Raw genomic sequence first — 285,451 nt, 5'->3', positions numbered from 1 at the left:
CCAGAGGGCGGGGTTAGGGGGGACATTGGGAAGGAATTCCTGGCTGTGAGGGTGGGCAGGCTCTGGCACAGAGTGCCCAGAGCAGCTGTGGCTGCCCCTGGATCCCTGGCAGTGCCCAAGGCCAGGCTGGATGGGGCTTGGAGCAGCCTGGGACAGTGGGAGCTGTCCCTGGCCGTGGCAGGGGGTGGGACTGGATGAGCTCTAAGATCCTTTTCCACCAAAACTATTCCATGTGCTCTGATTCTCTAGATCAGCCAGTGTTGGTTGTGAATATCCAGGAAAGTTGCCATCCTGGGAGCCATCCCAAAATCTGTGCACATCCTTTTTGGGGACATCTATTTTTGAATTTACTGTCATGGCAAACAGTGGCCATTACCCTGATGAAGTCCAGCCCCTCCTGACTCCCACAAGTCAGTCAGGACATCTCAGCAGCTACAGGACTTCATGTAGCATCAGACGGCACAAGGAAGGCCCAGACTGAAATCTGACATCTTCCAGCTTGGACAAGCAAAAGGGAAGCTGGAGGCTCCTTTTATTTCCTTATCTCTTTATTTTTTCATGTTTGTTGCTCTCCAAAGCCCCTTGATTGGTCTTTTTCCCACCTCCCCCAGATAAGTCTTTGTAGACTTGTGTAGTCCTCAAATGCTCTCCCCCTGTGTCCCACAATGTGCCCCACCCTCCAGCCAGTAACTCCCATCAATGTGTGAGGTGTTCCAGAGACATTTTATGTCCCACTTTGTCCCAGATTTCCTGGCAGGCACCAGGGAGCCTGCATGGTGTTAAGTGATCAGAGGCTTTTCTGCGTCCTCACAAGGAAGGAGCACTGAGGTGCAATGGCAGGAGGGGACCCAGACTGACACCCCTGAGGGGGTTCATCTCTTACAAGAAACACAGTGTCAACAGAGTTTTGGAAGTGATGCGGCTGAACCCAAACCAACAGCAGCTAAGCACTCTGGCCAAGAGAACTGGCACTGGAATGGTGAATATTTCCCCAGTTTTACCAGCTCCCCACGTGGAGCTGTGGCAGCTTTCTTCCACAAGTGTGGGAAACAGCCTATTTGTCACCATGGAATTGACCTGTTCTTCCCAGCAGAGCTCGTTTCTCCCAGTTTGGGATCTGCAGGGCAAAATATTTTCCAATTGCCTGTTTGGGAGCACTTTGCTCCCATCTTTCAGATTTTTTATTTAACCAACTGCTTTTCTTACATCTTCATCAGTATATCTGATAATTATCTGAAAGTGATTGGAAATTGTGGCTGGACATTTTTATATTCGGCTCCCTCTTGTGCTCATTCCATCCTCCTGCTGACTCCTCTCTTCCCATGTTTTTCCACAACCTTTTGCCAGCAGGATGCTCTCACATCTCACCCATGGTGCTGAGGTGGAGCTGAAATTAAACGAAATGTGCCTGCCCATCCCTAGCAGAAATATCACTCCTTGGAGGAATAAATTTGGAACTAAACAGGAGCTGCTGCCAGGCAGAGTTGGCACCAACCCACAATCCTGATAATCGGGTTTGCATTGGGAATGGCTGCCAGGGGAGGCTCAGCACCTGCCCAGAGCAGTTACAGCCAGACCATGAGTGGGAAGGAGGGGGAGAAGATACTTACCCTGTGCTGTGGCACTGGGCAGCACCTGGGCTGAAGAGAACAGAGTAGGAATGACAGAGAAGTGTAAGAGAGAGACACTCCAAGGATCCCAGAATCCCAGAATCAGTTAGGCGGGAAAAGACCTTTGAGATCATTGAGTCCAACCTATGACCTGACACCACCTTGTCACCCAGAGCATGGAACTGAGAATGACTGTGTGACATCCCTGTGAGAGGCTCCATGGCACAGGTCACTTCAGACTTGCAAGCTCCACCCAAATTCCTTCCAAGAACTTTGGAGGAGCAGCAGGACTGTCCTGATGTGTAAGTGTTCTGTCTTCACTGTGATAATCCTTGTGTCTTGGCTTGGAGTGAATGCCCAGAGCTCTCAAAATGCCTTGAAGCCAGGAACCTTTGTGTGTGCAACGGGCAGGTCTGGGAGACTCCCAAGTGTCCATGGTAAATCATTAGACCCTTAATTACGGGTTGCACACACCACCTCAGTGATAGCTTGTGACTATCCTTCAACTATGCTGTATTCCCTCAATTCCTGTTTGTATCTGCAAAAGGGCCTGGAATCCTGCCCAGGGGGGAAAGACTTTTTTTCTTTCTGTTTTTATGTCTTTGAGTGTTTGTGGGCATGAAACATCAATTCACTTTTATTGTTTTTTCATAATTTTTTGTCAGGTTGGCTGGTGCTGGAGACTGTAATAGAACTGCATTTCAGCTCTGCCTGTGCAATAATTCTACCCGGACCATTAAAATAATGTTTGCTCATTAGCCATGAGGGCTGGGGTGGGTGTGCCAGAGCACTGCATGTTGAAGAAAAAGCACTTTTCAGGATGATGTGAATAATGTGAATTTGGGAGATATGCTCCACTTCAGACTCTGAGAGGAAAGGGATGAAAGATGAGGGCTCCATGGGCTGGAAGGACAGGGAGCTTGGAGCAGTGAGGGCTGGGGATAAGTGGGACAAAACTGCAAAAGAGAATGGGAGCAAAGTCTTTATAAATGAGGTGTAGCTGCAAGAGAGAATGGGAGCACAGCCATCCCTTTATGCATATCAGATATCAGAGTGATCCTCACCTGAGCTGATACTGCTGAAGGCAGAGTCCTTGCAAAGGGGAAGAAGTTGTCATAAAGAATGTCAGCTTAGAATGGGACCTTAGAATGGGCCACTACTAAATACAACCCCTTGTTTTGTTTTGAGCTCTTAATCTGTGACCCTCATGTCTTCAGGGCAATGGTGGTGAGCAAGCTGAGAACTTGTCTTTACTTGAGAACAGGTTCTGGAAGTGCTTTCCTTCTAGCTGAAAAGGTGCTCATGACAGATGGGCCTGGGTCCATCCCAGCCAGCTGGGGGCTGGGGATTTGTAGAGTGCGATTCATCAATTTATCCCAGTTTTACCCTTTGACGTGAGAGGAATCCACTCTGCTGACTGATGTCATTAAAACTCACTAAGAAAGGAGTTCAAAGTTCTGAGATGTAGGTGTTTATATTTTGCCAGATTATTCTCATTCTTAGTGGTCCAGAGTCTTTTAACTTGTAGAGTAACTACAGTTTAAGGGACACTATTACAATATTATGTGGTTTCATTACTGCTCCTTAGGGCAGAATTTGGTCTCTTAAACCAATAAAGTGAATTTTGTTTTTGTCTGGTTTTGATGCTGGGAATGTTAATGAAGCATTTTCTATTTGTTTGGTTCCCTGATGAGTAATTCTGAAAACATTTTTCAGCCCTGTGTTTCTATAGGCTGTTGCAGACACATTGAGTCATTTTTTAAAGCACAGATTCAGTGAAATGTGAGCAGATGGGCAGAGTTTGCATGTTTGTTGTATGGATTGTGGAGCCAGTCTCTGACATGGGTGAAATAACAGTGGGATATTTTTAAATTCAGCAGCAAGCATACACAAAACCTTAAACATTATTCATAGTGGTAACTTAGATTCTGTAAAATTTCAAGTTAAAAAAAAAGGCAAATTCACACAGAGCTGTTTGAGTTGGTGTAAAACACCTGCTAATTGAGTCAGGTCACCCCCAGCACCCCCTGACCCCCTCCCTCCAAATGACAGAGCAGGTTCTGCTCTTCTCAGGATGCTGCTTTGGCACCAAGTTACAAAAAGAAGTTTGGACTGAGGATTGTGACTGGGTGCTCTCCATGACTGAGTGGACTACCCCAGAACTCCACCTTTTCCTGTCTGCCATGCATGGCCTCTCCCAAATCCTCTGAACAGATCTTTCAAGGTCCCCTTTTCCCCCCCTGTGCCAAGGAAGGGTTCTCCTGCCCACACTGAGCTCCTGTTCATCTTCCCAGGGTGAGCCAGGCTTTGGTGAGATAAGCTCTGCTGCAGCTCAGGAAATGAATTTGACTCAGGAGTGGCAAAGAACATGATTTGCTGTAAATGAGAATGAATTAGAGACCCCAAAAGTTGGTGAACAGGTGTGAGGGTGACTCACTAGAAAAGACTTCTTGGTGTCTGTGTTTCTTTGGAAAATGAAAACATCTCCAGCTTTCCATCACACAGATGGAAGTTGTCCAGTGTGGTGTTTCCTCCTGGTCAGTGAGTGACATGGGATATAAATACTAATTTTTCTCAGAAGCTTTTGAGGGTAAACAATCACTTCTTTTGTTTCAAAGCAAGGACAGCCAGCCCCTCACTGGCTCGTAACCCTCACTCAAAAGAACCAGAATTAGACCACTCCAGGATCTTGCACTCAGACATCTCATCCCATGGGCTTGGCTGTGTCAGGAGTGTTATGGCAGTGATATTGTCCTCAGGAAATCAGCACCAAATGTGCCTGCACTCATCCCTCTGGGCGTGACCACACAGGACAGTGGCATGTCCACAGGTTTTATTGCTGTTGCTATAGCCCAGACTAAATATTGAACATATGGTGTTGTACAAGGTATGGGATGTGATCTTCTACAAAGTCCAGAGGAGACCTACACAGCAGCAGCTCTGTAAGGCAAGGTTTGCATGGTTCCAGGTACTCATCAGGGAACTGAAATTTTCTGAGAAAAGGCAGGGAATTTCTGGGCCTTCAGTGATGGTCTCTTTATTCAAAACTGAAGCTGAAGAGCAGTCCACTGAGTGAAAACACTGAGAGAATCAGAGAATAGATCAGAGAGGGTTTTTTTTCTCATCCTCTCTGAGACATGTCCACATCCAAGAGTCTGTGTGGACCAGCAGCAGCAGGATATTGCTCTGCAAGAGGATACACCTCATACCAGAACATGCACTTGGAAGGGTCTTTGTGCAAGTTTCTGTAAGACCTTATGCAGTGCCCCTGTCACAGTTCCCTCTGGATTTCAATGCTGTGCAGCCTCTGCCATGCCCTGCAGTTTGGATATTCACTTTAAGGTCAGAACTATCCTGCCCTGCCCCTCTGCTTGCTTTTATTTCAGCTCCACCCAGGACTGAAACCACAATATCCCCAAATTTTGGAGAGGCATTGAGGGGCCAGGACTGTGAAGTTGTGATGGTCCTGTCTGCCCTCCTGTCTGACATCATCCTCATCACAGTGAGGTGGTGTTGGCCATTGACAACTTCAAGGTCATGGAGTCCAGCTGTTCCTCCAGCACTGCTAGGGCCACCACTAAATATGACCCCAAGTGCCACATTCACACATCTTTTGAACACCTCCAAAGATGGTGGCTCTACCACTGCCCCATTCTAATTCCAGCACTCTTTCTGAGAAAAAAATTTCCAAATATCCAACCTACAGTTCTGTTGGTGCAACTTGAGGGTGCTTCCTCTTGTACTGTCCCTGTTCCCTGGGAGCAGAGCCCGATCCCCCAGCTGCACCCTCCTGTCAGGGAGTTGTGCAGAGCCAGAAGGCCCCCCCGAGCCCCCTTTTCTCCAGGCTGAGCCCCTTTCCAGCTCCCTCAGCTGCTCCTGGTGTCCCAGACCCTTTCCCAGCTCCATTCCCTTCTCTGGACATGCTCCAGCTCCTCAATGTCTTTCCTGTCATGAGGAGCCCAGAACTGACCCAGGATTTGAGGTGGGGCCTCACCAATACCCAGCACAAGGGACAATCACTGCCCTGGTCCTGTGGTCACACCATGGCTGGGACAGGCCAGGGGCTATTAGTTTTCTTGGCCACCTGGGCACACCTGTGCTTGTGTTCAGCCACTGTCACCAGCACCTCCAGGGTCTTTTCCTCCTGGGCAGGAGTCCAGGCACTCTGCCCACGCCTGGAGCACTGCCTGGGGTTGGTGTGACCCATTTCCCTGTCCTGCCTGCCTTGGCATGGCATGGGCACAGGAAGGGATAATGAAATGCACAGGTGACTCTGCAGGTGCAGGGGCACTGTTGCCAAAGTGGTGCTCCCCAGGCTGATGCACTTTCCCCCACATCTTCCCTTCCAGTTGCAGAAACCCAGTGAGTATGTCTGTATCCAGACATCCTGCCTAAAACATACAGAAAGGTTCCCGTGATTCCTGAATTTCCACACCATGCTCACACACTTTCCTGGATACTGAGACCATTACAGAGCTGAGTCCAGCTGGAACATCCCACCTTATAGTCCTGTGCCCCTACACCCAGCAGTGAGCTTCAGGTTCTACACTGCTCCCACATCCTTTGAAGGACTAGCCAAGGAGCCAAGACAGAACCATATTGCTCTGCACTTTTCAAAGTTTATGATCCATGAAAGAAACAGACCCTCACTCCCCACAGATCCCAAGCAGAGCCTGGTGTCACACTGGTGCCATTTTTTAGAACATAATCCTTTTGGCAAACCCAGGTAAGGGATCTTGTTTGTGATAGAAAGGCTCTTGAAAAGCCCTGGAAAAATCCTTGGACTGATGAAGAGACATTTTCTGAGAGACTCAGGAATTCTCAGCCCTTTGATGATAGTAGCTGATCACCACAGTAGTCATCAAACAGACAATATAAGAGTGGACACTTTAATGCCTGGCTTTTTTTTTTATGGCATCCAAACACATCCATCCAGCACATTCCCACTTCTTTTTCCTGCAGGTGTGTCCAGGTGCCAGCTGGCCTGTTGTGCCCTTCTGGGGGCCAAAGACAAGTCATTAAAGTAATCTTAAAAGTGGGAAGGATTTGTTTGGCAAAAGAGCCATTTGCCTCCATCCTTCCCTTTTGAATGGCATCCACAATGCCACACAGGCAGGAGAGTCTGGTAAGACACAGATTTGGAGCCAGCTCCCAGGAGTGGAGGGAGAAGCGTGGAATGCTTAGCTGTAGAACACGGGCTTGCGCAGCACACGCACCACGTTGTAGGTGTTCAGCCCCGGGGCGTCAAAGCCAGGAGACAAACCCTTGCGGTCGAAGGGGTAGAAGTTAAAGAGCTGCCCATTCTGTGTCTCCAGTGAGATGGAGGCAGAGCCCAGGTGCAGAACACATGGGAACTCCTTGTCAAAAACAACTTGGAAAACGCGATCTTCCAGGTGGTGGAGCTTGATTGTTCGATACTTTTCAGGAATCAGCTCTTCCACATGAGGCCCAAACTGTTGCATGAGCAGCACCCCACCAATTCCAACTTTGATCTCATAGAAAGTCAGGTTGGAATAGGTGTAGTAGCCAACATAAGGGATTGGGTTTGGAGGAGGAACCAAGCTTTTGTCGGCCTCTCTGAACGCTGTCTCCATGGCAGGGATGAGATACTCGTATGTCTGAGTCACAATATCCCCACCCTGCGGTCTGGGCCCTGCCATCAGCACAATGAAGCTCAGGCGGAGCTTGGGGATAAGAGAGAAGGTTGCTGAGTAACCATCAAGGTCCCCATCCTTCCTGATGACATCATATCCCAACTGCTCGTTAATCTCCCAGGGTGTGCCTGTCTTGTTAGCAAAGTATTCCACGGAGCACTTGAGCAGGGGTGTCAGCATCGTCTTCACCGTGTCGGGCTCGAGCAGCCGGCGGTGGTAAGTGCCCAGGAAGACCATGGCCAGCTTGGCCAGGTCAGCAGCTGTGGAGTACATCTGGCCAGAGGGCCGGTACCAGCCCAGGTCGTAGAGCGGGGCTGGCTGCTGGCTGCCGTAGAAGCCTACGGCCATCTGGGAACGGATGGGCGCCGTGATGTCGAAGCCCGTGTCCTCCATGCCCAGGCGCTCCAGGATGTTCTCTGAGATCCAGCGCTGGTACTGCCCGTCAGCGGCGTGCTCAGCCAGCACGTGTGCCATCAGGGAGAAGGCCAGGTTGCTGTAGTGGCATCTGGAAGGAAGAGGAATATATTTGGATCAGCTGTTCATCAGTGATATGCAAAATCAGTGGCTGGGTCTCTCTTCTTTAGGGAAAAATTCACATTTTATGGAATGGCAGATGAAGGAGAGCCAGAGAAATATCGCCAGCCGGGGGCTATGTACAAATCATGAACGGGACGGGACTGCTGAGGAACATGCCTTGAGCTGTTTTGTTTTTCAGCATCAGTCTCATTACATGGTTATGACAATGGGAAGATGCCAGCAGCTCACGTCCCCAGCAGCAGACCAAAAACTTGATGTTACAACTTACTTTATAAGTTTTTTGACCAATCACACAAAGCAAAAGCATATTGACAGTAGTTCTATCCAATCGCTATAAGCACCTGTACCTTTGGTTAAAACAATGCCTGCTTATTTAGAATAAAAGACCTGCTTGTAAGCCTTAAAACACAATGCACAGAGCTCCTTTATTAAGCTTAAAACTTCCTAATATCTTGCTAGATATACTTTTCTGCAGCTTAGGGAGTTATTCTAGACAAGCGTTAATACACAGACCATAGTTCTTTGTCCTTACTTTTATATAATTTTTCTGCTGACCTATCTCATGGCTACTGCTTAGGTCTAATCACAGTTCTGCTGTCTCTGAGGCCTGCCTTTTGCAGCTTTCCCAAACCGTTCAGATTTTATGGATTCCCACAAGAAAAGCTGCATGTTGTTGCCATGATTTGTTATTAAATCAAGAAACAGAAATGTTTTACGGGAACATCAGCAGAGCTGTTTAACCCTGATGTACAGAGAGAGCTGGAGATGGAAAAGAAACTACTCCTCTATATTTGCATAACCTGACTTGCTGTTTATAATTGTTCACCATCCATTATTTTTAAGAGCAGTGTGGGGAGTTCCAGGTGCTCACCTTAAAGGTCTCAAAATCCTTGGTAAACCTCTTTGGGGATTTGCCATGGGATAATCACTTAGATACCTGAGCTACCTTAAGATGATAAAAGCACTTAAAGAGCACTTAAAAGCCCACAAAGCAGGATCCAGCAATGTGGAATTATTAAAGAAACTTGAGTACTCCCATCTTTAATAGCTATCAAGTGATTTATGTCTTCAGAATTGAATGAAGTTTAATGGCATGAAAATATGAAGGGGCACTTCTTAAAAATACATTTTCAAAATTCATTAAATTTTCAACCCTGTTGGTTTTTTTAATTGTGCGAAGCCACAACTCATTGAGACCTATTTGAAACATAAATTTGGTACCACTTCAACCTTTTCCAGCCCATTTAGTTGAATAAAAGCATGGTGTGCATATATATTCTTACCCTAAGAACAATCACATTCTGTATGTAAAACCTTGTATCTGAAATGGAGCTGAATTTCAACATAGAAAAATATGTTAAAACATCTGTATCAATGAATGTGAACTTCCTTTGGGAAGAATGATCTGTTAGCTGGGAAGCATAACCAGGAACAAGGAGAGAGAGTGAAAACTACCAACATATCAATTAATAAGGCGTTGAGAGACTGTAAGGGGATGTCCTTATTTATCTTCATGGAGATCATAAAATAAAGATACCAATGGAGGTAAGTTACAATAAAGAAAAAAATACCAAAGAAGATGATGGTATTAAAATCCTAAAATCCTTTAAGGAATATCTGTTGTAGACTCCTATATGACGTGGGACAGAACTAACAAAAGTGAGTGGTAGATCCTCAGCCATCCTGGGTAAATTATTTCAGGCTGTAATTAATTACCAAACAATTCTGCAGTCTTAGACAGTTTCTTCCCAGTTAGTTTGAATCCTTTCTCTCATCTGTTGTCCACTGGATCCCGTTGAAGGCTATGGGGAACTGTCCAAGGCCAGTTTGGACAGTGATATATTGTTCACAGGGGTCACAGGATGAGGGAAGAGATGAGAAAGTTGACTCTATGTTTCAGAAGGCTTGGTTTATTATTTTAAAATATATATTATGTTAAAAACTATACTAAAATAATAGAAGAAAGGATTTCATCAGAAGGCTTAGCTAAGAATAGAAAAGGAATGAATAACAAAGGCTTGTCTCTGACCGAGACAGTCTGGACACGTGCACTGTGATTGGCTATTAATTAGAAACAACCAGATGAGACCAATCACAGATCCACCTGGTGCATCCCACAGCAGCAGATAAGAATTGTTTGCATTTTGTTCTTGAGGCCTCTCAGCTTCTCAGGAGGGAAAAATCCTAAGGAAAGGATTTTTCATAGAACATGTTGGTGACAGGACAGGGCTTGAAGCAACCTGGGATACTGGAAGGTGTCCCTGCCCATGGCAGAGGGCTGGAGAAAAATGAACTTTAAGGTCCCTTCCAACCCAAATAACTCTGGGATTCTATGATTCCATTATATTTTTGACTTTTTGCAACACAGGTAAAGGACTTTTGACAGGATATAGGAATTGAAACGCATTCATAGACCTTTTTGATAATTTAGAGACACACAATTCACCACAGGCAGGATTTAACTGAAATCTGTGATGATTTAAACCATTTAAATTAAAGTCCCTTTCCATTTTTGAAAACCTGCATCATTTAAGGCTCATAAAGTGAACTATAACAGTTTAATTTGTCTCATCTGGGCTTAAAACACCAAACCCAACCCTGACACCTCCAAAAGTCTTTTTTCCCAGCCTCTGCCAGGTGTGTGAGGAGATGGCTGAAGGTCCCTTTGGGAATAGCTGGCTTTATGCAAGAGCTGTGGAGGCTGGGGATGGGGCTGAGGGTGGAGAACACATTCAGACCAAAAGCTCCTAAAGGAATGTGTCTGACCTGGTTCCTGGGTCGGCCACCAGGACGTCGTCTTTGAGCAGCGCGAGGGCGTCCTGTGTGCTGCCCTTCCAGAGCAGGCTGGTGGATCGCAGCCTCCTGGGCAGACCTGTGCCATGGAAAAGAGACAAATAATGGAAATGATGCCTCTGGTGAAGACAGAGCAAAGGCAAGATTCAATGGCAAAATGGAAGCACCAGTGGTGGGCACGAGAGCTCTGGAAACACAGCAAGGGCCTGCTCCTGTTGGGCTGCAGGACATGGCAGCAAGTCATGGACTCCTGACTCTGGCTTACATAGGACCAACTCCAACATCAACTCTGGGCTGCTGCATCTCAGTGAAAATGCCTTGAGGAATGATGGAAATTATCCTGGATCCCAGGTGTGGTTTGGAAGAGAGGGGTGTTGGGAAATCCCTCTATTTCCATGTGACTGTATTCCCTTGACTACAAACATGTGTAACAGCTCCTTTTAACAGGATTTCACTCTTTGCACTTCACCAAAGAGGGCCTAAACTTCTCTGGACAACTCCAGGTTTGGCCTAAAGTATTTTTATCTTCCCCCTCATCTTTAGCAACATTTATTCAGGGTTTCTGAATATAGAAAAAACCAAGGTTCTTTCCACTTTTAATTATTCAGGCTTTCTAAATGCATAAAATATCAAGTTGTTTTCACTTTTCATTCCTCACTGAACACGGATTCTCTAAAATTTTTTGGTCAGTAATTTTTTAATCCCCCCAGCTCCTCTGCACAGGATCTATGGCTTGCCTAGGCCAGAACTTGGATCACTTTTGGAATGGAATCCTTGCTGCCATTTGCAACTTGCTTCGATGTGGATATTTAGGAGGAAATTGGGAAATGTATGTTTTTGACAGAAAAATGACTCACAATCGTGTGCTCAGTGACCATGTCTTAATCATGAATTCACTAAGGCTGGAAAAGCCCTCCAGGATCATAGAATCTAACCATTAACCCAGCACTGTCCTGTCCACCCGTGTCCCCAAGTGCCACTTCTCACATTTTTTGAATGCCTCCCAGAATGGTGACTCCACTACTTCCCTGAGCAATCTTTGCCAATGCTTTACAACCCTTCCTCTGAAAATTTGTTTCCTAATATATGATCTAAGCATCCCTTGGTGCAACTTGAGGCCTTTTCCTCTTGTTCTGCATCCTGGCAAGGCTGAATGAAGCCCCATTCTTTTTTGGCAACAACACTTGTTTTTCTCAGCTGGCCTGAACTTGGCATTTGAGCTGGGGAGAGAGCACTGTTCTGCCCTCTGCTCTGGGGTTATTTGTGCAGCTGCACGGCCAGATAAGAGATGCAGACATCTTCCAGTGGACAATGGGCTCCTTCATTATGTACTTGCCCTGGTGGCAGAAAAGAAAATGTTGGAGCAGTGGGAGAGTTCACCAGCTCTGTGACAGGACTGCAGTGTCTCCTTGAGGTTCATTGGAAATGATAAACCAGAGCATAATATAATCCACAGTCATTGATTTCTACCTCATGGGCTGCTAATTGAAGTGACAAGCACGTTGTTAATTATTTACAATCACATCCCATCCTGTCATTCGTGTGGACTGGAAAATCACAGTCTTAACAAGCTGGAGCTTCCCTCCAGCAATGGGCCCATCGAGTGCTGAGGAGAAAAACCTTTGGAGTTACTTCTGTAATATGCAATGAAGAGACCAGATAATGAGGATCTATTACAGATCAGTTTCCACTGGAAGAATTTAGATGAAACCCACTTTACAATGTGTCATGCAGTGGCTTTGATCCCAGTGCTAAGCAGAACTTATTCCTTTTTGGAGTTTGACACACAGCAAACGGAAAGTAGAACCAGAACATTCCTTTGATTTGCAGTTGGGATTTTGAAACTGTACATCTCCTTCTGCTGAATTGTCAGGGTCCAAGGGTTGGTGTGTCCTCTAGGAGTGCCCTGGGAAATTTGGGCCACATTCTAAAATCCAGAAATACACAGGATTATGCTCAGCATAAAAGGAGCTGAGCAGGGGCACAAACCTAACACCGTGATGGAAGCAATGGAAGGGCTGCACATTAAAAGCAATTATGCCATGACCAGATACTCTTTTGACTAATGCTCCTTGCAGCATTTCTGGGGTGCACGTCATACCTCCCTGGGTGAGAGGAGCAGTCAGAGCAGCTTCAAGTGCTCAGGATAGTCAGAAGGGACCAGGCAGAATTGGTGCCCCTGAAGACAACATCAAGCTGGATGGAGCCACACCGTGTCTGCAGGCAGAGGGGCAGGCCAGGGATGGGGCCACTGGCCACTTTGGATTGTTTATCTGCCTCTTTCCAGATTTCAGTATCAATCCATTTGGGGAGCCCTCATTTTCATATTTGCTTTCTTCAGATGATGCTGTACCACATGCTGAGGTCCTGCAAGTTGCATATATGCTATTTTGATTTTAGGTCTTAATTTTAGGGCATTTATTCCAATCAGGAAAAATGTAAGTGTTACAGAGATTGACCAAAATACCACACATATCATTGTCTTTGGCCATTACATTTTGTAATCCCTCAGTCAAGTATTAGCAGCTTTGTTTCAGAGAAAGGGTAAAGTTCTTAGTCCTGTGAGCTCCTTCTCCCTTGATGTATGAGTTCCTCAATTCTGAAGGTAGCAGATTAACACTTCTCTGACAGCAAATGCCAAGCTATAAATAGCTCAGGAATCCCGGATCAGGAACCACACTGACAGCTAAAATTAGCTCAGCAATCAAGGTCTTTCTATTCAAAGCAAAGAGATTTGACCCTCAACTCTACATCTCAGAAAAATGAGAGCGCTCGGGGCTGGAGTACAAAATACTGTTGTGCAAATGGAACCTGATATCAGGTCATGGTAGTGAGGAGAAAGGAATGAATCTGTGTTCACCTGAAAGGAATCTGTGTTCAATTTGCAGGGGAAAATACATCGTCATCTCAGCCCCTTTCCTGGCAGGTATCCTGGACAAGAGTTCCCTTGGAGCACTCTGTGACACTGCTGACACCGTGCTTCCAAGAGCCCTGCCTGATCCCTGGGAAATGCACAGTGTAGGGTCCAGACTGGGAAACAGCCTCCCAGCAGTTTTTTATTTTATTCCTCCAATATGGTCTGCTCTCTCTGAGGTGTCTTTCCAGGGCAGAGAGCCTCAGGGACTCTCAGGGAGCTGCCTCACCTGAGAGCTGACTGGCCATTCTGCGCAGGGTGACCAGGGATGGCTTCAGGGGCACCGAGCCTTTGTCCAGAAACACCAGGCCATCTGCTGTGTATCTCTTCTCTGAGTCCTTGAGCCTCCCCAGAGGGTTCTTGATAACAAAGTTCTGGGCATAACGCTCCAGTGGGTCATCAAGGGATGTGACTTTTCCTTCCTCCCACATCTTGTACAACATAATGGTGGGGAAGATCTTGGAGACACTGGCAATTCTGTTAGGGAAGAAACATTTGGAGAAATTTAGCATTAAGAAGCCCATGAATCAAGAGGAAAGAAGACATCACCATGATTTTACGTGTTACACCTTTGTTCATTCCAGAGGGAATGGCTGAAATACAGGCAGAAAGTTTGAATTAATATCCTTAAATGTGAATCTTTATAGACTGCAACATAATCTCTGAATGTCTCCAGCAGTGCAGTGGGCTGCTGAGCTCTTTCTATTCACTTGGCATTCATAAAAAGACATGAATTGTAAATTACTGGTTAGTAAATACCATAAACACTCTCACGTTGTTTATTGGAATTTTAAGGTTAAAATCACAGAATCATTTAGGTGGGAAAAGACCTTTCAGATCACTGAGTTGGACCATTTACCCAGCACTACCAAACTGTCCCTAAATGCCAGATTCCCACAGTTTTTGGGTCCATCCAGGCTGTCCCTGTGGCGCAATCGGTCAGCGCGTTCGGCTGTTAACTGAAAGGTTGGTGGTTTGGGCCCACCCAGGGACGTGGCTCTGACTCCTGCCCCTGTGGCAGGGGGTTGGAACTACATGGGTTGGAACTAGACCTTGGCTATCCCTTCCAACCCAAATAATTCAATGGTTCTGGAGAAAAAATAGCAGAAAGTCACTTTACCATCATAGAGTTGGGGAGGAAACAGATAATCACAGCTGCTGAAACTGTCCAAAATTGTTCATTCCAAGGACAAAATTTTATAGTCAGAGTGCAGCCCATGTTTCTTAGATAACACAGTTACAATTCACTGAAAATTGATCTTTAGAGGAAGGAAGCATTTCCTTCATCTTGGTGTTAGCACACATTAAGAGCTTTTTTCTGTCTTAACCTAAAAAATAACAACCAATATGAATTTGACTTCACTGGAACAATAAATAAGCTTATGGGTCTGCTTTAGGTGTTCTGCAGATATTCATCCCAAACATCAATTTTTCCTTAACCAACATTTATAAATATTTTTTTGAATCCTGTGACGCTGTCTCCTCTCTGCTCTCCAAATCTGTGTCAGCTCTTGGTCTTCGGATTTGTGCCCTGGACATGAAGCCATTCCCATATAAGGAACAGTATGTTTTCAGGTTCTTCAGGGTCATTGCTATTCCAATTTAAAATATTGTCGGAATTAAATTTAAAAATACATAAATAAATCCAAAGTAACTCAGTAAGCCACCAGCATATAACAATCTGGGAATTCACTTTGTCCCACAAAGTTCCAGCATAAGCCAGCAGAGTTTCCTGCATGGACCTGCAGTTTGTGATTGTGTCTCTATTGCAGGTACCTGTCACTGTCATATTTTCTGGAAAAATCCCCTTGCCCAGGATTCTTCTCCTCGGAAGCTGAAAAGCCTCAGAGAAAAAGGAAAACAACATTATCTCATTTGCTTCTCCTGTGTTTTGCTGCTTTGGAATGTGGTTGGAGATTGTTTATCCAACAGGTGATTGTTTCAGTGCTTTCTGCTGTGAATTATTTTGACTTATTGGCCAGTTATGGTCAAGCTCTGTCGGACTCTGGAGAGTCACGAGTTTCATTATTATCTTTTAGTCTTCTGTAAGTATCTTTTCTATATAGTTTAGTATAGTTTAGTATAGTTTAGTTTAGTATTCTTTTATATATTATAGTATCATGAAAAAATAATAAATTAGCCATCTGAGAACATGGAGTCAGATGCATCATTCCTTCCTGCCTCAGGAGTCCCTGAAAATACAAGAGGTACCAGCTCTCCATAGGTGTGGTTGCCCTTTCCTAGCTCTCACAGCTGTGCCAGGTGCCTCACCTGTAGATGGTGTACTCGTTGGGCACTCCTGAGGCAGGGTCAGAGGCATTCCTCTTGCCGAAGTTGCCCGTCCAGAGCACAGTGTCGTTGTAGATGGCAATGGCCGACATGGCCGGGAGCCCAGAGCTGTGCATCTTCTGCTGCAGCATCTGGTCCACCTGGGGAGAAAGGGAAACCATGAACTCCCAAAAGAAGAGTCTTACAATGCATCCAGTCTGTACCAAGCAATAGAAGGCTCAGATCATCCACCCTCCTCACTCCCAAGCACTCGAGAGTGATCCTATGTACAGTGTTTTATAAAAAAAAGTATTTTAACTGTTTATCCATTTCTTCTAGAATTGCTTCTGTTGAAATATCCCATATCCTTTTTCAGTCTACATATCCACTGTGTAGAAGAATGTGGCGCTTATGCTTGTAATATTTATGATTAAAACCAAGTATCAGCATGTAATAATTGCAATTTCTTCTTTTTTAATTTGTATTTTGCACATCTGTACTTTGCACTGGTATTTTAGGGTCAAAGATATATGAGAAAAAGACTTTTCAGATATCCCATGACACTTCCCATGCCATGAAACACTCTGGAGCTTGGGCTCTGTGTTGGTGTGATTATTTTTTCTCTTTCATTCACGAATGGGACGAGACTGCTGGGATACGTTCCTTGAGCTTTATTCGCAGCATCAGCCTCATTACATGGTTGAGACAATACAAAGATGGCAAAGTTCACATACAGCCAGCAACAACCAAAGATTTCTTTGTTTTAGAACATTTCAAAAACTCTAGCCAATAGCATATTGCTAAAGCTTACAGACAATTTTTTTAGACAATTACTAAAAGTACACATACACCAGCTTCACACAATGCTTGCTTGTCTCCTTTCTATTAACAATACACAATACTCCATTACTAATTTTAAAACCTTCTACTGTCTTGCTAAACATATTTTCCTACAGTCTTGAGGTCTATCTTAACCAAACCTAAGATTCAAGCTATTGATTAATGTCCTTGCTTGCTATACAATTTTCACTTTTTCTACTTTCAGACTTTACAGCTACAACTTAACTCTAAGTTTTCTGTTCTTTCTATTTCTAAAGCCTACTTTTCCCTGTTTTCTAGAGACCTTTTTTCCTTTACTGTTTCCCATGGACTTCTGTTTAAACCACAGCCTGAGAAACAGTTCTGAGCAGCTGAAGGGCTGTGATTGCTCCTGGCTCCCTGTTGTGCCAGGGCCGTGCAGAACTCTCCACTGAGCTGTACAGAACTCCTCATCGGCTTGGCACCCACCTCCTGCAAGCAGAATGCATCAATCTTGCCGTTTTGGGACTTTTTCAAAGCTATGCCATCATCTTGCACATATAATTTTCAGGCACACGTTTTGTTTTGCACACCATGGTTAAGGCATAAGAAATGTACTTCCAGACCCAGCATTGGAGGCAAGAAAAGCCAAACTGAGTCATGTCCCTGGGATCTCTTCACTGAATGGCCAGGGGAAGTGCACTGAGAGCAACAAGTGGAAACATCCAGCTTGTGTCCAACCCTTCTGTCAGGGTCCTTTGCCCACTCTTCCCATGGATCAGTGGCCTATCTGGTGCATCTGTGGATGTGTTCATCTGGTGCCCCAGCACCTCCTGAGAAGGCTCTGCTCTCATGGAGACCATGAAAAAGGACTTTGGACAAGGGATGGGGTGCCAGGACGAGGGGGATTGGCTTCCCACTGCCAGAGGACAGGGTTAGATGGGCTATTGGGAAGAAATTCCTGGCTGTGAGGGTGGGGAGGCTCTGGCACAGGTGCCCAGAGCAGCTGTCACTGCCCCTGGATCCCTGGAAGTGTCCAAGGCCAGGCTGGATGGGGCTTGGAGCAGCCTGGGACAGTGGAAGGTGTCCCTGCCATGGCAGGGGTGGCACTGGGTGAAATTTGAGGCCTCTTCCAATCCATGTCAGTCTAAGATTCATGTCAACAATCATGGTCCTCCTTTTCTCAGAGTCTGACCTTTAGACCTGCCTGGACCTGCAGACAGGCAGAGACTTCATAAAAGTGGATGTGAAGTGATGGGAATTGAAATTCAGTGGGGATAAAGCCATGTGTGTGCAGGGAAACTGCCCAAACCTGGTCCTGAGCTCTCAGCAGCAGGAGCTCAGGGCTATGGTGAATGTTCCTATGGAAACATTTGCTCAGTGCCTTAAGGCAGACAAAAAGGCAAATAAAATAGAAGGGATTATTAGAGAAGTAACATAAAATACAACAGAAAACTTTTTTGTTTTTACTGTATAAATCCATGATTCACTTGCATGTTGGATATTGTTTACAGTGCTGATTGCCCTCTACTTTTGAGAAGGAGACAAGTGAGAGATCATGTGATAGGGGCTAAAAATAGGGAATGTCCTGTCAGAGCATGATTATTCTTATGGTCCAGACAGTCTAGTCAGAGCAATACTGCAGTGTTTCCTCAGAGCTTATGGAGCCTGCCAGAAGTTCAGGCAGTGCTAAAATGTCAGATCCATCTCATACTGAGAATATCATGACAGTGTATCACACCCTCTTCCAGACAGATGCAGACCTTCTTTCCCTTCCCCTTCCCCTTCCCCTCCACTCCCTTCCCTGGAGTTATGTATAAGCATATTTTTAATTTTTAGACAGGGCTGTGGGGAAAGCCAGCAAAGAAAGAAAATTTGGCCCTGGCTGATGAATTGGAACCAGAGAGCACCTGAGCCAGGTACTTTCCAAGACATGAGGGCTGCCTAATAGTGGACCAGATGCAAAGAGCCATTATTTTTTGGTGGTGGAAGCTCACCATATCTTCTGATGGACAAGTGATGATGTTTGTCCATCCCAGCTCACCCTCTGGGCAAGAGAACTGCTCACTGATGGATGTTCACACATCCATCTCTCGGTTTGGATGTTCTCCCCCTCCTCAATTCCCCACCTCCTTCCCCAGGACGTTCAGTGGCAAAATCCACCATCTCCCCTGCAGAAGAGCAGCCAAGAGCTGGGAAGAGCTGGGTGTCCCTCTCTCCCTCCTCCCCACAGACCTTCTCCAGTGCTTCCTTCAGGATGGGGAGGGGGTGGTCCAGTGGGACTGGCTCAGGATAGCGGGGACACATCTGCACAGCTTCTGACCTCACCTCCATCACAGACGGATCTGGAAAACAGTTTAGGATGGCACAGGTGACCTCAGCAGACACATGGGCAAGCTTGAACCTCATCCAGCAGCCCCCACGAGCTTTTTTGCTTGCATTGGCCTAAGGGATATTTCTGCATAGAGAAAGGACATTGCTGAATTATTTCTGTCTGATATAAAACAAGGCTGGTAGGGGCACTTGCCCTGTTATTGCTTATTCCAACATGGGATGGACACAGGATGGACTTCAACTAACTCTGCAACCTGGGACAGTAAAGAACTGGGGCTGCAGAAGACTCTGGAGTGCCTGGCTGTGGGTTTAGCTCTCTGGAAGGGTCTGCCCATGTCTAAAGGAAAGTGTGAGCTGGGGTTCAGGACAGCAGTGGCAGAGTCATCCCTGTATCATAACCTCAGAAATGGGGCTAGGAGTGACCTGTGAGGGCCACCTGAAATGCAGTACTAACAACACTTGGTAGGCCCCACACCCACTCCATTAGTTGTCTCCTGAATCAGCTGCATCCTCCATATCCCACAGACAGCTTAAATTTTTGTGGCCAGCAAAGATCTTTAAACTTTGAGAGAGATGGGAACTGCCTTACTTGGAGGCACTATTTTCCCAGCTGATCCCAAGGTGTTCATAAATACAGCTACCCTGCTCTGACAGTTGGGGACAAAATGCCGTCTTCTTGCTTACCAGGTGAACATGTAGCATCAGAAATTGGGATGAGGAGAGAAATGGCACTAGGAAATCTTGGAGATGGACAGGGATGGATACACACAGCCTACAGGCAGTCTGGTACTCTGAGATAAAAATGTGTGGTTTGAAACCTTCTCAACCCTTGGTCTCTGAAATACTTCTAGCACCTTCATCGTGGATTTTATGACACCTTTAAGCTAATTAAAACTCTAATCCATTGACACTTTGTATATTTAATCCTTGTGCATGCAGTGCCTTGAGAGGATCAGTTGAGTTTCCTATAATCAACAGAGAAGGCCACGGAGATGCTCCATGGGCTGGAGCCCCTCTGGAGCCAGGCTGGGAGAATTGGGAGTGTTCTCCTGAAGAGAGAAGGCTCCAGGGAGACTTTAGAGTCCTTCCCAGGCCCTAAAGGGGCTCCAGGAGAGCAGGAGAGGGGCTTTGGACAAGGGATGGAGTGACAGGACAAGGGGGAATGGCTTCCCACTGCCAGAGGGCAGGAATAGATGGGATATTGGGAAGGAATTCCTGGCTGTGAGGGTGGGCAGGCCCTGGCACAGGGTGCTCAGAGAAGCTCTGGCTGCCCCATCCTTGGATGTGTCTAAGGCCAGGCTGAATGTGGCTTGGAGCAACTTGGGATAGTGGTAGGTGTCCCTGCCCATGGCAGAGGGGTGGAACAGAATGGGCTTTAAGGTCCATCCAGCACAAACCTTTCTATGATTCTGATTCCATGAATTCTAGTGTGAACCAGGGGGCTTAAGCCAGGGCAAAGGTTTGGGGAACAGGAAAGAGAGAAAACCCTGAAGCAGATGGTAAGGTACAAAAAATCCTGTTTCTAAATTGGAGTAACTAACTGGAGTACCAACAGAAAAAATAAAAGATAAAGAATCTAAAATAAAATGCCTCCTTAGCAGTTATCCAAACCTAGGCCAGGAATGATGGAGCTTCTTTGGACAGCAGCAGAGTGACGTGGTGCCTCCATCGACCCAGCCTTGTGGCCTCTGTGGCCTTGCTTTATTGCTCTCTGGGGAAATCTGTGTTTGGGGAAGTGCTTTTTGGGAAGAAACATTTTTATAGTCTTCCAAATCTCTGCAGCACACCATGCTCAAGGTTAAATCCCCTACTCACTGGGCTCCAGCTTGGGGAGGCTGTACTGCCACAGGAAGCAGCCGGTCATGGCTACGGACAACAGGAGGAGGAAGACGACCAAGATGTGGATCCACTTCAGCTCCATGGCAGTGAGCCTGAGGAAGCTCTGGCTGCAGGGTGCCTGCTGGGAATGGAAAAGGAATGGGCTAGGGGAGAGAGAAAACACCTGGGGTGTCAGCTGGAGAGAGGCCCCTGTGCTGGAAAACAAAGCTGCTGCAGGGACAGGACTCACCTGGCCTGGTGGAAATGTCCCTGCCCATGGCAGGGGGTGGAATGGGATGAGCTTTAAGGTCTCTTTAACCCAAACTATTCTGGGATAATTTCAGTAACATTGCTGCACCAGGGCAGGACAGACTAGCCCCTGTTGGGGTAACTGGAACCAGAAATTACTTCCTGGCTTTCAGGGAGCTCTGTGAGCCATTAACTCTCCTCCCCTTGCTGGTTCTTGTGGAACACCAACCACTCCTTTTGCCTTCTCCCCTCCCTGCAGGTGAAGCTCGTCATCCCAGCCTGGCAGAGGCTCAGTTACAGGTCTCACTTCCTCCCTTCTCAATCACCATGACTTATTCCTGGATATCTTTCCAGCCCCTTTTTCCAGAGTCCAGCATCTGTTCATGGCAGCCACCAGCCAGACCATCTGAGCAGATCCAGCTTTTCTAGATGAATGATGGAATTTTTCACTCTGTGCTGCCCTTACCCTTCTCTGTTGTGCCTGCAAATCCCATTCTATCACGTACCATCTGTAAGCTTGGCATTTACAGATGCCATGTTTTGGAAAACTGCCTGATATTTGAGTGTGTGCAGCTCTCACAACACTGGAGACCATCCAGGTTGGTGAGAGAACCAGATCAATGTTGAAGAAAAACAAGGAACAGATGACAAATGAGGAGGTGCCTGAGCCTGAGCTGTGCTCCTTCACTGCCTGCAGGAGGTCAGGAGGGTGCTTTTGAAAGTTTGGCAATTAATGTTATAAAACATATGGCCTGCCATTTGCATCCAATATGCTCCACATTCCTATGCTGTTTCAGGTTGTCTGGACTCACTTGTAGGATAGACAGATTGAAATATTCCCTTTAGATTTCCACACAGCCTTTTTTCCCTCTCTGTTTTGGAGATACAGGATAGCGCATGCAAAAGCTTCTGCAAACCAACTGAGCCTTGTCACTCACAGCCAGGGAATCTGCAGAGCCTCTCCCAGACTCACACATGGTTCTGTGGATCCAGCTGGGTTTTCCAGCCTTCACTGGAACTCTGAGTTGCAGTTCCACTTTCTGCATAATAACAGAAATATATAATAATTTTTCCTAAAACCTTCAGCCTGGTCAGGCATTCCTACAGGATTTTCCGAAAGCAGCTTATGTCAGGTTCTTCCATAACATAATTAAAATTCAAGGATGGCTTAAGACTGTGCAGATGCCTGCAGACGCACTCACACCTGAGCCTGCCTGAGCACTCTGGGTCCCTATTCCAGCCTGTGACTTGTTTCTAAATAGGGGAATTCCATCCTGACACCAATCCCATTTTTGTTTGGATATACCAACCTCCTTGAGGATCTTAGCAGGCAGGAGATTCCATCACCCAAGGAAAAGCCTGTGCTGAGATCTCTTTAATCCCCTCATGCTGTGGCTCAGTGTGTGTTCAAGGATGTTACCCAGAGCTGTTTTCCTGCAGCAAGGAGGGGGACAGGGCCCTCTGCCCTGGAGTGCTCACGGGTAACTTTCTTGGATTTAGTCCCATCTTAATAACATTGACTCCTCCACCAATTTTCAGTTCCTCTGACCATTTTTCTGCCTCTCTCTTTGCTTCACTGAGAAGCCCTGCTTCCTGAGTGCCAAAGAACAAGTGAGAAGACTATTTTCTGGTATATTCCTCATCTCATGGACTCTAGACTTCCTGGGCCAGTAACTGAGGACACAGAGATACCGACTTTGAGCTCATCTTTTAGTCCAAACTTATCCTTCTGTCCAAACTCCCCTTTACTTCATGTGGATCATGAGTGCTCTGAAAGGGTTTTTCCTTCTCTGCCCTGTGATCTGGTGGGAATGCAAAGAAACCCTGGTAATACCATGGCCTAGAGATATGGATTTCTCCCTTATTGATGGCACACCAGATACCCGAACGTGTGAGAAATATTCCTCCATCCGAGGAGATGCTCTATCCTCCAAACTACTTTTCAGGGAAAATACCACTTTTTCCCTGCACCTGGGAGACTGTCAGGCAAGCAGATGGATAGATCCCTATAAACCCTCCTCACAATTCCCACCCCAGGACCTGTCTGGTCTCACCTTCCTCTGGTTTCCCCCCGACTCTGTGTCTCTGTGACTGTCACAGCTCACACACAGACACAGCAAGGCAGGGGGAGGGGGACATTGAGCACTTAAATGCATGCAAATGGATGCAAACACTTGCGGGAATGAGTGCACACAGCTTCCCATGGGGAAAGCCTAGCAGTAGGATGCATTTTTTCCCCCGAGCTTTTAAAAATGAGGATGGGAAGAAAAACTGGGGATTCCCATTGGACCACCCATGTCACTATCCTGCCCCACCAGGGTTGCTCATTCAAGACACAGCTCAGCAGGGATTAGGGAGAGCCAGAAAGACCCCCAGCCCCTCACGTACCACCTCCAGGAGCTGCCTCAGTCCCAAAGGCTGTTGTCCTTCCTCCAGGTGTGTGGGCACTTGAACAGCCCCATCCTAGCCAGCCTCAGCCCGGGCAGGGGGCAGCAGGAGCCCTGGGCATGTCCCAAAGGCAGCTCTGCCTCACGGGCAGGCACTGCTCTGGCACCAGCTGGAGCAGCTGCCTTTCTCTGCCCACCAGTCCTGCCCCAGTTTTATATTCCCAGGAGTCCTGCTCTGGGTTTCCCCATCCATTTGGCCCATCCAGGCCCTCCAGAGAGTGCTGCTGATCTCCCCTGGGAAAGGAGCTTAAGTGACAGGGACAGCATGGCATTTGCACAGGAAAGTGCCTGAGAGATTGGATGTTAATTCTTCCTAATGCTTCTGTGCCATGTGTGTGAATCACAGCTGAAACCAGGAGGGCTTCACCATCTATTTATAGCAGCTTCATCTCCTCCTGACATCTGAACAGGAGGCGATTAAGTAGGAGAGGGCCAGTCCCTGAGTGCTTCCAGCCAGCCTGGGGAGCTGCTCAAGGGGAAGGGACATGGAGAGCTAAGCTGGGAGCTCAGGCACTCTCTGGACTTAATCCTGAACAGCCCCCTGGAGTTCTCCCACAGTGACAGACAAGGGAGTCATTCCCAGCTCCCAGGCTCACAGGACAGAGACAGAGATGGGATTTCTTTCACCTTATCTGCCAGTCACTCTGAAGGATAGTGGGAGGTGCATGAGGGCATCCTTACCCGCAGCTGTAACCCCTCCATGGCTGCTCAGGAGGCTCTTCTCATCCCCTGTGCTGCTGGTCCCCACAAATAAAGGGCTTATAAACCCCTGTGAGAGAAAGAACAGTGTTGGTGCAGGAAAAAGCAGTCAGAGCAAAGAGGTAACAAAGCCCAGCTTGGGTAAGAAGAGCTGCAGGGACAAGACTGGCTTTGGGGACATGGGGGACATGGGGAATGAGGAATGAGGTGGTCCTAAAGGACCCTTCCAACCCAAACCATTCTATGAGATAAAACACAGTAACCATAAAAGTCCTCAGCAGCACTTTCCCTCTCTCTGCCTCTGGTCTGGCAGCAGTCCCAAGCTCTGGGACCTCCCATTTCCCTTGACCATCCTCACCTCACCTCCAAACACAAGAAACTGAAGCTTTGAGACCTTCAGGGCTGACATATTTTCACTGTGGCTTCCTCCACAGGGTCCTTCCAGCCCCACTGCAAGGCTCCTTAGCCTTGTTCCCTCTACACAGACAACAACACCCCCTTACCCTTGGGAATCACAGCCAAGGTACTGCATGACATGGTTTGAAGTGCCAGGATAATAGCAGCACCACCATCTTTCCCACAAAATCTGCCATAAAATCTCCTCATCCATCTACCTGGCAGCAGCAATTCAATCCCCAGCCACCCAAAAAGAGCTCTTACCAGCCCTGCTGCTACCTCCGGCTTCCAGCTGAGGAATTGGGGGCTGTCCTGCCGCTGCAGATGTTAAGAGCATCTGAAGCACTAATCCAGCTGCCAGCCTCTCTGAGTACAGATTAATGGGCCAGGCCTCACCCCTCCACAAACAGCACAGCATCTGTCCAGCCATGCAGCCAGAGGGAGGATTGCTGGTGATTTCCTGGCTCCAGTGGTACTCCAGAGTAGAAAATGGGGAGCTGTGGTGTGGGTATCCATAACATGCTATGAACTGGAAATGTTGATAATAGACTGCTATTATATTATATTATATTATATTATATTATATTATATTATATTATATTATATTACATTACATTACATTATATTATAATTATAATTATATAATATTATTATATTATATTATATTGTATTGTATTTATATTATCTAATATTATATTATATAATATATAATTTATATAATATAATATTATATTATTTATAAAGTACATCATAAATGCTCTCCAAAGAGGAGGGCAGGGTTGTGCACTCAGTCACATTCCATATCCAGGGGATTATGCACCTCAGGAGATCCTGCTGTCCTATTCCTTCTTCAGATCTTCATACGTAGGGGCATTCTCCCCAGTACCATCCTTTCCTTCCAGTATCTCCAATAGCAGCCCAGAATCTGACAGTGCCCAAAATATTCAGTGGAACCTGTGCCTGTGCCCCTGAGCTGTGCCCAAATTTTGGTGAATGGAGCTGCTGATGACCTCCTTGCTGATTAGAGTAGATCAGGCTCCTCATGGTTCTGTCGTTCCCCATTTCTGGGAACTCTGCTTTTCTTCTGTTCCTGCTACCAATATTCTTTATGGTGGCCCCATGACCAGTTATCCCACACCTACCAACAATCCCTGTGTCCTGGGAACCCAGTCAATGCCTCAGAAATGTGAGCCTGTGCTGTCAAAGTCCCTTGTGGTGGCCACTGCTCTGCTGGGGCTCCATCTCTGGTTAAAAATGGCCTGTCTCCACCATATGAAATATCTGTGCTTTTCTGACAGACCTGCTGTACCAAAGATTCTCTTCCCAGTTTTGTAGTACCTCCGTTAAAGGCATTCCTTTCTCAGTGCTGGGTCTATTTTCCCATCATTTTCAGGAACTAAAAGGGATTTAAATCCTATTCTGTGAGTGCCTTGTGCTGGCCAGGCTGTGCAGAAGAGGGGTTCAACCCCCCCAGCCCCCAGAATAGAGAAACTCACTCCAGTATTTTAACCAAATCTACTGATGGAACTTTAACACTCATCCTTCGGAGCCTGGGTCCTGGTTCTGACCAGGACAGTGTCAGTTTTTCAGTAGCTTGGAAGGGCCATGACCAGGACCTGGAGGTCTGAACCACCTTGTGGAATTGCTGGGAGCAGGGAAAGGGACTCTTCTGGGAGAAGGGGGAAAGGGGTCCTTTTCAGTTGAGGAAGTGGTTGGGTATTATTGGGAGTTTTTTTTCTCCAAGTGAATAGCTTCTAACACCCTTTGTCTCTAGCATTGTTGCTGGTACTGTTAATTTTCTTATCTCACGGCTGTTTCCAGTACATTGTTCTTATCTCAACCCACCATCTTTATCTTTCATGCCTCCAATTGTCCTCTTCAGCCACCCTCAGGTGGAGGGTGAGAGGGAAGCAAGGGGCAGCATGGGAGCACCAAACTGGAGAATTCCATTCCTAAACGGCCACAGCCTCCCACCAAAGGTCCCAGGGGAGCTCACACATTGCTGGTAATGGATCTTTGGAGATGAAAGTATCACAGATTGTGGTCTTGGGTCCCACCTGAGATGCCAAACTGTCAATAAAGTTTCTTTGCCCTTGGCTATCTGCAGCACAGTCTGAGACATCCTATTCCAGAAAAAAAAAAAAAAAAATTGAGTACTACAGCAATGGGAGCAGCTTGAGCTGGGTGTTTGTGCAGAGGGACCCTGAAAAAAGAGATCCTTGGGCTTTTCTACCCTCTGAGTTTGTGCACATGCTCTTCATGCCTCCAGTGGTGATTTTTGGTCTGGGGTCTTCAAACACCTTACTTGACTCTTGCTGTCTCCATGCACATGGGCCATTGACTTCTCTTATCTTGGAGTTGCAGCTTCCACTGGTGGTTGGAGGCTCCTTATCTCCTGCTCTGTGCTTCCTGAGCCCTCGCTGAGCCAGCAGAGCTTGGGAGCCCAAACCCTTCCTGATTTAGGGAAAGCATTGCACAGCAACAGCTCAAGCAGCAGTGTGTTATCAGCATTATCCTCCTACTGCATTCAAGACACAGCTCTGTACCAGCTACAAGGAAAATTACTGGGAAAATGCACTCCATTCCACCCAAAAGCACATCTGGGTGAGAGTTCAGAGCTTGTGACTTGAGGCTTCTACAAATCCAGCTACTCAGACTAAGAAAGGAAAGCTAAGCAAGCAGCTAAACTACACAATGTTATAGCTCTAAGTGACCTATTCTGATTTAAAACTTACTTATTAAGCCAAACAACGGATATTTCTCAACCCATCCTTGGGGTGCCTGAGAGTGGCCTCCACTAAATGGTTTTCCACTGGGTCCCAGCTTAGAGAAACCTCAGAAGGGGTGTAAGAAGATGTTGTGGTTTCCAGGGCAGCCTCTCCTTCCTGCTCCTAGGGCATCCCTGTGACCCAGGGAGCCACAGCCAGGAGGGAACATCAGGCAGGCACTGCAGCCAAAGGATTTTGTGTTTCATAACACCAAAGGGCTGCAAAGGTCAATCTGTGGAGTAGCTCTGAGCAGGAGTCAGTGGGATGGGGAATGACCAAAACAAACAGCTGGCTGGGGGCTGTTCAGGCTTCTCCCCCCACTCAGCTGCAGATCAACACAAAGATCTGCCCAGGTCCTGAGCTTCTTGGTCTGGCTGTACTTGTCCCCACTGCCAGCCAAGGAAAGCTGCATTCTCAGGTGTTTTACACAGCTTGTCCTGCAGCAGAGAGCCAGAATGCCCATCAGGTTCTCTCCAGCTGAATTATTTTTCCACCCTGCCCAGAAACAACCTTTGGCACTAAGGTGACTGACGCAGAGACTTTGGAAATCAGCAGAGTGGGAAATTCCCACCCCTCCCAGAGCCCCTTCCCTCTTGCAGCACCTGCTGGGCTCCCCACACCACTCCTGCTTCCAGAAACTCCTCCTTCTCCTTGAGGTCCTCTCCCATCCCATTTCCCTGGCTGAATTTGGGGGTGCAACTTGCCATCCAACATGGACTTTCACAGGAAGGATTTGGGGGGGCCGAGGTGTGCAGAGGGGGGGTCCCAGCCAGCAGAGTCCCCTCAGGGGGCTGGTCCCAGCCAGCTCTGTCACCAAGGCTGAGCCACCAGTGAAGCTGAAGGTGCCTCTGTGGAAACATTGCAGAAAGAGGAGGAGATGCCAGATGGAAGGAAGGAAAGAGCACAGTGAGAAGTGAAAGAGGAGCAGCAAGGTGGAGCAGGAGGGGCTCCATGGACTGTAGATTTTCCCTGCAGCCCAAGGAGGACTCAGTCCAGGGCAGATACTCCCTGCAGCTGTGGATGGGACCATACCATGGCAAACACTCACACAGCATCCCGTGGGGAACCACTCCAAGGAAAAAGGATATTCCTGATGAAAACACAGCCCACAAAGGACCATACTGCAGGAGATTTTCCTGAAGGGCTGCAGCCTGTGGTGTTCCCGTGCTGGAGAACAGGAAAGGTGAGGAGGAAGGAGCAAGAGGAAGAAACCACCCTGTGCTGTCCTTGACCTGCTGCCCTCAATGTCCCTTGTACCACTTTTTTTGGATGGGGCTGATTAGGGGAGTTTGGAGTGAAGAAGCAAAACTGAATCTGAGAAAGGACTGGGGACTGAGGAGGAAACAGGCTGGTTTGATGTTTTCCACCACCCAAATTTTAAGGCAATAAATTAAATTATTTTCCCCTAAATTGTGTCTGTTTAAACCTGTGACAGTAATTGGTGAATTCCCCATCTTATTCCAGCCTGTAAGTTTTCTTGCCCCCTTTTCTCCCCAATTTTTGGGGAAGTGAGCAGCTGGGTGGTAGTTCTGCTCACCCAAGGTTCTCTCATCACCACAACCATGGCAGGGGTTGAAATGAGATGATCTTTAAGGTCCTTTCTATCCCAAACTATTCTGGGATTTTATGATTCCATGATAACATAAGGAAAAGCTCTCTCCTATGGCTTTCCCCCAGCACTGCTCTCCAGTCTCTCTGCCTTGAAGAATTCCTGCCATTTTCCTGCCAAAAGAGTCACCTACAGCTCTTCAGGAAGGCCCCAGCTGCTGCCCAGCCCCTGGCTCAGAGCAGGTCCCCACACAGGGAACATGGCAAGGTCAAGTTTTGCTGCCTAGAGGGAGCTGATGGGCATATTTTGTGGTCAATTTTTTTTATTGGCAGGAAGAAAATGCACCTCAAATGAAACAGACTGGGCAGATGAATCAGGCCCAGATGCTTGAGCAGTTAAAGAAGGAGTTGGGAAATGAACAAGGGAGGCTCTCAGCGGTGCAGGCACTGATGGATGCCAGGAGAGCAGTGAGATGTCCCAGGGACAGGGCTGGCTGCACTATCCCCTCCTCCCTGGGCTGTCAGTCTCTCTCAGTGACACAGGGGGGCTGCTGGGGGAAGGTAATTGTCAGCTCTAATTGCCCTTCTCTCCTCACTGCCCTTTGAACCAGGAGGGGGTAAGGGGGGCTCTCCCCCTCCCACCGCCCTGCATTGCAGAGCCCAGCCAGGACTTTGTTGTCCCACTGGGTGTCCTTTGTGTCCTAGCAGGCACCATTGTCAGCCTTTGTGTCTCGGTACCAGCTGGTTCATTTTATTGATGGTTTTGTGTAGTTGAAGTGAGCTTTCAAAGTCAAAAGATGGAGCAGAGTTCCAGAGGGGCTCCAGCTGCACGTTCCTCTGTCCAGGATTAGTGGCAATGGCATGGCTCAGATGGCAGTGGAGGGGCGGCCAGCAGTGCCATTTGCTGTCATTGCCCAGCTCAGGGAGTCAGGAAGAAAGAGACAGAAGCCTGAGAGGAAATATTCCATATAGGAGGTAGCCAGGACATGTTTTCAAAGGTTTCTTCAAAGTAAGTAATACAGAGGCACAATGGTTTTACTCTTTTTTTCATATGTCATGACCCCAAGACCTAGGGATTTGGGGTGTTTTTGATAACAGATTGGTGATAAAATCAAATGAAACAAAGAGCACTGCTCCCTGCTACGACTGGATATGCCTCATTTCCAGGAGGATTTGCCAAGGCCCTGGGAGTACCAATGGCCTGGGCCAGCCTCACCTGGAGCCTCCCCCTGCCCTCCCTGCCTTTTGGCCCAAATGGCTGAGTTTAACTTCCAACCTGAGCCTTTGCTCCTCACCTGGGATTTGCTGTGACTCTGCTGGCCCCCAGTGCAGCCGTGCCCATTCCTTGGCTGTGGGTTCCACTGATGCTGACCCTGGTGTGTGACTTGATTAATCTGCCTCACAATCCCAGCCCCCATGAAGGAGGCTCTGGATTGTTGCTCCCCATGAGGCTGGTGCTGCTCTGCTCCCCTCGCTCAGGTGCCATGGGGCTGGGGCAATCCCTGACTCTCTGGCCACAGCATCAACCCTGGCTCTCAGCTCATGGTCCCTCAGGAAGCATGGAGCCCTCTGGCTCCTTGGCAACAGTACCTTTCATTATATACATGTCATTATATACATTTTCTTTCTATACATTTCATTTATTTAATACATTTACACAAAACACATATTTTTTATCTTTCTCAATTTGCCTACGTGTTGCGACAAAAATTCTCCCTGCTCCTGGACCTGCACCCGGAGGGCAAACAGACCTGCCCGGGATGCCACAACCTCCCTAATTATCCACAGGTTGTTACACACAGGAGAAAGGTCAGTCTTTGTGCCACTGGAAAACTCCAGGCTGCCTCAGGGCACTGGGAGCACAGACCTGCTCTGAGAGCTGGGAGAGCTGGGGGTGCTCACCTGGAGACGACTGTAGGGAGGCCTCAGAGCCTTCTCCAGTGCCTAAAGCATCTCCAAAAAGCTGGAGAAGAATTTGGGACAAAGGCCTGGAATGCCAGGACAAGGGGGGATGGCTTCCCACTGCCAGAGGGCAGATAGATGGAATACTGAGAAGGAATTCCTGGCTGTGAGGGTGGGCAGGCCCTGGCCCAGAGCAGCTGTGGCTGCCCCTGGATCCCTGGCAGTGTCCAGGGCCAGGCTGGACAGGGCTTGGAGCAGCCTGGGACAGTGGGAGGTGTCCCTGCCATGGCAGGGGGGGCCCCTCCCAACCCAAACCAATCTGTAATTCTATGATTCTATGATCAATCTCTGCAGAAAATCCCCTGTGCCGCCTCCAGCAGGAGCTTCCCTCAGCCTGTGCAGCGGCAGCGAGGCCGCCCCAGCCCAGGGCGGGGCCCTCACAGCTGGGCCCAGCCCGGGCTCCCCTCCTCTTTCATTGCTGCTCTGAAGCCTGCAGGGAGCTGGCTTTGCACTGAGCCATTTCAAAGCTCTCTCATTAACTGCTTGCCAGCAGCCAGCTCTTCGATAATGGGGGTCGCCTCTGGAAATTGCAGTCCCATAGCAACAAGGAGTTTAATGGCTATTATTCCTAAACGAAGGACACAGGTCTGGTAATCCACCTTGTGCCTCCAGCAAAGGCCCTTGGAAATGATGATTTCCCATTGCAGGTAAGGCAGGAAAACACACACAATCACAAAACTGTTAAAATGACATGGCCTGGCCTAGCAGAGTAGTTTTTAACATTTCAAAATACTGGAGTTTTAAAATATTTTAAAATATTTTAAAATATTTAAATATTTTATAATTAAAATATTACATATATATTTATATTAAAATATATTAAATATTTTAATATTTAATGTTTAAATATTTAAAAATATTTTAAAATTTTAAAAAATTATTTTTCATGGAGTCATGTGAAACCTTCACAGGAAAACTTTATGTGTTTTAAAAATTGAAAGTTATTAATCTTCCTCACAAGAGAGAAAGGAAAACCTGTTTTCAAGGTCAGGACTCACTTCACATGGTCTGCAGCAGAGACTTTTGGCAATCTCTGCTTGTGCTTGTCTACTTCCAAGCTAAAGAATTTTTCCTGTGTGTCCCATTGTACAGTAATACAGAACCCCAAAATCCCAGACTGGTTTGGCTTGGAAGGGACTTTAAGCTCATTTCACCTTCCACCCCCTGCCATGGCAGGGACACCTTCCACTGTCCCAGGTTGCTTCCAGTCCTGTCCAGCCTGACCTTGGACACTGCCAGGGATCCAGGGGCAGCCTCAGCTGCTCTGGGCAACCTTTTCCCATTGCCACTGTCCCTTCTCTGCACACCCAAATCTGGCTCCATCCTCTCTCCAGCCCTTCAGACAGTGGAAAGTGTGGTGGGTTCTCCCCTCATGGGTACAGTTCTCCAGCTCTATCCATCCCAGTGATCTTCCCCTGCATCCATCAGGGAGCCCTGGTACAGCCCTGTCCCCATGATCTTTGTGCCACTGGCTCTCACCATTTCCTTCTCCATCAATTTAAGAAAATACACTGCTTGACACTACAAAGGCCTTTTTATGCATTAAGGAGGGAGAAGCCAGCTGGGGGTTGGGCTCTGCTGTCAGGTAACCAGTGACAGGAATAGAGGAAACAGCCTCAAGTTGTGCCATGGGAGCTTAAGGTTGGATGGGAGGTAAAATTCCTTATAGAAAGGGTGCTCAGGCACTGGCACAGGCTGCCCAGGGCTGTGGTAGAGTCACCATCCCTGCAAGGGTTCAAAACCTTGTCAATGTTGCATTTGGGGGACGTGGTTTAGGAGCAGACCTGGCAGTGCTGGTTGAGCATGGAGATCTTAGAAAGCTTTCCCACCCTCAGTGATTGGAATTATTAATTATTTAATTGATTGAGTCCATGATTTCTACCCACCCAGCAGCTCCATCAATCCTGTCATGGCCAGCAGTGGGTTTCCTGGAGCTTTCTACATGATCAGGCTGAACTGGGTAAGACCCTGACTATCTCCAGCCAGGATGAGTTAACACTGGAAGTGGTCCCAGATGTCCCTGTGGCAGGTGGTGGCATCACCCTGCATGTGCCCAGTATCACCCACCCCATTAGTCCTTTTTCCTGCCTCCCCTGTGCTGCCTTCCCCTGCCCTGTCTCCAGTGGGGGAGATACCAGAAGAGTTTGGAGCCATGGAGTGGCCTGGGGAAAGGGGAATATCAGTTTGCTTGGGTGGAGAGAAAATGGTGAGAGAGGCTCCAGGGTGAGAGGGAGATGGGAGCCTGAGGGGAAGGTGTGCATGGGTAAGAGAAACCCTGGAGAGGGCTGAGGGCAACCAGCAGATTGAATGAATGAATCCATAGTGGATTCATGCCTGCCTATGACTGGCTTATGGCCATGAAGGTTTTAGGAGTATTTCCCCCTGCAGCTGCCTTTTGGAGCCCTTGGGATCACATCCACTGCTTTTTTCTGTGCCATTGGGGCTGCAAGAGCTTTCTAATTTTTTTTATGAAAGCAGTATAACTCCCATAGTCACCAAGGGACTCCAAGAGCTGGGAAAGACTGACTATTATAAGAGACGTGATAACCTTATAATTTAATTGTACATCCTCTATAGGGTGGATGGGAGGCTTGAGCTCTGTGTCTCCCTGAAGAGTCACCCAGCCCAGCCAGGCAATCCCTGCTGGGGACCAGTGTGACCCCAGGGAGCCCAGGGAGGAGGCTCAGCACAGTTGTGGTTCTTAGCAGAGCTGTGTCCTCTGGCACATCCCAGGGTGCTGGAGCTGCTGTCTGGGAGCCTCCCAGCTTGACCTCCAAACCAGAGAGACACCAGCGTGCAGGTCACTACTGCAGAGATTTGGTTGTGCAACCAAGAGAGAAGAGTTAACTCAAGTCTTAAAAGCCCAGTTTGGAAAGCTGGGGCTCTAGTGGCAATGAGTACAGGGAAGGTTCCTCTTCCTCAGCCCCCAGGGGCTGGGGGGATTTGAGCACTGGCAGAGGAGGGAGGCACAGGTGAGCCCTGGGTGCACAGGATGGGCTCTGTGTGCGACTGTGACCCCTGGGCTGGGTTCAGCTGCGTTTGTGCAGCCCCTTCCCTTCCCAGGCACCTCTGGCAGCCCAGCAGAGTGTGTCTGGGGCCGTGCCAGCAGCACCACGCTGCCCACACTGAGAGGGTGCTGTGGGTGCCCTGTGCCCCCAAAGAGGTGGCCCCAGGACGTGTCACCAGCAGCGTGACCTGGCTGCCATGGGCTGAGGCAGCAGCGACCTGCTCTGCCCTGCTCTGGGTACTTTATATAGGTCAGCAGCAGGTGACTGGATGAAATTACCCTTCATTTTATTGTGAGGGAACTGCAGACGAGGTCCTTCCCCGTGGCTAACAGCAGGGACTGCCAGTGACAATGTAATGATTTTAATCCAGCAGTTTTCATTAACTCCTCATGCGCTGTGGGCCTTGCCATGAGGCAGCACTGGCCGGGTTGGGAAGATGATGCCACTGCTCTAAACATGCACAGGGACATGTCCCAGACACCACTGTTTGTACCCACAAGGGTACAAACCCAGCTCTGGGGCTTGGTGTAAAGCCCAAAGCCTCTCCCTGTGCTCCCCTGGGTCAGTGAAGAGCCCAGCAGCTGTGGGGGGAAGCTCTGTGATAGCAATGTACCAGTTAAGCCCAGGGATCAAAATCTCTCAGTTTCTGGTGGTAAACACAGCTCTTCATGTGTCACTGTGTGCAGCTGGACTTTTATTTGTCAGAGGGTAAAGAACATGACTTGAGCATTAGGGTATGGAATGGGACACAACAGAGCAGCAGGGGAGGCAGGGGTGGGGAATGAGTGGTGGAGAAAATGATGGCAGATCATGGGTGAACATGAGGGCAGGGCTGTCCCACTGGGGAAAAAAGCAGGCTGAGGGCTCAGAATGAGCCCCGAGCTGGAGCTGGCTTGTGGTGCCAGGTGCTCAGGAGCTGCATGGGGCAGAAGGACAGTGAATCCTCTCAGTGTGACTGAAAGAGGCCGACTTGTCTTTATCCCCTGAGTTCTGATGTTCAATCCAGCTGCTCTTTCCCTCAGTCTCCAGCAGGCGCTTTGGAGAGGCAGGGCTGACCAGCCATCTGCTTTTTCAAGTCTGCTGTTGAGAACAAAACAGGTCCCCAGTGATGGTGCAGGGACAGTGCAGGGCAGCCCAGTTTGTACTGGGAGCAGGGCTGGAGGAGTGATGGTGTTTGGGGTGGTCCCAGTGCCAGAACAGACCAGCAGTGCAGCTGGGGGGATCCACTTTTGCTGGAACTGGCACATTCCAGATGCCAATAGTTAACCCACAAAGCAGAGAGGAAAGAGGATGAAACAAGGGCAATTCAACCAGTGGAGCAGCTCCTGCCACTGACAAAGGGAGGCATCCTCTCCTCTTGTTTGTCTTCCCACCTTCCCCACTCTTCCTTGACCCCAGTCCCAGTTTCCCCAGTATCGCCTGTGCTTGTTCACCTTTCTGCAAGGGGTTTCAGCTCCCAGACGCACTCTAGGATATCCCAGCACCTCTGAGGTGTGTGCTGAGCATCTCTGGATCAAGGTGGAAGGTAAGACAAGACCTCTCCCTCTGCTGAGCTGTCACAGCAGATTTACAGCTGCAGCTCTGGACAAATGCTGCAGGTGTGAGATTATTAAAGGAATGGTCTTTTAAGTCCAGAGAAGAAAATTCCTTTTGCTTCAAAAGGTGGGATGAACTTACTCATGTCTTGGAACAGCTTGGGGGAGACAATGCACCTCCATGAGCTGTGCCTGGGCTTTTTCATTTATTTTTTTCTTAGGATGTCCTTCAGAGTGGAAGGACATCCTGAGGTCAGGAAGTGATTTACTCCAACCTACAACTCAGACAAGTGTCAGCTCTGAGGTTACACCAGGCTACCTAAGGGTTTTTCCTGTAAGGTCTTGGAAACCCACAAAGTCTTCTGGTCTTCTTACAGCATGGTGAGATTCCTGGAATTGTCCTGTAGAGCAAGTGTTGGACTCAGTGATCCTTGTGGATCTCTTCCAACTCAGGGCATTCTATGACTCTGTGAACTGGTGCTGTATCACTTTGGCTCTTTGGAAGGTTCCTTAAGGAAGATGAATTGCTGAATGAGAGAGCTAGTGACTGCTGAATGAGAGAGCCAATGACTGCTGTGTCCCATTGGTCTGGCCTTCAGGGACATGACTGAAAATCTTATTGTCCTGTCCAGGTGATGGCCTGAATGCAAGCAGAGGCATTTCTGGCTCCCAGGCCAGGAAAAAGGGGAACACCACTTTTCCATGTCCATCCTGCTGGACACAGGTGAAACTGAGGCAGGGAGGAGAGGAGGGCTCCCTGCTCCCCTGTGGCACAGATGGGGCTCCACAGCCCAGGGACATGGACCTGCTTCCACACAGGCTTCCCAAGGGCCAGGGCCAAGGCAGGAGCAGGCTGAGTGCCCAGAGATCCCTGTGCTGCTGATGTGGGGGGCACAAACACAGCAAAAATGGGCAAAACCTCTGGGAAGCAGATCCACTGCAAGCTGGTCAAGCAGCATGACTGCGACCCTGGGATCTTTCCCACAGCTCCCAAAATACAGCCAGGAATAGCCAGCACTTATGAGCCAGCCTTGGCTCTCTTCGAGCTGTTCCCTAAGCTTCAGAGTAACTTTCACTATTCCTAAGTTTCTGAGGTGAGGCTGGAGAGAGCGTGGAGCAACCTGCCCTAGTGGAAGAGGGGTGGAACAAGAGGAGCTTTAAGATTCCTTCCAACCCAAACCATTCTGGAATTCTATGACTAATGAAATTATCTTGATTTATGATAAATATGGCTCTTTCTACTTTAAAAAAAAAAAAAATTTCTATTGCATTTGCTCTCTTCTATGTTAAATATGGTCAGATCGATTTCTTTTTTTTGTCATTTCTCTTGAGTTTGCTCTGCTTGTGGCATATAGGAAGGAAACAAGCCATGAACTCAGGGTGGCTGAAGTGCTGAGATGTGAAGATCAAATTCCTGAGGTCCTAGAGCAGTGCTGGGCTCCTCTGCAGGCTGTTACAAGGTGCCACTGACCACACTGGGCTGTCTTGGAGCTCACAGCCTCAACAGGGTTATCCTTTCTCTCCTAAGGCAGTAAAGGTGTTGATACCATGTCCAAACCCTCAGAGACAGCATATGGAGTGTTTGTGAGCTTCCTACTGATTCCTTGTGCTTCACCTGTCTAACAGGGGAAGTGTAACTCCAGCCTGTCCATGCCAAGCTGTTTATTGTTTGCACATGTTAAAAATATCAGAAATACAGGAAGCTGGGTGCAGGGTAAAAAGAGCCCAGTCACAGGCTCATCCTCAGCCATGGAGGACAGACCTTCCCAGCTCTCTGCAGCATTTCAAACTGAGGTTTCCACAGAATCTGTCTGGGGGTCATTGATTTACAGCCTGGGTTGGTAGGCAACTTTAAATATTATCAAATCATAAAATTAGAGTTGTTTGGGTTGGGAGGGATCCTAAAGGGATCCACACCCTGCCCAGGGCAAGGGCAACTTCCACCAGACCAGGCTGTGCCAAGTCCCATCCAATCTGGCCTTGGACACTTCCAGGGTTTGAAAATAATATAATATCCCAGAAAGTACTAAATGAAAGAAGCTGGACAACAGGTTTAAATGGAAGCTTTGCAATTCTGAACAAAACCAGTACAGGGGACGGGGAGGTGAAAGAATAGGACCCTTTAATTTAAAAATTGCTGATACATTTGTGACCTCCATCATCCAAAACCAGCTGTACCTGTATCATAAATCTGGGTGACCCGATGTGGTGGATGGCATCCCTGCCCACGCAGTGGGGTTGGAAGCAGGGTTCTTTCCAGCCCAGAGCAGTCTGTGATTCCATGACAGACAATGCAGGGGGGGTTGGATTTGGACTCCCCTTCCAGGCACTTCCAGGCTATATCAATATCTCAGGATGGGGCAGGGATTGGGAGGATTGTAGCTCTTGATTTGGGAGCTCAGAGGCATTTCCAAAGATAGAGCAGACTTAAAAATAATTTGGTCCAAGCCACGTGTGCCACCAGGAGAGCATGGCTGACTCCTTCCCTTGGTATCCATGAGCAGCCTTGTGCGCCAGGTGACACAGGACTGGGGTTCATGCCTGTGCTATCCAAAGAACAAAGTCTCCCTAACAACATTGGGGTGGGATTGGGATTTTTTGGGCCCACTGGGATTTTTGAGTGTGATTGTCCATTGGTTTGTGGCAGAGGAACAGTGTTGGATTAAAGCTTTGAGCCATTGGGAATTCACCTTCAAATCACACATTCCATAAGCTCGAGTACAGCTTGCCTGGAGAATTATTCTTATTCACAAATTTATGGGGTAATTTGTGGGAGGGACTTGAGGATGTCTCTGCTCCAACCTCCAGCTCAAAGCAGGGTCAGATATCAGGTCAGAAAGGACTTCTCAGGGCTTTTTCCAGTTCTGCCTCAAAAAACTCCAAGGACAGAGACTCCACAGTCTCTCTGGATAAACTCTTCTGAGACTTGACTCTACACATAAACCCAGCTGCACATTATTCCTTTATTTGTGGAGCTCCTAAATGCATGACATCGTATTTATTAAAAATATACTCCTAAAAATATAAAATACATATATAAAATATATGTATATGGGGCTATATAAAAAGATAGTCCTAAAAATGTTTTTATCATTTTAAAGAACCATAGAATTATTAAGGTTTGAAAAGACCTCCAAGATTGTCAAGTCTAACATTTGACTGCAACTGTAAACCTTGTTTTCTGCCCTGTGCTACTTCCAGTCCCTTTTCCTGTCCTAATAGACAAAATTCTGCAGGTGAGGAGCACAACAGGTAAGGGTGAGATGGTAGAAAGGATTGGGAAGATGTTTAGATGGCCTTCAAAGTCGGTGTTGGTACTGACAAAAAAACCATGTGTCTTGGTGGATTTGATGTATTGGTAAATGATGAGTAACTTAATACATTTTAATACTTTACTTTCCCAGAACAATTAATACAAAGCTGTTTCAACAAAGCAGAAGGAAGAAAAAAAATCCCCTACAAAATACCCCAAAAGCTCACAATAAATTGCTATTTTCCTTTGGAAGAAAAAGAAATAATTTAGTCCTACTGTTTGGATGTCAGTAAGGACCACTGGTCTCCAGAGATAAGGATGAAGCCCATAAGAAGAGCACTCATAAATGTATCATTCTGACAGAATATTTTTTAAAAAGTGATCTGGGAAGAAAACAAAGCATAAACAACTATGAGCATTTCTTTGCATGGGTGTGAGGAATGATGCTGGCAAACAGAAGAGGTGAATCCTTAAATGCAGAGAAGTCTAAAGTACAAGGAAACGTGAGTGTGAGAATAAAAACACAGACACTTCTGAGCAGGGCTTGGAGAAGCCAAAATACAGAAGATTTCTGTTCACTCAGAGGTAAAATTAATGGAAGAAGAAGGATGATGGCCAGCAAACTGAACTGCAGGTGTCAGTCCTTGCCTTGTTCCTGAGCTCCCATGTGTCCCTGGACAGAGAGAAGAGGTGCTGATAGTGCAGGAGGGAGAAAAGGGCAGGAGGAAAACAACCCCAGTACAGCCAGCCCCATCCCAGGGCTCTAGGTCCTGCTGGGAGGGACCAAAACACTTCCACTGCCCCTCATCCTGCTCAGTCCCTCCTCAGTCCCTCTGGCTCCAGCACAGAGATGCTGGGAACATGCCAAGAGACTGATGGTATGTGCTGATTTGCAGATGAATTTGCATGAATTTGCATACATCTCCCTCTCAGTTTGCATTCATTCCCTCAGATGCCTTTAAGAACAAGCAAAACATTTTCTGCTCTGAATGAGTCAAATTTTCTACCTTAGTTTTCTTTTTTGCAGATACACAAATGTGAAAAATTCAGCTACTGGTTAATTCATTTTCTTCAATTTCTATTGCTTTTCCCACCTCCCTTCCACCCTCAACTACTATAGTGATATATTCTTCTTTTTTTTACATTATATGAAAATTGTTATCATAAATTATTCCCTCAGTTGTGCACAAAGCAGGCAATATCCCAAACTGTAGCTTTAACTGTTCAATTTGCACAACACTGATGGTTCACAGACTGATCTTAATATCTTCCACTTTTCATTTCCTTTCCTGGAGGAACAGGTCTCAATACTGACATCTGCTTGGTGAGAAGTTTTAGGTAAACAGAATTCCACACAATTAAATGTTGAGGGACAATTGTCCTGGTAGCTCTTTGCTGTGCAGATGAGGGAATTGGATGAAAGATCATGGTCTGAGAATTCTCATTCTGCAGGGAGCACTGGGACTCTGGGGAACAGCAGATATTTTGATAAACATGGTCACTCTGGGAACTGATGGAGTGAGAGCTAATGCTTTGTTGGCATTTTTCCCTCATATCCCACCTTGTTGTCTCCTTGGTGTCATTCTCTAAGGGCCCTCCAGCAGTTTGTGGTCTGTGATCTCCAGCTGAGGTGCATCAGCATTGTGTGACGGAACAAACCAAATCCTTCCACCTGTCCAGGGCCACGAGTCAGAGCCCTGACACCTCAGCCATCCCCTGACACCTCAGCTAGCCCCTGCCACTCCTCCTGTGTGTTTCTGTCACACCCTCTTCTTCTGGGTGGAGAAGGGGGTTTGGGGGATGGACCAGAATAAGGGATCCCAGCACTGAGGAGAGGAACTGGTACTCCTCCGTTCTGGTCCCAGTCCCTGTGAAGCCCAGTTTGTGGTTTCCCTAGTTTGCCATGAGAGTGCACTGTTGACTCATGTTCCATCTGTCCTCCTGGTCCTTCCCAGCAGGCTGATCCACTCCTTCGCAGGCTGCACTGCTGACCAGGGTTACCCTGCCCTGGCCCGGAGCAGTTTGAGAGGTTCCCCTTGGCCCAGATCTGAAGTTTGTTGAGGTTCTTCTGGGCCAAAGCTCTGCCATTCCTGTGCCAGCTGCTGCCTCATCTCTGGTGCTGCCTACAAACATAATGAGGCTGCACCTGAGTTGTCACCCAGAGAGCACACGGAGTTACTGAACTAGCCCAGGGCACTGCTAGCCCTGGGGTGCTCAGATTGTCACCTGAGGTTAATCCAGCTCCAGTCTGACTGTGCCCACTGCCCTTCCTTAGGGATTGTCCATGGCACAGTCTTTAACCTAAGATCTTCCACTGTTTTAACTCAGTGCTGTCCAGTCTGTGTCAGGGGGGTTTAGGTTGGATATCAGGGAAAGGTTCTTCCCCCAGAGGGTGCTGGCACTGCCCAGGCTCCCCAGGGAATGGGCACAGCCCCAAGGCTGCCAGAGCTCCAGGAACACTGGGACAGAGCTCCCAGGGATGCCCAGGGTGGGATTGTTGGGGTGTCTGTGCAGGGACAGGGGTTGGATGGATGGTCCTTGTGGGTCCTTTCCAGCTCAGGATATTCCATGATTATATATTCCATGATTCCATGTCTTTCCTGAAATCAGTCTTCTGTTCTACCACCTTCAAGTTACTCCAGTTCCTTCCATTCCACTGCTTCCCTTCCAATTATCTGAGTCCCCACCTGCTGGATGCCATTCCTGGCTGGAGTCTGATTCTTCCCCTCCTGGGAGCACTGGAACATGGGCAGTGGCTCTGGGCTCCCTGCCTTTGGGATTGCAGGAGATAGGTTTGCCAGGCACCCCATGTCCTTCCCCCACAGAGTGATCCCAGGTCTGGGGGGATGGGTTCTGCCCAGCCGTAGCTGGCCAGGGTTTGGGAAGCTGGAATGCATTCCCATGTGGATCTATTCTCTCTGGTGAGGCATTATTCCAGTTGTTTGCTGTTGGGAAGGATGAAAGTTTGACAAGAAAGTCTCACAGATATGTATGCTTAGCAGAAAGAGTTTTGAATGTAGAGTCTGGTGAAGAATAGAGATGGAAGCAAGTTTTGACATAGAAGAAAAGAATTGCTGAGCCAGTCTTACTGGATAACCAAGGAGGCAAAGGGTGTGTTAGTTAGAAGGGGTTTTTATGGCTTAGAGCAAAGGATAAACCCACCCCAAACAAGAAGATGTTTTTACCAAGCAGGAAGATAGCACAGGCAAACAAGTCAGCAAATGTGGCAAGTAGAAAAAAGGTCTCAGAATTTTCCACTGCAAGAAAGCTGAGTAACAACTTCTAGCTTAAACTGTGATGTACTGACTTTAGTGATTGGAGAATGGTAACATGAATATGGCAATGACAGTAGTTATGATAGGCTATAGACAATAGTTAAGGTACAGATTGGTTGTACTGTACTAAGATGCTCAGCAAAGAAAAGTATATAATGCAATGTAACCAAAACCAAAGGGTCTCCAGGCCTGCCTGCAGCTGGAGCTGACAGATGTAGGCACAGGCTCTGTCACCCGTGACCCTGGACTGCTGTAACATCTTGGACACAATAAAGAGCCGCTTGGAGTCCCACATCCCTCATCTGGGCTCTTACAGTTTGCCATCTCAGTGCAGGGCAGGATGTCCTTACACTGATTGATGGGCAGCAGGGAAAACACAGGAGCTTTTCCAAGCACCTGGACACAGCTTGTTCACGGCAACCTATGAGAGGGAAAACCTCCTTCAGCAACCAGGAGAGGACTGTTTGGAGTCAGTGGGACAGAGATGGGGATGTTCTCTTATTTTCCCCCTTATAGAACATTGTTGCCATGCCAGGAGATGGTATTTTTTTTGATTTTTTTAAGTCACAGGTGAAGTATTTCATTATTTGTAGTTGTGCTCACTATTAACTGTAAACCACCAATCTAATCAAGTACCTGAGTTGTGTAATCAAACTCCTGAGGAAAACCTGGAGATTGCTCCAAACTTGGCATGTAAATAAATGCCAGCAGAAAGAGGTGAGGCCCTCTGAGCTAGGATTTCCTTCTGAGCCAGGGAAGTTCTGAGCAAGGGGAGCTCAGGCTCTTGGAGAAGCTGAGGATGGACTGGGGATGATCCTGATGGATCAGTTGTCTACTGATCCCATTGTTAAATACTCAAGTTTTAGCTATAAACAATATATAACTGATGTTTAGAGTTAGTTTGTCAAGCTATATATTTTAATTAGCAATTTTCTCTGCTGTTTTTAAAACTCTAGGAGGGTAAACTGTAAATATGATCTCCAGCCAAGAAAAAAGCCCTACTCATCCCTCAAAAGCCATTCCTCCTGCATCTCTGGAATCAGACTTTTTTGGATTTGGCCTTTTTTTCTCATTTCACCTGCAGATTTGCTCAGGTTTTCAGTAGTTTGCTGTCTTGCCTTGTGCACCTCACAGCAGGCAGTGCAGCAAGAAGGGTTAAATAAACCTGGGAGTGTGCAGGGGATGTGCTTGACTTTCATTACTGGTTATGGCACATAAGACAGAGAACCCAGCATGTCCTCTTTAGAGGAAAATTGTGTTCCTCTGCCCGCTTTAAGTGTGTCAGCAAAGCAGTTTTGAAGGATGCAATTTACTGTCTTTCAAAAGCCTTTGTCAAAGTTCTTCCCAAAAGTCACAGAGAACCAAAAGCATCTCACGAAACTCTGGCGTATGACAAAGTCCAGCCAGGCAGGGGATGAGCAGGGATCCCCCTGGTGTGGTCTGGGGGGGTCACAGGTGAGCCAAGAAAATGAGAGGCTGCTCTTGAAATTAAATATTTCCTTCTGGGGTTGTTCAGCCTGGAGTAAAAGAAGCTCGGGGGGATCTTCTGGGTCTCCACAACTCCCTGGCAGGAGGGAACAGCTGGGGGTGGGGGCTTGGTTGGGCTCTGTTCCCAAGGAACAAGAGAAAATGGTTGGATGCCAAGGAAAAATCCTTCACTGAAAGGGTGTTCAGGCACTGGCACAGGCTGTCCAGGGCAGTGGTGGAGTCACAATCCCTGGAAGTACTCAAAAACCAGTAGACCTTTGTGCTGTGATTTGGTGGCCATGGGAGTTAAGTGGTGTGAAGGTTGGACTTGATGATCTTGGAGGTCTTTTCCAGCCCTAATAATTCCCTGATTCTGTGAGATCCACCACCACCCGTGGTGTTCATCCTCCCAGGGCTCACAGAACTGTGGGGGTTGTCTCCAGGTGAGAACAGGCTGACTGAAGGGACATGAGTGACAGCACAAGAGAAGAGTGTTGCTTGTACAAAGCCCAAGGCCCAGGTGACTTGGCAGCAAAAACCTGTCCCCCAGCAGCTCTGGCAGCCAACCGCCACGGCACCTGTGCTATTTCTCATCATGTTACGCCAACAAACACACCAGATCCACCAGGGGCCCAAACAAGGAAACACAGGCAACAGAAATCAATCTCACTTAAGGTTTACTGAGGGTGAGGCAAGAAAAAGTCCAAAGCAAAAGATCACACTGCAATAAAGGTTGACTTCTGGGTCAAAACTACTGCCCAAAAACCTCTTATCCTTGACAATCATGAGCACCCAGGGAGGGACTGTCAGGACACAGCAGCTGACACCCTTTCTGGGCTGCATTTAAAAAGCTGCTGTGTCCTGACAGTGCCTCCCTGCATGGCTGCATTAGTGTGGAAAATGGATTTTGGATAACAATTTATTGCAGTGTGCAATAATCCTGGCACCACATCCTGGTGTTTGTGCATGTGCATGTGAGGATGGAGGGGGACAGGATCACCGTCCCTGGAAAGTTAAATTAAATCAACCCCTTTTCTGCTTCCTGACAGTTTCTCACTGAGTTTTGGTGCACTCACCACAGTCAGTCCACACTCTTCCCTTGTGGGACAGAACCTTTCTCCTGCATTCCTGCAAAAGCTCCTCAGGGCTACTTTGCATGGCTGAATGGAGAGATTTCCTGCATCAAGAGCTCTCTCCCTCTTCAGGGAAGGTGTATTTCTGTGCAAAGTGAGGGGCAAGCAGCCCCAGAGCTCCCCAGGGCTTAGGAGAAGGCCTGGCTGTCTGGTCTGCAGCTCCCTGGTAGCACAGGGGGAAGGACTCAGCCCCTAAGGAAAAAAAAAATAAAAAGAGGAAAAAATTCCCAATTTCAAGCTCCTATTTGCCTTTCTCTGCAGACAGCAAGTGTCTTATGGGAGAGATGGGAAACAAGGACTTGGGGAGCAGGGAGAGAGACAGAGGGCTTGTGAAGGAGGGAAACATTGCCAAAAATATGTGTCTGCAGGCAGCAGGAAGGGACAAGTTGAGACTTGAGGATGACACATCATTTTCTGTGATAAGTTGGTAGCTTGTGAAGGGGCCAAAGGCTGCAAGTCACAGACCTGGACCTCTTTAATTGTGCTTCCCAAAGCTCCCGCAGTGCTCAGCTCCCTGGGGAGCTGGGTCTGCTCACCCCAGCTCAGCAGGGCTTTATGTGTGCCCTCACCACCGTGTCCATCACTGGAGAAAACTTGTCTTGGGATTCCAGGATGGCTTGGGATTCCCTGGTGATGAAGTGGGGCCATGGGGATCCATACAATCCTCCCTCTGCACCCCTGATTTTGGGCATCTGAGCCATCCTTTCTGCAAGATCCTGCATGTTCTGCTTTGTTTCACTTGTACAAAAAGGCCAAGGGAGCTGATGGTGGTAGGAGATTCACCAGCGCTGCGATTAAATTACAGCCAAATGCAGCTTTGATTCCTGCTCTGCTGCACCTTCCTTTCTCCCCTCAGGGCCAGAGGGAAACAAGGAGTGAATGGAGTTCAGCTACAGAGACAGACTATGGCATCCCACCCAAATATCCTGTCCAGAGGTTCCAACAACTCCCTGTCTCCTCCAGACAGTGAATTCCAGTGCCTCACTTGTGGTACTGGCACAGAGCAGTGTCCAACCAGCAGCCAAGGCCCCTCCCAGCAGGGCATCACTTACAGATATTCCTGGCTGAGCCCAGCGGCTGTGGCAGGAGGCAGCCCAGGGGGACCTGATGTGGAAAATGCCTTTACCAGACCAGCACTGGTGGAAGGAATCACAGAATCCAAGGAATGACAGAATGGTTTGGGTGGGAAGGGACTTAAAACCCTTCTCATCCCACCCCCTGCCATGGCCAGGGACATTTTCCATAGCCCAGGCTGCTCCAAGTCCTGGCCAACCCAGCCTTGGACACTGCCAGGAATCCAGGGGCAGCCACAGCTTCACCCTGTGCCAGGGCCCTACCACCCTCACAGCCAAGAATGCCTTTCCAATATCCCACCTAACTCCTCCCTCTGTCCATTTAAAGCCATTCTCCCTTGTTCCATCCCGCTCCAGCTCTCCTAGTGCCCCTTTAGTCTCTGGCAGGGGCTTTGAGGTCTCCCTGGAGCTTCTCTCCAGGCTAAACACCCCCAGCTCTCCCAGCCTTTCTTCATAGCAGAAGAGTTCCAGCTCTCACCTCATGTCCCCCTTCCCTCTCTGAGCTTACTCCTTACTGGAATAATCCCAGAAGCCAGAGCAAGGAGCACAGTGCTCTCTGAAGGAGGAGGAAACTGCTGTGGGGGGCCCTCAATGGTGGCAATCAAGAGACCTGAGCCCCAGTTATCCCAGTTATGTCACTAAATCCTCCCACAGTGGTGCACAGCGGTGAGGGGGCTGGAGGATATAATCACAGAATATCAGTACTGCCAGTCTGGCTGCACCCTGGGAATGGCACTTTGAATGTTCCCTATTCTGACACAGGTGTCCAGAGCAGCTCTGGCTGCCCCTGGATCCCTGGCAGTGCCCAAGGCCAGGCTGGATGGGATTTGGAGCACCCTGGGACAGTGGAAGGTGTCCCTGCCATGGCAGGGATTGGAATAAGATTCACTTTGAGGGCCCTTCCAACCCAAACCAGTCTGGGATTCTGTGATTTTCTGATTCTGTGCTTCAGCCCCAAATCCCCATTTTCTCTGTGCTCAGGGATTTTGGACACACAGTGATGCCTGCCCACAGTTGGTCACCAGCTGCTCAATGGGAGCCAACATTGATTTTTGTCTCTGTGCTGAGCTTCCCTCCTGGAGTGGGAAAACACTGACCTGTCACATGATGCTTTCACCTGGGTTTGAGGCACCTGGGAGCTGCATTTTCAGGACAGGGCAAAGCACTCTGAAAAAGGCCACCTCAGTCTTTCCCACTGACTCAGATGCTCCTTATTGTGAAACACTTCCTTCTTTCCCAACACTGCAGTCCCAGCCAAGAGGATCATGCAAGAGCCAGGGAAAACACTGAGGAAAAAACAGGGTGTAAAAGAGTATGTCTAAACAAGTTGCCATCACAAATCCTGTTCCTTAGTTCAGCAGCAGTGAAAAATAAAAGATACAATTTCCTTCAGAGGTGAGATGATGGTGAGACATCCTCCTGCTCAGCACCACCGTGAGACCAAGGGAGAATTAATCCGGGGAGGGGAGGGGGGGAAGGGGGGGAACAATCAACAGATCAAAATTCAGCTGTTACCCAAGAGTAGGAGGCTCAGAAGAATGACCTGCAATTGGGAACAGGTGAATATCTCACCCAGCCATCAATGCTGCCAGACAGGGCTCAGCACCAGGGAGCAGGGGAGACAAAGAATTCCTGTTTGCAGCAATAAAGAGATGGGTGCTGAGGAAGGAGCTGCATCCATTCACACCTGGGATTACCCAAATGCCCCGCCAGGGCCAGCTGATTGCTCAGGTCCAGGTGAGTTGTTTCCCAGGCAGCCCAGAAAAGCTGCTCAGAAACATTTTGATGTGCTCTCAATTACTTTTGGAGTCAATCGATGAGGGTTTGGGGTCAGCTGGGAATCTGTGGGAATTTTAGCAGCACCACTAATGGCGGTAGAGGGGCTGGAGCACTCACTGTCTGTGAGTGCTGCTGCTCCTCCTGACCCTTTCTGGTCATTGTCCAGCTGCATTGTGTTTGCACAGAACTTCAAGATCCCCTCCCTCCTGTACAAGCCCTTTAAACATCTGTTTAACCCTGAACATTCCCCCAGACCCCACTGTGTTTCTTGCATCGAGTCCCTCCCACCCCTTCTTGCACAAGCTCTAATATTCATCACAGAGCTCAGAAGTGCCTTATGGCTTAATAAAATCTGTCTCAGTCAAGGGAAAAGATTTAGACAGGAATCAGCTCACTCAGCAGAGGAAACTGTTCTCCTAACAAACTCATCAAGCCATTTCCCATAGGAAACCAGTTCCAAAGGCACTTTGGCAAGCAGCAGCCTAAGACAAAAGGAGATCAATTTGCTGGATAAATTGCACACTGCAGACAGGAGGGTGACATAATTGTGGGTTTTCTTCTTGTAACAGGTGAATTTCAGACCCAGAGCACCTTAGATCATACAAAATCATTTGTTAAGGAAATAAAGTTTTATGCTGGCATACCAAACCCTAGACAATGTGGAAAAGAGGGGGATTTGCTGTCAGATGCCTCAGACCTGCAAGGAGTTAATTTATTTCTAAGCACCCCATCTGCAAGGGACTCAGTGAGGATGTGGAAGTTACCTCACAGATAATTCACTGTGCACACAGAGTCTGGAGCTGCCCAGTACATCCCAGTGCTGCCAAGGTCTGGGGTGAGGGCTGGGAAGCGATGGTCTCGTGGGGAATGTGAGGGAGCTGTGACAGCTGAGAGCAGAGATTTTGCCAGCACTGGGTTTCAGCCCATGTCCTTTGGTCATTTGTAAATTGGTAATCAATATTAACGTTTACTGGAGCTTTCTGTGAGTGCAGAGGCTGCTGAGCCATCAGAGCACCCTGGGGTCCTTCTCCTGGCTCAGCCCTGGCTCTGCTTGGCCGCTGCAGAGGCTGGTACTTCCCACAACTGATTTTTTGTTCCCAGCTAGGAAAATACTGCACTTGGCACTGATGATTTCTTTGGTTTTACTTTTACAAGGAGTTACCTAGAGAAGCTGTGGCTGCCCCATCCCTGAAAGTGTCCAAGACAAGGCTGGGTGGGGCTCTGAGCAACTTGGGGTGGTGGAAGGTGTCCCTGCCCATGGCAGGGGGTGGAACTGGATGGGCTTTAAGGATCCTTCCAACCCAAACTATCCTGTGTTTCTATGAATATGTTATTTCCAGCGTTGCTGTCTCTCACATAATCAAACTGTAAGTTAAAGTCACTGCTAGAGGCACCACAGAAATTCTGTGTAAGTACCTGAAAATCAGGCACTTATCTCAACAAATTTCCCCTGTGGCTTCCTGCTTGTGCTCTGCCGGTGAAATCTTCTATCCCTGTGTTTCCTGACACATTTTCATGCAAAGCCCCTGCTACTCCAGCTCTTCCCCTGGAGACAGACCTGCAGCCTGGGGGACTTTCCTCCCCAAAGGACTGAAGAGGGGTTTTTAGTGGGGAGCTGTGCCCTGCAGCCCCGGCCCTCAGTGCTCCTGCTCTGTCCCTGCTGCCAGGGCTGCCAGGGGTGCTGGCACAGACACCAGCCCCTGCTTGAGTGGCACTTCAGCCTCCAGGTCCCCAGCAAAGGCAGGATCACACGTGGTCATTGTAATTAAGGTCTATATTTTCAAACACGTTTCCCTGTCAGCCACACTCCTGAATTTTTGAACTTCCCTGTCACTGGGCTGAGGCTCCTGGGGATGCCTCGCTGCCACATTTTTTATCCCAGTGTCATTCCCATTTATCCCCATCATCTTGGTGCTAATGGATACCCAAACCCCACAGCTGGTGGCTTTGGGCAGTGAGGTGGAAGCTCTGTTCCTGGTGTCACACAGAGACTCCTGGAACTGTGCCTGGGATTTTATATTCTTGGGATTACCCTCAGCCACAGGCAGCTGCATGACACAGGTCCAGTCTAACCTGCACTGCAGCTGTGGGATTACAGCCCCCAAAGGGTTAAATGCAGCCAGAGCTGCACCTGGGCACACCTGGTGCTCCCACTCAGGATTTCTCCCTGCCAATGACAAGGACTTGGCACTTTGCACTGAACAGTTGCCCAGGGAAGTTGTGGAATCTCCATCCTTGGAGATAACCAAAAGTAATCTGGAAATTGTGCTGGGCAACTACATGGCCCTGCTTTAGCAGGGAACATTGGACTGAACTGCCTCCAGAGATCCAAATGATTTCCAGAGATTCCTCCCTGCCCCAAGCAGTCTGACATTCTGTGATTTTCTGCTGTTTTACTGGAGCTTTGCCAGCCCAGCCCTGTGCACAGATGTTCTGGTTGGGGCTCATCTCAGCAAGTCTGAGTGGCCCAGAGCCACACGTGACTAATTCAGCTGCAGAACTCAACACCACAGCATGCCTTTGTGCTGCAAGTTTTCTTGGGTTCAAAACACCATTAGTTGGGCTAATAAAATAATAAATACCACCTATTTAAAAATTTGCATAAACTGCAGATGCTGAGAGGAGGTTTAAAGATTAGTTTTATTCTGTTCTTGCATCCACCCCAAGGCCTTCACTCCTGGCCTTGGTGGGACTTGTGTGGCCATCTGGAGTGTTCCTGTGGGACAGCGGGGTTGGAAGTTGGACTGAAGGGTGTCTACCCATACCACTCATCTGGAAATTAGGCTTGTCAGGGAAGACTAGGAATAAAACATCTTCTTCCAAGTAAACAGTTCAGCTCCAGCAGCGGCAAGCTGAAGCCCCAGGTTCTGTTGAGATTTCCCAGTGCTCCACCCTTTCCCTGGGGGATTTTCTGGACACTTTGTTCTGTAGCCTGGTCTCTCACTCTGAGCACGGCTGGAGGAAGATACTCCCAGTTCATCCCACCTGAGGCTGCATCTGCTCTGCACCCTCCCTCCAGGAGTTCCCACTTACTGGGAATACCCCTGAACCTTCTCCAGCTGGAGCAGCCCAGCTCTCCCAGCCTTCCTCCACAAAGAGCCTCCAGTCCCTTCAGCATCCTCAGGGCTTTTTGCTGGACTCCTCAGCGTGTCTGTGTCTCGTTTGGGCTCCCAAGAGCAGAGGAGCTGGGCTCAGGAAGGTCCAGGGCCGTGTCTCCAGGAGAGCAGAGGTGCCCTCTGCCATTCCCCTCCCAGCTTACACCCCCAGCCACGGGCACTGTGCCCGGCCAGTGCTGGCTTTGGGGCCTGGCACCACCGCCAGGGTCCCCGAGTCACCCGCACTGGGGTCCTGCCCCTCACTCCGGGGTGCAGCCTGTGAGAAATGCCTTCATTTGTGCAGTGTAACCTGTGAGTTACATGCCTCGCAGCTCAATGCATCCTGGGAGTAATGCATCCTAGGAGTAATGCAGCCCACTGCATGCAGTGCATCCTGGGAGTAATGCACCCCACTGTGTTACTGAGTGACATGAGTAATGCCAGCCACTGTGTGCAATGCAACCTCAGAGTGATGCATCTCACTGTGTGCAGTGTATCCGGTGAGTAATGCAGCCCACTGCCTGCTGTGCATCCTGTGAGTAATGTGCCTCGCTGCACGCAGGGCATCCTGTAAGTAATGCACCTCACTGTGTGCTGTGCATTGTAGCAGGCACAGGGCCAGCTACGGCTCCGTGGAGGGATGTTTAGAGATAGGTATTTGCTGAGTCATAGGAATTGAACCAGAAGTCCTCACTCTTGTCCTCCAGGCCTGCTTATCTTTCTGTGACCCTATAGGCTAGTTTCCCTAACCCTTACAATTGGTCAGTTTCCAATCCCCCCTAACCCTATAAAAGGGGCTGTCTTGGCCCATTTTGTGAGAAGAGCTGCATTCGGACCCTTCGCGAAACCCTCGGAATAAACCATCGTGGAACAGTCAATGCACCTTCTCTTCTCTCCTTCGTCTGCCCTCCTAGAAGCCACGGCCAGACAGAGCCCCTAGAGCAAGCTAAAGAGCTGAAACCATAAAAGAGCTGATATCACTAAGAGCTGACAATCACTAAGCTTGCTAAGAGGCCACGGCTGTGTGGTAGTCTGGGCTAGGGCACTCAGCCCCTGAAGGGCTGAGGTATCCGGCCTTAAGACTACTTGCCTGGGGCGCTTTAACCCTACTGGGAACCAGCTGTCCGGCTAAGAAGCTAGCCCCTGTGGCTTCATTATTTTACAGTGCAATGCGAGTAATGCAACTCACTGTGTACAGTGAAAGGTATGCACCTCCCTGTGTGCCTCCCTTGAGTACCACACCTCCTGTGTGCATCCTGTGAGTACCACACCTCCTGTGTGCATTGTGTCCTATGAGTACCACGTCTCGCTCTGTGCATCCCTTGAGTACCACACCTCCTGTGTGCATTGCGTCCTATGAGTACCACCCCTCGCTCTGTGCATGCTGTGAGTACCACACCTTCTGTATGCATCCCGTGAGTACCACACTTCCTGTGTGCGTTGTATCCTGTGAGGACCATCCCTCGCTGTGGGCAGCCCTGCCCCTGCGGGGCTGTTCCATGGACCGCGCTCATTCCCGGCTGCTCCGCTGCCGGGGGAGGCTCCGCAGTCCAGCCGCACCCCGCAGGTCCCTCCGACTCTCGGGCGCACCTGGAATCCCACCCTGCTCCCTGTGGAGGGGCGGGGACTCTGGCAGCTCTTGCGCCCCCAGCCCACCCTCCAGCCCGGGATGGAGCCGGGACTGCGCCAGCAGAGCCGTGTTTGGGGCTGGCACCTCCGTGGGACTCCTGCAGACGGAGTCCTGGCCCCCGTGTGACGAGCCCTGCTCGCCCCTTTCATCGCCTGGGTCAGGGCTGTTTCTCCCTGCTCAGCTTCTCAAAGGCTCCACATCAAAGTCAGCCCGTGGGTTCCTCAGTTTCTTTCATATATCCCACAATGGCCTTGTTAAATCACAGAAACCTTTACGGCTTTTCTCCTTTCTCTCCTTTCTTTCTCTGCTATTTTTTAAAAAGAATCTTTTCATTTGGGGGGAATTGATAAGGGAAAGTGATTGTTGGGGGAAGGAAATTTCTTCCGTAGCATTTCTTGAAGACTCTTGCTTATCAAAGCCCTGGAAAAGAAGCACCAAGGAAAATGCAAGCAGATGGATGAAATGCTTTCCTTTTATATATATATTTATGTAGCTTTGGAGATGTGCCTTTCATTTTCTCCTTCTTCTCCTATTTGCCCCCAATATGAATCTACAAATTTCAGCTGGGGAACTGGCCAGAATCACCCCAGTGACCCATGGAATATCCCTTTCATTTTTCTTGCCTTAAACTCCCACGTTACAGGATCAGAGAAAACTGTTAAACTCCATATTCCCATATTTGTGCTGGGTCCCTTGAGCCAAGTCCCAGGAATGTGATGCAGCTCCAAGAAGACCAAGTAATCCAGGGGCTCACACTTCTGTGTGAAAGGCATGAGCAATTTGGGTCAAATGGGGCACACTGGGTTCTGTTAAGCCACCTGGGTGTCTGTCAGGAAATCCTGCCAGCTCCTACTCACCCATGACAACCCTGCCCAAATTCTCCAGGGTACCACCCTGCTTCCAGGTAGATCTCTTTGGAATTTGCCATCCTTTTTTTTAACCTTCTCAGAATTTTTCTCCCTCCTGACATGAAAGTGGAGGTTTTCTCTAGGCTGTCACTACCACTGCATCTTCTACCACCTCAAGTTTTCAGTCTAAACTTACTCTGTGAATCCATCTCTATATTTCCTTGCACCACTACCATCCAATTGCTTAAAACATCTGCTCTCCAGGCAGTCTGAGTCCCTCAAAATATTTACGGACAATCATCTATCTCCTTCAAATCACTATTAAATATTTACAGAGAGTGATCTGATCTCCTTCAGATCCCTATTTTGCTTCTGGGTGATGTCCTCCAGTCTGCTCCCTGAGTGTCAGCCCAGCTCTGGTGACAGCCCTTCCAAGGGATGTCTACTGGTGGGAGATGCACTGTGAATGCTGATGGGCTGGACAGGTTTCCTCATTTGCACCAATGCAGATCACAAAACCAGATTTATGTGCAACAGAGGCCCCTTCCCCCAGCCCCCCATAAGGCAGCACAGCACCAACTGTGTCAGCAAGAGCGCAGCTGGAGGGATGGGCTTGTTCCCACCTGCTCAGCATTCCTGGAACTACATCTGGTAAGCTGTGGGCAATTTGAGTATACTCTGAGGAGGCCAGAAAAGCCTGCAAAGTCCAGTGGAGGGTCACTAAAACATCCCAAAGTAATGAGTGTATGGTGTGGGAGGGAACTGGGGCTGCTTGGCCTGGCTGGGGAAGGTCTGTGGCAAAGGTTTGATCAAAAATCTCTGGCCCTGGGAATTTTCAAACTTTGACTGCACCAGGTAATGAGAAATCACAGAATCAGAGAAAGGCTTGGACTGGAAGGGACCTTAAAGATTATGCACTTCCAACCCACTTACCATGGTACCCCCTACAGGAAGGCTGCTTCAAGCTCCATCCAACCTGGCCTTGGACACTTTCAGGGATGGGGCAGCCACAGCTTCTGAGCAACCTGCTTTGACTTGAAGTTAGCCCCACGGACATCAGGAGATCAGGATGCTAAAGGTCCCCAAAGGGTTTTTCCACCTTTCTGTGATTCCAAGAAAGTCAAAGCCAAGGTTTAGAGCACACTGTACTCCTCAGCCCCTGCAAACACACCTTCCCAGATCTTGCTCCCAGCTGCTTCACCACCATGTGTCACCCTGAGTGTGCCTGGCTGGAGGTGTGACACAGCACTGCTCCAGAGCTCCTGTTTCCTTACAGGTGTCTGGCCCTGAGCTGGCAGGAGTGGAAGGATTGCAGCAGTCCTGGTCATTTCTCATACAAGTTCAGCCAAAGGAGGGCAGCAGGTGATCACCCTCTGGGAACAAGATTCCCTGTTTCCTACAAGATGTGCTGCTTGCATTCCTCTCCTGAACTCTCCCAGTGGTTCCTGCCAAGGTTCCTGTGCCAGCAGGAATTGCCACATCATGCAGGGACCATCCCTAGTTCTGCCTACACACCACATCTTTGCCTGACCCTGTTTTCCCACCTAATAGGAGAGGCCATGCTGGGAAGAACACCCTTGTCTTCCTCTGGTTCCAGCAGTCATGCCAAAAGAGGGAGCAGATGGACTGAAAGCAAAGCTTGGGAGGGCAGATGACAAGAATATTCTGTCTTTCTGTGCCATCTTGGGTCAGTTCTTGTGTCTGCACACATCAAGCAGCTACTGGGGGCTCAGGGGTGGGGATCCTCAGAGTCTGTCTGAAGGGTCTGGGTTTAAAATCAGGTATCTCCAGGGTTGTGAGGCATTGCTGATGTGGTGTGACAGCAGAGCAGTGTCTACAAGCTTTCAGGAGGTGGGGGGATGTTATCACGTCCCTTGCTCATCACAAACTTCCTCCAGCATCCTGGTGTTCCCACCTGCAGGAACACAGCCTCTGGGTCTCCAAGTACAGCCCCAGAGAGTGGTCTGGATCCAGACTGGCTCTGTTTGCTCAGATGTGCCCTCGAGCAATTGCAGTAAACTTGTCTTGGCCCTGGATCAAGCCCTGTGGCAGCACATCCCAATCTCACAGCTCACCACAGCCCAAACCAGTCCTGGCAGCAGAGACACCACAGTGCTCCCAGCCTGCCTTGCCCAACACCCACCCCAGGCCCCCCCTCAGTGTCTCCTGAAAACCTGCTCTATCAGAGATCAAATGTTCTCAGAGTACACAAAGTATTTCAAAAGTAAGAAGAGAAGGGTTTGGCAGGAATTTCCCAGTCCACCCAGACCTTCCTTATCAGGGCAGATGCCAAGCACCAATTTCCCCATCCTGCCTGTTGTCACTGTCATATTTTCTGGAAAAATCCCTCTGCCAGGATTTCTTCTCCTGGGAAGCTGAGAAGCCTCAGACAAAAATGAAAATAATAATTATCTCGTTGCTTCTCCTGTGTTTTGCTGCTTTGGAATGAGGTTGGAGATTGTTTATTCAACAGGTGGTTGTTTGATTGGTTTAATGTGAATTGTTTTGACTTAATGACCAATCCCAGTCCAGCTGTGTCAGGACTCTGGAGAGTCACAAGTTTTTCATTAGTACCTTGTTAAGCCTTTTGTATGTATCTTTTCTCTATTCCTTAGTATAGTTTTAGTATAGCATAATAAATATAATATAATATAATATAATATAATATAATATAATATAATATAATATAATATAATATAATATAATATAATATAATATAATATAATATAATATAATATAATATAATATAATATAATATAATATAATATAATATATAAACATAACATAACATAATATAACCTATATCATATTAGCCTTCTAAGAACATGGAGTCAGATTCTCAACTCCTCCTTTGTCCTGGGAACCCAGCAAATACCACAGCCTGTGGCTGTTGTGCTCCCGCTGCTGCTGCCATTTCCAGGGCTCTCTCTCACCCTGTGGCTGCACTTTACAGAGTCCATGGAACCATCACCAAAGGGTTCCCTCAGGCTGATCCCTGCAGGGGCTCCATGCTGGGGTCCATCCCCAGGCTGCCATGGACAGCATGGAGCAAGGACAGGCACTTCACTGTCCTCAGGGTCTGAGAAGGAAGCAAGAGAGATGGAGAGGACTTGGGACAAGGGCATGTATTGATAGGACAAGGGGGAATGACTTCCCACTGCCAGAGGGCAGGGATAGATGGGATATTGGGAAGAAATTCCTTCCTGGCAGGGTGGGCAGGCCCTGGCACAGGTGCCCAGAGCAGCTCTGGCTGCCCCTGGATCCCTGGCAGTGTCCAAGGCCAGGTTGGATGGGGCTTGGAGCAACCTGGGACAGTGGAAAGTGTCCCTGCCCATGGCAGGGGTGGAACAAAAAGAGCTTTAAGGTCCCTCCCCATGCAAACCATTCTATGATTCTGTGTGTCTATGATCCAGGAAAGTGAGTTGTGTGGGATGGGAGTCACAGTAGCCTCACGGGGAGTGTGGGGGTGGCACAACCTGTCAGTTGTAAGCACAAAGATGGGTTAAATTCTTGTCTGTCTGGATTTTAGACATCCCCCTGAAGCTGGAGTTCTCCAGTCGCAGGGCTTGGCTCTGTGCCTCACTGAAGCTGAGCTGGAGGTGGGTACAACACCCAGTGCCTTGTAGAAAAGCCCAGTGGGGAGAATATGTGAAAGAACACCAAAAAGCTGTGTGTGATCCCCAAATCCAGAGCTGCCCTTCCCCAGGACAGTGCCCCACCTACAAGGAGGGTGCTCTGATGGGGCTGATGGAGAGCTCCCCTGTGAGTGCTTCACTGGCAGGCTGGGAATTCACTGTGCAGGAGGACACAGGAACACAGTCCTGGGATGGTGACACATGAGTAAAATGCAGCATGGAAACCTTTCAGGGGCAGAAAGCAGAAGGAACAGCAGTGGGCTGGCAGCAGGATGAGAGGGGGGGTGCTGTGAGGGAAGCTCATGTATATTTCCTTCTCCAGAGCTGGAAAACAGGCTCCAGCCTGGCCACCCCCACTGCTTCAGCAGCCACAGCCACAGAGCAGAGGAGGCTCTCCTGCCCTCAGCCACCTTCCTGGGGAGAGCACCATCAAAAGCAAGGGATTCTTGTGCTCAAATGCTCAAATAGCATTTCCTATCAAAAAGGTTTCCTTGATTATTTCCCAGCAAACTGCAAACCTTTGCAGTAGCCCAAACATCACAGGAGGAGACCAAGGGACTGGCTGTGAGGCCAGCTCAGAGCAGCCCCATCTCCTCAGGGTTGAGCTTAAATTGTTCCTCTCCCAGCACCAGCCCAGAGCACAAGGGAATCATCAAACACCCCCTGCCCTCCATCCATGGTCCCCCACCTGATCCAGCTCCTCCACAGCAGTGTGGACAACGCAGTGCTGCTCTGTGCTATTCATGTGTCATGTGACTCAGTTTCCCAATTTCAGCATGCTGAGGAACAAGTGTGATAACATCCTTCTGCTCCAGGAGATAACAAAGAGTTATCTGGAGATGAGACTGAGGCTGAGGCTGGGCACACAGGACTCCAGATCACTAAACAAGGCATAATCAAAAACCTTCTTTGCCATCACTGTGTACTCCAAACCAGGGAACAGAAATTCTTCTGCCTTTCACAGAATCATGGAATCATTAAAGTTGGAAAAGCCCTTTAAGATCATGGAGTCCAACCCTTCTCCCAGCACAGCCAAGACCATCACTAGATGATGTCCCCAAGTGCCATACCCACATGTGTTTGAACACTTCCCCACTGCCCTGGGCAGCCCGTGCCAATGCCTGACCACCCTTTCTGTGGTGAAATTTTCTCTAATATCCAACCTAATCCTCCCTTCTGCAGCTTCCTGACACCTGTTGTAGATTCCATGTGGTTTAGAGCTTTTTTTACAGAGATCTCATGTCACTGTCATATTTTCTGGAAAAATCACTTCACCAGGATTTTTTCTCCTGGGAAGCTGAGAAGCCTCAGAGGAAAATGAAAACAATAATTATCTCGTTGCTTCTCCCGTGTTTTGCTGCTGTAGAATGTGGTTTGGAGATTGTTTATCCAACACGTGAATTGTTTTGACTTAATGACCAATCCCAGTCCAGCTGTGTCAGGACTCTGGTGAGAGTCGCGGGTTTTTCATTAGTATCTTGTTAAGCCTTCTGTCTGTATCCTTTCTCTTTTCTTTAGTATAGTTTAGTATTCTTTAATATAATATAGTAACATAAAATAATAAATTAGCCTTCTGAGAACATGGAGCCAGATTCATAGTTTCCTTCCTGCCACAGGGGACCGTAAAAATACTACAATCTCACATCCAATTGAAGAGAAAACAGGAAATAGGATGAGATCTTTCACAGGATCACACAATCATTTAGGTGGAAAAAGCTCCCTAAGGCCATTTAATCCAACCATTATCCCAGCACTGCCAGGGCCGTCACTAAGAAAAGAAGACACTCCTAGCAACACAAAGTCTTGCTCCTTCCAGAGTATCCCTGAGTATGTATCTTCCAGAGTACCTCTGCCTTACAGCAAAAATCTGGCTCTCACTCACTCTGGGACTAGTTTTTGAAGCAGATCTCTGGAAATCTCCAGTGGGGGCACAGCATTAGGGAAACTCATATTATCCATAGGCCGGAGAGACACGTGGTAGGATGAGAGAGAGCACAAGGACACAGGTGCCATCGTAACAGCTGTTGGGAAAGGCTGGGGAATGGCTATTAACAAATTTATTCTTCATTCCCACTGACTATGTCTCCTGAAAGTTTAGAATCATCAAATTTGGAATATCATGGGCTGGAAAGGAACTCACAAACATCATAAAATCCAGCTTCTGGCCCTGCACAGGACAGCCACAATTTGCCTGAGCATCTTGCCTATTATTAAAGCTCTTTTTTTTTACCCTTATGGGTTGCCTGTGATCCTTCTGTGACGGGTGTAAGGAGCTAGGGACAGGATCCAGCAGAAGGGTATGGAATTGCCAGTCCCATAACCTATCAGGAGTTAGGGAACTGGGACAGTGTGGGCAGTGGCTCAGCCAGTGGAGAGACACGCAGGAGCAGAGTGAAGGAATGTGTAAGGAAAAGCTACCAGAAGAATTCCCTGGGAAGGACAGAGAATCAGAAAATGCCTAGCCCAGAAAACGAGGGGAAAAGAACAACTGAAGAAGAAAGAAGGAATGCTCAAAGTAAGGAGAGCCAGTCACATGCAGGGCTCAGAATGCAGGGAAATCGTGTTGGCTGGGGTCAATATTCCAGCAGGAGCCTGGGCAGAGCTCTGAGAATTCAGCATTTCTTATCAGAGAGGAGACCAGGCTCTTCTCAGGTTTGGCTTTGAAACTCATCAGCCATGGAGGGAGAGAGGGAAGGGGAGATGGATGGGAGTCAGGGGTGGGAGCCCCTCTCCTGCACTGGGACCACAGGCATGGCTGGCAGGAATTACCTTGGCCCAGGAATAGGAGGGTTCTTATGCTTACTGTGCTTCCCCAAGGTCTCTGTGAAGGTGTCAAGGTGAATATCAAACAGTCCTGAGGAGCCCCAGGAATTGGGCTAAGGATGCAGTTGCCATGGCAACAGAGTGGCTTTTGGTCGAGGATATTGAGTGATGTGTCACATTCATAAAGGCAAAGCACTGAGGCAGAGCCTCCCAGGAGCCTTCAGAGCAACCCAGGAGGGAGCAGGGTGGGGACTGGAACTGGGGCTGGGACTGGGACTGGGACTGGGGCTGGGACTGGGATTGGGGCTGGGGCTGGGACTGGGGCTGGGACTGGGACTGGGACTGGGGCTGGGATTGGGACTGGGGCTGGGATTGGGACTGGGGCTGGGACTGGGGCTGGGACTGGGACTGGGGCTGGGACTGGGGCTGGGACTGGGACTGGAACTGGGGCTGGGACTGGGACTGGGATTGGGGACTGGGACTGGGGCTGGGACTGGGGCTGGGACTGGGCCTGGGACTGGGACTGGGACTGGGATTGGGACTGGGACTGGGACTGGGACTGGGACTGGGACAGGGACTGGGACTGGGGCTGGGATTGGGATTGGGACTGGGGCTGGGACTGAGACTGGAACGGGGACTGGGGCTAGGACGGGGACTGGGACGGGGACTGGGACTGGGGATGGGATTGGGATTGGGACTGGGGCTGGGACTGGGATTGGGGCTGGGATTGGGACTGGGTTTGGGACTGGGATTGGGACTGGGACTGGGACTAGGGCTGGGACTGGGATTGGGGCTGGGATTGGGACTGGGGCTGGGGCTGGGATTGGGACTGGGACTGGGACTGGGACTGGGACTGGGGCTGGGACTGGGCCTGGGACTGGGACTGGGGCTGGGACTGGGGCTGGGACTGGGACTGGAACTGGGGCTGGGACTGGGACTGGGATTGGGGACTGGGACTGGGGCTGGGACTGGGGCTGGGACTGGGCCTGGGACTGGGACTGGGACTGGGATTGGGACTGGGACTGGGACTGGGACTGGGACTGGGACAGGGACTGGGACTGGGGCTGGGATTGGGATTGGGACTGGGGCTGGGACTGAGACTGGAACGGGGACTGGGGCTAGGACGGGGACTGGGACTGGGACTGGGACTGGGGATGGGATTGGGATTGGGACTGGGGCTGGGACTGGGATTGGGGCTGGGATTGGGACTGGGTTTGGGACTGGGATTGGGACTGGGACTGGGACTAGGGCTGGGACTGGGATTGGGGATGGGATTGGGACTGGGGCTGGGGCTGGGATTGGGACTGGGACTGGGACTGGGACTGGGACTGGGGCTGGGACTGGGCCTGGGACTGGGACTGGGACTGGGATTGGGACTGGGACGGGGACTGGGGCTAGGACTGGGACTGGGACTGGGACTGGGACTGGGACTGGGACTGGGGCTGGGATTGGGATTGGGACTGGGGCTGGGACAGGGATTGGGGCTGGGATTGGGACTGGGTTTGGGACTGGGATTGGGACTGGGACTGGGACTAAGGCTGGGACTGGGATTGGGGCTGGGATTGGGACTGGGGCTGGGGCTGGGATTGGGACTGGGATTGGGACTGGGGCTAGGACTGGGGCTAGGACTGGGACTGGGGCTGGGAACGGGACTGGAACTGGGACTGGGATTGGGACTGGGGCTGGGATTGGGACTGGGACTGGGGCAGGGACTGGGACTGGGACGGGGACTGGGACTGGGATTGGGACTATGGCTGGGATTGGGGCTGGGATTGGGATTGGGACTGGGGCTGGGACTGGGATTGGGGCTGGGATTGGGACTGGGGCTGGGACTGGGACTGGGACTGGGACAGGGACTGGGGCTGGGACTGGGACCTTGACTGGGGCTGGGATTGGGACTGGGATTGGGACTGGGACTGGGGCTGGGACTGGGACTGGGACGGGGACTGGGACTGGGGCTGGGATTGGGATTGGGACTGGGGCTGGGACTGGGACTGGGACGGGGACTGGGGCTAGGACTGGGACTGGGACGGGGACTGGGACTGGGACGGGGACTGGGACTAGGACTGGGGCTGGGACTGGGATTGGGACTGGGGCTGGGACTAGGACTGTGGCTGGGGCTGGGACTGGGACGGGGACTGGGACGGGGACTGGGACGGGGACTGGGACTGGGACTGGGACTGGGACTGGGACTGAGGCTAGGACTGGGACTGGGGCTGGGACTGGGATTGGGGCTGGGACTGGGACTGGGACTGGGATTGGGACTGGGGCTGGGATTGGGACTGGGGCTGGGATTGGGATTGGGACTGGGGCTGGGACTGGGACTGGGACTGGGACGGGGACTGGGACTGGGACTGGGACTGGGACGGGGACTGGGACTGGGACTGGGGCTGGGATTGGGACTGGGATTGGGACTGGGGCAGGGATTGGGACTGGGGCTGGGATTGGGATTGGGACTGGGGCTGGGACTGAGCCTGGGACGGGGACTGGGGCTAGGACTGGGACTGGGGCTGGGACTGGGACTGGGACTGGGACTGGGATTGGGACTGGGACTAGGACTGGGGCTGGGACTGGGATTGGGACTGGGGCTGGGACTAGGAATGGGGCTGGGACTGGGACTGGGACGGGGACTGGGACTGGGGCTGGGACTGGGACTGGGACTGGGACTGGGACCGGGACTGGGACTGGGGCTGGGACTGGGGCTGGGACTGGGACTGGGACTGGGACTGGGACTTGGACTGGGGCTGGGACTGGGATTGGGACTGGGGCTGGGACTGGGGCTGGGACTGGGGCTGGGACTGGGACTGGGACTGGGACTAGGACTGGGGCTGGGACTGGGATTGGGACTGGGGCTGGGATTGGGACTGGGGCTGGGACTGGGACTGGGCCGGGGACTGGGGCTGGGACTGGGACTGGGACTGGGACTGGGACTGGGACTGGGACTGGGGCTAGGACTGGGACTGGGGCTGGGACTGGGATTGGGGCTGGGACTGGGACTGGGGCTGGGACTGGGATTGGGACTGGGGCTGGGACTGGGACTGGGATTGGGACTGGGACTGGGATTGGGATTGGGACTGGGGCTGGGACTGAGACTGGGACGGGGACTGGGGCTAGGACTGGGACTGGGACTGGGACTGGGACTGGGGCTGGGACTGGGACTGGGGCTGGGACTGGGGCTGGGGCTGGGACTGGGACTGGGACGGGGATTGGGACTGGGACGGGGACTGGGACTGGGGCTGGGATTGGGATTGGGACTGGGGCTGGGACTGAGACTGGGACTGGGACTGGGGCTAGGACTGGGACTGGGACTGGGACTGGGGCTGGGATTGGGGCTGGGATTGGGACTGGGTTTGGGACTGGGATTGGGACTGGGACTGGGACTGGGGCTGGGACGGGGATTGGGGCTGGGATTGGGACTGGGTTTGGGACTGGGATTGGGACTGGGACTGGGACTCCGGCTAGGACTGGGGCTAGGACTGGGACTGGGGCTGGGAACGGGACTGGGACTGGGACTGGGACTGGGATTGGGATTGGGATTGGGATTGGGACTGGGGCTGGGACTGAGACTGGGACGGGGACTGGGGCTAGGACTGGGACTGGGACAGGGACTGGGACTGGGGCTGGGATTGGGATTGGGACTGGGGCTGGGACTGAGACTGGAACGGGGACTGGGGCAAGGACGGGGACTGGGACTGGGACTGGGACTGGGACGGGGATTGGGACTGGGACGGGGACTGGGACTGGGGCTGGGATTGGGATTGGGACTGGGGCTGGGACTGAGACTGGGACGGGGACTGGGGCTAGGACTGGGACTGGGACTGGGACTGGGACTGGGCTGGGATTGGGATTGGGATTGGGACTGGGGCTGGGACTGGGATTGGGGCTGGGATTGGGACTGGGTTTGGGACTGGGATTGGGACTGGGACTGGGACTGGGGCTGGGACTGGGATTGGGGCTGGGATTGGGCCTGGGGCTGGGGCTGGGATAGGGACTGGGACTGGGACTGGGGCTAGGACTGGGGCTAGGACTGGGACTGGGGCTGGGAACGGGACTGGGACTGGGACTGGGATTGGGATTGGGATTGGGACTGGGGCTGGGACTGAGACTGGGACGGGGACTGGGGCTAGGACTGGGACTGGGACTGGGACTGGGACTGGGACTGGGGCTGGGATTGGGATTGGGACTGGGGCTGGGACTGGGATTGGGGCTGGGATTGGGGCTGGGACTGGGACTGCGGCTGGGACTGGGACTGGGACGGGGACTGGGACTGGGATTGGGATTGGGGCTGGGACTGTGGCTGGGATTGGGATTGGGACTGGGGCTGGGACTGGGATTGGGGCTGGGATTGGGACTGGGTTTGGGACTGGGATTGGGACTGGGACTAGGGCTGGGACTGGGATTGGGGCTGGGATTGGGACTGGGGCTGGGCCTGGGATTGGGACTGGGATTGGGACTGGGACTGGGACTGGGACTGGGGCTGGGACTGGGACCTTGACTGGGGCTGGGATTGGGACTAGGACTGGGGCTGGGACTGGGACTGGGACGGGGACTGGGACTGGGACTGGGACTGGGACTGGGGCTGGGATTGGGACTGGGATTGGGACTGGGGCTGGGATTGGGACTGGGGCTGGGATTGGGATTGGGACTGGGGCTGGGACTGAGACTGGGACGGGGACTGGGTCTAGGACTGGGACTGGGACTGGGACTGGGACTGGGACTGGGACGAGGACGGGGACTGGGACTAGGACTGGGGCTGGGACTGGGATTGGGACTGGGGCTGGGACTAGGACTGGGGCTGGGACTGGGACTGGGACGGGGACTGGGACTGGGGCTGGGACTGGGACTGGGACTGGGACTGGGACCGGGACTGGGACTGGGGCTGGGACTGGGACTGGGACTGGGACTGGGACTGGGACTGGGACTGGGACTGGGGCTGGGACTGGGATTGGGACTGGGGCTGGGACTGGGGCTGGGACTGGGACGGGGACTGGGACTGGAACGGGGACTGGGGCTAGGACTGGGACTGGGACTGGGACTGGGACTGGGGCTGGGATTGGGATTGGGGTTGGGGCTGGGACTGGGATTGGGGCTGGGATTGGGACTGGGTTTGGGACTGGGATTGGGACTGGGACTGGGACTAGGGCTGGGACTGGGATTGGGGCTGGGATTGGGACTGGGGCTGGGGCTGGGATTGGGACTGGGATTGGGACTGGGGCTAGGACTGGGGCTAGGACTGGGACTGGGGCTGGGAACGGGACTGGAACTGGGACTGGGATTGGGACTGGGGCTGGGATTGGGACTGGGACTGGGGCAGGGACTGGGATGGGACGGGGACTGGGACTGGGATTGGGACTATGGCTGGGACTGGGGCTGGGATTGGGATTGGGACTGGGGCTGGGACTGGGATTGGGGCTGGGATTGGGACTGGGGCTGGGACTGGGACTGGGACTGGGACTGGGACTGGGGCTGGGACTGGGACCTTGACTGGGGCTGGGATTGGGACTGGGATTGGGACTGGGACTGGGGCGGGGACTGGGACTGGGACGGGGACTGGGACTGGGGCTGGGATTGGGATTGGGACTGGGGCTGGGACTGGGACTGGGACGGGGACTGGGGCTAGGACTGGGACTGGGACTGGGACTGGGACTGGGACGGGGACTGGGACTAGGACTGGGGCTGGGACTGGGACTGGGACTGGGGCTGGGACTAGGACTGGGAGTGGGAGTGGGACTGGGACGGGGACTGGGACTGGGACTGGGACGGGGACTGGGACTGGGACTGGGGCTGGGATTGGGACTGGGATTGGGACTGGGGCTGGGATTGGGACTGGGGCTGGGATTGGGATTGGGACTGGGGCTGGGACTGAGACTGGGACGGGGACTGGGGCTAGGACTGGGACTGGGACTGGGACTGGGACTGGGACTGGGACTGGGACTGGGACTGGGACGGGGACTGGGACTAGGACTGGGGCTGGGACTGGGATTGGGACTGGGGCTGGGACTAGGAATGGGGCTGGGACTGGGACTGGGACGGGGACTGGGACTGGGGCTGGGACTGGGACTGGGACTGGGACTGGGACCGGGACTGGGACTGGGGCTGGGACTGGGACTGGGACTGGGACTGGGACTGGGACTGGGACTGGGACTGGGACTGGGACTTGGACTGGGTCTGGGACTGGGATTGGGACTGGGGCTGGGACTGGGGCTGGGACTGGGACGGGGACTGGGATTGGGACTGGGACAAGGACTGGGGCTGGGACTGGGATTGGGACTGGAGCTGGGACTAGGACTAGGGCTGGGACTGGGACTGGGACGGGGACTGGGCCTGGGACTGGGACGGGGACTGGGACTGGGACTGGGACTGGGACTGGGGCTAGGACTGGGACTGGGGCTGGGACTGGGATTGGGACGGGGACTGGGACTGGGGCTGGGACTGGGACCTTGACTGGGACTGGGACTGGGACCGGGACTGGGACTGGGGCTGGGACTGGGGCTGGGACTGGGACTGGGATTGGGGCTGGGACTGGGATTGGGACTGGGGCTGGGACTGGGGCTGGGACTGGGACGGGGACTGGGACTGGGATTGGGACTGGGGCTGGGATTGGGATTGGGACTGGGGCTGGGACTGGGGCTGGGACTGCGATTGGGACTGGGGCTGGGACTGGGGCTGGGACTGGGGCTGGGACTGGGACTGGGACGGGGACTGGGACTGGGATTGGGGCTGGGACTGGGACTAGGGCTGGGACTGGGATTGGGACGGGGACTGGGACTGGGACTAGTGCTGGGATTGGGACTGGGGCTGGGACTGGGACTGGGATTGGGACTGGGGCTGGGACTGGGACTGGGACTGGGGCTGGGACTGGGGCTGGGACTGGGGCTGGGACTGGGACTGGGGCTGGGACTGGGGCTGGGACTGGGACTGGAACTGGGGCTGGAACTGGGGCTGGGACTGGGACTGGGACTGGGACGGGGACTGGGACTGGGACTGGGACTGGGACTGGGACTGGGGCTGGGATTGGGGCTGGGATTGGGACTGGGGCTGGGACTGGGGCTGGGACTGGGGCTGGGACTGGGCCTGGGACTGCTTTACCTCCTTCCACATGAAAGCTGGCAACTTCCATTGTTATTCCATACCATGTGGTGTGTGAAGAGGTAGGGAAGTTCAAAAGCCAACAGATGGATCCAAACCACAATGCCCTATTTTACATTCATGCCATGAACTTGTTCAAGATTAACCTTTAGGATAAACCTTCCTGAAAACAGCTGAGCAGAGGCATTTTCTTGTGTTAACAGAAGGTGATAGAATTGTGGACTGTGCTGAAATGGAAGGGATCCACTGGGGTCATTGAGTCTGACTTCTGACCCTGCACAGACACCCTAACAATCCCACCCTGTGCCTCAGAGCTTTGTTTCAATGCTCCTGGAGCTCTGGCAGCCCCGGGGCTGTGTCCATTCCATGGGGAGCCTGTGCAGTGCCCAGCACCCTCTGGGGGAAGAACCTTTGCCTGATCTCCAGCCTGACCCTGCCCTGACACAGTTCCAGCCATTCCCTGGGTCCTGTCACTGTCACCAGAGCAGAGATCAGTGTCTGTCTCTCCTCCTCTCCTCACAGGAAGGTGTAACTGGGATGAGTCTCCCTTCAGTCTCCTCCAGCTGAAGAGAACAAGTGCCCTCAGCCGCTCCAAAAGACTTCTCCTACACCTTCTTTGGGCACTCTCCAAGAGCTGAAATAATACTTTAATGTACTTACCATGTTTCTGTTTCTGCTCCCCTCCTGGAGGATTTAGGTGTTGGTTCCCTGAAGCCCTGGTTTCATACACTACATGAGTCCAGAGCCTCTCTGAGCTGCAGCAGAGCCTGGCCCTGGACAAGTGAGCAGCCACATGCAGAGATCCTGTGGAACATCCTCCACTCTCGGCTTCCTTGGACCCAAACAGCTGCTGCTGCTGGGCACAGATCTGGAAATGCAGAACATGCCTTGCTCTCAGCCAACAGCACAGAACTGAGCCGAGTGCATCCCAGAGATCTGTTGTTGAGTCTCTGCCCTTTGGATGTTGTGTTTTTTTTCCTTACCCAGTAAATGTCAGATGTAAAACACCTAAACAGTCAGAGCAGAACCTCAAGGCATAGTTTTTTCCAGCAGGTCCCACAGAAGAGATTTCCCACCTGCTTGTTCCATAACGTGGATTTTATGCTCGGTTTCAAAACACACACACAATGTATTGATGTTCCTTTTCCGACTCTAAATGCTGGCAGACAGTGAGGATGGTGGGGGGAAGTACTGCTGTTCTCCCTTTCCCAAATGCTTGCAGGGATCCCCCAGGTCCCAGCAGGGATGGAGGATTTGCCCTCTGTCTCTTGAGCAGGTGATCTCACTGCAGGATACGACACAGCCATACGTGTTTTATGAGAAGACAGAGGTCAAAGTGTCTAAACATAGGAATAAGTTTCATGCTCCAAATCCCAATTTCACAAGTTGCATTAGTGTTGATCTTGGACAGACACATGAACTCATGTGGAAGAAACTCCACACAACCTGTGTCATTGTCATCTCCAGCACAGGGCCATGGACATCCCTGTGCTCAGCATCATCCCTGCCACAAGCCCTGCTCTCTGAGCCTGGCCTTTCCCTTTTCACTCCACTGTGTGCAGGTCCTCACACCTCAGCATTGCAAATTCCATCCCTGGAACTGGGCTGCTGCTCCTCAGTTTGGGGAGTGCTGCACACCACAGAGCAGGAGTCCATCATGAATTTAGCCAGAAGAGTGTTGTCATGATGAGGGATGAGCGTGGAGGAAGAAGGAATTGAACATTAATAACAGTGGACAAGACTTGTCTGCATTGATGGATGGTTCTACTACCAGGAAATCAAAACAATTTAGACTGGACTTAGGATAATTTGCAAACTGGGCCAAAGCAAATGAGTCCACGAGAACCGTTTTGCTTTTCTGTGCCCTCAAAACAGCATTGCAGAAACATGAAAAGAAACTTCTTTTCCCCACTTGGATCCCAAATTGCTGTTTCAAAAGACAGACCTCCTTTGAACAGGTGCCTGTGGGGTGTTTTTGACAAGGTTTTGGTGGGGAGAATTCCATGGGAGACCAGGAGGTCCCTGCTGTCCATGCAGGACATGCCCTGGAGCAGATGGAGGTTCCTGGCAGGAAGCACAGCCTGTGGAGGAGTCAGGCCAGAGCAGAGAAAGGAAGAGAATAAGTGAGAAAGGAGCCTCTACACCCAACAGTGCAGTCCTGTGCTGCAGTGAAGGGCTTGGATGAGACCTTTGGTGGCAACAGCAGGGGCAGAACAGGACTTGGAATGAGGTCAGCAAAGGAAAGGAGAAAGAAGGTTGTTTCCCTTTGTGGGTTAATAATTGTCTTTCTGATTCCCACTACCTGAATCAATAATTCAAAATGTTTAAAAAGTATATATTTTTATGTTTTTATATATAATTTGGCACTAAAATAATTTCCCCAAGCTGAGTCTGTTTAGTCCACAACAATGGGACCCTGAGTAACCAGATCTAGTGGGGACCATCCCTCCTTGATTATCTTTGAGGTCCCTTCCAACCCAAATAATTCCATGATTTCTAGGATGATTTCCATTATATTTGGTAGGAGGTCTTCCATCTTTATTTCAAGCTATGAGTTTTCTCATTCCTAATCTTCCAAACCCTCTCCCCTCCTGCTGCAGGGAGCAGTGAGTGAGCAGCTGGGCAGGAGTTTGGCCTTTTACTGGGACCAGCACACCAATGTCCACTGCTTCTTACCAGTGGTGTAAGTCTGCCTACATAAAAAACATTTTTCACTAGACTTTGTCAAATGTTATTTGCTCCTTTCTGCCTGTATCTGCTCATCAGTGTGTAATTAATTAATTGCCACTCCAGCCAGTGGTTCACCCACCACAGGTCTGAGCTGTAACACCCAACTTGGCTTCAGTTCTCTGAAGAATTGACCACAAGTTCTTCCAGCGCTGACCACAAGGATGTTCAGCAGAAAATACTATACAGCTTTTATTGGAGAACTAAACTTTGAAATGCCAGCTTGGTTTAAATTGTAGAATTCTAGACTGGTTTGGGTTGGAAGGGGCATCAAACCTCATCCTCTATCACCCCTGTCATGGGCAGGGACACCTTCCCCTGTCCCAGGTTGCTTCAAGCCCCATCCAACCTGGCCAAAATCAAAAATTATGAAGATTCCAGTAATATGACATGAAGGAAGTTTTTCTACCACCAAGGCTATTCATTCAAAAACAGTTCTCTAAGAACTCCCTATTAGAGCAAACAATCCTCTTTACCAACAATAAAATGATCTCATCAATGACATAGTGTTCTTTAATCTGCTTTTTCCTGAAATACAGCACAAAACATGCACACACACACACACACACACACACACACACTTTTTTTTCATCCTTATTGAGCAATTCTCACCTCAAATTGGATCTGTGTCATTACCAGAATTTTGGTTGCTAATGTACTTGAAAAACTCCTTTGCTCTATTGACTGCAGCTGTGGATTTTTCACTGAGGACCTTAAAGCCCTTTATCTATTTTCTGTTCTGTTAAGTGTCTCCTTTGCAGAGATTGTCAGGTATCACCCCCTCCTCTTGTTATTTAGAGCTTTTCTTTTTCAGTAGTTCAGCCCAAGTCCCTGGGAGGTGGGGACTTAAGCAGCAGGAGCTGCTGTTGCTGCAAAGAAAAGATGGGCCCCGAGGAAAGCAGAATGTGGGACAGACAGATGGGGCAGGATGGAGGGGGGGGTTTGACTCAGATACCTTGAGGGTCTGGGAAGAGAGGAGATGGATGGGTGCCTAAGAGATGAGATTGCTCTTGGCAGCATCACAGGCTGGGGAGTGAGGAACTGAGACAAGCAGTTTACAAATGTGAGCCATGGGTGGCTCCCCTTGGTCTGCAGCTGTGCTCCAGAGCTGCTCCAGCCACTTGGGAGCTCTACAGCTTGTGGGGCTGGGGACACGTTGTCACTTCACGGATCAAGGCAAAGCTGGCTGGCCACAGGGAGAGGAGGCAAACATGGGGAAGGAGGAGGGGGAATGGAGAAAGATGCTCAAGGAGCAATAAAATAAGTGTTGGACACAGATGAGAAGAGAGGAAAACACAAAACACTCATTAAGAGGAGAAATGTCCAGAGGTTAAAGAAAGTAAAGTGAAGCATGAGCAGCATGAGGTGTGGGAGGGTCTGGGAGAAAACACAATTCCAGCAGTGGTATCCTTCCCATCCCCCAAACATTCTTCAAATTGAGAGTAATGAATGACCCCATCTAATGAGAGAATGAGGTGAGGAACTCCTGCACAATCCCCCTGCCCTCGCCAGGTTTCTGGAACACTTTCCCTACCCCACAAAGGAATTGTCTTTGCAGCCTATTGTAGACAATGAAAAGCCTCAGCCCAAATCCAGAGAAGGCATTGCAGCACTTTGTGCAATATGCGGAACACATCCCTGTGGATCCCAGAGCTCCAATGCCCCTATTCCCGTACTGAAAGATGGAATTTGTGCTCTAAGGCCGGTGCCTGTCTTGTTCCCTAATGTCTTCTCCTCCTTAGAGCCACAGAATCCCAGACTGGTTTGGGTTGGAAGGGACAGCAAAGCTCCTCTCATTCCATGCCCTGCCATGGCCAGGGAAACCTTCCACTATCCCAGGATCCAAAGCTTGTTGATCCAACCTGGCCTTGGACACTTCCAGGGATGGGGCAGCCGCAGCTTCTCTAACATTCTTGTGATGCTCTGCTCTCCTGCACAGATCCCCTTCCTTGGTCAACCTATGTTCCTCACTCTTTTCCATCACAACCAAACATCTCCCTGCAATTTTCCTTACAAGAGGTTATCAGAGGAGCACCAACATCTGAGCCTGTGAGAGTGGTGGTGAGCCTCTGATCCCAGCAAAGCAACCTGTCACAGACAGACACCTCTGGCCAGGAAATCCTGCTTGGAATGTGGCACACCTGGAACTGAGCCAGAAATTGGAACTTGCAACCAAAACCTGTGGGTCCAGAGTTGTTCCAGCTGCACCTGCTGCCCGTTGAGCCTGGTTCTGCACAGCTCCACACACAGCGAGTTATGCAAATTATACCTTCAGCTACTTCTTTTTTATGTTTTCAGACTGTTTATCCACAGCTTTAGGCATAAAATTGTGGAAATGGGAAATTGAAAAGTTTCATTTGGTTCATGGAACATCTGGATTCTGCACATGTTGCTCCTGTCTCATTCCTTAGGATGAGGACCCACCCCAGAAAACAAGGGGCAGGACAAGAGGAAGTGACCCCAAGTTGTGCCAGAGGTTGTTCAGATTGGATAATAGGAAATTTTTTTTCATGGAAAGACTGGTTAGACATTGGCACAGACTGCCCAGGGCAGTGGTGGAGTCACCATCCCTGGGAGGGTGCAAAAAAATTTGTAACTGTGGCATATGGGGACATTTAACAGTGAACATGGCAGTGCTGGGCCAATGGACTTGATCTTAGAGGGCTTTTCCTACCTAAGTGATTCCACAATTCTGCAAATTCCAGAAGACAGCAAATGCACAGGATAGCAAATGTTCCATGTGGGAAAACACACACAGAAAGCTGTATCCCATCCCCCACTGGTGTGTGCAGGGGGTTTGGTCTCCTTTTCTGTCTATTTAGTCCCAAAATCCCTGTGCATTTTGAGAAGTAGGACAAGGAGGAGGCTTATGCCAACAAAAGGTGCATCTGGAGAGAGAGAAGGGAAGAGGAACACGGAAAACAGTCACCCAGTCCATAGGGGGAATAATAAGAAGTGTAATTGTCCTTTGCAAGCAGAACTTTCTGGGGTTTTTTGAGGTTTGTGTTGATTGTTTCAGGTATTTCTGTGTGAGTTTTTGGTTGGTTAGTTTGGGGTTTTTTGGTGCTCTTGTCCTGGTTTGTTTGTTTTAATTTTGTGGTTTTGTTCCAAAAATATGAATTTGACCTTGAAAGAACTTTCAACCATTAAAATCAAAGCTATGGAGCTGTGTAAGAAGCTGCTAACCAGGAGCAAAAGATATTTCCAGATGGGTTTCCAAGTAGTTCCTGAGGCTGCTTTACCAGTGGACTTTGCATCAGTCCTTGCATCTGAACCTGCAGCAATTACCAAGATGAGAAAGCTGCCCATTGGTGTCAGGAACAGCAGTCCCAGAGAAACAGTCTAATTAAGAATCAAATAATCCAGCATTTAGATAAACCCAGAGTAGCTTGATTGGGTCAGACCATCAGAGCTGCTGAAGGGAGAAGTTCGTCTTGTTAACCTGGAAAAGTTAATAAAATCCGAGAGCAAGGTGACCCAAGTGCGTGTCATTTCCTTGGATTTTAAAAACACTTTTTATAAGGTTCCTCATAAAAGCCATAAGGAAAATAAGCAGGTATAGGAGAGAGGGAAATGAGTCATAAGAACTGATTTCATTAAAAGATACAAATCAAAGAACTGCAGTGGAGGTTTGCTCCCCAGAGGAGCAGAGGTTTTCTCTGTGTTGTTTTTTATGGTCTTTAATTAAATATTAAAACCAATGTTAATTATATTGTCAATGGAAAAGATGAATTTAAAATACAGGAAATACCAAAAATCCAGCTGTCTTTTGTAACGAGGCTCTGAACTGTCCATAACTTTCAAATGGATTTCCTTGGTCCTTTTCCATAAACACCCAAAGAAACTTCTCTTAAAAGCAGAACCAACAACAAACCACAGAGATTTTATCTGAAAAAGAACAGGAACAAGGAGGATTTTTTTTTTCCAGTCTGCCTGCCAGATCCAACAACCTGATCTACTCTGGGCTGGAATATCCCTGCCCAGGAAAAGTCATGCCAGCCACAAAGTTTGATGTCCCCTTGTGTCTTCTGGAGCTCTGGGGAATGAGGACTGTCCATGAATTCACACATTAAAAAAGTTGATAGACACACACAGAGAAATGTCCTGGTAGTGCAGTTTCTCATGGGTTCACCTAAGCAAACAGAATATTCTGAATATTGGGAAAAGAGGAAAGAAGATGTGTGGTTATCTGCACTCTGGTCACTCATGGAGAAAAGCAGGATTCAAAGAGGGGCTGGTATGTGAGTGTTTCCTTTTACCTTCACTGAAGATGGTGAGATGTTGAAGCACAGCATCTTTTATGGCCAATAACAGAAGCTCAATGAGTCTGAATTATTTCATCTATCCCATCCAGGTGGGTGTTGTGCAACTTTTGGAATTCCTGGGGAAAAAAATGCAACAAAACCAAAACAACAAAAAATGAATCCCAGAATGGTTTGGGTTGGAGGGGACCTTAAAGTTCATCCCATTCCATGCCTGCCATGGCAGGGACACCTTCCACTATCCCAGGCTGCTCCAAGCCCAATCCAACCTGGCCTGGAACATTTCCAGGGATGGAGCAGACATATCTGCTCTGGGCAACCTGTTCCAGGGCCTCACCACCCTCACAGGGAAGAGCTAGGAAATGACAGATACATCTCAGAAATGTTTCAGTAGAAATAATGAAATATGAGGCCCCTGCCTTCTCCATGAAGATTGTCAATACTGTAATAACCATTCACAGGCCTCAGATGTTTCCTGAGACAGGAATAATGACAAATGGTCAATCATTTTGTATAACAACAGACAAATCCAGGGTTGGAAAGGACCCATGGAGATCTCGTGGTCGCCCTAAAGTCTGAGCAGGTCTTTAAAGACCCATCCTGCTGCTCAAGTCCCGTCCAGTCATGTTTTGACCACCCCCAGTGACAGAGATCCCACAGCCTTTCTGAACCCCTGTGCTGGTGTCTGGCCAGAGTTTGCTTGCCCACTGGTCCTGGCAGACTGCAATGACAGGGATTTAGAGAAACCAGAAGTTTATGCGATTGCATGAAGTACCTGCTCTTCGTTCCCCTTTATAGTGATGTTTTTACAATAAGTTTCATGTCTGAATTTGTCTGCAGTGTGACTGATACCAGAATGATCCCAATATTAGACGATAAAGAGGACTTCAAATAGAATAAAGAGACTGGTAACTTCCTCAAGTGCTCTTGGGAGATGGAACACAATTGCAGAACCAAACCCAACCAAACTAAGCTTCAGCCGAGAGGGAACCAAGAGAATGGAGCAGCCTGGGAGCCAAGAATGAGGGAACAAAACCTTCTGCAGGTGGCAGATTTTCAGGCATTCTGCTCTTGAGGGATGGACCACAGGAGACCTGGTGAGACACTGCCCTGTTGCCCTAGCACCAGGAGTCACAGTGCCTGTCATGGTGTTTCTAATCAAGTAGCATGGAGGAATTTGTCAGATCTCCAGTGACAGTGAGGGAAGACACAGCTGATACATCAGACTGATTAAAAGGTTCTTTTTCTCAGGGCATAGCTAATGATGCAGGGCTGCAGCAGTTTGACTGTAAGAATTACACTCAAAATCACTGCTCGTTGTTTGTGGGGTAAGGATGCCTTGGAGGGGCCTGGGGACCACATTGTGATGGTGCTGCATGGACATGTCCAAACCACTTTGAGAAACAGGGATGTAAAGAGACAGGGAGACAGCGAGAGTGGGAGGAGAAACCGAGGCACAAAGGGAAGAAGAGCTTCCTGTTGGTCATTCAGGCTTTCAGCTATGAGCTGAAACCATCCAGGTCTCCTGTGCTCTGCCTACCCTGCTGGGGATGATGCCTCAGTCTTTAGCTTTTCTATTTTTTAGATTCTGTGCTGCTTTAGTGTGTGGGTCTGGGCTTCATATAAAGAGATGGTGAGCTCTCTGCACAGAGCAGGAAGACAAAACAATTCCTTTCCTAGCCTGGGACCAAGGACAACCGACCCAAATTTCAGACGAAGAGCATAAACAATGTGGACTGAAGAGAAAAAAGAAGAAGGATGGGACTTGATGGGCTAAAGCTGTAACTGGATAATTAACTCCAATATGCAAATGGAGCAGAACTTATAAAAGTGCGAGACCCCATGACTGGTTGTGTGTTTTGTGACCATTTTGGTTCATCTTGGGTGTAGCCCTGGCTGGGCTCTTGTGCTGCCCAAGATGTATCTCTTTGAGGCCTCCTAATAAATCCCTACTTTATTCTTTAGCTCTATCTAGTTTCTGTTCTAAGTCAGCCTTCACAAGGCATCAGGGGAATGGACAACATCCCAGCTTTGAAAAAAATGCCAATTCTCCTGATTCTTTGGCCAATATTCTGGCATTTTAGGGCTTAGAATGTTCTTTTTGCTAGTTCTGACTGGAAAAGGTGAACAATTCCTATTCCATTCTACATCAAAATACCATTTTCATGGTCAGTTTCTGGTTCTTTGATACTACTCATGGTGGCTTCTGCACTGGAAATAAGAATATAACAGACCATGAAATTGCTAAAGATTGCACAGAATTTCAGAGCTTTGCCAGAAAGCTGAGGAAAATCCTTCCCTGTTCCAAGCGAGAAGAGCATGAAAAGATAAAAGTTCTTTGATTTTCTATGATGTTCTAAGGCCAAGGGCAATTTAAGGCATGAAAGTTGTCTTTCAGAGAGGATGGGTGATTGGAGAGATGGAACACCCCTCTCGTGAGGGAAGGCTGGGAATGCTGGGGGTGTCCAGTGTGGAGAAGTGAAGGGATACTGTCCTGGATTGCCAAGCAAATTGTATTCTATTTGCCATCTGTATGGCAGTTGTCTTCTGTTAAGTGGGCAGTTTTCCTTATCTCTTCCACAACCACTCCTCCCTCTGGGGAGACATCTGCTGATAACAGGCTATTGAATGTCACTGCATGACATTGGGAGATGCTCCACCCAGAAGGAGGAGCAACACATTCCTACCCAGATATAATCTTGAGGTTCTGGAACACCAGCAGGGCTTTCTCCACTGGATTTCCCAGAGGAACAGCTGCCTCTTCCACTGGATCTTCAGAGGAAGACTACACCTTTCTACAGGATCCCTGCTCCAACAGAACCACACCTGACACTCCAGGAGGACTGCAGCCTCAATTCCAATTGGACTGCTACCAACATCCTGACCAACAGGGTGTCAGGTTGTATTCTGACTCTGTCAGTGGTGTTTTGGTTTACTGCATTGTTTATTTTATCTTTTTATTTTCTTCCCTAATAAAGAACTGTTATTCCTGCTCTCATATTTTGCCTGAGAGCCCCTCTTAATTTCAAAATTATAACAATTCAGAGGGAGGTGGTTTACATTTTCCATTTCAGGGGTGGCTCTTGCCTTCCTTAGCAGACATCTGTCTTTAAAAACAAAGACAGATATTTTAGAGCCCCTTCCAGAGCCTAAAGGGGCTCCAGCAGAGCAGGAGAAGGACGTGGGACAAGGGCCTGGAGTTCCAGAACAAGGGGGAATGGCTTCCCACTGCCAGAGGGCAGAGTTAGACGAGATATTGGACAGAAATCCTTTCCTGGGAGGGTGGGGAGACCCTGGCACTCATGAGATTAGAACACATGAGAGCCTTGCTTTCATGAGGTTCCAATACCACAGTAGGGTCTCCTGAGCTCCACAAGGCCCCACTGCATCACCCTGGAGCATTAGTTCTGTGAGGTTCCATGCCTTCACTATGATATCCTTGGTTCAGTGAGACTTTTCTGAGTCACATTTGAGCCCTGGTTCTATTGGGTTCCATAACCTCACAGTGCTCTCCTGGATTCCAAGAGGCTGTGCTGTGTCACACTATAACCTTTGTTTCAAGAGATTGCATGGCCTCACCATGTCTCCTGGGCTCCATAAGGCTGCCCTGTGACACAGAAGAGCCTTGGTTCTCTGCTTCCCTGAGAGCCTGCTGTGTCCATTTAGAGCCCTGGTTCCTTGAGATTCCACACCCTCACTATGGCTTTGGGTTCCATAAGGGCCCCTGATGTGTCACTTCAGCATTTTGGTTCCTTGTGACTCCATAGTGTCAGTGTGGTGGTCTGGGTCCCATGAGGCCCCACTGTGTCACACTGGACCCTTGGTTCTGTGAGGTTCCAAAAACCCACCATGGGCTCTTGGTTCCCTGAAGCTCCTCTGTGTCACATATGACACAGAGGGTGTCACATTTGTCACATTTCTGTAACCTCACAGTAGTCTCCTGCATTCCATGGGTTTCAAACTTCAGTCCCAGTTTCATGAGGTTCCATAACCTCCTTGAGGCTGCCTGGGCCCCATGAGGCCCTGCTGTGTCACATCAGAGCCTTGGGTGCAAGAGATTCCATGGCCTCCAAATGGACTCCTGGGCCCCATGAGGCCCCACTGTTGCTCAGAGAAGCTCTGGCTGCCCCATCCCTGGCAGTGTCCAGGGCCAGGCTGGACAGGGCTTGGAGTGACCTGGGACAGTGGAAGGTGTCCCTGCCCATGGCAGGGGGTGTCACTGGATGGGATTTATCGCCCCCCCAACCCAAACCATTTAATGATTTGTAGGATTCTCTGATTCCTAAGAGGTAAATGGGCAGAACAAGGCCTCAGGCAATGGCCAAGGTGCAGACTGAGGAAATGATGGACCCCCAACACAAAAGCCAATGACAAGAAGTGAACCCAACACCCCATGAGTCTTTAAACAGTGACACATGGTGATAATGTAAGAACGACCCAACTCTGAGGGACACTTTGAGCTGCTCCTGTACAGAGCTTTGCAGGAGTCTGAACCCCAGAGAGGGTCATTTTGGAAGGAACCACAGTGGGGTCCTCTGGGCCAACCTCCCTCTAAGCAGGGTCATTCTACAGCGCCTGGCCTGTCCCAGCCATGGTGTGGCCACAGGACCAGGGCAGTAATTGTCCCCTGTGCTGGGCACTGGTGAGGCCCCACCTCGAATTCTGGGTCAGTTCTGGGCTCCTCATGACAGGAAAGACATTGAGGAGCTGGAGCATGTCCAGAGAAGGGAATGAAGCTGGGAAAGGGTCTGGGACACCAGGAGCAGCTGAGGGAGCTCCTGGAGAAAAGGAGGCTCAGGGGGTCCCCGGAGCCCCGCACAACTCCTGCCAGGAGGGGACAGCCGGGGGGGTCGGGCTCTGCTCCCAGGGAACAGGGACAGGAGGAGAGGGAATGGCCTCAGGCTGGGCCAGGGCAGGTTTAAATGGAATATTAGGGAGAATTTTTTCATTGGGAAGGGCTGTCAGGCCCTGGCACAGGCTGCCCAGGGCCATTCTGGAGTCACCCTCCTTGGAAGTGTTCAAAGGGGGTGTGGCACTTGGGGACATGGTTTTGTGGTGGTGCTGGCAGTGCTCGATGATCTTCGAGGTCTTTTCCAACCTTAATGACTCTGTGATCCTGTGAGTTCCTCCTTGAGGGAAGCTGGCAGTAACCCTGCAATTCCTGTGCCTTGTGGGACACAGATGGTTTGGTGTCCCTTCTCTCTGCACTTCTTCATCCTTCTGCCCCACCTGCCTCATGTGGAACAACTGGTGCTCTTTTAATGGGAACCTCAGGCATGGTGGAAACCAGTGGATGGAGGGAGCTGGTGCCTTGTGTCAGCAAGGAGAATCTGGGGAAATGAAATGCTGAGGTATGGCAGGGGCACAGCAGGGCCAGGGAGAAGGCTGGACAGGGCAGGAAAGTCTCAACAGCCTCCTCTGCACCCCGAGCACCAACCTAATTGTGGTTAGTCCCCTACAGTTATCAAATGCATGGGCATTGATGGGAATTATGGGAGCCTTTAGTGTTTCAAAAATAGATTGAAAGGTAATTACTGCTTATATTGGCTCAGGTATTTTAGGTGATGGATTTCTTTGCAAAAGTCAAGTATAACACTGCTTTAAACCTTGTTCCTCTGTGGTTATAAAAGTAGTAAAATTTGAATAAAGTGCAATCTTGAGATGCCTTTTCTCGCTTTAACTTTCAAAATGGGCAAAAGTAAGTCTAGAATAGGTTTGGAAGCTTAGAAAGGCAAACTTTGAAATCCAAGGAAATGAATTATTGAGTCTGACTAAGCAGCTCTGGGATCTGTGAGCAGAGAAGATACAGGTACTTAAAATTCAAAATTCAAAAGGGAGAGAGAGCAGTGAGAAGAGGAATGTTTGAGAGGTTAGAAACTGAAAAAGAAAGTTAGAATGACCAAAAAACCACCTCACATAGGAAATTAAAATTAATAATAGTAAATGGCACTTAAACCATAGAAACCAAGAGAAGCCAAGAGAAAATTAGGACAGTTGCACACTTGAGACAAAAATAGATCAGAAGTTACCTGTTGGCATGCCTGAAAATCTTATTTACCACAACTAACAGCAGCACCCAGGTGTTATCAAGGGCATTAACAGAAATCCCAGGGTAAATTAGGGTGGGTCATGAGGCCTGACGTCATCTAAGAAGAAGCCACAATTTGGGCTGACTCAATTGAAAAATAAAACACTGATTTCTACCTGGACCAGTAACAGCACTGTCTGAACAACAGATCGAGCAAGGACCATGGACAATGATTATGGAAATCAGGGATAGTCCCTATAATGGGGTAACAGATAAAACACCTCTGTCAAGAACAGGGTGAAGCATGGTTCACTCAAGTACAGGCTCTTAGTTGGAAGTCAAAGTTATGGAACAAGAACAGATAAAGCCAGGGGACCAAGGAGAAATACATAAAGTACAAGATAATTTAACAAAGCTAAATTGTTTCTGGCTAATTTAGCAGCATTTCCTGGTAGGATCAGTGCTGCCATGCATAGGACATACATGAACTAAATCCCTCTCATGTTCTGTGATATTCTAATAAATTAGCCATGGATTTGGGCTCTGGAGCTGAAAGTGAATAAAAGGAGTCTGTAAGTGTTCCCACTGAAGAGGGAATTACCACAGAAAAGAATGGGGTCCTCAGAGACAGTTCTGAATCCAACAGGACATTGACTCCTGGGGAAAAGTCTCCTGGGAGAGATCTCTGGAAAGAAAACGCCTCTTAGGGCATAGCTGACGGCAAAGGGAAATCTCTTTAGTACAGGATGGTGAGCAAAGACTAAAAATCAGTTCTGAGCTTCATCACTGGAATGTGACACAAACTGGAAACTGCTACCAAGACTGGCAGAAGAGCTGGATCTCACTCTTTGAAATGGGTCACCTTTTGAATGAGACATTCAGGAACACAAAGCAGACTCATGTCTTTAGAGTGTCTCAACCAAGGCTATCTTTTTTGATACCTGCTGAAAAATAGGGGGCCAAGAGTTAAGAAATAAAAATTCATGAACTACAGGCATAAAGAATGTGGAAAAGTTTTAAGCATTTATAGATTGCATATGACTTTTTATTTTTAACACTGGACCAAACAGCTCTGACACTCATTCGAGACTTCTTGTACAGTTAAAGAATCCCAGAATGGTTTGGGTTGGAAGGACCTTAAAGCCCATATCATTCCACCCCCTTCCACAGTGAGGGACACCTTCCACCAGGTTGTTCTGTCCCTTATGCTCATAATTGCTCCAGGGGGAAATGCTTTGTGACAGACAGACCATGAATCCCATGTATGCATCAGTATGAACTGAGAGGTTGGGTCTGCAGTGATGGCTGGAGGTGGATCAGGAGCCAGTTTGGACTGAAGGAGAACCTTCCCATTTCAAGAATAAAGTGCACCATGGGTGTCAAGTCAGTATTCACCTAAAATCCAGGGGCAGAGTCACAAAGAATTTCCCAACTCTCTCAGCAGCTGCAGTGGTCTGAGAGCAGTCCCTGAAGCACCTGGGTGTTCTTGCAGCATGGTCTTGGTGACATGGCTAAAATATTACAACAGCATTTGCCAAGAAGCTCTAGGGCACCTGGATGGTCCCAGCCATGGTGTGGCCACAGGACCAGGGCAGTAATTGTCCCCTGTGCTGGGCACTGGTGAGGCCCCACCTCGAATTCTGGGTCAGTTCTGGGCTCCTCATGACAGGAAAGACATTGAGGAGCTGGAGCATGTCCAGAGAAGGGAATGAAGCTGGGAAAGGGTCTGGGACACCAGGAGCAGCTGAGGGAGCTCCTGGAGAAAAGGAGGCTCAGGGGGTCCCCGGAGCCCCGCACAACTCCTGCCAGGAGGGGACAGCCGGGGGGGTCGGGCTCTGCTCCCAGGGAACAGGGACAGGAGGAGAGGGAATGGCCTCAGGCTGGGCCAGGGCAGGTTTAAATGGAATATTAGGGAGAATTTTTTCATTGGGAAGGGCTGTCAGGCCCTGGCACAGGCTGCCCAGGGCCATTCTGGAGTCACCCTCCTTGGAAGTGTTCAAAGGGGGTGTGGCACTTGGGGACATGGTTTTGTGGTGGTGCTGGCAGTGCTCGATGATCTTCGAGGTCTTTTCCAACCTTAATGACTCTGTGATCCTGTGAGTTCCTCCTTGAGGGAAGCTGGCAGTAACCCTGCAATTCCTGTGCCTTGTGGGACACAGATGGTTTGGTGTCCCTTCTCTCTGCACTTCTTCATCCTTCTGCCCCACCTGCCTCATGTGGAACAACTGGTGCTCTTTTAATGAATCATAGTCCTGTGGCTCAGTTGTCCTCTCTGCCACACGTGATACCAGGGAAGCAAAGTTCCTGGTGGAGCTGCTGGCAAAGATGGAATAAAAACCTTTCATTTTGATAGTGGAGCATTTTCTGAAGCTTTTATAATTCAGTATCACTGTGAAACTGCTACCGGAGCTGCTCTGCGCAACCCATCAACCTGGAGAAAATGCTTTTCCCTCTTGAGTCACATTTAGTGTCACGAAGCAGGAGCAAATGTTTGAGTGAAAATGCTCACAATAATAGAAAGGCATTTTATCTACTAGAAAGAAGTACAAGGTGGTTAGCCCATTATCAAGTTCTTAATGTAAAAAATGCTTTAGATGGAGGGAAACTGGCAAAATGGGAAAATTACTCTTTATCAAGATTATGAAATGCTTTCCATTAACTAGATCCAACATATGCTCCTTGTTCTACACAATCTATCAGATTTAAAGGAAGATTTCTTCTAAAGCTAATAAAACCGTTTTTGAAATATTCACTCGCTCATTTGCATTTGCTTACAGAAAATTGTGTCTACTGTAAAGACAGCAAAGTAGTAATTATTTAAATTAGTTTGATAGATGTTTAGTAATGCTTTGATTAAAATATCAATTTTAGATACCAGTGAGTTTGTGAAAAGCAAAGCGTTTAAATGATAATGAACTTTTCTTCAAGAAATAGTTTCATTCTGCACAAATGATTTGGAATGAAAAGCCCTTTTCATATAAAAATTTCAGGCACTCAAACAATGGAACCAGAGCAGAACTGAGGTCAGTCTGGTGACCCAGCTGGATCATTATAAGACAGAAAAGGGGCCCATCTCTGTCAGATGAAATATGGGTGGATCCCCCTCCACAAGAGAAGAGTTTTATTTTGTGGGTGATGCCCAAGTAACACAGACTTGCCTGGAAAATTGTCCTGTAAGACTGACAGGCTTTGCTCAGGGATGAAGCTGAAGGTCACTGGTAAAAGGCAAAGACAAACCAACACATCCCTGGGAGCATTTCCTTTCTCAGGCCACACCAGGGCTCCTGCTCCAGCCTGCAAGGGGTTGGTGAGCCCTAGAATCAGAGAGCAGGAATTTGCAGGGATCTGCAGCCTGTTGGTCCAGCTCTGCACATTCATCTCCCTGGATAAATATTCATCTAATCTCTACATCATAATTTTCCACAATCTCCCTGCTGACTCTGACCTAAATCCTGTTATGCAAATGAAACTGAGTCGTTTCTGTCCTAACCATAATGGGTTTGGAACCAAGGCTATTTGTAAATCAGCTCTTCTCTGGATAAACATCTCAAATCCTTTTTCCCCCCTTGTAGTTCTCTATCCAACTGCTCTGCCTCCTCCCCAGCTCCCTAAACTGGCAGTATCATTCCCACTGTGATCCTGCCCTTTCTGAGCACAGCACCATGAGCACTGCACAAGCTGAAAGAAAGGCAGTGAGAGATTTACCCAGAGCAGCTGTGGCTGCCCCTGGATCCCCGGAATTGTCTAAGGCCAGGTTGGACAGGGCTTGGAGAAAGCTGGGACAGTGGAAGGTGGCCCTACCCATAGCTGGGAGTGGAACGAGATGGATTTTAAGTTCTTTTCCAACCCAAACCACTGTGGTATTCTGTGGTTCCATGATTCTAAGATATATATATCAATGCTTTTTTCCCCTGTGCTCTCTTCCAGCAGCAAGGTGTTCATGCACCTTAGGAGGCATTACTGCTTCTCAGCTCTCTTCTACAGTGTTGGCACCAAGCTGCATTTTTCCTGCCCAATATTTTCTGGAGTATTGATTCTTACCTGGAAAGAACAGCGTGTTGGATTGGTGGGTATCAAACCACACCTAAAATTTTCAGGGCCTTTTCTCATCTTCTCAGGGTTTTGCTGAATTTCAAGCTTTTTCCCCCACTTTCAAAAGGAGTGGGCAGAGAAGATATGGTGACACTGGTAAAATTCTCATTTGGAAAATGTAAGGCACTGGTGGGAGATTTGAACTGCAAATGGGCAGCCAGGGGTAGATTTGGTCTCAGTATTAAAATGATAATGATTTGAAGTTCAGAAATGTTGTGAATGACAAACCAGGAGTGACCCCCTCCTCCCACCTGGCAATTACTTTAATGTAGAGGGACACAAGCCCTGTTACCTATTGCAGCCTGAGGAGTCAGCCTGGGAGCAGTAAAATAGATGTGGAGCTGGCCAGAAAAACAGGATTTCTATCTTTTCTCAATAAAACTGTGCTTCTGAGACAATAAATTTCGGAGCAAACAGGAGCAGTAAAGGTGATGTAGGTGTCTGCTGCACTAATGAGCAACATGCCAGGCTCTGTGCCATGATCATGAACCCAGGCAGGGGTGCACCACGTCCTCACCAGACATTTAGTGCAGCAAGCCTCAGATCCTCATAAGCAAAACCCAAAATGGAAATATTTAGAGCTTAGTAGAGGATTTTTTGCTAACGAGACTTCATTTAATTAGCAAATCTGTGAGCAGGGCTGATCAGCTATGAGAAAATCCTGTTTGGCTCTCACTGTGCTGATGTTTGCTGTCGGGTAGGAACACCAGGGAAGTGAAACAAGCCCACAGCCAAGCTGCAGTAATCACTGAAAACTGTCTGAAAAACTGTCTTTGCCTGAGAAAAAGATGGGGAAATGAAATTCAGTCGTCTCCCACGCCAGTTTTCAAGTGAGGGCTAAGCAACATTTCACTGATCCTCCACAAACCAGCACCTTCAATATTTCCTTCAGTGCACAGCTAAAGGCGACCTTGCTGCATCAGACTGCACCAAACAATTGTGGAACAGAGAGGAGCAGACAGATGCTAAAATGAAAATAATTCAGCAACAGCAAAGCCATTTCCATTGCCATGAGCTCGTTGTGAACCTCTGGGAGTTTGTGCCAGCAGCTCATGTCTGCACAGTCCCAACCACAGCAGAGTGAGAATCTAAAGCCATTCAAGGGGAAATACCTTTATGCTGATAAAGCATATCCCATTTAGATGGGGTATTGGGAAGGGGTTCTTCCCCATGAGGGTGGGCAGGCCCTGGCACAGGGTGCCCAGGGAAGCTGTGGCTGCTCTGGACCCCTGTCAGCATCCAAGGCCAGGCTGGATGGGGCTGGGAGCACCCTGGGCTATGAAAGGTGTCCCTGCCCATGGCAGGGGGTTGGAAGAAGATGAGCTTTGAGGTCGCTTCCAACCCAAATAATTCTGTGATTCTGTGACTCTAAGAGATGTCAGTGCTACACCATCCTCACAAATGACATCATCATGGAACGTGGTAAGAGATTAATCACTGTTGTGTCTCAGAGATTGACTCCCACTGATTTATCCTGTTTTTTTTTTCCTAGTGAGCTTTGCATTCTCCAGAAAGATCCATGCAGGTATTTTATGACCAAATCCACCATCTCTTGTTTCAGCTGTTGTTTGAAAGATGCAAATTGGCTTTAACAGGCTCATTATCACAGCTGAGGAGAGGAAAGAAAGTACAGCTTGTGATGGTGGAGCGAGACAACATATCTCCTCTTGACCTTCAGCCCTCTTCACCCCGCCACCCTCTGGCCCTGGAAAAATCCCCACCCCATCGTGCCATGGTGTGAATCAGCACCTTTCTCTGGAGCTCTCCAATTAAGATTCAGCAATGCTTGGAGAGCAGCAGTCGGCCCACACTGGACTAATTAATTTTTCCTGCCTGAGTAATTACAGTCCAGAGGTGACCATGAAAGCCAAGCAAATCAATTTGTGTTTTACTGAGATCCTCATCAGTCACGGAGCACTAACCAAGAAGAAAAAAAATGACCAGAGATGGAGCTGGCCCCTGAACAGCAACCAAAAAAGGTTGCTCTGAAACTGCTACATTTCAGTGCTGGCAAATGCAGTCTTCAAAATATTTTTGTTTTGTTTTGGTTTGGTTTGTTTTCTTTTTGTTCTGTTTTGTTTTTCTTTTGATTTGGTTTGGTTTGGGTTTTTTTGGCCCAATCACTCTGCTGCTCAAAAATTTAAACTCCGTCTCCCTCACTGGCACTCACATTCCCTACAACTGGCTCATTCCAGCCAAAAATCCTTCAAAGCTCAGTTTATGAAGATGAGCACAATCATTTTGCAAATGTCTCAGCAAGTGTTGGGAGTGAGTTTCCCACTTTCCAAACAGAGGCAATCTGCTGCTCTGCTGAGCCAGTGCGGTACCACCAGCAGCTGAACCTATCTCCCAGGAAAAGCTTTCCCAAATGTGCCAGGAATGCAAACAGACAGCTGTCTCCACACACCACTTGTTGATACCCTTGTGAATTGTCTTGCTCAGCCACAACAGAGAACATCCCAGAGAAATCTTGTCTCCTGAAGCCAAAGATTCCCATCTAAATGTATCCACAGAGTTCATGCAGTCCTAGATGAGTGGTTTGACTGGTGGTAAGATTGAGAAGATCAAGTTTTTCCTACACTGCAAAGAACTGGGACATGGCTCTCCCAGGGGGTGTGAGGATTTGTGGATAGGAGCTGTCTCACCTGGTGCAGGTGGAGTGGAAGTGCCAGCTAAGAATGACTTTTAAGGTCTTTCCAACTCAAACCATTTCATGAATCTGTGATAGGATTGTGGAATTCTTCTGCCCAAGCCAAAGCAGGTGGGGTGCACATGTCCCAGAGTCACTCCTGAACATCCACTCAACCTGTGTTTTTGTGTTTTCATGGCCAGCTGTGGCAAGGGCAGTCCTGCTGACACAGTGTGTTTGGGCTGTCCTGAAGGCTGTCCAGGATGCCTCATCCTTCGAAGGAGTCAAGGAAGGAGTAACAACAGCTGATGTAGGGAGAGTCACTGTGGAAGTGGAAACGTTCCAGCTCTTCTCCAAGAGAAGCAGCACCAACAAACACAGAAGCAGCATCCAACCAGAGTCCTTTTTCCCAAACCCCTTGGGTACCAGCAGACACCTGCAGACCCTCCAATGAACATTGTGGCAAAAAGAGTTCTGTCAAGGGAGATGTGAAGGTCCCTGAGCAGCCACACGATGCTGTGCTGGAGCCTACAACCTGTGTCAGGTCCAAGTGCCACCCCTCGAGCTCAGGAGGGGCCGGGAGGGCTCTCTGAGACACATCACAAAGAGAACAAACTCAGAGAAGGGAGCAGGAGCCACCCTTTGTCCTGGGGAAGATTTGGGTCTGCCTGGCTGCAGAGATGTTCTTGGTGATCTGACAGGAGCTGAGGTGTTGCCCAAACAGCATCCCTGTTACTGTTGGTGTTCCTGTTGCTGTCACTGAAGGAGGGTTTGCTTGCAGGTATTATAACCTGGAAGTAGAAATTTAGGAATGTGTTATCCCTAAGGAACAGCACAGTCTCTTCCTGTGCAGTCAGGAGCACTCACAGAGGGAGAATGATTAAGAAGAACACAAGGAAGCTCTGCTGAGCTCCCCATCAGAACTCTGTGACGTGGATAATACTGCCAAGAGCCCAGCAGAAGTCCCTGTTTCCAGTACAGTGGTCAAGGCACATTCACCTGGGTCCAGAAGATACTGCAGGTGTGTTAAAGAAGATCTGATTGAAAAATTTGCCACAGACTGCAGAGATAGCTAAGTTAGAGATACAAGGCCTGGGTAATTACATAGAATTGCATTGGAGAAGTTAAAAAGAGAAGGGCAAAACAGAAGATGGGATGAAATGGTAAATCTGGCACAAATGTGGCATTCCGGACTTTTCAGGGAGAAAGAGGGGATCAGAATGGGAGTCAGAGCGTTGGAAGGGAGTGGCAGGACAAAGCTTTGTCACACCAGATCTATGAGTAGCCAGAGGAAGATTTTGATGATCAAAGTTTTTGCGTGTCATGGGGGTGAGGCCCCACCTGCAGTGCAGGGGAGTGGGCTGCTACTGGTGTCCAAAGTGAACCACCTCAGCAGCAATGTTTGGCCACTGCCCCTTGCTGTGTTGTTTGGGCTCCATCCTCTCTGTAACAGCCTTGGGGTTGCTGCAGCTGCTCCTTGGAGTCCCCCTCGTTAATCCAACCCACCTCTGTGTCTGCCTGTGGACCTGGAACCTGGGTCCAACCCTTTTCATCACTGTCTGGCCTCTCTTTTTTCTCCATATCCCTCTGGAAGCTGGAGCCAGTTCCTAAAACTGGCCACAGTAAGTCCCATTTGTCTTCCCCAGCACTGGTCAGAGAGGAAGTTACTTTCCCTCAGTTGGCTGGGCACAGCCTTCTGATGTTGCCCAGGCCATGGTTTGTCTGCAATGGGATCAGGCTCTTGGCAGATATCCCACATGAAGTGCACAGCTCCCTCAGCAGGACCTGTGACCTTCCAGTAAGACTGAAAGAATCCAGCACTGTCAGAACAGAGAGCTGGCCTCGTTCACCTCTGCCATGTCACAGTGCATGGACCTGAGCAAGTGGGCAAGGCTGCTCAAGGGTATCTGACTTTACCTTCACCTTTAAAATAAATGTGTGTGCCTGCAAACATGTCTGTGTGGTGTGGGATGAGCCTCCCAGCCCCTAATGCAAGGGCAGATAGTTGTCTCTGCCAGTTACTTCAAGGTTTTGAGGGTGCTCAGATGTGGCATCAGCTGCATGTTTTATTTGGGCTGGAAGCAGAGTGCCTTTGGAGCTGTTGTGCATACAGGACAATTGCTGCCAAGGCTTTCCAGGATGCTCCTGTCTCTAACAATCCAGCTTCAGCCATTTCCATCAGGACTCATCAAAGGTCAGTGGCAGGGATCTCGAAGCCAGGGTCAGTCAGGAGGAGAATGGGATGGAGGAAGAACACTTCTGCCCAATACTGATCTCCACAGGTATTGGGCAGTGGGGCAGCATTGGCCTGACAGATATCACTGGACAAAACCACCCTGCTACACCTTGAACATGGACTGGTTCATGGAGAAAACACCTCAGGTTTGTTGCTGAGGTCCCACAATGGGGCTAGATGATGATCAAAGTGACTATCAGGGATTCTCTGCCCAGATTTGCACAGTGTGATGAGGATTGCGTCATCCCTGGAAGTGTCCAAGGCCAGGCTGGATGGAGCTTGGAGCAACTTGGGATAGTGACAGATGTCCCTGCCCATGGCAGAGGGTGGAAGAAGATGGGCTTTAAAGTCCCTTTCTAACTCAAACTGGTCTGGGATTCTATGATTCTCTTAAAGTCCATGTCCCATTGTCCAGAGAAGCCACCTTCTATAAAAAGCTGACCCTATTAACTGCACTGCAGTTGGCATTTGGGTTTTTTGTTGCTTTTTTTTCTCCCCATGCACGGAAGCTGCTTGGGCTTTTATTTGGCCACCCAAAATGATGGCTTTTTTCCAGAATGGACTTTTCCTGCCAACACGTTTATTTTTAGACATAATTGCTCTTCAGTTCCTCCCGATGAGCGTGCTTTGAGGAAATGCTGCCTTCGGAAAGGCCCAAGCCCCGAGTTCAGTGGGAATTTGCAGAGAGGGACAGAACTGTTGGGATTTTTCGCTATGCTCTTTCTCCATGCTTCCTTCCCATCATGCCCGCTGCTGTCAAGGCAAAGACCTTGTTGTTTTGACTCTCCCAGCCTCAGCAAAGTGCAGACTGAGGGACCCCGAGGCGCTCTTACCGCAATGAATGGCGCACCAAGAGCTCTTTGTCCTTCAACGCAAGCGACTCTGAGCATGGCAAACCCACCCCGTGGGTCATGGATGGTGATAAAAACATGACAAATAATTCATCAACATAGTCGTGTGAAAGCCAGTTGGTGGTGACAATTACCAAACATGCACCCCAGAATAATTATCTCTCATTGTAAGAGAAAAATCTCCCCAAAATTCGCCCGCCCCTCACGCAATGGCGCCAAGAAGATGATTTCTCTTGACGCGCTGAACTTTTGAACCTGATGAAAAAAATCTTTTTTTTTTACAAGAGAGTCATCGAAAGTTCATTGCCCTTTCTCACATTTGCACCACCAAAGGGACATAAGGAAAAACATCAAGTGTAATATCCGTCAATGTTAGTGAGGCATTCAGAATATATCACCGATGCATAAATAACCCCCATGAAACTCCAGTGGCAGGGGGAGGTTCTGGAAGAAGGGAGATACACAAAAATTTTTAATTATAAATTGCATCAAAATGATTGTCTTTACTCATCAAAGGGCATCTCACAAGCATTCCTTTGGTTCAGATGTGAGCCTGAAATCCTGGATGCCCCCATCCAAAAGCTCGGGATTTTTCTTGGTTGACTGGCTACTTTTTCCTGCCAAAGCTCATAAAAATCCAGACACCAATTTACTTAACACGAGGGGTGTGAAATCCCCACTTAGGGAAGGTGAATTTAATTGGAAAAGAAAAAAAAATCATAAATCCAGGCCACTGAGCAGTTTGAATTGGCGAACTCTCTTGTGACCTCGATTTGTTGTGGTTTTATTTTCCTGAAATGTTTTTCCCAACACATGTTGGGTGGAAAAGTTCACTGGAATCCCCAAACATTGGGTTTTCCTACCTTTTGTACAGAGCAGTGGGTGTGTACTCTTTGTCCAAGGCAAAGGCTGATGGAAGATGCTTCCTGGTAGGAGCAGCAGGAGGAACCCCAACCCTCTCTAGGGATTAAAGACTTGGAAGCCTTTTGTTCTCTTCAAAGTAACATCTCCCACTGTCTTTTCTTGACTTAAAGCTGTCAGGGTCATCTGATCCTTTGCACAAGACCAGTCCATGGTCACCATCCTCCTGAGCTCCCCTCAGCCTCCCTGGCACTATCTGTGTCTGGAATCTCTGCCCCACTGGGGTCTCTGGGGTGTGGAATCACAGAGTGGTTGGAGGGGACCTTAGAGATCATCATTCCCATTCCATCCATGGCTCTGTGGGCCACATCTCTGCAGCAGTTTTGTCTGAGAGTCTCCAGAGTCTCCCACCACAGACAGCGTTGGCACACGGGGTGTTGAGCAAAGAAAATTCTCTGGAGTACTTCCACTGCTATCCCAGGAGTTCTGTCAGGGATGACCCACAACATGTGCAAGGAAGAAGTTCAGGCTGGCAGGCCCAGCGCTGTCTGTGGTGGGAGACTCTAGAGACTCAGACAAAACTGCTGCCACAAGGCTGTGGATGGAATGGGAATGATGATCTTTAAGGTCCCTTCCAACTCAAACCCCTCTGTGATCCTACACCACAGACACCCCAGCAGAGCAGAGATTCCAGTCACAGACAGCTCTAGGGAGGCTGAGGGAGGCCCAGGAGGATGCTGACCATGGTCTTGCACTAAGGATGAGATCATTCTGACAGCCTCAAGTCTAAGACAGACTGTGGGAGATGTTAATTTGAAGAAAGCTAAAGGCTTCCTAGTCTTCAATCCCTAGAGAGACTCTTCTATTCATTTCAAACACACACACACAACTTAAACAATGTGGGTAAAGCACCATCACATGGAACTTGGAGGAAGCTGAAGTTACTGCACCCCCCATTTCTGTACCACTGCTTGGAGTGTTTGGGGACGGACCCCTTCACTGCTTCCATGTCCTTACTGCCAGCAACAGCTCCTACTCTCACTGGTGAAAGTGCACATTTGCTCTTTGCACAACAACTTCCCTCCCATGAACCTGGGAAAGGGAAAGGAGGAAAGAAGCTGCCCCAGCTGGAGAGAGCCCCACGTTGCTGCCCTGTTGACAGACTCATCTCCCAAGTCTTGTCAAAATATATCTGGATGGGGAAGATAAAAGTCAACATGGAAATCTTACTCACAAGGTGTGAATATTCCGCTCTCTGGGAGTCAGGCACCACCTCCATGGCTTTCAGAGGGAGAGTGATTGGAAAAGAGGCAGGAGCAGCTCCAGGCAATTCTTCCTGTGGGAGTATCCATGTGCTGGCCTGAGGCTGTGATCAGAAATCCTGTGGGGTCATTAAAACCCCCCTTATCCCGAGCTTTGTGTCAGTCTAGAGCAGGCAGCTCTGACAAGGATCTGCTGTGGGAGAGGGGCCACCAGCACATCCACAGAATCAGCCTGGGATACCCAGCTGACATTCACAGCTCCATAATGAAGATAGGCAGTGGAAAAAAGGGAAATAGAAAAGGATACAAATGCAGCACAAAGAAAGCTGAGGCTCAGTGTGGAACACTAAATTATTAGAGAATTATCTGGCAGATGTGCAACAAGCAAAGTACTGAAATGGAGATGCTGTGCTTGGACAGGGATGTACTGCAGAAGGCACAGGAAAGATAACACAGAGCTTTGAATAAACTTAATATTTTGATATAAAGAGCAAGACACCTTAAATCATTATATCTGATTGAGAGAGGCAAAATAACTGAGCGGGAAATTTTCAAGCAGGAAAACCAGCTTCTTTCTAAGTGATACAGAATGTAATACCTTTTTTGACATTTTGAAAAGTTGCAGAATTTAAGTTAGGGAGGAAATAAAATCAGAGCAGCATCTCCAGACACCAAGGCAGCAGAAAAAAGCCTGAAATGTATGCAAATAATTATTTCCTATTTCCAGGTATTTTAGACATCTTTTGTTTATTGAAAACCAAGTGCAAACTCAAACTTTCTTTCCATGTACCAGTGAAAAAATGATTTAAGTTTACAACTTTCCAGTGAAAGAAATTAATTATTGTTTAATCTCCTTCCTCTTTTCCCCATCCCCAATAAATAGCTGTAAAAAGGACATTTTAATCTGAACAAAAGGGTTTCCCATATTTAGTCCCTCCTGCCATTTGCACTCCAGCAGGCTGTGCTGTCCATGTGGATTTATTGTCACGCCACAGCTCACTGAGACTCGCTGGCTGTTACCAGGGTTTGAAGCATGTTTTCTTTGCAATAATCCACTGCCATTTCCTACACCATCCCTGGATTTATGACATTATTTGTTCTCTATAAATTCACATTGCTTTTTTTCTCATGGCAATTTCACCCTTTGTTTCCCCCAGCAGTCTCCCAGAACTGAGGGCTGGGGGTGCAGCACTGGGGGCTTGTTGCACTCAGTAAATGCAATTATTGACACGCCCCCAGCACATACACACCCATATGTGTCCAGATTTGCCGCTAAAAACACATTTGCAAAGGAAAAAGGAAGAGCTCAGGAAGGATGGGAATCAGTAAAAAATTGCATTGTGTGGCAAATCTTTTCAACCAGAAAAACCAGAATTTTTTTGAAGTCCAACCAATCCTCCTCCAACCATTGCAGAGAGAATCATCTGCCTGACCAGCCAGACCAGTGACTTGTGACATTTTCACATGAAATAATCTTACCTTTGACTCAGAATAACATCTGTAAGATATTTACATTTGGAAAACAACAAGAAGAATTTAAACTTGGAATTTTTATTTTATTCTACTCTTACTCATGGGATACATGGATTTGTGGAACCAAAAAGGGTCCTTTTCAGCCTTGTTAAATTCCTCAGGGATGGTGTGCATGGTTTTATTTTTTAATTTTATTTAACAAAATAAATTTAACAATATTTTTTATTTTATTTAACAAAGCCAACAAAACCCAGCCAAAAAAAAAAAAAAAAAAAAAGATTTCATTTTGATTTGAGCATCCTGCCCTCTCCCCTTGGTTTAGAAAATGAACAATTGAATATTCCCTTTCTGCTGCACGACCACTGACACTGCATTTATTTCCCACTCTGCAAATCTTCCCATTGAGAGCATTCCAGCTCCATAAATTCTCATGAATAATGTACTAACCAGCATAAATGTGACACATTCATATATGTGGCCTGATCTGATTAATTGAGAACCACAACATCCTATTATCTATGTTATCTTATCCTGGCAGTTTATATATATGAGATTGACCTGAAATACACTTTTAATTGATTTTTATCAACAAATCCAAAGAGCTGTGGTTTGATTTTAGTGTGCTTGTAGTCAGCCTGGATCTTCACTTAAGTTGAGCTGCATTTCATACTTTGATGGATTTTCCATTAAGATCACAAGAAAGAACCTTATTTAGACATTAAAATGTTAAACAAAACATGGAATAAAGGACTAAGAGAGGAGAATGCAAACCAATACGGTTAAATTCTTACTAAAATAAATATATAATGACTAAAAGAAGTTGATGCAACAGAAAATAAAATTAATAATAGTCAGAACTGTGAAACAGCTTGGTTAGGAATTAAAAAAAAACAAGGAAAAAAGACCAAATTCAGTGCTAATATTCAGTGAAAGTGTGGAAGGAAGAGGTTTAATAGAACACTACAATTCTTCATTTGAGTCACTCTAAAGAAAAATCTTTATCTCTGTTTATGTGAAGGCTGGTGGCCAAGGAATGAAGCCTCAGAATCTGTCGTTGGAGTTGGGAAAGGGTCATTTCTGAGGGGGTGCTGCAGCCCCAGGGAGGGGGAGGGATGTCCCTATTTGGGCTCCCAGACTCACCTGCACAAAGCCACGACTGCCCTGGGATGCCTGGGAGCACGTGGGAAATCATCTTCACCACGAGGAAATTGCAGATTTCCTTGCAAATGTGCCTGGGAAGACCTGAGGAGTCAAAGTTTCATCGTGTTTTGCCACCAAAAGTACCCTGGAAAGTAGTTAGAGCTCCTAGAGCTGTTGGAGGAAATCCACGAGCACTTGGTCTGTCTCTGAGCAAAAACATCATGGAAAAGGTGAGCTTGTGGTGGAAATGGCCCAACAAGGAGCCAAGATGCTCCTGGTATTTGGTTTGGCTGCTGAGTGCCCTGAAAGCAAAGAATAAAGGGCAAAGAAACCTTGATGAGAGCAACCAAGTCCTTGATGAGAAGAACTGCGGCTCTCAGTGACTTCTCTTGGTGGCAGGGGGATGACGGTGAGCACAAGATAAAGGGGGGCAGACCCAGAGTGAGCTGGAGAAAACATGAAAATATTGGATGTCAGGAAGGAATTCCTATTCCTGTGAGGGTGGGCAGGCCCTGGCACAGAGTGCCCAGAGCAGCTGTGATGCCCCTGGATCCCTGGCAGTGCCCAGGGCCAGGCTGGGACTGGGGAAGATGTCTCTGCCGTGGCAGGGGTGACACTGGATGGGCTTCAAGGTCCCTTCCCACCCAAAACAGTCTGGGATTCTGTGCAGCAAAAAAAGCATCAAAACTCTGAAAAGAAAATAAGAAAATATACAAGAGGGGAGATAAATATGCAAAGAAGGAACGTTGCAGACAATGGCTAAACTGCCTTAAGAAAAATGCCTTGTATCTAATAATAATTGGAAAATCAACTATTACACAGGGGGCTGCAGACCAGAGAAAACCAAAGAAAGCACAATAGAAGCAGTGCCTCAAAGTATCAGATTTTATACATTTATGACACCAGCACATTCCAAAAAGGCAGACTTTTTTTTTTTTTTTTACAGCTCTAGCACCAGATAAGGGAAAAAACAGGCAGAGGAACACAAACAAGCAGGAAATTGCATGGGAAGTCAACATCAATGCTCTGTGAACGAGCAGAGCTACAAAGGCTTCACCGCATTGTGCTGAGGGAGAAAGCAAACCCAGAGCTAAGCAAAGAGAAATTAAAATTTTCTGCAGAGTCTAAGGCAGTGTAAGACACAAACAGACCAGAAAGGATATTTATCAGCCAAACAACACAGGAATCGTTACTTTCAGCAGTAAATTAAAGGAATGCTGACATGAAATCAGAGAGAAATATTCCATACAAACCCACAGGAGTGAAATGGTTAAGCAAACATAAAATATTCAGTCAGGATGATGCATCTACAGCAAGGGAGAAGTCGTTTCTGCTACCCAGAGCTGCAGCTATTGGTGTAACTTCAAAACCAAGAGTTCCAAAAGGGAACAGATTCACTTCCCTTGAATGAGGCTGTGAAAATCTTGACCTGGCAGGAACTGATGTCACAGAGCATCAATCACAGCAGCTGGGGCACAGGGGGTCTGGGAAACCCACCAGGAGCATTGCTGGGATCTTTCCAGGGAACTGTGGATCTGGGAAAGCACAGAGAGAGTTGCCCAGGGGGGTGGCAGCTGCCCCAGTCCTGGAAGTGTCCAAGGCCAGGCTGGATGGGGCTTGGGACAACCTGGGATACTGGAAGGTGTCTCTGCCCATGACAGGGGGTGGAACAAGATGGGCTTTAAGATCTCTTCCAACCCAAACCAGTCTGGCACTCTCTGATTCCATGGTTATTGCTGATTCCACGTCTCAGCACAGATACCAGGACTGGAGGGATCACTGCTGGCATTGCAGGTGAGAGCAAACATCACCTGATCTCAGTGAAGGAAAGAGGAACTCTGTTGGGAGCACAGGAAAACCACTCCAAGCTTCAGGCTGACCCTCAGGGTGGACTTGGTTATGAAAGGTAAAAGTGACCCCAGCAGTGGCTTCCTACTGGCTGGAGCTGAAGTCTGGCAAATCAAGGCTCTCCTGGGGCAGAAATCTGGGTGCTTAAACTGCAGTTTTGGTGCTCATGACTCAGCCCTTGGGGCCTCAGCTCACATGTGGGTCTCAAGCAGGGATTGCTGAGACCTAGAGCTGGATCCTCTTCAAATTCACTCTTTAGGTCTCTATAACTTCTGGAAATTGCAGCCCTACACTCTCAGGATAGATTCTGATTACACAGCAGTTTCCTCTCAGTGTTTTTCCACCCATTCCCACTGAGTTCTGCCTGAGTTCTACTTGCATCAGTGTGATGGGAGGGAATTCTCAGCTGCTCAGCACTCACTGCTGTGTCTTCCTGGGGTGTAGCAGAGAAGCTTGGGGGGGATTTGGGGCTGCTGTTGGCACTCTTTTCAAAGCAGATCAGTTACTGGGGGAATGGATGGTAGGTGCCAGAACAGCACGGTGCTGCCACCTTCCCTTCCTGGAACAGGAAACACTTACAGCCTGGGAAGTTTAAGTTTTTACATCAGACCCATCCAGCTGAGATTCCTTTTTAAATGGTACTCTGAGATCAAGGAAGCAGTCTGGAAACAGCCCAGGCAAGACCAGTTTCACATTTGGACAGCAGCAAATCCCCTCCCTAATGTCACAGAACCAAGAATCACGGAATCTTCAGAGCTGGGATGGACCCACAAGGACCACAGAGCCCAGCTCCTGATCCTGCACAAGAAGGATTCCAGAGTTCCCATCCTGTGATTCCACCCTGTGCCCAAGAGCTTTGTCCAAACACTCCTTGATCTCTGTGCCAGATATTTTGCCTGTAGCTACAAGATCCATTGCTCTGTTGTTATTACCAGCTTCGAGTACAAGTGTTCCCCTCCCAGAATGTCCTGCAAAGTGTCACTTATCTCAGGTTTGCCAAATGGTTCTGGGCTCAGGAGCCTCCCTGAATTGTTCGCAGGTTCTTTCCCCACTACTGCAGATGGAGGAAGGTGTGCAGGGCCTCACAGCACTGGACATCACAAAGGCACCTCAGAGAGGGAGTGACCAGGTGCTCATGTAGGGCTGGGAGGAGAAACAGGGAGCCGAGAGGGCTCCTGGTCCAACAGGAGAGCCTGGAGGAGCTGCCTGCCCCAGGCCAACCTGGCACCACCACAGCTGGATACGTTGCTTCCTTGGGAAGCATTTCAGGTGTGCCCAGAGAAGTCCCTGGGGGCTGATCCTGACCCCATCATCTGTTCAATAGGTTTCCAGCAGAGATCAGGTCTCACCCCAGATGAAGACAACAATGTTCTGGAGTGGCCAGTAGAGTGGGAGGGAGCTTAAGTTTAATTTAAGGCAATGAATGCCTTTAGTGCCTTCCTAGGCCCTCCTCTGTGCTTGTTCTGCTTGCAGGCTCAGGGTCAATGTCAGGGTGGGCAAACACCAGCTGCACCCACTTCCCACAGCTCAGAACGACCTGGGCCCTCCCAGGGATCCCTTGTCCCCAGTCCTGCTCCTGTGACTTGTACCCCTTGCTGCTCACCAAGGGCTCTTGGGAAGAGCTGTCCCTGCAGGAAATAAGGCTCCCTCCCTCCCTCCCTTCCCAGACACCTTTAGGGCCTTTCCAGGACCCCCTAAAAAGGAAGAACCTATGCCCTGCCCAGCTGGGTGGTGCCAGGACTGGGGCTGGTTCACAACCAGAGAAAAGCCTTGCTGGGCTCACTGGTTTCAGTCCCAGGCTTCCCATCCATCCCTCCTGTTGCCATTTCAGGGCTGTGTGGGCTGGTCCTGAGCAGAGATCAGAGCTGACAGGTTCAGGCTCTGACCCAAAGATCCAGTAGGGCCCCCAGCTCCAGCTCTGCAGAAATATTTGCCTCAATTGCAAAATCAAACCCAAGCTTCTCCTGACAAATCCATGCAGAAATTCCTTTTTCCTTTGGAAAAGAAGTAGGAGGGTGACAGAACCAGACACACGGATCTGTGACTATAAAGTAAATTATTGATGTTCTCTTCTTATGAGTCAAACTCTTTATTGCAGCTGAATGCTGGATTATGACAGCCAATGGTCTGTGCAGACTGTTCACTGCATTATTTATATCAATCATCTGAGCTACACCTTGTTCTCTTGATGGGAGCTCTTTCAGGGTTGAAAGATCACTGCAGAGAATAATTTGTGGATAGTAATTAAAATAAAAAGTCAATAATAAATAAAATAATAAGTAAAATATAAAAATAATAAATATAAAATATATAAAATAATTAATAAAATTAATTTCCATAGGACTTGATCCTCTCAAGGATCCTGATTTACAATAATCCCTTATATATGTGATTTTTTTGGGGGGGTTGTTTTGTTTTGGGTTTTTTTTTTTGTTTGTTTTTGTTTTTTGGTTTTTTACACACAAAATTGTCAAGGGATCAAGATTCCCATGAAAACAGCTGTGATTTACTTCCAACACAAAGTTCAAGCTGGGGGTTGGTTGCTTAGACACTGAAATGCCTTGAATTTCCTTCTCTTCTTTACAATTGCTTGTCAATCCATTGGGCATTGATACCTCCATGAATAATGAAGAAAGGAAGATCATCACTGAAATTCTAAGCTAAAACACTCAAACATGTACATATAAATTTGCAGCACATTTTAACTAAAGAACAAGTAAATGACAAAGAGAGTGAGTAATTTATTGCTACACTTGAGGGTTAATTATTCAGATTAAATGGTTTAAGTGGGGTAACAATGGTATCTGTTTATCTTGCAGTCATTTACCAGGCACTAAACAAGTTCTGGGCATGTTTTCTCCCTTTTAAGTAATCAATATCTCTCTTGTTTCTTTACCTTCATATTTACACCCAAGCAGGATTATTAGGAAGGGGAAAAGTTGGATAAAGCACCTAGAAAGGAAAGCCACAAGCAAATGCTTCAAACTTTACAATTCACATTTATTTTGAAAAAATGTTTTGTTAAAAATACTCCTACAAAGGCATTGGAGCAGCAGGTTTCTGTTTCCTTTATAAATACATCTGATTTATTTATTTATTTATTTATTTCTTCTCAGTAACATCGAAAGACATCTGACAAAGCCAGGGAAGCCCTGGGCTGAATGGAAGACACATCCCTGTGTAACAAGGACCTGCACATGATCTCCCCATTCACAATTAAAAAAATACAAATACTGTCATGAAAAGTGTTCTGTTGTCCTCAGGGTCACGGCCAACACACAGAAAGAGCAGGAAGTCAGGGCTGGGGACACCGTGGAGCCCAGCTGATGGATCCTGGCACTGGTGGCAGGGGAGGACAGGATACAGTGCTGACACCCTTGCCTTTGGGTGGCTGAAGGACTCACCCCATTTTCCCATCCCACTCTGCAATTACTTCCAGACCCGTGGCCACGAGGTCAGAGCCTGGCAAAGGCTCCTCTCCCAGCAAACCTTCCAGTGCCATCAGCAGCTCTCCCACAAACCTTCCTGGGAAGGACATTTTCCAACAAATGCTGCCACATCATGTCCTATGGGAGGACCCCATGAGCAGATCACAGGATCTAATGCCCTGATGGACAAGAGAATTCCCTGCCACATCTCCTCCAGTACCTCACTGCCACCTGCCACCTTACTGTCACCCCTCCCTTCCCTCTGGGACCTCCTTGGGATTTGGTATCTGAGCTAGGAAAAGATCTTCCCTGCAAGGAGTCTTCTGGAATGGGAGCATGGACAGCTACCTTGGCTCTTCAGTTCCTCAGAAGCCCATGGGTAGATGTTGGCACAGGAAGGAGGTTTGGATATCTGTGCCAGCTCATCCTGAGAGGAGATCTCTGAGCTCCCAAACTCCTGTTTCCTGCTCCCCAGTGCTCTCAGACCACAGCCTGGGGAAGTGAGAAGGGTCATGCCTTTATTTGGGATGTGCTTGGAAGCACCTGGCTCATTTATCCAGCAAGAACTGGGACTCCTCAGCTCTGGCTTCAGGGGCTGGAACTTAAACCAGGGCCAAAACTTAAACCAGGGCCTCAAAGCACTCCCTGGGTGGACTGAGCTCCCACCAATCCAAACAGCATGGCAGGGAGTGACAGAAGATCAGCAAAGCCCTTCCAAAGCAAACCTGGAAATACAAATTGTGTTCAAGCACTGATGGATGTGCTCCATCTCCTGTGGCAAGAGGCAGGGCTGGAGCCTCTCCCCTGAATGCCCCAGGGAACACTGGCCAGGGATCCTGACACACCAGACCTGCTTTCACACAACCTTCTACTGCTTTACCCAGGAAGATCTATGATGTCAGGTGGATGTTTCCAGAAAGAAAGGGAGGCAAAGGGGGGATTTTTTAATGGGGAGAGATGTAGCTAAGCAGAGGTTCCCTGCAGAGACCTGCTGAGCCAGCTTCAAGGAAGAGAATCCCTGGCCTTGGCCAAACCTGAACAAACCATGCAGCCCTTCCATACTGGGGAGAGGACAGAGGGCAGAGAAGCAGCAGAGAGAGAGAGCTGAAGGTGGAGGACAAGAAATGACAAAGAAAAAAGTGCAACAGTCACCGCCTGAAAAGTGAATGGAGAAGTTGCTGGAGGAGGGCACCCAACAGAAATCTCCAGTGCAGGGGCTGTGGATTCACAAAAGAAGAAGCAGATGCAAGCCCCCATCTCTGATCCTTTATTTCTCCCCCTCCATCTCTAGCAGGATGGCAGGGGATGTGATGTGGGGTCTTGGAGGATCATCGTGAAGAGGTGTGAAGCAAAGCCAGGACCCAGGCAGGAGAAATGGGGGATTCAGGATGACACCCACAGGGATTGTTCTTCTTGTCAGGGCATCCACAGACTTGCAGCTCCTGCTTAGTGTCTACAACTCCCTCACCCTCCAAGGAGGCTTTCCTTCCTTCCCTGCTCAAACCAGGCTTTTCACTGCTCAGATCCCACTGTTGGATGGGACAGGAATGACCACACTTGCCTGTCCCTCTGCCCATGGCTGATCCTGGGCAGGGGGAGCTGGGCTGTTTCACTTGCCTCCACTGCTGAACAGCTTGAAAGAAAACTCTGGAGCTTGCAGGATGGATGGTCAGTGCTTCTACAGACCTGAGGGATCCAGCCACACCTGACAGCCTCACCCTGAGCATGTTCTCACTTCAGAACCCTGGAGGATTTTGGGAACTCCTGCAATCTGAACTTTATTTCTCTGTACTTCTGAGAATGGCCAACATGAAACCCACAGCCCTGAACCTTGGCCACCTCACATGAGGACTGGACTGTCCTTCACTAAAAGCTGGGATATTCCTATGATCCCAATGCTCCTGGGATCCTAGACTCAGAAGCTGGGACTTTTAGAGGAAAAAAGAACCATCAGAGAGCTCATAAACCCATCCATTCCTCCTGGAGACCAGAGCCCAGGTGGGGCCAAGCAAGAAGCACTGGTGCACCAACCTGCCCCTTCCCTGGTCCCCTTCAGCTCACAAGGGTCTGCAAGGGCCAGGAATGCAGTCAGGGACCCTTCAGCTCCAGCCTGGCCCTTCTCCCACATTCCTGGGCTGCTCTGCAGAGGGACAAAAATCCCTGCCTGTGCCAAAGACCTTTTCACTCGTGCCATCAAGGCAGACCAAGCAATAAAGGGTTTTAATGTCTTTTTAATGTCTGGATCTAAGTTGACCCCAGGACATAAAGAACAAATTCATCTTCAGAGCCGTGCCAGCACTCAAAACCAAACCTTGCATTTAATCCCTGCCTGGATCTTGTCCTGGAGCCCTCAACACTCAGTGCCTGCTCTGGGGCCCCTCTGGGATTTCCCTGTACTCTTCCAGCCCAGCCCTGAGTTCCTCCATTGCACCAAGAGCTTTTTGCCCATTTTAGAAGCTTGTCCCAGTCTCTTTTCCTGCATTTTAACCCTTTAGGAAGCTCTGACACATGCATTTGGACTCGTGCTCAGATTGCCAACCAACCAGCAGGTCACAAGGCTGAGCCAGCCAATGCAGAGGGACAAATCTCACTGTCAGAAACCTCTCTAGAGCAGAGGAGGGCAAGGACAGGGATCTCTCATACCCAGCACTCCTACGGTTCTCTGGGTCATGAAAGAAGGTTTGAGGTAAGAATGCTTCCACAGAGAGCTTCTACATCCAACACATGATAGATCACTCAGTCAATCTCTCTTTTTGTGCTTTTCCAGTTGTTCGAGGCACTGATCTCCCACTGCACCTCTGAGCCCCAGGGATGCCTTGGGATACAGAAGAAATTGGGAGGAGGAAGCAAGTGGTTTCTTTTGACATGGGAAGCCCTCTGGCTCCACACAGAAATCCTTCCCCAGAAAGAGTGAAAATGGAAAATCAATGATGCTTGATGGAGTGTTTGGGCTTTTAAGAGATGTAGAATGTGTCAGTCCCAAGAATACAATAGAATAAAAGAATTTCTGCAGGAATCCTGTTATATACCCTGTTCCCCCAGGCATCCATGACCCAGAGAAACTGGAAGAGGTATTTTTGTGTCAAGATTAGTCTTTTAAAAGTTTGTCCAGTCACCTTTTGAATCCCAGAATGTGTTGGGTTGGAAAGGACCTCAAAACTCACCCAGTCCTATCCCCTGCCATGAGCAGGGACATCTTCCACTATCCCAGGTTGTTCCAAGTCCCATCCAGCCTGGCACTGGACACTGCCAGGGATCCAGGGGCAGCCACAGCTTCTCTGGGCAATCTGTGCTGGGGCCTCCCCTCTCTCACAGGGAAGAATTTCTCCCTAAACTCCCATCTAAACTTATCCTCCTTTAGCTTAAAGTCATCTCTCCTTTTCCTATCAATCCATCCAGTGCTGGCTATCCATGTTCCAGCCATGAATTCCACCCTCCAACCACTGTGCTCTGTACCAAGGAATATTCTGCTTTCCTTGCCCTCAAGCTGTTACTGTCAGAAACAGTGACTGCTGCTTTCTCACCTTTCTCACATCCTTTCTGATTTAAGGGCATGAAATTTTTATCATTGTGGTTTACCTCTGCCAAAACCAAGAATCAAAATCTATTTATCTTTTATACTTCCCACAGACTTCTGGCTGTTACAGAAGCCCTGATCTGGCTGCACCTATCTGTATATTTATTTCTTCATTTCAGTGTATCCCTTTTGAGTGAAGGAGAACAAAAGCATCTCCAGCATTTGCAGAGCCAGCACATCAAAAATTCACTGGCACGTGACCTTGTGTGAAGGCTCCTGAATGCCAATATCTGATGGCAATCAGAGATTTCACATTTATTCTCCACCAGCAAAGGCCAAGCCAGGCTGTGGGTTTGCCACACCATCTGTCCCAGACTGGTGATTTTAGCAACCTCCATCTTCCAACCCAGCCCACTCAGCCTGGAGTCAGTGAGCTGGAAGTGCAGACCAAAGGCAATGTGGGGAAAAGGGGGAATCTGACTGCCAGCTTCACCCTCAGGTAGAGTAACACACTTCCCCCAGCTCTTGTGGAATCCTGGGATGGTTTGGGTTGGAAAGGACCTTAAATATCATCTTGTTCCAACTCCCTGCCATAAGCAGGAATCCTCCTTGAACCCCTTCCATTAGTTTTTCATAACACAGCTGTTTGGCTCTTACAGACCAAATTTATTCCTTCCCTCCCAGACTTAGTTGGAATAACCAAAGGATATGGCACGACAGCTGTGCAAGGGCTCCAGACCGACCCCAGAGGTAGAAGCTGAAGCTACAGTTGAGGCAAATGAAGAATTCCTGAAGTTTACTGAAACAAAAGAGCTGGAAATCAACCAAGTGTTTGTTGTTCTTTTCTTCATGAAGGCAAAAACAGAGTTCCTGACAAAAAATGAGGCACGTGAGGCTGAGTGTGGTTTGTTTGCAGGGCTGGCAATGGGGGCACTGGGATGTCCCAAGGAATCAGACAGGGAGACACAGTGGCACTGCTGCTGCACTCCTGCAGAGCTCACAGAGGAATTTCTCGCAGAATTTAAAAAGGAGAAAAAAAGGGAGAGATACTGCGGAATAGGTTTTAAGACAGCAGGAATGCAGATTCAGGAAAAGATTTGTGGGGAGAGAGAACTTCTTGCTTTCAGTCCCAAATTTCTGCAAATAACATTTGTCAGTGGAGTTGGCAGGAGTTTACACAGGGACAGCAAGGAGGTAAATTCCAGAAAATATTTGGAGAGTGCAGGGAGTTTTCTAGGAGAGCAGTGGAAGATTGGAACACATATGGAAGCGAACACAGGCCAAGGTTGTGTCCTGGGAAGGGCAAAGAATTACAAGCAAAGATGTCCTGAACAAGTTTAAATAAAAAAAGCCAAAACATGACAGCAGATAAAAAAGTTGAATCCTGTATGTGAAGAACTTGCAAATACGTAACATTTTTGAGGATGGAAAAAGACCTACATTAAATCAGCCTCGAGTTAGACATGCAGGAAAGAAGATGATTTACATTAAAACAATAAACTCCACTAAACCAAACCAGACAGCAGTGACACTTCCAGGACTCTGTTGTACATCCAAGGCAGTCCCAGATTTATTGCATCATCAGAGGATACAACTGTTAACGATGCAGCAGAGTTCAAGCCCTGACTCCAGGATTCATATAAATCAGCCTGGCAAATAGAACAAGAAGTTTCCTCAGCTGCTCAAACCCTCCACGAGGTTCTCTCTACAGGCCACTTCTAATCCACAGCCTGGGTGATGATTCCTGGGAAAGAACCTTTCCTTCAACCCAGATTCCAAGAACAGCTTCAGGGAGTGTGGGAAAAACCCTGTAGTGCTGCCAGCAGCTGATGCTGATGAAGGTCCCTCAGCTCAGCTCAGGCCAGGAGGGAGCTGCTCTGGGTAGTGCTCAACAGCCAGTGCAGAGAGCAGGATCCTGGTTTGGGGAAAGGGCTCACAGGAGCCAGCACTCCCTGTGTGGCTGATCTTGCAAGGCAAGGATGAAGCTCTGCTGCGTCCCCAGGTCCTCCAGCCCCTGCCCTGCACATGGCTCTCCTTCACCATGAGCTGACCCAGCTGTACCACTGCAGTAGAGCCATGGGATGGATCTCATTCCACCCTGGGATTAGAGCACTAAAGGAACCCTGCAGCAGTGGGGAACCCTGGGACAGCAACGTTTATCTGGCCACATGGAAGCCCAGCATGGGTGGAAGCTGCTGCTTGGCAGTGAGGATGTTATGGAGAGGAGAAGCTCCTCAGCTGCTGAAAGCACAAATCCCCACTAATTCATGAAAGGCAGTTCTGAGGGTTTACTGGGGAGGAGAGCAGATCCTTTAGGGAGGGGATGTGCAGCTCACAGTGCCCTGTTGCCTGTCCCCACAGCCACTAGGACAAGTGATTCCTCATGGCACTGCTGTGTCTTACAGGGCTGTTTTTCCTCTCTTCCTCACAACCCTGGGCTGTAATTCCAGCAAATGGGCTGGTGGCAACAGCTGGAAATGACCCACAAAACAGATTTTAACTTTTTACTGTCCACATATGCTTTTCTTCCTCTGCTCTGCCTGGGGATGCTCTGCAAGATTTGAACTTATCACTGTCCAACCAACTGAGAAATTCCAAGCTGCTCAGCATTCCCATTGAATGTCATCCACAGGCTGATCCTCAGCAGGAAATGGGAAGGGGAGCAGGGAAGGGCTGGGAGGTAGCTTGAAAGGTACAGGGGAAATGTGAAAATTGCAACAAGCTGCCTGCAAATCTCCATGTGATGATTTTTGATACGTACCCACACATGCACACATGCACATGCACAACAGCAATTCACAGTGTCAATGTTAGCAAGTGCCTTTTCCCCTTTTCCCCTTGGAACACGCTGAGTTTTCCATCAGACTCCCATGTTGTAGCAGTACAGTGAAGACACATGAAATAAATACGTTATTGTCACTCCAGTGCCTCTGCCCTCATTCTGCAGCATGTGCCAGAGGCGTTTACAACCAAAGCACTTGACAGGAACTCAGTTCCTCGTGCACCCAGGAGAGCTGAAGGATGCAGAAAACTGCAGGGTTTTCTGGACCATGCCTATTTTGGCCCAGCTCTCCATTAGTCCTACACAGCCAAACACAGATATCACAGCTGTGTCTGGTACAAACAGATGGGAAGGTGTTACTTTTAGTACCACCACCATCACCACCATGTGATTTTTGGTCAGAAGAAGAGACAAGAATCTGCTTTCTCAGTCCTGCAGATGGCTGCCTCAGCTCTGGGGGCTGTGGCATTGGGACCTGTCCTTCACAGTGGGCTGGGTCTGGCAGGTAGATGTGTCTGAAGCAGCCAGCAAGGAGATTCAGTGCATTGAGACAAAATGTCTCCAAATGAAGAAGACCTGAAGTGCCCTTCCAAGGCCTGAGTGGCTCTGTAGGGATGCTGTCTGGGCATTGCTCCTCCTTAGTGTCTGCAGGAATGTAGGGGGTGGCAGAGAACAGTCAGGAATTGTCTGGGGAGGACAACTGAGGGGCATCATGTGCTCCTTCCACATGGCTGCCCCACAGGAATCTGCTGGTGAGTTTTGTAGGCAGAGCTCTCCTGGCAGAGCTCTGGGGCACGAGGTCACTCCTGGCTGTGGCTGGACATTGGTACAGCACCATCCTGCCCTCACCCTGCACTGCCTCAGAGAGCTTCACATGCCTTTGGGGCACAGTGACAACTGCTCCTTGTCAAAGCACAGCAGCCACAATGTGGGACAGACACACCAGGGGAGGCTCCCACACCACACTGGGACTGGGCACACCCTGGAGCTCCTGGTTTCCCTGTGTGCCCTCTGCAAACACTTCCTGTGGTTAAGTCAACTCCAGTGACTTTTTATGTCCTTTCAAAGCTGAGCCCATCACCTGACCAGGAGCAAGTACTTTTTGGATACAAAGGCATTCCAAGTATCCCTTTGGATACACAGGCTAAACCAGGCTGGATTTGGGGCAGAGCTGCCCATCCAGGTACCACCTGCACAGTCCATGCCTACAGCCCACTGCCCCTCGCTCCACACCACTCTGTGCCAGCTGCCAGCCATGCAGGGAGATGCTGGGGCTGTCCCAGGGGATACCCTGTGGGCACTGAGCTCAGGACAGGACCCTGGCACCCAGCACACACCTCCTGCCAGGTTCCCATCACTACAGGCAAGCCCAGAGCTGCAAACCCAGGGCTGGGCTGGATGCAAACACAAACACAACACTGCACTAGAGATTTTGGATTAACAGTGGCTGGAGGGACAATTGAAAAGTCCCTGCTGCTGGAGCACCTAACCCTGGGACAGGGCAAGAGCTCAGGAGAGAAGTCTCACTTGTAGGGGCTGCTCTGATGCCACTTGCAAGGGCTTTGTTGTTGGATCTACTCTGGCAGCAGAAAATGCTAGAAGTATTTCATAAAGGGCCTCATATTTTACAAGCAGTCTGGGAGATGATGTCTGGCCACAGAGGTCTAGACAGCTGGGATTTTCATGCACAGCAGACACACTTCCTCTTGGATTCAGCTCCTGGAAAATACAGCCAGGCAGCTCCCAGTGAACGTGCCTTCAACACTCCTTGCTGCCAAAAACAAGAGGAGGAGCCCAGGAATGACATGCAATGGCAGACAAGGGCTTGTAAACACCAGTCCTGAGGCCATGCCCAGGAGATGGGTGGGAAAATGCCACGTGTTGAATGCTTCAGAGGCTGCAAGGTGGTGTTGGGCACAGAGAACGATACGATTCTCATCTGCACCTCCCTGCGTTCAGCTGGTGGCATTCACACATCCCAAAGACCTGGTCAGTAACTAAAGGATTTTTTTCAGTTATTTACAAACACATTGATTGATTCTTCAGCTTCACCCACAGCATTTTGCCTCTGGAGAGCTGGGATTGGAGTTTTTGCTGTCCCAGGCTCTCTTTGACATGAGGGGCTGAGCCTGAAGCTGCATCACCCAACAAAGGGACAGGGTCCGCAAGGCACAGAGCCCACCTGCACAGCCTGGCACCTGCAGGGACCCATCCCCACCTGGAGATAACACAATCCCCTCTCCAAAATGCTGTGCCACGAGCTCCTCTGAGAGGACTGGGCTTGCCCTGCCTTTCCCATGCACCAATCCAACACCTTTCTCAGCAGCCAGACACTTCCAAAGGGCTCTGAAGCCACCTGTGGAGTCATCATTCTCTCACAAAACTCCTCCACCCTCCCACATTTCCCTCCCAATCCCCCTGTGATGCTGCTCACCCTCAAGTTGAGCTGGTGGCCATTTCACTTTGGCAAACACCTGGAACCTCAAGAGCCACAAACATCTGTCGTGCCACGACCAATTGGAAAGAACAAATAAGCAAACAGGAGGAAATGTGCATATAAAAAACCTTTTTCTCCTGACATATGGTCAATAAGCTGCAATTTTTCCTTCCACAGGGAAGGGATTCAAGTTCTTGGATGATATGATGCTTGGAGATGTCATTTCTTTTTCATTAAAAAAACCAAACCCCCAACCAACCGAAAATTTCCAACCCCAAACTCACAAACTGATGTTAACAAAACAATGTAAAAGGACAAATCTCCCAACAATGACAACCGAAAAATAAAGGTACACGTCAGCATTTGTAATCAAAAACTACTACATACTGTACTTGGGAAGTCTTCTGGGAAAAGATCATTGGCATCTAGAAAGGATATCACTAAAGTCTTGAGCAATGATATGTATGAGACACGATGCCATTGGAGGGTGGATGGACGGACCCTTAGGAAACTGTCACTCACAAAACTGTTCCATGACAGGAGAAAATAAGAGATGTAAAAAGGATTGGTTTTCCCCATCCCCACCCCCCCAGGCGTTACAGATTCCTTCTCATTTGTCGGAAACAGCCTCCTCTAGTCTTAGTTTATTTGTTGTGGTTTCTTTTTTTTTTTTTTTTTTTAAAAAAAAAGTCTTCAGCTTTTGAAGGGAGTCCGTCAGTTTCTGAGATGCACTTGGTTTCACAGCACCAAAGAGCTTCAGCTCTCCCTGTCTGATCTGCTCACAGGGGCTCTGGGGAAGGGCCTGGCTCACGGCATTCCCAGAGCCCACGGGAGGAAGAGATGTGCTTCTCGTGGACTTTCCTTGCATTCCTCTTCCTGGAGAAGCCCCACTGCTCCAGAGGTGCCTGGCTCCAGCTGCAGCAGCCTTGTGCAAGAGGAAACATGAAGCTGCTCTTTTCTCTTCCTTTGGAGACTCCCATTGGTCTTGGAGCCCTTTTCAAGAATGCAATTGCTTTATTATTATTTAAAAATATTTTGTAGTTTGTTCGTTTTTTGTTTTTTTTTCAAAATAGTTGTCTTTTTTTTTGTTCCCTTTTTCCATTGCTTAAATTCTAGAAGCTCTTGGCAACTTCTCATTGTTGAGGACAGGGTGTTCCCTCATGCTGCCGTGATCCTCAGAGCAGCTGCCTGTCTCTGGTCCATGCAGAACACTCAGGAACTGGAGCTTGGACATACAGGGGCAAAGGGGAGCAGGGCCTCGAGGAGGAGGAGCAGGAGGCCAGGCAGCTATCAAACCTCCACAGACTGGATTTGGTTCATCTGTGCTCTCATCACCTGGATACTGTTCAGAATTTTCTTCTGGTGTCCTGCTAAAGTGACCCCAACTCGCAGAATGTCCCTTTGGGAGGAAAGGAAACAAACACAAATATCAGGAGGTATTTTCTCACAGCAGAACAAGATCATAGATGGTATTTAAAATTATCTTTAAGGTCCCTTTCAACCCAAACCATTCTGGGATTCTATGACCCCCTGATTCTATGAGTCCATGAGAATGGTATTTAGAGAGCTGAAGTATCCACAGATTTCTTTCATGAATGCAACAAACAGATGCAAACCTTGTCAAACCTCTACTCTTTCACTTTTTCCTGCTTATTGTCCAATCTTTGCACTTTCTACCCACATGCAGCACCCTCAGAGTCCTGAACCTCAACAGAGAGTGTGGAACAAAATGCCACAGGCTCTGCTCTCTGCTTGTGAGTCAATTTGTCTTAAATTTTTTACCTATGTACTGTTTTGGATTTTGGATTTTCTTTCATTTTGTGACACACTAACCCGTTTTTTCTACCCCTGGAGACACAGGACAGGGATGTGCTGCCCCTCCTCAGTGTAGATCTGACCCCCATATGCAGATGATGCTGTTCTTGATGCTTTTCCTTTGAGCTGATAAAACCATGAAGTGATCAATTTTTGCACTTATCCTTTTGTTAAATCATGGCAATCTCATTTTTGGACAGCTTATATTTTTATAGATTTAGACGTCTGAGAGAAATCAAAGTCATGCCGAGAGCATGAGTGTGGCTCTAAATTGGTCCTGTCTGTGTCTCCAGCTGAGTTTGCTCTCATCTCCCCCTTGGCAAATAAACCTCAGTCATGAAATCTTCAGATCATCTTCTTCCCATCAGGGGATGGGAGGCCACATGACCCAAACCTGACTTGAAGGAATTTCAGGTGCCTTTTGTCCTTAAGTTTAGGGGAAGAGTGGCAAAATCTTTGCCATGTTTGGAGTGGAGGCTATTGGGCAAAGAAGGATAAAGAGGAGCTCCAAAGGGAGGAAAAAAATCTTCACTCATGTCTGATGCCAGAATAAGACTGTGGCTCTGCCCAACTCTGTGATTCTGAGCCTTCTGGCCTGGACATTAAACATTTGATTGGATATTGGGAAGGAATTCTTTGCTCAGAGGGTGGTGAGGCCCTGGCTCTGGTTGCCCAGAGAAGCTGTGGCTGGCCCTTACCTGGAAGTGTCCAAGGCCAGGCTGGATGGGGTTTGGAGCAAGGTGGGATAGTGGAAAGTGTCTTAAAGCCCATGGCTTTAAGATGAGCTTTAAGATCCCTTCCAACTCAAATGGTTCTGTGACTACTGAAAGATAATTCATGTCCCAGGTGTCCCAGCCTGCAGACGAACCAGTGAGAACCCTTTAGAGCAGGTCAATGTTGAGACCATGTGGATTTGGGGAACTGAGTCAGTTTTCAGGAAACATTCACACTTTGCTGGCTCTCCAAATCTGGATGAACCAGCAGCTCCACTGACATTTCTATCAGCTTCTGCAAGGGCCAGTGAGCATCAGAGGGTAGTGTCAAGTCCTGTTACACCACAATTTTCCAAGGAAAAAGGACTTGGACTGTCCTCTCTACTGTACATTCAGCCAAGCAGGTGAGGAATGTGGAATGGAAGTTTGCCAAAATCAGTGGGACATGAGCTGAGGATGCCCTTGGAATTGTGGTGAAAGCTCTTGGAGAGGACTTGAGGGACACGGTAAAGGACTGGGAGAATTGGCATTTAAGTGACACTGAGGATGTCTGTGAAAGAACAGCCAGCATTAGCTGGATTGTCTGCATCCTGCCTGCTGTCAGACATTGCAAATAGCCGAACCCAGGGGTTGATTGTGGTCTGATACCTCTCTTTGATCAAAGTTCTTCCCTACCATTCCAATTTCATGGACTCTCTTTTTGTTGTATCAGCCCAGCCAATATTGTGACAAAATCATCCCCAGGGCCTCGGGATTGCACCACAAATGTCCCAAAACAGTCAGAACTGCCATGGGAACTTCCCAGCAGCAAATAAGAACAAAAAGCCAGAGAAAGTCACAGTGGCTGTTTGAGTGAATGGATTCTGACTCACTGGTAGATTTAAGCATCTGGATTTAAGCACAAATCCAAAAACGTCCCTGGCCACCAGGCTCAGACATCGCAGCCCTTACAGATGGCTCTCATGCTTGGCCCCTTCTGAGGGTTTCTAGAGATACCTGCAGCCAGCCATAACTCTTTCAGCAGAAGCATCAAAGTCACAGCCAGCCCCAAGGTTTCAAAACCCTCCAGAAGTGGGTCTTCAGCTGCCTGATTTCTCTGAAGGGCTTGCTAAGAATCAGGTGCTGATTGTCACTTGTCAATTGTCACTGCAGGATAATTTCTGTAGATGCAGGACATTTTTAATGGATGCAGCACAAACTTGAAACCACCCCCCCACAAGACGATCTTATTGAGGTGTGTGAGGAGATGTGGCAGAGGCTGGAGACAGGCAGGGCAACAGTATGAGAAGCAATGGGAAGAAATGAATGCCCAGAAAGATCCACCAGAACACAAGGAAGAACTTCTTTACTGTGGACGTGGAACTGACTTCCCAGAGAGGGTATGAAATCTCTTTCCACAGACATAATCCTGAGTGAGGAGCTCTAGAAACTGAGCAGGAAGGTTGGACAGCAGGACCTCCAGTGGTTCCTTTCAACTGTAACCACTCTGTGATTCTGCCTTTCTTAGGCAGAACTTTGCACCATGCTTGTCTCCATCAATACATCAGCCATCCAAGAGGAGTGCAGAGTTCAGAGGTGCTCTGGAGAATTGTCTGATGCCAGCCTGAAATCTGTTTGTCCCATGTAGGGGTTTGGACACGCCTCACAGGGGTGTTAATTTTCACAGAGTGGTAGTGGGGAGAGGAATTCTGCAGGTGCAGACAGACACACCGTCTGGAGACTAAATAGAAGTAGCTCCACAAAGCAACAATTCTATAAAAGTAAAACTACATCATATGAAAATAAAATCTAATTCAACACCAATTGTTGCAAAACTGCTGGGACTTTTCCTTGTCCTTTGGGACTCAAAGCCTGGGCACTTACTCTACAGTCATCTGAGATACTACATCAAAGGTGGTGAAACCAGCACTGGCAAAGCTCTCCTTGTACTGGCTCATCTTGATGGCATCCAGCCATTCATCCACAGTGTTGAAGCTGGTGTAATCTGGGATTGTGCGGTCAAGGAGGGGGAGGTTCATCCTGAAACACAGAAATGGGCAGTGACAAACCAAGAGCTGCAAGCACAACTGTTCCTGCATCCTCCAGCAGATGAGGCACAGGATCAGCATCATTCACAGTGCAGACACTGCCCTGTAGTGTGGAATTCCACCCAGAAATCACTGTTCTGCCAGGGAAGGACTGTGCAGAGCATCAGGGAAGCCCTTCTGGATCAGTTCCTGCAGGAGAGGCAGGAGCCATCACAGATGATGGGATGCAGCTTAAAATCCTTGCTGCTCATGGGGAGAAAGGTCACTCTCATATAGGGCCAGTGCTTCCCAAGCTGGTGCAACCCACCCAGCCCAGGGAAACTCCACATTGCCTCAGGGGCTTTATCTGCTCCCAGTGCAGTGGGACTGGAACACCAGAACAATCCCACCACCCCAGAATCCCCATGTACATGAAACCAAAGTGCTCCTCTATGTGCAGAGTGCACTGTCCAAGAGCTGCCTGTGCTCACCAGAGCTGCCCAAGGAGAGGGACCTTGACATCTGCATCCCTGCTCTGTGGATGCCCCAAGCCTGGCAGTGTCCAAGGCCAGCTTGGATGGGGCTTGCAGCAACCTGGGATAGTGGAAGGTGTCCCTGCCCATGGCAGGGGTTGAATGAGGTGGGCTTTAAGGTCTCTTCCACCCCAAATTGTGACTCTATGATCTTTTAATGCTCTCCCTATAAAGGATCAAACAGAGGCCAAGCTCTAAAGTAGCTCCTGAGAGGCGCAGGGATGGTGCCATCAGGACCAGGAGGACACCAGACCTGTTCAGAGGAGCCAAAGGACAAGAGGAGGACAGAGACACATACCCAGAGGAGAGAGGTGCCATGGCTTTCAGGCTGTTTGGATTTCGGATCATTTTATCTAAGGTGTTGACAATTTGCCCAAATTTGGGCCTGTGGTTCCGATCCTTCTGCCAACAGTCAAGCATCAGCTGGTGAAGGGCATTTGGGCAGTCCATGGGTGGTGGCAGCCGATAGTCCTGCTCAATGGCATTTATCACCTGCAGGAAGAGAAAGAGGCATCAGAACAGCTGTGATAAAACCTATTTAATTCAGAATGTGCCTTTTCTTGGATCCTGAGAGTGACTGATATGACTGATCCCGCAGCCTGTACTCACTGCTGCCTTCCCATCTCATCCACACCTCACACGGTAACGAGCAGGTCAGCGCAACTGTGAGGTGTCTTGGGAAGTGCCACCAGCTTTACTCAGCCCTCCAGCCTGGGTGGCTGTCAGGAGCAGTCTCCTGATCTGGGGAAAGGAGCAGCCCTGCTGCCCTGACAGAATGTGTGATCCCACAGCTGCAGGCAGGGGAATCAGAGAGAAGGGATCATGCTTTCCTTGGACATAGCCCAACAGCTTGCTGGGAAAACATCTCCATCCAGAGAAGGGGGGTGAGTTACAGACAGGGAGCCTGTCCCTGTGCTTTCCATCCCCCAGTGGTGTTTTGCACTCCTGACACAAACCAGCTCGTCCAGGTGACAGGGTCGTGCTATGGTGTGGGTGGCTCAGTCAGCACAAACAGCAGGATCTTTCTGCAGGCCTGTGCAAGTGCAAAACACCATGGGGAAGACTCAGACCCCAGGCAGCACAGCCAGGCCCAGGAGAACTTGGTTGCAGTGCGCACAGAAGAGCTGCAGCACACTTTGACAAAGCTACATTGCACCTCCAGGCTCATTCAAAAAGGCTTTGGTCATTCCTTACTGCTCCACACAATCCAGGAAAATGTCTGGCCTTGCAATGTCCACAAGAGCTGGAGCAAGGACTAGAGGATCTTCTGGAATGGAACAAGGGCTGAAGGATCTTCTTCAAGGGGAATTCCACCTCCCTGCCACTCTGCACCTGCAGCTCTCAATCCTCTCCTGGGTGACAAACACTTCTTCCAGGAATATCTGTTCCTCTGACAGGGGCATGTACTGGCAGGATTCTCCTGCCTCCTTGGGCACACACAGCACAGGCACTGAAGGATGAGCAGAAGGAGTCTTGAACACCAGAGATGGGCTTGTGCATGGCAACAAAACCCAGAAGTAAGGACAAAAACCAGAACTGAGGATACTGCAGGAATCAGGAGCAGATCTCGAAATGACGAAGTCTCCATGGGAATGATGGACAAGGGAAGGAAGAGTGCCAGAACCTCCCTCAGGGATCCTGAGGAAGAACCTCCATGTCTCTGGCTATTCTCACCATGGGATCAAGGCTGCCATGGCTTTGTCCAGCCATGTCTTGCACAATTCCAAAGACAGAGATCTTCCTGGTGGGATTCCCTAGGGTTGTGTCCCCATCCTGGGGAAGTCTAGACATACTCATGGTGGTGGACATTTTGTTGAGTAGGGAGACTACACTGAGAAAATTAAGGATACTGGGAATGGGAATGGGAGAGAAGCAGGGGAAGAGCTGGTGGCTGATCCATGCCAAACAATCCAGAGTGTGAGAACGGCACCTGACAGGGCTTGAGACGGTCTTGGCTCCAGGCAGAGAATGGACTGGGAGGTGCTGCAGGCACTGCTGTGTGGCCAAGGTGCTGGGTGACCTGAGACACGGGGCTGGCACTGCTGCTGCCAATATATGCCAGATGAAAGAGCCCTCCCCCAGTTCTGCTGCCCTGGCTGGACATGGTAGTGGCCCCATGGGGCCTGTGAAGGTCTGATCAGAGGTAACTCCTCTACAAATCACTGACAGGAGGGTGGAGCCAGGGAGTGTTGGTCTCTTCTCCCAGGTAACAAGTGGCAGGACTAGAGTAAATGGCCTCAAGTTGTACCAGGGGAAGTTTGGATTGGACAGTAGGGAAAGGGTTGTCAAGCATTGAAACAGGCTGTGCAGGGAAGTGGTAGAATCACCATCCCTGGAAGGCTTCAAAAGGTGTGTGGATGTGGCATTCGGGGACATGTTTAGGGTGAACATGGCAGTGCTACATTGACGGTTGGACCCAATGATCTCAGAGCCTTTTCCAGCCTCAAGGATTTTATGGCTACTGATGTGCTTTGTACAGCTCAGGGAACTTCCCAAGGGGTGCTGAGCCCCAGCCCAGCTTCCTGGGTTCAGGTCTGCCCTGGCCAGCAGCAGGGGAGGCACAGGGTGGGCACCAGCTCCACGCAAACACCAAGCACTCCTCTCTGTTCCCAGCAAGTCCTGCTGCCATCAGTCACATCCAGAGGCAGCCCCAGCTCTCTCCATGTCAGCCTCATCCCAGAGGCAGCCCCAGCTCTCTCCATGTCCTCCCCAGCCACCGCCCCAGGCGCTCACACCCCAGGGTCAGGAGGGTAATCTGCCCTCAATATCCGCCACGCTCCTCCACAGCAGGACCAGCTGTGTTTAAGTGGTGACAGCTTCTAGGGCACCATGTCCTGCGGCATGGAAAGGGAGCAGGGGCTGGGGACAGCGACGTGCAGCGGGAGGTGCCAGGGACAGGCACAGCTCTGCCATCCCTGGCACAGTGAGTGGTACTGCCACAGCAGCGCAGCTGTGGCAGGAGAAACCAGCAAGGGAAGAGCTCCCAGAGAAGTAAAAGGGTCAGGGAAGGTACAGAAACATCTGGTGCAGGACATGCTTGAAAGTGCAGTGACAACAATGGCTTAGCAGGAAGGGAATTGTCCTTGCTGAGAAAGGCAGACCCCCAAGTCCCATCCCTCTGCCTCCAAGAACTGATGGAAACATTTTCCTGGTGTAGCAGAGGCTGTGAACAGCCAAAAGTTCTAAGGCATCATCCCCCTGCTCCAGGCTTAGGAATTCATATTAATAAATTTCCCACCAGCCATTAGGGAGGAAACAGTCCCACTCTGGAGAAACCTGATGTGGCACAGATGGAGATCTATTGAGATTGAAAAGGTCTGATCTGCCATAGGGACAGGAGGAGGGGCAAGAGTCAGAGAGGAGACAGGAGGGACAGGGAGCTTGGCTCTCACTCTCTGCCTGTAAGGCAAGGCCTTAGGAGCCCACAGCATGGTGGAGATGAAGTGCATGTCTGAAGGCTTCCAAGGGACTCCCCAGAGCTGCTCTGAGACACACTGGAAGCTAGGCAGATACTGCAAGAGCCAAGACGAGCTTTCTGCATCCCCTAGGTCCACCCAGGACCTTGGCGTTACATCCCGAGTATTCATGACGTGAGGAAGAGCAGCTGTTCTGAGAGACAGAGTTAAAAGTGGCCTTCTGGCACACACATGCAGGTGCAGCATCTTCACAGCACTCACTGCCACTGGCCAGATGGGCTTTGAGCCCCAGGTGCCACATCAAGAGGACCAGGGAGAATGGAAATGGCATTGCTGTGCTGAGGGCAGGGACTGCAGCCATGGGCCATCCTTGCAGGAAATATCCCTGGAGCAAGGAGTGCATGTAACTGTTTGACCTGAATTAGAGCAGAGGAATGAAATATTTAAAGTTGAGCATGTTATGAAGTACCTCGTGGTTTTGGTTTCTAGCTGTGTCTAAGTTACTTGGCTTCTTACAAACCACTGTTCAAGCTTCCCAGGGGAGATTTAATGACCATCTAGCAGATGTCCTTGACCATGGCAGGGGGTTGGAAGGACATGATCTTTAAAGGTCTCTAACAACCCAAGCCATTCTGTGGCTTTGTTACAGACTTTCCTGGAGTGTCTGTGATCCCAGCAGATGAAGCTCTGCTCCAGAGGCTCTCAGCTTAGGGACATCTCCTTTTTCACCCACCTGCTCCTTCTCTTCCTCAGCACCTGCCAATACCCCTGGGGTGCTCCCCTTAACCCTGTGCAGTTGGTGCTGTGCCATCCCAATCTCTGCTACAGTAGCACCATAGGGCCTGAATAAATCCCCAAATTATTCCTATTACTGCTTCCAAAGGTGTTGACCTTGGACATATCTGCCACAACAGAGAAGGCTCTGGACATGCCACAGAGAGGGAGAGGCTGTGGACATGCTTTGGCCTTGCAGGGCTCCCCGTTGCAGTGTTTCTGCCCCTGGTTTCCCAAGAACTCACATCCTGGTTGGTCATGTCCCAGTAGGGCCGCTCTCCGTAGGACATCACCTCCCACATGACTATTCCATAGCTCCACACATCACTGGCTGAGGTGAACTTTCGGTACTGAATGGCCTCAGGTGCCGTCCATCGGATCGGGATCTTCCCACCCTGCAGGACAAAAATGGGATGGTAACAGAGAGAGCAGGAGCAACTGAAAAATAGCAGTGTCCACAATATTTGCCTGTGATATTCCAGTAAAATCCCAGAAGAAAGGAAGCACAGGACTGTCTGTCCCTCAGGGTGGATGTGGATTGTCCAGCCACGCTGGAAGCCTTCAATGATGATGATTCTCCCCATTTGGTGACCTGTCCCACCACCCTCCTGAGGAAGGAGCTTTTCCTGTTGCTCACCTAGAACCTCCCCAGCCATGTTTTTGTCTATGACCCCTTTATTGTATCATCTGATGCCACTGCAAAGAGTTTGGCTCTGTCTCTTCATTACTGCCCTGAAGGTCACTTAGAGGCGTCCCCTCAGTCTCCTCGTCACCATCTTAACCAAGGCCAGCTCCTCCCCCCTTGCTCCTGCTCCTGCATGGCAAAATGCCCATGTGCTAAGAGGGTCTTTGGTAGAAAGTGAATGGCCAGGAATGTAAAAAACAAAACTGATCTTCCTCTACCCTTTTGCTGTCACCTGGCTACCTGTAGAGGAGAATAAATGGAATTAGAACACCTTCCTCTTCAGCCATCTACAGCTTCCACTCTTTGAAGTCAGCAATAGACCATTTCTGGCCTGAGTCCTGGTGTCCCAGCCTGTCTGTGGATCTACACCTGATCCAGCAGGTTCTGATCCTTCAGTATGGGATGGGGGGGTCACTGTTGAAAAATGGGATAAGACTGGGTGGGCACTGGGGTCTCTGTCATCCAGCTCTGGAGCAATCAGTATTCTCCACTCCCACTGAGGAGTTAAGCACAGGAGTGGCACACACAAATGGGGACACAGGGATTGAAGGCTCTGCTTAAGCCCTTCCTGCCTCCTGATTTTCTACCAGGAGCTTTGGACTTGAGCCATTCACTCAAGGGACCTTCTGAAGGGAAAATCTTCCCCTGTGCTGAAAAAATAAGCAAAAGCATCTGTGTTTTGTGGCTGTGAGAAGATTAAAAAACATTATATTTTGTCAATGAACAACTGCCACGTCTTATTAAGGGTCTCTCAGGACTTTACAGGACTCAGCCCCAGGACATGCCAGAATAATGAAAAAAGATAATGTTTCTTCATCTTTTCACAGCCACAAACCTCAGACAAAATATTGTTTTCCACAAGAGGGAAGACGAAGCAATCCATACCAAACAGGATGTCCTCTCCACCAGGCAGACTCCTCACAGAACTCCTGGCAAGCAATGGATTTTAAAAATGGCTAAAAAGAAATCCTAAAGTAGAAATTAGACTTTGGTGGATTCTTTTGGGAACTCACTTCAGTGAGACCTGCCATCTCCGTGGGGTCTGACCTGGAGCTTCACCACTCCAAAGACTTTCCTAAGGTCCAGCACGAACCTCCCAGGCCAGAACTTGTGGCTTCTGCTCACCCATGGACACAAGGTCACTGACAGAATGATGATAAAAACCATTTTGCAGAAAAAGATTGTCGTGGTTTGAGGGGAAATGGTTTTTTTGGGATGGTGTGGTCACGCCAATCGGTGTCCAGATTTTAATATTGGCACCTGGTTTGTCCACTGAGGGCATGGATACGCCTCTGAGAACACAGGGGGTTAAAAGCTGTTAACTCCCACTGGAAGTTCTTTTTGAGTTCCGGTCCTGGACCAGAGGAGACCTCTCTCCTGTCCAGCTCCGAGCTGGGCAGGGGGGAGGGGAGCCATGCGGCCAGAGGGAGGTAGGCCAGGCCTGGGCCGAAGGGTGGAGGAGCATTGCACTGCGAGGGCTTCGGGCAGCCATCCCCCATTCCCCCCCGGAGGGAGAGAGAGCGAGAGCAGCCTGTGCTTGTGATAGCGCGGCTGGAGTGAAAGAGAAGGGGGGGGTGCCCAGCAGGGCAGCAAGCCGTGGGAGTTCATGAACCAAACCGGCAGAGCCTGGGACTTTTAACCCTTCTTGGGACGATGGAAACCTTGCAAATGCTGATTCCTCCTGGAGTTGGTGAGATTGAGAGAAGTTGAGAAGAATTCTAGGTGGGAGGAGATGATGGAGTGGCTTTTGGCTGGACTTTTCTTGGATAGCTATGGACAGAACCCTTGAGTTCCTGTGACACAGAGACTGCATTCTAGGGGGAGGCAATGGCTCAGAGCCAGGAGAGTGCGGTGATGCGAAGGTGTGTGAACAGAGACGAAGGGTGGAGGAGGGTGGTGGTGGTGCCCTCCGTTTTCGAAGAAGAAGAAGAGGAAGATGATCTCTGTTCAAGAGACCCCTCAGCCCCAAGGGGTGAAACATGGTGGGGACAGGTGTCCCAAAAGGGAGAGGGACTGTGCTCTTTTTTGGAACTGGACAAAGCATCCTTAAAGGGAAAAACCCTAGAAGCAGCTCTGGTGCATGTGCAGTGGTGAGAGCACTGGACATGGAAGGAAGAGGTCACGATGGCAAAATGTTCTCCGGGCGGTGCCAATGCCAAACGTGACACAGAAACACGAGAAGTTTCGACTGTTTCCTGGGTGAAGTCTGTGGTGCAAGAGGGACTCCTCTCTTCTCAAAGAATTGAGAATTGATTATCCAAAGGGTGGTAACGGAATTAGGAAATTTGGTGGGGGGAGGAGGAGAAAATTTGGAAGGTTTTCATCCTGTGTTCTGTGTGTTTTTTCCCTGTAGTTTTATGTTAATAAAGTTTTTTTCCTTTCAATCGTAAGTTGGAGCCTGCTCTGCTCTGTCTCTGATCACATCTCACAGTAGATACCAGGAAAAGAGGTTTTCTCATGGAAGCACTGGCATTTCGCCAGGCTCAGACCATGACAAGATACTTCTGATTCAGATGGTGCACATAGTCTGTCAATATCGATAATAAATATCCTGCTACAGTGCACAAAGTTCAAGGAGAATAAATTAGGGATGACGAATTTTTTATTAGAGAGGAAAGCTAGAGGCATAAAACCAGGGACAGAGAACAGCAGTAAACACCATGTATTTGGTTAACAAAGGGAAATTTAATTGGCTGTAAGGGATATATGAAAAATAAATGTTATTAGTGTTTGTAAAAACCATTGATGGCTGTGTGAGATGGATGAGTTGATGTCTGAAGCTACACGGATGAGAATAAACCCACACATTTTTAGGTGTTTGTTAGGTATTTAGCTACTGATAAAATTTACTAAGAGTTATTTCAGGCATCTCATCGCTGCCAGCTTCAAAAGACCCAGGAGAGGTGATTTCCTAAAGGTCATGCCCCAGCTCTGTCAACACTGATTTCCAAGGATTCCTGACATGGACATTGATCCTGATGCACTGTGCGGAGCATTTCTATGTAGTATTTATAAGAACTCCTGGCTGAGCTCTCATCGAGCAAAAACAAACAATCCTCTGGTCCTGGGGCAACTTCTGCAACCTGACATGAGTCACAAGTTCTTGGTGGCACTTGCGTCTATGGCACCAAGGTGTTCCTGGGAAGTTGTTACATGAACATGAAGTCATTTTAAGGAGTCTTTTTCTGTTTAAATTGGATACTCTCTGGAAGATCAGTATCTAGTATCTGGCACCCACCCACACTTCCTACACTTTCAGTCTATCCTTCTTGGGGCTGACCCAGTGAGATGACATGAGGAAGGACAGCAGGGCATCACGACTGGACAGTGAAGGTAAGAAACCCAGACCTGCTGCCCTGGCAACAAATCTGTCAGGGCTGCATTGCATCTCAAAGGATCCCAGGTGAATCATACAGGGAGAGCGCAGAGCATGATCCCAACCAAGGGCTTTTCAGGGACACGTGTGTGTTTGCAGACATGTTTGGAGGAAGGCTCAGCTATCCACAGGAATGACAGGACCTTGCAAGGGAAAATATTCTACAGTTTATTTCATCGCTCTTTCTCATGTGGGACCTTTTTGCTGCTGACACCCTGAAAAGGTGTTCCCTGCTGTCAAGGGGAAGGTCCCTCCTTCCCTCTCCCACTCCTTCCTTCACACCTGCCCCTGCCTGGCTAAAGAGCAGCATTACCAGAGCACTGGTGTAGGTGGGGTCGGAGGTGTCGTCCTCCAGGAAGCGGGAGAGGCCGAAGTCAGACACCTTGCACACCAGGTTGCTGTTGACCAGGATGTTGCGGGCGGCCAGGTCCCGGTGCACGTAGTTCATGTCTGCCAGGTACTTCATGCCCGCGGCGATGCCCCGCAGCATCCCCACCAGCTGGATCACCGTGAACTGCCCATCGTTTTGCTGAGGGACACATGGACACAAGTGACAGGAGCAGATTCACCGTCCAGGCAAAAGCCAGGAGCCTCTTTCCAAACCCGTGGCAGGATATGCCACGAGTACATTCCCTCCCAGGGAGGGTGGGGAGTGCAGAGCTCACAGGGGTTGGGAGTCACCTCACACATCCCAAGGGCACCACTACGGCAGCTGCTGTCACCTCAAAATGCACCCACCCTGCACAGTAGAGCTCAGAAAGGACAATCTATTCCCACTAATCAGGTTACTTCCCTTCAACAGAGTCAATTACCCACTTCAAAGCCAGAACTAGAAATATTTAGACAGAGCAGCTGGAGGTGGGGTCCTGCTGGGTTAAAGCTGTGTTAGACTGTCCCTCCCTGGGTGTCCATGGGTCAGTCTGGATGTGCACCTGTGGGCAGGCAGGCACAGCCTCTCGCTAGGATGCGTGGACAGACACATATGAAATGACAGCCCTGGAGATGCCATGCCCAGCTCTGTTCCCAAAACACAGACCTCTGGACAATGCAGCAGCTGCCCCAGTGACAGGGAATACCAGGCTGGGAAGGCCACTGGAAAGAGAACCTTCCCCCCAAATCCCCTCTGTGCTAGCACAGCCTCTAAAGCTGCACACTCCCAGATCTCATACCCGCAAGAAGGAGTCCAGTGAGCCATTCTCCATGAACTCAGTGATGATCATGACTGGAGAGCTCTTGGTGACCACCCCCTCCAGGTGGATGACGTTGGGGTGGTCAAACTGCCCCATGATGCTGGCCTCACTCAGGAAGTCCCGTCTCTGCTTCTCCGTGTAGCCAGACTTGAGGGTCTTGATGGCCACAAAGATCTCCCTTTTGCCTGGAAGCTTGAGATGCCCACTGCACACCTCACCAAACTCCCCTGTGAAGACAAGTAGGGCCTATGAGCCTTCCCCACCTCTCCTGTGCCCCCCAAGGGACCCCTGGCTCCAGCTGTGCCCACCCTGCCTGTCCTGAGCTGAGCACCCACCCCCTGACCTGTGTTCCCTCCCTCTCCCACCCTCAGCTGCACTCATCCATGAAAAGCACTGCCCATGGGATCATATGCACATGGGAACTGATGGTCTTGATTCTCCTGCACTGGACTCCCCTGCTCCTTCTAGTCCAGCCTGGGGATAAGTAAGATCTTAGTGGCATCAGTCCTAGTGGCATCAGGCTAAACCCTCCCAAATCCTGGCACCATGAAGGAGCCTGTGCTGCTGAGGGCCAGCCAGCCATTCCCAGGTCACCTACCTGCCCCAATCACCTGCTCGATTTTGACACAAGAGATATCAATTTCTTTTGCAAATTCCCTGACAGCCTCATTGGGATCTTCGTAGGTGAAAGGATCGATATAAATCTTCATGCCTGGAGTCACTGCAGAAAGGTAAGGGAGAGAGTCAGAAGGATGGATGCAACTGCAATGGTTGGCATCAATGAAAAGAGAAAACAGTTTGAGTGATGGTCTTTTACCTCAGCAAGTTGCATAATCAAGGCACGAAGCAGACAGAAACAGTTTGAGAAAGAACATGCAGAGCCATGTTTCACAGGACTGTTAAGACTGATTTTAATGAACACTGTCCCACAGGTCATTGTTGGGGCAGTAAGGAGCTACATCATGAGCCTGGACTACAAACTGTAGACTCCTCCATGGGGGATCTGTGACCCTTCCAGGAGCTCTGCAAGCAGGAGGGACAGTCCAGTCTACCCTGTTCTCCTAAGACACACCCCTGCCCAAGGCTGTGTTCCCTCTTGGGAGCCCCAAGAGAAGTAGTGGAACACACTAGGAAAATCACAAAAGACAGGTTTCTCTTGCTAGGCCGAGCAGGGACACAGTGACATATCATGGGAAAGGCAGTGGCCAAGGGACCTGGTGAGGTTGGACTGCTGCTGCCATATCCCAGCCACCTGCACTGTGGCACAGCCCTCACCTGTACCTCACCCCTTTCTGTACTCATTTTCTGGTCCCTGGCTCAATCCAAAATGGGCTATTTGGAGAGCAGAGCTCAGAGCTCCCTAAATAAGGAGCCCCACAGAGCACCAGACTGACTCCCAGCTCCAGGATGCTGGTTGTATTCAGGGAGTTCTGCAGGGCTCACAGGTTCTCTGGGCCTTGGCAATTTGCTGCAGTGTCTGCACAGCAATCACTGCTGGGGACTGAGCAGGAACTGAGCCCTGGCCAGCTGTGTTAGGTGAGGAAGGGGCTAATAGGCATCCAGGCTCTATCAGCTCTGCTGCATCCTGTGGCACCAGGCCTGTTCTGAGTGGTGCAGGCACAGTGATTAAACCCATCCCAGCCTGGAGCTGTCACATCCTACACCAGGCCCTGGGAGAATGTGTGAATGTGTGTTTGCAGCCCAGACTGACAAACAACTGAGAGCTGCATTTACATAATGTCCCCTGAAAAGTGTCATTTTTCCTGGTAAGTGATAGCGAGGCAGCCAGCACAGGCTGCTAGGGCACAGGGCTGCAGCTCTGCCTTTTGAGACATGTTTCCCAGGTAAAAGCAGGAGCAACAGTGAGTCCTGAGTGGAAACCATACTGGTGTTTTCCATGCTCTGAGCAAGGCCTAGATTTGTACAGGAATAAGGTATTAAAAGGGCAGAAATCCTGAAGCTGCAAGTAGAGCACGAGAAAAATCACAACTGAGATTAGAATAAAGCAAGATTAGAGCAACAGGTCTCTAGTGATGGGGGAGAAAGGAATTTCAGGGACATGAAGGCAGGGGTTAATCAGAGAATCATGGAATGGTTTGGGTTGAAAGGAATCTTAAATGACCTCATCTCATCCCACCCTCTGCCGCAGGCAGGGACACCTGCCACTATCCCAGGTTGCTCCAAGCCCTGTCCAACCTGGCCCTGGACACTTCCAGGGATAGGGGAAGAAGGATGCGCTGAGATGAGGCACGGTGTGCAGTGAGGCTGAGCAGGAATGCTGGATGTGAGGGAGTGCCTTGCGCAGGGATGTTGGAAGAGGGAGGCTACAAGAGAGGGCATGTTAGGTATTGTATTATATACCTACACATAGATATATCTCATATCTGCTGGGAATCTGGGAGCACTGGCATGGGCTCTGGCAAAGGTCTGTGGGTTCCTGCAGGGAGACAGCACTCTACAGGACAGGGACAGGTCAGGGAAGGGGTCTCACTGCTGCCCAGGAGATGGGCAAAGCTCAGGAGCTGGACGAGGAAGACATGGTGTGGTGGCAGATGCTGCAGCACAGAAGACGGTGATGCTTCAGGGGGTGTTGGTTGCCACAGAGGTCTGGAGGAAATGCTCAGGCACCTGACAGTGTGCAGGGCTGAGAGCAGGGCAGGGATCAGGGGCAGGGGGGATCTGGAGCTGCCCTGCCCACAAACACACGCACACCCTGCCCAGAGCCCTCCCCACAAGCCCCGAGTGAACAGGAGCACGAACCGAGCAGCGAGTGGCCCCCCACGGCCGGGGGGGGCCCCCGGTACGTACTGTGGCCACTGGTGTAGTGCTGCAGCTTGTCCGTGTACTCCGAGTCAGCCCGCTCGAAGCCCCGTCTTCTGGAAGGGAAGGGAGACCTAAGCACAGCATGGGCCCCTCGGGGCTGGTGCTGCGCTGCGGGGACACCTCTGCCCCCTCCGTGCCATCCCCCGTCCCCAGTGCCCGCGCCCTGCCCGGCCCTGGGTGTCTTAGCCTGCCCTACCTGTTGCACACGATGCCGATGACCACCACAGCGATGAGGAACACCAGCCCCGCTGCTGAGGAGCCGATGATGAGCGGCAGCTTCTCCTGCACACTGGTCTGGTACTCGGCTGGCACGGGGGAAAAGGGAACAGGTTACTGTGGCATGGGATGTGCCATTCCCCACAAGGTCATTGAGGTCAGAGGACAGCCCTGAGCACGGGCCACGTTTGATTACTGGCATGGCTTTGGTCTTGGACAGTCAGGACTCCCCTCTGGCTGGGGGATGTGTCCCAGAAGGAAGGTTGGATGGAGCTATTCCTTTTGGGAGAAAGGTTTAGTCCTGTGGATGCATGCTGTGCCTTGTCCTTGGCCCCAGGGCCAGAAAACTGGCTTGGTCTGTTTTATTTAGCAGCACAAATTTAGAAAAGTAAGACATGGCTCTGCGTTTGTCATCAGCAGCTGTGCAGGTAAAAAACATAAATTTTGCTTCTTCTACATTCAGCTGAGTAGACACATCCCCACAAGAGAAAGGCTGGGCAGAAACTGGGGCCTTCTCTGCATGGAACAAGCACCCAGGCCTCTCTCCAGGTCTTGAATGTGATTTCTCAACACACCCTTGAAGGGACTGACAGCAAGGCGACCAGCTGTTTGTCTATCTCTACATCTCTCTAGACCCTGAGTCACCTTTACAGAGCAGCTGCAAACTCACCTTCAGTCATGGTCTGGAAATACATCTTCCCACTGTAGCGGCCGTAGCCGGCCACGGTGCGTGCCCGCACCTGGAACACGTAGATGGTGCCTGCCTTGAGGTTCTGCACTGCCACAGTGTTGGTGGGGCTCTTCACTGTGGTAGAGTTCAACTCGCTCAGATCCTGCCAAGAAAAAACAAGTCTGTCATCAGAAAAACCAGTCCAGAATCAGGTGGTGTGCTTCTGGAAGGAGGAAGGGCAGGAGACCACAGTGGAGAGACCACCAAGGTCTGAACAAAGAGGTCTTTCCTGCTGGCAGGGAGACACAAACTCAGGGATGTGAGTATGGATATCCCTGGGCTATTCACCACCTCTCAGGAAAGGCTCTAGAGAAGGCAGTAGCTACAAAATTCACGTTGCTTCTTTAAGCCTTGAGGTCCATGGAGATGGGAAGATGGGAACTTCTTCCCTCTTCTGTGCTTTCCTCTTAGCACTTTCCTCCTCCTCCACCCTCTCCTGCTGTGCCTTAGCCAGCTTCAGCACAGTCCATCTGCTCTTCCCCAACTCCCATCTCCCTTTGCCAGGAGGTAAAGCCCATCTGAACCACTTCTGAACTTCTCCTGAGGGTTTTGGACCTCAGGAGAAGTTCCGCTTGCACCCCACTGCCCAGAGCCTGCTTCTCCAGGGGCCACAGCCAAGTTTCCAAGGCTGGGGACCCCAAGAGCATATTTCAAAGTGATAATGACTATTTCCAAACTTTCATTCTGCCCTTTGTCTGCAGTTTTGTAGCTGAGGACTGGAGCAGTCACATAGTGGTAGAGGTGATGGTTCCATCAATGCCCTGAGGAACTGTGCCCTTCATCCAGAAGCACTGGTGGATAGGCAGAATTTCCTCATACAAGAGAACAGGTAGTCCCTGTCTCCCAGGGACTTGCAGTCAACAGAGGACAATGACAGAGGGTTCTGAACACGGCCAGAGAAAGTGGCTGGGAGCCTGGCTGCCATGAAGTCCCAAAAGTCAGAGCAAAACAGCAATGCCAACAGTACAATGCTTCTGGAAAACAAAGAGCTCTTAGGAAAGCCCAGCTGTGAGCAAGCATCGGAGAAAAGGAGGCGCAGGCACAGATTTTGGAATCCAGTGGCTGTAGTGACACTGAAGGTGCTCATCCATCCTGGCTGCACCTCGGGTCTGGCAGGTCAGGCTGCCCTGGCAGATTACCAGATGGAACAGAGGAGCAGCAGCTCAAAATCTGAGCTGGCAAGTTCCCAGTGAGTCCCTGACTTGAAGTCATTGCACAGGATGCCCCCTGCACCCTCAGTGAGGAAGGGTCACCTCGTGAGACTCTGGCAGGGACTGGCAGAAAGTGAGACAAGAGGTTTGGGGAACACTGTATGTGTGACTGAGGGTGTGAGCAAGGGATTGACCTCTGTCCCAGCTCTGAAATGACATGGAGATGGAGATGGATGCATGGAGACATTTCTGCTTTTCCCATGGGAACAAGAGGTCAGTGTGAAACTCCCAGAAAAGAGAAAGCACCTCCTCACCAACTTCTGCAGTAAAGTGCTGATGGACAGAGGGTAATGAAGGGGCAATCACGCAGAAGGAAGATCCCACAGAATCATTAAGGTCAGAAAATTCCTTCCAAATCATCAAGTCCAACCTTTGACTGATCCCCACCTGTCAGCAGCCCAGAGCACTGAGTGCCATGTCCAGTATTTCTTGAACACCTCTGGGGTGGGAGCTCCACAACCTCCTTGGGCAGCCCCTTCTAATGTCTGAGCACCCTTTCCATGAAAAAATTCCTCCTGCTGTCCAACCTGAACCTCCCTTAGTATACCTTGAGACTATGTCCTCTTGTCCTGTTGCTTTTTTCTTGGAAGAAGAGACTGACACCCACCTGGCTGTACCTTCCTGTAAGGGATCTTGTGGTCGTAGAATCATGGAACACATTCAGTTGGAAGGGGACCTTAAAGCTCATCCAGTTCCACCCCCTGCCACAGGCAGGGACACCTTCCACTAGACAAAGTGTCCAACCTGGCCTTGGATGCTTTCAGGGATGAGGCAGCCACAGCTTCTCTGGGCAACCTGTGCCAGGGCCTCTACACACCATCCAACCTGGCCCTGGATGGAGTTAATTTTGTGTCTCAAGCTGCTGGTTGAGCAGTGCTCTGGTGTGGTGGTAAGAGAGGGGCCTGGCAGGAATGTATTTCTTCAAGTGTGTGGCCAAACCCAAGGAGTGGAGATGCTGATGGCAAATCCTTCTGCAGGGAGTGCAGGGGAGCTCTGCGTTACATGTAGGGGCATGGAGGAATATGACAAGGGAGAGTGGCTTTAGACTGAAAGACAGCAGGGCTAGATGAGATATTGGGGAGAAATTTCCCTCTGTGATGAGGCCCTGGCACAGGGTGCCCAGAGCAGCTGTGGCTGCCCCTGGATCCCTGTCAGTGTCCAAGGCCAGGATGGACAGGGTTTGGAGCACCTTGAGCTATGGAAGGTGTCCCTGGCCATGACAGGGGTGGAATGAGATGGGCTTTGAGGTCCCTTCCAGCCCAACCATCCTATGATTCTGTGAAACACCCGGGAGACCTCCACTATTAACACTGTTCAGGAACACTTTTCCCTTCTAAAAACTACAATATCTGTTGCATGCATCTGGACTTGGTGCTGAAGGTTCCTGATTGTCACTGGGGTCTCTGGTAATAAGACTGATGACAGTAAAAAGCTTAAGTACAGATACACATAGACCAAGGAAAGATGAGCACACAGAAAACTCACAGCCTCGTTTGTCTGATCAGGCCTCAGCACTCCCTTGGACCTTTCCCAGGCAGGCGAGGAGAGAAATAGGTCAGGAAATGTTTACAGTTTTAGAGCTCATGGGCTTGGATGAATCCTCCCAGGCCCTTGGAGGGCACTAACAACACAGTGGTTTTAAAATAATTTGTCCAGCTGTTTTGGAGAACCTCATCCCTGCTCCTGGAGGATTTTAAATGGAATGTAATGGCCAAGTGTACAAGGTGCTTGATAGCCTGGGAAATTGACATCTGCCTGGCTGAGGAAGGTGTGCTGGTGATGTGCTCTCCTCTAAACCCAGACCACAAGGAAAAACCATTTACACCTCTCCACCCTCTCTTATCAAACCTGTTCTTCCTCCTTGGTATAACCCCTCCAGAACCTGCACATTCACGTCAAACACATTTCCCCTTTCACCTCTCTGGGCTCCTCCAGCCAAGTGCATCCCAGGTGGTTTAAAGCAGAGGTTTGTGGTGTTTGGGAGTTTTTTCCCTGCTGATTTTCTTTTGAGTTTGGAGATCCTAATTCAAAATAACACACTGGTTTGATTTTGAGTCCTCATCTGATTCTCCCTCCCACGAGTCAAACTGAACCTGAAACCTAAGTCTGATCAACAAAGAAAGAGTCTCTTGAAACATGGATAGGCTGCGAGACACCCAAAGGATTTTCAAAAATTGCTTCAAAAAAGTTGCATTAAAAAAAAAAGAAAATTGAAAGTGAAAAAGCCAAGAAAAAAATGTCAACCGACTGAATTTGGCAGAGTTTCTATGAGCCTGCACAGCGACAATCTGCCATGGCCCTGGGGCAAACACAGCAGGACACAGCCACGCCAGGGCCCGGTGCCAAACCATCACATAGCTGCATTTCGGGATGCCCATGTGTGGGAGCAGAGTCCTGCCAGCCACACTGGGGCTGCCTCTATGGCATCCATAGCACCTGGAGTCCCATAGGGATCCATCACTTGTGGGGGCAGCCCAAGAAGATTTGTGCCCCCAGCCAGGTATCCCATGAAGTGGGGCAAGGAGAAATGGCCTCAAGTTGTGCCAAGGAAAGTGCAAGCTAAAAACACTTCTTCATTAAAGGGGTTTTCAGGCATTGGCACAGGCTGCCCAGGGCAGTGATGGAGTCCCCATGCCTGGAATTGCTCAAGAAATGAGATGCTGCACTTGGCAATGTAGCTTGGGCACTGGGTGGAGGTTGGGCTGACTGATCTTGGAGGGCTTTTCCAACTGTAATTATTCTCTGTTTGAATGCCTCTCCCAAACCCACTGAGTCCTGGAGAGTGCCCAGTCCCAGTGTGGCCCTGGGCAGCGACTGGGACTGCAGGTAGGCTATCACAGGGCTCCCTGATAGGATTTCTTCTCCATGTCCTTGAACTCCCAGTTTTCTGGGGACAGAGACCCCTCCAAGGGTTTGGGAAGCACTGGGTGGAGGGGCAGCCCCACCTCATGACAGGTGAGAAACACCAGGCAGCAGCTTTGGCTCCAGACTTGGGGATTCTGGTATCCAACACAGCAGGACAGACTCCGGAAAGTCAGAGAATCATGGAAGCCCAGGATGGTTTTGTTTTGAAGGCAGCTTAAAGATCATCTTTTTCCAACCCCCTGACATGGGCAGGGATGTCCCCTGAGTCAGTCTGGGAGCAGCACCTCCAGCATCCTTGGTCCAAGCCCTGGGAACACCCTGTCCTGGGGTGCTGGGCTTTGGCCAGAAGCTCCTGGGCACCAGGAGAGCTCTACTTCTACCTCACTTCCATATCCACCCTCACAGGTCCTCTCCCTGACCCTTCATCCCCCAGCCAGCCCATGCCCGTACTCCAGCACTGGAGACATCAAAGGGCTCCTTTACCTCCTAAAGTCTTGCTCTGGTGACCAAATTGGGCTGAATGTCTTCAAACAATTACAAAATGGGTGAATTTGAGCATCATCAAACTCAATCATTTTGCATAATGAGGAGGGCTAATTACTCTTTGCTGTGTCTGACACTGCAGTGGGTCTGAAGCTCCCATGCTCCAGGATGAGTTTGGCAACTTTGGATAAAAACTGCTACGCCCTTTCCAAATGAAGACAACATAGACTTTTTTAATAAGACAAACACTGGCAGGTACCTCTTGGAAGAGAAAAAAGCAACACATTAAGGTGGGGGCTACAGAGAGCAGCCACGTCAGGCAGTGTTTGTGCAACAATCTGCACAGATTTGCTCCAACTCCACGTGAAAGAAACTCAAAATGTTGCCTTTGTACAAGCATTTTTAATGGCATCTAAGAATAGCAGTGTTATAAATAATCTGTGAAAGGGAAACAAAAATACATCTTTGTTTCAGGTATTGTGAATAGCGCTTTTCTGTCAATGCTAAAATAAATTCTTCTATTTTTTAAATTTAATGTCTGTATATAGAAGAGAATCCATTAAAAATGAAGAGTCAAGGTGCTTTTTATACACAATGTATATGGTGCTATTCTTCATTTGAGCTGTTTTCATGAAAATAAAATTTAATTTTCGACTGGGGGAAAAAAAATTCCACCAGAAAAAACTTAACCAGCTCCAGAGACCTTCGCTGAGCATTCAAAAGCACATGGGACAGTTTGTAATGAAATATTTGGAAGGAAATCACCTCTGCACAGACTGGCAGTGGAGTGAGAACACACCTGGGATGTGTCAAACACCATGTCCAACTGCTGGATTGATGGGAAGCAGGAGAGGAGCATGGCGGGGCCAAAGCCCTGGCACAGGTGGCCCAGAGAAGCTGTGGCTGCCCCTGGATCCCTGGAAGTGTCCGAGGCCAGGTTGGATGGGGACTGGAGCAGCCTGGGACAGTGGAAGGTGTCCCTGCCCATGGCAGGGGGTGGGGACTAGATGAGCTTTAAGGTCCCTTCCAACACAAACCATTCTGGGATGCTTCCATGGTTCTCTGAAACCAGGACAGGGAGAACCTCAGCCCAGCTCTCCCCTCTGTGCCAGACTTAGTGCTCCATGAACAGCACTGCCTGAGAGTGGAGCCACTTGTCCCCATCATCAGGGACATGTTGTGCCCGAACTCTGACAATGGGACAGGCAGATGTGGTTGCCTGCAAAGACTGGCCACCAGCAACAGCACTGTTTTTTAGACAAAAATTCCCTTTATTTACAGCCTGCCTCAGAAAACAGAGAAGAGGCAAGAAAGAAAAAGGGTGAGAGACTAAGATAAAGTAAGAGGAGGAGAATGTACTCCCTGAGATCTTCTGCCTCTACGTTGAGGGTCCCCAGGGAAAGGACCCCTCTTGCTTCCCAGATCTGTCTTGTTATCTACTCATCCATCTTGCCACGTATTCTGGGATAATTTCCAAGGGTCAAAATAAATGGCTGTGATTTATGCAATATAGGTCAGGACCTATTTAACAGCTTACAAAGGAGTGCCCCCCCCCCATTCTCCCTCTGGCTCTTGGTGATGAGAAAATAGGTCACAGGCAGGCACTGGGGGGGATTAATCATTTCTTCTGGCAACTGCTGGGAAAAATATTTTCAGTTCCATTTAATCATAAAGCTTTTTAATTAGTTACTTTGCAATTTATAATGTATAGTTTATAAGCTCTTGTGCAAGGGGACAGATTCCTGGAAGGAGAAGTCTCCTGCTCCCCATCTCACCTGGGCTGCACAGATGAAGTTCAACCTGGCAGGGCCTGGCAGGTCCTAGACCAACCTTCATGTGGTCCTCATGTCTCTGAGCAGCCACTGGTGAGATGGACCTGGGCACAGTCCAGATGAAATCCCTCTGTCTGCCTGGACAGGGAGGTTATGGAAGGAGCAGGTTCCTCAGGGATGAAAGAGCTGGAGCTGCAAGACCCTGTCAGGCTGCCTCCATAGTGCAGCATGAACCCTCCATGGGAGCATGGGACACCTTCTCCCTGTACAACATCTGGGCTCAGGATGCTGAAGGGATGCTAAACTCACCTTTGGTGTAGATGCACCCATGGACAGCACTCCGGAAAATCTACAGGACTGGACACCCACTGAGCGTGCTCCAGCCTGGGACTGGATGTTCCCTGTCATTCCCATTTCCTACTGATGCCACAGCACACAAAAAGGAAAAAATAGACCCTGGACCTTGTTCTCCCTGCAATGGGTCCACTTGCCACCAGTTCTGAGGAGGTGACAGGAGAAGCTCCTGAATAACCAGTAGATGTTCTACATTTGGGCCACTGGAACCATCACTGAACCCCCAAGGATTGATGGCCACGTGCCATCACTGGATCCCAAAGACTGATGGCCACCCCAAGGATTGATGGCCACTGTCACCCACGTGACCAAATACGATGAGAGAAGTCTCCTACTGAACAACCACTGTGTGCCCTTAAGTGAAGTCTGCACCCCTCCTCCCCCCAAATGCTGCGGGTGACCCCCGTGAAGGTTCCTCAGTACCTTCTCGTAGTACTGCAGCTCATAGTCCAGGATGACTCCATTTGGCTGGTCGGGCTGGGACCAGGACAGGGTGATGCTGTCCACGGTGCGGCTCACCTGGTGCATGATGGACACGGCAGAAGGGGCTGAAAGAGAGAGAGAGGGGGACGGACAGTCAGACACCTGCACAAGGTAGGACCCTCAGCCTGGCAGGAGGTGGGCAGGAGGGTTATTGCTGTTTGGAATTTGGAATTCACTTCCTGCACGGAGAGAGCTGTACAGAGGTCAGGAGATCCTGGATTTTGTTGTTTGTAGAGAGCAGTGAGGGGAGAAAAAATGGTTCTGCTGAATTGGTAGTTAGAAAACATGTAGGACAGTGCCTCAAGCAGGAAAATGGCAAAAGGAACCCACGGTTGGAGCAGGCGCAGCACTGTTCCACCACAAAAAGCCCCACCAGCCCCATACCATGCACTCCTCCCTGCCCACCATGGGGAAACGGGTGGTTTTTATGTTTCCATTCGCACAGAGCAGCTTCCCAAGGCTCAGGCAGGCTGGGGCTGCAAGCTGCACATGCCAATCACGGGAGGTGCATCCAGCAGCCTGAGCAGACAACACAAAGCTGACCTGACACGCTGACAATGGCGAGCCGCTCTGCCGGCCCCCGCTCCTCGCAGCAAGCACAAAGGGCCTGGCCAGCCCGCAGACACCCGGGCCGCTCTCGCTGCTGCTGCTGCTTCAACCAGGCCGGACCCTCGGCCGGGCCCGTCCCGGGAAAGCCGCCCCGGGCGCTGGGCTGACAGGCCCACGGGGCAGGGAGCTGGGTGTGGAGCTGCGGCCGCCCAGGGAAGCCCTCAGCGGCCCTGGCCCGGCCTACTGGGGAGCGGGGTGAGCCAACAGCCCGGGCTGCTCCACTCCTGCAGGTCAGGAAACTCATCGGAGCCTGCAGCTTCTCCTGAGGGGAGCTCCCATCTCTGCTCTGTGAGCCCGGACAGCACCCAGGGAACGGCTGGAGCTCTCTCAAGGGAGTTTAGGCTTGAGATCAGGAAAGGTTCCTCCTCAGAGGATGCTGGGCACTGCCCAGGCTCCCCAGGGAATGGACATGGCCCCGAGGCTGCCAGAGCTCCAGGAGCATTTGGACAGCGCTGCCAGGGATGCCCAGGGTGGGATTGTTGGGGTGTCTGTGCAGGGCCAGGACTGATGATCCCTGTGGGCCCATTCCAAGTCGGGATATTCTCTGATTCCAGGTGCTGACAGCAGAGCAGCCGACAACCCCACCCCTGCTGCAGGGCTGACACCCAGGGCTGCCTGCGCTGCCTCCTCTCCCCGCATCCCAGGGCAGTGAGAGGAGCCCTCCCGGTGCCCAGCCTGCTGCTGGCTCTGCCAGCACATCCACCTCAGTGCAGGGCTACCCCAGACCTCCCCTAGGGCCAGCCCAGCCCTGGAGAGAGAGCTCGAGCTGCAGTGAGCTTTAGCCCTGGCACAGCTGCCAGCACAGGCTCACCACTGCAGCAGCTTCAGGGCACAGGAGAAGCCTCACAGGTAGGAGAGGACTGGAGAGTAGCATGAAAGCATGAAAGCTTTCCCATCACATGCATGCCAGGCCAAATGGATGCAGAGAGGTTTGCACTCAGATGGGCTTTTCCCAAGTCCAACCCCTACAATATTTCATGGAAGAACAACTCATTCGGCAGCTCTGAGAAACAGCCTGGAGGAGGAGCACCCAGAGTAAGGCACCTCTCACCCATCTCCAGGCTGGCTCCCCTTGGCATCAGGGGCAGTGACAGGAACTGCCAGCTGGGGTTGCAGTGGCAGGACCGTGGTGCTTGGACAAGCATGGCCCCAGCATGTTCCTGCACATCACAATAAATTACCACTGAGCAACTCCTCTCTAACACACCAAAAAAAGCCATTTTTCTGGTCCACCGTCTGCCTCTTCACTGCTGGTTTTCTGACTCAGAGCACCACAGTTCCCAGGATGCTCAATGTCTGGGTGCCAAGGGGCTGGGTTTGGCTAACACAAGACCTGCCACCACACTGCTGCCCCATTTTCCTTCACCTGCCTGGGCTTCCCCAGTCCTGAAGGAAGGTGTGATGTGGATTAGCCTCAGCAGTGTTGTTAAGCTCTAGTTTTGTCCAGGAGAACAAAACTAGAAGGACAGCAGAGAACTTCTATCCCTGGAAGAAGTGTCCCAGGCCAGGCTGGATGGGCCTTGGAGCAACCTGGTCTGGTGGAAGGTGTCCCTGCCCATGGCAGGGGGTGGGGACTAGATGAGCTTTAAGGTCCCTTCCAACCCAAACCACGCCATGATTCCAACAGATCCTGAGGCCAATCCTTCCACCCATTTCTGCTTGAGCAAAGCCCCATTACCCAACAGTCTGAAACCCTCTGTGTCACCTCAGCCTTCCCCTCACTCTGTGGCACTGCTCCCCTCCCACCTTGACATCCCTGTCTCACTACTTCAGGCTTTCCAAACTCCTGGGAAGAGTTTCTCACGCTGGCATGAAGATAAAACACAGGTAATGTTTCTGGAGCCTGTCAGCTCTTGCTGGAGCTCACTGCTTCCTTGTTGAAACAGATTCTCTAGGACATCTGCAATTTTCAAGACAAACATCTGTCTCTGGAGACCAAGCTTAGAAGGAAGATGTGACAGTGCTGTGGATGCCCTGTGGCAGGGATGGCACTGGACTGAGGGAAGCACACAGCCCACATCTCTGCCACCTGCTCTGGGAACTGATCCCACATTTACACACTGGGCTTTTCCAGGACAGGGGCCACGTATGACCAGAGCCATTCCACCACAACACCAGGATGTGGCAACATCCCATGATTCAGGCACAGGTTCAGTGGCCTTGCAGCTGGAGATGCTCCTCAGCTCCAGGTTCCTCCTGGTACGAGTGAGGTCTCTGGGATGTTCTTCTTCCAACTCCATGCACTATACCCTTGCCTGGGAGTACAGGACTTCTCCAAGGCATCTCCTGCCTCTCCTGAGGGAGATGTACCAAACAACAGCTACAGCAGGATGTGTGTGACTCATGTGCTGCTGGTACCTGGTGAACCTGCTCTTGCTTGTCTCAGCAAAAGACCCAAATGGATGAGGTGGGGTTCATCTAACGAGCTTAATGAGGCAAATGTGCTGCATGGTGGGAAGAGGCAGGGGAGATGAATGACTACAGCAACCTCAGCACCTTTCCAGCACCTGGGGCAAGGGAGGGGCTCCAGAAGAGCAGGAACCTCCCCACTGCATGTCCTCAGTAACTGCTGCTCTTATCACAGACACCAGGGAGTGCACAGCAATGAAATCACAGAAGGGACCTCTGGATGTTTCTGGTTCCATGGGCTGGCAGAGTAATTACAAAATCAGATCGTTTTGCTCAGGACTGTGTCCAGATGAGACCTAGTGAATCTGATCCCCATGGATGGAGCTCTCACAGGCTCTCTGAGCAGCAGCCCCCAGCTGCCTTGGTCTTTGGGGCAGAAACTTTCCCTCACATTCCACTGGGATTTTGCTGGTTATGCCTTGTGGACGTTGCCACCGTTCTCCCCCTCAATGCCCCTCAGCCTCCTCCTCTCCAGGCTGATCAGACCCAGCTCTCAGCTGCCCTCACCTCTGATGCTTCAGCCCCAGCATCAGGTTAACCTCATTGTCCTGCTGGACCTGCTACAGTTTGTCCATGAGGGTGATACTGGGAGCCCCAGAGGACACAGGAGCCCAGGTGTGGCCTCAAGATTGTTTGTTTCCTGCTTGTTCCAAGCAGATGGAAACAATCAATCCCTCTCCTGGACTTTTTGCTAACAGAGCAAAAAAGCACTGCAGTGCCACAAAACATGGTCCTTTGTCACACCCTTTATGCCAGGTGAGGGCCTGGGGTGCACAGAGAGGCTCCCAGCCCTGTGAATCAGGGATGGGCTGGCACTGGATGTCTGAGCTTGAAACCAGTTTAGAGGAGCCAGTCGGACTCAGAGTGACTTTCCCAGGTCCAGTCAGCAGGAACAGCTTCAGCTGGATTCTGACACAATGCCCAGGCAGCTGACTGTGTCCTGTGACACACAGAGGAGATCAGATATGGAGAGTCCCCACTCTCAGAGCCTTGATCACCCTGTGATGTCTCCATGAAGGTGTGAACAGAGGTGGATTTATCCCGATGGGGTCTCCAGGGGTAGGTGTGTCCCAAAAGTGCAAAAAACAAACAGACCTTTCTTCATTCCACAGCTGATGGAAACACTGCTCCTGACTGAATCCATTAAAACTCAATGCCATTTGATTGCACAGATTTCACAGAATAACCTGAGCTGGAAAGGATCCACAAAGATCACAGAGTCCATCTCTGAAGTGAATGGTCCAATATGGGAATCAAACCCACACCCTTGGCATTATCAGCACGGGGCACTGAGGCAACCCCAACCACTGCAGTCCTTGAAAGGCACTTTCTGCATCCTCTTGATCAGGGATGGCCTCAGATTCCTCAGATTCCTCAGAGTGCAGCCCTGTGGCTTCCCTGAATTGCTGGAGAAATAAACCACACCAAAACCACCACTGGAGTGTAAAACAAGCTTAATGAAAATCCACTAATGTACAAAGCCAACATGTACCACACGGTGACCCCTCTGCGGCAGAGGCACAGGAGGGATGCAAGTGACACTTCCGTGGTCACCACCCTGAGCCCCTGCACAGCCACACAACACTGGTCACAGCCAGACCCCTACCCAGGCTGGGCTGGGCATTTGGCAGTTTATCTTAATCCAGGGAGCAGAGCAGACTTCTGTGGCTGGGGCAGCTCTGCAGGATCAGTGTGGGGGTGCTGACAGCTCTGCAGCACACACAGGGCACTGCCTGAGCTCAGGAACTGGAAGTACTTGGGGAAGGATGGGGTTCAGGAGGTCCCCCCATGCTCAGGTCTTGCCAGCAGAGCTGCATGGCCATCACCTCCCTGAAGGGATCACCCTGAGCTTTGCCCGGGCTGGAATGGCAGACACCATCTGTGTCCTGGGCTGATCCCATGGCATGGGCAGCAGGTCCAGGGAGGGGTTTTCTGCTCCTCTGCTCAGCTCTGGAGAGACCCCCCTGCAATTCTGCCTCCAGCCCTGGGGTCCCAGCACAGAAAGGACATGGAGGAGTTGGATCAAGCCCAGAGGAGGCTATGGAGATGTTCCATGGGCTGGAGCCCCTCTGCTCTGGAGCCAGGCTGGGAGAGCTGGGGGTGTTCAGCCTGGAGAAGAAAAGGCTCCAGGGACACCTCAGAGCCCCTTCCAGGGCCTAAAGGGGCTCCAAGAGAGCTGCAGAGGGACTGGGGACAAGGGATGGAGGAACAGGACACAGGGAATGGCTTCCTACTACCAGAGGGCAGGGCCAAATGGGATTTTGGGAAGGAATTGTTCCCTGTGAGGGTGGGGAGGCCCTGGCACCGGGTGCCCAGAGCAGCTGTGGCTGCCCCTGGATCCCTGGCAGTGCCCAAGGCCAGTTTGGACAGGGCTTGGAGCAGCCTGGGACAGTGGAAGGTGTCCCTGCCCATGCCAGGGAGTGGAATGGGATGGGCTTTGAGGTCCCTTCCAACCCAAATCATTCTGGGATTCGAAGACACCTCAAGACATTGTCCTTTCAAACCAGGCTGGCTCAATGTCACAAGGTGGACATAGCCAGGCAGGTCTCAGATCCCACTACACACCATATTTTCCATAAAGGCATCCTTATGGAACAACTGGGATCTTAAGTCCTGCTTGACTGACTGTCTCCCAGGAAAGCTCAAATACCCACTGGGAAGGAAATGTGTGGTCACAGTGGGGTTTGGCAAGGAAAGCACCAAAGCCACCAGACTGGTTTTGACCTCCCCAGAATTAGTGTAGCACCTTCAGCCTCACAGAGGCCAATGCTTCTGGTACCTCGAGGTGGGTCTAGCCTGTGTCAGAGTGGGGCTGATATATCCTGACGCTCTAATCTAACAAAAAGGGTAACAGCCAAGCAAATGCATCCTGTGCTCTTGGCTTGGTCCCAGAGCCATGGTGTGGGGTCAGTACCAGCAGGACAGACACAGCCCAGGCTGTGCTGCTCTGGCCTCTCCCACATTCATTATCCATGTCTAGGTGAAGCAGCTGGACTAGATGATCATTGTAGGTATTTCCAACTGAAATATTCTATATTCCATTCCACAGACTGTGCTGAGGAAAGGGATGACCCAAGAGGCCCAGGTGCCTCCACACAGAGCAGAGAAGAGCTGTGAAGGCTGACAGGACTGAGCCCTCCTCTCCCACTGCCCCCTTCAGTTCCCTAGAGCACCAAATCCCAGGAATGCTGCTGGGATGGGACTCCCAGAGCTTCTGGTCTACCACCACACCAAGGAAGGGAAGCTGTATTAGGTGAATCTTTAAACCTCCAAGAATGGGGCTTCCCTCAGTAGGCCCTCTGTATCAGCACCCCTTAGCCTTTCTGATTAGCTCTAGATAAAATCCCAATTTTTGGTCATGAAACACATTCCTTCTCTGCCACATCCCTGTAAATGAGCCCCACCATGTCCTGCTTCCCAGGCACTGTAGCTGAGGCACATCCAGAATTTAAAATATGTCTTCTAAAGGGAAAAAAAAAAAAAAAAAAAAAGGAAAGATCACAAGTGAAGGTCTGGGCCCTGATTATGAAGCTGAATCCACTTTTATGAAAGAGCTGTGGGGTTTTTTTTTTGAAAGAGCTTTTGCTAAAGATCCCATCCAGGCACATCTCTCTTTACAGCTTTACATCTTTGACTGAAAGCATGTCCAGGCTTGCCTGTGACAGAGCTGCTCTCTGAGGATGCTGTGACATGAGGATAACACCTCCCTGGGCATGAAACCATGGCTCCAGAGCAGTACCTCAAGGCTACTTCAGCAGCCTGTCCTAAGGGAAACCAAACCCCAGGTGGCACAGATCCATCTCACAAAGGCAGCTTAACCTGCACTGATCCTCCACAAGAGGCTTTGGGTTCTGTAAGTAAGGATTTGCCTGATCTCCTGCAGGGACAAAGGGGGGTGTTGGTTGCACCACAAAGCCTCAGGCTTGGCATAGCCAGAATTTGACTTTTATAAAAATATTTGCTTCTTTGGGACTTGCTGGAAACAATGAAAAGTATAAAGGTAAAGAAGGAAATGGAAGAAAACAGGAAGGAACAAAATGTAAGTTTTCCAGGAGAAACAATCACTATTTAATCACAGGAAAGCCTGAAGAAGGTCACACCAAACCCAGGGCAGTGCAATGAGACAGCGCAAGAGGAGAACAATTTAGCAGAGAATTGGGAAAAGCTCCATAACACCCAGGTCTGAATATCTGCACAAACCCAGGCAGAGCTAAAAATAGCCAAAACACTTGTGTTTGACCCCCTGAGTATGCTACAGACACACCCCTTGCCTCCTTTGAGGACATGAGATGATGCTGAGCCCACCATGCCTCTGGGGAGGTTTCCCTCAAGCTCTCTTTGAAAATGCATTTTTTATTTTCAGGTTAAAGTTTATGGACTTCAGTTTCTGACTGCAGGAACTTTTCTGGGTTTTGTAACTAAATGGAGGAGGAGTCTAGAAAAAGAATATTGTCATCATGGACGAGCTGAAAGATAGTGAAAATATTCCCTTTTGTCTGTAGAGTGTTGGAACTGGAAGATCTTTAAGGTCCCTTGCAACACCAATCAGCCAATGATTCTGTGATTCCTTTCTGTTTTCCAAGTAGTTTCCTGAGCACTTCACACATTTATCAGCCTGATGACTCCCTCCTCTACCTTTTCTAATTTTGTGTTAATCTCCTTTTTCAAACATAAACCTCAAAACTGAGTTCAGTACCCAGGATCCATCTCTCCAGAGACAGCATCCATCTCCTTGCTGAGGTTTGATATTCCTCTGAGTGTGTCCAAGGTGACACTTCCCTATCTCAGCTCAGCCCTACAGAGCTGCTCTTCCCTCTCCCCTGGGCACTTCCACTGAGTATTTTTGGCTGTGCCCCCCTGCTCAGGGAAGGGAGGAGGCTGTTCCTATCATCCCAGTTCTGCTGGGAGTGGGGTGAGAGATCCTCGATGCATCCAAAGTTCATGTAATTGGTAAAACTCTCTCTAAAGCTCAGTGAAATTAATTAGGAGAAACCTGACAAAAAGCAGCAGAAGGGCATCACACAATGAAGCATTGTTTTGGGGCAATGAGAAAGAAATAGGCCCATTTTCCTCTTTGCTTCTATGCCTCTGAGTTGATTTGAGGGTTCTTAGGCAGCTCATGTGTTTGTCTCTCTAACCCAACTCCACAACACCACAACTCTGAGCAGTTCCAGGAGCCCCAGGACTCTCCTAGGACATCTTCCTCTTTTGTATTCAACAAAAGCTTCCATCTGGGAGCTGTTCCTTTCTCCCAGCCCTGCTTTTTCAACATCCTGAGCTCACCTCCCTCCTAATCCCACCTCTATCTGCCTCATCCCTGGAAGAGTCTAAGGCCAGTTTGAACAGGGCTTGGAGCAACCTGGGATAGTGGCAGGTGTCCCTGTCTATGGGAGGGAGTAGAATGAAATGATCTTCAAGGTCCCTTTCAACCCAACCCAGTCTGGGACTCTGTGATTTTATGATTCAGTATTCTGGTTCATCCCATCCCAAAGGACACATCAGGGCATACTTTTCTAATAGACTTTGATAGCAGAGGCCAATTTTCTGTGTCAGGTCCTGACTCTTGGGCCACCACCACTGCCAGTGTTTTTTAGGAAGTCTGGCTCCCAATAAACCAAGCCCACATCCAGCTACACACTGGACAAATGTCCATTGCACTCCAGGGCCACTTTGCAGCCTTGGTGCTGCTGTGACCTGTGGAAGCTCACAGTGTACAGGCTGGGAAGCTGGACCACTGCTGTAAAGGGAATAAAATGGGAAAAGACTTCCACCAGTCAGGGCAGCACTGCAGGGAGAAGCCCAGGGACTCACACTCTGCTGGCAGCATCCTCTGGGAGCGTCTGGTGGGACTGTGTGGCTCCAGCCTGCAGGGGGGACACAAGGATCTTTCCAGCTTCTCTTTCATCATCTTTAGACCCATTTGAAAGGCTGCCATGCAATCTTCCTCCCAGTCTGCAGCCAGCCCCCCCTCACCTGCCAGTCCCAAGGCTGAGCCCCTACTCCTGGCTAGTGGGGCAGTGCTATTGAGATCCTGGTAAAATCAAAGTATCCATTCCTCTGCTGGCTTAACTGGAAGAATCAGGTTACAGGCAGCAAACCCACTATCTCTGATCACTTTAATTCCACTAACCCATGTCATGTCAGACAGAGTCAACATTTGCTCTGGAAAACACTCATGACTCAGAGAGAGCAAAGCCAGCCCAGCCTGTGGCCTCTCCCTGGCAACACTTTGAAATCACCCAGGGGAAAAGGCGAGGTGAACAGCTGGGATCTTTCCAGCATCTCCTCGGAGCCCTCCCGACAGATCTCGGTCCCTGGAGTGTCAGGTTACTGGATGGGGTTGGGGGGGGGGGGGGAACAGCTTTTATTATAGGAAGGTCAGCAGGGAATTCTGGCATTTTCAATTACCCCATGCAGCAGCGGCTGTGATCGGGGTCAGGATTAACTGCCTGACCCGTGGCTGAAGACAGAGTGGCAGGGAAATGCACCATGATGCTGCAAGGCACCAGCCAGTCCAGAGGCCACGGGACAGGGCAGGGAATGGGGAGATGTGGGGGAGAAGGTTCGGTCAGAGCAGAATTTCTGTCAGAACATCTGGCAGGGGATACCTGTGACTGTCCTGTGTGAAGGGGGAGACTTGGAAAGCCTGGGGGGAAGGGGGCAAGCTTCCCTCTCACTGCCTTCACCCAGGGACTCAGTCTGAGTGGGTAAGCCAGGTAGCTCCAACATGTGGGGAGCAGGATTCCCTGTGGGTCCGGAGCAGGGCATTCCCCAGGACAGTGTTCCCACACCCTGTGCAGTGAGGCTAGAGGTGATGCTGTGCAGCAGCCAGGACAGTGCTGTGATCAGTCACAGAGCAAGGTCTGTCCCGACCTTCAATCCACAGGGCTTGGAGACTCTAGGCTGGGGATCCAGGCTCCAGCAGTCTGGAAAAATGTGTTTGAAGTGGAGGAGCACACATGGCCTCTGTGCAAGGCTTCAGGCAGATGGAGCAGGCACAGGGGTGGGGGTGAGCTCTGTTTCTCCAGCATAGGCAGAGGGGACAGACGGGACAACTGACCCCCACATTCCCAGAGACCTGGATGTCTCTCACCACTATCTCACCAGCAGGACACCTAATCCAAACCAGCCCTCCCTCCTTGCCCCACGGCACCCCAGTCCCACACAGGCCCCACTCCGGGTGCCACCACTGACCCCAAGGCCCCTGCTTTTTGTGCTCCTGTTCAGCTCAGAGTCCAAACCAATCCAGGTATTGAACTGAAAATCAGTTTCTCTGGCTAAAACCTCCTTCATTTTTTGCTTTTCTGGCTAAAACTCTCTCTGGCCATTAAAGTAGCACAGGTTTTCACACCATGGGCCCTCCTGGAGAATGCATTTGAACTCAGATGCCTTCCTCCAGCACAAGCACTGAATGCACCACAGTGGGGAATACCTGGATGTGGAAGGGAAGAAGGGAGGATTCTCCTGACCTGCCCTCCATGGTGACCCTGGTGACCCTGCTTTGCATGGGAGGTTAGGCCCTCCAGAAGCCCCTCCAGCAGCAATTGTGTGTCTGTGACTCTCCTGCTAAAAGGGTTCACTATTCCTTGGACTATTACAACATTTGTCCCCCTGGTTCCATTCCCAGTTCTGCCCCTGTGATGCCACGTTCAGGAGCCACACACTTTTGGAACCAATTCTCTCCAGCAGAAGCTGAGGAAAGCAAGGAATGGCAGAACTCGGGCTCTTTAATAAGCAACATTTGCCCTTAAAGGAGTAAAAATTCTCAGGTCTGGGATATTCCTGGACTTGCTGGAGCTCTGGAAAATTGGTGTTTCACAGTGTGTGAGGTTTTTGTTCTGAGGTTCTTGGCAAGGTGGCCCCATCAGAGTGGTACCCACTCTGTGTCAAGTGTCTGGAAAACTTCCCAGTGGGCCCAGCTTGCAGCTCCTTGAGTCTGTAACTACAAACCCTGGAAAATCTTAAAAACATGGCAAAGCAGCCCAAAGCTGGTCCTGGCTGCAGCCCCACTTAAATCAAGGCAGGCTTTGGTGTACATTACAGCCTTTAAAGCAGTTGCTAATGCCACAAGCCCAGCGACTTGGCCCAGGCAGCCGAGGGTTTGGCTGTGTTTGAGCTCTTTGTTCAGCGGGGTTGCATGTGACCCATTTGCATGTGTCACCCAGCCTGCAAGGCTTTGTTCCCACACAGAGGAGCTGCTCCAGAGGCTCCTGGCACCCCCCGCACCGCTACCAGAGCAGCTTTGGGGTCACAAGGTGCCAAGGGTGTCCCCACCTCCTGGACCCCTCTGCACGTGGAAAACTCATCTGCTCCAGATCATAGCATGCCCCCAGCAAAAGGCTGCTGGGAAGCAGGAACACAGAGGGAGCCAGACCCCCCCACCTCCAACCTGCCCCCCATATTTTCCAAAAAATGATACTTTCCCAAAAAGTGCCAATTAATTGCTGTCATTAATTGCTGTCATTAATTGCAATGATAACTGTCCTTAGGAACAACCTGACTTCAAAATTTCAAACACAGAAAGTTTAGAGCTATAGTCCTTACAAGAGTGATGTCTGCTACAGAGCATCCATGGAATCACAGAACAGTTCAGGCTGGAAAGGACCTTTCCACCCCTGCCATGGACAGGGACACTTTCCACTGTCCCAGGCTGCTCCAAGCCCCATCCACCTAGCCTTGGGCACTTCCAAGGATCCAGGGGCAGCCACAGCTGCTCTGGGTACCCTGTGCCAGGGCCTCCCCACCCTCACAGGGAACAATTCCTTCCCAATATCCCATTTGTCCCTGCCCTCTGGCAGTGGAAGCCATTCCCTGGGTCCTGTCCCTCCATCTCTTGTCCTAAGTCCGTCTCCTGCTCTTTTGGGGCCCCTTTAGGCCCTGGAAGGGGCTCTGAGGTCTCCCTGGAGCCTTCTCTTCTCAAGGTGAACCCCCCCCAGCACTCCCAGACTGGCTCTGGAGGGTGGCTACAGCCCTTGGAGCATCACTAAGTCTTACTAATTTGTAACTGAACCTTTTCCCTTGGCTCTCTTGCATGGCAAACTCCACCAGGTTCCCTGTGTAGGGGAAAGTTTTGGAAATACCATTTTCTCTTGGGAAGAGAATTCCTTGCCAGCCCCAGAGATGCAGCTGCCTCCTGCACCCCTGCCAGGGCAGGGATGGCCATGGACCAGCCTGTGGAGGGCCAGGCACTGTGAGCATCTTCCTGCTTGCACAGGGGCACACAGAGACTCATCCCTTCCCACAGGGACCCCACTAAAAGGACACCGAGCCATGAGGCTGCAGTAACCCCTTTGGAACAACTGCCAGCCTCCCCACCTGCCCCAGGGCAGGGCCCCAGGGCTGTGCTTGCCAAGGGCAGCAGGAGACATAAATCAGCCATCTGGAACACAGGAGGAAAAGGAGAGCCCTGGAGCCTTCCCATCACCTCCCAGCACAGAACAGAGCAGGGATGGTACACTGAGGGAGTGAAGGGACTTTCCACCCCATCCATCATGGACAGACTGTTGTTTCTGACCAAAGTCAGCTCCAGATGCACTGGAATAGGTTTCTGAAGCCCCAGAGAGGTGTGGGAAAAACGATCCTCAAACTCATGGTGTAATTTATGCAACAGGGAAGCCTGGGAGTCAGCAGGAGGAGGAGCCCACAGAGATGGAGGTGGGCAGGGAAGGGCATCTGCTCGGGAAGCTCCAGCAGTGCAGCCCATCCGCTGCTCTGCCAACATCCTCCCAACTGCCCACCACAGGAGTGGGAAGAGGCTCCTGAAGAGCCAGCAGCTGACAAAGCTCCTGCCATCTGCTGCAGAAGGTCTCCAGTGGCAGAGGAGAAGGGATTTGGGCATGGCAGGATCCCTCCTGGGCACTTGCTGCCAGCTGCTGCAGGCTGGCGGGGGATGCAGTAAAGGCAACAGGTTGGGCAACAAGAGAGGGGAGGAGGGCAGCAAAAGCAAAACCACATCATGTTTCGATGGCCATCAGGGTGAAGATGGGAGCTGCGGGTGAGTGGAAGAGGGTGAGAAGATAGACAATGGAACCAGGATGGTGACACGGGTCCATGGAAGGCAAGGTCTGGATCTTAACTGGGGTAAGAGAAGCAGCCGTGAGGATGTCAAGGTTTCAGGAGGTTTGGAGCATGGGTGCAGGCCAAATTGTCACAGAAACACATCCAGGGAAGTCTCCAAAAGATGAAACCTGGGATTTAAGTGACCTCAGGACCCTCCAGCTTGCTCTGTCACACAGAGAAACAGGCTTTGTCCTGGCTCCTCCATGTGTGAGATGGCTCCAAAGCTCAGGAAATTTCTGCTTTTCCCCCTTTTGTGTCAGTTTTCTGCACAAAAAGTACCCTACCAGGTCTTGAAACATCAAGAAGTGTGAAAGTGCTTCTCATGGATCTCAGTTACATCAGCTCAGCTGAGGCTTCCCCACTCGGGTCATTGTGGTCTCCCATTTCTGCAGTTCCTGGACAGACTTTACAGAAACGTTTCCAGCTTGCAGTTTCCCAAATCAAATGTTTTACTGGTGTCCTGACAGACAGAGTCTCCTGTATTTCCTTAGAAAATCAGTGATTTCATTGGGAAAAAAGGCAGAGATCTACACAGGCTCATGTACAAGGACCTGATGGGCTGCCTGTCTCTTGATGGCTCAAGACTAATTCTCTTCCTGAAAGATGTTTTAGCTAAAGCCAGGACTGAATTGGAGGAAAATTCCCATCCCTCGAAGTGTCCCAGGCCAGGCTGGACAGGGCTTGGAGCAGCCTGGTCTAGTGGAAGATGTCCCTGCCCAAGAGAGGGGGAAGAACGAGCTGAGCTTTAAGGTCCCTCCAGCTTCTGGGATTTTGGGATTCTGGGATTTGAACTGGTATTCAGGCTGATTTAAAACATCTCTGGCCTAGAACCTTTGAAACTTAGTTGAATGAAGAGCAATGGCCATAAATCATACCTTGGGAGGGTCAGGTTGGCCATTGGAAGAAGTTCCCTACCCAGGAGGGTGGTGCAGATGTGGGAAAAGTCAGTGGGACATGGGGAGAGCTCTGCCTTTGGAGATAACCAACAACTGTCTACCCAAAGCCACGACTTTGCTTATGTACTGCTGGCAGCAGCCCTGCTGTAAGTGGGAAGTTGGATGAGGAATCTGAGATACTCAAATGTTACAACTTCCTGCCTTTTACTCTGCAAGAAACAGGAAAGTGGAGTGTCAAAATCTTGTTGAAGTTCAAGGCCAGCTTGGATGGGGCTTGGAGCAACCTGTGCTAGTGGAAGGTGGCCCTGCCCATGGCAGGAGGTGGGACTGGGTAATCTTCAAAGTCCCTTCCAACCCAAACCACTCTGGAATTCCATTATAAACAAATACTCAGAGCTTTGAAGCTCTGGAAAGCTCATTCCAGCCCTTTGAGGTAATTTCTGCACTTTCTCAGGTTCTGGTTTCACAGACACTCACTCTTGGCTGCAGCAGGGCCCAGTTGAGCAGCACGAGAGAGAACAGGAGGAGCCACTGCTCCTGCTTGTGTCCAGAGCAGCATGGGCTCTCCTGTGCTTCCCTCACAAGAAGGGAGCCAGACGCATCCTCTGACACATAGTGAAAGTGAGAAGATAAAAGCAAGACTCCCGTGCCCCAGGCAGTACAAGTCTCCTGTCCCTGTCTAGCCAGCAGCATCACTAATGTGACAAGCAAACAGCAGGCTGGGATGGCTGGTGAGAAGGTCTGGTCTTGCCCACCTCATCCCTTCACCTCTCCTGCTCCCCGACCTCTCAGTGCCCCTGCTGCCTCTGCCAGCAGAGCTCCAGGGCCATGGCTGCAAGGGAATTGTTTTGATTGAAGGTGAGGAGAGAAAACCCCTCCTTTCTGCACAACCTGGGATCTGTCTCGCCTGTGCTCCATCGCTCATGGATGAACTCCTCAAGGTTTGTAGCAGGATCAGGCTGGGCTCAGTCCAGTGCTAGGACACCCCCTGCAGAGCAGGGCCATGGCCCATGTCCTCACTTTGGATTGTGGTCACCTGTCCTTGAGCTCATGGGCTCCTCCAAGTCCTGTTGGAACAGCCCTCCCTAAAAGACCCTGCGTGGCTGGGACACAACCTGGGCTGTGCCAGCCACTGAAATTCAAACCCTACTGATGCCTGGCATGCACCTGGGACAGAGCTGTGAGCTGCACATCTTCCTGGCCAATAGACCTAGAGAATCATGGAAGGTTGGAAAAGACCTCCAAGATCATCAAGTCCAACCTTTGACTGAATGCCACTTTGTCCACTAAGCCATATCACCGTGTCGTGACATACTGCTGGAAAATGCCACCCCAAATAATAATGCAAATAATCATAACTTTTCTGGATCTGTAGAAGGGGAGAAATCATCCTGATGGGTTTATTGGGACAGTGGATTGGCTTCCTTCAGCACACACTCCTTTTATTCCCTCTCTAAGGGCCCTTTATGGCTCTCTGTGGCTCTGTTTGCAGCCAAGAGCCTCTGACATCAGCACTAATCCTCCCTCCTTATCCCCTGTGACAAGAGTTGCTCACAAAAGGGACACATTCCCAAGAGCCTGGATGCTCTCTTACCCCCACCGCTGGGAGGTCTTGAATTTTTCTCTGGATACTCCAGAGCCCAAGGCTTCTTCCTCCCTCCTCAGGTCACAGAAGCCAGTTACCAGGAAGTGCCCTTCCCACTGCTATTAACACATCCCTGACCATGGAGCCCTTTCCTTCAGCTTTCCCAGGGCACTCAGCCTGTCCACAGTGTGGACAGAGCCTGCAAATCCTCACAGCACCAAGGCTCTCCCCACTCCCTACCCCTCCCCAAAGAAAGGCCACAAATTAGTAGTCAGGGGCTGCCAGCAAGAGCTGGTGCCTGGCAAGGCTCTCAATTAGTTAAGTGTTGTTATCCAGAGCCCCGGGCTCAGCTCCTTGACCCCTTGGGATGCTGGCAGAGCTCTCAGCCACACTCTTGGCACAGATCATTTGTTGAGGAATGGCTGGGAAAGGACTTTTGGTGGCACCCAGGCTCTGTCATGGTCCCTGCAGAAAGGACTGTGGCACATGGACTGTCCTGGATTTCACTCCTGAAGGGACGCTGAGCTTTGGGGGATGAGATACTGCTCAGCTGCAGGGTGTGAGAAGCAGCAGTGCAGGTGAGCTGGAGGTCAAGGAGAGCCTGCTGAGAAGAGCAGAGAGAAAACCTAGCCTGGGCTCAGAGGTGACAGAGGGTATTGCCCAGGAAGGCAGGTGGATCAGGTTTATGGGGATCCAGTTTGCTGAAAGGGGTCATGACCATGGGATGATGGTCACCCAACCATCACCCAGCATGTGCCACCCACCGGGCCACACTCAGGACCTTCCTTCCCTCTGGCTGCTCTAGAGGAGTTGTTTTCTTACTCTCACAGGAGATTTCTCCTGGGTTCCTAGAATGGTTTGGATTGCAAGGGATATAAAAGCTCATCACCCCTTGCCATGGACTGGGACAGCTTCTTCTATCCCAGGGTGCTCCAAACCACATCCAACCTGGTTTTGGGCAATTCCAGGGATGGGACAGCTACAGCTTCTCTGGGCAACCTGTGCCAGGGCCTCCTCACCCTCCCAGGGAAGAATTCCTTCCCAATATTCCATCTAACCCTGTCCTCTGGCAGTGGGGAGCCAGTCCCCCTTGTCCTGGCACTCCATGCCCTTATAAAATATGGGTGCTGAAGAACTGGTGACACCTGAAGGTTTTGGATGGTGCTGATGATGGGGCATCTCTCCTAAGTCCTGCAGTACAGAGGGTCCCCAGCAATCACTCTGTCTCCCTTGGGGAACCAGGGGGATTTTCATTGCTTCCTGCAGGGCTGCAGGACCCGAGGGTAGGTGGGCACTTTGCTTTGTCCAGCTGTGGCAGGAGCACAACCCCATCACACATTCAATGTTTGAGCCCCAGCTGGCTCCTCTATCCAGAGCCAAGGCAGAGGGAGGCTCATCCTCCCTCTGCTCCCTCTCCTCTCCCCCAGCACCCCCATTCTCCTGTCCCAGCTCTGCCTTTGTGTCTGCAGCTTCTGTTACCAACTGCTAATGATCTCCATCAAGGCTGCCAGGCGGTGCCTGTGCGAGTGTAAGCAGAAGAATCCAGAGCCTCTAATTACAGAGGAATTAGCAAGCAGACAGTTAGTGTTTAGTGCTAATGAATAGATACATTAAGAGAGACATCACACAGGCTGAGAAGTGTGAGCCCTGATAATAAAGGAGTGTCAAACCAGGAAAACACAAGGAGGAGGATGCAGAGGACTGAAAAGGATTTGCCTTCGACTCAGCTCGCTGGTTTTGCTCAGGTGGGAGCAGCCACGGGTGATACATGAAGGTTCAAGCACAGCAGAGAAATGCAAGTATGAAATATGAGCATCAAATGATTAATCCATAGTACGGGACCACAGTGGGAGGGTGCAGAGCCCCTTCCTAGCTCCAGGCAGCATTACAGCCACCCCATCTCCATCAGGTAAAGGAAGCTGGTCATCCAGACCCGTTCCCCTCTCCTCCTTGGGGCAGACCTGTCCCTGCTTGGAGCCAAACCATGGCTCAGCCTGTGTCAGACCTGCCTCCAGGGCTTCAAAAACACCCTGGCCCCACTCCCAAGCTAACTCCAGATCAGAGGGCACCATAATAATTCCCCCAGGCATTTCTGCAGGTTCCCTCTGTCCTCATGCTCTGGAAGTGATGCCCAAGTGATGCCCACCTGCCCTACTGCTGTTTTACCCCACCCACCATCCCTGGCAGCCAGAACACACCACGGGCTCCAGGTGATTCACTCATGACTGCCAAATTCAGCCCTGGGGTCAGGCAGTGTCAGGGCACTTCAGAGGGACCAGAATCTCTCCTGCTCCCAAGCAGGGCTGTGCCTCACTGGCATCCTTCCACCTCAATCCCATTCAGCCAAGCCCCAACCCTGGCCTGTGCCCAACTCCAGATGGCTTCCAGGTGGGCTGGGAAGGCAGCCCCTGGCCAGCAGCTAGTGGGGCTCCCTGCCCACCAGCACAGCTGCCAGGGGGCTGCTGGGGACCCTCCTGGGAGCAGCACTACCAGCCACTCTGGCCATCCCTCCCCCCAGCAAAGCCACCCTGCACAGAGCTGAAGACCCTGACTGAAACCCTCCCAGTTCTGTGCTTCAGCTGCTTCACCAAGTGACTCTGCAGTGGCACTGGAATTGGAGCAGATTCCCAGATCATTATCCCAAATATTCATCTCCCAGCCCCTCTCCTGTGCAGCTCTCCTTTGCTTTCTCAGACTGTCATGGCTCTCTCTACAGTCCAAGCAGGGACTGCAACTCCCATCAAAATGCTGGAGGCACCTCACCTTCCCTCCCCAGGAACCAGGAGTGTGTCTGCAACACTCTGATGGTGCCTGCAATGATGCTTCGAGGCAACAGCCTCAGGTCCAGCCACACACAGTGCTGGAGAGTGATACTGTGACACCAGGGGACAGTGCCACCAGCTGTTCTGGTGCCATGATGGGGAGGCAGCTCTGCCTTGGGGCATCCTCCAGCTTTTCACTGAAATAAGGGATATTTTGACACCCAGGGCTTGGGATTCACTCAGGCATTGCCAGGCACTCATCACCACCAACATTATGGAATAAGCAACACCTCACCCCACCTCTTGTCCCCTTCCAGCCCACAGGGGCTCAGCCAGCACTGCCCAGAGACACTGCCCAGCCCTGATGCCTCAGGCTTTAGCTTTTGCATTTTTCAGATTCTATTCTGCTTTAGTGTGTAAGTCTGGGCTTCATATTAGGGGATGGTGAGCTCTCTTCACAGAATAGGTAGATAAAACAATTCCTTCTCTAGCTGGGGACCCAAGCACAACCGATCCAGATCTCAGGCCCAAGAGCATAAACAACGTGGGCTGAAGAGAAAAAACAAGAAGGATGGGACCTCATGGGCTAAAGCTGGAATTGGACAATTAATTCCAATATGCAAACGGAGCAGAACTTATAAAAGTGTGAGACCCCGTGACCTGTCACCCATTTTTGTGGCCATTTTGGGTTGTGCTGCCCAACTATTTGAGGCCTCTTAATAAATCCCTACTTTATTCTTTAGCTCTTTCTAGTCTCTGTTCTAGCTCAGTCTTCATAGGACATCACCCCACCCTGGAGTGGGAGCTCTGAGGGAGGGGGACCGGGCCCTTACCGGCCTGGTTGGTGGTGATGTTCACAGAGGCGAACTGCGGGGAGAAGGGGCTCTGGTCGGTGACGCCGTTGACGGCCTGGATCTCGAAGGTGTACTGGGTGTGAGCCAGCAGGTCGCTGATGTAGATGCGGGGCTCAGTGAGGCCCAGCTGGCGCGGGGCGAACTGCACGTTATCCCCGCAGCGCGTGCAGGCCCCGCGGCCGGCCCCGCAGCTCTTGCAGATGATGTTGTACACCAGGTCCTCGCGGCCCCCCGAGTCCCGCGGGGGGCTCCACTCCAGCATCAGCGATGTCTCGTTCACGCTGGAGATCACGGCCTGCGGGGCCGACGGGATGGCTGGAAAGGGAGCAGACAGGAACGTGTGAGACAGCTGCAGCCCTCCTCCTCCTCCTCCCCATCCCTGGGCAGGACTCTGCGTGAGCCGAGCCCACAGGGGCTTCCAGCCCACAGGGGCTCAGCCAGCACTGCCCAGAGACACTGCCCAGCCCTGATGCCTCAGGCTTTAGCTTTTGCATTTTTCAGATTCTATTCTGCTTTAGCGTGTAAGTCTGGGCTTCATATTAGGGGATGGTGAGCTCTCTTCACAGAATAGGTAGATAAAACAATTCCTTCTCTAGCTGGGGACCCAAGCACAGCCAATCCAGATCTCAGGCCCAAGAGCATAAACAACGTGGGCTGAAGAGAGAAAACAAGAAGGATGGGACCTCATGGGCTAAAGCTGGAATTGGACAATTAACTCCAATATGCAAATGGAGCAGAACTTATAAAAGTGTGAGACCCCGTGACCTGTCACCCATTTTTGTGGCCATTTTGCGTTGTGCTGCCTAAGGTGGGTCTCTTTGAGGCCTCTTAATAAATCCCTACTTCTCTTGGTGTCAGGAATGTGTGTGGCAAGCTGGACATCCTAAGCAAAGAGGGAGAATGAAACCAGTCCTCTTACCCCAGGCTAATTTGATTGTGTGAAAGTCCTGGCAAAATTTACTGGTTAAGTTTGTGTAGTGTCCCCCAAATCCCCACTGGGACAGACACCTTTGTCAAGCATCCCTCAGTGCTTTGACTGAGGACCATGTCCTTTCCCCTGCACGTGGTCCCCTCCCAGGTGCCCAGACCCACATACTGGTGCACGGCATGTCCACGGGGTCGGCGTCTGCCCGGTAATATCCATTCCGGCACACGCAATTTGTGGCCCCTTCCGAGGTTGTCCGGCTGTTGATGGGGCAGTGGACACACCCTTCATCCCCCTGGCTGGCCTTGAATGTTCCCGAGGGACAGCCTGGAAGAGAAGAGAGCAGTGGTGAGCAGTGAGAGGGGGCTGGGGGGATGCCTGGAGCCCAGCACTGCTGCCCAAACCACCCCTGGGGCTCTGCAGAGTCCAAAGGAAATCCTGACAACTGCAGGTGGGCACCATAGAGAAGGAGCAGCTGATTGGAAAGCCCTGAGGAGGCACCTGCAGAGATGGGTCCCCATGTAGACACCTCTGTCCCTGTTCCCCAAGCACGAGTGCAGAACAGGGATTGTAGGATGCTGAGGGAATTTTTAGCCACTGCCACATAAGAAGACGTCAGTGGCCGTACCAGGTCAGACCATGGACACCAGAATACTCCCCCAACAGTGACTGTCGGGGGGTTTAGGCTGGAGATCAGGAAAGGTTCTTCCCCCAGAGGGTGCTGGCGCTGTCCAGGCTCCCCAGGGAATGGGCACAGCCCCAAGGCTGCCAGAGCTCCAGGAGTGTTTGGACAGCGCTCCAGGGACACACAGGGTGGGACTGCTGGGGTGTCTGTGCAGGGTCAAGGGTTGGATTTGTTCCCCATGGGTCTCTTCCAAGTCAGGATATTCCATGATTCCATGACCACCCAAGGAGCAGGGCATGAACCACCATGTTGTCTTGCCCACAACACTTCCCCACTCCCTTCCGAGACGCACCTCCTTGCACTCAATACCCCATGTTTCTCCCACTATGTTACCAACTCAGTTTTTTATTCCCTGTAGATGTCCTGCACCTGTTTTACCCCTAAAGAGCCCTGTGCTGTAACCACACGCTGCAGGAAGAAACTGCTGCTCTCTGCTTCGAGGCCAAGCTGCCACTCTTGATGCCATCCCACATTTCCATTGCTGATGGACACTCAATCACCATCTGCCTTGTCTAGGACCTCTAGAGTTGTCCAAATCTCTGTCATGCTTCACACTGCATAACAACATCCACTGTTTTATACTCTTCTTTTTTCAGCAATGCCCACATTATTTTTTAACCACTGATTGTGAAAGCCCCAAGATCTGAATTGTGAGGAACATTGGGCCACCTCATGCCTGTGCAGGTGTGTGGGAATTGGTCTGCTGAAAGATGCCCCATGGCAGATGGTCTTTAAGGCACCTCCAAACTCAAACCATTCTGTGATTGCACCATTTCATGAACCTGGGGCTGTTTTCTCCCATTTGTATCACCTCAAGTCTTTTGAATTCCAATTGCCTTCTCATTCCCTGGTCACACTGTCTCATAGGGTCCTTTTGCAACTCTCCACAGAGTTTTGTCTTCATGACTTTGTAGATGTGGCACCTGGGGACATGGCAGGGCTGGGTTGAAGATCCTAGGGGACATTCCCAACCTTAATGATTTTATGACTCAATTTCACAAATAAATTGTTGGTTCTGCTGAGCAGTAGCAGTGGGCTGGGCTCTCCCTCCAGGCTCTGAGCCCCTCACAGGTGAAGAAGATGCTCCATAAGCAGCAGCCACTCAACCCCATGTGTGTCCAGCCCCACAGGGTGGGTGAGGGGGCCAGGGGGATGTGTGGTGCCTACAGCAGACAGTGCTGAGGGCTGGACCACACTGTGATCCAGCACTAACAGATTCAGCACTCCTGGATAAAAGCTTTCAACACCACAAAGTCCCTTCCAAGCCCAGGATCACCAGTGCCCAAGGAAAGGCTAGGCTCAGCCCGTTCCTCTGTGGTTACTCCTGTTATGACTTTCTGTTCCTGTTAATTCTTACACAGCCTGAGGAGCCTGGGGGGAGGCAGGTGGTTCCTGTGCTGAAACAGGTTTAACAAACTTCTCCTTCAGTCACCTGCCAAGGCTCCCAGGAATGAAGCAGATCAGAAAACAGCCTGGGAAAAACATTCACTAGGGTTGCTGTGAGCAAGAGCCACTGCTAAGAAGCAGCTATTTCTTATTTGGGAAAAAAGGAAAATAAGAAGGTTGGTTTTTTTCTTCAGTTGTCATCTCCTTTCCTCCAGAAATAGCCTGAGTTTCCAATGAGAAAAGTTCCACAGAGAAATTCCATCAGCCTTCCTGCTTGCATTGTCCCTCCTTCCTCTTATGGTCAAAGGAGCTGTTGAGAACCAGGATCCTCCTCATGTTCCTGGATCTTTCCATCGATCCCTCACCTGTTCCATTCCATTCCTGACCCACTTCCCTTGAGACCAGCCCATCTCAGAGGGTGTTCAGCTGTTGGGAGAGGTGATGGCTGGGCAGTTCTGCATTCCCCAGAAGCAATGGGGACATGATAACAGGCTTCCTGCAATAATACCAATATTTGAGGCACACAAAAGACCAAGAGATAAAATTGCTCTCATCTGACAGCCCAGGCAAAATGCAGGGTCATTCCAGCAAGGATAGTTTCAGACAGGGGCCTCTTTCACCTTCCTGAGGTTTATTTTAAAAATAGATACTTTCCTATAATGCTTCTTCTGCATCAAGACAGAGAGACATCCAAAAAGCGCTCAAGCTGTGGAGTGTAGTGACTACTCCAAGGGATAAAAACATTCCCCACATTGGCCCTGGCACAGGTCAGTGGCTGGAGAGGGATAAAAACTGAGGCTCAGTGGTTGCTCCTCAAAAATGCCAAGCTGGGACACTGAAACTCTTTGCATGAACCACCAAAACATAGCCAGGAGTTTGGGCAAGTCCCCTCCTCCACAGCAGGTCCCGCATGGGACAAAATAATCCTGAGAAAATAAGAACTTCTCCGAAGTTAAATGTTCTGAAATCATGTGTAAAGACAAGAAAATCACTGAAATTTGATGGAAAGTCCTTTTTCCTATTGGTTTATTTTTCTCCAGTAATGACAACCTCCAGAAATAAAATAAATGAACATTGTCTTCAAAACTGTTCTGCTCCCTCCAGGTCTTCCTCTGGGTGAGAAAACAGATTTTCTTTAGGAAATTACCCAATTTCTTGTTTCCAGAATAAATACCAAATCAAAAGTGAAATCTTCATACAGGGGCTAAAGCCCCTCCTGCCTGAACAATGGAAATGTTCTCACCATGTGCTGGAAGCATCACAGAAACATGGAATGCTCTGAGCTGGAAGGGACCCACAAGGATCATCAGTCCCACTCCTGGCCCTGCACAGATACCCCAGCAATCCCATCCTGTGCCTCCCTCACAGCCTTGTTCCAATGCTCCTGGAGCTCTGGTAGCCTCAGGGTTGTGCCCATTCCCTGGGGAGCCTGGGCAGTGCCCAGCACCCTCTGGGGGAAGAACCTTTTCCTCATGCCCAGCCTGACACAGACATGAGGACATCCCAGTTTTCTGCCCTGGGAGGTGACAGCAGCTTTGGGACATTGCTGCTTTTCCTTAGTCTTGCAGCAAGGACATCCATAGAAATTCCTGTTTGCCAAGAGGGAAATTAAACAGTGAAAGCACAGAAATTTCTACCTTATCCAAGCATTCCTCATGCCTGGAGGGTGATTTTGGTGCCAGTGGCTCTGCTCCCATCACTGCAGCAGTTTCCCCCACCTCCAGCAGTGATGGGATGCTAACAGGGCTCACAGGGACAGAAGGTCTTTTAACTGCCTGGCTGCTACACGGAGCCATGACTGGCTGTCCTGCTGGGGTACAGCTCTGGAGGCAGCCTGGAGCACTGGCTGTGGCTCTCTGCAGCAAGGCTGGGGATGCTGAGCAGCACTGGGGCTCCTTGCTTCCCACTCCCTCACTCCCAGGTCATGGAAAGGTGCTTGTGCCTGGGAAGGCAAGAGGAGACCCACAAGGATCATGGTGTCCAGCTCCTGAAGGGAAGAGAATGCCATGGGAAGGACCCACAGAGCATCCTGCCCTCCTGCAGAGAACCACACCAGGATGTGGGAGGCAAGGCCACCTCTGCTGCTGGCACCAAGCTTCCAGCCCTCCTGTCCCAGGGCAGCTCAGCAGGGAAAGACATCCCATGGCTCAGGGAAAGCCTTTAGCCAAATGTGCAGGAGGGGCCACACAGGGGGTCCAGGCTCCTTCCTGTTTCACTGCCCTTCTCTAACCAAATGTTTAATTAATCCAGTGCGAGCTGGGCAGGCTCCAGCCAGGCTCTCCTGCATCCCAAACTGCCCTGGCCTTCAGAGTCCACCCCAGGCTCCTCCTGGAAACACTCTGAGCAAGCAGCTCCCTCCTGCAATAAAAGTTCCTAAAATGGCACCTTCAGCCCATGCTGAGGACTCTGAGGAAGGAAGGATTCTTCTCACCCCCTCTGCCTGGCTCTGTTTCTCCTGGCAGCAAGGATCCCTGAACTCCAGTGAGGCATTTTTAAAGGCTGATGGAAGCCAGGCAGCCCTGGCTGTCAGGATCTGCCAGGAGCCTTAAATCCCCAGCCTTATCTCTCCCCTGGCTCCATTCTCCCTCGGGGCTGGGGCTGGGGGCTGGCTCTGCAGCTTCCCTGCTGCTGCAGGACCCAGGGCTGCTGCCCTTAGCCACATCCTGCCTCCTGCCCTCCTCTGGGGCTATGGGGGTCCCTCTCCATGCTTTTGGGATTCCTCCTCCATCCTTCTGGGGTCCCAGCCCCACAGCCCTCTCTGCTGCCACTGGCACCCTCATCACCCCACAAACCCCAGGTGGGTGCCTTGGCCCCACACCACAGTGCTGCTCCCACTCCAACCCCAGATAAAATGAGTCCCACAGACATGTTCTTATGGAGAATAAAACAATGTCCTGGGCCAAGCCAGGAGGAGCACTGCCAGTACACTGGGGGAGGTGTTTTCCTTTCCCTTGCCAGGCACGGGGGATGCTGCCATGGTTAGCCTACGGTTGCCCACTTCAGGAGTGATATGAAGAAGCAGGAGAGTCCAGTGGAGAATCACCAAGATGATCATCCATGGGGCACAGGGCATAGGAGAGGTGGGAAGAGCTGGATGGGGTAACTGGGGATACTGGGGTAAGGGGGGATCTAACTGCACCTGCTGAAGATAGGCTCAAACCCTTCTCAGAGTACCACACTCTGCCACACAGGACAAGGACCACAAGTTCATACAGGACGTTATGAAAAGCTACTTCTCCAAAGATGGCTGTGACCTGAGAGAGGGGTGGTAGAGTTTCATCTTTGGGGTACATTGAGCACAATTCCATGGCTGTCTTGAGGTCATCTGGTGGCACCCTCAGTGCAAATGGACATTGGACATGAGACCTCAGACCCTCCCTGATCAGTATTTCTGGCTCTCTGCTGTCTGTGGTGTGTGGGGGATTTCATGGAAGTATGGAAAGGCAGGAGGATTTGGGTTCAAAGGGACCTTAAAGCTCATCTCAGGTTCAATTACCTTCCACTGTCCCAGGCTCCTCCAAGCCCCATCCAACCTGGCCTTGGACACTGACAAGGATGGGGCAGCCACAGCTCCTATGGGCACCCTGCACCAGGGCCTCCCCACCCTCACAGGGAAGATGTCTTTACCAATATCCCATCTAAATCTACTCTGTTCCAGTTTAAGGCCATTGGTGATGTTCTGTGCAGAACTATTATGTCTAACCAGCTCTAAATTTCCCCCTGTTTCCTTTCATCATACCCTGCTTGGAAGATGAGGTGGCTGCTGCAATGACATTGTCACTTTTCCCATATTCTGCTCCATTCTGTCCCTTGCACCTTGACCCTTGTTTTCAATTCTGCATCCAAACAGGTATCACTTTGTCTCACTTGTAAATTTTTCCCTCCTCTGCTTGTTCCTGTCCCCTGTCCCTCACCCGATGGGGTTTGTCCTCTTAGTGAAAGGGTGGCCTTTGGACAAGCCAAAGCATCAACACTGCCTTGGATCCACTTCCAGCTCCCCACTGTGTCCCCAGCCTGCAGAGGGCTGCAGGGCAGAGGAGTCAGTCGGGCCTTGAGGAGGCAGTGGTGACACCCTTGGATACTGGGGCTGGCTGCAGCTGGGAAGACTGAGGAGGTGGTACCTGCAGGTGCCAGGGGCCACACGGGTCCTCCTGTTTCCTGAGGGATAAATTTAATTAGCAGCCTGCACTGTTACCTCATCCTCAGATAAGCAATTAATGCCATTGCCAGGTGCTGTCACTGCCAACAGCTCTGATAGCATCTGCAGAGCAGGGGAGGGAAATACAGGAGGGAAAACAGGGTTAAATGAGATTAACTGGAGGGGAACCTCCAGGATGTGGATTACAGAATTGTCAGTAAAGGGAATGGTCCCAATGCAAATGTTCCTGTTTAACCTCATCATTCTCCATGGGATGGGAATGGAAGCAAGACAGCACAGGCTGCATAGCATCCTCCTGGCCCACAGACACATCCCCACTGACTGGGCCAACACCCTGCACCTCACCAGCAGCTCCAGGAGATCACCCGGGTCCCATCACCTGCCCACAGGCACTGCTGCTCTGGCCTCACAGCTGGAAGTGCCAGCACTCTAAACCCCACGTTCCCTGCAACAATGCTCCCCACCAGCCACCCCAGCTGCCCCCAGGCACTCCCAGGCTCCCTCAGGCACAACTCCCTCAAAAGTGCCCTGCCTGTGCTCAGCTCATGGTAGTTTAGGAGCTCACATCTTGTTCCCAGCACCATCTCCTGTGTCCTTCGGTCCCCAAGCAGAGGAGCAGAGCTGGGACAGTGTGGGGCTGTGACAGGACCTTAGTGCTGGGGTGTCACAGAGCTTGGGAGAGGACAAGACAGGGCAGAGTGATGACCTGCTCTGGGAGCTCCCCAAAACAGACCACACTGGAAGGTCTTGCAAGGGCCAAATACACCCTGACCTCTGGCCAGACTGTCCTCGGCCCAAAGCTCCACAGACCCAGGCCAAGGGCCAAGGATCAAAGATCCAGCCTTTGGGCACCATGGGACAAACCAACAGTGCTCATGACACACCAAATCCAGGCAGGTACAGTTCCCTGCTCTCCTGAGAGCATCCCCAGCCTTGGGCAGGACCAGCCTGGCCCCAGCCCTGGCAGCTCTCTCCCAGTGCTGTGCTCCAGAAGCAGAGCTCAGCTCTCACCTGGGAAAGGCTTTGTACCAGGGGCTTCCCAGCAAATCCCCCCTGCAGGTTCCAAGGGTTCACAAGGTCACCTCCCTTCCAGCACTGCTCCCAAGTTCAGGCATCTGGTGAGCCCAGCACACCTGTGGGCAGCACACCTGTGAGTCCCCAGTCCTGCTGGGGGGGAGGACACATCCATCAGGGCTGATGGGATTCGCTGTCACAGAGAAATGCCTGGAATTTCTTACCTGCCCCATCAGCCTGGTTCAGCCTCCCCAGCCTGTCACAGCTCTTAAAGAGAAATGTCAAGTTTTCTGTCCCTGCCTGAGCATGTGGGACTGGGATGTTGCCAACATCCTCAGAGTGCAGATGGAGAAGACCATAACCCAGCATTTATCCTGTCAGGGCCATCCACACACCAGGGGAGAGGACTTCCCTGTCCCTGTTTGGGGTCAGTCTCCTCTCCCAGGAAACAAGAAAAAGAACAAGAGGAAGGAGTTTCAAAATTGTACCAGAGGAGATTTAGATTGAATATTAAGGAAAATTTTGTCATGGAAAGTATGGTCAGGTATTGGCACAGGCTGCCCAGTGCAGTGGTGGAGTCACCATCCTTGCAAGTGCTCTAAAAACATGTGAGTGTGGCAGCTGGGGACACAGGTTAGTGCTGGGTTAATAGCTGGATTCAATCCTAGAGAGCTTTTCCAACCTTAATGATTTCCTGATTCTCTGGTTCTGTCCCAAGGAGACATGGATCTGTGTGTCCATCATGCTGTTGTAGACCAGGACTGGCTGCAGCCCAGAAGCTCAGCTCACTGCACACTTCCAGAAGCCACTGTGGGAAGCTGAAAGCAGGGAGTGAGTTCAGAGCTCAGGAGCACAGTGCTGGTGGCAGCAGATGCCTTCAAACTCCTGGCTTGTGCAGACACCTGAAGAGCAGCTCAGGCTGCAGCTGCTCCAAGGCCAAGCTCAATAGCTCAGAGCTCTCCTGAAGCAGGACATTCCCACCCCAGGAATGCCAGGTGATGCTGGCCCAGGAGCAGTCCCAGTGCCAGGCATGGGGACAGCAGGAGCCTGCACAGTGTCAGCCTCCCAACCTTGTCTGGGTGGCCTGGCACATGCAGAAGGAACAAGAGCTCCAGGGGCTGGACAGCAGCATGGTCTGGGAGCCCTGTGGTGACTTGCATGTAGCAGGGAGCACTGGGGCACTGCTTTCATCTCTGGGGTCCCAGCACAGAAAGGACATGGAGCTACTGGGGTGAGGCCAGAGAAAGCCAAAGAGAAGTTCCAAGGGCTGGAGCCCCTCTGCTCTGGAGCCAGGCTGGGAGACCTGGGGGGTTCACCTGGAGAAGAGAAGGCTCCAGGGACACCTCAGAGCCCCTTCCAGGGCCTAAAGGGGCCCCAAAAGAGCAGGAGACGGACTTAGGACAAGAGATGGAGGGACAGGACCCAGGGAATGGCTTCCACTGCCAGAGGGCAGGGACAAATGGGATATTGGGAAGGAATTGTTCCCTGTCAGGGTGGGCAGGCCCTGACACAGGTGCTCAGAGCAGCTGTGGCTGCCCCTGGGTCTCTGGCAGTGTCCAAGGCCAGGCTGGATGGGGCTGGGAGAAACCTGGGATAGGGGAAGGTATCACTGCCCATGGCAGAGGTGGAATGGGATGGGCTTAAGGTCCCTTCCAACCCAAACCATTCTGGGAGTCTATGATTTTATATTTTTATTTTAAACATGCTGCTCAGGCCAGCAGCAAATCCCTTTTCTCTTGATGTAAACACTGAAGCACTGCAGACTCATGCTGTGACCATTCTGAGCCAGCTTTCTCCAAGAGGCTCCCTGAAGAATTTAGGACCTTCATATTTTGTTACTTTGTTTGGTCTTGTTTAATTGTTTCCCAAAGCTTCTGCCTGGGAGAGCTGTGCCTCGGGAGGAAGGCCATGTCAACTGTCTCAGGAACACTTCCCAAGGATTTAACGCAGGGAAAGGAACAAACCAAGCAGGCAAGTGGTGTCATCAAAGTTGCACTGATGGAAAACCCCTAATCCTATAAACCCTTCCTGCTTTAATTGGTGTTAAAACAAAGATAATCTTATCTCAGCCCTATAAAAGAAGGGATAGGATGTTCTTTCTAAAAGCCTCTCTAAAAGCCCTCGTAAACTTGACAAACATTCCATGGTTCCAGCCCAAGGACAGTAATTTTAATCCTAAAGGAAACAGGAAAGCAAAAAGTGACCTTTTCCTGGACAAGAGTCCTTCAAGTGTCCCCAGCCCTCCTGGTCCTGGGGCCAGTCTGGAGTTGCACCCCCAGCACAGTGGGGCTGCTGGGCACAGGCACAGAGCCCCAGGAGCAGACCCAGGCTGGCATGGACCAGGCAGCATCTGCACACTGCCAGGCCTGAGCAGAGCCAGATCAGAGCTGGGACAGATTTGTGCCTCCCCCTCCAGGTACTCCAGGTGCATCTGGGGCTGCTCACTGTTTGTAGCTGTCTCGTCTGCCCTCCCTTGTCTCAGATGTTGGAGGAGCAGTTTCAGAGCCTGAGATGGGGTCTCTGAAGGAATCCCCAGCAGCCCCAGCCCAGGGTGCAGCCAATGGCACTATTCCCAAACTGCTCTGCCTTGGCTTCCCCCAGCACCAGCAGCCCTCACACCCCCTGCTCTCCTCCCCATATCCAGCAGTGCCCTGCAGACCCCCTCCAGGTGCCCTTCCCAGGGCACAAGCAGCTTTCTAGGAGGAGCTGGGGGTGGCCAGGAACCCTTGGAATGGAAGTGGGCATGTTTAATCAGCACATTTTAATGCTCCTTAGCACCCAGTTGGGACAAGTTCAAAGTGCCAGTTGGTTTGGTGCCAGGAGCCACTTTCCAGATGACAACACTGCTCTGTGTCAGCTCTTGGTGCTGAGTGGAACTGGCAGAAGAGTGATTAAAAATGGGCAGGCATTATGGTGGGTTAAGTCACTGGAGGAGCTCACAGAACCTTTCCTTCCTGGCCTGCAGTGAGTAGAGAAGCAGTGGGGAGGCAGCATGGCCTGGGAAGGGCACACAGTGTGCTTCCCAAAGTGCCCTGAAGGAGACCTTTGAAAGGCAAAACCCAAGGAGAACCAACCTTCCTCTAAAAAAAGCTCCCAAGTGCACTGGCAATGAAGAGCTGTTCCAGTCTGGGCTCCCCAGTATAAGAAAGGAATCCAGGGAAGGCTCCAGGTTGCTGGAGCATGTGGTGGGCAAGGAGAGGCTGAGGATGGATGTGAGCCTGGAAAAGAGAAGACAAAGGAGAGACCTTGCTGCTGCCTGCAGGGTGAAAGGAAAGTGGAGCCAGACCTCAGAAGGAGGGCAAGACTCAAGCTGGCACATGGAAAATTCCAGCTTGACACAAGAATGTTTTTCACCATGAGGGAGGTCAAGTACTGGAAGGAGGGACCGGAACACAGGGATCCACATCCTCAGAGATGGTCACAGCCACTCCCTGGGAACTGAGCTGCTTTTCTGTCACTCCAGCTGCCTACAACCAACTGAGCTTCCACTCCTCAAAGCCCAGGAATTGTTTGTAGGAGCAGACTGGGAAAAAATTCCCTTTTCCCTTTGCTAAAGCAATCCCAGTTGAAGAGACATCCCTTCCCTACAGCAGAGCCCTCACTGCTGTCACCACCATGGCTCAGGGACTGCAGTGCCAGCCTGAGACTCCAGCTCTGCTCCACAGCTCCATCTGGCCCTGCCATCTCAGATTCCCTCACGTCCCAACTGCCTCACTTCTGGTGCTCAGACATTTTCAGAGCTTCCCCAGGAACCTGAGCTGCAGCAGCTCCACTGGCACTGAGCTGAAACTGGAACACTGTGCTTGTTCTTGCAAAGCCAACTGCAAGGGTTACCCAAAATCACGGTGTCTGCAGGTACCTGGTCTGCCAAAAAAGCTGGGGCTCCACTGAAACAGGCCCCTCATGGCTGGGATCAGTAAGGCTGGAAAAGCCTTTTGAGATCCTCGAGTCCAAGTGTCAACCCAGCACTGCCAGGGCCACCACCAAGTGCCACATCCACAGATCCACTGAACAATTCCAGGGATTGGTAATTCCACCACTACCCTGGGCAGCCTGTGCCAACGTCTGATCACCCTTTCTGTGAAGAAATTTTCCCTAATATCCAATGTCAACCTCCCCTGGCACAGCTTGATGCCATTTCCCCTTGTCCTGTCCTTGCTCCCTGGGAGCACAGCCCATCCCCTCCCAGCTGTCCCCTCCTGTCAGGAGCTGTGCAGAGTGAGAAGGTCCCCCCTGAGCCTCCTTTTCTCCAGGTTGAGCCGTGCCAGCTCCCTCAACCTCTCCTCATGAGACTTGTGCTCTAACCCCTTGACCATGGAAGGAAGACAAATCACTGTAATCAGCACAAGAATTTTTGACAGAAAATAGGAAATACGATGTGGGGCTGTACAATGAAGTCTGAGAAAACCCCTGTCACCTGCAACTCATCCCAAAAAGCAGCTTGAACCATCCTGCACCTGAGAACCATCAGGTGGCCATGTCAAGATCACCCTGTGCCATGCATGCATGGCACAGGGGCATGCATTGGGACATGCATGTAAGGAAAGCTAAAGCAGGGATTTTAGACATTATTTCTGAGGAAATCTTTTCTAAAGCCTCCCTGTGTTGTATGAGTGTAATGACTGCCACAATTCATGGCTGAACAAACACCCAGGAGCAATTCCCACTGTCTGCATTCCCTGTGCACTCCATGTGTCATAGGGCTGTAGTGCTCATGCAGCACCAAGGGCTGTGAGGGATCAACATCAGAGGGAGGAGGCTGAGCCCTTGGTCCCCAGGCCCCCATTCCACTGATAACTTTCTCTAAAAGGATGCCCTGATGAGGGAAAAACATCAGCAAATAATTATCTCTCTAAATCCATCAGGAGCAGTGCTTAATGGAGGGATCTGAGAGCCAAGCATGCCAGAAAGCAGATGGGAAGAGGCAATTTTCAACAGCTCATAATTCCCATTATTTGGGTGGGTTTTGCCTGCATCCATCAAAATGCACCTTCCACATTTGAAAGCTTTCTTCCACCAGATTTCATACTTCCAAACTCCCAGACTTTCCTACTCCCACTGGAAGGCAGTGCAAGGAACTTGAGCTGCAAAAGACCTGAGGTCGCTCAAAGAGAAGGTTGGGAGCTGCTGGCTGGTGTCAGCCATAGGAAGGCTGAACCCAGCCCCTGCCTCTGTGCATGTAGAAATAACTCTGCAAATCAGAGTAACTGTAAATCAGGGTCTTCCCTGCTCCCTAGATCTCCAGGGCTCTCCCACTGCACTCCAGGGCTGGCTGCCAGCCCCAGCACAGAACAGGTTCCCAGAGATGCCACCAAGGCCATCAAGGACAGAGAGTACAAATGAACCACTGTGAATAATAACCAAAATAGCCTCAAATAAAGTTGCTGCTGCCCCCAGGAAAAAGACAATTCATATTTTTACAATAAAAATTAATTCTGAAGCAAAAATTACAGTGAAGGAGTAAAAGTGCATCTTAAAAAGTCATGAACTGGTAGCAGTGGCTTTAAATTAGTCAGCAGAAAATACAGCAGTTGGTAAAAGCAGTGGAAAGAACAAGGCCCTTTAGATTAACAGCAACAAGAAGGAAATCAAGAACACAGGAAAAATGAAGCCACAGTCAAGAGACGGGCCTGTCCCAAAAATAGGGGAAAATCATCCACTGTGCCACAGAAGGAAACAGATATTTAATCACATGGTGTGTGCATGGAGAGGGATTCTTTCATAACCAACACTTCCCTAAAATTTTCCATTCTTCCTGAAGTAGGAGGAATATCAGCTATGGGCTCCCAGAGCAGGATTAGATAACTGGGACCCAAGAGCTTTCAGGCTCAGCCAAGGAAACTCTGTGATGTGGCTGCTGGTGTTGATGAAACCCAGCCTTGTGAGGCCACTCTGGGGAAGCAGACACAAGGGTCACACCATGCCAAAGCATCTCCAAGGGCAGGGGAAGCAGACACAAGGGTCACACCATGCCAAAGCATCTCCAAGGGCAGGAGATGCTCAGCTCTCCTGGCCAAGGTGATGGCATCACTGCCAGGGGTGAAAAGTAGAACAAGTGACTTGAAGTAAAGTCCCCTGATACATTTTTTGGGGTTGTTTGGCTCTGCAGGGTGGACTCAGACACTCAGAGCATTCTCCCAGCCACATTGTACACAACGTGGTGTTGGCATTGTGTGCCACAGAGAAAGCAGGATGGGAAACAGTGAGGGGGCTGCAGAGACCAGGCTGAGTGTGAGAGCCCAGCATGGAGCTGTAGCAATGGATCTCAGATGGAGAGGGTCCTCTACTCTGCGCTGGTGAGACCCCCACTAAATGCCGCCTCTGGCCCTAGAGTCCTCAGCACATGAAGGATGTGGAGCTTCTGGAGTAAGCCCAAAGGCTGGAGCCCCTCTGCTCTGAAGCCAGGCTGGGAGAGCTGGGGGTGCTCACCTGGAGAAGAGAAGACTCTAGGGAGAGCTCAGAGGCCTGAAGGGGCCCCAAAAGAGCAGGAGAGGGACTGGGGACGAGGGCCTGGAATGTCAGGACAAGGGGAAATGGCTTCTACTGCCAGAGGGCAGGGATGGATGGGATATTGGGACGGAATCCTTCCCTGTGAGGGTGGGCACGCCCCAGCACAGGGTGCCCAGAGCAGCTGTGGCTGCCCCTGGAACCCTGGAAGTGTCCAAGGCAAGACTGGACAGGGCTTGGAGCAGCCTGGGACAGTGGAAGGTGTCCCCACCACGGCAGGAGTGGAATGAGATAAGCTTTAAGGTCCTTTCCTACCCAAACCATTTTGGGACCCTTTGAAGACAGAGAGTGCCCAGCACCTTGGATCAGGCCTGGATGTGATGTGAGAACTTGCACAGACAGTGTGGCACAACCAACAACTTCCCTCTGTAGCCATGTGAAAACACAGAGATTTGGGCTTCTTAATCCTCAAACTGCCCAAGCATCAAGCTCACTTCGCTAAGAGGGGTCCCAGCAGTTGTTCTCCAGGGACCTTCAGTGCCTTTGCCCAAGGTCAGCCACTCTCAGAGCCCCTGGCACGTCTGGGGCTGACCCAGGATTTGCTCTGTCTGCAGAGGAGCAGGGGAGGGCAGCCCCGCTGCTTTGCTGGGAGCAGCTGGTATATTTGGAAGAGGGGCTGCGGTTGGAGAAGGGTTTTCTTCAAAGCACGAGGCTCCTGGAGCAGTTCCAGGCAGAGCTGGGAGCAGGACAGATGGCAGAGCCCCCTAATCCAGATGGGCCAGCCCAGCCCAGCCTGGAGCAGCTCCCTGGGACAGTGCCAAGCGCCAGCTCCACTTGCAAGGCCCCACTTGCTCACACAGATTAACCCAGCCCTGAGAGGGTCCCGTGGGGAGACACTCCTGTGTGGGAAGATTTGAGCTCTGATTGATGAAGGATGTGGGACTGAGGCAGAGAGAGGAGAGCAGAGCCAGGCTGGAGCAGGGGATGCATTTTGCAACCCTCTCCTGCTGTAATCCTTCCCAGCAGAGTGCAAACCCCTGAAACTGCCCAACCTGACACATCCTCATCCTTCATCCCAGCAGGAACGTGCTGCAGTGCAGGGATGTTAACAAGGAATTGCCTTATTAGTAGGGGAGGACCTCACTGCTCTCAACAACTACTTGTAAGGAGGCGGTTGCAAGGGAGGGGTTGGACTCCTCCCAGTAACAAGTGATGGGACAAGAGGAAATGGCATCATGTCATGCCAAGGAAGGTTTAGATTGGAGATGGGGAAAAATTTCTTCACAGAAAGGGTATTGGACCAGGCTGCCCTGGGCAGTGGTGGATTCACCTTCCCTGGACATGTTCAAATGAGGTTTAGACCAGGAAGGTGTCCCTGCCCATGGCAGAGGATGGAATAGGATGGGCTTTAAGGTCCCTTCCAACCCAAACCACTCTGTGATTCTCTGACTGGTCCCTCCAGGCAATGAGAAGGAAATCCAAGCAGGCACAGCTGTTCCAGGGAGCCCCTGCCTCTCCGTGTGCCCCAGAGCAGGGATCACCACAGCACAGAACAGGCTGCATGCACAGACCAACAGCAGGAGAGGGCTGCAGGCAGCTCCTGGTGTGTCCCTCAGCCCCATCCAGCCCACACAGCCTGGCTGGGGGCACAGGATGGGCTGGGGCTGTGCCCTGGGAACTGCTCACCCCTGGGAAGCAGCAGTACACAGAGCACAGCACGGCCCTGTGCTGGCCACCACTGCCCTCCAGTCCATCCCAGCACAAGCAGTGCCATGGAACTGGAACCCAGATGCTCCCAGGACTGCTCTCGCTGGTCTAGAGTTGAAAATTAAATTAAAACCACGACAGGGACAGTTAATTAAAGCAGATTAGTGCGAGACTAATTAGGGACGCTGACACTGCAACCATCAAGCCCTGTGATGTTAATTAGCTGTTCATTAATGTCAGCTCCCCGTTCAGTACAGAAATATGAACTGCTGATCTCCTAGGCTTCACATGCAGCAGAGCACACAGGATCACTCGGTCACCTCCTCCAGGGGCACGTCCTGCCTTGTCACCACCCTGCAGAGACACTGTCACCAACAACATTGGCACCCCACACCACTGAGCCCCCCACCACCATCAACAGAGAGACCCTCCCCACCAGCCAGCACAGAGACACAGCCACCAATGTGCTGTCCCCAGCCTGTGCCCATGGCCAGGAGGTGCCCCCACACCACCATGCACAGCAGGACACCCCAGCACCCCTGTGAGCACTGGCCATGTCCCTCATGGACACCATCCCCGTGCCACTGTCAGGAAACAGAGTGGTGCCCAGCACCCACCCGCAGAAGTCCCTCAAACTGGCACTCACTGACCTCCACAAGATGGACAGACCTTGTTTCTCCTCATCCTAAACCTTGAAAAGAAGATAGACCTGTGGAATTGTTCAGGTTGGAAAAGCCCTCTAAGATCATTGAGTCCAGCTGTCAGCCTAGATCTGCCATGTTCACCACTAACCCATGTCCCAGGTGCCACATCCACGTGGTTTTTGAACACTTCCAGGGGTGGTGACTCCACCACTGCCCTGGGTAGCCTGTGCCTATGCATGATCATCCTTATCATGAAGGATTTTTCCAACATCCATCCTGAATTTCCCCCAGAGCAGTTTGAGGCCATCTCCTCTCCAGCTGGGAAGAGGAAATGTTCCTGACCCCCTTGGCTGTCCCCTCCTGTCAGGGAGGTTCCCTCTGAACCTCCTTTTTTCCAGGCTGAGCCTCCTTTCCCAGCTCTCTCAGCTGCTCCTGGTGCTCCAGCCCCTTCCTCACTCCATTCCCTTCCCTGGACACGATCCCACTGTGGCCAGAGCTGAGACATAAAGAGAAAGCTGAAGGAGATTGGAAAACCAGAGATCCTTGGTAGGGACAGCACTCAGGAGTACAGGGAGCACAGCTGGTGCTCCAGGGAGGGCAACCTGGCTGCCGGGAACAACTGCTGGGAGAACACAGGGAATGTGTGGGGCACACCAGGGCTGCAGGAACCACGACACAGGAGCTGAGGCAGGCACAGGGTTCCAGGGGACACAAAAGGTCACAGGGAGCTGAAAGAGTACACAAGGCAGGAACTGCACACGTGCTTGCAGGAACTCCACACACAGCTATAAGAACTCTACACATGGTTGTAGGAGCTCCACACACAGCTATAAAAACTCCACAGATGGTTGTAGGAGCTCCAGACGTGCTTCTAGGAACTCGACACACAGTTGTAAGAACTCTACAAGTGGTTGTAGGAATGCCATATGTGCTTGAAGAGAGCCCATGTGGTGACTGTATGGGGCACAGCAGGGCTCTATGGGGCACACACAGGGGGAGTAGGAAGCACAGACAGGTTATGGGAAGCACACATAGAGTGTAGAGGGCACAAACAGACTGTAGGGAATCTCCAACACACACACAGGGTGTAGGGATATCACACACAGGGTGTAGGGATATCACACACAGGGTGTAGGGATATCACACACAGTGCAGGGATATCACACACAGGGTGTAGGGATATCACACACAGAGTGTAGGGATATCACACACAGGGTGTAGGGATATCACACACAGAGTGTAGGGATACACACACAGGGTGTAGGGATATCACACACAGAGTGTAGGGATACACACACAGGGTGTAGGGATATCACACACAGAGTGTAGGGATATCACACACAGGGTGTAGGGATATCACACACAGGGTGTAGGGATATCACACACAGTGTAGGGATATCACACACAGGGTGTAGGGATATCACACACAGGGTGTAGGGATATCACACACAGGGTGTAGGGATATCACACACAGGGTGTAGGGATATCACACACAGGGTGTAGAGATATCACACACAGAGTGTAGGGATATCACACACAGGGTGTAGGGATATCACACACAGGGTGTAGGGATATCACACACAGGGATGTCAGGATATCACACACAGGGTTTAGGGATATCACACACAGAGTGTAGGGATATCACACACAGAGTGTAGGGATACACACACAGGGTGTAGGGATATCACACACAGGGTGTAGGGATATCACACACAGGGTGTAGGGATATCACACACAGGGTGTAGGGATATCACACACGGGGTGTAGGGATATCACACACAGAGTGTAGGGATACACACACAGGGTGTAGGGATATCACACACAGGGTGCAGGGATATCACACACGGGGTGCAGGGATATCACACACAGAGTGTAGGGATATCACACACAGAGTGTAGGGATATCACACACAGGGTGTAGGGATATCACACACAGGGTGTAGTAATATCACACACGGGGTGTAGGGATAACACACAGGGTGTAGGGATAACACACAGGGTGTAGGGATAACACACACGGGGTGTAGTAATATCACACATGGGGTGTAGGGATATCACACACAGGGTGTAGGGATATCACACACAGAGTGTAGGGATACACACACAGGGTGTAGGGATATCACACACAGGGTGTAGGGATATCACACATGGGGTGTAGGGATATCACACACAGGGTGTAGGGATACACACACACAAGGGTGTAGGGATATCACACACAGGGTGTAGGGATACACACACACAAGGGTGTAGGGATATCACACACGGGGTGTAGGGATAACACACACAGGGTGTAGGGATAACACACACGGGGTGTAGTAATATCACACATGGGGTGTAGGGATACACACACGGGGTGTAGGGATACACACACACAAGGGTGTAGGGATATCACACACAGAGTGTAGGGATAACACACACAGGGTGTAGGGATAACACACAGGGTGTAGGGATATCACACACGGGCTGTAAGGATATCACACACGCGGTGTAGGGATATCACACATGCTGTATGGATAACAGAGGCTGATGGGAGCTCACACAGGGGTGCAGGAGCACAGAGGGGGCTGAGGAAGCTCACCAGTAGCTCTCAGCCTGCTCCCACTCAAAGTGCAGCATGAGCCATGGGTACCATGCACCCCACTGCACCCCCAGTCTGCTGACTTCAGCCCCCTGTGAGCTCTTTGGCTGCCTGCTGTCACCCCAGCCACAGAGCCTGCCTGCCCCACACGGACCCTAGCAATGTCTTGGGGACAAAAGAGTGCCCCTGTGCCCGGGGACAGTCCCTGTGTTGAGTGCTGAGCTGCCACCCAGAGGAAATGCAGCTGCAATGGAGCATCTCCCAAAGATATTCCAGTGCTGGGCTGTACCAGCCCCCAAACCTTGCACATCCCTCAAATACAGCCACATTCCCCACCACACACCCAGAACCAAGCTACACCTTCACATCTCACCATGGAAAACACAGGAGGGTGCTCACACCTTCTCAAACCTGTATCCTACTCCAGCACCACCAGAAACTCTTTGGATGATGCCCCCAACATCAGCACCCCGGGATACTGGAGGGCGAACCTGCCCATGGCAGTGAGGGGAACAAGATGAGATTTAAGGTCCCTTCCAACCCAAAGCATGCTGTGATTCTGTGTTTTAGCCAGCTCTGGAGGAAAAAGGTGTCTCCTCTGGCTGTGCAAACTGGTGATGAGTGGGAGCCAAGAGGGGATGTCCTAATGGGAAGCAATCAGACTCCACTGCTCCTCCTCCCCCAGAGCATATTTAGAGCTTTCAGAAAGAAACAAAACTTGTTTATCTTAACGCTAATCAATTTATAGCAATCAAAATAAAACCCATTAGGAGCCACTCTCCATTTGAATTTCAAAGAGGCTTCTGACCCCAGGAGGCTCCCAGCTGATTGATTAGAAATTTCTGACACTAATGTGTGTCTTCGAAGGGTCCAGTGTGGCTTTAATTCCTCTCTCCTGAGACACTGATCGTGTGTTAACATCTGTCAGCCCCTTCCTGCACTTAGGGGAGGGGAAATTCATGAGCACATGGAGTTGCCTGGCACAGCTGGGGAGAAAGCAGCATTTGCTGGCTTAAACAGCTTCCAGGAATCCCTTGGGGCAAATCATTTGCATGATCCTTTTCTCCTTGGGCAAAAATAGAGCTGGAGTGCACGAAGAAATGAAAAGTAGTGATGCAGAGCAGGGGCAGAGAGTGGAGGGTTAGAGCTCAGGGCTGGGATTTGGCTTTTGCATCCCAGCTTTGCCCCTGACTACTTGTGTCCCTTAAAGCCACAGGAAACACAGGATGGGTTGGGTTGGAAGGAACCTTAAAGATCATCTCATTCCAACTCCCTTGCCATGGGCAGGAACACCTTCCATTCCTCCCTGTCTCCTACAGAAACACCACAGATGGCACAAGGGGAAAAAAATCTCAACCTCAAGACACATTTACATTGTTCCAGGCTTTTCTTTTCAACCACATTCCCAGTTTGGAAGTGCAGCCTTCACTTTTGGTGGGCAGGAATTCATATCCTTCAAGGGTATTCCATGACCTAAAGTGGATTTGGGTCAGTCCTGGGCAATCTGAAACAGGGGAACAGCAATGAAACATACAGGAGAGATGATTTTTATCTGGAGAGGTGATTTCTGTTTGGAGATAGATGTAGAGAGCAGCCTTCATCCTCCAGGATGGAGCACACTTGGTCCACCAGTGGTTCGGAAAGTGGTGATGAGCACACCTGTCCCCACTTGGGGACAGACTTAAAGCACAGAGCTCCTGGTCCTGGCAGGGGTTCTGCCCAGCTGGGGAACATTTCCTATGTGTGCAGGCACCTATGCTGCCCTGGCAGACCTCCTTCCTTGAAGACACCACCCTGATGACCACAGACCTGGCTGGGCAAGAAAGGGCATTATTTTTTGTGGGAAGATTGAAATAATTGACCCAACAAGGGAGGAATTTGACCCACTACCCCACACCTCTTTGTCTGATGCAGAAAAGCTTAGGGTGGTCAAAACTCAGGCTGGGGATCTATCCATGGAGGGAATCCATGGGGGGATAGCACTGGAACAGCATAATCCCTCGAATGCTTTTCATCTGCACAAAGGAAAGGGTGGAGAAAGGGTGGGAGGAGAAGGGGTAAATCTGTCCCTGCAAGAGGAAGCAGTGAGAGCAGCAGGCAGAGGCTCCCTGCTGCCTCCACCCTGCTCCCACTGCCATCCATCCATCCATCCATCCATCCATCCATCCATCCATCCATCCATCCATCCATCCATCCATCCGTCCGTCCCCTGCTCGACGCTCCCAGGGACCGAGCAACTCTCACTTTCAGCAGATTAAAGCAGCTAATCTGGTTAATGAAGGCAAATCAGCCCAGCGCTGCTGCCCTTCCCTGCAGCAGGGCGGGGTCAGGGAGCAGAGCTCAGCCCTGCCGGAGCCCGGGGCTGCAGCGGCCCCAGGGTGACAGCCAGGCTGGGCTGTCACCGCCTGGCGGGAGGGCAGGGGCAGCACGGGTGACAGGAGGCACCTGGGGCTCTGCCCCATCCCACCCAGGAGACACTGCCAGGTGCTGGGTGCCAGGTGGGACACGGGGAATTGGGGTGGGGTTGGTGGAGCGAGGGCAGGGATGCAGCAGCAGGGCTGGGGGGGAAGCAAGGGCCATCCTGGGCTGTTGCTCTGGGTCTGCATTACAGATGGCACCAGAGCAAGGAACGAGATGAGCTTTAAGGTACTTTCCAAGCCAAACCAGTCCATGATCCAAAGGATGCTGTGCTGGGGACTTGCTGTCCTCGTGCCCCCCGCAGCCCAGCAGGCAGTGCAGGGGGGCATCTCTCCACCCTGACACCAGAGGCAGGAACTGTTGCTGCTAAGGCTGTCACACCTGCTCATGGACACCTGCCTCCTTCTCCACCAGTACCACCAGCTGGGCAGCCCAGTGCCTGTGATGTCAACGGGATGGGGAGGAATGGGAAGGGCTGCTGGCTGCACAAAGGTCCCTCAGTGGGTGCTGCCAGCAGACCAGGGCAGAGAGGACACTGCTCTCACAGGCACTGCTGGGTCTTCTCAGCACCTCTGGGGCTGGGCCCTCCCCAGCCTTGCACAGATTTGGGGTTCAGGGTCCTGCCCCTCATCCAGGTGCTCTTTGATACCCCAAGGGCTGCTCCTCAGCTGAAGCCCAATGAACACCCAGCAATGAACCATCTTGTCTGACATGCTCCAAAACATGGAGAGCTCCCTCATCTCATTAGCTTGCTCTAGTGGTTAATCACTTAGAAACACATGCCTAATTTTTTAATTTGTTTAGCTTCAGTTTAACCCTAACAGCTCTTGTTATCCCTTCCTTTGGCAGATCAAAAGCCCTTTAGAGGCTGAGCTTTCCTCTTGGTAATCATCTCACCTAATCTTCATTATGGGAAGTCACTGAGCTACTGAGCTTTTCAGTCCCCAATGGAATGACATTTTTCATGGCTCTTGGAACCACATTTGTCTTTCCCTGCAGCATCCTCCAAGTTTATTTTTCATATCCCACTTGAACCTTGAAGAGCAGGGTGCTCTGCTCACCTGGAGGCATTTTTCTGACCTCAGGCTACAGGACAGGCAAATTTTGCATTTAAATTCTTCATCTGAAATGTGGCTTGGCCCTTGCTGCTCACTGTTTTATCAGCAGAGATTTTCCACTCCCTACCAGTTACAGCAGGTCTGGGTGCTGCTGACCCATGTTGGGCTACTCTGTTCCCTAATGCACCTAAAGATCCTATTTAAAATCACAGAATAGTTCAGGATGGAAAAGTCCTCTGAGATCACTGAGTCCAAGACAGCACTGCCATGTCCACCACTTAAACCATGTCCGCAGGTGGCACACCAGCAGTGACTCCACCACTGCCCTGGGAAGCCTCTTCCTGTTTAACAACCCTTTCAGTGATGAAATCTTTCCTAATATCCAATGTGAACCTCCCCTGGCACAATTTGAGGTTTTTTCCCCTCATTTCACCACTTTTTACTTGAGGAGCAATCTCAAGAGCTCAACCTAACCCCAGCACCCTACCAGGGTTCTCTCTACCCACAGAGCAGAGGTGGTGCTCGGGTCAAGTTGGCATCATGGTCCTGGCACAGAAGCACCCATGGCAGCCCAGCAGGAATGGCGGGAAGGTACCTCTGAGGTCTCCAGGCCATTCTCCAGCTCACAGAAAGGCTCAGTCCTAAGGGCTCAGGGCAGCTGTCTGCAGCCAAGCCTTGGAAATCCCTGAGGATGGTAATGTTCAACATCTCTGGGAACTTCTCTGTTTTTCCAAAGCCCATCTTGAGCCTCTTAAGCTGCATCTTGTGGCTGCTATTTCTTACTACAGGACCTGGCACCACCAGTGGGGGCCTGGTTCCTTCCTTTTTTAACAGCCCCTCGCAGAGCTGTGGCTGTGTTGAGATCCCTTCTTGTGTTTCCTTCTCCAGGTTCCCTCCACTGTACTGAAATCAGCTTGGCCCAAGTCCAGCCAAAGCAGCAGCAGTTCAAGCCACATCCCTCCACCATTTCACACAGCACATGATCCAACCCTGCTGCTCAGGAGTTGGGAAAGAGCATCCTGAGACACAAGATAAAGGCCTCTGGCAGCCCACGAGCACTGAGATCTGGAACAGAGGTCAACCCATCCAAAAATCCCCATCCAGCCTGAAAACCAAGGAATATGCTGAGCTGGAATGGACTCACAAGGATCATCAAGTCCCACTCCCGGCCCTGCCCAGGACACCCCAACAATCCCACCCTGTACCTGAGGGCTTTTTCCAAACGCTCCTGGAGCTCTGGCAGCCTCGGGGCTGTGCCCATTCCCTGGGGAGCCTGGGCAGTGCCCAGCACCCTCTGGAGGAAGAACCTTTCCTGATATCCAACCTAAACCCCCCTGACACAGCTTCAGGCCATTGCCTCAGGTCCTGTCAGTGCCTGCCTCTCCTTTGCCCTGTGAGGAAGCTGTAACTGTGATGAGTGTCCCCTCAGTCCCCTCCTCTCCCAGTGGCACCCATCAGGCCCACCAAGGGTGATCCTACTGCACAAAGCATGGATGGCATCCCCAGACAGACACAGACTGAGGTGGATGCCAAAGATATCAGTCCTGATGGTGCCGAACAAGGGGCTACCCTGAGCACCCCAGGGGCTGGGGCAAGGGGTGACGAGTGATACGGGATAGCCCCTGGTGTCCCCAGATCAGCCAGTCTGCCTGGCTGCAGTCACTGGCACTGAGTGACAGGAAGATCTCCAGGTGAAGAACACGGCAAATGAAATTCAGCAGCGACAAAAGGAAACGAATGCACTTGGGGGAAAGAGCCCTAATTATACATACACAATGATGGGCGCTAAATTAGCTATTAACATGCAGGGAGGGGATCTCGGCAGCACTAGACATAATGCTTTGAAAACATCAGTTCAAAGCTCATCCATCATCAAAAAAAAAGAGAGAATGTAAGGAATGATGAGGAAAGGAGCCCAGTGCAGAGCAGGAATGTCATTAAGCCACGCGTGGAGCCATGGCTGGGACATGTGGCAGTGGCATCACCCTGAGACAAGGGCGTGACGGAGCTGATAAGAATGATCAGGGACACAGAGCAGCCTCCATATGGAGAGTCAACCAACTCAGAGCTTCCACGTGAGAAGAGGCCACCCAGGGAGGGATATAAAGCCATCAGGAATATGGCGGACATGAATGGGAATAGATTGCTTGCAATTTCATACAGTGTGTAAGGACATATTTTTTTAACATGCTGCATAATTAAATTGCGTGACTTACTGCCACAGGCACCCTGGGCACTGGAAATATGAACAGCACATAGGAGGAAGCATCCCTCATCCAACCCTTATTTCTCTACTGCCTGGCCAGTACAAACCTCTGTAGACCAACCAGCAGCATGGTGCTCCTGGAAAGGTCATGGTTATTCCTCACACATTGTTCTGCCCAACACATGGGGGACCTCTCCCTTGGACACCTCTGGATCTTTCTGGGTTTGCCTAGATCAACTGCTTGGCACCCCAGGACCTCCAGCTACCAAGAGCTGCAGCCAGCAGCTTCCCAGGAGACACAGGCTGGTGGATGTCCATGCTCCAGCCCCACACACAGCTCTGGTGAGACACATCAACAGTGCCAACACCTGGAACTGAATGTGAAGGGGCTGCCAAGCAGAGACTGCGGGGCAAGGGAGAGATGCCATCTCCCAGGAGAGCAGCAGGACCCTCAGCACTATGGAAACTGCACTGAGGAACCTGGACTCTGTCCCTGGAACCCCAGCATGACATCCCATGATGTCACACTAATGGAGGGCAGCCTATATCCCCAGAGCCCCCAGCATTCCCTGGTGTCCCACTATGAGCTGTGAACTCTGTCCCTGGAACCCCAGTTTCCCATGGTGTCACACTATGGACCAGACTGTGGCCCTCAGCATCCTGTGATGTCGCACTACGGAGCGTGGACCTTGTCCCTGTCACCTCAGCTTCTCACAGACATGACCACAGCAGCAGGATCCCTGGTCCTTGCCCCTGCACTGTGTGTCTGACCCTGCCCACCCACCCCCTGTGCTAAACACATTTAAACCTGCACAAACATTTAAACCTGTCCTAGGAGGCTCCAGTCCTCTGATGGCCTCCCAGAGACTTCTGTGGAATAAGAAACCACCCCAAAACAGATCAAAGATGTCCACAGAGAGGCTGTTTAAGGGGAAAGAGCTTCTGGGCTTCCCATTTCAGGGGTATGTTTCCCTTCATGCTCAGCCCAGTGATTAGTGCTCTCCAGGGACTCGGAGCTGCAGAATGAATTTGAGAAGACAGAGCAGTGTCAGGCTGCTAGAGGCTCAAAAAGGATCTTGGCTCCCCTGAGCCCCAAGGCTGAACACTTACCATTCACATTTAACAACCAAACGCTTCCAGAGGCCTCCCCGCTCCCTGTGCCTCCCCGAGGACACCATTAGCACCTGGAAAGGGAGAAGGCATGGCCTTGGCAGCGCTCGGGGCTGGCCCCGTGCGGGGCGGGGGCTCCAGACAGCCTCACGCGCCACGCTCGTATTTTTGGAAACAGCATCCCAGAGGGCTACAGTGGATGCTGCTTGTTCTCCTGCCAGCCCTGAGTGCTTTGGAAAGTTTGGTCGAGCTCCATTTGGCTGCCTCTGAGTTATTCAAGCACAGAAAGGGGGGTATTGCTTACAGGGGGGTTCAGATTGCTTTTTCCCAAGTGCGTTTGGGGTGAGGAAGCCCAGATCTGGGCTGGCCATGCAGCTTCTGCAGGAAGGCCATGCAGAGTCATGGCTAACCCAGTCATGGCTAACCAATCAGCTCACATGCATGCATGTTGAAAAGCACACTTTGAGAGCTGCGGGTGTGCTCTGCAGCCGGGCAAGAGGCACCTCCTCAGCAGCCCAACCACGTCCATTCCCACTCCCCTCAAATCCCTCCCCGCCTCTGGCAACAGCCGCCGTGCCCAGCAGACGGAAGGTTTGGCAGAAAAATCTGGGCAGGAGCAGGCAAGGCACTCCAGGCTGCACCACGAGCCACCCCAGGAGGCCGGGACACCCCCTCCTCTCCCTCACTGCTTGCCAGCCTAAGGCTGATCATAAAGCAACCTCTGTGCGTCTCCAGGGAAGCGGGACTCGGAGAGGGGCACAAAGCCTCCCGCAGCTGTGTGTTTGCAAACAACCCAGCTGAGCTGTGAAGAGGGGCTGAAAGCAGTAATTGTCTTTAATTAAAGGAGGTTGGAGGCATCGCAAGCTTTGACAAAAGACATTTCCAGTCTGCTAGCAGCTCCAGCACTCGGTGCCGCTGCAGCCGCAACCCGGCTGAGGTTCAAAGGCAGCGGGTGACAGTGGGGACATGGGGACCTCAGCCCTAGGCTGCAGCTGCAGCAGTGCCGGGGCAGTGCCACACACCTGCAGGCCATGAGAGAAGGGCACACCCGCACCCCAAGGAGGATGCAGGCAGCCAGCAGGTTTTAATACCTGGGACCCTGCAAACCTTGTGCTCGGCACCAGATGTGGGCCAGATGTGCCTGTGTGGGGACCCAGCAGCGCCTGAGGCATCCCACCCTCCTGGGGGACCTGCTGCACGTGTCTGTGTCCAGGGGTGTCACCTCAGCCCTGCTGGGGTCTCAGCCCTGCCCTGGTCCCCCCTGGTGCACAGAGCCAGGCCACAGACCAGACACCAAGAGCACTGCTGCTACCACTCCTCCTGGCTAATTAATGAATCCTGCTTATTAGTGAGCTCCCTGGGCTGGCATGGAGCTCTGTCATAGTGCTGCATCCTTGCAAGCTCATGTTGGGCTCCACAGCCGGGCCCCCAGCCTGAGCTGACAGGCACCAGACCCCCACCCACATGGATGCTGCCCCCACAAAGCCCTTTGCAGGGCCAGCCCTTGCTCTCAGCCATGCTCTGAGCACCAGGGAGATCACAATGGCTCCCTGAAACCCAGGATACCACAGCTCAGGGTAGCAAAATGTCCTCCTTTCCTCCTCTCCTCCATCCTCTGGGGCTGAGGCTCCCCAGGGAGGGCTTGCTTCCCACCATCCTCTGCTTCTTCCCTCCCACCTTTGCTTTTGGCCTTCCAGCACATCAGCATGCAGGAAATCACTACTCTGGTTTCCACGGAAACCCCATCATGGTGGGGGGGCACACCCAAAATGTATGAAACAGTCAGTCTGGTGCAGCTTTGGTGGTCCCACGTGTCCTGCTACCCCAGCCCTGGCTTGGCAACCCCCTCCTGGGCTCCCCTGCAGCCCTACTGAACCCTGGGGTCAGGAAAGCTGGGATGGAGGGAGGTATTCTGCTGCCAGAGAAACATCAGTGCCTCTCTTCTGGTTTGCCCTTAGAAGCTGCACCTGCCCCATCCCTGGAAGTGTCCAAGGCCAGGCTGGATGGGGTTTGGAGCACCGGGGACAGGGGAAGGTGTGTTGGAGATTACCTGGGACAGGGGAAGGTATGTTGGAGGCTGCCAAGGTAAGGTGCCCCTTCCCACAGCAGGGGAACACTGGATGAGGTTGTTTAAAGTCCCTTCAACCCAAACCACCCCAGGACTCTAAATTTAGACAGGAGCCTAAGCTGCAAACCTGCACCTGGGTTTGAATGAGAGGTCTGAACCCTCTGCTCAGCTCTGCACACTCTGTTCCAACTGCTGTCCCATGTATCCCCTTCATGCCATGCCCTCACCCAGTCCATGTCTGCCTTGCACCTGGAATTGCTGGAAAACCAGCCCTTGGACTAGGATAAATCCCTACCACAGCCCCTGCAAAGGTGCAGAGAGCCAAATACACCCAAAATCACATCCCAGAGCCAAGTACACCCAAAATCACGTTCCAGAGGACCCACCCTGCCTGTTGGGCGGGTCCCCATGTGAATATTTTTGCCTGGGAAATCCTGGAAAGAGCAGCCACACTCTAATTCAAGAGGCACAAAAACAAATTGGGATCACTTCCATCTATGCCAGACAGCAAAACTTTCAAGAAGAAGAAGAAAAAAAAAAAAAAAAAAAAAAAAAAAAAGGACCAGTTCTAATTATAGGGTATCATGAAGATCCACACACTCAGATTTGTCACTCTGTTTCCAGATTAGCCCTCCACATGGTGACAACGTGAGTGAGCGCCAGGCAGAGTGACATTCCTCTCCTGCTTCATAATCCCCTTTGGAAAGCAGGAACACCAAGCAGAGTAAGCACTCACTGAGGGTGAACCAGAGCCTCCTGCCATTTCCTTTTATAGAATCCCTGTGGCTGAAAAAGCCCTCCAAGATCATCGAGTCCAATCATTAACCCAGCACTGTCAGATCACCACTAAACATGTCCCCAAGTGCCACATCCAGCTGTTGTTCAAACACCTCTAGGAATGGGAACTCCACAACTGCCCTGGGCAGCCTGTGCCAATGCCTGACCACTCTATCCATAAAGAAATTTCCCTTGTACCCACCTAAATCTGCCCTGGCTTAGCTTGAGTCTGTTTCCTCTTGTCCTGTCTTTCACTCCCTGGGAGCAGACCCTGACCCCCATCTGGCTGTCCCCTCCTGCCAGGGAGTTCTGCAGAGCCAGAAGGTCCCTCCTGAACCTCCTTTTCTCCAGGCTGAGCCCCTTTCCCAGCTCCCTCAGCCACTCCTAATCAGACTCATGCTCCAGACCTTTTCCCAGCTCCATTCCTGTCTCTGGATATGCTCCAGGAAGGTTCTCAGGCTGGGATTTGCCTGGATGGAAAAGCAAACTGGAGAAAACCTAGAGATTACTTTTCCTACAACACCTCCCTTGTCTCCTATTCTTCAGTTGGTGCCACAGGTTCACTCCCAGGGTGTAAACTGAGAGTAAAACTCCACCATTCCTGCCTGGATCCATGCGGCAGCTGAGGCAGGTCATGGTACCTGTGCAGGTGACAGGGTGGCAGTGCTCACTGTCCCCATCCCAGGACAAACAGCCCTGCAAGGGCAAAGGAAGGCAGGCTTTAATCCATCATTGGGGTGCACTGCAGGGAAAGGGGAATGAGAAGCTTCTCTGTGAATGAGTCATTCCCCAAATTCTTCTATTCCTGTTTTCCCCCTTTTCCTCATTCTGTTTTATTAATGAGGCTGCACAGATGCACTGAAAGGCTCAGAATTAATATTGCTCACTGTGCTGCAAGGGAAGGTCTGCCGCAGGAGTATTTCCACTGGGATAAACCCTCCTGAACTTCCTGCCTTCAGCTCTGGGAACCCTCTGGGCAATGGCTGGCACGAGGGAGAAGCTCCAGCATCCACTGCCTGGGCAGCCTGAGGAGTCACCTTTTCCTCCTCCTCCTTCCTTGAGATCTCTGAGAGCCAAAGGTGATTCTGTAGAATTCCAAGGATCCCAAACCATCTAGGTGGGAGTAAACAGGGAATCTGCCAAAATAATCCTTTGGGATCCTCTATGGTGACAGCAAATTGGACAGACCCTGCAGAACTGCCACCAGTACATGAGATGAGGGATAAGGTAAAAGGAAGGGGAGGGAAAGGGGCAGAGAAAGCCTCAGGAAAAACATTTCCACTGAAATGTCTCAGGAGAGAGACCAGCCCCTCAGAAATTCTAGGTTAGGGGTCTGATGCCCAGCAATGTCCTGCATCCTGCCTGTTCCACACACATGGGCACTTGGGGCCACTGCCTGCAGCACCTGCCCCCATCCATCCATCCTGCATGTCCCAGGGGGATGCAGACACCCTGCCCAGGAAGGGCTGTCCTGAGGGGCAGGCACAAAGAAGAACAGTGTGATGGAAAGCACTCCCTGCTGCCCAAGAGCCAACACAGCCCTGATGCTGCACAGCCCCTTCCTGCCTCCCCCTGGAGCCTCCTGGAGAGCCTGGGCCATAGAAAGGCAGATCTGGACCATCCCATGGAGTGTGCTGTCTGCTGATCCTGAAGCCACTTCAGAAGCTACTACAATCTTTTCCAAAGCCTGGCAGAAATGCCTCGGGGAGCAAAGCAAGAGTGTTAGCCTGCTCCACGGGCTCCACTTCAGGCTGCACTGGAACTCCGACAAACCTGGACGGTTTGGGCATTTTGGTAGTTTGAATGATGACCCCTTTCTCACATGATCATTTACTGTTCACTCTGCTCCTGTTCCTGTCCAGCTGTGGGTGTAACAACCACAGGACTCTTGGGATCATAATGTTTTGGAAGGAAATTGCTGGCTGTGGTTTCAGCCTTAACAATGGTTTGAACACATGGTCTCTGTGAGCTCCAGAAGTGCCAATAGTCTGAAAGTGCCAACAGACTCTAAAAGTAGGAGGCTGTCATTGATGAAAACTGTCAGTGCCCAAATCCTGAAGATATTTCCTCAAAATGCAGTTGGGATTTGCTCCTGGTCATAGGAGCTATTTCCAGCCTGTGGATCTCCAAGGGGGCCCTCACCTCAGGGTGCAGGGATGCCCATCCCTGGCTGCTGCTGCAGCATCACTGTGGTATCCACAGCCCTTCATGGAGCTGGGGGCCAGTCCAAGTGTCTGGGGAGCAGAACCACACACTCAAGCATCAAGACTCCACTGGCCAAGTGAAAACATCAGTTTCTGCTAAGGTCTCTCTGGTTTCTGACACAAGGAGCAGAGTCAAAATCTCTGGGTTACCTCAAAGGACTCCGTGAAGATGCCAACTCCTTGGCAGGTGTCATTTCAACATGCTGAGGAGAAGAGATCTCAGATTTTGAAGATCTTGCTGCAGAAACCTGGAAAGGCTTCACAGGTTGTCACAATGTGTTCACACAGGTCCCCTTTTGGGTGCCAGACCACAACCTTTTCCTGCCTCCCCCTCCCAGGCTGCTTTCCAAACCAAATGACTTCTACTTTCCTGCTCATGCTATTCCCTGTTCCCCATTTTCCAGTCTCCAGGACCTGCCATTCTGCAAACTGCCAGTTTCTCTGGTCCTTCAGCCAGTTTTCCCACTCCTTGGACTCCAGAAAAAGCATTCAAGCCAGGTGGGCAGGGGGCTGCTGACCTATGGGAGGAAAACTCCTGCTGGAGCCCACAGGATGTGGTTCAGAGCCTCTTCTGTTTAAGCTCTTTGGAAGCATCCAAAGAAGCTCCTTAAGGATGGGGAAGGGTCTGGAGGGGAAGGCAGGAGGTGTTTAAGCTCCAACCACCCACACAAGAACTGGGCATCACAGAGCAGCATCACCAAACTTAAGGCCTCCTTCAAAACATGACAGTAAAAGTGAATTTTCCTTGGCCAAACCTAATTAAACCTTGTTTGAAGTTTGGTCTGTGTTAACAGAGCCATTGTATGAGCTATGAACACTTTGATTCAATTTCCCAACCTTTACGGGGACTTTTCTGTGCACTTCCCAGTGACAGATTATGTTTCTAACGCATAAGGGGAACAATAACAAGTTTCCTTGGAGCTAATTAAGCTAATCATGGTTTATAGATTAAATTTTCTGTAAGGTTTTTACCTAGTGTGGCTAAAATCAAAGAGCTGTGCTCTAACTGAGCACATCTGACTCATGTGACATCAGAAAAACTTTAAATCAGCACAGAGAACGTCGGAGGGTATTTCCCAAAATTAAATGTACAACACAATCTCTTGGCTTTGGCCCAACTTGCTGAAAAATTTCAAATGAAAAAGAAAAAAATCCTCAAAAGCAGTATTTTCTCCAATCTTCCTCAAGTTACATACGATGAAGAATACTCTCTTCTTGCCCCATGAAAATCCAGCACTGTGAGGAGTTCAAGGAAAAATCCTCCTTCCTCCCCAAGATCTCTGAGAGCTTTCAATCAAAGGAAAAAAACGAATGGCAAAAAACTACATTCCCTTCATTTTATGGCAATAATGAGTTAAAATCCTGGAATCCTGGGCCTGAATCACAGCTATTCATTCGAGCTCCTATTAATGTTTACCACTTTTCTCAGAAAAAAAAAAAAAAAACCCAAAAAAAAACACCAAAAAAAGGGGGAGGGGGGAAAGGGAGGCCAAGGAAAGAGAGAGAGGAATAAATGAATAAATGCTGCTCTCCCACCAGTACACGATGCTGCCAGAGCTGCTATTCCCTGCTCACATGGGTGTAGCAGCACCAGGAATGTGGTGTTTGATCCAAAATGCTGTTTCATCTGTAAAAAAAAGTCAGGGGGAGATTTTCTCCTGAGTACACATCAGCTCCAGCAAAGCACCCGTGTCACTGAGTGTCCCTGTGCCCCAGAGGGACAGAGGGGACACCGGCCCCAGGTCTGCTTTCACTCCCTCCCCACATCTCCTCGTGGATCCCAGCACAGAGGGATGGAGAGAGCAGCCCACCCCAGGAGGGGAAGGGGGGCAGAGACCATCCCTGCAGTTCTCAAGGTCCCTTCCAACCCAAATCATCGTGAGACCTCGAGCAGAGGGATGAAGGGGCTGGGGCAAAGGCTCTGGGAAGCAGCAGCTGTGGCAGATTGTGGCAATGTACAACTCCATCATGTTTCTCTGAGGAATGGCCATCAATTCCATCAGGAAACTACTGCTGGGCTTTGCTGGACCTGAGATCTTCATCCAACCCAAGGCATTCCTGACCTGCCCACACTGATAAATGAGAAGAGGCTGTTCCCTTCTGGGCTCCCATGGGCTGTTCCCACATCACCTCATGCATCCTGCTGAGGTCCTTCCTGCACCATCACAGCAGGGCTGGGAGAGCTCTGCAACATGCTGCTGCTCAAAATCCACTCTCATGTCCTGGAAATCCTCATCTCCTCCCTTTCTCTGCAAAGAAAATACTTCTGTGGAAGGTCTCAGTCCATTCCTTGCCTTGAAAGCAAAATGAGGAAGAACTCTCACTTCCTTAGTTTCCCAAGGAGGTGTAGTTCCTCAGAAGCTGCATTTCCTATTCAAGGTGAGTGGTCCATATCCCTCCTCTGCTAGCACATCTTCTGCCTCACTCCTGGACCATGTGTGACCCTCCCTGTGAGATCAGCATCTCTTGGGGTTTCACACCACCAGCAAATCAATGTCTCAACCCCCCTGTCTGACACCCCCTTGCTCTGCCAAGCTCCCCTGGGTCCCGTTCCAACCTCCCAAAGCCCAAACTCCAACAGGAATGTGCAGAGGACAAGCACCAGGCAGGTGTGGAGTGGCTCCCAGTGAGCAGCTGCAGTCTCCACCACAGCCCTAATTGGACTCACAACATGGAGAGGTCAGCAAGAAGAATCAAAGCCATGGAAAGAAAGACTCTGTATTCTTGCTTCCCAGACAGAGAGGGAGGAGAGGGAGAAGCCCCAAAAGCAGAATCCAACAATGCCACTGAGCCCCAGCCGGCTGGGAGCATTCAAATTGTCAACAAGCTTGTAGAAAAGGCAGACAAATTCCTGTTTTGTACTTGGGAAGGAGCCAGGTGATGTAATCATCTTTGAGGATGATGGTGGAATACTTTCCATTCCAGCAGTAACTCAAGATGTTAAATAGCAGCCACTAAAGTTAAACATTGCTAAATTGGCCTGTCAGGGTAGCACCTACCTAAGGGGGTGTAGGTGATGGACTGGGGCACACTCAACGCTCACTTTCTACACACCGGGAGGCAGCAGGGTGTTTCAGAGATGGAGGAAAAAGCTATTTGCTAAACGAGGCAGTTGTGACTATTTTAGGGCTGCAACATCAGTACCAGTCAAATAAGGAAGGCTGCGACAGCTCCAGGACTGGGTCAGCGAGGGATTAAAGGAAGGCAGAGATAGTAGTGCCAACCTGTGTGCACTCAGGGAAAATAGATTAAGGCAAATTAGCCTTGTACGGGTTTTTGATGCAATTACAAGATTGACTGGGAGGTAATGGCATTAATGTCACCCACCCAAACCTCTGCAGAGCCTTTCCCTGGCTAACACACAGGATATTTTGATTCTGAAATCAGTGGCTCCACTGACACCATGGGACATCCTTGATGAATTAAAACTTGGCAGGCAGACATGGCGCGGCCGGAGAGCCGAGTGGGGCTGTTCCTGCTGCAGCTAACAAATGTGGTTTGTGCCTCTGGGCTGTTTAACATTTTTATCAATGACCCAGGAGAAAGCGCAAAGTGTTCCCAATAAAGTTAGCTGTTGACATTGAAGCTGTGGTGTGGTAAATACTGAGAATGATGAGTTCCCAGTACAGCAATCCCTGGGGAACTGGGCACAGGCAAGGAATGTGCATTTCAGTGCAAACGTGTCAAATCACACCTACAGGGACAAGGATGCAGTCCCACAAGAAAGGACAAGAATCCTCCAAAAGCACACAGAGAAATGCCATTGCCAAAGTGGTTAAACAAAGGGGGGATGCAGGCAGAGGGAATCTCAGCATCCCCTCTGGAATGCAGCTGATTGCCACAAGCAGCCTGTATGTGGGGAACTGGATCTGCCAAGGGAAAGACTAAAGCTGTGCCAAGGGCTGGGGAGAGCCAAAAAAGTTGGCTGAAAACCTTACCAGAGGAGCAGAGGCCAAAGATTACTCTCAAACAGGCACACAGAGCACAGAGGCGTGGTGGTGGATGGAGGTCTCTGAGGTGCGTGCCAGGCCTAGCAGAGTAAGAAAGCAGAGACAGCCTCGGGAAGCATTTAACGGGCAGTTCTCTGTCTCTGGAAACATTTCCAGAACAATTGGCTGTATCTGCTCCAGTTCAACCAGGAACGCTTCCTGGAAGAACTCGATTACCCCATGAGCCTTACAATTTATTGGCTAGGTCCAGCTCTATCAGAGGAGGCCCAGACCCAAAACAGGCCCAGAGCCATAAATAGTCTTTTATCAGGAAAACATCACGTCCTCATGGGCTGTGACTGTGAGACAGCTCGGACAGGCCCAGCTCCAGCACATCAGGAAGCTGCTCTCAGCCCTCAGCACATACTTGGCCCCCTCCAAATCCCAAGTACAGTTTTGGCTGCTTCCCATCCTCTGTGCTGGAGGAATGGCTTGGGGTCCTTGTCACACATGCTTGTCACGCCCGAGCCCACACCACCCACACATGATGGGGTGGTGGCAGCTCTGCTGCCCTGGACATCAAAATCATGGCACAGAAGGGGACCCTGCTGAGTCACGGGACTCCCCTCAGGGGAGGCCCAGCTCCACCCTAAGCTACAAAATCAGAGAATCCCAAAATGGTTTTGGTTGAAGGGACCTTAAAGCTCATCCAGTGCCAACCCCGCCATGGACAGGGACACCTTCCACTGTCCCAGGCTGCTCCAAGCCCCATCCATCCTGGCCTTGGACACTGCCAGGGATGGGGCGGCCACAGCTTCCCTGGACAACCTGTGCCAGGGCCTTACCAGCCTCACAGTGTTGAATGCCTTCCAAATATGCAATCTGTTCCTCCCTCTGTCCATTTGAGGCCATTCCCCCCTGTCCTGTCCCTCCATTCCTTGCCCAAAGTCCCTTTCCAGCTCGCCTGGAACCCCCTTAGGTACTGCAAGGGGCTCTGAGGTCTCCCTGGAGTCTTCTCCAGGGGAACATCCCCAGCTCTCCCAGCCTTGGCTGCAGAGCAGAGGGGCTCCAATCCTCACAACAACTCTGTGGCCTCCTCTGGACTCACTGCAGTAGCTCCACATCCTTCTAATGATGGGGACCCCAAAGCTGGAGGCAGCATTGCAGGAGGGTATCACAGAAGCAGAGTAGAGGGGCAAAGAACAGAGAAGAGAGCCAAGGAGAAGACAGCTGCCAGCCTGAATATGACTTGGTTTCTCCTCTTCCCATCAGCTCACCAGCTCCTCTCCTCCTCAGAAAGGTCTGTGACCCTAAGGGACGACACCAGATGTCTCTGACAGCCAAAGAGTGTCACCACCAGCTTCTGCAGGGCAAAACCATCCCTTGTCACCCCAGCAAGACCAGGACTCCCGGTGCTCAGTGCTGTAGGAACACAATAAAGAGAAGGCAGGGACCAGAGATGCCCCGCTGTGATAGAGAGGAGCTGCAGAAGGGATGAAGGGCTGGGAGCAGCAGCCATCAGCTGCTGTCCCTGAGCAGCAGAGCCGTGCAGACATCGTCCATCCCCTGTCCCTGAGCAGCAGAGCCATGCAGGCAGTGTCCATCCCCTGTCCCTGAGCAGCAGAGCTGTGCAGACATCGTCCATCCCCTGTCCCTGAGCAGCAGAGCCATGCAGGCAGCATCCATCCCCTGTCCCTGAGCAGCAGAGCCATGCAGGCAGCGTCCATCCCCTGTCCCTGAGCAGCAGAGCCGTGCAGGCAGCGTCCATCCCCTGTCCCTGAGCAGCAGAGCCGTGCAGGCAGTGTCCATCCCCTGTCCCTGAGCAGCAGAGCCGTGCAGGCAGTGTCCATCCCCTGTCCCTGAGCAGCAGAGCTATGCAGGCAGTGTCCATCCCCTGTCCCTGAGCAGCAGAGCCGTGCAGGCAGCGTCCATCCCCTGTCCCTGAGCAGCAGAGCCGTGCAGGCAGCGTCCATCCCCTGTCCCTGAGCAGCAGAGCCGTGCAGGCAGTGTCCATCCCCTGTCCCTGAGCAGCAGAGCCGTGCAGGCAGTGTCCATCCCCTGTCCCTGAGCAGCAGAGCCGTGCAGGCAGTGTCCATCCCCTGTCCCTGAGCAGCAGAGCTATGCAGGCAGTGTCCATCCCCTGTCCCTGAGCAGCAGAGCCGTGCAGGCAGCGTCCATCCCCTGTCCCTGAGCAGCAGAGCTATGCAGGCAGTGTCCATCCCCTGTCCCTGAGCAGCAGAGCCGTGCAGGCAGTGTCCATCCCCTGTCCCTGAGCAGCAGAGCCGTGCAGGCAGTGCCTATCCCCTGTCCCTGAGCAGCAGAGCTGTGCAGGCAGTGTCCATCCCCTGTCCAGCCAGCCCAAGGGCAGCACAACGGCTCTGCTCCCGCTGTGGCTGAGCGGAGCCAATGGGCATGGGAGGCACAGGGAGAAACGCTTGATGCGCTGCATGGGAGGGACGGGGAGGGGAGGGGGAGGCGCAGACAAAGAACAGGGAAATGGAGAGAGGAAAGCAGGCAGGGAGCAGAAGGTGAAGCGGGGAGGATGGGGCTGGGGTGTGTGCAGCCCCTTGCAGCGAGGAGAGCAGAGAGCAGCGGGCAGCCAGCCCCTCGCAGGGCCTGCAGGAGCGGCGAGCCAGGCCCAGCCAAATGTAAATCTCTTAACCACACTGAATTGTTAACTGCCCCCAAATCCTTCTGTGCTGGGGCTGCGAGCTTAGAAGAGCTTAAGCTGTTAGATGCATGAACTTCCTCCATAAATATCTCTCGTGCACACTGCCGCGAGCAGGCTGCCGTGCTATTAGCCAGATGAAAAACCCAGCGGAGAAAATGAGCAACTCCTTCCAGCTGCAGGGAGGGGTTGTCCATTCCTTGGGATGCCCTTCTCCACCTGGACCCTTTGGTGGGGCAGGACCGTGGTCCCCCATGCTCCCTGCCACGTCCTGTTTGGGCGCCTGAGTGTGTGAGAGAACTTCACCCCCAAAGCCAGCTCAGATTTGCTATTGTTTTGCTTCTGGAAAGGGGCCCAGATTCCCTCCCACCCCTGGAAACACGAGCAAACCTGCCAGCCACATGTAGGAGTGAGTCCCCCAAGCCAGGCAGCTCCGCCACTGCCCCCACAGGGACTGGGACAGGGACCCAGCGGGAGGAGGGCGGGGATGCAGGGACACATCCTGCAGTGACACATCCCGCAGCTCCTTCCCGAGCAGAGCTGGGGTGAGCAGCCCCTTCCCAGCCCTTTGTGCGGCTCACTGGGAGGGCTGGGAGAGGATGGGGATTCCATGGCTGTCCTGCCAACTCTGTGTCTGGCTCTCCTCCCAGTCCCCTGTCCTCTTCTGGGGGCTGCCAGGGAAAAATGGAGGGGCACAGTCCTGGGGTGCCATCCAGCCCTGATTCCACACCACATGAGAAGGGGAAGGGAAAGAAGGAACGGGGGAGGCAAAGACAAAGACCGAAGGGAAAGGGAAAGAAAAGAAGAGCGGGAGAAAGGAATAGGAAGGGGAAGGAAAGGGAAAGAGGAAGGTAAAGAGGGAGGGGAAGGGGAAATGGAAGGGAAAGGGGAAGGAGAAAGGAAAAGGTAAGCAGAATGGAAAGGAGAAAGGGGGAAAGAAAGGGAAGGGGAACGGGAAGGGGAAGGGAAAAGAAAAGGCGAAGGGGAGGGGAAAAGCAAAAGAAAAGGGGAAGGGGAAGGGGAAGGGGAAGGGGAAGGGGAAGGGGAAGGGGAAGGGGAAGGGGAAGGGGAAGGGGAAGGGGAAGGGGAAGGGGAAGGGGAAGGGGAAGGGGAAGGGGAAGCAGCCCCGAGCCAGCTGCCCCACGGAGACGATGGGCTGGCGGCCACCGCGTGATTGATGAGGGCGGGGAGCGCGGGGCCGGCGCGCGCCAGCACCGGCTGCAGGAACAGCTGCCGAGGTACCGGACCTCCCAAAATCCTGCTGCTGCTGCTGCTGCTGCCGCTGCTGCTGCTGCTGCTACCCAGACAAAGAGGGGACCGGCCCCTCCCTCCTCTCGCTCCCCCCGCCTCGGCCCCCGCTCCTGCCTGCCCTGCTTCCCCCAGCCCAGCGGGGACAGGGCTCTGCAGGAGCCGTCCCGGGAGCCCCGGGGCATGCGAGGGGACTGCCCCTTGGCTGGGCTCGCAGAGGCACCGGGGAGTTCCCCAAGAAACCCCGGCTGAATCAGAGCAAAGCACTGTTCAGGGCTGGGTCTGCTCCGGGAACAACAGGCTGAGACAGAAAAGCTGCCATGAATCACTGGGGCTTTCTGGTGTTGCCGCGATGCTTCACTTGGGAGTTACAAAAGCCCCGTCTGCCCTCCGAGGCAGGGATTAGCCGGGCTCAGTTTCCAGCAGTACTTCCATCCCCAAGTTTCCAGCAAGTCCCCATCTCTGCTAAGGCTGTAAGACACATGATCTGCCCGAGCTCGGTGGGAAAAGACGTTCAGCGGCTAAGCGTGGAGTAGCTGAAATAATGGATATTAAATGATCCCCACTGCACACCAGGACCTGAATTTTGGTGCATGAGCAGCCCAGCCACTAGCAGAAGACATGGAGCCCTCTCCAACGGGGCCATACAGCCTGCAATCCCTACTGAGGACAATCAGATTGTCCATTCCCCTCTCCAGTGTGTCTGTCTCCCACTACCAGCACCTTCCCCATGTTTTGGTTCTACCTGGCCAACCCTTCACAGCCAGAAGAGAGGAGACACAGCTCCTCCCTTGGCTCTGCAGAGGACACCAACGTCTATAGTGGATTTCAGAAGCCCTGGCTCTGCTTGGAGTGTGCCAACGCTATCGGAATTGCAGAGGGATTTGGATGTTCAGCCAGGACAGGGGAAAAGAGGATCCGGTTTGCCAAACTGTGGTTTGCTCAGTGCATGGCACACCTGCAGGTGCCCATCACACAGCTCTGGGGTCCCCACCTCCCTCCCAGCAACCCCAGGAGCTCCTTTCTCAACGTTCCTGAGCCCATGTATGACCGACAGGGGCACAGACATCAGCTCAGGGCAGGAACATCTGTGGGGGAGGAGAACATCTACCGAGGCAGAACATTTATAGGGTGGGAAACGTCTGGCTGTTGAGGAGCACAGGGGCCAGGTAGCTCTGAACAGGCCATGACCTGCCCATGGCCATTTGCACCTCACCAGGAAAACACTGTAGACAACTTGCTCCCTCCCACTGCACCCTTTTGAGACCCTTCATTCCCACTCCTCTCATCCAAGAAGAAATTCAGCCCATACCAAAGCACGCAGCAAAACCAACAGCATAACAGCCCCAATATTCTGGGAGGCAACTGCAGGTGGGTGACATACATCACACGTGTGTGCCTCCAAAACCTGGAGAGCATGGATGGCACCAGCAACAGGTGCCAGCCCTGAACCCAGTGGCTCTGGGGACTCGGAGGTCGTGCACAATCTCTGCAATGGACGGATGAGCCTGGGGCGGGAAGTGAGCAGATGGGGAAGGGATCAGCCTCCACACATACCCCTCTGCCACCCCGGCCCATGGAGGTCCCTCCCAGACGGTTCATGCAGATCCCAGATGCAAATCCCAAGTGCCCCCCAGCAGAGGAGAGCCTGTGGTTACCTCTGCAGATGGTCCCATTCTCCACGGACTCGTAGCCAGCCCGGCACATGCAGCGGCCAATGGGCACCAGCCACTCGCCATCACCGTTGCAGTACAGCTTGATGGGCACGTCCACCTCCTCAGCATTGGCAATGCACGTGCCCCTGGCTGCCACCAGCGAGGTGCTCTCTGCTCCTGACAGGGTTTCTTGGAAGACGGCCCCGTTCTGGATCACACGGGGACATTTGCGGTAGAAGACACGGACGGCAATCAGGGACATGCAGCCCCCATAGTCCTGGAAGGCCAGATAGAAACCATTCTTGGAGACGGGCCCAAAACTGCGCACCTCAGTGTTGATCTTCATCACCCGTCCACCTAAGTCCACCTGTGAGAAGCTCTCGTCAGCAGCAATCGTGTCCACCTTCATCCAAGGATTCTCCATCCAGTTAGGAAAAGTCTTGGTGGCCGAGTCCAAGTCTGACTCGAAATAGTACAGGTTAAAAGTCTCCTTACAGGAGCCTGGGACATTTGGGATGCTGCTGCAGTCCCGGACAGAGAATTTCATCTCCACGTGGATGCGGTGTGCTCCTCGCCTGCGGATGTACTTGGTGCGGAGCCAGTTGTTCTGGCTGGACTCAAAGACGTTGCACACCTGGTAGGTGCGGATGGTGTTCATGTTCTCATCGTACCCACTCACCTCTTCCCACTGCGGGCAGGACACACACACAGTCAGGGGGCTGCTCTGAACAGGCGCTCCCCACCCTCCTCACCTCTTCCCATCCCCACAATGTGCCACATAGGCTCTGCCAGCCCCAGCTGCCCCTCTCTGTGCCCACCCCATCCCACAGGCTGTCCCAGAGTGCCCAGCACCTCCTCCCAGCACCCCCCTGCAGGTGCCCTGTACCTGCCTGGGCAAAGTTTGCTCACACCATGCCCCAGGCAGGCTCCATGCTGTGCAGACAAGGCCCCTCAGGGCCACCTTGCTGCCACTAGCACCATGCTCCATCCCTGGATTCAGGGTCAAGCCTCTCTGCTCCTAGAGGGACAGCAAGGCCACTGCTCTGCAGAATTGGTTTTAGTAGGGACCGTTTCCATGGCTGTGCTGCACTGCTGTGCCTCTGGCAAAGGAATACAGTGCCTTTTCCCACCAGGGCCACTATGGTTACAGACATGGCAACAGGACCTGCTTCCTCATAAGCCATAAAATCTCCTGCCTGGCTGCGGCCAGTACTTCTTCCCAGGGGCAGGATGGGACCATGGCCAATCCTGCTATGTTCCCAAAAAGAGAGGTGCTGGGTCAGTCCCAATGGAGCCCTCATCCCTGCTGCTTTGATGGTCAAATGCTTTGGGGCTCCTCCAGCAGGTGCACTCAGGTCCCAACCCCAGCTGTCCTGAACTGGATCTATGGGATGCAGAGATGCCTGTGAGCTGTGCCATAACAGCAACATCCTCAGCAAGACAGATTTCCCCATGGGACGCTCTGCCCAGCTCTCCCCAGCTGATTGACTCTGCCAGCTCTGGAGGAAGCTTCGTAGAGTTACAGAGGAGAACATCCTGAGCTGGAAGGGACCCACAAGGATCATCAAGTTAACCTCGTGGCCCTGTACAGTCACCCAAACAATCCCATCCTATGCTTGAGAGTGGTGTCCAAACACTCCTGGAGCTCTGGCAGCTTTGGGGCTGTGACCATTCCCTGGGGAGCCTGGGCAGAAGCCAGCACCCTCTGAGGGAAGAACCTTTTCCTAGCATCCATCTAAACCCCCTTGACACAGTTCTAGCTGTCCCCTTGGGTCCCCACAGAGCTCAGGGCCGCTGTGACATCATCTGGCTTTCTCCAGCTCTCTGCCCATTTCCCAGGCTGTTTTTTCCCCAAAGCCTCCAGTGCTTATTGTCTCCATTCTGTGTAGGATGGGGACACCTCAGAGAGGGGGATGCAGGGCATGAGCTGCAGCCTGTAACTGGCCACTGCTCTTCTGCAGGAAGCACCAACAGGGAAGGGTCTTTGTGGGAGGAGAACCCTCAGCTCACAGAGCATCTCCTCGTGCCCAGCCCCTGCCAGAGTGCAGAGCATCTCCCTGCAGTCCCATCCCCACCCAGGGCACCTGTGTGATGCTGGCAACAGGGACCAGAATCCTGCTGGAGTGTGACACAGTCCCAGCCAGCTGGAACTACTCCTTCTGAATTTGTTCAGAAAACTGCTCAAGTGAAAGCTGAGCTGTTTCCCAATGGATGTTACACCCCAAGCACAACCCTGCCCTGGATGCAGGATCACAACACCCCGGGCAGGGCAGCAGCACAGCTCAGATCCAGCACCAGTGCCAGGACCAAATCCAGGGAAAATCCTGCAGGAGCAGAGCACCCCCAGCCTCTCAAGTTGTAAATGTCCTCATAAGGGCACCCAGGACTGGAGAAAGAGGCTCAGGAGATAGGAGACAGATTGCTCCTAGCACATCAAGGCTCACAGCCCAATAGAAGGCTGTCAGGGAAGATCCCCAACAGCTCCAACCACTTCAGTTTGGCAGTAGCTGTAAATCTGCTGCCAGGGCTGGGGGACAAGAAGAGCATCCTTAAAAAACACAGCCACAGCATCTGCTTTGTTTTCCAGAAACAAATTTGGTGTGTTAGTGGAAAATTGCAGGATCTCCCTGCTTTTCAGGGCACTGGTTGGGAGGGGAGTGAGGGAATCAAGGACAAGGCATGTGGAAGCAATTCCTTCTCTTGCCCCACCTCTGATGTGGCTCTCCCGCACCTGGACCACTCCAGACACTCACCTTGGCAGCTACCAAGACCAAGGGACATCTCCACCCACACCTGCCCAGCCCCCAGGGAGGGTAAGAACATGAGCCCTGAGAGCTCAGCCTCGGTCAGGCAGGAGCAGCACATGGTGGAATGAGGGTCTCCAGAGCTTGGGATGAACAGGGGATGCTGGAGGCAGGGCTTGGGGACCTATATGAATGGCACAAGAGCTTCAGAGCCAGACATAAAGCAACTGTTTGGGCTTTGGGGTCTGTAATAATCCCCAAAAAGGAGCACACAGCAGCTTCTGTCTTCCAGGTGATGCTGGCTGCATCCAACCTGGCCAGCCACCTCTGAGTGGGATGCACTGCTTTGTCCTGCCCGTGGACATGAGGCCACGAAGGCACCGCAGAATTGTCACCCATGATGAGCACAGAGCAGGTCATGATGCACCCCCCAGAGGTGCATTCAGGAGGTAATCCCACTATCCAGATGGGCATCTCCACCCTGATGGGGGACCTGGGAGCACTCTGGGAGCCAGGCTCGGGATCCCCAGCATTCTCCCACATCCCTGCCACAGCGAGTGGCTGGCTCCAGACTTCCCTTTTTCCAGATGGGAGAGAAAGTCACCCCCACGCACCAGCCCCTGCGCTTCCTCGACACTTAATTAGAAGCCTCTCCCTTTCTCTTGGCTCTCTAATTAACATGCCGGGAGCTCAAAGGAAGGCAGCAGCACAATAACCCGGGGAGAGGCTTCCAGCAGGCCCCGGCCTCATTACGGCCGGGCTGGGGAGCGGGAGCAGGGCGTGCTTCACATATGGAAACACCGCAAACAAGAAAGGCTGGGCCACAAGAGAAAAAGACTTGACCTCTTCTCCTCTGCATTGTGTGCCCATCATCCCCCTCGGCGGGCACTGGCGGGGCCGGGGCAGCTCTGCCCTTTCTCATGGTGATGGGCAGTGCCTGTGCCTGGCGCAGCACCGTGGCCATGCTGCATAGCTCGGTTTAATCTCCCCAGACAAGGCTTTTCTGGGCTCTTTCTTTTCTTCTGCCGAGTCGGCTCAGACTGGGGGCATGCTGTCAGCCTGGGGGTGAGTGCCACAGAAACATCTTCATCCAGTCCCTGCAGAGGGTGGATGGAAGGCAGGACAGAGCCTGAGCCATCACTGCCATGCACGGGCGTGGGAAGCATCTCCAGGCTTTGGCCAGGCTGGATTGGGCCGCCCAAGTGCAAGGGAGCAGGTCTGGGTGGGTTGGACACTGTGGCTGCTGCTGGTTACTGCAGCCAGAGGTGGACAGCATGCTCTGAAGCACCTTGATGCCCCACGTGGGACACAGAGGTGGCTCCATTCTGGTTTTCTCTCATGAGTGGAAGGGTGCAGAAATTACAGAGTCACAGAATGTTCTGAGTTGGAAAGGACCCACAGGGATCATTGAGTCAAACTCCTGACCCTGCCCAGGACACCCCAACAATCCCATCCTGTGCATCCCTGGAGTGTTGCCCAAATGCCCCTGGAGCTCTGGCAGCCTTGGGGCTGGGACCATTCCCTGGGAACCTGGGCAGTGCCCAGCTCCCTCTGGGGTATGAACCTGATGCACTGCCTCACCCAAGCTCTTCTTTAAAGGAGGTTCTTCAGGGTGGTCTTTGAATGTGTTTCAGGGTACACCTGGCCCTGGTAAAGAAGACAGGTAATTCTGCTGAGCCAGCAAACATCTCTCTGTGAGATGCCAGTCCTTTCAGGACCTGAGCCTAATGCCCTCATCTTGCTACAAGTGACAGGCAATGGAATAACAACTGAGACACTGGGGACAAATGATGGTGGCCTTGGCATATTGGTTCTTCCTCTCTTAATTTTTAGATGGCTGCATGCCAGCTCTATGGAGACTGTGCTTCCTCTAGCACCACACTGTGTTACTTTGTGGGGTGGGAACTACATCCCACCAACACCAGGGTATTTTTTGGAGTATCATCTCCCAGAAAACTACTGGAAACCTCAATTGTGCTCTTCCCACATGGCCAAGGCACTTTGCATCAGTGCCTGACTTTTCCTGGGCCAAGCCTGCCACATTCACATGCAGAAGAGACCCCAGAGCAGCTCCAGGTCCCTGTCAGGGTCCCTTACCCCTGAGGGAGGATGCACCGTCCAGCCCAGCTCTGCTGTCGCCGTGGTGGAGTCCATCAGTGTCTCTGTGGAAGGAAGGGGAAACAAGGAGTCACTGGATGCTGAAGAAAGGACTGAAGATGGAGACATGGAAAAAGGTAGAGAGGAGCTAGCCCAAGGCTGTGGGGCTGGAGCCCATCCCACATGGAGCCTTTTGGCCACATCTCAGCTGAGGGACCCAGGTACTGGTCCCTCCACCCAACTGCTCCCCACCCGCTGCCCACTGCTCCGTAGCCCCCATGCAGAATCATGGAATTAAAAAATGTTAAGGTTGGAACTGACCTCCAAGATCATCAAGTGCAACCACGAGCCCAGCATCAAAACAATGTTCCTCATTAAACCATGTGTTCATCATTAAAGCATCATTAAACCACTTGTGGACCACTTGTTCACAAGTGCCACATCCACCCATTTTTTTAACATCTCCAGGGACGGTGATTTCACCACCGCCCTGGGCCAACGCCTGACCATCATTCCCATGAAGGAACTTTCTCTAATATCCAGTCTAAACCTCCCCTGGCACAGCTTGAGGCTGTTTCCTCTTGTTCTGTCTCTTGCTCCTTGAGAGCAGAGCCCAACCCCCACCTGGCTGCTCCCTCCTGTCAGGAGTTGTGCAGGGCCACAGGGTCCCCCTTGAACCTCCTTTTCTCCAGGATGAGTCCCCCCAGCTCCCTCAGCTACTCCTGGTGCTCCAGACCCTTTCCCAGCTCCATTCCCTTCTATAGAAATGCTCCAGCCCCTCAATGTCTTAATTTTCATTAGGGGCCCAAAGCTGACCCTAGGATTTGAGGTGGGACCTCAAGGTGCCCAGCACAGGCAATGTCTCCTGCATTGAATGGGGACTCTTCCATCGATCACCCAAGCTGGATTTTTCTCCTCTCAATCCTAAATTCAGGTACACCCAGTCCAGTTCTACCCCTGCATATGAGGAGCAGCCTGAGCAGGAATCCTCCATCACCTTCTAGTTTCCTCTGCCAAAAGCAGGATTTTTTTTTTTTTTCTCAGCACTTTGCACAATAGGGAGAATCCTCTGAGATGCAGCAGGATGTGGGGAGGAACAGCACTTTTAGGACTTAAAAGTACTAAAAAATTAAACCACTGTTAAAGCTTGTTTTCCAGATGATTTGGGTTGAAATAGGTCAGGTGATGCTACCACCAACCAGCACAGACAAGAGCTCCTAAGCCAGGCAACAGCAAAGCCTCCTCACCCTTACTGCAGCTCATGATGCTTCCAACACTGGAGCTCTTTTCATCCCAAATAGCTGTAGGTTGGTTTATCTCCACTGATGGCACTGAGGGCTGCTCACGTTATGGCATCCCAATATCTGGGCCAACAGGAGCAGGTGAACGTGCCAGCCAGCCCCATCAGAAATAAATGGGACAGACACTTGGAATCATGGTTCAAAAAGCCGTCAAACATCGAGTCCAACCACTACTGCAGCACTGCCATGTTCTGCACTAAACCATGTCTCTAAGCACCACATCTATTCACTTCTTTAACACTTCAAAGGGAGTGCTCCAAAGTCTTTTTTGGACACTTCCATGAGCGGCTTCCAGAGTCTGGGTAACCCTCTGTTCCTCTAGGACTGCAGCCACATGCTCATGGCAATACAGGGATTTTTCTGCACCACACCCAAGGCTGACAGTTTGAGAAAACAGCACAATATTCCTGAGTTTAGGAAATGGAGTTTAGAAATTCTGCCCAAAGGCCTCAAAACACCGAGGCTGAACATGAGGGGAGTGTGGTGGGACACACTGCACAGGACAGCACATGGCCAGTGATTCTGTGCTGAGACCATGGTCATGCCCAGAGGGGAAATTCTGTCCCTCTGCTCTGCAGGGACAATGGGAATCTGCCCTTGATTTCAGCACACGCCCTGGGGATGCCAACTGCACTTGCAGGGATGCTGGGAAGTGTGCATCCCATACACACTTAGAGTCCCAGAATAGTTGGGGTTGGGAGGGACCTTCAAGACCATCCAGTCCCACCCTCCTGCCATAGGCAGGGACTTTCCACTATCCCAGGTTGCTACAAGCCCCATCCAACCTGGCCTTGGACACTGCCAAGGGTAGTCCCAGAATGGGAATGCAGAGTTACTGGGTGCAGCCATGTCCTTCTGCTGTCCTTCTCCCCACCAGAAAAACAAGTATGCTGCCACAAGCCCCCCAAGAGCATCTCCACCTTCTCCACTTTCACTCAGTTGAACAAAAACAAAGGAAAAAAGCTCAGCCTTGAGCAGATCCATCACTGAAGAGCCAGGCCTGGATGCAGAGATGACAACTGCTCCATGCATGTGACCTCCAGTTCCCCACTGCACCCCAAAAAGTGCCTCGGCAGCACTGTGCTCCCGGCACCTACTCCTGGCAGTAAATCCTGCTCAGACTGTGGCTTGTTCGTTACTCCTGGTTCCAGCCAGCGGTTTCCAGTTCACAGGAAACCAGGATTTCAAAATTTGGTTTTATTCCAATAGTAAAAAGCAAAAAGTAGTTCTTTTCAATTTTTCCCACTAGGAAGAGTTCTGGAAAGCAGCTAATCCTGAAATGTTGTGGGTCAGATTTACAAAATTTCTTTTTAAACTATTTGTTTACATGGACCAATAATAGTGTTTACTTTATCAGAGGATCTTGCTTTTTCATTAAAACACCAGTGGTGTTTGATCTGAAAGGAAAACAACATTTTTTACACAGTGCTAGCAAGAAACTTTAAAAACCCCCTGAATTTGTTACTTTGTCTTAACTATCAATGACAGTGGTGCATAGTAAGTACATTAATAGCAGTGACTAAAATGGAAAACGAGATATATTCTAAGTCATTACAAATAATTCCCCAAATAAAGTTCATCTTTTGAAGCATTTTGCATTTTTAAAAGCCTTTTATTTAATGAAAACTCGGTGCAGTGGAAATGTTGTGCTCAGTACACCACTGCTCCCACCCCCTTATCCTCTGCTGAAGGATCCCCTTGGAGCTCTGCATCCATTCTGGCTGGCCCAGAGAGAAGGAGGAGAAGAGATTCGCAGGTTTTAGGCAAGTTTTTCCAATGGCAAATTATCTTCCCATAAAAAACACCAGATATTCCATTAATTTTAGTCTGGATTTACACCATTTAGCTGCCAGCTATTGGATTTCCTTTTCCTTCTACAAAGACTCTGCAGTCCAAAACCTTTCTCTCTTGTGGTGCTCACGGGTGGCAAATGATCCATCTCCAAGACAGCTAAATTAGCTCAGCTTCCTTCTTCCTCCCTACGCCAGGTTCCTGTTTGAGGCTCCTGTTTATCACCCTTCATTGTGCAGGGGGTCCCAGGGCTGTGGTCCCCATCACACACAGCTGTAACAACCGAATGTGCCCCTGTTGGGGCAGTTTTTGCACCAAGCTGCTGCCCAGGCTGAAATGCTTTTGGAGATGGGGTTACACTGGACAGAGAGCACCTGAGTTATAGAAAATTGGGAATAACTGGTCCCCATGAAGCACGGTGACCCTGCAGGGTTAGCACAAGGGGATGTGAATCAGAACCATAAAACCACAGAATGGTTTGGTTTGGGAGGGACCTTAAAGCTCATCCAGCTCCATGGGCAGGGGCACCTTCCACTGTCCCAGGTTGCTCCAGGCCCTGTCCAACCTAGAATTATAGAATCATAGAATAGACTGAGCTGGAAGTGACCCACAAGGATCATGGAATCCAACTCCTGGCCTTGTACAGGGAACCCCCACACCCCCAGACTGTGCCTCAGAGTGTTGTCAAAACGCTCCTTGAACTCAGGCTTGTGACTGCTGCCCTGGGGAGCCTGTTCAGTGCCCAACCAACCTCTGCCTGAAAAACCTTCTCCTAATATCCAACCTAAACCTCCTCTGACTTAGCTCCAGACATTTCCTCAAGCCCTGTCACTGCTCATCAGAGTGAAGAGATTGGTACCTGCTTCTCTCCTGCCCTTCAGGAGGATGTTGAAGAGCATAACAAGGTCTCTTCCTGTCTCCTCCAGGCTGAACAGACAAAGTGCCCTCAGTATCTCCTCATACGGCTTTCCCTCCAGACCCTTCCCCATCCTCAGGGTCTCTTTTGGATTGGATGCTAATGGCTTAATGTCTTTTTAATATTGTGGTACCCAAATCTGCTCCAGGACTCGAGGTGGGGCTGTCCCACTGCAGAGCACAGCGGGGCAGCCTCACCTTGCCTGGCTGGTGATGCTCTCCCTGATGTCCCCCAGGACACGGGTGGCCCTCCTGGCTGCCAGGGCACTGCTGACTCAGATCTAGCTGGCCATTGACCAGGACGCCAGGTCTCTTCCTGCAGCTGTTCTCCAGCCTCTTGTTGCCTAGTCCACCCACACATCCAGGGTTGCCCCATCCCCAGTAAAGAATCTGGCACATTCTCTTGTTGAGCTTCACATGATTGGTGATGGCCCAGTCCTCTATTTTGTAGAGGTCTCTCTGCAGCACCTCCCTGCCTTTGAGGGAGGCAACAGCTCTTCCCAGTTTTGTATCTTCTGTGAACTTGCCTCATATTCCTTCCAGTCCTATCTCCAAGTTATTGGATGCTGAAGAACAAAGGGCAATGACAAAGCCCTGCAGTGACAGGTCACCAGTCTGATGTCACCCCAGTCACTGTCACATCCACTGTGCCTGACCTGTGACCCAGTTTCTCACCCATCACGTGATGTGTTTGTCCAGCTGGGGGCTGGACAGGCTGTCCAGAAGGATCCTGTGAGAGACAATATCAAAAGCTCTGCTGAAATCAAAAAAGATTCCACCTCCTGCCTTCCCTTGATCAACCACGTGGGTTTACCCTGTCATAGAAAGAAATCAGCTTTGATAAGCAGGACTTACCCTCATGAAGCCATGCTGGCTGTGATCAATGACTACGTTGTCCCCCAGGTATTTCTCAATACTTCTCAGAATTATGCTCTCCATTGATTTTACCAGCAATGAAGTGAAACTGACAGGCCTTTAGTTTCTAGGGTCCTCCTTCTTGCCCTTCTTGAAAGTTAGGACAGTGTTTGCGGACTTCCAGTCAGGTGGGACCTCTCTGAAATCCCAAGACTGCTCAAAAATCACCAAGAGAGGCTTTGCAATGACATCAGCTCTGTGAGGATCTTGGATGAATCATGGAATCCCAGAGGAGTTCGGTTTGAATGGGAACTTAAAGCTCATCTCATTCCACCCCCTGGCATGGGCAGGGACACCTGCCACTAACCCAGGTTGCTCCAAGCCCTGTCCAACCTGGCCTTGGACACTGCCAGGGATGGGGAGTCTGGGCAACCTCTCTGGGCAACCTGTTCCAGATGCTCATGGACACTTCTGAGTGACAGGTGACTCCAGGCCCAGGGACATCATTTGGACAAAGTTCTGCCACAGCTGTGAGCTCCACACAAAGTGTAATAAGCCCCAAGGCATGGGAACCCATCATCCTACTGAGGCAGCTCCTTCACCTGCAGTTTCCACTGGGCTGCCCTGCCCCTGCCACTTCTGTGCCCACGGTGACCTTGGTGGGCTGTCACAGCCATATTGCCCCCAGCAGCTTCCCTGGTCCTACCTGGGGCTGCCCCAAGCTCATACAAGCACATGGCCACATAAACAGGACCAGCTCCTGTGCTGGGGACAAAAAACACAGACCAATTCCACGATGGGCAACCCCAAGCCTGACTGTTAATGCCTTGACCACCACCTTGGCAACTTCATTCACTGTCACAGCCACTTTCATGGTGCCATCCTGCTGGTTTGGCAGCACCAGATAACAGGGTGAGAGGCTGATGCCTTGGCAGCCTCATGAAGATCCCCGTGGCACCCAGGCCATGGAGCAAAGCCATGTGGGAGTGGCAGGGGTGGGAGCTTGGCCCCTGGCCCACCTTTGGTGGCTGCAATAGCTGCAGCTCAGTGCAGCACTCCTGCCCCAGGAGCATCTCCTCAATGTTGTTGCTTCTGTTCTCCCCTCCCGTGTGTTTATCTGCAGCTTCACATGCTGCCCACAGCATTGTAAATAAATCTGCAGCTGCTCCACACCAGCAGACATAGCTCTGGCCGCTTCCCACTGGGAACCGTGCTCTCCCCACGGGACACCTGGGGCCAGTGCCTGTGCTTCTCACTTTGGAGATGTTTTCTCTGAGCAGCTTCCCCCAGCACTGGGGCTGTCCCCAGCACTGCTGCCTGCTCTGAGGGCACACCGTGCCTCTGGAGGGACACTTGGCATCTCCAGTCACATCATCACCCCCACCCCATCACTTCCAGATGCTCAAAGCCGTGCTAAGACAGAGTTGTGCAGAGGATCTGCTATGACAATGCTGGGTGGGGGCTCCTGTGCTTCCACATGGTCTTCTTGCTGCTCAGCCACAAGTGAGATCAGTGTGGGCTTCTTAGCTGCACCAGCTTTTCCCATCTGGCCACATCAGGAATGAGACTGGTGGATAGAACTGGGAGGGGAGGACAAGTCTGGGATCATGCTGGGTCCTGGTGGCAACAGGATGGGCTGGCCAGGAGTGGGGATGGAGGGTGGCAGGACCAAGGGACAGGGGCAGAAGCTGGAGGTGGAAGGGTTTAACAGAGGAGCTGTGCATGTTGCAGACACACTTCCCTCCATCCGGAAAAATAACTTGCATGGAGTTTTGCCAATTCAGACCAATTTGGAGTATCTGGACCTGAGTTTCTCAGAAGTCCTGGCAAATGCTTCACATTCACAGGCTCCAAGCTCATCCAGATAAAGAAACAGCTGGACAAATAAATAGCCCCACAGATAGCTGGAGCCTCCACCCTCATTTTTCCACCCACAACTTTTTCCCTTCCCCTTTCACTCCTCACGAAAGCTCCTCTCTCAGGGTAGGACACTTGCCAAGATCGTAATCCTGGTCCAACATTATCAACACAGGGAGCAAGCTTCTCGTGAACCACGACCACATCAGCTGTGGCCAGTGCTGGATGTGCAAAGCAGACAAGAAGCTTCCAGCCCACTCTGATGGGCTGGGGGCAAAGTCATCCTAAGGCAGAGACAGTGGGAGATCATTCCTTGTCATCATGTCCCATGTGACCTGGAAGCCGACCTAAAACACCGCATCAGCTCCAGGCTGGAGGGACACACAGTGCTAGAGCCCAGCCAAGTGGAGCAAGACCAGGATCTGCACTGGAGACACCACAGGTCAGGATGAGCTCCTCCATGCAGTAACATGTGCTTCTGGAACCATGGACCCACCCTGGCCTCAGGCACAGCCCTCACATCCCAGGGCAGGGGGGTGGCTAATGAGAAACCCAGCTGTCCCCACCCCAGGAGCCCTCAGCACAGACCTCTACCCTTCCCCACGTTGAAAGGCCCCTCTCTGCCTCCTGTGCTTTACTGGAGCCTGATTATGATATTTTTGCCAGCGTGAGCTGAGAGGGGCCGAGCAAAGCCAGTGGCCCTTCCCTGCAGCCCTGAGCTTTGCTTTGCCTGGCTGGGGGCCAGCGGAATGAGCTGAAACCCAATCCGCCCCCCCCCCCCCCCCCCCCCCCAGGCCGAGCCCTGGCGCGGGAACAGCTCCCTGCATTGTGAGCAGTGGTACAGGATCCTTGGGATACTGCACTCAGGGATCCACTCACACTCCAAGGGGGACAGTGATTGATGGGGAGAGAAAAGAGGAGGTTGACTGAACTGGGATATGGACCCTGACCCAGACCCTGATGCCCCACTCCCTCCAAAAGGCACCCCGAGGTCAGGCACAGCAGGTCATGCTGGTGCTCCCGGTGCTGGGAACCCAGCACTGAGATACCTGGTCATTCATTCAGTGCCTTTCCCTGAAAAAGTAGGTCCAGCCAGACTCAGAGACCTAAAAATTAGGATGATGTCCATCATCTTCATCGCACAGAGTGCCTCTGACCTGCCAAGCAGGATCCAGGCTGATAGTCCATGGAGCAGGGAGAGCTGACCCCAGAGATACCACACAGCACTGGGAGGGGAAAGATGTCCTCAGTTTGGGGGAGTGACGGAGCCAGGAGCCTTCCTGGCTTCTCAGCTCCCTAGGACAACTGTCACAGCTTCTGCAAGCCCTGTGAGACAGGAGCCAGTCCCAGAGCCAGCAGGGGAGCAGGGGATGGAAGCCGGTGGGGCTCAGCAGAACCTGCTGGGTCACTCTCACCCGGTTACTGGGTGGTGCTCAGCTCCTTGTGACACTAGGGATCAGGACTGATGTCAAACAAGGGGATGGTCCCAATGCCCTGCCCTTGGCACAGCATTTCAGCAATCCCAGGTGAAACTCCCCTTGCATTTCCATGAGGGAAATGCCATGAGTTGGACTATGCTTTCCCATTCCCAACAAAATCCCTCCCTTACTCTGATTACCCACACCTTGTCTGGACCATTCTCAGGGGACCAAACCCAGGGCTGATATTTCTGTGCAGAAAGAAACCACTGGTCTTTAGCTCCCAGCCTTGCTAGACCAGAAAATACAGAAAGCTGGGCTTGGGGCAGAGTTGCACCTGGCTACGGGGGCTGTGGCAATGTCATTGGGTGAGCCAGGGCTGAGCACGGCCACGGCCCAAATCCAGCAGCTGCCAGACCCTCTTCCCAGCTCCTCCTCTCCCTGTGAAGGCCTGGCTGTGCAAGCACTGCCCTGCAGGGTGCCCCACTGCTGGAAAGCTCAAAGCATGGAGAAGCCAAACTCAACAGCCCACGGGGTCCTGCAGGTCACCCCAGTACGTGTCCTGCTTTCAAGCACTCAGCCGACCCATCCAGGATTGTCCCTCTCACCTGCCTGCCTGGGAGGAAAATGAGAGCTCCAGGTCCCAGAAGGGAATTCTGATTTTGTGACCTCTCAGCCCCTGCTGAAGAAGCAGGTGAGGCTGGATGTGAGGCAGGAACACTCTCTATCCGGCTGCCACATTATCCCACTCATGGCTGCAAATTCATCCTGTCTGTCCCAGTTTCCCCACACCAGCTGCTCCACAGCTCAGCAGAAACAGGAAAAGCCCACCAGAGCTCTCTGGGAAGCTGCTTCAGCAGCACCAGGGACCCAGTGGCAGCATCTGTCCTAAAAGGAGCTGGGACTTGTAGGTGGTCTGAGTTCAGGCAAGGGAAGGCTGCTGGGAGGAGGCAATGCAGATGCCAAATGCCAGCAAGCAGAGGCCCTCCTGCTGCTGCTGGGAATGCAGGAGCCACACAGAGGAGACACAGATGAAGGCGTTTAACAGCCACTGCTACTGTCACTGCTGATGGCTCTCCATGGTGGCACTGACCCCACCGGCTGGAAGACACCCTGAGGGAGGGAGTCCCAGGGTAAACTATTGCATCCAGTCTCATCCAAGCCCAGCAGAGACTAAATTCCCCAGTAAGCCTTTTACCAAGAGGATGGAACAGGGCCATGTTCCTCCTGAGAGCCTCCAGGTCTCTCTTCCTCTCTTGGGCATGGATACAGGGGTGCTCTGGGAGGTTGGAGTCCCATGCCCAGAAGCTCCTTCTAAAGGTGCCCCAGCACTAAAGGAACCATCAGCCTCCACCACACAGTGCTCTGGTCCAGCTGAGTGTGGCACAGCCTCATGGGGGATGGACACTGGTGTCACCACTAGGGCCCAAACACATAGCCACTGTCACTGGTGCGCAGGAGCAGGTGCCATGTGCAGCTCCTGGCTGCAGCATCCTGGCAAAGAGCTGCAGTATAACATAATAACCTGCTCCCACCACCCTACCCTCAGGCCACTGGGACAGGGTGTAATGCCCAGGGTGCAGGGCAGCACTGCCCAGCCCCTTTGATACCCACAGCCACTCTCCTGTATCCTAGACACAGCATCCTGTATTCCCAGACCCACTGTCCTGTGTTCCCAGGCACAGGGGGCGAGGTGGCCTCAGGAGATCTGGGATGCAGCAGGAAGCCTGGAGGCTGCAGAGCATCACTGGGTAAGGAGTACATGCTTGGCTCTTGGACAACATCATCCCTTTCCTCACTGAGCCCTGCCCATCATCTGATGTGAAGAGCATGGAGGGGATGAGGAGGGGTCACACACACCCAGGGCATAGCTTTGTGGCCAGCTCTGTCCCTCTTTTCCTTGGGGCCACCCCCACCCACAGTGGGGACAGTGAGCACAGCCAGTGCCACCTCCTAGCACAGCTGATACTAAATGAGGTTTTGTCACCCTGCTTGGTGGCACAGGCTGCAAGCGATTCGCTCCCAGCAGGCTCCAGAGTCCTTCTCAGAATCCCAACTGAGCTACCCTTAATGGGCTTCAATTTTAATTTGCTTTTATTGGAAAACACAGATGGTGACCCCCCTCTCTCCCTGGCCCAAACATATACAGGATAATAACATTTACAGGGAAAGATGTTATCTCCAAACAGCCAAAGCTGCAGCAAAAGCCCCACTGCCCTGCAGTGATGCACAGCTGTGCCCCACAGCCCTGCCCGGCCACTGAGAGCCATCAGTGGGGGGAAGCAGGAGCAGGGGCCAGTGAAGAAGAATTAAAGAGCAGGATGAGTCCCTGGTGCAGGCAAGCTTCTCAGACTGACCTGGGCAACTTCCTCTGTGACCGGGTCTCTGCAGAGCAGCAGCAGGCATCCCAGGGCAGAGGGATGCCCACAGCTGCTGCCAGCACTGCTGTCCCCACACCTGGAGCCAGCCCATGCCTGCAGCCCATCCAGCTGCTCCAAATATCCCTCATTCCAGCTAGCCCTGCAAGAAGTGCATGTCAGAGCCCAGGATGGCTGTGGGGAGGGGATGGCAGTGCAGGGACAGACAGGGACAGGCATGGACAGGCAGTGCTACAGGCATCGGGCTACACCTGCACCAGGGACCCAGCATTAGGGTTCCCCAGCAAGCAACAAGCATCAAACGCCTCTGGGCCTCTGCCACATTAACCCAGGCACCCAACCCCAGAGCCTGTGGATACTCCTGCCCCTCTGGCACTGCTGGTGCCACACAGAGCCAAGCCCCCTTGTGCACGCCCCCAGACCCAAGCACGGGGTGAGTAAGGATGCCCTCTGTCACACACACTGGCTCTGTGGATCTACCTGACATTTCTACTTTTGCTTGTTGTTACTGACAATCCAGAAATGTGCTTCTGGTTGGCAGTTCCAAGCAGGAATGGCTTGGGAGGAGCTGCTGCCTTTCGTCCAGCATGGAAGGGATTCTCTAGGCAGCAGGGGGCTTTTGCTCAGGCTCCTGGCTGGAGTAAGCTTTCTCCAGGATAGATTCAGGAAAGCCCAAAACTCCTTCAAGAAGCTTAGCTTCCCTCCAGTCCCTCCCAAGGCCAAAGCATCTTCCCACTGCCACCCTTTTCTATCTCCAAGGGTTTGCTAGGAATGCAAACTCTGCATCTCCTCCAACCCCACCATGGCAGATAAAGCACCAGAGGAGCCAGCAGCTGCAGGCAGGAATTTTTAGTCAGAGGCAAATGTTTCCTTCCTCGGGAAAACCCATCTTCAACACCTCGCCATGGAGAGGGCTTCTATCCCCTCCTCTAAAGCAGTGGGTTGAACTGAGGGATGCTCTACTGGTGGGTGCCAGTGGTCCTGCTTGGGCAAGGGATGTGCTGCATCCCTCCCTCCTCCCTCCCTCTTATCCATCCATCCATCCATCCATCCATCCATCCATCCATCCATCCATCCATCCATCCAGCATCCATCCAGCAGCTGCCTTCCACTGGAAAAGCAGCTCTGGAGCAGGCAGGAGATGGGCTGTGGGACCACAAGGAGAGAGAAGCCCCTCTGCCATCACCCCCAGGGGCCATAGCAAGGAGCTGGGGGACCAGGAACTGGCACAGGAGTGGGAAATGTCCCCTCTGGGATGCATCTGCAGCTCTGTAGGCCAGCCTGGCCAAGGTGGCAGCAGCTTGTGGAGCAGCTGTGCAGCTCTTGGAGCTGGAGGAGAGAACACACGGGGTCCAGGCTGCTGCTGGGATGGAGTCCTGGAGAGCCCAGGGCTTGTGGAGCCTCATTCCCTTGGGAGAACAATGGATGTGAGCAAAGCTCCCCATGAGCAGAGGAGGAGCTCTCGTGCAGGTACAGACAGCCCTGAGCTGGCTCCACGGCTGTGGGAAGGGATTTTTGCACGCATCAAAAGAAACACACCCAGAGGTGGAAAAAGGGCAATTTCCACAAGTTGAAAGGGATTATTAGCAAAAATTGATCAGGGGGGAAATGTAAACAAAAACAATGAAGAGTAATTACAGCTTATGGCGGCTTTGCCAAAATCTCATAAATCTGCGATCATAAAAGAAGGCGTCTTGAGTTCAAAATTATCTTGGCTTGGAATAAAAGGAAAAAATTGCAGTTAAAAAAAACCATACTCTATAAATTAAACCCAGGGGAAGTTGGCAGCAGTGAATTAGCAGCTCTAAGATGCAGACAGTTGCAAAAGGATGTATCAATGAAAAAACTGACTGCCAGGAGACAGAAAGGAAGGAAAAAAGTGAAATTTTAAATAAACCAAAATCAAACACAATCAGAGCTGTGGAAAGGCAAGTCCATGGGGATGCTCAAGTGTGAAGGCAGCAAACACAGACACCCCAACCAACACAAGGGCACAACCAGGAAGGATGAGCAGCCGTGGCAGCTCCGGGGACCTGCAGTACCCAGGAGATGCCCAGAGACAGACACACCTGAGACCCCTGGCTGGCAGCATCCCACTGCCCACTGGCAGCTGCCCACCCTGTCTGACCCAGGAGCAAGGGCTGTGAGGTGGTGGGGTTAGGACAGCAATTCTGGAGTTGTTTCCTGACGGTCACATCAGCCCCAGAACAACCATTTGCTCTCCTGCAGCAATGTGGCGTGGTCAGCAGAGCCCTGCAGGAGGATCCTAAAGCACCAAGTGCTGCCTGCAGAGAGGCCATGGTAGCTCTACAAGCACTGCTGCAGAATCCACCCTGGTCCCTCAGGAATGATCACCAAATCCTGGGAGGAGAAAAAGCCCAACAGCTCTGTGAAAGAAACAGCAGTCACCCAGACAACTCAGCCAACACACTGGCAGGTAAAACCAGAGAGATGACCAGGGCATTAGCCAGGATACAGGACAGCAGAACAAGCATCAGGAAGGGCAGATCCAGTGCTGAGAGCTCTGCAGGCCAAAATCCAGGTGGTTCACACCCTGCAGGTTGCACTGGAACCTCCCTGCTATGCATCTCGAGTGCTTTGTGGAGGTGCAGCAATGGACCCCCCACCCCAAACAAGCTTTGAGGACAAGGCAGCAGAGACATCAGATGTAGCCATGAACCTGTGGCTCCTCTCCATGACTGGGGCCACCCCCAATAGCACAGACACAGGATAGCAAGGATAGTGTCAGGAGTGTCCTATGGGCAGGAGCTGAGGTGGGGAAGGACAGACCAGGGCCACTGTCTGTCCCCCTTCCATTCCGCAGTGGAGCATGTCCCTCTTTCACTGCCTTTTCTCACTGTGGGTAAAAGCTGTGCCAGGAGGAGAGACTGCTCTTCTGCAGAGGCTGCCAGTGGAACTGAGGCACAGAGCCCCTGGCAGTGCCTGGCTGGAACAGGCTGTGGATCAGTGAGCCTGGAGCACCCTGTGCCCTTGGCACCATCAGCACCACTGAGCCTGCCAGCACAGGACACTGAAGTGACACCACAGGAGCTGGCACTGCCTGTGCCCAGACACACCCAGCACCTGCAGCTCCTGCTGTGATGTGTCCTTGAGCCAGGCTGTGTCTTCAGCCTCTCCCTGGCACCCCAAACCCCCAGTACTCTCTGCATGGATGCATCGTGGGGACCCTGGAAGGATCCTCCAGTTGCATCGCTGCTCCCTCCCCACTCTGCCAAGAGAGAGCATCCCTGCATCTTCTCAGGATGCAAAAGATTCCCAGACAGCCTCTAACAGCTTTGCAGAATTTAGTGTTTGCTGCCCGAGCCTCATAAAAGTACCTGACTTCCAAAATTTAGTTTACAGGGTGACTGAGGCATTACCTGACATCAGCCTTGACATGGGAAATCAGGTGAAAAGTGCTGTGCAGTGAATGCCCCATCCCCCAAATTCCCTATTCAGCATGAAACAGGCTTTATAAATCAATGTCTGCAGGAGGAAAACACATGAGGGAGGAGCAAGTTTATCCTCCCCTTGCTGCTGCACTCCTGGGGATCCCTGAGCCCCACAGTGTGATGGAAGGGATCTCTCTAGGGCTGATGCCCCATCCACTGCTCAGGGACACTGTGACCTGTGGGATGTGCTTGAGTACCCAGGGATGCACCCAAATCTCAGGGAGCAATAAAAGGACACTGCTCCTCTCCCATTTCCTAGCACCACACTCAGTCCTCTGGCACCCCAGCACCCCCATCCTCTCCCCTCCTTCTAGGACATGGAGCCCCTGGGAGCATCCTTCAGGTCCTGCTGCTGGTCAGCCAGCCCTGGTGGCCAAGCCCTGGGAACCCCCCAGGACTGCTGTCAGTGATGCTGGAGGGGGATGCACAGGGAATTTGTGGCAGAAATAATGTGCAGCCTGGGCTGAGGGGCCACACTGATGTAGTCAAGACCAGGCAGAGCAGGAGGCTGAACTCAGCTCCCTGTGTGGGCATCACTGGCACCCCAGCATGTCCCAAAAACATTGATGAGCCACCAGTGCCTAGGAGAACCCAGAAGCTGCAGTGCCACCACAGCCCAGATGTGACCCTCTGGTCACCTGTGCCCAGGGCAGAGTGCTGACAAGGGGAGCACAGCCAGGGGCTGCCAGTGCTGCCAGGCCTACAGGAGGTGCCTCTTGCCATAACACAGCCCCAAATGCACAGGGCAAGGCTCCCCAAACCCCATGTGCTTGGTAGGCAGAGAAGGGGGTACCAGCCAGTCCCAGCCCTGCCAGAAGGATTGATTTAATTAGATATTGAGAAGAAATTATTCCCTGTGAGGATGGGCAGGCCCAGGCACAGGGTGCCCAGAAAAGCTGTGGCTGCCCCTGGATCCTTGGAAGTGTCCAAGGCCACTGGAGGACAGGAGTGGACAGGGCTTGGAGCACCCTGGGACAATGGAAGGTGTCCCTGACCATGGCAGGGGGTGGGACTGGATGAGCTTTAAGGTCCCTTCCAATCCAAACCATTCTGGGACTCTATGTCTGCACCCCATGGCACTGCAGCAGTCTGGGCAGTGGAAAACATGCCCATGGGGTGAAAAACACCTCCTTGATCCATGAGCAGCACCCCTCCCTCCTGCAGGGGATGCAGCACACCCCCCTGTCTCCTGATTTATCCTGCCTGGAGAACAGGGGCACCAGGGCCAGTGGGATGCTCTGGGCTGCTGGCCCCCTCCACCCTCTCATACTACCCAGGATTTAGAGATGAATAAAAATCCCTTGGCTGAGCCTTTGTTTACTTTGCTCACAGAAAATAATTAACTCTTAATGTAGTTCTGGTGTTCCTTCCCATGGCAAGGGAGTGGAATGAGATGAGCTTTAATATTCCATCCAGTCCAAATCATTCTGTGATTCTCTGATTCAAGGAACTTGGTGAAACCTTTAAGCTGCCCCACTCCCAGCACAGCACACATTATAATACTCCCTGTACCACAACATGGCAGTGCCAAGCTCAGCTCCATACACCCACTGTCCCCTTGCCATGATGTCCCCAGGCTGGGACTGATCCCAGGGATGGTGTGCAGGGAGCAAAGCCCTGCACCCTGAGCCTGGCAAAGAAGCCTTGGAGTGATGGGAGAGGTGGGGGCTGGGGGAACATCCTTGCAGGAGTCAGCTGGGATGGCTCTGCAGAGCCAGCTGGCCTCCTGCACAGAGCAGCTGGGAGGGTGTCAAACGAGACCATCAGACCTCTGGTGCTTTTCATCCCTGGTAACTTTTTTTGCCTGCAGATATCATGGATTTACTCAAGGTCACTCTTGTGACAAAGTTCCCAAAGCAAAATGTTGCACTACAGAAACACAGGGGACAGGAGGGGACACCCAAAGAGTTCTGCCACCACCAACCAAGCGGGTACTGCGAGGAAGCACGTGGGATGGAGCTGAGCAGTTGGTGCCTGGAAGCAGAGCCCCCCCAGCATTCTCTACAGGGATGGCAACAGGCTGGCAAATTCTCACTCAGTGCTGAGGGAAGTACTTGCTTTGGCCAGCACACCCAAAACCAAGATGTTTCTGCTCCCTGCAGAGCAGAGAAACATCAGACCCTGGAAAACACCACCCTGAGCACCCTCAAACATACATGAACTAAAGAGCTTTACCCCCTCTCTGCTACAGGGCAGGGAAGCACCAGGCACTGACCCACACAGGCAGGGGCAGCAGGTCCTAAACCCTTGTGGCCAGGAGCTGCTGGCAGCAGGTCTGCCTGTCCTGGCCAGGAGCAGCCACAAGGACAGGGGAACAAAGGCCAGTTCCCAGCTCCATGGATCCCGAGGTCACAGGGGTGAGAGGGAACATCTGCCCTGACCCTGCCCAGCTCTGCTGCAAGGATTTCCCCATGGTCATTCAGGCAAGGGTGAATTTTCAGAAGGAAGCAGCCAATACTGCTGTTAAAATTCCCAGCATGGAAAGCCCCAGCCACAGTTTGTGCCCATAGGGAGGAACCAGGAGCACAGGGTAAGTGCCAGTGATTCCATAGTGGTCAGGATCCACATGGCTGGAAGATGACAGAAGGATAACCCAGATCAGCAGCTTGTGTCCAGGTATCTCCAGCCTTCCACTTGAAGTGTTCGAGGCCAGGCTGGACAGGGATTGGAGCAACCTGGTCTAGTGGAAGGTGTCCCTGCCCATGGCAGAGGGTGTCACCCAGGCTGCCTGGCCAGAACGTGCCTGGGATGGCTGAAGATGGAGCAGCATTAGCCAGAGGAAAGAGCCCTGGGGGTCAAAACCAGTTTATGAGAAATCAGGCACCTTTGATCTACAGATTTGAGCAATAGTGAATCAACTCCACCCCTGGGTGATCTGCTATACAGTTAATTAGACACGTTATTAAAAATATGCCCCTCTACCAGGCTGAAGTAGTCCAGCTTCCAAGCCACAGAGTCCTGCCCTGTCTAATTAAACAGAGCTTCCCCATTAATAGTCCTTCCTCCAGGCTGCTACCAGCAGACACTCCTCAGTCTCCTGAATAAGGCCAACAATGGGCAGGATTCCACACCTTGAGTCATGACCATTAAATTGGTTTATATTTATTTTGATTCTCCTTTGGCTGTGGACAACAGAAGCAGATCCAGAGGCCCCCAGGGCTGGCCTCAGTATCACAAGGACAGAACATGCAGGTATGTCCTGGCTCACCGGTCAAGGACCTGATCAGCTCTTTCACTCCAGGAGTATCCCATTTCCAAAGTGTTTTCAGAGCCAGAGATCTCCTGGTTGCCCTGGTTATGCCCCATAGCTGAGGACCACACTGTGCTCCCAGATACAGCGTGGCCATACTCAGACCCACTTCTGCTCCCTGATGTGCCAAATTCCCCCAGGTGTAACCAATCCATCCCCTGAGCCTTTACTGCTCTCCCAACACTGGCAGTTGCTGAAGATGGGAGTCTCCCACTTGGAGTATTTTCCTCTGACCAGCCAATTTCAAGCCCCTCCAGGACACATCTGTAAATCCATTTCCTGCTGGAGAACGGTGGGAACCCCTCCTACCTTCTAATGCTGTGGAACTGCACATTAAGGTGTGAATCCCCTGCTTACCTCTGCAACAGCTCTTGGGCTGGTGACTCATCTGTTCCCTGGTTTGAAAGCACTAGGTGCTGCCCATGTGCTTTTCTCCCGGCTGAAGCCCTGTGCATCCCACATCTCCATGCAATCCCCTTCCTGAGGCCAGCCTGAGCTGCAGCTGTATCCTCAGGGCAGCTTTGTGTCCCATGATGATGCAGAACACATCCTGCTGCTGCCCTGTTCCCCCAAACCCCACATCTGAACCGGAGAGAATGGCTGAGGCTGTATCAGGGAGGTGTAGCTTGGCTATCAGGAAAAGGTTCTTCCCCCAGAGTGTTCTGGGGCACAGACCAGGCTCCCCAGGGAACAGGCAAAGCCCCAAGGCTGCCAGAACTCCAGGCACAGGGTGGGAATTACTGGGGTGTCCTAAGCAGGGCCATTGTTGTACTCAATGTTCTTGTGGGTCCCTTCCAGCTCAGGAAATTCCATGGTTCTGTGAACCCCACATGTCCACTGGCAGCACAAAGAAAGTACAGCCCCCCTAGGAGAGCCTTTCTGTGAATTTATTTTTCCCCTTGGTTCTTGGAAACCCTGTGGGTTTCCAGAGCTGTTTCCAAGTCAGCAGCTCCACCTCACAGGAGACAGCACAGATGCCCAAGAGCCTCGTGGGGACCAGGCAGGCTGGGCCCACCCTCCCCAGCACCCTGACCCTGCCAGCTGGGAGCCCTGCCTCACTCCAGAGGCTTTTATTAGAAACACACAGTCACCAAAGGCTGCAAGTGGAATCCATTACACAGCCTTTAGTACCAATCATTTGTATTTCACAGCCTGCAATCCTTCTGATTTCACAAGGAAACGGCTGTTAAAGACCTTGCTGCAGCCAAAGGGGAGGGAGCAGGTGGGAGCAGGGATGGGGGAGCATTCCCAGATCTGGGATGGACCTGCTCCCACACCTGGTCATCATTCACAGCTGCATCCTCCATGTGTGAGATGTTTTGGAATGTGGGAGGAGGCAGCTCTGCTACCTGCAAATAATCACCCCCATCTGAGTCAGGAGATTTTGGAAGCTGGGATAGGATTTCCTTGCACTGCTCCAAGGAAAAAGAATCCCAGAATCATTTGGGTTAGGAGGAACCTTAAAGCTCATCCCGTTTCACCCCCTGCCATGGGCAGGGGCACCTTCCACTGTACCAGGCTGCTCCAAGCCCTGTCCTACCCGGCCTTGGACACTTCCAGGGATCCAAGGGCAGCCACAGCTTTTCTGGGCACCCTGTGCCAAGGCCTCCCCACAGTCGCACTGAAGAATGTCTTCCCAATATCCAACCTAATCCTTCCTTCTGGCAATGGGAGCCATTTCCCCTTGTCCTGTCACTCCCTGCCCTTGAGAACAGAACCTCTGATGCTTCCAGTGTTTAAAGCAGCATTCCAGCAAGGAGTTCTGGATGTGTGCAGACATTTCCAGTTTGTGCACACAGGTTGTGGGCCCTGCCTTACAGACAAATAAACTTATGGATTAGCTCCTTTTCCACCTCCTCCCATGTGCTTCTTTCCCCAGCCTTTGGGGACAGGATCCCTGGGCAATGGGGATCCATGGTCAAATGGGATTGGCACCATCAGGCAAAGTTATTTGTGTACCATTGGCACCTGGGCTAGAATGAAAACCAAAAACATGGTTTAAACCCTGAACACAGCCATTCCCAGAGAGATGCAATTTTGTAAAGGAAAAGATGGAAGTAATGAAGGAAAAACACAGCCCTCACCCACACTTAGCTACATAGAAGGGATCTCATCCCATAAAACAAGAACAGTGACTCATGCCATAAAATGAGAACAGCAAGTCACTCCAGGGTGGACATCTTGACCCACAAGAGACCATTTTAAAATAGAAATCGTGACTTGGGATGTTCAAGTTGGATATTAACTGATCATTTAGGACATTGTTTCCCCAGGAAGGCTGTCCAGCCCTGAGTCTGGCCACCAGGGACCTGGGGGATCTCCGGCACTGGAGGTTTCCAGGAACTGGCTTCCCAAATCCACATCACCTTGATCACTGCTACAGCTGGGCCAGGGTGACCTTGGGGACAGGGAACCAGAGCTGGACATCTGCTCTGATCACAGATGGAGCTGATAAATCTTGCTCTTCTAGAAGGTGAGACACAGCAGGACCCCAAATAGCTAGTACACAATGATCCCAGCCACTATCTCATTCAAACACCCAGTGCTCCCTTTTCCTGGCAAATGGAACTACAACTGCAGCCAGGAAGGGCTGGGAACAGCATCATTCCTACACATCTCCACATGAGCCACCTGAGTATGCAGGAGCTCCCACAGCTCACTAACAACACCCCTCCTCAGACTAATCCAGGATGTTCATCTGCTGAGTATCAGAACTTCAGTGGGGGAAAAGCACCTCTTTATTGTGCTCCTTTTTGGAGCAAAAACCCAGCAGATGCATTAAGCCAGCAAGGCAGGAGTGAGGCAGGGGCTCCCTGGACTAACACCAGGCTCAGGGACACAAGCAAGTCTGTGCCTTGGCATTCCATCCCAAAAATCCAGAGGCTTACCCACCCTCCAGTGGTGCCAAAAGGACTCTCCCTCCTTAAAGAGCAGCAATGCATTGAGACAGCAGGGCTTGCACAGCCCAAAACCAAGAGACACCTGCAAATATCTGGCAGGTGCCGCCTTCACAGGTGAAGGCTGGTTTTGCCAGGGCAGTGGGTCCTTCTCCAGCAGCTAAGCAGGACATGATTCCTGCTGACAAAGGTCATTGCATGTCCTCTCAAATCCACCATCAGTGTATTTTTCCTCAGTCCTAAAACATCCTGTTAGCTCACCTGATACTGTGCCTCAACCCAAGGCTGAGGAAGTCCTGGACTCCCCTCTGCATTTCAGCAGGAAATCTGGGCAGGGCTCCTGAGGAGGAGGATGGTGAGAGCAGGAGAGGTGAGTGCCAGGTGACCAGCATGCCTGACCCAAGCTGCCACAGACTACACTGCCACTGCCCCACACCACACGTCCTCCAGCTCCCTGTAAAGGAGGGGATCCACCCACGTCATCAATCCATCAATCCATCAGCTGGGACTGCTCTACACTGCAGGCCTGGAGCAGCTGAGGCAGCTGGAAAGGGACTCAGCCTGGAGAAAAGGAGGCTCTGCACAGCCCTGACAGGAGGGGACAGCCAGGGGGAGTTGCGCTCTGCTCCCAGGGAACAGTGACAGGATGAAAGGGAATGACCTCAAGCTGTGTTGGGGAAGGGTCAGGTTGGGTATTGGGAAGATTTCTTTATGGAAAGGGTGATCACACATAAGCACAGGCTGCCCAGGGCAATGGTGGAGTCACAACTCCAGAAGTGTTCAAAAACCACGCGGACATGGCACTAGGGCACATGGGTTAGTGGTGAACACGGCAGAGCTGCGTTAGTGATTGAGTCTGGTGATCTGGAGGGCTTTTCCAACCTCAGTGATTCTGTGATTCCATGAATTGGGAAGTTCAGCAGGAGAAGATGCTGGAGAAGACTCCTCAGTTCACACAGGTTCAGCTGAGCCCCCACTGCACCAATATAAACCACAGACCTGCTCAGGACATGCCTGTCATGACGCGCAGTGACACATGTGATGGAAAGCCAACATATGATGACACAGCGCCCATGACCCAGCTCTCACCACCACTTTTCTGCCTCTGCCCTGCCTGGAGACCCTGGTACCTGTCAATATCTGTCACTGCTCCACTGTATCACACCCTGCCAGCAGTGAGACAGGCTTGTTACATAATTTTAATGCACAGAGTGCATCAAAGACCCTGAGGTCTCCAATTTTGGACCTCCTAATGACACGGAATGAGGGCTGAATCACTGGACTGGAAGCACGGAGCTGCCTCAGCACTGATGACCTCAGTGTGTGTGGGCCAAAGGGAAAACAGGCCAAACCTGAAACGGCTTTGCCTGTTCATCCAAATGTATCAATTTCCAAAAGCTCATCAAATTTACAATCAGAGTCAACCAGGAAACAGGAGCAAAAGTACAAATGGAAACCAGAGGAGTTTGGGAGTAGATCTTTAAGGTCCCTTCCATGCCAAACCATTCTATGATTCTGCAACAAAAGTTTAAACTATTTTTTTAATATTTATATAAAGGCAATCTAGGAAAACAACAACTTCAACCAAAACCAGCCTCAGAGGAACAAAGTGTTTGTGACAACCACACACACAAAAGGCAATGCATGAGAAATGGAAGAAGAATAAGCACAATTCATATTTTATTGTGACTGGCAGGAAGTGACTAAAAGAAACCTCTGGAAAACCCACATCTGAAGACAAGAAAAAGTTATGATGATGTTCTTTTCAGCACATAGAAAAAATGCTAAGTAAAAATGTTAAAATTCATAGAAACATAGAGAAAAGCATTGAGAGGCCAGGGCTGGAGGGGCTGTCACTGACTCGAGCCCTGCTCCACTCCCAGGGTGATTAACAGGTTTTTTTACTTTAGGCACAGTCAGAGCTTCCCTCACTGCAGTTCCTGGTGTGTGAAGGGTGGCCATGGTCAGCCAGTTTGTGTCTTTATTAGGAAAGTGGGATGTTATTCCACAGCCCTCCAGAGGAAAGGGCTGCTTCCTCCCCAGAGTACCCAGGATTCCTTAGCTCATACATAACTAATGAGCCAGGGAATGTCTGGCTGTAATTCCTTAAAAATCACACACGTTTGCAAGCATTTAGCAAATAACTGAGACTTTGGAAAAGATGCAACAGGGCCACATGGTGCCCAAACAACTCAGCTGTTTTCTCTACAGACAGTGGCCTTGTGGAGGTGGGAGAAGCCCCAGCCATCGTTTATCTTCATTTCTGGCCATTTCAGCGATGACACTTCCATAAACAAGCCCAAGAAACCATGACCACATCAAATTTCTGTGTGACACTTCCACAACAGACATGAAAAATCAAATTCTGGGACAAGCCGCTATCAAACTGGGCGAAAATCACAAGAAAACTTCACAGCCTGGTTCCTGTACTGGTCAAAGTTTGCAGGAGTAACTAGGCAGTGGAATAAACCTGGGCAGCTCTTTCCAGCACTGTTTCCAGAGAGTATCAGCATTCCCTCTGTCACCTCTCCTGTCTGAGTGACCATCACGATAGACAGAGCTCAAAGTCATAGACCTCACTAATTCAGTGGACATTTTCTGGACAATTGTGGACATTTTATGGACATTTTACAGGGATGGCCCACAGTCTAAGGGATCAGAGAATCACCAGGGCTGGAAAAGCCCTCCAAGATCAACCACTAATCCAGTACTGCCAAGTTCCCCACTAACCCATGTCCCCAAGTGCCACATGCACATGCCTTTGAGCATTTCCAGGCATGGTGACTACACCACTGCCCTGGGCAGCCTGTGCCAGAGAATGCTATCTGTGTGTTATATCTGTGTGGGGATGAGCTGCCAGTTGCCATTAAAGCACAAGAAAAGAGAGAGAACTAGAAAATCCAGCACATTTCACAGTGACAGACCCAAGACACCCCAAGGATTAAGAAGCAAGAGCCCATGAGGGGATGCCTGGAGAAGAAGAAAGCTGGGAAGTCCTTGAAGACACTAATGCAGAGCATCTCGGAGCAGAGGGATCACATCTAGTGGATGCACCAGGATTACAACGTGAGGGAATGGCAGGCACTCAAGGTCTCGCTCGGTTTGAAACCACTTCTGGGGAAATAATGAAAAAGCTGATGTATTCCAATCATAAAGAATTAAAGAACAGGAGTATAATTAGCACCAGTCAACATACTTCTACAAGAAACAGGTCTTGTCAAACAAATCTGATTTCATTCTTCACTGAGATTACAAGTCTGATTGGTGAGAGGAGCTATGTAAGAGGCAGGGGAGTGTCTGAGTGCTGGAATCAGGAGATGTGAGGGCAGCCTGGGGAACAGAGCCACTGTGCCAGCCACTGCCTGCGCTCCAGACCAAAAAACATGCTACAAAAGGTGTTAAGAACTGATTAGGTGGCCTGTTCCAAGCAAGAGTTCCCAGCGCTGGACCTCAGTGGGCTCCACAGGAACCAGCCCTGGATTCATTTCTGCCTTAGTCAGCATGATGGAGAGGGATGAAGGAAACCAGTGCTCAGGTGGGTAATGCCCTTGCAGCCTTGCAGAGCATTCTCAAGTGAAGGATATGGGGATTCACCTTCTTTGGCATTCACCATATGAAAAAATAATGCTCCCACTTTAATGCAGTTGTCAATTTTCTCCAGACAGCAACAGAGAGAAAAGGGCCTCTGAGGACAGGCTGATAATCGAGACCAGCCAGGCAGGCAGGTGAGCTGAATTGCCCTCAGCAAGACTTTGATGGGGGGGTTGCTTCCAGCTTACATTAGAAATCCTATTTTTGTGATAATGATTAAATTGTTCAAATCATCTTCAAAGAAAATTTAGGGGGGTAAAAGCCTTAAAATGAATTAAACTCAGCAGTCAAAAACACTGGAAAGCCTGATCTCCTCCAGCAACTGCCCTGGAGCTGGTGTGGCTCAACAGATGTAAGCACCAGGCAGGCAGGAGAAGCTCCAGATGGTCCCAGTGACATGGTGGTACTGATCAGGGACAGCCCCTTGTGCCCAACTCTGGCACCACAGCACGGATGCAGTTCCCACCCAACAGACGTTCGCTATGCGTGGCTCCAGTCCTTTTCCAAGCAGGCAGGTGTCACCCACTGCCACCACAGCTGGGACCTCCTGGCAGCCAGCAGGGTTAGGGCTCTTCCTTCCCTACATTGCTGGGAGAACAGGAGCATAACCATGGCTTTAAGGTTTCCAGGAGAGATGACAGGCAGGAGCACCTATCTACATTATCCCATGCATCACCAGCCCCAAGGAATGACCAAGGTGTGCACACCTGCCTCAACAGTGCAGCAACCAGGATAAGGAACACCCTCAGCACCACCTAAGTCTCCCACCTGGGTATCCATCCCTTCCCTGCCCCTTTGGCACCCCAAAGGATGAACAAAGCTCAAAAGCACATCAAGAAAGTCCCGTGGATGGTGTTAAACTAGGAGCCCTTCCATGGCTGGCATCACACAGGAACGGCATGGTGAGGAAGGTGAAGGTGGGAGCACACCTGAAGCTAGAAAGAGACCACTTGGTCCCCAGACTGAGCTTTAGGTTTGTCAGAAGGATTGGGGAGCTTTAACTCTGGAGCCTTACTCAGCTACAGCAGAGACAAGATAGGTCTGAAGTGTGCTGGGAGATGGGAGAGGGAGTCCCAGGTCCTTGCCTGCCCCAAGATAAGGGAAAATTCTCAGACTGCAAAGAGCAAATCCCTGCAGAGAAAGCCCTCAGTGATGGGGAGGGAGGAGCTGCTGCTGTCACTGCCTTCAGGGCTGCCTCCCCAGCCAGATCCTCTGACATCCAACACTGCCTCTGCCAAGCCAGCCCAGCTGGGTTCCCCCACTGAAGCAAGCAAAACCCCATTCTTTGGGGGCTGCTTTATATCACTGCCTCTCCCCAAAAAAGGTTTAGTCAAAGCAAATGTCAGAGCCATTAAGTGCGAAGGACCTCACAGCCAACCCAGGAATGCTAGGGCTTGATGGACTGTTTATAGAGTCTTTTATAGGAAGGATGGGTAACCTAATCCCAACTACAACATTTTTTATGCTGCTCTGTGAGGGTTCAGCTGTGTGCTGGCACAGTCCCATGCCACATAAAACCACGGAGACCAGCCATGTCTCATCCCCAGCAGAGCCCTGCAAACAGGCAGCAGAAGTAATCCAAGCATTAAAGGCTGGAGAGCCCTGCTTTGGGGATCCCTGCTCACACCTCCACTGGCCTCGTGAGCCTCAGACACCAAAACAAAACATCTCTAGTGAATATTTACTCTGACTACAGCCCAGAGCAGGGCAAAGGGTAACCACCCTTGCAGGACTTGGTCTGGGTGTAGGAGATGCAACAAAACCATGCTCTCAGCAGCAGGGTTCAATGTCTTCCTCTCCCAGAAGCAGCCCCAGAATGAGCACAGAGCCCTCCACCACCCTCCTGAAACACTGGAGAAATCCCACAGCAACATTTCCTGCTTCATTAAAACACTTGATTTTGAGCCAGCCTCACTAAACTGAGATGTTCCAAGTTGTGGATCACCTGCTGTCTCTACCAGGCTGGTGCTCCATGGCTGTAGCTAAGATTGCAGTCCCCAGCACAGGCAAAGTCCTCCCTGGGAGAGGACATCCAAACGTTCCAGCAGACATTGACCCAGGAAACCAAGCCCATCCAGGCCAAACCACGGGGGAAGGGTGTGCAAATTTAACTGTCTGAGAGGGAAACAGAGATTTGCAGGTGGAGAGACTGGAAGGCTGGGAAATCCCAGCCCAGGCTTGGCACAGGGTCACGCCAACTCTGTGCTGCAGGACAGGCAGGTGTAGCAAAGCCAGGCCCTGCTCCAGACCCTCTTCTTAGCTGAAAAGGGAAGAGCCTGGGGGGCTGGAGCAAGGGCAGAGCTGTGACACATTGATGAGGACAGCATAGGGGATGTGCATCATCAGAGTGTGATCGCTTGATGTTGGACCAGCAGGGCACTGCTGGTGGGTGGGATTTCTTCAGACAATGTGAGCATGAAGTTTGTTTCATTTTATTTTTATAGAATTGGAAGAGAAGCCAGGTTTGCCTTTTTCTTATTTCTATTTTTTGGGTCTGTTGACTCATCCATCAGTTTGTCTGCTCACCCTCATGACCCTTCCCTGATATGATGCATCGTCTCCCTCATGGCCACCACACACCCACACATGTCAGCCCACAGCCCTCTCAGGAGTTACAGCTCTGGAGCATGCCAAGCACAACAGCTGACCAGTGACTTCTGCAGTGGACAAAATCCACCAGCACCTCAGAAGCCCTCACTGAGCATGCCCACCACAGCAGCCAGGAGAGGAATGTGTTCTCCCCAGGCTTTTTCTCTCAGATGGGACTTGGACAGCAGTTTTATTTCAGTCCTGGGCAAATGTATGGCACATTCCTGCCACCAAAGGGAAGGAGACTCCAGAACATGTTCAGGTGCATCACCTGAGCCTGTGCACTCACAGAGCTTCTCTTCCAGCACAGACCTCGACATGCCACCAGGGAAATGGGCACCTTGATGGTGACACGTGGGGTGGGCATGTCACCACAGCTCCACGACCTGCTGGCATCCCCTGGAGACCCATGGAGGGCTGAGCGCTTCTCCACCCTCTCTGGCCACTGAGCAGTTCAGGACTGGTGGATGACACACCCAGGGCTGACCTCACAAATCCCTTTTTCTTCCCTTTTCCCTATGTAGCCCACACACTGAGGACCTCCCAAACACAGTAAAACACCAGGTCAGCTTTCCAAGGGCTCAGCACCCACAAGCAGGAGCTCAGGTCATATTTAGGCCACCCAAATTACAGGGCAAGGCTTCTGCTGGAGGGTGACCTGCCTGGTCTCCCCCAGCACAAAACCCGATGGGCAGTCCCTGCCATCCCATCCAAGACACCACAGGGACATCTGGGCTCCACTGGTCCCTCCTGTTGGTGCCAAATGTGCTACTCCCAAAGCTACCACAGCCCCTGGCAGTGTCCCCTGACACATCCCTTACTTCCCAGTCCAAAATTCACCTCCCCTCCCTGCAGCCCCACCTTTTCCTATGCAAGGACCAACAGAAACTGGGAGAAGCAAAGCAGCACCGTGGGACCCAGCCTGGAAAGACTGAACTTCACCCCCAATCCCCAGATAAGGAAGGATGGGCTCCTGGAACAGCAGGGATGAAAGGGAATGCCGCAACGGTCAAGTTGGCTGGCTCAGCTTTGGGCTTGTGCCCATTTTCCTGCCATGTGCACACCCATGAGCCACGAGCATGGGGACAGCCACTTGCCCTGCAGCCCAGAGGGACCAGCCTGGCAACACCTCATCTGCATGTGCCTGCACCTTCTGCCTGTCTCAAAACCCATAAACCAGAGCAGCTCAAGAGATCTCCCCAGCCACTGCTCAGAGCATCAGCAACCTCCTGAGTGATGCAAAGTTTAGCCAAACCTGGGAACAGGGACCAGGCAAGACATGGGAGCAGCTGACAGTAAACTCAGCATTTCCAGAAGATTTGTTTGTATCAAAAGCTGCTGCTCTGAAGCCAGAGCAGGTGCCAGTCACACCAAAATCTCATGGCAGCTATTCAATTTGATGGCATAAGTTTGACATCAGATTAAAAAAAAAAAACCCAAAAGCCATGTGAGCAGCTCCTCTACTCTCTATTTCACCTACAGCCATGGAAAAAGAAATGTGAGGAGCCAAAAGGAGGTTAAAAGCAGGTGTATCAGGGCTGTGTCTGTGTAACAGCAGCACAGCCACATGAAGGAAGCAGCTCCCCATCACTGGGGATGCTCCCAGCAGCCTCAGGACAAAGCCATATCAGTCTCACCCAGCTGCCCCACGTGGGCCCAAAGCAGCACCCACCTACCCCTGGATGGCTCCATCAGCCCCGAGCTGGCCTTGTCCACCCTGCAGACTTGTGAGCAGCCTGCTGCCCTGAGCTTTGTACTGAGCGTGACACAGAGCAGAGCCCACGCTGCCTCTTCAACACCTCCCACCAGCCAGACACCAACCCCTGCTAATACTGCCAACATCCTAATTAGCACCTTCCCTGTGCCCGCCCTGCTCCCAGCTGCGGGCTCTCAGAGGTTCACCAAAGGTGACAGGGGATGGGGACGAGTCCTGGAGGTGCTGGGCACTCTGTCCCCTCTAGCCCATGGCAGTCCCATGCCCTCCTGTGAGTCTGTGTCAAAGGATTCCCATACAGCACCACACCCAGCCTGAGTTTACCCTTCCAGAGCCTCTGGGACCTTCCATCCCCCTGCAGGGGGCTGATCAATACCCTGCCACCAGCCATTCCCCATTTCCAGGCAATGAAAATACTGGAATTGCTCCCCCGGCAATGAAAATGTAACATCCCCAGCTCGCTTTCCCTCCCAGAGCAATGCCCAGGGAGCCACAGGCCTGCTCCCATTTGCCACAAAGGTGTCACGAGGTGCATACAAAAGCTGGAGACATGTAACCAGTGTTCAGACACCTGCAAAGGCATTCTGCAAGCAGCCTTGGAGGTACTTGGATCCTTCAGGAGAGATCCCTCAGCAGAGATGCACAGGAAATGCTTTCCCAAATTAAGTCCCTGCAGCCTGGCCAGCCCCCATCCCTGCAGGCTCTATCAAGCCCGGACATCTTGTTTCACTCCATCCATGCTGCCCCCAGGTCACGCATTTCTCCTGATGGCTTTATCCTCTGATACCAGACAGGCTTAAAAGTAAAACAAGGCTAAGATTTATGAAGTGAGGCTCCCTGTAAAGGTTTGTGAGTCACAGTGCTGGAGCCTGGAAACAGGATTACAGCAAAGCAAATCATGGAACGCCATCGTAACCTCGGCACGGGGAGATGAGACCCTCACGTGCTCCAGCCCAGCTCGCTCCCAGCATGTGCTGTGCACTGCCTGGGGGCTGCCTGGCCAGCACAAACCTCCTAGTGATGGCCGAGGGCTTCTTTGACCTCCCTTCCACAGTCCCCAGCTCATTTGGGTGGCCCAGTCCTGATCCTCAGCAGACTTTTTGCCACACCTCACCTCAAACCAGCTGCACAGGCATTTGTCAGAGCAGAGCACTCCCAGCTCTTCAAAACCACAAACAGGTGCTTTGGACACCTCATCATTCCACAGTGACTTTACTGCAGCCTTCCAGTGCCTGAAGGGCCTCCAAGAGAGCTGGAGAAGGACTCTGGTCAAGGCATGGAGGGACAGGACAATGAGGAATGGCTTCCCACTGACAGAGGACAAGGACAGACTGAATATCAGAAAGACATTCCTCTCTGAGAGGATGTTGGGGCCCTGGCAGAGGCTGTCCAGAGAAGCTGTAGCTGCCCCATCCCTGGCAGCATCCAAGACCAGGTCGGACAGAGCTTGGAGCAACCTGGGATAGAGGAAGGTGTCTCTGCCATGGCAGGAGTGGAACTGGATGAGCTCTAAGGTCCCTTCCTACATAAACCAGCCAATGATTCTATGATTCCAGGACCAAGCCCCCCTCCTGGGGCATCACTCCCACCCAGAAGTCTACTGCCAAGGCAAAGTTTTCAAGAAAGATGGATCTCATGAGAAAGGCTTGAAGCCAAACTCACAGAGGCATCACCTGAGGACAATGACCAGCAAGTGATGGGAGCCAATAGCAGGGAATGATGATGCCAGCTCCATCCAGGAGTACCTGCCATGGCCACACACCTGCAGGCATCTCAGCAGCCCATTCCCGCTTGCTTTGTCCTCAGAGACATCCTGTCCCACCGTCCAGCCATAGGTTCAGTGGCCACTTTGAGGGAACCAGTGGCCTCCTGGGAGGCTCAAAGAGCAGGATCTCCTCTGGAGACCAAGGAGCATCCAGAGACTCCATGTACCCTGCTCCAAGGCAGAGTGCTCCAGTCAGTCCTCCCCTGCTCTGAGAGACTCTGGGATAGGCAGAACCTGCACTGTCTCATCCCAGTGCTTCTCACACACAGCCTGTGCATGAGGACTACACAGGATGGAGATGCCTTCTGTCTCTTGAGTCCCTCTTCTGAAGTTGTTCAGGCTCACAGCGGGTCCTGACAGGAGATATGGAGGATCCAGCCTCCTCTCTGACCCTTTTCACCCTCACTGGTTCTCCTCTCCTCTTCTCAGCAGAGCAGTCCTGCAGAAGCCTCCCAACACAGGTCCCTCCAAGCCATGACATGGACATGCAACCAGAGCTCACCAGGCTCCAACAGGGCTCCACACACTTCGGGGACATATTTAGGGAGCTGGGATGACACCTCCCATGGAGCAGGACTCACCTCAGCCTGCTGCCGGACAGACAGAGCCTGGCTGGGCACAGCTACCAAGCTGCATCACCAGCCTGTGCATCACCAGGGGCACAGCTTGTCCTTCAGCCTGCTGCAGCTGGGTGTCCCCGTGTCCCCAAAGCCTGGCTGGGAGCAGAGGGGATCCTAGACCTTCTGCCTGCCCCTCCTCTCCTGGGTTGGGGGCTTGGAATCAGCCACAGCCTACCCAGGAGCCCAGCAGCTGAGCCCGTTGTTCCCTTTGTCTGGCCCTGGGAGCACCAGCCCACAGCAGCTTGAGGTGTCCCCCCTGCCCAGGGACACTCACACAGCTCGAGGTGTCCCCTCTGCCCAGGGATACTCACACAGCTCGAGGTGTACCCCTGCCCAGGGACACTCATACAGCTCGAGGTGTCCCCCCTGCCCAGGGACACTCACACAGCTCGAGGTGTCCCCCTTGCCCAGGGACACTCACACAGCTCGAGGTGTCCCCCTTGCCCAGGGACACTCACACAGCTCGAGGTGTCCCCCCTGCCCAGGGACACTCACACAGCTCGAGGTGTCCCTTCTGCCCAGTGACAGACACACAGCTCAAGGTGTCCCCTCTGCACAGGGACACTCACACAGCTCGAGGTGTCCCCCCTGCCCAGGGACAGTCACTGAGCTCAAAGTGTCCCCCCTGCCCCCTGAACTTTTGCCTCTGAGGATGTTCACATGCTCAGCCACATTTGCCTCCTCCAACCCTCACAGCTGCTGGGTAAGGACCGGAGCTCCTCCCCTAACCCAGCCAACAGGCCCCAAGGTGAACCTGGGGCTCGGGGAAGCTCCTCTCCTCCCCAGTTCCAACCAGATGCTCTTGGCCTCTGAAACTCCGAGGAGGGCAAAGGCAAGAACCAACAGGCATTTTCCAAGGGACCTTCGTTGGCTGTCTGGACAAAATCAAGAGCCTGTGGAAGGTTAAAGGTGTCCCCCAGACACAGGTGCTCAAGGCCATGAGCACCCAGAGCGATGTGGACCTCCCCAGAACTCTGCCTTGGACGCCGCAGATTTTGAAAGCCAAACTGGGAGCTGGGGGCCAGGGAGACCCCACCAAGCTTGGACATTCAGTGTGGGAGCCCAGAGAAGGCACCTTTCCCTGTTTCCTTTCCAATGCCACATCTGCCACAGGAGGCTGAGCCAAAGGGATTCCTGGTTTCCATCCCACCTCCTGCAGCGCACCAGGATGCTCAGGGAGCACACCAGAATCAAGGGTACCCAATGGCCCGGGTACCCAGGACGGGGGAGGGCTGGACTTCACCCTGCCCTGCCTCCACCCTCCATTGCTCCTGGTGTGAAACCTTCTGCTTGAGAACTGCAGAGAAAGGGAAAAAATATAAAATAAAGGACCATCACCCTTTCATCAGCCGCTTCTTTACACCTCCCACAGTGCAATGCATCTCTGTGCCCCCTCCCTCCCCAAGCTACATCTTTCCCCAGGCCCCTCTCCCCTGTACTTCTTCTGTACAAGCATCTTCACTCCCTTTCCCAGTCTTTCCCAGGTCAGAGCTGATGCTTTCAAAGAGCCATCCACAATGACTTTAGGATCTCTTTCTCAAAATGCTAATAAGTAATTTAAAGACTGCCACTGTGCATGCATGGGTTTAGGGTAATTTTTTCCATGTGAATCCCTTTTCATTCATCCCTGACTACATTTAATCGGCCACTTTATAGCCCGCCTATCCAGTGTCATGAGAGCCTTTTGCAATATTTTCAAGACAACTGTTGTTTTTATCATCCTGAATAATTTTGTATAATCTGCAAACACTCTTTGCCTTCCTATTCCCACCCCTCTCTACTTTATGAATACATCACCAGTGCAAGCCTCACACTGACCCCGTCCAGTGGGAAAACTGACTCTTTGTTTCCCCTTCTTTAAGCACATTTTAATCCATAAGAGAGTCCTTCCTCTAAAATTACTGCTCTGGAGTCTCCTGGATCACCCAGGGAGGTCTTCTTAAAGGATGCTCGTCTCATTTACTCTGGCTCAAATATTCATTTTATTGACTTATTGTAAAATATGAGTTCTCCTGCCATCACTTCAGAACAATCTCCCAGCCCTGTCCTGGGAAGGAAACCTCCTTGGCAGGAGTCCCTCTGGCCACTTGGGGTGACACTGAAGTCATCCCCCTCCACGCCAAGGGCTCCATCCTGCACATTTAACATCCCAATACCCTTTTGTTGAGGGGAAACTTGGGGGATAAACATTTTCTTCTCTCAAGTCATTTTTTAAACTCCTTTCAGCCTGCTTTATATGGCTTCACATTCACCAGACCACAATTTCTGAATTTTTTATTTTCTCCCTTTAGATACAACTTCCACTTTACGAAGAACATTTTTTTACCTCAAATGACCTCCTCCAATTTGCCATTTAATCAAGTTTGGTTGGTTTTTGGTTTTTTTTAGGAAACTCATGTTAAGTGGCTGCATGAATTTATTCTGAGGTTTAATTTAATTTTCTACATCATGGGCAAGTATTTTCATATTTTAGCTTCTCCCTTCAGTCATCTCCTTCACTTTGCTTTACTCAGAGACCATTACTATGTGGTGTTTTTAAGTGCTGGTTGCTTTATGGATGCCATGGTCTGACTCTGAGAGAGGTAACGTGGAAAGAAGATAATTTATTGGACCAACTGAGAAAACTTCACCAACTTGTGGAGCTCCCCAGCCCCTCCTCATGCCCATTGGGAGATTGAATCTGTTCCTGTGGAGCAGATCTGATGTCTTGTGTGTGGTTGCTCAGGTCTAAATCCAGAGTTCATCCTCCTGTGAGCTCTCCAAAGAACCACAACTGTTCTCAGCCACTAAACCCATCATTTCTGAATGGGACATTTGGGGACGCACAGACGAGCCCCAATTACAGTTGTGTTTTCTGCCCTCATGGCCTGCTCCATCTTTCTTTAATGCTTGGCAGTCAGTGCCACACTTCCTGTCAGACCTGATACTGCTCCCTTCATCCCAAGCAAGGAAATTCAGGAAGGGGCGAACAGCATGATCCTCACTTACTCCTTTCTCTCCTCCTGATTATCTCAGGGGGCTGGCATGCCCTGCACAGCCACCCGTGTCTGCACCCTGGCACAACCTGCCATCCATCCATCCAGCAGGTTCCTGAAGCAACTGACATTGATATAAAGACATTAACAATATATGTCTGCACAACATCTCCAGGCACCTTTCCTTTCTCACAGCCTCTCTCCTGCTGTCACCTGGCCTCCAAGGGGTCCCTGCCTACCTCCAGCATTCCCAGTGCTCCCTAGGGCTCCCTCATCCCTGGCTACAGGTGGGCAGAGCCCCTTGGAACTCCCCCACGCCCTCCCTCCCTCCCGCCCAGCCCAGGCCGCACTCAGCCCCTTATCACAGGAGGCCCCATCCTTTCCCTTATCTAATGGCTGAATTTTTGCCTCTGAGGATCTCCCTGCTCCCCCCATCCCTACGAGATCCAATTGGCAGCTGTGCTTTACCCCGGTCTCTCTATAAACCAGATCCAGGTATGGGAGGGATTACAAACCAGGGTGGGAGCTGACGGGTCTCTTCCTCGGTAAAAATGGGATTGTGGCAGGATGGGAACCCCACTCCCAGCCAGAGCCACCCTCATTCCTATCCCAGCAGGGCTGGCGTGCGGGGAGCAGGGGTGGAGGGTCAGGCTCTCACTCATCCCTTGCCCCAAAGCACTCAGGCCTCGGGAGCTGTCACAGCCTCCACTATTTACCCAGATCCTCAGGCAGTTTTCTGAGTTTCCCACCCCTCTTTCCAGCAGCTCAGGTATGTGCACACAAAGGGCCCTGACTAGTGCAGGCAGGTCCTTAGCCCATCTCCAAGGGGACGGCTGCTCCCATCCCTTGGGGACAGCCCCAAACCCCTCACAGCATCCCCAAGGCACAGCTGTGTCCCCTTCACACCCTCTGTGGGGTGACCTGAGGAGCGGGGGCACATCAGTGGCCACGCCAACCCCGAGCCCTTGTCCCCTACAGCATCTCCTCCCTACGCTTCTGTCACCCAGAGAAGCTGGAAGTCAGCAGGTATTGAGAGGACTGCTGCTCCAGCCTGGAAAAGCCACAGAACAGAATAGTGAGGGCAGCAACATGGATATTTAAATGAGGCACTGATTTATTTGGTCTCCAAAAGGAACTTTCCCTTTTGCTGCCCCTATAATGCAAAGGGTAGGTGGGTGCAAGGAATGTGTCTTGTCAAAAATTAACCCAGGAAATGGAGGGGAGGGGAAAGCAGCAGGAGGGAGACGGGTGGCACAGAGCCAGGCCAAAACCACAAGCTCTGCTCTGCTCCTCAGTCCCACTTGTCCCAAAACATTTGCTCCCCTCTCACTCTTTGGAGAGCTTTTGCAGATCTGGAGCTCAAGCTTGCAGGAAGGATCAGCTCCTGACATATCCTGTGTTTTTTCCTTGGACCTGCTGCTCTGCTGCATCCCTCCAGAGCATGCTAGGCTTGCTGGGAGGCTCTTGCAGCTCCCATGCTTCTGGCACACCTGGAACATCCACCTCCATGGAGCACCAAGGTCAAAGCAATGCTCTGGTGTGACTGTAACTGTGAAGAGATGGCTCAAGTCTTCCTCTACGGAGACCCAAAAAAGATGGATACACAAAGGCCCAAACCAGCCCTGTGTCCCTGGTATCTCCCCGCACCCCATGTGGAGGTGCTCAGCATAGGTACTGGAGAAGACACTATGTTTTAACATTGCACTATGTTACAGCATAAGTGAAATTTAACACACTGTATACTACAGAATCACAGAATATCCTAAATTGGAAGGGACCCACAAGGATCATTCAGTCCAAATCCTGGTCCTGAACAGGACCCCCCAACAATCCCACCATGTGTCCGAGAGTGCCATAAATATTATGTATATTATAATTCACTATTAAATGTGCAGAAGCACTGAAGTCCTGTCTCCAGCTTGCTTGGAGGATGGGCAGGGATGGCCGTGTCCAGCACCTCAGCCACAGCACGCCCTGGGAATACCCACACCAGGAGTGGATACAGCCCTCCTGCCCCAGCATCCCTCTCCAAGCCCAAGACTGGGTTTAGGATTAGGATTACTCAGCACAGTTGATGCTCAAAATCGAATCCCTTCACCCGTGATCCTGTTTCCCAGCAAAACTTGTGCCAGGCAATTCTCCATCGCCCATTGGAGCCTGTTGCTGCCTCCGTGCTGCTGGCTCTGTGCTGCCCACACCCTCACTGATAGCAGGGCCATCTCATGTCTCCTTTTGCATTTTTGGCACAGGGCTGGCTCTCCTCCAGTCCTCAGGAAGCTTGCCAGCACTACAAGGTTTGTGAAAAGTTAACTCCACCAGGGTGAAGAGCGCCATCGGCTTGGTTTTCCCTCCTTGCACGTGAGTTAACCAGGCTGTTGATTTTAAAATACCTCCATGTCCTTCCCAGCTCCCCCCAAAATACCTCGGGAGCGTCAGTCCCGCGATCGGCGTGCAGCCTACGCAGCAGGAATACAAAGCGGGGCCGTTAGCGATAGCGACATTGCCAACTGGTGTGGGATCCAGACCCCTCCAGGACTCCTTTGTTCTTGACTTTCTGGTTTGGGTTTTGTTTGGTTTTTTTTGGTTTTTTTTTTTTTGAAAAACACACAAAAAACTTTCCTTTGAGAAGCCTGAACTTTCTCAGCTGCAGACACATTACCTTCCAACTGCCTTCACAACTATAGGCAATTCCTAACCTCTGCTTTATGTATGTTGTCATCCACCTCCCTGTTTTCCATACTGATTTATGTTTCACGTTCTTTTTACATTTCCTTTTAACAGAGACGGTTTTAACCAAACAGCCTTCCCTCCCGAGCCCGAACCATGCGTTTTGCTGGCCAGTGAGCAATCAACTTCCAATTTCCATGCACACTCCTGTTTATATTTCCTTCCCTATTGGCTTTGTTTCTAATTAAGGTTTCTTAAATGCAAGTGAATATATATAGCGCACAGAGAAATATAAAGCATGTAGATAAATAAACACCCCACACACAGCCACACTGACTAAGGCTGCGCTTTCAACCACGGATCCCAAAGCACTTTGTCATGTTCATTAACAAAACCTCGCAGCTCCCTTGGGAAAGATGCTTGGATTATTTTACGCCTTGTAATTAGGAAAACTGAGGCATGGAGGAGACAAGTGAAATTACCAGCAGTACAGAAACGCTCTGTGACAGAGCTGAAAACAAGACTCAAGAGGCAGGATCCTCCAGAATTGTAGTTTTCCCCTGAACAAGCTTTTCTGCCCCCATTTTGGCACTGGAATATGCTGGCGCTGGTGATGGAGGGCATTGCCACCGTGGAGGTTCCCTGCAGCCACGGGAACACGGTGGGTCCAGCCACCACATCCATGGCCAGCAGCTACTGTTGGGTCCATCTGTCCACACCAAAGGGATCCAGAGCATTCAGAGGTGCAGGTGGACACCACATCCAGACACTTGGAAGCGGTGGGAAGAGGCAGTTGCAGAAAGGAAGGAGTAGAGGCACGCCCAAAGAGCTGCATCCCACACGTTTTCACCTTGCCAGCTCTCCAGAAGCCTTTTCCTGGAAGGCTAGATTAGGGATCTGGCTGCCCACACCAGCCCTGAGAGTGACTATCACAGCCCCGTGACACACACAGGGCAAGAGGCAACAGCAGGGGCATGGGGGGACCACGCCAAACCCAAACCAACACAGTCAGCCCCAGCTGGGAATGGCCGCTGGAAGTCCACTGACCATCTCCCTGGAAGCGTCCCCATCCGTGGAGGAGCACACCTAAGAGCAATCATCTCGAGCGGGTGAAACACCCCACCTGCACTGACCAGCCCCTCATTCCTAGGTATACTCCCCATCCCTTGGCACTCATGCATCCAGCGCCTGCCACTCCTGCCATGATGGTGGGAAAGTCACTCATGCTCCACGAACACATGCAGGAACCCCAGGAGCCAGCCATTGACCCACGGCACCGGCTGGCAGCACCTCCTGGGCAGCAGGAGGAGCAGGCTGGGGTGGAGGTGTCACCCCATCCCTGCCCAAGGCAGCCAGAATGCCACAGCTGGCAGCATCAGCTTGTCTTGGTCAAGTGCGCATGGGCCCCGCTGGCCGAGCCCAGAGCCCCGTGGAAGTGTCAAGGCCACCAGCGGATGGGGCCAGACGTCCTGCATGGACACGTATGCTCTCACAAACACACTCCTCACCCCAACCCTCCCCCCCATAATTAAAACCATGCTGGGCTCATTTGAATAGCAGAGCTGGCGAGCACTCTCCGCTGCAACGTAAATAGTCCTATTTATGCCAAGCTCCCATATTGTAAATATCACGATGTATAGCTGGCCAACCCATGAGTCATCTCCCAAAACTCCAACTTAATAAATGGTGCCTCATCCATGTTCCAGACAAACACCGTCCGAGTGGCTCCCACTGCCCGGCACACACAGGGCCAGCACTGGCCACCCAGCCTGTCCACCAGCCCAGTGAAGCTGGAGGGACAGCGGAGCCACCCAGCCCCTGCAACACAACCGTTCCACAATGGACAGGCATCCCTGGACCACGCCACTCCAGGACAAGCCGGTTTTTGGCCTGACACCTTGCCCTCGCTCCTGCCCAACCCAGTTCTTTGGCACTTCCCAGGGTGTCCATGCAGCGAGCGGGTGGGAGCAGGCAGGAATGGCCGGGATGGTTGGGGAGCAGGAGAACGAGTCTCCCCTTGCACGGACCCCACCATGGGGCTCCCACCCAGCGCCGTCTCCGCACACCCAGCCCTGGAGCTCCCCACCTGCCGCCTCACACTGCTTTGTCTGAGCACCGGGGACCTCGGCGGGGAGCTCGGCTCCTCCTGGGGACGCCGAGAACGCCACGGTGCCAACGGGGAGCCGGCCACCAGCTCCAGAACGCTGGTAAGGCCCGGCGGAGGGGCACCCCAAAGACTCCGCCGAGAACAGCAGCGGGCACGGAGTGGCGAATCCCGGGCATCCCTGGGGGACCCTCTGCGGTACCCAGGGATGCCCACTCCGGCGGAGGGATGGCGGGGAGAAGGGCGGCCAGCGTTCGGGAGGGTCTGGGGGCGGGGGGGGGGGGGGGGGGGGGGCACACGCGACATACCGGGCTCCGGCGGCGACACCTCCAGCCGGGGTAGCACTTGCCCAAACTTCGCCTCCCCTCCGAAGGGCGTGTGGCGGGGAGAGGGGCAGGGGGCAAAGTGCCACCCCCCAAAAAACGGGAAAAACCCGGAGGGGGCTCGCCCTACCCGCAGGGCCCCCGCCCCCCGCGCGCCCCCCTTACCTTCCACGGCGGCGAGCAGGGGCAGGAGGGCGAGGGGCAGGCAGCAGAGCCACAGCGGCCCCATGGTGCGCGCCGGGCCGGGCATCAGAGGCGGCGCGGCCGGCGCTCCATGGAGGCGGCGGAGCGCAGAGCGCAGAGCCCAGAGCCCCTCGCTGGGGCCGCCGCCGGCGCGGGCACGGCCGCGGGCACGGAGCGCTCCGCCGGCCCCGCCGCCACGGCCGGGCCAAGCCACCGCCGCCGCCGCGCGGGGGACGCCCCGCGCCGCCCGCCCCGCCCCGCCCGGGGCCGCGCTGCTGGCGGGGGCGGCCAGAGGGGGCGGCGAGGGGGGGGCAGCGGCGGAGGGGGCGCGGCGGGGCCGGCGGCGGGCAGGGGGCGGCGGGCGGCGAGCGGGCGGCGGCTCCCCCCGGCCCGCCGATGGTTTCTCCCGGAGCTGTCGATCATCCAGAGAAAGCCGTGATTTCAGCCCAAATCCGCCTCGCCGGGGCTCGCTGCGCCGCCGGCACCGGCGAGGGGGCGGAGGGGCGGGGGATCCCGGGGGGATACCCCCGCCGCCGCGCCCTTCGCGCCGCCCGCGGCCACGGGCCGGGCATCTCTCCCGCGGGGCTGAGCCCCCGCAGCTGCCCACCGGAGCCCGGGGGGCTGTGGCGGTGAGGAGATTCCCGTCTGGAGAAGGGGACGCGTACAGCAGGATATAAAGAAAGAAACAAAAATCCAAGGAGTTGGTAAATCCAAGGCTTGTTGTGGGCAGCCCTGAGCCCCCGCACACTTCTCCTCCACCATGCCACTGCAGCCAGCCAGGAGAGAACAGGATCCCCCCCACTTCCCACGTGGAGAAGTTGTGACTTGGTCACAAGCCCCATTGACACTGCTGGGGTCAAGCAGGACCTTCCAAGAAGGTGCAAGCTGAGACCCAGCTCCAATTATGCATCGCAGCGCTCAACAGGCCTCAACTTCCCCGATGCCTGGGAACCACATCTGCCCTGTGGGCACCTCATGATCCACACCCTCTTCAGGGCTTGCCAGGGAGGTTGGGCCCAGATGTCTTTAAGGTCCCTTCCAACCCAAACCATCCTGTGAATCCATGACATGTGGCTGCTGCCAGGACTCTTTACCCCAGGAGTTCCCCTGCCACCTGACATCGCACCTCTCTAGTATCCAGATTGTACCCAGCAGTGCCCTCTGCTCACCCCCCATAGCTGTGTCCCAGCTACTGGTGGTTGAGCAGAAGGTTTAGGTGCATCCCACAGGAAGCACTTGTGTCCTGGAACATCTACCTAGGGAGGTCACACCCTGCACATGGATCTCTACACAAGCTGTGCCAGGTTCATAGGCCAGGACCTGAAGACCCACTGCACCTCCAGGATGGATTCCTGTCCCTCAACTCCCCATGGAAGGACATGGAAAAAACAGTCTAGGCTCCACTGTGCTCTTCCTTATCTCTTTGATGCATCAGCAGCTTGAGCACCTTGGGTTCTCTGCCTTGACCTACCACAGGAAATGATTCCACAGGAGTGGTTAGTGGAGGTCACAGCTCCCTGATGGTGTTGGCCACATGCATGAGCCAAATGGTCTTCCCCAGCTCAGGCTCTGGTCTGCTTTGGGAGTTCCTGTCACTGCAGATGTTACTGCTCATCCAGGCTGGCCCCACATCCAACATGAGAACCCTATGGCCCAGCTCCATCATGTGTGGAGAAGCTTTCATCTTTAGAAGCTCTTTTGGGGTCACTCTTGCATTGAGGAAAGAGGCTGAAGGCCAGGACAGCCAGTGGCCTTGCTTCTCCTTCCTTCAGATGTGTTCTTCTCCACGGCAAGGATCCCAAGGACCCCAGCAGTTACCTACAATTCCAGCCCTGTACCAGGCTGCCCCACTCCCTGCTGCTCTGGAGCAGCCAGCATTTCCTATCAGATGTCTGAAAGCACTCACCATTTCCAAACTCGTCATATCCTCATTTCAGTCCTTCTGGATGCCAGGGCTGTTATGGTCCTGCATGTTCCCAAGGATCCATCAATGTTCCAGAGTGGAAGCCTGGAGTCCAAGAGCAGCAGCCCAGCAGTGTGTTTGCCAGTGCCCACCCAGACCCTCAGGATTTTCTTGAAGCTCTCCAGGCTGCACTACCAGACACAATGGGAATTTTGTCCCAAGGGAACAATCACTGGAGACCTTCTCTCTTCTCTTTTGAGCTCCCCCTTAGGCTGTTGCTGATGGAGATGGACTACGCAGACTTGTCTGGCTGCTGCACTGACTTTGAAGCTCTTACATCCTTTCTGGAATCTGGTTTGTGCCCTGAAGATGCTCTTCACAGCCAGTCATGAACTGTGAGCACTGGTCCCACCTCACACCTTCACTCTGCTCCCAGGAAGGGCTTTCTATGACTGCTGCATTTTCTGGCATATATGGGAAGGCCTGCCAAGGTTCCACTGCCACCCTCACAAAGTTGTTGTTCCCAGTATCCACCTTCTGACCTGAATCCCACAAGCTCCTCTGGTCACCATGTCTCAGTATCTGAGCAGACCAGCAAGTGCTGCAAAGCACCAAGCCATGACAAGGGACTCCAGGCCTCCTCCAATGTCCTTCTCTGCACCTTCCATTCACTCTGCACCAGATTTAGTGGCTGCAGTGGAGGCTGGCCATGGACCAGGGAGCACTGTGCACCCTCACTGCTGTCCTCAGCCACACTGAGAGCTGATGCTCTCCTTGCTGCCATCTGGTGACAAGTGGCCTTGGAACTGTGTCACATGGACATGGCCACCAGCAGGCAGCTTGGATGTGGCCAGTTGGAAGTCAAGTTACACTGGTTTTGCTTGTTCCTGCTGGCCACAAGTAACCCTGGGGCAGCACTGCCACAGGACACTCAAGCCCTGCTGCAGAGAGCATCAGATACAGTCTTGATGGGGGTCACATAAATGGGACAACCACCCCTCCAGCTGCACCTACATTTTGGTTTACATTAAAAGATGGTTCCCAGGCCGACAGAGCCAGGAGAGATAACGTCTAGGGGAACATTAAAACAGGTTTGATGGTCTCACATTTAATGCTGCATTTTCAGGTCCTGATGCAGAAAGGAAAAGGTCATTTGCACATGAAACCCTTGGCCCATCACACCTGGAGAAGGTGGCTCCCTCTCACCCTCTGTGAGGTTCAAGAGGTGCAGCAGGTGACAGCTGGGAGTCAAGGGAGGCCCCAAGGAAAGCAGCAAGTGGTGACACAGAGCTGTCAGGCACAGACTCAAGGCTCAGTGCAGTCATCTTTGGTGATTCCAAGGAGCCTCAGCTACCAGAAAGATTCAGGAGATGCTTCTTTGGTCCAAGGAAGCTACTTGGTCAGTCTCAATGCCCCAGCTGAGGGAGAGGGAGGTTTATGTGGGATGGGAGAGATGGGGAGTGAGTCCCATGCTGGCACCTAGAGTAAATCTGCCTATAAAGTCCCACCAAAAGCAGACAGGGAGCTGGTCCAGGGCCACCGAGAGATGTCCTGCAGAGAATCAGCACCCTTGGTCCTGAATCAACACCCTTGGTCACACCTCTGCACGCAAGAGGAGGAAAGCTTTCCAGGTCCTGGCTAAATCCCTTGGCCTCCAAAGAACCTCGAGCTTACCGGGGCAGGTTGGGAAGAGGAAAACACGAGCATATTTTTACAGAAATTGGAGTCTCCCTGCAGCAGAAAATCCGGTAAAAGCAAAACCCAAGTGAAAAGCAGCTTCAGCTGTTCTGGCTCTGGCTGTGACGGACTTGGCCCCAGGCCAGTGAGTTAATTCTGCCTATTAACTAATAGTATAGTATTGTCGGTAAAGATTCATTTCTAAACTTATGTTTTTAAGATATCACTTATCATTTAAACACTTAACTCCTGATCCCCAAACATGTACAGGCATCATGTAGCCCTGCAGCCATGCTGCAGATAACCAAAGCCACCACTGGCTGGGAAGGCCGGGCAATGTTTAACCCTTTTTCCCCTCTTTGTTTGAATGATAAATTGTCAGGAGTAGCACTTTCCAGAGGAGAGCAGGTCCTCCCACTCGGGGACCACTTATTATCACCTACTTAATGTTCCCCAGTTCAGCAGGGATGGAGGAACTGTTCCCAATAGGGGATTTTTCTAACCTCTGTGAAGGGTGTGTGAACAGCCGGAAACCCCATGGATATCTGTGATTGCAGCCTGTCACCACCAAGGGCCTCCCTCTGTCCTGTCTGGCCTTTCCCAGTCACCCCAAGTGCTCTGCAGGCTGGGGACAGGCAGGTCTGGTTCTTCAGGAGAAAGGGTGAGAGCAACAGGGGCTCCCCACCTCCAGGCTGAGCCCTTGGTGCTGCCCAGCACCTTTCAGCTCAACATCCCCACTCTGATCTGTACCACAAATCGACAGTTTCCAGGGATCTCCGAGCTCTCCCACACCATCCCAGAGCAAACCAGCACCTTTACCAGTTACACCAGTCACCAGCCACCACTCCAGTAGGCATTGGCTGCAGCCCCCACTCTGCCCACCCCACCGGGGACACTGTGGGGAGGTTTCTCTGCGCAGAGTTAAATAAAGTTTAACCTTTTACATCCCTGTATGCTTGCTGAGGGTACCTGGTCCTGGATGGCTTGTGCTGAAACGTGACACGGGACTGCCCCACCTCACTCAACCTGTTTATCCTGTTGCAGCGACCTGAGGAGGGGGAACCAGCGGCTCCCTCTCCCCTTCAGCTCTCTCCTCTGGCATTTCTGAGCAGAGGGATTCTGTGTGTACGAACCCCGAGCTCCCGGGTACCATGTGAAACAGAGAGGAGGAAGGGCAGAGGGTGGCACTGGGCAGCCGAGCATCCTCCTGCGTGGGACCCCAGGAACGAGGCAGAGGCACAGAACAGCTCCAAGCGAGGATTTCATCTCTGCGGGGAGGGGCTGCGCTGAGCAACGAGGAGCAAGGGCTGGAAGGTAACCCTGTTTCTGTTGCTGCTGCAATGTCTGAGGGTTTAGAGCCTTCAGCTAGATTAGGAAGGAAAAGTCAACTGGCAGATCACAGTTACGATTTGGAGAGTTCTCTGCTCAGAAAATGAATGAAACTTTTGAATGGTAGCCATGGGAATAAATTAAAGAGAAGAGGTACTTTTGAAGCATTTAAAATAGATTTTGAACCGTAGAATTGAGCAGGAAATTTGGGATATTTTGTTTGACAGCTAATTTGAACCCAGGTTCAGAATTAAAAGTAATTTTAGAAAAATAAAGTTCATAAAAGTGTCTTCTTGGGGACTGCAAAGATGTCAGGTCTTCCTGAAAAATTTGTTTTAGTCAATAAGCAGGATCATAGAGAGGCAGGAAGGAAAAAAAAATGAAAATAAGGCAAATTTAAATAAAACCATATATTATATATTTATTTTTAAATAAAAACAAGGATTTCCTCCTTTATAGACTTATATAATCATTAAGGTTGGAAAAGACCTCCAAGATCACCAAGTCCTACCTTTGACTGAGTACCACTCCTTTTCCATAATGTAGAGAAATGTGACAATCAAGTATATAAACTATTTCTCTATGTTTCAAAAAAAAATACGCCCAACATTTTAAAAGGCTATTTAGATGTACAGCAAAGAAAAGGTGGAACCATCACCAGAATATCATGTTATATATAGCAACTTAATCCAAAATACTTTACAGCCATGAGGCATGACTGGCAGAAGATGGGGTTTGTATTCTGGAAAATATTTTCATTTTAGTGCTTGGTTATAGCCAGAAATAACAATGTTAGAGAATAAATCTGCCCAGGAGATAACCTGTGATGAAAAACTGCCAGGCATTACCTACTGACAGGGGTAACGACATAAAAGGATGCTCGATTTAATTGCTGTCATTTGTAAAGGTTTGTAAAAGAAAAGGATGTAACCCAAGCTATTTTGTGGCAGGGAACCCAAGGTCCAGAAGTCTTCCAGAAAATAATTTTAAAGTTGTTCAAAGGAAGGTGGAAAAGCTGAAAAGTCACACTCGGGTCTGTGTTTAATACTATAAAATTACAGGGTGGCATCCTTGAATTTGAGAATGATGAAATGGCATTTAATAGGAAACTGGGGGAACCAGGGAGAAAACTACCTGTCAATGCTGGTGTTAAATACAGGAGCTTTGCAAATGCTTTAGGACACTATGAAAAAATGCAACGTTATGTGTTACAACTACCTTGTCAATGCTGGTGTTAAATACAGGAGCTTTGCAAATGCTTATGGACACTATGAAAAAATGCAAAGTTATGTGTTACATTGAAGGCTCTTGTGGGCAAAATCCCCAGTGCTTGGAGGTAGCAGGGGTTTAGGAGAAGGCAAATACAGGATCAGAGGCAATGATCTGGTGTGAAACTGCTCTTTCCTCCTCAGAGGTGCTACAGAAAGACAGACCTTAAGGAGGCACCACATCTCCTTCCACAGCAGAGGGTGGAAAACACACAGGTTGTCACAGCCAGGCTGAATGGGGGAGCCCTAAATGGAAGATGTCCCTGTCCATGGCAGGGGGGTGGAACTGGGTGGTCTCTAGGATTCCTTCCAACCCAAACAATCTGTGACTCTATGCCTCTATCCAGGTATTTCCAAAGGGAAGCAAGCCATGGGAGATATGGTGGCACAGAGAAAGCAGAGCTGTGTGCAGGCAACCCCTCCTACCAGGGTCTGGAGATGAAAGGTCAGGAGTCAGCAGGAACGGGGCTTGTGCTCTGTGATTTGCATTTCCCATTCTCCCTTTGGATATCCATCTAGGAATATCCATATCATTAGGGTCTGGGCTGAAATGGGACTGAACTGGAACAATTCCTGAAGAGTGATAGCAAATGCATACAGGCTCCTGACTCTGATATTGACTGACTTACCTTTTATTTTATTGAAGATTCATGAGAATAATAATCTCTAGCAGCAAGGTATCATAGAATCATGGAATTATAGAATGGATTGGATTGGAAGAGTCCTTAAACCACATTGCATTCCACCCTCTGCCATGGGCAGGGACACCTTCCACTGTCCCAGGTTGCTCCAAGCCCCATCAACCTGGCTTTGGGATTTCCAGGGATGGGGCAGGGACAGCTTCTCTGGGCAGCTTCTGCCAGGTCCTTACCACCCTCACAGGGAAGAATTTCTTCCCAATATCCCATCTAACCATTTCAGTGTGAAGGCATCCCTCCTTGTCCTGGACATGCCTTGTCCAAAGTCTCTCTCCAGGTTTCCCCCAGTCCTCTTTTAGGTCGTATGTGGCTGTAAGGTTTCCCTGGAGCCTTCTCCAGGCTGAACACCCCCAACTCTCTTGCCCAGGGACATCTGAGGGATGAAGATGGGGTGTCGTGAAGAAGCACAGGGCTACAGGGGCAGGAGCGTGGTGGGAAGGGACAGGCAGCACTTATGATGCACTAGCACTGTGGGGGTGGTGAACACATCTTCAAGGAGGGAGAGGCAGGGGCTTGCAATCAAAATGTGAGGAGGCCTTGGGGGTCATTTTGGGGCTGGGCAGAGGCAGCGGACACATCCCTTCAGGGCTTGAGGAGTGCTGGCCATGGCACAGGAGCAGGACCTGCTTCGTGTCTGTCCGTGGCTCTGGCAGGGAGTGGGAGGAAGCACTGCCCAGTTTACCAACATGGATGGAGCACAGCTGGCCCTGGAACAGCCTGTCCTGCGGCCCTTTGGGCTGCTGACCTGGCAGCAGAGGGACCTGCCAGCCAAGGGGTGCTCAGGTGCCTGCTGGCACCCTGGCACGGCACAGCCAGGATGGGGTAGTGATGGTGGCACTGCTCCCTGCCAGGAGCACCGGGCACAGGTGTGGGATTTTTGGGGTCCCCATCATTGGGAGGAAAGATGAATCTGACTCCATGTTCTTAGAAGGCTAATTTATTATGATTTGATATTGATATGATATGATATGATATGATATGATATGATATGATATGATATGATATGATATGATATGATATGATATTATATTATATTATATTATATTATATTATATTATATTATATTATATTATATTATATTATATTATATTATATTATATTATAGAATACTATACTAAAACTATACTAAAGAAAAGAGAAAGGATACAAACAGAAGGCTTTACAAGGTACTAATGAAAACCCCATGACTCTCTCCAGAGTCCTGACACAACTGGATGGGGATTGGTCATTAAGTTAAAACAATTCACATTAAACCAATCAAACAACCACCTGTTGGATAAACGGTCTCCAACCTCATTCCAAAGCAGCAAAACACAGGAGAAGCAAATGAGATAATATTGTTTTCCTTTTTCTCTGAGGCTTCTCATCTTCCCCGGAGAAGAATCCTGGGCAAAGAGGATTTTTCAGAAAATAGGATGGTGACACACAGGGGACAGTGATGGTCACAAAGGTCTTCCTTTCATCCACCCCTGCAGTGTGGCCCATTGAGGAGGGTCTTTGCAGATTCCCAGCCGAGACTTGGTCCTTGCAGCTGCTGAGACCCCGTTGGCCCTGGAATCAGCATCCTGCTTGGTCCCTGTGGAATTTCTCCTGGAGTGCTCCTTTGGGGATTCTCATAAGCACCTGGGACTACTGATTCCTCCTGCACTCATTGAGGTGTCCCTGCTCCTGAAGGGACCAGGGGCACAGCATCAGGGCTGAGCCCTCACCATCCTGTCCTGGCACCTGGAGGGGATGGGGTGCCTTGAGGAGTGCTGTGGTAGCCATATGAAAAGTTCCTGGGAGACATAAACTCCATGTATTAGAGGGCAGCTGAAGACGCCTGGGTCAGTGCTGTCGCCAGAAGAAAGTCCATGGGGCTTCTCCTGCTTCACAACCCTTCAGAGCCCTCCAGAGTGCTCAAACACACACGGTCAGTGCCATCTGCTTCTGGCATCTGCTAGGGGTTCCAAAAGCTTTCTTTTAAGTTCCTAGCTGAAAGATTTTAAGGAAAGCAGGAAGCCTGGGAGAGTCAAGGGAGTTCCTTGTCATTTTAATTGCATAAGAGATGGTTGCAGAGGGAAGTAAGCAGAGACAGGTCACCAGCCTGTCCTGCAGGAATAGGGGTGAGCAAGGAGGTGACAAAGGATAAGTGATGCTATAGGGAAAGCATCCATAACTTCACTTGCACAGCAACAAGGTTGCTCCCTACTCTGTCTTCTCCCAGGAATAAACCAAAGCCCTCACATGACACTTGTGTGAGGTCCAGGGCCAGGGTCTAAAGGATGGGAGTTTGGGATCAAAGAAGGTGATTCTTCACATGGATGGAAAATGAACTGTTGACCTCCTCAGCAGAACTGGGGACACAAAATTCACAGGGATTCAAGTGCAGGCTGGAAAAGTCCTTGGAATGAAGATACAGGAATTTAGAAGACACAGGGCAATCCATGGAAATTAAAATAGCTGGAAAGTCATCAGTACAGATCTTCCTGGACTCCTACAGCCCCCCAGTCTGTCCTCTTTCTTCTGTTAAAATCCTTCCTGGCCCCTTGGGAGATGTTGTGGATGCTTAGAGACTTGTCCTATGGGCTACACCACCCTCTGCACTGAGCCCCTGTAGGGGCTCTGCCATCAACAGTGCAGGATGGGGACCTCCAGCACAGCCCTGCCAGTTGCATTCATGCACCCAAGAGCTCTTTAATTTGGGTTTACTTTGCTTTTTTCTTTCTCAAGGTGTGTTTTGTTCTGTCTGGAGAGCTGGGAATGAAGAGCTGGTGTCGCTGTGCCGATGCTGGGGTGGGGACTCCAGCAGGAGCTGAGGGAGCTGGCACAGGGCCCCGAGAGAGGGAGCAGGAGCCAGCTCTGAGGGCAGTTGAGGGGTGCTCATGGGTGCTCCAGCCTTGCAAGCACAGCAAGCACAGAGCCATCCAGCCTTGGGATATTGAGGCAGGGATGAGTTGTGCTGGCGCTGTGCTGAATGCATTGCTCAGTAGGAATGCTGGGGAGGAAATAAATCAGCCCCTGATTTACCTGGGAGGACAGATACTTCTTCTCAACTGGTTTTTAATTTGGACTCAATTTCCAAGCACGGCTGTTCAGATGTCTCTGAGATAAGTGATCTGTGTAACGTCTGAGTCAAACAAGATTTTCCTTCTTTTCAGACAGCAAAGCTGTGCTCTGCAAGTGGATGTTCCAGCTAATGAGGTGTTAAGTGTAGAGAGAATCACAAGTACTTGAGGGCAGGATCCAGCTGGTAGTAAAACCAACAACCAGCACCAAGATTGTCCTCAACTTCCAGGAACAACTTCAGACAATAAAGCTGTACTGAGGGCAGGAGCGAGGGAAAACCTGGGAGATAGAACCACAAAAATACAGCCATATGTCATGCTACAGCTGCATCGCGTGTTCCCTTTCCTTGGGCCAATGGAGGATGATAAGGGAGAGACAGCAACAGTAGCTTTTAGCTGGCAATCAGGGGCCAAGTGGGATCAGCCCCGAGGGTCCTTCAGCATTTGCTGAAGAAATGTCCACAGAAGATGCAGTGAATCCTGTCAGGGAGGTTCAGCACAGGTCTCTGCTCCCAGAAAGAAGGGATGCTGTCTGGGCCTGAGCTACTGTGCCTTGCAGTGTCTGCAGTGCTGAGAGGAACAGGGTGAATCCTGAAGCCAAATTCATCATCTGTCCGTTTTGTTTGCCTTTGGAGCAGCCCAAAAGCCCAGATGAACACACACTCAGTAGCCCTGGTGTCCTTCCCTCCATAGCACAGCCACTGTGTCCTTTTGCCTCTGTGGAGAACAGGCAGCCCAGGAGCAGCAGGACCAGCTGGCACAAGGACAGAGAGGATGCACAGACTCCATAGTGACCTGGTTTTCAGGACACTTCCACACCCCAGAACCAAAAATCACAGTGATATTCTCTGAAAGGGATTTTCTTCATGTTCTGCTGTGGAGACAGGCTCAGCTGGCACATCAGATGGACATCAGCGTTAGGGAGCAAGCCCATGAGGAGGCTGGAGTAGACCAGGTGGGGCAGAGAAGCATGAATGTTCTACAAATGCAGTGTCAAGACACATAGATGTCTTAGCAAGGGACTGAGCAGGGAGGATCAAAAACGGGTAGGAGAAACACAGCAGGTTCCCTAGAACAGCAAGCCATGGCAGATGTCCTGCTTTGGACATTCCAACTGGTGCTGAGACACCCCCAGGACCTCATGGCAGATGGTAGAACACTGTCAGCATCAACACTCACTCAGTGTAAGAAACCCTAGGGTTGCAGGAAATCCCCTAGAGGGTTTCCAGAACCTGCCACATCCACCCTGACCTAGTGCTGATGACAATGCAGGAGGTTGGACCAGAGACCCCATATATGTTCCCACCACCACCTCCAGGATTTATGGCTATCTCCTGAATTGACCTTCTCTGGGACACAGGTTGTGCAGCAGCAAAAGGAACAACCTGCAGTCCCTGCAGCGATATGGATATGGATATGGATATGGTTTAGTGGGCAAGGTATTCAGTCAAAAGTTGGACTTGATGATCTTGGAAGTCTTTTCCAATCTTAGTGATTTTGTGATTCTATGATTCTATTGCTGTCCCAGTGCAGCAGGTGGATAAAGATGTATCTCTGGAGCAGGACAGATCTCAGAAGCAGGGATGAGAGAGCTGGGAGTAAGGTTCCAGCACCAGGACCCTCCCTGCCATCCAGCATGGGACAGCACTTGGTGTTGGCTGAGCAAGGTCACCAGGTGATGGGATAACACAGGACTGGCAGCAAGCCAGCATCTCTCACAGGACTGGAATATATCTTTAACAATAACAACGGCAGCAGCCTCACTTTGCTGGAAAATACCTGCATACAGTGCTGGGATCCTGCATCCTCAGGCAGAGCCAGGCATCCTGCGGGAGCTGAGCCGTGTTATCTGCCCGAGGGGGATTACGCTGCGAAAACGGCTCGTTGGGGATTGTATATTAACAGGATATGCTCGGCTGGTTGACAGGAAGCAATAAAGTAATTTGAAAGGGACTGGGAGAGAGTGTGTGAGTTCCTGCGTCTGTGTTAAATCATGGCTCTAGATAAGCAAACAGCGGCCCCGGAGCGGGAGGAGCGCTGCCAACAGGGACACGGCCAGTGCCAGAAATCTCCAGGAGCTGCCGCAAGTCCATCTCGGGGGCAGCGTGGAAACCACTGGGATTCGATTACAGCTCTCCCATGCCCTGCTCCGGTCTCCGCTCCTGCAGGGTCCCGTCCCTGTCAGCCCAGCTCTGCAGGGACGCAGGATTGCAAGGAGAGAATCCCTGGGCAGCGCAGAGAGCTCCATGCCTGCCTGCAGCCCATCCCACCCACCTCCAGAGCTCCGGGAAGGAGCTGCTCCTCCCAGCAGCTCCAGGCCTGAAGGAAGGGGAGGAGAGCCAAGAGGAGAAATCCGTGTGGCTGCAAGGAACCACACTGCCGAGAGAAGGGCGAGGCAGAGGCTGCTGCGAGGCTGAGCAGAGAAGGGGCTGAAGGCACTGGCGTTTGGCATCGGCGTGCATCAGAGCCCTGCTCGCATCCTGCCCGGGGACAGCGGATCCTGCCGAGGGGGTCAGCCAGCACAGCACCTGGCAGCCCACTCCGCCTCCCACATCCTGCTGGAATCACACACGGCAAAATATCAGCAGTGTTTATTGCTCTCAGAGAGGCTCTGCTGGCCTCCGACAGGGGATGTTTGAGGTCTTCTGATGCAATCTCTGATCTTTTTTGTTAGGATCCACTTTCACACACCGAGTGATTGCCCAGAAGCTCCCCGCCACAGGATATGAGCTCCACAGGATCAACAAAATGTGTCTGCACTTGGTGGGGACTGAAGACACACAAAGCACTGTCTTCAGAATAATAGAAATAAAAAATCACATATGCTGCCTTCCACCAGAGGCAAAAAAATCCAAACTAGGGCATGGATTGAACCTTTTTTCCCATGTGTCAAGTGCTCCTAGCTGGGTGATGGGCAGGAAGTGGGATGGGGCTTGGAGAAAACTGGTCTAGTAGAAAGTGTCCTTGCCCATGGCAGGGGAGATGGAACAAGATGAGCATTAAGATCCCATTGATCCCAAACCACCCTGTGATTCTATGAAAACTCCATGGCAGTGGTTTATGTCAAAAGCTGTATCTCACTCTGAAGCACCTCACACTGCCCTTGTCAGAGATCTCCTGGTGCATAGAGCACTGTCCAGTGTGCACTGGGCACCCCTGTGCCTGACCAGCACCTTCTCCAGGGCATGAGTCCTCACACTCCTGCAGCTCTGTTATGAGAAGGCTTCCTGGAAGCCGAGGCCATGATGCATGTGGACACCTCCATGCACTGAAAAGTAAGTCCATGCCAGCAATTTTCACGAGCATGTTTGTTGCATTCCCTGGGACATCACAAGCCCTCCCTCTGAGGAGAATGTGGTGGCTGGGACAAGGGTGAAGGTGACTGGAGCAGAAATGGTCAGTCAGAGACTGTGACGTAGTGCCACGTCCTCCACATGTTCCTCATTTGCCTTTTCAACATTCCCTCCCTGATCCCTGCACTAATGCTGGATCCCCAGTGGAGTCATTGATGATGTTCTTGCACCCCTCCTTTCTCCCACGCACCTCACAGATTTTGGAATATCCAGCTGGGACAAACACAACTTGTTCTCTGCCTGTGCAAGAACTGCTCCAGCTGGCTCTTCCAAATGCAGCCACGCCAGCCACAGCTCAGAGTTATCTGATGGTCACATGCAGCAGCCAAATCCCTGAGCCCTTCCCACAGACCTTTCCTACCATAACTGGAAGGGCCTGGGCTGTACTGGGGAGCCAGCTGGCACCTGGCTGAGTGCGTGGGTAGTCCCAGAGCCTGAGATGTCACCAGCAGCTCAGGTGATGAGCTGTGCAGCCCTTCCCACGGCGTCCCTCAGCAGACTGGTGTGGGTGGCATGTGGTGGTCTCTGGAGAGGTGGTGCCCTGCACCCTCCTCTCCCTGGGTCTGTCGCTGTTTCGTGTCTCCCACTGTCTCACCTTGCAGAGCCTCACACAGACTGACCTTCATCACCAGCTTGGCACCAGGAGTTACCTGACCTGCTCCTGAGTCATCTCTGCACCCAGCAGGGAGCAGCAGCCTCCAGAAAATGGATGTGCCTGCTGCTATCCAACCCAGTCAGGTGCCTGGGAGCTGCTTTGGAGCTCCCCAGGTGGGAAATGGCTGCCACTGCTTCAGTCCTGCACAATTTCCTCAGCCACATGCTTGGAAGTCTGAGGGACCCTGATGGGACTGGCCTAAGCAATCACATCCCAAGCTCAGGCCCACTCCTGAAGAGACCTGGGGCACCGTGAACCTCCTTGCCTCTCCAGCATTTTGTCCTCCTTCCCTTCCACCCCCAGCCAGCTGCAGAAAAGAGATGATCTCCCAGTGCATGACCCAACCACCTCACAGCAGAATTGGAAGGGCTCCTGGAGCCAGGCCACTGGAGAGGAAGGACCACGCCCTGTACTGGAGCTGCTCCAGGCTGGAAGAAGAGACAAGTTGCCTTGGCTGCAGTAATTAAATCCTTCACCCAAATGAGAGAGAACATGCCATCCTCCCCAGTCCCCCCACAGAGCTGCAGTGTGCAAGTCCCTGGCATCACTAGACAAGCACATCAATCATCCCCCAGGTGGGTTAGGCTGGGCTTAAGTTGCTTGGGCTTTGTCCTTGCTGTGTCTGAGATTAGGCAGGGCTCCCAGCTCCTCTGGGTCAGCTGTCCAAAAACTGCCACCACACTGACCTAACCTTTTGGATCTGCTAAACCAGGTCTGGGCACCTCAGCTTGTCTGCTCTGAACTGGGGGGAGCAGGGAGAGAATCTCTGGTGTAGACTGACCTGGTTTAGACACATGCTTGTGCTCACCAATGCACAAAGGCTGCAGGTAGGGCAGGAAAAAGAAGAGGCAAACCCATGGGAGACAGGACATTTGCCATCCTGCAGCACCAAGAACTGGGTATGAGTGTGTGTTATTTACTGAGCCAGCACCTCCTGCTGGGAAGGGACAGGTGTTTCCTCCCGACCAGACTAAGATATCCCTGGCATTCCCCTGTCTTGGGAAGAAATTCTGGTCCTGTTAACTTGGCTCAGCCTGTGTGGGATCAAGCCATTATTAAGAGCTCATTGGCTGCGCACCTGGCCGGGTCACCTCCATCCTCCTGCAGCCCCACCAGTTTCCAGTAGGTCTCCACTGGTGAAGGAACCTCCACAGAGGATTCCTCTGTGCCCAGGGTGCCAGCACAGCTCTGCTGCCCAGAGGCACCAGGCTCTCTCCCTGCCCAGCCTGCTCCCATCTCATCCCCGGGGACCCAGGGATGTTCAGGACTCCCACAGCCCCCCCTCCCCCCTAAGGCAGCCCCCCTCCCCGGCAGAGCTGCATTCCCCTGCCTCTGCACGGGCATGGCTCGGCCTTTCTTCCTTTTCATGCCTTTCTCCCTCCCTGAATGCGCTTTGCTTGCTTTGGCGGCGGGGCAGGGAGAGCCGCTCTCCCCCCTCGCTCCCGGGGATCCCCCCGGCAGATGGGGCCGGGAGATGAATGTGCACACAGCGAAGCCCTAAGAGGATTTGCTGGTGCCCCTTTCATTGCGAGCCTTTGTGTGCTGCTCCGCTGCGGTGGGACGCCCCCGAGATCTCCCCCGGCTCCTCTCTCTTCCACTCCAGAAGAAAAGAGTGCCTATAAAGGCCTTGTTTGTCCGACTTGTTTGAGAGGACCATATTGCTGTAGGTGCCGCGGGTCCCGGCTGACAGCGTCGCCCCTTTGAGAGCGGGTGACGAGCGGCTCCCTCCTGGGAGGGTCCGAGCGGGCGGCTTAGCCAGGCGCTGGGAAAAAGGTTTCAGTTGCATTTCAATGTCCATTGAACCCTGAATCCCCGGCGATGGTTTTTCCAGAGGCTCTGCAGACAGACAAAGGCACGGAGGAAGAGGCTGGGAAGATGCTTAGCGTCCAGCAGTGGGTGAAGGAGCTGCTCCCCCTACAAAATCCCATCCCGGAAAGCTGAACAGGGCTTGCAATGCTGCTTTTCCAATGACATCTAGTGGTGAAACCAGGGAAGGAGGAAAAGGTCGGCTGGGTTTTCCTGGCTTGAGCGCGGCACCTCTCGCTGCGGCGTTTTGCCCTTTGTATGGCAGCAGACAGTGAAAAGCGAGGCACAAACGAGCTGCACAACAGCCTCGGCAGCCCCGGGATACCAACCAGCCCACCCTGAAACGTACGCTGCTCCCTGCACCTCGTCCCGGATTTTCAGGCGCCCTGGAGCAGAGGCCTGGGCTGGAAATGGAGGTGCTCAGCAGCACCGCTGTCCCCTGGTCTGTGCTCCAACACATCCCCATGCGTGCTCCAGCTACTCCCAGGCAAGTATGTGACACACCGGGCAGGCCTGGGAATATTTCCAGTGCAGGCAGAGTGATGGCAGCAGCAGGTGCAGGCAGTGACCCTGAAGCACAGAATATAGCTCCAGGGATGCTCGCAGGGCAGGGCATCTCACCCCAGCTAAGGTGGCCCCCAGGACCTATGGTGGTCCTTACAGGGGGGTGATGGCATGGCTTGGGCTAAATAACAGCCTGGGCTGCTCACTGTTTACCAAAGTGTATTAAGATGTCAGGAAGAACTTCCATACCTCACCAGACACTGGAAACCCCACTCTGAGAGCACACACTGGAGAGGTTGGCCATGAATGTCTCCGCTACAGCATTTCAGAGCCATTTCTTATGGCTCACTGCACACCAGAGCACCCACACTGCTGGCCTATGAACTGCTGATGGATGTTGTCCCAAGCCAAAAGGGACCATGGAGCCTAAATCCTCTCCTCTTCTGCAGCAGATCCCTGCTACAGGCTACCCAGAGCAGCTGTGGCTGTCCCTTTCCTGGAATTGTCCAAGGCAGGGTTGGATGGCACTTGGAGCAAGCTGGTCTGGCAGAAGGTGTCCCTGCTCATGGCAGGGGATGGAACAAGTTCTCCCCCAACCCAAATAATTTGGTGATTCTCTGACTCAGCATACAATGCTGAAGAATGCACCTGAGGATGCATCAGGGAGTGAGAACTTCAGGACCATGCTGACAGCAGGACAAAGAGATCAGAAATACAGATGCAGGAGGTGGCTTTGATGGTCTTGCACAGAGGCAGAGCAGCTGTAACCTCCAAGGATTCTCATAGCTTGTGCCCAGAGCCTTTGCCACACTATGAGCAGCCAGATGTGCAGCTGAGCCCAGCCCATTGGGCTGGAGGGTGATCTTCAGCTAGAGGATGACAATTGCAAAAGGAAACCCAAGAGGACATTCCCTGTCTCCTGTGACTGTGATTCCATCCCCTCTGAGCAGTCCTATACAAAAGAGATGCCACAGCAAAACCAGGATCAAGAAAAAGCCCACCCACCATTTACTGCTGGGAGAGAAAAACTGAGTAAAACCCAGCAGTCAAACAGCTTTTAAAATGAAATACATTGAATCCAGAGTCACAGAGACCAAAATGGGTTAATAATAAATCGGTGATGCTTCCATCTTCCCGGGCTCAGGGTGCTCCAGTGCTCTGGATCTCTGGATCCAGAAATCCTTGTGGTCACCTGTGCACAATGTTCAGGCACATCCAATGCTCCTGTACTGGATTTTATCAGAGGTGAAATAAAATGAGGAAAAAAGCAGAAAAAAATGGAGACAGAATCACACAGAACATGGGAGATCAGATCCTTTGTGGGCCATAGGATGAGGAAGAAGCCTGTCCAAAGAAGGAGAACAAGCTTCCTGGATAACCTTTAGGTCACCTCTTCCTTCTCAGTCATGCTGTCCGTCATCCTCTGAGGTCTCAGCCTGAAGACCAGGAGTGTCACTCTCCATGGCTTTTTGGGACAGTCATTGGTGGCTGCATGTTGGAGCTGGGAAGGAAGAGCTGCTACAACATTTCCCAAACTCTCCTGGCATTAGTTTCTCCTTCAAAAAGGCTTTTCTTTCCTCTCTTTCCCTGCTCAGTGAGGACACAAGTCTGAACAAACACCAATAGTTTCAGCTCGTTGCTCTCCAGGTGCCTGAGGGACCTGTGCAATGGAGGGGGAGACTGAAGGACTGAGACAGAACTGCCTGGACTCATCCAGAGCCTGGGGCCAGAGTTGGAGCAACTGTGGTGGATCCACATGGATGGCAAAAGGAGAAATCCATCTACTCCTGGCCATCCAGCCCACCCCAGGAAACCATCCAGTGCTGGGGAGGGCCAGCTGATCCTTGCCTTCTCCAGGGAGGAGGTGTCCAGGGTGACCCATGTTCTTCCCCCACACCCTGAGGGACCATGCTCCTCTGCAGGCAGCTGGTGACAGCAGTGGCAGGACCCCCCTGGAGCTCTGCAGAGCTCAGGTTTCATAACAGGAGCAGAGTCCAAGTCTCAGTGGCTGCTGGGGGCTTCCCGCTGCTGGTGCCAAGTATCACCTTGAGATCTCCAGGAGCCAAAACTCTGTACAAAGCCCTGATGTTCCCAGAGCCTGACTCTGCCCAGCCCTCTTGGACACCCCCAGGCTGCAGGACTGGATGTATGACACAGGGTCACCTCACACAGCAGAGGACATCAGGCCATGCAGCCCATGACAGGGGTGCATCCCCAAGTGTCACCCATTCAGGGTAGGGCAGGGCTGTCCAGCTGCTTCCCAGGGATGTTCATGGCTGTCCAGCTCCCTCCTGGCTCCCCTGAAGTGCCACCAATGACCCATTGCTGTTCCAGACAAAAGTCCCCCTGGCATTTAATGGGAGCAGAAGGGAGCACTGGGCAGTACCACACAGCTCCCGGGGAGCTGCCACCCAAGCCCTCACCCCAGAGCTCCAGTCCCTGCTCTTTCTGAGGAAGCCAGGACAGCTTCCTGTCCTGAACCACAGATATTCCTTGTTTGCAAACCAGATGGGAATTCCAGGTATGTGTCCATGCATGCTGCATACACTTCCCTGTGGACCCTTCTTCTTCACGTGGCAGTGTCTTTGCTATGCTGTGGGCTTCAAGCTGCCTTATGTGATTATTTTTCCCCCTCTGTATGTAAATGTGAGATTTTAGGGCAGAGTGAGGCTGTTGAGTGCAATCCTGGCCTCTTCCACACCGGTACTGCCTGCCCACCATGTGCATGGCTCTGGCCCTGGCTGCTGGATGTGTGTTGTGTGTGCTCTACAGGCGTTTGTGTGGTTTGTGTTGGTGCCTATGCCCTGTGTGATAATTCAGTGAGCCTCCAGCCCACTGTGGGTGAGGCACATGGATCCATTTGTGATGGGATGGGGCTGGAGTTTCATCTCAACCTCAGCCTGTACAGCCAGCCGAGGGCTGGAACCCACACAGGGCTCCAGCGAGGCAGACAGGACGGCCTGTGGAGAGAGCAGGGCTGCTCCCCGTGTGGGGAAACTGAGGCATTCGGGGGAGAGTGTGGGTGTGCCACTGATTTGTCCCCAGCCACTGATTTGTTCCCAGATACCACCAGGAGCCATTAGTGGAAGAAAAAAACGTTTGCCATTCCTTTTTCTTGGAGAAAACCTTTGGAGATGAGAGCAGGGCTGTGCGAGGCTCTCCCAGACCTGCACTGTCACAACTTCAGCGTTGGTTTGGGGATTTTGCCAAGAGCCCAGTCCTGCGTCACAGCAGAGGATGCCCATCATGGCAAAGCATCCCCATCCTGGCACAGCATTCCCAGAGTGACAGAAGATCCTCAGCCCAGCAGAGCATCCCGCATGGCTCCTGGTCTTAATGGCTGGGGGACAAACCCGAGTTCATTGTGGTGCATCCCTCAAGGGGTTAATGACATGCACCGGGCCAGGCAGGCCCAGGCCGTGGTCTCACCCGTCCGTCCTCCATTTCCTCCCGCATCCCCTCCTGCATCCCCTCCCGCCGCTCGCGGGGCGGCACCGGGGAGATGCCGCTCGGAGCCGGGCGCAAGAGGGGCGGGAGGCAGCGGGAAACGGAGCGGAATGAGGCGAGCGCCGACGTCCAGGCGATCTGTGCCTGGAGTTGAAGCAGGCCAGGCTTCTCACCCCGAACATCCCCATGGAAACCTCGACCCCGCCGCCCTGCCTTGCCCCCCCGCCTGACTGTAGGTCACCAGTGGCCGCGCAAGTCCGGGGGACCAGGGGAGCTGTCCGAGGGGTGCTCCCCGACACCCAGGGGCACCTGCCGAGGCTGCCAAAGCTGCGAAAGCAGGGACTGAGCCCTTCCTCCCACCCCCGCCGGCATCCACCCTCTCCGCAGCGTTAGGAATCCCCGGCAGCATCCCCAGGCAGCATTCCCGGGGATCATCCCCGGGCAGCATTCCCGGGGATCATTCCCGGGGCTCATCCCCAGGCAGCATTCCCGGGGATCATTCCCGGGGCTCATCCCCAGGCAGCATTCCCGGGGATCATCCCCAGGCAGCATCCCCAGGCAGCATTCCCGGGGATCATCCCAGGCAGCATTCCCGGGGCTCATTCCCAGGCAGCATTCCCGGGGATCATCCCCGGGCAGCATTCCCGGGGATCATTCCCGGGCAGCATTCCCGGGGATCATTCCCGGGGCTCATCCTCAGGCAGCATTCCCGGGGATCATCCCCAGGCAGCATTCCCGGGGCTCATCCCCAGGCAGCATTCCTACGCCTCGGGATCCAGCCCCGGCAGCATCTCTGCCGCCCTGCTCCAGCCCTGGAAGGATCCCAGCCCCTCGATCGAGTCCGGGTTACGTGGGGTGCCCCACCACGGGGGGCTGCAGCCGCGGGATCGCCCCCACCCCACCCCGGTTCGGTGGTCTTTCCTCTCCTGCTCTCCCCGCCCAGCACGAGTCCCATGAATGCTCCATTTGAAGCTAATTCCGGCTGAAATCTGGTTTGCTTTCCAACGTTGCTGCTTTAAATTGGAGAGATTGACCTTGTAGCAGGAGGTGACATGCAGATGCACATCAGCAGCCCGTCAGAGCGGCGGCGGGGGCTGGGGGGTTACGGAGCCGCCTCGGGGACACGCCAACTATTTTATGAGTAATTTAATATCTGGAACACAGACTTTTCATTCCCAGAGATCTGCTGGGGAAAGAAAGAGCCTTTCTGCAGGCCCGCGAAGGCTGTTCCTCATAAGGAGGCAGAGCAGGAAAAAAAGGGCTGGGATTTAACTCCTTGGTGGCCAGCCAGCGCAGAGCCTCCCGGCTCCCGGTCCCTGCGGAGGGCCAGGAAAAGCAGGAATTCCCTGCACACCTCTAAGTGGAAGACAAGCCAGGCTGTGTTGCTCCAGGCAAAAGAAGCAATTACTCTTTTCCATTCAAATTCAAACGCAAACCTGGGTGAGGATAGGGGGAACAACCTTAACAGCAGCCCTGAAGTGAGATTTGGGGTTGGAACTGATGTCTGAACTCTCTTCCCTGCCCCAGACTGGTTTCTGCTGTATCAAACTCCCCAGGAGGCTCCCTGGGGTTGGGACCACCCTCCAGTGGAACCAGTGTGCCCAGGGGACCAATGCAGAGAGCTCCTGCCCTGCTGACAATGTGTCACCTGTGTGACCTCAGTGTCCACCGAAGCTGCTGTGTCCTGTTGTGACGCCTGTGACATCCCAGCAGGCACAACCCAGTGCCCTGTCCCAGTAATGCCTCTGCCCAGAGCATTCAAGCACCTTGGCACAGCATGAACCCACACAGGGATTCCCATATGGCTCCTGATTGATATTATGGTTTGGAGAAGGGGAGGGAAGGAAGAACACAAAAAACCTAGTATTTCACTCCACAACCTGGCTCAAGGGCAGAGGAGATGGCGGAGAGCAGCCACCAGCCTGGCAGCAGCAACTGTGGCTCAGAGCTGGGAGGCTGAAAGGAAGGAAACACTCATGGGCTGTTCAGGAGGGAGCTGCAGGGAAGGGAAGGGAAAAGCCTCCCTGCACTGAGGAGCAGTGGCATCAGCTACATGGGAGAAGAGCTGTTTGGAGGGGCTGGCATGGGAAGCTGATCCAGGAGGCCCTGTTGGGCAGCCTGGCTGTGGCTGGTGCTGCCAGCAAGGACCCAAACCAAACAAGGATGGTTTAGGAAGGGCTCTTCCTTGGTTAGAGCAGGTACTGGGAACTCGTGGGCTCAGTGCAAAGAGAGCAACACCTCTGTAATATCCGTGATGTTTGCTGGTGATGTTAGACCAGACAGTGGCACTGACATCCCTGGCTCCATCTCACTGACAAACAGCACGGCTGTTTGCTTTGATTCCTCCAGCCCAGCTTCATTTCCATGAACACTGACAGGCACACTCATTTCCACCTCATTGGATCCTGCCAGAGTCCTGCTTATGCCAACACTGGAGCTTTGGCACAGAGCCCCATTTAGATAATGCAGAAGAAACCTCCATGTGATCTTCTTGCTGGTCCCTATTGCTCTGTGCCTGGGAGGAGGAAGATTTTATTTTAACTCCCTGACAGCCCTGTTGGTGTCTTTGCCCACAGCTGTACTCTTGGTTCCCTCCCTGTCCCTCTTAAGTGGCCTCCAATACAACAGACCAAATTCCCCCACAGCTTCTTGGCAAAACACTGACATCCCTAAAACTCCTGAAGTCACCTTGAAACACCTCCTGCCCCAGATTCAGCACCGGCTGGGCATCTGGTGGCCTCGGCCCTGCCCTTGGTTGTGGCCTGACACCAAGGTGAGGGTCACAGCACCGCCTGGTGAGGGAAGGGCTGTGGCTAGGCCTTGGGGAGGGACTGCAGCTGCCTTGAAAAGAAACCCCAAAGGGAGTGACGAGGAGCAGAATGTGCATGTCAGGGGACAGGTCGGAACACACACAGAGCACAGGGAGTGTGCAGGGGCAGGGGGAATCACACAGGGCTGGGTGTGCACGGGGGGAGTGTGCACACAGGGGCGAGTGAGCACACACAGCACAAGCAGGAGTGTGCCCAGAGCCCCAGGCCAGCTCTGCCCACCCTGGGTGAGGACAGATCCTGCAGGTTTATTCCCTGGTGCAGCCATGCCAGGTTGAAGCACTGGGCTCAGGTACCTGTGGAGAAGGAATTAATTAAATATTGGCCCTTTCCTGGGTGCCAGTGGCCGTGGTGCTGTCCTGACCCACCCTTACCACCCACAGCACCTACCCCCACACAGGTTTCTCTCCAGCTCTCCTGTAATAGTTGTGTTGTTCCAAGATTGCCTGTTTCCATGGAATAATGCATCCCAGACCGAAGAGCAGGGCAGGAGATTCAGGAGCAGGGCTAGGTTGGTCCTGCTGCTCCTGGGAACAGCAGGCAGGACAGCTGGGACTGCCAGCACAGCACCCAACCACCCTTTGCTTTTGGGCTTTCCCACTGCGGCCCTGAGCAGCGCAAGGGACTCGGCATGGGGACTGATTGCTGCACACAGGAGGAAGCAATGCCAGCTCCTGTGCAGGGAGCCATGGCAAGGGACATTCTGCCTCTGGCCTCAGTGAGTGCTGTAACAGCTTGAGAGGAAGAGGCCTCTTCAGCTGGGGGTGCAGGCTGCGGCTTTGGAGCTTCCTACAGGGCCAGAAACGTGCTGCCCACCCTGAGCTGCCTGGAAAGACCTGAAGGGTGGTGTTGCATGGATCAACAACAGCTCCAGCACCCTCCGGGACCCTTTCCTGATCCATTTTGGATACCCAGGGGGTGTGAGTGTAGTGGCAGCCTCGGGGGAGCCGCCATCTCATGGGGCCGCTGCCAGAGGTGGCATTGCTGGGTGCTGGCTGAGACCCATGGGAGGAAACGATCCCCTCTGCACCTCTGGGCAGCAATGCCCTCTTCACTTTTAGGCAGCAATGCCCTCTGCATCTCTGCACCTCTGGGCATCATTTCCCTCTGTATCTTTGGGAAGCAGCTCCCTCTGCACCTGTTTCCCAGCTGTGCAAGCACTGTGAGCTGCACTTATAGCTGCTGGTACTGCACTGCCTTCTGACTTTCCCCAGGCACAGCCAAGCCCTCAGGACACTTTTGGCTCATACTGGTCAGACATCTCTTTTAAAAATAACTAGGTGTTGCCCTTACACCTTTTCAAAAATCAAAAATGATTACATCCATTACCTGGAAAGGAAGAAAGCTTCACCTTAGTGTCTAACAACATCCGAGGTCCCTTCCTACAGAGTTTCTGCTGCCAGTGCCTGTCTGCCATGGGATTGTCCCATGCCAGAAGAAGAACTTTGCATTTGTCTCCATCAAATATCAGTGGGCTTCTGCCAGCTCATTTCCCAGCCTTCAGGGCTCTTGGAATGGCAGCCCTGGCCTCCAGTGTATCTCTGTTCCTTGGTACAGTGTCTCCTACCTGCTGAGGGTTCAGGAGGCTCAGGCAGTGCATGCTACCAGCCCTTTTTTGGGTGTCAAACACCTCCTCTTTTACCCCACCTGCCTTGCCCAGCTCACTTTTATTTGTGATGCTGCATCTCCAGCTGTGAAACACCGTGAGTTTGGTGGCTGCACTGTAAGGGCCATCCAGTGCTCTGGCAGAGGGGAGCTTCAGAACACAACACCAACACCTGTGCTCAGACCTTTTGAGAGCAGCAGAGCTTGGGGACACGCGTGGCTGCACCCCGCGGGACAGAAGCCACAGATTTTGCTGCAGGAAGGATAAAGCTACGAGGTGGAGCGCGGATGATGCCGCTGCCAGGCGAGGGCTGAGCCAGTCTCCAGTGCCACCTGCCGGCAAATGGCCCCCCCGAGCGGGTCACAACAGCCTCGGTCACTGTCCTGCACTGCGGCGGGGACACCTGAGCAGCCCAGAGCTGGGGGGCTGAACTCACCAACAAACCTGGAGAGCTCAGGGGTGACGCTCCATTAAATCCTGCCCCTAGAACAGTCACCTCTCCCAAACCTTTTATCATCATCCTTTCCATCCAGACCTTTTCAAATCCCAGACTCCCACAAAAATTCCTGAATGCCCCTGTCCAGGCCCATGAGATGGGTTGGGGGCTGCAGGCAGCCCACCCACACGGGTGCAGTGCTGGGTTGTCACCTGCCCCGGGGCCAGGGCTGTCCCTGGGCTCCTCAGCTTTAATTCATCCTGGGTTCACAGCTCTGCTACTGATAAGGAGCAGGCTGGGAGGGTTTGGCTGTTCTCCAGGATGTGGAGCACAGTTCTGTGCTGGGTTTTGGAAGCTGTACTGGGGGTGTCCTCTACATCACACCCATCATGGCATCCATTTGTTTGGCCCACACTGACCTGCCCTGCTGTCCTAGGTTGACTATATGATGCTTTTATCCCCCATCATCTTGTTTTGTTTGTGCTGAATAACAAGTTTTGCACCTTTAAGACTTGTTCCAGGGATTGAAGGGGGGAGAGAAGAAGCGCGCAGTTTGTTTTCAGACACTGAACTCACTCCTCCACATTCCTGCTCCTGGACTGTGTTGTCTGCGGATGGACAGACAGCGAGACATTACTCTCCTTTGCTTTTAGTTAGTTTAGCTAGCTGAGGCAAAGAAGTTCCCTGGACTGTGTTTTTTTTCTTTTTTTCCCTTTTCTTTGGACCTGTTCAAACCTGCTCTGGACTGAACACCCAGCAGAGCACCAGCAGCTCGCATCAGTGGCCACCAGGCCGGGCCTGGGCTGCGGCATTTCCAGCGCCGGAGGGACTGATAAGGGAATGAGTGAGCTGAACTGGAATCTGGGGAGGGGACTTTCTGGGTTTGTCATCTCTTTTGGAGCAGCAAGGGGTTTTATGGCTTAATATTGTTTAGGTTTTATTGTTTACTAAACAATTTTTTTCCACTTTTCTCCAAGGAGGTATTTTCTCCCAGACCAGTTGGGGGGAGGGGCTGATTGAATCTGCATTCCTAGAGGAGCCCTTTGGGGGTTCTCTCCTAAATTTGCCCTGAACCAAGACACCTGCCTTGTCACAAGCTTTGACAATCTTCTGTGGGTATTTCTGTCACCACCACCACCCCAAAAAATGTCTGAGATAGGTTGGTGTCCTCAGATCCTGCCACTGCCAGGACTCTCCAATACAGCACCATCTCCAGCCTCTCCCCACCTACCACCAGTACCCAGTGGCCTTATTCGTAAGGAAAAAAGCAAATTCTATCCAGAAAGGGACCAATAGTGCGAAGAGCTGTCATTTATTGTGCAAGAATGGCAGCAGTGTGCTTCAAGCACCAATTTGGGAGCAAAGAGTTTCCAGGGGAGTCCTCAGCTCTGCAGGGACTGTAGAGATTGGCCACAGACACATCTCCAGTGGGCTAAGCCTCAGGGAAGATGAGGAAGCCAGAGAAGATGCTGTCAGACCCTTCCAGCCCTACCAAGGAGTTCTTCTCTGTTGGTTCCAGCCAGACAGACTCGTTCATGGCCATCTTGAGGACCACACCACCCGTGGTGACCTGGAAACTGTTATGCACATAGTCGCAGAAGGTCACCACCCTCTCACCCCTGCCCTGGCCCTTTTTGATGTTGAGGCACAGGTTACCCCGGGACGTGACATGGTAGGTGAAGTAGTAGGTGCCAGGCACGCGGCAGGTGAAGCGGCCATAGCGGTTCTCATAGTGCTCCTGCTCGTTGGTGAGGATGCGGTCGAAGCGGACGGGCTGCTCCCGGCGGGGGAAGGAGCTGATGCTCCTGGCAGCGGAGAACCCAGACTTGAAGGTGACCTTGTAGTCACCAGGTTCTCCCATGGGGCCAGGCAATCCTCTGCCACCTGGTAAGCCCATTATACCTGGGATGCCAATGGGACCGACCTTCCCAGGCTGTCCCGGTGCTCCTGGGACTCCCCGATCCCCTCTCCATTCTTCACTGTGGCCAGAGGGTCCTAGGAAAGAGGAGGAAGAGTCACTGTGGTCACAGTCAAGCCCCATTTATCTGCAGAGAGGGAGCATAAGCAAGGAAACCTGTGCTGGGTGTGGGTCAGTGGAGACCCTGCCCAACAGGCAGGTGTGACACACCTTGCTGTCATCCCCCTCCTTCCCCAGGTTCCTTGGGGTTCTCCATCATCCCCACCTGACAAGACCTCAAAGAACTGGTGGAAATGGGTTGCTTTCCCAGGATCTGGCACTATCGTTCTCTGCTCTTGGCAGTCACAAGACAGTGTTTTACCCACCTGCAGCCTCTTCCTTACCTTGCTCACCCTTTGGGCCATTCTCCCCATCCCTGCCATCGCTGCCAGGCTGTCCTGGTAACCCTGGGATGCCTGGGATGGTGCCATAGGTCCTGCAGAGCGTGGCACTGGCAGGCTGCCCTCCAGCCAGGCAGATCAGCATAGCCCACATGATCCACATCTGTGGGAGCATGGAATGGTGTCAGAGGTTTTCCTGGGTGGTGGGAGGGCTGGGGAAGGCACTCTGAGCTGTTTTGAAAGATGGTGACTGCAAGCAAGTCTGGGTAATACCATCAGGGAGGGAAAACATCCTACTGCTGAGCCAAATTCACTCTCCTGCTCACTCCCTGGAGCAAAGAACCACAACCCTTGGGCAAGGCAGGGTTTGCAGTCTCTCATCATTCTTAAATCCCCAGCTTACAAGTGACCACAGCTTCAGCCACATAAATATTTGGGACAGGTTATCTCAGAGATCTGATGTCCAATATGACCATGCTTCTGCCTTGCGGGAGAAATTCCCCATCTCATCTCAGGACCATACTTGCAGGGTAAAATTTTTACCCAACCAGAGCAGTTTTGTCATCTGCAAGGGAACAGGCCTTGCCTTCCCAGCATGTCTAAGGGACAGTGCCAGTCCTTGAAGGTGGTAATGAGCACCCAAATCTCCCTCCTCCATCCCACAGGTTCCCCTTGCAACCTGTCACACAGCTGCTGAATGCCAGAGGCATTTCTGTATCTAACAAGCCTCACTGGGACAGTTATCTGTGCTTCCATGCCTGGGGTCTTACCTTCTTCCTGCCCTTCCTGCCAAACTCCTTCCCCCAGATCCTGGTGTGGATGCATGTGGATAAGCACAGGGCATTTGGGGCTGGATCTGGACATCACAGCACCCCACACACCACACCCCCATCCCAGGTGGATTTTCCCAGCACTGAAGCTCTGGTGCCAGCAGGACAAAAGATTGGTGAGTTGGATCCTCCAGCCACAGCCGTTCTGATTTGGGTGCCGCAGGAACAAGGACCGATCCACAGGCTCCCAGCCATCAGAAGACAAGAGCTTCTCAGGGCAGGAGAGCACTCCCAGGGCACCTTTCACACTGATGCACCTTTCAGTCCCTGATAACCCTTCTGTAACTCTGCCATCTCTGCTTTTATGTTTTCCTTCTTCCAGGTGAAGCAGGAGGGGTCAGGGTGCCATCAGGAACCTCCACCACCCCCAGCCCAGCACCTCCACCCCCAGTTTCTCTTCTGCCCCAGGTCATAGGGAAGTGCCAGCAATGCAGGTGACTGTCACCCTGCCAGAGTTGGGTCCCCCATGTGCTCCTGCCTGCAGGGGGAACCTTGGGCTCAGTCTTGCTCTTACCTTGAGTTCCTTGTTCATCAGGTGGGGAGATGGAGCAGGACACCCCAGCGTCCTGCTCAGAAATGCCCGAGAGGAAAAGCAGAAGTTTGCCGCAAGGGTTATTGTGAAAGGATCTGGGACACATCCCCTTTTTATCTTTAGCTCCTGTCCTTCTTCCGTGGCAGTTTCAGATCCTCCACAAATGCTGTTTTCAGCTGAGCAGGACAAGCCATCCCCAAATAGCACCCCAAGCTCCTCCAGCCACAACTCTGCCCTGCAGGGTCCCTGGGTCCTGCTCAGGGGTGCTTTCTATGAAGAACACTCTCCAGATGAGTTTAAGGTAACCCATCAGAGCTGCAGAAATGTGCATGCACTCAGGCAGCACTCCTCAGGCTGCTCCACATGCTTCCAGCTCTGCAGGTCCAGGGGATGCTGCAGGGTCACAGCATCCATCACCTTGAGTTTCTGTCCCTGACCCTCCTGAATATTGTGTATGGGAGGTGATTTTACCCTGTGGGAAAAGCATTCCCTGCTTTGGCTACTGCCTTGTGGAAGTGAAGTACAGGACGTTTGGAGAGGAGACTGCCTTGTTCCACCCTTCAGTGTGTGACACCAGGAGAAATCCCTGCTGGGTTTTGGTGGGCTCTGCGTCCTCCACAACCATGAGCTCATTTGGTTTGGCTCAGGAAAGCCAGAGCGCTTCCCCTGCCCCATCCTGGTAGGGACCCCAGGGATGCCCCAGCCATGGTGTTTGGGTTTCCTTTGCAGTCTGTGCCTCTGTAGAGCTTTGGAGGGAAGGGAAATATCAGGGTCCTGCTTGGATGAGTCTTGGTGCCCTCTTGATAGGGGCTGTGTGGGGACACAGGAACCATCCTGTTCCTGCAGCAGCCAGGGGTCCCACGCCTCGTGCAAAGCCAGGTGTGGGTGGGGTGTGGTGGTCTCTGACGCTGGTGAGCCTTGGGGACATGCTGATGACACACAGATGGCCAGATGTCACGTGCACATTTGTGCACACCACATGAAGGAAACAACACACTACACCAGGTGCACTGGGGAAGGTTTTATTGACACTTTCCACAGCTAGGTCATGGCAAAGGCGCTGCTGCAGCCTGTGCCAGGACACCTGGCTGAACCTGAGGCAGCTCAGGTGGGGAGGGGAAAAACACAGGGAGACCTCTGAGGTGATGTGGGGTTAGCAGGGGGGATGCACATGGCAGTGCCAGCAGGACCAGGAGCTCAGCACCATCACTCTGGGTGCAGATGTAGCAGATGTTCCTGTTCCCCCTGTGCAGTAGCTACCAGGGCTCAGCCCCCAGACCGAGGGGAGGGTCTGGCTGCTGGGCTTGATGCCCTCCCTGCAGAGAAACTGGGAGCATCAGGAAGAGCCCAGCGGCCAGCAGTGTGTTCAGGGCAGGTAAAAGACGCTGGGCTGCTGGGGTGAGCTCTGCTGATCCTCTAGTCTGGGAAGAGCAGGAAGCCTGAGAAGACGCTGTCGGAGTTGGCAATGCCCACCATGCCGTTGTAGTCGTTCACTCCCAGCCAGACCTCATCGGCAGCAGCCAGGTGGAGCAGCGTCCCCCCCGAGCTGACCTGCACCGTGTTGGTCTTGTGGTCGCAGAAGCTGGCTATCCTCCTCTGGTTTTTGTGCAGGATGACACAGAGGTTGGCTGTGTGAGAGCTGTGGAAGACAAAGTAGTAGACCCCCGGGAGCCTGCAGGTGAACTTGCCCGTGGCGGTGTCGTAGTCGTGGTTGGTGTTGGTGATGACGTTGTTGAAAACCACGGGGACGTTCTTCAAGGGGTACTGGCTGGTCTGCCTTGTCACTGAGAATGCTGACTGCTGCTTCTGCCTGGAGCTGCCTGGCAGTCCCGGGGGGCCAGCACTGCCTGCCTCCCCAGGGATTCCCATTGGACCAGGGGCCCCAGGGGGGCCAGGCTTGCCTGCAGGGCCGGGGGGTCCTGGTGCCCCTTTCATGCCCTTGGGCCCTAGCTGTGTAGAAGAAGCTGGGATACCTGTGGGGTGGTGGGGTGTGAAAGGGAGTCAGTGTCAATGGCAGGATGTGGGGAGAGGCTTCTTAGCCCCTTCCTTTAGGCAGGAGAGTGCTGTTGCCTCTTCCACCTGACTACAGAGGATGCTCTCCACATCCTGCAAACCCAGGCAGACCAGCCATTGAGGACTCAGTGCACCCCTGCAAGAGCCCATGTGGTTTCCCTCTTTGCTCACTCACCTGGCTCCCCTTTGGCTCCCTTCAGTCCATCCCGGCCATCCCTGCCTGGTATACCTGGCATGCCTGGCAGGCCTGGAGCTCCATAGCAGCTGTGAGGGTCTTCTACAGTCACAGCAGAGCCCAGATTCAGGAGGAGGAGGGTGAGGGCCAGATAGAGCTGCTCCCAGAATCTCTTCTCCATTTTGGTGTTCTGTAGCATGGAAAGTGAAAGAAAGTGCTGGAGTGAGGGGTGACAGCAGGGTGGCTTGCAGGACATGGAGAAAAGGAGCCTGGATACACCAGGAGCACCTGGATGCTATGGGTGTGTCCTCAATGTCCCACCTATACACACAGCAGGACAGTGGGGAGGTGGATATGTAGAGGTGGGCCCCAGGCTCATCTCCAACCCCAGGGCAGTCCCTGATGGCACAGCGTGAGTTGGACTTTCAGTCTGGATGGTGCCATGAGGTCTGAGGTACCCATGGCCAGCCCCAAGCCCTCTGAGTCCAGGGTCCCCAGACGCTGGAGATGCACACACCACTGCAGACTGTCACCCCGTGCTGCACCGAGGCTGGAACTCCCTGCACACAGCTGATATCCCTCCTCCTCCAGCAGCAGCCTGTCCTGGCTCTGTCCATCAGGATCAATCCTTCCATCAGCTGGTGAATCCTGTCTCCATCACACGCGCGCAGCCTGTCAGTGCCTCTGCCTCCGTCCTTTCCTCCTCCTCCACCTCCTCCTCCTCCTCCTCCTCCTCCTCCTCCTCCTCCTCCTCCTCCTCTCTCATCCACATCCTCCTCTCATTTTCCCCCTCTCCAGCAGTGTGCCATGCTGCTGGACACCCAGTCCCACCGTCGAGACAGGGACCCTGCAGCACCTCTTACCTTTGGTGGGGACCAAAGCAGGGATCCCAGGCTGCCGATCCCGCTGGGCGCGTGGTCACTGCCAGCACAGCGCAGTGGGCGCGGCTCCCTGACACCCTCACGGAGGAAGTCACAGAGTTAGGAAAGGGTAAAGGGCCCTTGTGAACACAGAACCTGAGCTGTTCCCAGCTGTTTCATATCCTCCTGCCTGATGCTTTGTGCTGAGACAGCACTCTATTGTTCTCCAGCGAAACCTATACTGGTGCCACTGCAACAGGAAGGGCTGGAAGGAAAGAGTGGGACACAGCTCAAAGAGATGTGGCACAACTCCCCAATGCAGGGAATAGCCCTCCCCAAATCCCCTGCTCTCCCTCTTACTTCCCCTGTTTCTGAGCAGAAGGGCAGCTTGGGAGCAGAGCCTCAGGCCAGCTCCAGTGGACTGAAGATGCCTGTGGCACTGAGGGGCTGCTGCAAGGTCACTGCCTGGCTCTGATGGAAGATGCTGCACCCCTAAATAGGACTGGAAAATGTTTCCCTTTGAGAGTTTCTGATCTGCACCTTTCCCCATGCCCCACCAGGTTCTGCTGGGTGCTGAACTCGGTGAGGCCCCAAGATCCCACACTAGGGTGTTGCTCCCTGCAGGTGACCCAGCCTCCTCCTCATTGCTCCAGGAGTGGAGATATTTGAGTGGCCAGTGTTTGTGGAGCAGCTCCCCTGAGGAGCAGTCCCAGGGCATGGCATCTGATGGCAGCTCCACCACCATCACCCCACAACCCCATCTGTGTCCCAGTGTCCCTGTCTCTCCTTGCTGTAATGCCAGAGGACCACAGCTGCCTTTTGCCTTCCTGGGAGAGTTTGGGTGCCAGCTTGGGACCAGGAGGGTGAGGCACAGGATCTGCTGCTTGCGTTTTCTCTTGCAGGACAGCTACCTTGGGCTCAGCAGAGAAGGACACACATAGCCCTATCCCAGATGTTTCTTATTCCTCCCTGGAAGTGTCAGCTCTGATTGGACACTCAATTCCTCCCTGTCCTTCTGCATTTGCAGCACCAGGGACAAGCTGGAATCACTTCTCTCCCTGGCAGCTTGGGAAGGGGTCCAGGATATTGATGGTTTGGGGAAGATGCATGAGTAGAAAAGAAAACCCAAGGAGTAGTGGTAGAAGAGGCATTTATTTATACTGATGGGGAGGCTGTGACAGGATGTGTCCCAGTGCCAGGAAGGCTTTTGCAGTGGTTAGTGGAGCAGAAGCAGCAGCAGACAGTGATTTCCCACTCAGAAGCAAAGACCCACAGCTGGTGACAACTGGGAGTGGTGCTTGAGTGCCCAGAAGGAGAAAGGGATGAGAGTCCACAGCCTCCAGGACAGTGCAGGCAGGCTCAGAATGGAGGTGAGTGCTGCAGGGGTGATCCCACAGCTTGGCCAGTTGTGACACTGGGGAAGCACAGAACACTTCTGGATGCTCAGTCTGGAACCATCCCCATGCACTGTGGCACTAAAGCATCCCACACACCCACAGGGGAGCAGCGAGGCAGGCAGACACCCCATGATGCTGTGGGAGTCTCTCAGGCCGTCTCTGGGGACACCAGGAACCCACTGAAGACACTGTCAGCCTCAGAGCCGCTGTAAATGGAGCTGCCTTGGAGAGCGTTGGTGGTCAGGGACACGTTGTCACCCTCGGCCAGGCTGAGTACGCTGCTGCCCGAGTTCACCTGCAGGATGCCGCGGCTGTTGCTGTCGCAGAAGCTGACCACACCCTGCCCGTTCTTGGTGATGCTCAGACACAGGTCTCCGCTGGACACTACCTGGAAGGTGAAGTAGTAGAGCCCAGGAATGCGGCAGGTGAACTTCCCAGTATGGGGGCTGTAGGAGTTCTCCTGGTTGGTGATGATCCTGTCGAACACCACCGTGGTGCCTGTGTACGGTGGGGACAGCCTGGAGGCGGAGAAGGCGGGACGCGGGTGCTCCAAAACATTGCCAGCTTGCCCCTTCTGCCCCGGTGGCCCTGGCACCCCTGGCATCCCTGGAGGGCCTGGTGGGCCAGGTAGGCCACGCATGCCTGGTGGGCCAGGATATCCTGGTTTGCCTGCATCCCCTTCGGGTCCCTTGATGCTCGGGCCCAGTGCTGCTCTCCCTGGGGAGAAGTGGGGAGGAGAAGGAGTTCATGCACATCTGGCATCTCTGGCTCCCACAGCCTGGGATGCTCTGACCAAGAGGCTCCCAGGCCCCCAACATGCCCAGCTTCCTCTTACCTGGCTCTCCCATGTCACCCTTCTGCCCTGGCCTCCCATCACGGCCAGGGACTCCAGGGGAGCCATTCTTGCCATCCGGTGCCCTACACACTCCGTCCTCCAGCAGGGCCATGCCCAGCACTGCTGCCAGGATGCTGGCTGCCAGCAAGAATCCAGGTTGCATCCTGCTTCCTATAGCACAGGGATGAATTGGGGATGGAGGCAAACACACACAGATATGCAGGTGCCCTCATCAGATGCATCCACAGATTTACTGAATTGTTCAGTATGGATAACCAGACACCACATGCAGGAAAGGGTTTTGAGGCTGTGTGATCCAAAATCACTGATGGGACTGAAAATCTCTAGCATGCCCATGGCAGAGCTCTGGGATTAGAAAGCCCAGGACATGGAGCATGGCACAAACCCTTTCCTCCCTGTCCTGGGCATGGGTAGGGGCAGATGCCTGTAGAGGATGTTTATTCCAGTTTAGGGGGAGAAGCACTGCTGTGTAGGGCAGTGGCCCCATGGGATAGAGGGCACAAGGGAGGAAAGGATGCAAAGACACACAACAGTGCTAAACAGGAAAGGGAAAAACAGCAAATGGTATCCAAACCTCCAACATGCAGAGCTGAGAGAGAGGACATGGATCTATCCCAAAATCTGAGGTTCTCAGCCTGAGACAAGTCTGCAGAGCTCAGTGATGTCCACAATCACACAGAGCAAGAACAGATTCCTGCAGATTCCTCTTTCCCCTGCATCATCTTCTCCCCGTTTTTCTACTTTAAACCCTTGTGGAGGGGAAGTGAGGAACGAAGGAGGACAGGGAGCAAGGACTGGAAAGTGGTGGCAGAAGAGGAGAGTGTCCCCAGATGTTTGTGGTGAATTACCTTGGTGCAGAGGCTGAAGACAGGGCAGAATGATCGGCTCCGTTTGCTGGAAGCTCTTCTCTGGGAGTAGGAGGAAGAGGAGAGGGGTGGGAAGGATGAACTTGCATGCACTGCAGTTTGCCTGGGTTGGAGAAGGGATGTGTTGAGTTTCACTTTCTCTCTAAGAGAAAGAAACTTGTTCCCCTTTCCATGCTTGACTCTGGCTTTACTGGAAACAGCTTGGTCAGGGAGAGTGCAGCACCACTGGGTGCCTAGCAGCAGAGGCTGGTGGTGACTTGGCACAAAGCAACATGACTGGAGGATGCCCGCAGGCTGCTGGGATGGCAGGAGGGGACAGGTGATGGGAGTACCAGGTGTCACAGCCACCCAAAGGATGCTCAGGGCGGGAGATCACCCTTGGAAGCTTCTGCTCTGGGTGATGGGCATAGTGTTTGTGACTTTGTCATGGTGCTGCTGGGTGCTGACCCCTCCAGATGCCCACCTTGGTACTGCACTTGGATGGAGCAGGATCCAGCAAAAGGATCATCGGTGCCTGTGTGGCTCAGCTGGGCCTCAAGTATTTTGGTTGGATATTAGGGAAAGATTCTTCCCCTAGAGGGTGGTTGGGCACTGCCCAGGCTCCCCAGGGAACAGTCATGGCCCCAAGGCTGCCAGAACTCCAGGAGTGTTTAGCCAATGCTCTGAGACACAGGATGGGATTGTTGGAGTGTCTGTGCAGGGCCAGGAGTGGGACTGATGATCCCTGCGGGTTTCTTCCAACTCAGGATAGTCTGTGGTCCAACGATCTCCTTCCCGCTGCCCTCACTTCAGTGCTTTGGGGACCTGGTGATAAAATAAAATAGAGTGGGAAAAGATGAGGGTGTCTGGCACTGATGATGCTCTCAGTTCCCTTTGGGTAGCTGTGCCTCGCACCAGCCAGATCTGGGCAACCCCAGGAGCTGTGTGTGGCCTCGAGATCTGCCAAGTGAAACACCAGCACCTCCTATCACTGAATGCAGGGAATGAGTCCAGGGGTGCACATTCAGCTCTGCTGGAAAAGATCCCCCAAATGACACCCATCCCCAAACCCCATCACATGGGCATGGGAGGTGCCACAGTGACTCTAGCAGGTGAACATCCGTGGGACCCTGGGGACCACCCAGGCCCCCCCATGGGGGACACAGTGGGCAGTGAGGAGGGGCCTTCTCATCCATGTCCCCTTGAGTGTCCTTTCAGGAGTCCTGTGGCAGCTGCCCTGGCCTGGAGCTGGGGCTCAGGGAAGGATATCCAAGGAGGGTGGATGGTAAGCAGACCTGGGATTAGGGTGATTTCAAAGTCCAGGGGGGTTGACAAATCCCCTATCCCCTCCACCTTTTGCTTCCTGCATTCCCAGGGGAGGTGTTGCATTTCCAAAACAGCTGAAAAAGGCAATGACCAAAACTCAGTCCAGAGTCCCTTGCCAACAGACACCTGTCACTGAGTTGGTCTTTAATTCATTGACTAGATGCCTGCTTAATGCAATATGTTACACATTTTTAATCAAAATGTTACCCCATAATAAATCAGATGCCCAGAAGAAATGTGATTTTATTTTATCAGCAGAGTTCCCCTATCAACCCGACCTGTAACCATGTCAAGACAAGATGACAGGTAAGTTGGAAAGGACCTACCTCTGCCATGGTGTTTCTGGACAGTAATTGTATTTCTGTCCTATTGCCCTTTCTTAATATACAGCCCAAATTAGACCACTCCATCATTTCATCCAGCATTGACTGATGGCTGTGTCCTCATGCTCTATGTCGTTTGTCTTCTGCGGTCCCTTTAACCCCATTTAAATGCTCAGTTACAGGGCCTGGCGGTGGGTTTCTAGCATCTCCGAGAAGGGTCCCTGAGATTTCTGAGAAGTGTTTAGCCCCACTCACTTGACTTTAAGAGTTGCTGTGGTCAAGCCAAGCCTTCCTCTCCCATCCTCTGATCAACTCCTCCTCCTCTGAATCTACAGCTGACACATCCCAGACTGGTTTGGGTTGGAAGGGACCTTAAAGCTCATCTTGTTCCACCCCCTGTCATGGGCAGGGACACTTTTCATGTCCAACCTGACCTCGGACATTTCCAGGGATGGGGCAGTCACAGCTTCCTCTGGGCAACATGTGCCAGGCCCTCTCCACCCTCAGAGGGAAGGATTTGTCCCCAACACCCCATATGACCCTGCCCTCTGGCAATGGGGAACCATTTACAGCGACAGCCGTGGCTCCAGAACTGCCGGCCGCAGGGAGCCAGCCCGAGCAGTGCACGGCGCCACCGAGGAGGCTTCTGCAGGCCGCAGCTGCCCGCACAGGGATAGCCCAGCCCGGCACCCCGCGGGTGTTCCCCTCCCCCCTCCGGGAGCGGGGGGGCGCGGCGGGCCCGGCACCCTGAGGGTGTTCCCTCCCACCGGCGGGAGCGGGGGGCGCGGAAGGCCCGGCACCCTGAGGGTGTTCCCTCCCACCGGCGGGAGCGGGGGGCGCGGAAGGCCCGGCACCCTGAGGGTGTTCCCTCCCACCGGCGGGAGCGGGGGGCGCGGAAGGCCCGGCACCCTGAGGGTGTTCCCTCCCACCGGCGGGAGCGGGGGGGCGCGGAAGGCCCGGCACCCTGAGGGTGTTCCCTCCCACCGGCGGGAGCGGGGGGCGCGGCGGGCCCGCAGTGAGGGGACGCGCCGCGAGATGGCGCTGCTGCCTCGGCTAGCGCGGTGCCACCGCCGGCCCCGCCCTCAGCGCGGCGGGACGGCCCCGGTGGCCCCGCGGTTCCCGCGGTCTGTCCGGCTGCAGTGTCCGCCCGGACGCCTCTGCCAGGCACCCCGCGGCCGCTCGTGGGCCGGGATAACCCATCTTCCCCAGCGGCCCCAAAGCCCCTGTCCCCAGGCTGGGGGCGGTTTGGCGCTCCCTGGGACGGGGGGGCAAGCGGGGTTTGCTCGGTGACGATCAGGCCGTGGCGGGAGGTGCGGGGCCCGTACGGCCCTGCTGGGCTCTCCCTGTGGGGCAGGTCCAGCAGAGCGCCCCGCAGCACCGCGGCCAGGCTCCAGCATGGAGCAGGGGCTGACACCATGTAGGGGACCCCAGGCGGCACGGAATGGGGCCAGGCCTAATCCAGAGACTGCCTGCGCTAGCCAAGTGATGTAGATGCTCCATAGAGCCCCAAATGTCAGAAAATCATCCCCAAAGAGGATGCTGCCTTGGTACTTGGGGAACCTGAGCACTCAGGTGAGCATCCACATGATTTAGGGCACCTGTTATGGCTTCTTGGCACTGCTGCACACCCAGGAACTCTGCTCCAGATGATATTTACCCCGAGCACCCCTCCTCCTTTCAGCATGGGGCAGCTCCTTCTCCTCTGGCTGCCCTCCCAGCTGGGAGTGCCAGGCGAGACAGGTCAGTGCCCCCCCAGCCCTGCAGCCCTTCGTGGAAGGGAAGTGACCCCTTGCACAGCCTCCCCCTGTCCCCAGTGCCTGCAGGCACACACGAGTTGCTGACAGCAGACAACAGGGAGAGATGCTGCTGCTCTGCCTTCCCTGCTGGGCATCCCTGGGGTGCTGAGCTGACAGGCAGGAGCTGCCAGAGGAGGATAAATCAGGCAGCTGGCACCTACCTGTCCTGAATGGGAGGCAGCGATGATGGAGATCAGCAGTGCTGGCAGGTAGCACACACCCCTCTGCTGCCAGTCACCAGCATCCCAGTCGGCCACCTGCACCCGCTGGGAGGTGAGGACAGCTCACAGCATCCACCTTTCTGAAGCCACTGCTCGCTTAATGGTGCCTGAATAACCAAGCAGATGGATGCTGCAGCTGTTGAGCTGGGCTGTCCCAAACAGAATCAGAGAATTATGGAAGCATAAAGTTTGGAAAAGCCCTCTAAGATCTTGGAGTCCAAATATTAACACACCAGGTTAATGCCAGGTCCATCACTAAACCAGGCCCCCAAGAGCCACATCCATATCTCTTAAATCCCTCCAGGGATGGTAACACCACCACTGCCCTAGGCAGTTGTGCCAGTGACAGCCTTTCAGTGAAGGATTTTTCCCTAATATCCAGCCTTAACCTCCCCTGGCACAACTAGAGAACATTTCCTCTTGTCCTGTCACTTGTTACCTGGGGAAAGAGACCGACCCCCATCTAAATTCATTGTTCTGGCAGGGACTATTGCAGAAAGATGGTGCCCTGGAAGGATTTCATGAGATGTCAGGTGAAAATTGGGCTGCAAAGCCACTTGCCACGCTGTGTGACACTATGTGGCACACTGCCACATGTCTGAAATGTTTTTAATTGCTGTCCCAGGGGATGAGCTATTCCTATGATGGATGCTCGCACAGAGCAGGTGTGAGGAAGAAACACAGGTATGTGGTTTAAGAGCCAGGATTTCAGGCTCCAGCCCTTGCTGGCTGTCTCCTGTCATTGATGCACATCTCTGTTGGCTCGTGGGACGAGAGGAGATAGATGAGTGCTGAGCAGCCCTGGGCAATGCTGGGAAAGCTAGTCCCATCCCACTCTCTCTTGTTCCCTGTTGAGGATGTCAGGGCTTGTTGTTATTTGACATCTATTGGTTAATTTGGCTGATTGTTCCCCATTCTTTAATGTATCCGTTATTTATTTATTCTCTAGTGTAACAAGCAGTTCCAGATTGATCACTTTAGCATGTAAATGAGCTGCTCTAGTGCTTGTCACTGAAATTTGTAGATTGGGGGAGTTTGCAATCAAACACAGCCAGAATCTAAATTACAGCATTTCAGGCAATAATAGCAGGGAAAAGACAGGAAGGATGTGCCATAAATAAGATGGTATCAGAGCAGGGTGCCCTGAGCTGTGCTGACAACATGCCAGGAGCCCCAGGGTGAGCAGCAGGAGTCCCTGCCCTGCACAGCTGGGCTGTCCTGGCAGGGCTGGCTCCTTCCCCAGGGGAGAAGAGCAAACAGAGGGAGCAAAAAGCTTTTGGGAATGGTAGGGCCTGGCTGGGGACCAAAGGCTGCTCATGATGGTCTCTAAGGAGCCCAGCATGGGGAAAGTGTTTACAGGACTACAGGCTGCAGGGAGCCTCAGGACTCTAGTATAGAATACTGATTTGATTGCCACCACGGGGGGGATCATGTTTGGCATCTTCCCACCTCCACCAAAAGTTAATGGATGCATCCAGGATGAGATTCTGTCCGCCCTAAGGTCAGTAAGAAAGATCACACCAGGTAGGTAAGGGATCAAAGTGCCCTAGGCCTTCCTGCAGGCAATGAGCACAGCTGGGATGAGGTCAGGGAGCCAACCTGGGGACCTTTGCAACATCAGGGGAGAAAAGCCTGTATCCTTCCATGCCAGGGTATATCTGGAACAAAGTCCTGCCAGAGAGCAGTGATGTCCTGCAGACAGTGTGCTGTGGATCCCAGCAGAGCAGCAGAAGGGACCTCAGGGATCCCCAGTCCAGCTCCCTGCTCATGGCAGGACTATTCCAGCATTAGATTATGGAGGATGTGGCCTTGCCTGCCTGAGTCTGGACCCCTCCAGGGACAGAGATCACCACTGCTCCAGTGAGCTGTCTTAGAGCTGGACCACACTCAGGTGAAGAAATGTTTCCTGATGTCCATCCCAAATCTCTGAAGGACCCGTGTGCCCACCATCCCTAGTTATGTAATTTGGCATCACAGATGTGTTTGGCTCTGTTTCCTTGCAATTATTCCCATGCAGCTGCAGCAGAGATCAGCTCCCACCTCATCCTCCCCTTCCCCTGGCTGACAGCAAGGTGGTCTCCCCACTGCTGATCATAAGGATGAACAATTTCTCTTGAATTGGCCACACTCTCCTCGGTGCAGCAGTTTAGCTCATCTGAGCTTTGTTCACTTTCAGCCTGGTGTCCACTGATCCCTACCCTAACCCTTTCCCTACTCCAGCAATGAGTCCGTCCTGAGCCTGTTCACCCCTTAAGGAGAGTCCATGGTAGCTCCTAAACACCCCTAAAGGTTTAAAAATAGCTTGAAGTGCCATTTTTACAAGGCAACAACAACAACAACAAAATCACAATTCTTGTCCTGCCTTTCCCTCTTGGCTTTATGCTATGGGTTCAGGAGATGAGGCTCTGAGACAAATCCTGGACATGATGGATTCCCTTCAAATCCCATGTGATGGCCATACTGGAGGGGAAGCATAGGATGCCACTCTCTGGGCTGTGAGTTTTGCTGCCTCAGTTCTGGTTCTGTGGGGTTTGGACTCTTTGGGGCCTTTAGGCCATGGTCAGACCATCAGGAATCTCTCCACCAGTCAGGGATGTGCTCATCCCAAAGGATTGGGAGCCATCAGGCAGTGGTTTAAAGCAATGTTGTGCCTCCCCACTGGGATGACCAGTACAGATCCTCCCTGCACCCTGTGCCCAGACAGTTCTGGAAAGTGCTGGAGCATCATGCCACCTTCCCAGACTTATCTCCATGCTGTGACCTGCTTTTGCTGACATCAGGCCTTGAAAATGCAGCAGCAGTTTCCTGCAGGTGAGCATCAGTGTTAACTAGGTCATGGCAGCTGGATGTCTGTGCTGGCTGCAGCCAATTACACCTCATTTCTGTTCAAGCTCACTTTCCTCAGGGGCTTTTCTGGGAACTCAGCTCCCCTCTACCTGCCCTTGGCTGCCGGATCGGTGGGAACTCCCAGGCTCACTTGTCTATCTGCCCAGCTTGGAGGGCGGCTGATTGCTGATCCTGAGGCTCTGATTGCCTCTGCTCGCAGCCAGCAGGGCTCCAGCATGTGCCTCAGGCTCCATCATCCAGCCTTGCACTCAGCTTTCCCAGGGAATACCCCAGCAGTGCTGAGCACAGCTGGGATGGATGTTTCCAAGGCAGGGAGGTGTTCAGGCTGCGTTAGGCTGGGGGCCACGGTGCCCCCCCCCCGTTCCTGTGCTCTGAAAGCCACACACCTTGAGTGGAGGGAGTCTCAGCCCATGGCAGGGGGTTGGAAGGAGATGGTCTTTAAGGCTACTTCCAATCTAAGCCATTCCAGGATTTGATGATCTTGGTCTGATGAACACAGACCTTCAGCAGCTCTGATTTTGGTGGCTCTCTGGCTTTGCTCCCAAGCAGAGGGCAGCAGTACCTGTGTCCTCAATCCTGGGGTGGCCCACACGCTTCTGACATCCTCTGAGGCACTTCCATCACGGCTCCCTGCCCTGCATGGACACATCCCAAGCTCTCTGCTTCTGCTAGGAGCTCACCCTCCTCAGCCACCTCCACTGCTTCCCACCAGGACACAGCACCTTCCCAGCTTGGACAGACACTTCCACTTGCAGTGGTATGAGCCACTCAGGATTCACTCCCATCCAAATCCTCTCGTGCATGCAGAGGTCAAACCCATGTCCTTGCTGCCAACTCAGAACCAAATCAATCAACACCTCAGAGGCTTCTCCAGACTCTTTGTGTGGGGGTACTTGTGTGGCAGCCCCAGCACTGACTCCTTGGCCTGGAGTTATTCCTGACCTGGATTTTTAATTTCAGAGCTGCAATGAGGGATATGAAGAATCTCAGCTTCTAATTAATTACTGACTTTGCTGTAATTGATGCAAGTTACTGCCAGTGTGTCTGGTTAATTGCACTGTGGGGAAGGTCACTCTGAACACTGTTTTTCCAAACACCCCAGTGGGTGGCCCAAAGTCCTGAAACAGCTCCACTCTCCAGATCCTGAGGGAAGTTTGCACTGGTGGCAGAATACAGCTGTGATCCTGTGGCCTGTGTATGTCACCAGAGTGGGGAACCACAGAGCATCCTGGAAGGTGGCTACCTCTGGGTGGTGGGTCCTGGTCCTCTGGATATTGGGACCTGTGAGGGTGGACAGGCCCTGGCACAGGCCAGCCAGAGCAGCTGTGGCTGCCCCCAGATCTCTGGGAGGGTCCAAGGCCAGGTTAGATGGGGTTTGGAGCAGCCTGGGCCAGTGGAAGGTGTCCCTGCCATGGCAGGTGGGGCACTAGATGAGCTTTAAGATCCCTTCCAACCCAAACCATTCTGGAATTCTATGATTCCATGGTCTGATCTGTTGGACACAGAGGTCCCAGCATGAGGCCAAGCACAAGGTGATGCATGCAGCCTACAGCTGGGCTTCATGTGCCATTTCACGTGACAAAAAGACTGTGTTTTTATTTCCAGGTCAGATTCATCCTGTAATGGGACATATTTAGTTGCATTAGCCTTCATGATGAGGATTCAAGGCTGGGCAGTGGGATCTCTAAGGTGCTCTAATCCTTCCAGTAATGCCTGAATTTTTTCAATTTAATTTACTTGGAGAAGTCCAGTGAAGCCTGTCATTTGCCACAATGATACAAGGAGATTACAGCTTGTGCCTCCCATTCTCAGTTCTGAGCTGGATGAATATCCCTAATTCCCTAATAGCCCATAGTATTGGGATGTGTGTTTGTTCTCAAGTGTCTCCTACACTGCTCTGATGTAGGATCTCCCTCTACCCAGGGGATCCTACACTTGGAGCTGGATGTGCCTCACCAGGGCTCAAGAGGGGATTTACTGAGCCTTTCAAATTGTCTCCCTCACTAATTAACGACCAGGTTTCAGGTTCAAAACATGCACTTAAATAAACTGCCAAAGCGCATTTCATTAATCTTAATGAATGATTTAAATACTCAGAAGCCTCTGCTCAGGCCCTGTGTTTGATGGTGGCTCTGTCACCCTTCTTGTCACCCCTGCCTGTACCGTGGGGACAGGGACAAGGACCTGTCCCTTTGCTTGCTGCCTCGACATCCAGGCTGGGCACCATTCTGGAAGGTGTTTGATCAGAATGTGAATGAGTGACAATTGTTGCTCTCGACAGGAAAACTCTCCTGAATATAAATTCTGTGTTTTGGGTGTGCAGCCACTGCAGCAAAGCATGTCAATAGCCAGGGCTGGTGGAAAACAGGCTTTGCAAACTACTGGAGGGAAGAACTGGGCAAAGTGGGCAAGAAATTGCACTTCAGACCCCTGCAATGATTCGTCCACATTCCTGCAGGGCTGGGACAGCTCAGGGGGCACAAAGAGTATTCAGTGCCATGGCACTTGAAGTAGCACCAGGATCATTTCCCAGTGCTGAGATGCTGAGGGAAGACTTTCCATCAGATGCCCACATGGAACTGTGCAGATGGTCATGGAAATGTGAGTTAAGGGGGGAAGGACCCTCCTGCATTGCCAAAAAACTGCTGCTGAGTCTGAACCTGGAGGCTGCACCCTGGACTTGCTCTCTGCCTACTGGAGGATCTCTGCCAAATCTCTCGGGGAAATAAGGGTAGAGATAACTATCAATTTAGAGACCAGAGGATGTGATAAAAGCTTGTTTGCACATCCACAAAGGCGCAGGAAGAGACAATGGCAGGAGGGGGAGCTCAAACACTACCCTGGGGCAGCCCCAATAATCCCCAAAGGAGAACTATGAGCCCAGCAAATGTCCTGAAGTCATGGTGGGCACAGGGACACAGTGCCGGGTGGGGACCCAGACTGAGGACTCCCGAGGAACAACCACGTTACCCATGGCCCCTTCCTGAGGTGTCCCAGCAGAGCCATCTGTTCCAGTGTGGAGGTGTGAAAATCATCACTAGAAGTAGCTCCCGGGTCACCTTTTGGACCAAAGACGTTTCTGCCCTGGGGTGTGAGACCCAAAGTGGGATGTGGGGGAAGAGCATTTTTGGACTTACTGTGGTTAAACTGGGTGTCTGAGCCCCGTTGCTGGAGGAATCAGCGTTGCACATATGTGTGTATTTATATTCTCTCTATCAGACCTGCACCCTGCTCAGCCCCAGGAGCAGCAGGATGAGGCTCTTTGGTGCTGTTGATGTTCATGTGGATGCTCTGAATGTCTTTCTGTGAGCTGTGTGGCCAGGAGGTGTCCTGGTTACACAGGTATAGACGTGTGCGTTCAGTACAGGTGTGTGCTGTACACATCTTCAGCTTCACTACTGCTAGACCTGGGAACAGGCAGCTGCAGCAACCTCACATCCCTCAGCTGCTGGACCCAGACTAATGTGCTCCCACTAACAAAAAAAATACTGAAGCCAACAATTTAGTGAATAAGAGATTGAGAATTAGCAAAGGAACTACCCACACTTGTCTCTGCTGTGTCCCTGCTGCAGACCCTGAAGTGCTGCATCTCTGGGTGTATAGGCAGGGAGAGGACAAAATAATCTTTTTGGAGAGAAGACCAAGAAACTGTGCCCATGCTGTTGTTCTTCCAGGAGATGAGCATCCTGCTGCTCCTCTGAGATCGCAGCAGCTCAGTGCGTGACACGCAAAGCCTCCCCCAGCATCCCAGTTACCCTGAGGTTTGCAGCTGGAGGTGAGACAGAGCTGTCTGCAGAACTGCAGTGCTACCTGCTGGAGTTTTCACTGAGCCCTGGCTCCTCAACAGCAAAATCCTTGCTCCCTCTCTGGCCGTTTCCTTCTCCCAGACAAGAATCAGGAAGGGATGCTCCCTTGCTTTCATGAACTCTGATAAAAATGTATTTTTTAAAGCTCCACTTCCCTGAGTGATGACATTAAGCATAATACTCGGTTTCTGCCTAAAAGAGGTATCTTTTTTTCCCATCTGGTGAAGAAAAAAACCTCAAAAACATTATTAAAAGGCTACTGCCAGTTTAGACATCAAAAGCTGGGAGTGACAATCCAAAATCAATAATGGTTTTTAATTCAGACCTGATCTGAAGCTGGAATAGGTTTGAGGCAGAGCATGTGGTTTACCAGCACCCCCAGAGTGGTGCTGAGAAGCATTTCTAAATTTCTGGGAGACTTAGGGACACTAGACTATGGATGTCATGTAGGGTGGCAGCATTTCCCAGGTGGCTGTGGGGTCCAGATGTGTCCTGACCAGCAGCTGTGACCTTCTGACAGCCCTGTCCTTTGGCTGGGTGAGGATGGGGCCCCTTCCCTCATGCTGTGCCTTGGGGCTGTGGCTCTGACAGCCTGGTCCCCAGCCAGCTCCTCACCCTTTATTAAATATAACACTTTGCTTCACATGCTGATTAATTTCTAATCAAATCTGTTTTCCAGTGGCCATCTTCAAGCCCCCAGAGCTGCACTGCTGAGGATCCTGTGTCTCTGGCACCTCTGAGGTAGCATTTCTGCTGTGCCCATGTGCCTTAGCAACATCCTCAGCAGGGCTATCAGACAGTCACAGAAACCCAGACTGGTTTGGGCTGGAGACAAACTTAAAGCTCATCCCATTCTACACCCTGCCATGGGCAAGGACACCTTCCACTGTCCCAGGCTGCTCCAAGCCCTGCCCAACCTGGCCTTGGACACTTTCAGTGATCCAGGGGCAGCTACAGCTTCTCTGGACACCCTGTGCCAGGGCCTTCCCACACTCACAGGGAAGAATTTCTTCCCAACATTTAATCTAAATTTATCCTCCTGCTGCTTTCTCATCCAGCTCTACAGGGTCTCTGCAGAGTAGGACAGATGGGAACCATGACTGTGACATCCACCCAAGGGAACACTGGCCAGGCCACAGGCTGCAGGGGAGCACTCTGAGGTACCTGCCTTAACCTTCATTACTGTTCATGAGATATTTGCACTTCCCTGTGCTCTCAGGGGGCCCTGCTGTGTGCACCCCCCAGAACCCTGTGGGAAGGCTGCAGTCCGAAATGGTCCTTCATGGGATGGTCCCATGAGAGGAACATGGGATCATCATGGATCAGGCTGTTCAGTCTGGAGAAGTGAAGGGAGACCTTAGAGCCTCTTTCAGGGCCTAAAGGAGCTCCAAGAGTGCTGGAGAGGGACTTGGGACAAGGGATGGAGGGACAGGACAAGGGGGAATGACTTCCCACTGCCAGAGGGCAGGAATAGATAGGATATTGGGAAGGAATTCCTGGCTGTGAGGGTGGGAAGGCCCTGGCACAGGGTGCCCAGAGAAGCTGTGGCTGCCCCTGGATCCCTGGGAGTGTCCAAGGCCAGGTTGGATGGGACTTGGAGCACCCAGGGATAGTGGAAGGTGTCCCTGCCCATGGCAGGGACTGGGACTGGATGAGCTTCAAGCCCAAACTAGTCTTGGATTCTGTGATCCCTGCAAAATGCAAACAGTGTCCTGGAACCAGGCAGTGGGAGGACGAGCAGTTGCTCCCTGATTGTGCTCAGGGGGTGTATTTGGATCAGATTGAGGACAGATAAATCATCTGCATTCAAAGTGCTTTCCTTGTGCACAGCTGGCTCACATGACAGATCTGGGAGTCAGGGAGCCAGGGGGGAAGGTTTATCATACCTGAGATTAGAGAAGTGTCTGACAAGTGCTCACTCTGTCAGCCAGAAGTAAAGGACCCCTGTGTGAGTGAGCAGCTGCACTGAGGGAAGGCACTGCTGGGACTTGCTTTCCTTGCAGACCCAGGACTTGGCAGCACTAATGCACCAGGGGCCAGGGAGGAGCTGTGTGCTGGTGCCTATGACACCTGCACACAGCTCCCAGCCTATGTCCCCTCTGTGCTGAGGCACCTGCCTGCAGTCCCTTTTCTGTTTCTCCCAAACCTGCTGCCTGCACCCCTCCCTGCCTCCCTTCCCTGCCCAGTAACTCCTGTGACAGATGCAGACAGCACCAGCCAGAGAGGAGAGCCAGCTCCAGCTGGGTGGAGGAGCTGGAAATAGCCTTTTGTTAACCATTTTTAGCATCATTTGGAGATGCATTATTTTGCCAGCAGAAACTTCAGCGTGCTATTTATCCCTCTTAGGGGAAGGCTGTTATTAGTGCAAAATGAATCAGCGTGGATGTAGCTCCTCAGCATCTCTGAGCTGGGAGTGCAGCAGGAGGGATGCAGCAAGCACAGAGAGAGCCTTCAAAGTGCCATTATTAATTCATGCTCACATTCATTGGAAGAACACATTCAATTGTGGCAAATTCATCTGCTTTAGCCACTTGGTGCAAGGGGCTTGTGGGAAGGAGCTTTGTAAGTTTAGGTCCTGGCTTGGCCTGCAAAGACAGAGTGGAATGGTACTGGTTTGACTGGGACCCAGGGAGGGATCATAGCCTTCACATCCCACAGCTTGCAGTTCATGGGCACAGAGGTGGAGCCACTGTGACCCTGTAGGCAGGGATAGCTCATGGACACGGATATTCACAGAACCTCTCGGATCATCTCCTCCAGCATTCACAGCCTCCTTCAGCTCTCATTTCACAGATTGCACCACATAAAAGAAGGGTTACGTAACACCCCAGTGCCCCCCAGTCCGGTGCCTATCCTGTGAAGGCTGCATGGAGATTCTCACTCCATAGCAAGGCATCCTGGTAGCACAGATGGATCCTGGTCCTGTGCTGACCCCAGTCCCTTGTGCTCTGACTGAGGGACTAGTGCAGGGCACAGCAGGAAGGCTGCACATACGTGATGGGAACAGGAGGCGTGGGAGGAGCTGTGGCACCCAGACACACAAATCCTCTATGAATGCAGGTACAGCACAGACAGGCACCCACTCCCAAGCACAGATACACCACTTACTGTTCTCTGCATTTGTCACCCAGGATTGTAACTCAAAATACAAAGGGGTTTTGTATTTTTAAGAAAAAATGTGCCCAGAGAAATCTGCCCATGACACTGAGAGTGTTTGGTGCGGGTATTTTGGCAGCTGACCTGCAGCTTGTCTTCCTGCCTGATGCCTGACTGCTCTGCCAGCAAGTCTTGATGGGCAAACTTGGGAGAGAAAATTTAATGGCAGCCCAGGGATGCAGGATTCCCAACACTGGAATTTGGTGAGGGGTGGAGTTTTGGATAGTAGCAGCAGGGTGTCCATGCCCACCCTCCCCAGGCCAGCCATGGAGGGCACCTCCCATGTGCTCCATGCTTTGCTCTTTTTGCCTGGAGTATCACCCCAGCAGCACCTGGTCCCTCATTGCCAGCAGCAACGCCAGTACTGCACATGAAAAGGGAGGAGTATCTGGAAGATTTTCCCAAGTGGTGGTGCCCAGCAGGAGCAGGGTGGGTTAAGTGACACCTGAGCTGTCATAGGGAAGGGACAGCACATCCCAGCCAAGCCCAGAGTGATGCAGCTGAGGAAGGGAGGAGAAGGAGAAGGGAGTGTGGGAGACATCCTGCATTCCACTGGGGCTTAAACCTGCAGCACCGTAGACACAGGACTTTGGGAACACGCATGGGCCACATGAGAGGGGTCTCAAAGAGGAGGGAAGTTGGTCAGAAAGGCTCAGACCTGCGGCTGCAGCA

The 285,451-nt window shown here is 51.7% G+C and overlaps 5 protein-coding genes and 1 non-coding gene across 10 annotated transcripts; 1 reads left to right on the top strand and 5 right to left on the bottom strand.

Moving 5' to 3' along the window:
• Window positions 1-6,534: 6,534 nt before the first annotated feature.
• Window positions 6,535-20,847, bottom strand: LACTBL1 (lactamase beta like 1). Its single transcript, XM_059866704.1, has 6 exons — window positions 20,724-20,847; window positions 18,810-18,919; window positions 15,780-15,937; window positions 13,738-13,985; window positions 10,568-10,673; window positions 6,535-7,769 (listed from the first exon to the last, which is right to left on the bottom strand). The coding sequence occupies exons 1-6, from the start codon at window positions 20,827-20,829 to the stop codon at window positions 6,791-6,793; spliced, it is 1,707 nt and encodes a 568-aa protein (XP_059722687.1). The 5' UTR covers window positions 20,830-20,847; the 3' UTR covers window positions 6,535-6,790.
• Window positions 14,429-14,502, top strand: TRNAN-GUU (transfer RNA asparagine (anticodon GUU)). The gene has a single exon. It is a non-coding gene; the product is annotated as a tRNA-Asn (tRNA).
• A 77,919-nt stretch (window positions 20,848-98,766) lies between the features above and the next one.
• On the bottom strand, window positions 98,767-237,083 carry EPHB2 (EPH receptor B2). Of its 4 annotated transcripts, none has more exons than XM_059866544.1 (16): window positions 236,924-237,083; window positions 198,297-198,361; window positions 193,459-194,143; window positions 153,667-153,822; window positions 152,550-152,885; window positions 133,337-133,461; window positions 126,169-126,331; window positions 125,479-125,587; window positions 125,220-125,335; window positions 123,058-123,180; window positions 122,439-122,686; window positions 121,583-121,798; window positions 117,454-117,603; window positions 113,317-113,510; window positions 112,343-112,498; window positions 98,767-109,350 (listed from the first exon to the last, which is right to left on the bottom strand). In XM_059866544.1, exons 1-16 carry the CDS (start codon window positions 237,006-237,008, stop codon window positions 109,242-109,244), a joined length of 3,036 nt encoding a protein of 1,011 aa, XP_059722527.1. In that variant the 5' UTR covers window positions 237,009-237,083; the 3' UTR covers window positions 98,767-109,241. The 4 variants fall into 4 exon arrangements, with proteins under 4 accessions (XP_059722527.1, XP_059722528.1, XP_059722530.1 ...); XM_059866545.1 differs by having other exon boundaries at window positions 125,220-125,332; XM_059866547.1 differs by having other exon boundaries at window positions 125,268-125,335; window positions 236,924-237,082.
• Window positions 237,084-262,791: 25,708 nt separating this feature from the next.
• Window positions 262,792-265,254, bottom strand: C1QB (complement C1q B chain). The gene is made up of 3 exons (XM_059866576.1): window positions 265,141-265,254; window positions 263,800-263,959; window positions 262,792-263,493 (listed from the first exon to the last, which is right to left on the bottom strand). Exons 1-3 carry the CDS (start codon window positions 265,156-265,158, stop codon window positions 262,931-262,933), a joined length of 741 nt encoding a protein of 246 aa, XP_059722559.1. The 5' UTR covers window positions 265,159-265,254; the 3' UTR covers window positions 262,792-262,930.
• Window positions 265,255-266,164: 910 nt separating this feature from the next.
• On the bottom strand, window positions 266,165-268,368 carry C1QC (complement C1q C chain). 2 transcript variants are annotated; one of them, XM_059866575.1, is made up of 3 exons: window positions 268,210-268,368; window positions 267,347-267,536; window positions 266,165-267,131 (listed from the first exon to the last, which is right to left on the bottom strand). In XM_059866575.1, the coding sequence occupies exons 2-3, from the start codon at window positions 267,525-267,527 to the stop codon at window positions 266,575-266,577; spliced, it is 738 nt and encodes a 245-aa protein (XP_059722558.1). In that variant the 5' UTR covers window positions 267,528-267,536; window positions 268,210-268,368; the 3' UTR covers window positions 266,165-266,574. The 2 variants fall into 2 exon arrangements, with proteins under 2 accessions (XP_059722558.1, XP_059722557.1); XM_059866574.1 differs by lacking the exon at window positions 268,210-268,368 and having other exon boundaries at window positions 267,347-267,545.
• Window positions 268,369-269,339: 971 nt separating this feature from the next.
• Window positions 269,340-271,464, bottom strand: C1QA (complement C1q A chain). Its single transcript, XM_059866678.1, has 3 exons — window positions 271,308-271,464; window positions 270,439-270,609; window positions 269,340-270,320 (listed from the first exon to the last, which is right to left on the bottom strand). Exons 2-3 carry the CDS (start codon window positions 270,599-270,601, stop codon window positions 269,752-269,754), a joined length of 732 nt encoding a protein of 243 aa, XP_059722661.1. The 5' UTR covers window positions 270,602-270,609; window positions 271,308-271,464; the 3' UTR covers window positions 269,340-269,751.
• Window positions 271,465-285,451: the final 13,987 nt, after the last annotated feature.

This window comes from Haemorhous mexicanus, chromosome 23 (assembly GCF_027477595.1).
Source record: "Haemorhous mexicanus isolate bHaeMex1 chromosome 23, bHaeMex1.pri, whole genome shotgun sequence".
Taxonomy (NCBI): Eukaryota; Metazoa; Chordata; class Aves; order Passeriformes; family Fringillidae; genus Haemorhous; species Haemorhous mexicanus.
The sequence above is the reverse complement of the archived record's forward strand: the minus strand, read 5'-3'. Positions and strand labels throughout refer to the sequence as shown.

Coding starts and splice junctions, on each gene's coding strand:
- C1QC (XM_059866574.1), bottom strand. CDS start 267,545: ATGCTACAGAACACCAAAATGGAGAAGAGATTCTGGGAGCAGCTCTAT. Junction 267,132..267,346: donor GGGAGCCAAAGGGGAGCCAG/GTGAGTGAGCAA, acceptor ACCACCCCACAG/GTATCCCAGCTTCTTCTACA.
- C1QB (XM_059866576.1), bottom strand. Junction 263,494..263,799: donor TGGCCCAAAGGGTGAGCAAG/GTAAGGAAGAGG, acceptor CCTCTTTCCTAG/GACCCTCTGGCCACAGTGAA.
- EPHB2 (XM_059866544.1), bottom strand. CDS start 237,008: ATGCCCGGCCCGGCGCGCACCATGGGGCCGCTGTGGCTCTGCTGCCTG. Junction 123,181..125,219: donor GGGGGGCCACTCGCTGCTCG/GTTCGTGCTCCT, acceptor ACCTTTCTGCAG/TGACTCCAGGCATGAAGATT. Junction 117,604..121,582: donor CCACCTACACCAGTGCTCTG/GTAATGCTGCTC, acceptor TTTGTCCTGCAG/GGTGGGAAGATCCCGATCCG.
- C1QA (XM_059866678.1), bottom strand. CDS start 270,601: ATGCAACCTGGATTCTTGCTGGCAGCCAGCATCCTGGCAGCAGTGCTG. Junction 270,321..270,438: donor GGGTGACATGGGAGAGCCAG/GTAAGAGGAAGC, acceptor ACTTCTCCCCAG/GGAGAGCAGCACTGGGCCCG.
- LACTBL1 (XM_059866704.1), bottom strand. CDS start 20,829: ATGGAGCTGAAGTGGATCCACATCTTGGTCGTCTTCCTCCTCCTGTTG. Junction 13,986..15,779: donor AACGAGTACACCATCTACAG/GTGAGGCACCTG, acceptor CTTCCCTAACAG/AATTGCCAGTGTCTCCAAGA. Junction 7,770..10,567: donor GTGGCCGACCCAGGAACCAG/GTCAGACACATT, acceptor TCTTCCTTCCAG/ATGCCACTACAGCAACCTGG.